Source organism: Schistocerca nitens, chromosome 10 (assembly GCF_023898315.1).
Source record: "Schistocerca nitens isolate TAMUIC-IGC-003100 chromosome 10, iqSchNite1.1, whole genome shotgun sequence".
NCBI lineage: Eukaryota > Metazoa > Arthropoda > Insecta > Orthoptera > Acrididae > Schistocerca > Schistocerca nitens.
In genome coordinates, this window is record NC_064623.1 from 95,527,989 (window position 1) to 95,735,729 (window position 207,741).

At 39.8% G+C, this 207,741-nt stretch overlaps 1 protein-coding gene across 4 annotated transcripts; it reads right to left on the reverse strand.

The window, feature by feature from the left end:
• Positions 1 to 35,171: 35,171 nt before the first annotated feature.
• Positions 35,172 to 176,050, reverse strand: LOC126210640 (nuclear RNA export factor 1-like). 4 transcript variants are annotated; one of them, XM_049939958.1, is made up of 13 exons: positions 175,729 to 176,050; positions 165,103 to 165,302; positions 159,288 to 159,371; positions 158,289 to 158,393; positions 152,745 to 152,874; positions 139,295 to 139,497; positions 125,787 to 125,896; positions 118,585 to 118,633; positions 87,959 to 88,188; positions 72,997 to 73,165; positions 60,053 to 60,226; positions 55,059 to 55,195; positions 35,172 to 36,749 (listed from the first exon to the last, which is right to left on the reverse strand). In XM_049939958.1, the coding sequence occupies exons 1-13, from the start codon at positions 175,805 to 175,807 to the stop codon at positions 36,629 to 36,631; spliced, it is 1,791 nt and encodes a 596-aa protein (XP_049795915.1). In that variant the 5' UTR covers positions 175,808 to 176,050; the 3' UTR covers positions 35,172 to 36,628. The 4 variants fall into 4 exon arrangements, with proteins under 4 accessions (XP_049795915.1, XP_049795914.1, XP_049795913.1 ...); XM_049939957.1 differs by having other exon boundaries at positions 118,597 to 118,633; positions 175,690 to 176,050; XM_049939956.1 differs by having other exon boundaries at positions 175,690 to 176,050.
• Positions 176,051 to 207,741: the final 31,691 nt, after the last annotated feature.

Genomic DNA, 207,741 nt, shown 5'->3' on the forward strand with positions numbered 1-207,741 from the left:
CCAATCCACCCTTGCCGAAAATCGTACTGACATGGATTTTTATTTTATACAGATATTAACGTAACTTTTTTTCACGTATATACAGAAAGAAAATCATAATGGCAATCATTGTTCTAAAATAAAAAAAATTGAAGTAACACATTATCAACCCATTTCGGCGAATATGATAGCACACTTACGCCAGGCAATTGCAGAGCGTAAAGCTGGTTGAACTACATACGTAACATTCGGTTTACTAGTAAGAGAAATTTGGTGGTTCCGAGTGCACTCATATGTTACGAAAGGAAACACCGGTACTTCTGTATAGCATTATAAAGCAGAAAGGAAGATTAAACGTCTAATCGAAAGCAAGAGCTTTAGAAACTGCAGTGCAGTTTTCAAGTGCACCATCCACCTATTTACTTTAATCGATTTGGTGAAATCACGGATATCCTAAAAATAGATATCCGGAACCCCGCCTCCCCGGATGCGAGTTCATTATCTTAATCACTGCGCGATTTTGGTCGTCAGTTTTGGAACGTAAACGACTTTAAAACATGGTGGATGGCAGGCCTAATGGAAAATATTATTACTTTTTATTTCAGGGGGTATGTGATAAGTCTTCTTACTTTTTGTGTGAGGCTCTTATAAATTCCTTCCAAGTGTCAATCCTTCCTCTCAGAGTACCTTTGAACCTGACATTGTCTATTATTTATTGGATGTATTCCAGTCTCTTTCTTCACCTGCAGTTTTTACACACTACAGCTCTCAGAAGCTCATGCATCATAGAAGTTACTCCTTCACATCTTAACAAATATCTTATCATCCTGTCCTTCCTTCTTGTCAATGTTTACCCATGTTCCTATCCTTGACAGTCCTGTGGAGAACCTCTCAATTTCTTTTCTTTCAATCGATTTGATTTTGCAACATCTTTCTGCAGTACTAGATACTAATAAGAATAAATCCCATGTCCGGCCATCCTGATTTAGGTTTTCCGTCATTTCCCTAAATCGTTCCAGGCAAATGGTTCCTTTGAAAGGGCTCGGCCGACTTCCTTCCCCAGCCTTCCCTAATCTGATGAGACCGATGACCTCGCTGTCTGGTCTCCTTCCCCAAACAACCCAACCCCCAACTAACAAGAAGGGGAAAATAGTAGGGGGCTACTGTACAGATTCTCCTTCTAGATGTGAGTCTATGGAATATGACGAGTGATGGGACATAAGTAGTTGTGAATGGCTCAAATGGCTCTGAGCACTATGAGACTTAACTTCTGAGGTCATCAGTCCCCTAGAACTTGGAACTACTTAAACCTAACTAACCTAAGGACATCACACACATCCATGCCCGAGGCAGGATTCGAACCTGCAACCGTAGCGGGTTGAGAATGGAAATACAATCAATTTGGGAATTGAAGTTGCACAGGTTTTTACATTTCCATCACACTTATGTAAATGATGCATGTTATGTTACTTTTAATCATCACAATGAACTTAAATGACGTTTTCTCTGTGACTTGTCTACATAAAATCATTTTACCCACTAGGGCAATGTTGTTTCCGCATTATTCTAGTTTTTCATCCTTTATTATAATACTTTAATATAAGTTTAGGTATCATTAACTTAACACTACTAGAATCAATATATTGCATTGGGGAAAAATTCAGGTTGTAAAAAATTATCTGACTGATTGTGCAGGGCAGATGACAACTCAAGTAATTACAAACATGCAAGTATCTGCTCACAATCATACACATCGGAGGCGCGCGCGCACACACACACACACACATGGAAAAACTAGCATGGAAAAACTCACTCACTCACTCATGGAAAATAAGATTATCTTTTAATGATATTTCAATGACAAGGTGTTAAGAGACAGTGCACAAGATCAAATTGGACAAGGAAACCAACTTAGATTCCTTCAACCATCAAATAATTGAGGAAAACCTAAATATGAATGGCTAGGCAGAGGTTGTGATGTCTTGAAACTGAGTCCAGTGACTTAACCACTGAGTGACCTTGATTGTAATTCACATGTGGAGGTTGAGTAATTCGGTTCATTGTTACACTAGTCTCATCAACTAATGTGCAAGCTCACTGTAATGACCATGGATCAAAATACATGTTCCTCCACATAATAATTGTTTCCATCACGAGTAGAATATTCTGTCTTTATCTGTCACTAGTGAACAACCAGCCATTGCTGCTTTTTAACTGAAATTGTAGAGTAAATGCTATATGTTAGTTGCAAAATACTGAAATTTCACATTAATCTTTATATAATTTCAAAGAGGTCCATAAACTGATAACTTAGTTCAAATATTAAGGGAGAGGGGAATTATAATGTCCTATGACTACAATTTCAGGAGTCACAGTTGGAATCAATGGAATCAACCAACTCATACAAACACCTGGGTATCACAGTTTGTAGGGCTATGAAATGGAAGAATCATGCAGACTCAATCATTGGTAACGCAGGTGACAAACTGTGATTCACTGGTATGATAGTGGGATAATACAATGACACTTTGAAGAAGATTTCTTACAAAAAGCTTGTGCAACTCATCCTAGAATGTTGATCAAGTATGTGGGACCTGTACCAAATAGGACTAACAGGGGATATTGAACATATACTGGGTGGTTATAATCAAAGTGCAGCTACCCACAGAGATCCAGTGTGGGCTCTAATTGTAGTATGGCAGCAAAGCTTGGTAGGTATCCTAATGCATTAATGCAGAAACGATTTACGCTCGAAAAAAAAATGGTTTTAACTTTAGCCTCCAGGAGCAAATCTGGCACTGTGAATGCAAGTAAGATGTTACATATGTAGTGGAATAGGAACAGGACGTGGGCAGAAAATGTCAAACAAGTGAGGCACACATATTGTTGATTTTGTTATTAACTGCCACTTACACAATTTGTTCAGTATGAGCACCAGAGACGTCAATGAGGTGCTGCATCTGTAAAATGATGTGATCAACAATTACTTGCAGCAGTTCCGGAGGAATCTAAACAATGTGTTCCTGTATACTGGCCTTCAGATAAGGTACACAGATTGAATGTGTCTCTGATAAATGTGTTCTTTTAGAGATCCCCAGAGCCAAAAGTCACATGGATTCAGATTGAGTGATTTTGCAAGCCATACACCTGTAAAACCTATGGAGACATCACACTCATGGAAGGTTTCATCTAGCAGATGTTTCACTGGGTCAGTGAAATGACGTGTTGCCCCATTTTGCATGAAAACCATGGCTTCCACACAGTTGTGCTCTTGCAAAGCAGGAATTACATACTATACAAGGAGGTCTCGATAACATACAGACATTAAGATACATCTGACAGGCCCCCTGGGTGTATTCTCGTGAAAGAAGCACACACTGAGAACAAAGATGCTTGTGAATCCACATCACACAAAAACATATAGCAAGTGCATTGGCTCTTCAGGCACAACATGTACATGTGGTTTAACAGCACCGCAAATTTGGCAGTTCTGTGTATTCACTGGTGCCTCGTCACTCTATTCAATAATGCTTGGGCACATGTTGTCAACATTGATCCACCCCAGAAGTCAAAGAGCAAATTCAGAACATTGCTGTAGATCATGAAGTTTCAGTTACTGCACCACCTGGATCTTGTATGGATACTGTGTAATATAGACCATTAAACTTTTCACACTATTGACCAAGGGATGGACAATTCTTGTGATACTGCTTGGGCACTAGCACTACCCAGGGCAACTGCTGTGGGGTCGGTTATGGCAACAGCAACCTCATCAATAACTTCTAATAGGATAGTAAGCCTTCCTCTTCCAGGTGCCACACCAAGCTCACCCATATTTTTGAATTTAATTATGATCTTCTTTAACCCACTATTAACAATAGGTCTCTTCTCAGACTTTCCAGTCAGCAATACTCTCTCAATGCGGCACTAATTTGCTGGTATTCACATAAAACAGTTTCACTTACAGTGCACAGTCTCTCTTCTCAATATCCACACTGTCTGCCCTCGTTATCACTTATCAAATGACATTGAGGATGTCATATAACCTATGTACAGCACTTCATTTGCACCTGGTAGCCACAACTGGAACTAATTTGTTTTTCTGTGTAAATTGGTTCTGCATTACCATATCTACTAAGGTTTGTTGCCATACAATAATTACAGACCACAATAGACTTCTGTCAGTACCTGCACTTTAATTATACCCTCCCAGTGCATAAAAGGGCATCTCAAATGATCAAAAGTTTGTTTTGCCCATGCGAGAGCTACACAGAGATGCTGAAAGTTCTGAACTGCAGATGCTTGGAAACAGATGCAGACTATCCAGTGAATGCCTACTTACAAAGTTTCAAGAGCCAGCTTCAAGTGAGAAACCTAATAACGGATTACGATCCCTTACTTTTTGCTCCTGCAAGTCTCATGAAGACAAGATGCTCAGCATTATTTAAGCAGTCATTTGACTCATGCTCCATACACAAATGGAATGGGAAAAGCTCTAATAACTGGTACAGTGGGCAGAACACTTCACACTGGTTTGACACTAGAAAGAGAAATGAAGATTAAGCAAAAAATAGGAAAGGCCACCACTAACACATAGCTGGTTGAAGCAGGAAGCACTGAAACACTTAACAGTACAGAGAGTTAATTAGCTTGTGAACTCCCTCCCCCACCTCCACCCCCCCCCCCTCTCTCTCTCTCTCTCGCGAATGTGCGTGTCCACAAACACACACACACACACACACACACACACACACACACACACACACACACTTGTATCTCGAATCTTTCCTCAGATTTGTTTATTTTGATTGTTCTAACATTTTCACAGTGCTAATTATAATTTAGATTCAGTATCACCATCAACCATTTGAAACCCACCTATTGGATAAAGCCCTCCTCTATGCTTTTCCATATTCTGCAGCCTTCAGCTAGAGGCATATAAGTTGCTCCTGCACATATTCTAATCTCATCTATGCATTGTCGATAAGGCCACTGTCTCTGCATTTTCATACCTTCTGTAATATAACAAAGAACTTGCTTTGTCTATTAATTCACCTGGCTTTATTTCTCACCCAGCTCCATTCTGTTTCCATTATAAATATACTAGTGTACAAACTCCAATTATCTCCCTGATCATTTGTGTCTTTTCCTGTCTTCTAGAGATTCCCAACATTCCACTTTTGATTGTTGTTTCTCAGTTCTTTTCCACATTAAAAGTCCATATCTCATAGCCATAAATCAATGCTGTTAACATCCCCTGATAGCAGTTTTTCTTTTAAGATCCACCAGAGATTTAGTTTTCAACACTGTACCAAGTTTATTAAAACCACTCTATGCCACTTTTATTCTTCTTTTTATCCAGTCATTGTCTTCCATCACACTAGATAAAAAACTAATCAACAGGTTCCATACTTACTTATTTCCACATTTGTTTAAACAAGCGTCTTGCAGAAAATTGTGACCTAAATGGTGATGCTATTAACTTTCTCCTTCCATTACAGTCTCCATAGGACCATAAGTAACCTCTTCACAAATTGCATTTTCTTCTTCTTCCGCCAGAACCTCTTCATCTTCTCTCCTATTATCTCCCACTCTTCTTCCGAGATCTTCAGTATCTTCTTCTGTCTGCTCCACTGCAAACACTCTATCCTTTTCCCTAATCCTACTCTGTCCTCAATCTCTGGCATATTGGTCGACATGTACTGCTTCCCCTATTTTCCTTTCCTTTCACTTTGGTCCCAAGTTCTGACCAATCCTTCCCAAGTTCCTCCTTCCCTCCTCACTGCTTCACACACTCTTTTCATTATTTTATCCATATTCATCCTGATCAAATGTCCTGCAAATTTTACCCTTTTCAGTCTGGTTTCTCCTGGTGTTGCCTTCCTGCACAAGCTCATTTCTTCTCTAGGCCTCTGAGTCCATCTGTCACTGTCCCTTCAGGGCCCAATATTTTTCTCTTTTCTTTCTCTACTTGTACTACACCATTTCATCCTAATGTTATCATCTCAGTCACTTACAGTACAGTGTTTCTCACCATTACCTCGGAGCATCTGCTCTTTATGCCCATCTATTCGCACAGATTATATACTGTCCCAGGTATTTAAATTTGTCCATTTGGGCTGTGCCTTCTGGTGTTTTCCAAGCCTACGTGGTTTTCAATCCTCTTGTATGCGATCCTCAGTACCATCCTTCTGGCCATCTCACTTAGGTTGTCGAGTTGCACCTTTGCATCTTCTTCTGTCTCACTATCACTATGTCATCCAAAAATCCCAGACTGTCCACTTTGGTCCTGTTGTCTTTATCATCTGCCACACGCATCTTTGGTATCCCCATTGTCACCTTTATTGCTCATCACTGTCTGATCGCTTTGTCCAGTGCTTTGTTGAGCAAAACTGGTGACAATCCATCTCCTTGTTTGAGACTGGTCTTGATCTCAGACTCTTCTGTAAGTTATGTTACTAACTTTAGAAAGATCTTCTAGAGAGTAAGTTTTATCCTGCAGGTAGCATTGCAGCTGGCGGCCCGGATCATGTAGTGCCCAAAAAGGTTGCTGATTTCAGTTCCACATCTGTCGCAAAACATTGGCCGACCAACAATTTTTTCAAGGGACCAAACAGATGAAAGTTCAACAGTGCAAGGTCCAGACTATATGGTGGACGCTGGAGCAAATCCCACCCAAATTTAGCAATTTTCCCATGAACAGGAACAACAACACAGGGATGAGCATTGTCATGAAGAAGTTTGACACTGTCACCATTAATGTTACAGCATTTGTCATGAAAGGCATGATGTAACTTAACCAAAGTTTTAATGTGGGCTGCAGCATTCACAGTGCTCCCGTGTTCAGCAAAATCCACCAGTAACACACCATGCATATACTGTCACAAGCACTTTTCCAGCAGGTTGAGTCAATTTGAATTCCTTTTGTACTGGAGAACCAGCACATGTTCACTCATAGATGTCTGCTTGGTTTTGGGCATGTAGTAGTGCGCCAACATCTCATCACCAGTGATGATTCCCCTTAGAAAGTCATGCCCTTCTGTGGTTGACCTGAGCTCATCATCATTCACCGGCCCTTGTTGTCATTTGTCAGTTTCTTAGGCACCCAGCAAGCACTAGCTTTCTGAAATTTCATTGCGTCATGAACAATATCATATGCTGCACCATAGGAAAAGTTGAATTGCTGTGATAAGGTTTGCAGTTGCACACACCGGTCGTTCAAAATTGCTCCAACATTCTGCGGAGTTGCAGCTGTTACCGGCCACCCAGAGTGTGGCGATTTACATGGCCTTCTTGGAAGAATGCACACCAGCTGGAGACATTGCTGCAGTCCATACAATAATCCCCATACATGCCAAGCATGTCCCTGTAAATTTCACTCAGTTTATGCCCTTCGGGTCACAAACATTGAACTATACTTTGCTGCTCTTCACAAATTGACAACAGTAATATGCTTGTCACGTTTGTCTCATAGTTCAGGCTTCTCTTACTAGAGCTGCAATGAAAACAAAATACCCTCTGCAGCACAGACTTCAAACTATATTGTCATGAAATTTCAACATTCCAGCTGCAATGCCAGAGGAGAAAAAAATTATTATGCGTTACTTTCCACTCCTCCTTTGCACATTTTGCATAAGGATCACAAAAATAAGATACGAGAAACTAGGGCTCATACGAAGGAATATGCAGATCTTTTTTTCCTTCACTCTGTTTGCAAGAAGAAGAGGAAATGAAATGACTAGTAATGGTACAGGGTACCCTCTGCCACACACCGTATGGTGGCTTATGGAGTATGTATGTAGATGTAGATGCAGAAGACTGTATAATTCATCCCTACTTCTACATGTCAGTCATCAGTGTATGATGTAACATATCACTTTTGGTAAAGCAGTGTGTTACATAAGCCTGATAGCCAACTAATGATAATTGCCACAGTGAAATTATTTGTTATTAACTAATTAGTTTAGGACTGTAAACCATTTGAAAGTCGTTATTGTTTGTGCACATATGCTGGCCTGGTTGGACACCACACATCTTTAAGGTGAGAGAAGCCTGGCACGCCATTGAGAAAACAGGCATGCCACAACAGTGGTGCTTACATCAGGGAAGAAATAAGAAGATTCATTCTATCTGTCAAAATTGTACAGCACTGTTATTAGTACTGTAGATTGAGTTGATGCAATAACAGATCGAATGTATGAACATTCATTGTAAAGGTGGTGTTCTCTTATATCATCAAGTGTAACAGAAGACATAATATAACTGTTATCAGAACAAATACTTTCTATCATTTAGTAGAAAGTTGAGATTTAATAACAGTTTACAGATTCCAGCACAAGAACAGTTGCAGAGGTGAAGAAGTCCACATCAAAAAATATCGCCAAGATATGTATGAACAGTATGTCAAGAGGCATCAGTTCAGAGTCTAAGAGCAACAGCAGTTCGAGTCTGAGGATATATACTACTTTACAAACAGGGAACACGTCAAATGTTGTTCTCCCATCCTCATCCTGCTCAAAATTCACCACTCAGGATGGCAGTCTTGGTATTTCTCTAATAGTGGTTTGGCAGTCTCAAACAGTCCTGTGATATATTTTCACCTATGTTCAAGGCCGTACTGAGGCCATGCTGAGATTAAACCACACCCAGGGCACAGGCACAGAGAGGTCGGAAAAGAAGAAGAAGAAGAAGAAGAAGGAAGGAAGGAAGGAAGGAAGATGGTTTAAGAATTAACCAGGAGAGGTATGTGAATTCACCTTGCGTATGAGGCTACACTCCAGACAGATGCCTTTAGAAAAGATTTCCTAACATTTAAATTTATGTTAGATTTTAAGAAGTTCCCCACAAACTCCTACCTTCTGCCTGCGAGAAGAAGCCCTTCTCTTGGCCCAAGACTGTAAATGCGCACAGTTATCACAGTACCATTTCATCTAAGTAGCATTATAAATAAATGGCTACTACCAAACAGGTGTCACAGGTGATGTGTGTCAACAGCGCACTTGGTTCATACAGCTGCCTCTTACACAGCTATATGACATTCAACAATGGAGTTTTTGCTACTGCTTTGTTACAGAATTGTGGAATCTTACAGGTTGGTGAGTGGGTGCTGGAGAAAATATGCTATTTGACCAGAGTCTTCCAATTTTTTACAATTTGTGTCAACTGAGGACTGGAGTGAAACTTTTTAAGCTAGAGTGCTTCAAATTGTTTCATTGAATATTAAGGGAAATGAGAAACATAAAAATTCATCTTGTTTTAATTTTTCTTTCTCGAATACTTTAAATGAGACATTTGGATCATATTTGGAGAAAGATGCAGCAGATTTTTTTGTCAAATACAGCAGTTATGTTGGTACAGATGAGCTAGTTAATGAAATGGCAGCTTTCAAATTCCTGTAGGAAGAGCTAATAAAGAACACTGACACAGTTCTCCATTTGGATATTTTGAAGATTTTTCTCTCCAAAGTATGAGTTACAAGATCCTTATCTAAACATTGAAATAGCTTTGAGAATATTTATGACAATTCCAAACACTGCAGCGTCTTGTCAATGCATTTTTAGAAAATTCAAGATCACAAGCACCACTATAGGTCAAGTATAGGTGAAGGGGACAGTCAAATTCCCCTATCTTGTAGACAGAATGTGACACTGTTGCTAAATCTGATTTCATTGATTTAATCAATTAGTTTTCTTCACTCAAAGCGGGGATATGGAAATTAAATTATAATAAAAACACAATTCTCGGAAAGTAATATGTTCTCAACATCTGATTATAGCCTTTTTCTTTATTTCCAGTTAAAAACTTATACACTCCTAATAATTTATGAGAAGCCATTGCAGGATTCAAGTTAGCTTCTTATTTCTGTAGAGAAAATATGGAAAATGGAGGAGTTGCCATATTTGTCAGAAACTGTTTTGATTTCAAGAATACTGATATTAATAGTTTTTGCTCAGAGCAGCACTTAGAAGCTTGTGCAGCAGAAGTAGTATTTCATAATAAGTCCTTTATAATACACTACTGGCCATTAAAATTGCTACACCACAAAGATGATGTGCTACAGACACAAAATTTAACCAACAGGAAGAAGATGCTGTGATATGAAAATGATTAGCTTTTCAGAGCATTCACACAAGGTTGGCGCCTGTCGCGACACCTACAACGTGCTGACATGAGGAATGTTTCCAACCGATTTCTCATACACAAACAGCAGTTGACCGGCGTTGCCTGGTGAAACGTTGTTTTGATGACTCGTGTAAGGAGGAGAAATGCGTACCATCACGTTTCCGACTTTGATAAAGATCGGATTGCAGCCTATCGCGATTGCGGTTTATCATATCACGACATTGCTGCTCGCGTTGGTCAAAATCCAATGACTGTCTGCAGAATATAGAATTGGTGGGTTCAGAAGGGTAATACAGAACGCCGTGCTGGATCCCAACGGCCTCGTATCACTAGCACTAGGGATGACAGGCAGCTTATCCGCATGGCTGTAACAGATCGTGCAGCCTTGTCTCGATTCCTGAGTCAACAGATGGGGATGTTTGCAAGGCAACAACCATCTGCAAGAACAGTTCGACGACGTTTGCAGCAGCATGGACTATCAGCTCGGAGACCGTGGCTGTGGTTACCCTTGAAGCTGCATCACAGACAGGAGCGCCTGCGATGGTGCACTCAATGACGAACCTGGGTGCACGAATGGCAAAACGTCATTTTTTCGGATGAATCCAGGTTCTGTTTACAGTATCATGATGGTCGCATCCGTGTTTGGCGACATCGCGGTGAACGCACATTGGAAGCATGTATTCGTCATCGCCATACTGGCGTATCACCTGACTTGATGGTATAGGGTGCCATTGGTTACACGTCTCGGTCACCTCTTGTTCACATTGACGGCACTTTGAACAGTGGATGTTACATTTCAGATGTGTTATGACCCATGGCTCTACCCTTCATTCGACCCCTGCGAAACCCTACATTTCAACACGATAATGCACGACCACATGTTGCAGGTCCTGTACGGGTCTTTCTTGATACAGAAAATGGTCGCTTGCTACCCTGGCCAGTACATCTTCCAGATCTCTCACCAATTGAAAACGTCTAGTCAATGGTGGTCGAGCAACTGGCTCGTCACAATACGCCAGTCGCTACTCTTGATGAACTGTGGTGTCGTGTTGAAGCTGCATGGGCAGCTGTACCTGTACACGCTGTCCAAGCTCTGTTTGACTCAATGCCCAGGCATATCAAGGCCATTATTACGGCCAGAAGTGGTTGTTCTGGGTACTGATTTCTCAGGATCTATGTAGCCAAATTGTTTGAAAATGTAATCACATGTCAGTTCTAGTATAATATATTTTTCCAATGAATACCTGTTTATCATCTGCATTTCTTCTTGGTGTACCAATTTTAATGGCCAGTAGTGTAGTAGGTATATGCAGGTCACCTTCAGGAAATTTTGACCTCTTTACAAAAAATCTGGAAGCTCTGCTGTCCCATCTCATAGCAGAAAACAAGGAAATAGTGGCTGCTGGGGATTTTAATGTGGATTTATTGATAAGCTCTGTCAGTGAACAATTACTGCAGTCAGTAACACTATCATTCAATTTAGTTCCTACTGTGAATTTTGCTAATAGGATATGTAAATGCTTTGAGACTGCCGTTGATAATATCTTTGTAGACAAATCTAGGGAAAAAAGTCGTATCACAAAACCAATAGTAAGTGGGCTATCTGATCATGACATGCAGCATCTTGTGTTAAATGTTGAAACTTGTCAGGATAAAAAATCTATTAAATCTAAATACAGGAAGGTAATAAATAAGTCAAAAAATCTGACTCAAATGGAAAATACAAAGTGTTCATTAATAAAGTTGCCTCCACTTTTGAAAATTGTTTTCCCCTAAAGGTAACTCAAATCACACAGAAGTCAAAAAATAAACTGTGGATTACACAAGAAATAAAGATATCATGTAAGAGAAAAAGGAGACTGTGTGTACTATCTAGGAACAGCTCTGATGTTAGAATTGTATAACAAAGAATACTGCAAAATACTGAAGCAAGTAATCCAGAAATCAAAGCAGCTTTATTATGAGAAAAAGTTAATTACATCCGGTAAGAAAATAAAAACTGTACGGGATATTGTGAAGACAGAGACAGGTGGGGCCAAACAGCAAGAGAAACAGATAGCTCTGAAAATAAATGAGACTTTGGTAACAAGTACATGTAGTGTTACAAACATCTTAAACAAGTACTTCATTTCTGTTACTGACAGCTTGGGGTTATCAGGTTTGGTGAACAGTGAAATGGAGTATCTGAGACCAGTCTTTAAAAATAACTTCAGTAAAATAGAAATGACACTCACATCTCCCAAAGAAGTAGCACCCATCATGAAATCCTTAAAATCTAAGTATTCCAGTGGGTATGATAACATATCAGCAAAATTAATCAAAGAGTGCTCATGCGAGTTGAGTTATATCTTAAGTTATTTGTGTAATCAATCTCTTATCAGCGGAACATTTCCTGACTGGCTAAAACAAGCTGAAGTTAAGCCTCTTTACAAGAAGGGGGATAAAGAGATACCATCGAACTATCAACCTATTTCACTTTTGCCGGCTTTCTCAAAAATATTTGAAATGGTTTTGTAAAAGCATCTCCTTGAGCATCTGACTGCAATAATATAGTGTCCATGTCACAGTTTGGATTTCTTAAGGGTTCTGATTTAGAGAAAGCTATTTACACTTACATTGAGAATGTACTCAATTCATTAGATAATAAATTAGAGGCTACTGGCATTTTCCGTGACCTGTCAAAAGCCTTTGACTGTGTGAATCACAGCATTCTTGTAAGTAAATTAAAATATTATTGTGTCACAGGCAATGCTGTGAAATGGAGTGAGTCTAATCTATCTAACAGGGAACAAAGGGTGTCGTTGCAAAATACCTGTGCAGTAAGCAGTCAGTCTTCATCTGACTGGGAATTAATTACATGTGGTGTTCCTCAAGGTTCCATCTTGGGCCCATTGCTTTTTCTTGTGTACGTTAATGACCTCTCATCTGTTACATTGTCAGATGATAAGTTTGTTTTGTTTGCAGATGATACAATCATTGCAATAAGTAGCAAGTCAAGTACAGATTTAGAAATAGCTGCTAATCCAATTTTCACTGACATTAATAAGTGGTTTAAAGCTAATTCACTGTCATTAAACTTTGAGAAGACCCATTATATGCAGTTCAGAACCTGTAAGAGATTTCCTTCCAGCATGAGTATAATATATAAAGACATGCAGATCAAATATAACAAATATAAAGACATGCAGATCAAAGAGGTTGACAGTGTTAAACTTCTGGGATTACAACTTGATAATAAATTCAGATGGGAAGGGCATACCACAGAATTGCTTAAGTGCCTACAAAAGTCTGTATTTGCCATGAGAATTATGTCTGATGTAGGAGAGATAAGTATAAAAAAACTTGCATACTTTGCTTACTTTCATTCTATTATGTCATACAGGACCATACTCTGGGACAACTCATCAAACAGAGCAAAAGGTTTTAGAGTGCAAAAGTGTGTTATAAGAATCGTTCGCTGTGTAAATTCAAGAACATCTTGTAGAAACCTGTTCAAGGAACTTTGTGTTCTAACCACTGTTGCTGTTGTTGTTGTTGTTGTTGTGTTCTTCAGTCCTGAGACTGGTTTGTTGCAACTCTCCATGCTACCCTATCCTGTGCAAGCTTTTTCATCTCACAGTACTTACTGCAACCTACATCCTTCTGAATCTGCTTAGTGTATTCATCTCTTGGCCTGCCTCTACAATTTTTACCCTCCATGCTGCCCTCCAATGCTAAATTTGTGATCCCTTGATGCCTCAGAACATGTCCTACCAACCGGTCCCTTCTTCTTGTCAAGTTGTGCCACAAACTCCTCTTCTCCCCAATTGTATTCAATACCTCCTCATTAGTTATGTGATCTACCCATCTAATCTTCAGCATTCTTCTGTAGCACCACATTTCGAAAGCTTCCATTCTCTTCTTGTCTAAACTATTTATGGTCCATGTTTCACTTCCATACATGGCTACACTCCATACAAATACTTTAAGAAACGACTTCTGCCACTTAAATCTATACTCAATGTTAACAAATTTCTCTCCTTCAGAAACGCTTTCCTTGCCATTGCCAGTCTACATTTTATATCCTCTCTACTTCAACCGTCATCAGTTATTTTGCTCTGCAAATAGCAAAACTCCTTTACTACTTTAAGTGTCTCATTTCCTAATCTAATTCCCTCAGCATCACCCAACTTAATTCGACTATATTCCATTATCCTCATTTTGATTTTGGTGATGTTCATATTATATCCTCCTTTCAAGACTGTCCATTCCGTTCAACTGCTCTTCCAAGTCCTTTGCTGTCTCTCACGGAATTACAATGTCATCGGCAAACCTCAAAGTTTTTATTTCTTCTCCATGGATTTTAGTACCTACTCCGAATTTTTCTTTTGTTTCCTTTACTGCGTGCTCAATATACAGATTGAATAACATCGGGGAGAGGCTACAACCCTGTCTCACTCCCTTCCCAACCGCTGATTCCCTTTCGTGACCCTTGACTCTTATAACTGCCATCTGGTTTCTGTACAAATTGTAAATAGCCTTTCGCTCCCTGAATTTTACCCCTGCCACCTTTAGAATTTGAAAGAGAGTATTCCAGCCAACATTGTCAAAAGCTTTCTCTAAGCCTACAAATGCTAGAAATGTAGATTTGCCTTTCCTTAATCTTTCTTCTAAGATAAGTCATAGTGTCAGTATTGCCTCACGTGTTCCAATATTTCTACAGAATCCAAACTGATCTTCCCCTAGGTCAGCGTCTACCAGTTTTTCCATTCGTCTGTAAAGAATTTGTGTTAGTATTTTGCAGCTGTGACTTATTAAACTGATAGTTGGGTAATTTTCACACCTGTTAACACCTGCTTTCTTTGGGATTTAATTTATTATATTCTTCTTGAAGTCTGAGGGTATTTCGCCTGTCTCATACATCTTGCTCACCAGATGGTAGAGTTTTGTCAGGACTGGCTCTCCCAAGGCTGTCAGTAGTTCTAATGGAATGTTGTCTATTCCCGGGGCCTTGTTTCGACTCAGATCTTTCAGTGCTATGTCAAAGTCTTCATGCAGTATCGTATCTCCCATTTCATCTTCATCTACATTCTCTTCCATTTCCATAATATCTGGAGCATGATATTTCAAACGTCTTCTTCTTGTCTAAATTGCATTTGTCCACATTCCACTTCCATACAAGGCTACACTTCAGACAAAGGCCTTCAGAAAAGATTTCCTGACATCTAAATTTATATTAGATGTTAACAAATTCCTCTTTTTCTGAAACCTTTTGTTGCTGTTGCCAGTCTACATTTTATATCCTCTCTACTTCAGCCACCGTCCTGTATTTTTCTGTCCAAATAGCAAAACTCGCATACTACTTTTAGTGTCTCATTTCCTACTCTAATTTTCACAGCTACATTCTATTACCCCTGTTTTACCTTTATTGATGTTCTGTCTATAACCTCTTAACAACAACACATTCCTTTCCATTGTTATTTTCATGCCCAGTGCCATCTCTGACAGAATTATCACATCATCAGAAAAATGCAAAGCTTTTATTTCTTCTTCCTGAACTTTAATTCCTTTTCCAAATTTCTCCCTGGTTTCCTTTATTGCTTGCCCAAAGTACAGATTGAACAACTTTGTGGTTAGGCTACTACCCTGACTCACTCCCTTCTCAACTTCTGCTCACCTTTCACTTCTTTCTACTCTTATAACTACTGACTGGTTTCTGTTAAAGCTATAGATAATCTTTTGGTCCTTTTATCCTTGCTACATTTAACATTTCAAAAAACTCGGAAGTCCAGTCCACACTGTTAAAAGCTTTCTCTACGTCGACAGATGCCGTAAAGGTATGTTTGCTCATCTTCGATCTATCTTCTTGGACAAGTATTGTCTAATGTGTTTTTACATTTCTCTGGAACCCAAACTGATCTGCTCCAAGGTCAACCTCTACCAGTTTTCCATTCTTCTCTAAATAATTTGTGTCAAATTTTGCAACCATGACTTATGGTTTGATAGAATTCACACCTGTCAACATATACCTCCTTTGGGATTGGACTTTTTTATTTGTTTAACGTGATCTGATTAGAGTTTTCTGGCCCTCTCTTATATCGGACCAGGGTTTCACACATACAGTACCTCCTTTTACAGCATAGTTACATAAGAAATAAACAATTGTAATATGACAAATAATGTAATGTTAAAATGAAATGAGTATCAGTAGAGACAGTGCAAGTAAATAATATTGACTAAGAACTAATAAGGTTACTACTGTCAGTACTTCTTCTACTACTGCTGCTGTCGCCACTAATCATGATGATGATGATGGTGCTGATGGTGATGATGACAATGATGATACTGGCAGATATAAAAATAATTTATATGTGTGAAAGCAAGATGTTTTCTGATTCAGGGAGTTCTGGGGGAAAGGAAATTTAAGGAGGCTGCACCATCTAAGAAACTCAGAAATGAGGAAGTTCTGGATGTTAAGAGTTAATGAGTTTGTACAGGGACAATGGTAATCCTTATTGTTCCTTCAGTAAATACATCAACTGTCTTCTGAAGCTGGAGGTGTCATTCAGTTCCCTAATAAAGTGAGAGGTGATTCCAGAGTGGCGTTCCTGTTCCTGAGAAGGACTTCAAGAAAGTGGATGAGTGTTAGAATGGGGCAGACAAGATTTTGCTCTGATGGAAATGGGTGTTTGTGCCATGCTGTTCAGACTGTACTGTACATGTAAGATTTACTGGACCAATAAATACAATACACGAGTGTTAAGGTCAGAAAGAGATATGAGGGGCAGTGTACATTGATAAGACAATAGAGAAGCAGAGTATGGAAATCCTGCACTTGTCTGCACACAACATGGTGAAATATGATCAAGAGTCAAAAGTCACAGATACATCAAACACAGGCACTCATAGACAGTTCCAGGTGAAGTAAGCTTTCCTGAACAAGACCTTGAAGGGTAACGCCACTGAAATCGATAATAAATTGGAAGTACACTGTCCAGTCACATGAAGGCGAATGTCTGTCAGAAACCTGCATTATCAGTTTTTGCAGCAAGGGCCACTGTCAGGCATGTAGGAAGAGAGTCAGTGAGGTTCTGGAAGGAACCGACAGGGATGTAGAGCTGCACCAATTCCAGTCCTGTGGCCAGCTGTGATAGATTTCTAGGTTGAGGATCCATGGCGCGAACTGTCCAATCATGATGGTCCCACGGATTCTTGATCGGGCTTAAGTCCAAAGTGTTAGGTGGGCAGGGGAGTACAGTAAACTCATCCTGGGGCTCTTCGAACCACTCATATGCACTTTGAGTTGTGCGACACACTGCATTGTTCTGCTGGTAGATGGTCCCCAAGGATAGATGCATATTTGTGTTGACCCATTGTGCCTTCCAGAATGACAAGATCACCCAAGGAATGCCACAAATAGATTCCCCAGACCACAATGCTCCCTCTTCATTTGATTTCAGACATTTCACACTGTATAAGCCGATGGACATCTGTCTGAGTTGGCATAAGATGTACCTCATCTTACAAGTCTGACTGTTGCCACTCACTGGACGTCCAACTGCAGTATTGGCATGCAAATTCCAGTCTTTGTTGCAGATGAATAGCAGTCAGATGGCTGCTTCAACCATGTGCCTCCTACACAGGCCCATACGCAGCTATGTTAACTGTACAGTTGTTGTGGAGACTCAGTTGGTAGCCCCTCGGTTCACCTGGGCAGTAAGTTGCATGTCTATTTGACTCTACACATCTCTGCAACTGTCGTTCATCCCTGTCATCTATGGCCCGAGGTACATCACAGTTATCACAATGCCAGTTTTGGATAGCGCCATTTTGCCATGCACAATATAGTTTAACCGTGGGAGCACGCGAACAGTTTACAAACTTAGCCATTTCGGAAACATTTTCACCCTTTGCCTGAAAGCCAATGATCATGCCACTCTGGACATCAGATAAATCATTCATTTTCTGCATTTTGACAATGACTTCAGTGTTTTCTGCATCCCCGTGACATGCTTTACAGACCCTCCACTACTAATACTCCCACCGGCGCCTGTTTATGGTAATTGCACACTGATGTCGAACATAACCAGCGGTCACCTTAATATGACTTGACCTTATATAAGTGTTTTGTGCAAGTTTCTTTTCAGGTCAAGAGGAAAGAGTTTTTTATATTTTTGTAGGACATGAGAGGGATGCTGATGCCTTCTTGTACATTGTAGTTACATGCTCAGTCGAATTTTGATTTTCATTTATTAATACTCCTACACGTTTTGCTGAGGGAGAGAAGTTGATATTTGTCCCATTTAGAACTGAAGATAGGGATTCCCAGTATTTCGGGCTAATGGGACTAGAATTGAAAAACCAGTACCACTTAGGTTTTGGAGAGTTAAGGTTTAACCCTATATTCTGTGCCTATTTTTAAAGTACACATGTGTCAGTATTGAGATTCTCGATAGCTGTTTAGGATTTATTGGGTTTGCACTTAGATACAACTGGAGATCATCAGCGTATATGTGGAATTTGCAGTAGGACAAAACTGATGACACATCAATCACATAGACTGAAAAAATATAGCACGTAATACTGAATCCTGTGGAACACCTGATAATACCTGCCTACATCGTGATTTTATGGTGCCAGATATTGTTGGCTACATCTCAGGCCCTGGACAGTGCAGGAAGACTGCAGGTATGTTCAGTAATCAGGTGCTGTGGCAACGTCCTTTTTAGGTATAGGCTTAATTAGTCCCCGTATCCAGACTTCAGTGAAAATATTTGTGATTAAGGAGCAGTTTAAGATATCTGTTGTAATGGTCAGTGGTGGTCAGTATTAAGCTTCATCATTTGGACTGTGATGCCATTGTGTCCAGTAGATGTTGATCTGATACGCACGATAGCAAGTAACATGGCCCTTGGACAGCCCCTACGTATATTCCCTCTGCTTGTCAGTCTTTCTTCTTTGCTTAGTGCTTCAATTTTCCTACAGGCAGCTTCTATGTTTCCTCTAGTTATGTATGCTTCTACTACAGCCTTGCATTTATCCTGTACTGATTCCTGCTTAAACTATTTGGACTTTCAGTGAACCTCATTTTTTAGACATCTGTATTCCATCTCACCTGCTTAATTGGCTGCATTTTTATATTTTCTCCTTCTATCAGTTAAATTCAGTATCTCCCAAGCTATCCAAATACTTCTGCTAATCCTTGTCTTTTTAACTATGTGATCCTCTGCTGGTTGCACTGTTTCATCTGTCTAAGCTAGACACTTATTTTCTGTTGTATTCATTTCCCCTGGTTTATTGCAACAATGACTAGCACTTCCTCTGAAATTCTCGACAATTTCTGGCTATTTCAATGTGTTGTGGTCCCATCTTCTAATTTTTTGCAATTTCTTCAGTTTCAGCCTGCACTGAATTATGGTCGGAGTCTACATCTGTCCATGGAAATGTGTTGCAGTTTAAAATCAGGTTTTGAAATCTCTGTGCTACCATTGTATATTCAATCTAAGAATTTCAGTGTTTCTAGGTACCTTTCACATATACAATTTTGCCACTTGATTATTAAACTAAGCAATAGTTAAATTATTCTAGCAGGTGGCTTCCTCTTTCGTTCCTTCCCCCCCAGCTCATGTTGTCCTACATTTTTCCTTTCTCTTCCTTTTTCTACCACCAATCAATCATCACAATTAAATTTTCATCTCCTTCAACTATTTGAATAATTACCTTCATCACATCACACATTCTGACAATCTATTCATCATCTGCAGAGCTAATTGGTATAGAAAGTCATACTACACTGGTTGGCTTTGGATCTATCTTGGCTACATGTTTGTGTCAATATTTTTCAACCATTATTTGTTAAACTGATGGTTTGTTAGTTTTCACATCTGTCTTCTTATCTTGCACACCATTCAGTGCTTTGTCAAATTCTTCTCCAGTAACTTATCTCCCATCTTGTCTTCTATAGCCTTGCATTTGACCTCTAGCCATTCCTGCTGAGACATTCTGCACTTCATGTAAGTTTCAGTTTTTAAATGTTTGAATTCCCTTTCATCTACTTCATTTAAACATTTTTATATTTTCTCCATTTGTCAAATAAATTCAAAATTTTGTGTGTCACCCTTGAATTTTGTGTTTTTTTTTTTTTTTTTTTTTTTTAAAAGATATTTATATTTTGATCAAATTATTATTCTCTTGTGAAGATTCAGAAATCTGTTGTGAGTTTTGGACCACTTCTTGGTGGGAAGAGCAAAGACTTTTCAAAAAACTTAACTACTGTAAGTGATAGTTTATATTTCACATGAAATCATTTGCAGAAGGCGTAGCGTTCTCAAGATCAAGAACAGAGTTCGCATTGTCCCTTAATTTATTTGTGTCGTGATCATGTTCGATCACGACCGGATATGAGACATAGCAACTACGAACAGAGAAACCTAAGGGACCAGACAGATCTGGAAATTTTCTTTGCCATTCTACACTACACATTAAAAGAAGTTGGATTTAAATCACAAACAAGGTAAACAGCAATGCGCCTTCTGCCTTAACTATGACGTTTGCCGACATGCAGTCGGTCCCTGGTAGCTGTTTGAAAACTATAAAAACACCGTTATTTCTGTTGCTATTAATAGGAGATGGATAGCATAGAAATACTTTAAGTAATAGGCAGGCACTACTGCATTTGAGAGTACAATAACCAATTTAGGTACCTTAGTCAGTATTGCTAACAATAGGCTCCATACAATTTCTATTTTCTATCTTTCTGGCTGTTTCCTTAAATAAAGTCCTTTAACATCTTCGATATTTAATCTTAGATGCACACAGAAATTCTTACATAGCACTGAACAATAGTAATATTTTATAATAACTAATTACTGATTGCAGACCACGCCATACACACGTCCACCGTCTTTAAAAAATATCACGACTGTGGTAACAGAAGAGGATTACATTCTTCAGCTGTCAAAAAATAAGAAACACAAAATATATCTATCGATATAATTTATGAACAATTCATAATCCGCACCATGGCGCGTAAGGTATTCTTTGAAATATCAGGTGGTCGCTGCTCAGCGACAATCTAAGAGAGTTTTACACAAATTGTATGGCTTTTATGAGCCTGCATGGTTAGTTTATCGAATGTAAGTTTATTTAAGCTATCGAAACAGATACTAATATTACAATTTCTAATAGACCTTGTCTTTTTAAGTGTGTGATCCTCTGTTGCCTTCCATATTTCATTTCTCAAAGGTACCCATTTGACATCTATCGTATTTCTTTCCCTTGTTCCAATCCAATATTTCCTAACGGTCCCTCTGAAACTCTTCACAAGCCCTGGTTCATTCAATTTTTCCAGATATATCTCCATTTTTTTACCTTATACAATTTCTCCATTTTTAATCTATAGTTCATAACCAATAAATTACAGTCAGAGCCTACATCTGTCCTTGGAAATATCTCACAGTTTAAAATCTACGTTCAATATCAGTACATAGTGTATCATCATTAACCGTGCAGTAGTCGCGCCATTATTTGCACCATTAGTACTCACTGTGGACTGTCAGTCTGCATGGAGATAAATGTGGATTTATAAATAAAAATCAACAAAATAATTGTGATACACGAATCACTATGTCTAAATTTTAATGGTAGCTCAGATTTCCACGTGTTCTGAAACAAGCTGATAATACAACAAGTAACAAAAATCTCTTCATACAGTACCACTGTGTCAGTGGCATGAATTACCAGAGAATTGATGCCTCTAAAATTCAGCAGGGATTAAGATATGACCATAGGCAATCAGTAGTGTGTCTTGAGAAACTGTAGACAGCACACAATTGTCACATGTCTACACCTCCTTTCGTCTTGTGCACAACTATCACTTCTGCTTTGCCCATCCCTTTAACACTGTCATTGTGGTGGAGACTAGATACAGCAACATTTTTGCATTTCTTAGGCATCAATGGTATAAGAGTATAAGATTTTTTGAAGGCAAATTTGAAGCCTCTGGATGATGATTGGATTTGTGTATTCAAGGGGCAATTCCATTTCCCCAAAATATGTGAACAGAACAATTAACTGACCTCTCCCTAACAAAAGAATGTAACTAATGGAAAGTAACACCACAATAATAAGAAAACCCTTGAGAATAAAGTACAGTATTCCTGAAATGGTTTCCCTTTTACTGTTTCTCCTAGAGGCAACAATGTAAATCATACCAAAATCCGCTGCTCAGATGGGGCAGTCAGTCTGCAATTCTTGACCATTTCACCACTGCAGCTCCAGTAAGAATGAAACAAAGGAGGAACATATTACTGCTAACAGGAAGGTACTTGGGTCATTTTTTCCATTGATCTGAAGGGATTGAAAGGAAAGGAAAAACTGTATTCGTGCAGACTGTCAGTCTGCATGTGACTACTGCAGGGTTAATGGTGTAAATGCACACAGTTGAAAGTGCACGATACTAGAAGCAAAAAAGTCTCATTAAAAACAGGTCTGCAAATGAACCATTCATGATATAATTGTGCTTTTGTCGTAACCAGCCATTACTGATATAACTCTGTCTGCATGCTGGTCCACGGTGTGATCTTCGTTTACATTTTTGAGAGACAGTATGGATACGACAGAGTACACAGTCAGAGTATCACATGTGTCAGTTGTTTGGGAAACATTAGTTGTATTGTATGAGTGTTGGTAGTAACATGGAACATTATAGTAAAGAGGAGTATGCAGATATGCATTTCACGTACAGTAGGGTTAACAGCAAAGATGGGGGACTGCATACTTGTACGAAGCACCCTGGGAGTCAAACGTTTACAAGGGCTCGTCAATGCCTCTGATAAAATGGGACCTTTGCATGTGCTGTGTGAGAGGGTAGGTCACATGAATTACACCTGTGCCTGAGGATGTGCTGCTGTGAACATTCGATCACTCTCCACAAATCTCGACAAGGAGAGTTGCGTCACAAATTCTTGGAATCAGGTACAGTAGTGTCTGGAAAATAATACATTGCAGTGTAATGTAGCTGTATCATCTCCAATGAGTTCAGTGTATTAATGAGGCAGTCTTTAGTCCTAGACTAATATTCTGTGTGTGGATGCATCAATAAGCCAAAGGCAACCCTACATTTGACAATAACATTTTATTAGAGATAAGGCATCATTCACGCATGATGGTAGGTCTATTTATAACAATTCTCATATTTAGTCATTGAAGCTCCAATCCCCAAGCTGTAGATTAATCTCCACATTCGTAACTTTTCTTATTGAATGTGTGGTTAGGGGTACTAGGTGATCATCTAATTTGGGTCTTACATTTACTGTTTTTGTTGTGGTCTTCAGTCCTGAGACTGGTTTGATGCAGCTCTTCATGCTACCCTATCCTGTGCAAGTTTCTTCATCTCCCAGTACCTACTGCAACCTACATCCTTCTGAATCTGCTTAGTGTATTGATCTCTTGGTCTCCCTCTACGATTTTTACCCTCCACGCTGCCCTCCAATGCTAAATTTGTGATCCCTTGGTGCCTCAGAACATGTCCTACCAACCGGTCCCTTCTTCTCGTCAAGTTGTGCCACAAACTTCTCTTCTCCCCAATTCTATTCAATACCTCCTCATTAGTTATGTGATCTACCCACCTAATCTTCAGCATTCTTCTGTAGCACCACATTTCGAAAGCTTCTATTCTCTTTTTGTCTAAACTATTTATCGTCCACGTTTCACTTCCATACATGGCTACACTCCATACAAATACTTTCAGAAACGACTTCCTGACATTTAAATCTATACTCGATGTTAACAAATTTCTATTTTTCAGAAACACTCTCCTTGCCATTGCCAGTCTACATTTTATATCTTCTCTACTTCGACCATCATGTTATTTTGCTCCCCAAATAGCAAAACTCCTTTACTACTTTAAGTGTCTCATTTCCTAATCTAATTCCCTCAGCATCACCCGACTTAATTAGACTACATTCCAGTATCCTCATTTTGCTTTTGTTGATGTTAATCTCATATCCTCCTTTCAAGACACTGTCCATTCCGTTCAAATGCTCTTCCAAATCCTTTGCTGTCTCTGACAGAATTACAATGTCATCGGCGAACCTCAAAGTTTTTATTTCTTCTCCATGGATTTTATACCTACTCCGAATTTTTCTTTTGTTTCCTTTACTGCTTGTTCAATATAAAGATTGAATAACATTGGGGAGAGGCTACAACCCTGTCTCACTCCCTTCCCAACCACTGCTTCCCTTTCATGCCCCTCAACTCTTATAACTGCCATCTGGTTTCTGTACAAATTGTAAATAGCCTTTCGCTCCCTGTATTTTACCCCTGCCACCTTTAGAATTTGAAAGAGAGTATTCCAGTCAACATTGTCAAAAGCTTTCTCTAAGTCTATAAATGCTAGAAACGAAGGTTTGCCTTTCCTTAATCTTTCTTCTACGATAAGTCGTAGGGTCAGTATTGCCTCACGTGTTCCATCATTTCTGCGGAATCCAAACTGATCTTCCCCGAGGTTGGCTTCTACCAGTTTTTATATTCATGTGTAAAGAATTCGGGTTAGTATTTTGCAGGTGTGACTTATTAAACTGATAGTTCGGTAATTTTCACATCTGTCAACACCTGCTTTCTTTGGGATTGGAATTATAATATTCTTCTTGAAGTCTGAGGGTATTTCACCTGTCTCATATATGTTGCTCACCAGATGGTAGAGTTTTGTCAGGACTGGCTCTCCCAAGGCTGTCAGTAGTTCTAACGGAATGTTCTCTACTCCCGGGGCCTTGTTTCGACACAGGTCTTTCAGTGCTCTGTCAAACTCTTCACGCAGTATCGTATCTCCCATTTCATCTTCATCTACATTCACTTCCATTTCCATAATATTGTCCTCAAGTACATCGCCCTTGTATAGACCCTCTATATACTCCTTCCACCTTTCTGATTTCCCTTCTTTGGTTAGGACTGGGTTTCCATCCGAGCTCTTGATATTCATACAAGTGGTTCTCTTTTCTCTAAAGGTCTCTTTAATTTTCCTGTAGGCAGTATCTATATTACCCCCAGTGAGATAAGCCTCTACATCCCTACATTTGTCCTCTAGCCATCCCTGCTTAGCCATCATTTTGCGCTTCCTGTCAATATCGTTTTTGAGACATTTGTATTCCTTTTTGCCTGCTTCATTTACTGCGTTTTTATGTTTCCTCCTTTCATCAATTAAATTCAATATTTCTTCTTTTACCCAAGGAATTCTACTAGCCCTCATCTTTTTACCTACTTGATCCTCTGCTGCCTTCACTACTTCATCCCTCAGAGCTACCCATTCTTCTTCTACTGTACTTCTTTCCCCCACTGCTGCCAATTGTTCCCTTACGCTCTCCCTGAAACTCTGTACAACCTCTGGTTTAGTCAGTTTATCCAGGTCCCATCTCCTTAAATTCCCACCTTTCTGCAGTTTCTTCAATTTTAATCTGCAGTTCATAATCAGTAGATTGTGGTCAGAGTCCACATCTGCCCCTGGAAATGTCTTACAATTTAAAACCTGGTTCCTAAATCTCTGTATTACCATTATATAATCTATCTGATACCTTTTAGTGTCTCCGGGATTCTTTCTTGTATACAACCTTCTTTTATGATTCTTGAACCAAGTGTTAGCTATGATTAAGTTATGCTCTGTGCGAAATTCTAACAGACGGCTTCCTCTTTCATTTCTTACGCCCAATCCATGTTCACCTACTATGTTTCCTTCTCTCCCTTTTCCTGCACTCGAATTCCAGTCACCCATGACTATTAAATTTTCGTCTCCCTTCACTATCTGAAGAACTCAATGGACAGAATTACCTTCGTTTTCTGAGGCATCATCTTGAAGGATTGCTTCACGATGTTTCTTTTGAGCAGGGGTAGCCGAGGATTCAGCTCGTGAGCTGTGCCTGGCACGAGTGCCACAGCACTCAGCCTGGCTGGTACACTTCCACCACCAGCACACCACACTGTCTGAGTGTCAGGAGGGGGAAGAGGGAGAACTGCGAATGCATTACATTTAAACGGCAATGCGGTCACACTGCATACAAGTTGGTTTTATATTTCACATTTCTCAACAACATACATAAAAACAAAACAAATTTTCAGTATTATTTCATTATTTTTGGCATGCTGAAGACCTAATATAATTTTTAGCTGGTACAAACTGTCAGCATATGGGCAGACACAGATAATTTAATAGATTTTCACACTCAGGTTTCCATGTAATTGTGACTTATTTAGTTTCATAATCAAAACAATGTCTTTCACACACATTTGTTAGTCAAAATATTTAGCACTTTTCCATCATTATTACTGATATGATGAAACTACCTGAGCAAAGCAATGTAGATGTCCTGGGCAGTTTTAATGTTAAATGGATTTGGCTTTACAACCAAAACTACCTGCAGATCAATCAAGTACATCTGCACATGCACAGGGGCACTTTCAACTGAAACAGCAAATGGTATTGAAAACAGATATAAGATTATATGAATGCATAGTGTCTGTTCTTTCGGACATTTCATATAATTGATATGCCTATGTAGGCAATTGATCCACCCTCTTCAGTGCGGTTGCACACATACGTCCGACATCCTGTGGGAATCTCACAGTAGTGAACAGCAGTAAAATGGACAGGACTGTGGATAGGTGGCACTCGCTGGGAATGTGGATCGGCTGTGAGGCATGCCCAGATAGTCAACGCAGTTGCAATAGCACCGTTTCCCAGATGGCGCAGTGGTTAACGCACCTGCCTAGAAAGCAGGAGATCCCGGGTTCAAAACCGAGCCTGGTACACTTTTTCATTCTTTGCTACTGCTTCCACTTAATGTCCCACTGCAGCTGACAGAAGTGATCCCCTTTCATTTACAGATATAAGATTGGCAGTGCACTCAAAATGTTTATGAAACTATCCTTGTAATTCTTCCAAGGCCACAATGAATCCTCCAAACCTCACATTTTATTTAATGTCAGTGAGCTTAGGAAACTGGACTGTATTTTTCAGAATTTGTTCCTTCTATAACGTGATTTTCTTTTCCAAATGCATCCCCATCACATCACAATGAAGTTGTGTTTCTCACTTTGCAATGTCTTACTGTAGGCAGTGTGCAGTCAAGTCCACTTAAAATGCGAGATCCGCAGTCCATTTCAGATGTTCTAATTTTCATTCCTATACTCCATTTCCCTTCACAAATTCACCAATAGCGAGTTTTAAATAGAAAAAGCATTCCAGGGATGCCCCTTGACTTAACCAATGTAATTTGCAGGTAACTGGACTGTGTTTATCAAAGTGTGTCCCTTCTATAGCATCCCCATCAAATCAGAAAGTCTCCACACTCTTTGTTTAGTTCTACTGAAAATTATTGCAACTGACAATGAAATAATGTGTGCAACTTCAGAAATTTTATTATTCGTGTCACCAATTTCTTCACATGTTCCATGCCTGCAAATTTAGTACAAAATGCATCCTGATGTAAAGAACAATGGAACCCATCTGTCGAATGCCATAGTTTTTCACTCTTTCATTGTCAACTAAATCTTTAAATTCTTTCTGCATGGTACCATAATGTTGTGTCAAGTAAAATTTGCAGTATTCATCACTTATGTTACTGCATAAAATATACCGAGAATTCCCACACACTTTTAATGACTTGTGATGATAGATCGCTGGGCTGCCTCTTTTTGTGCAAACACGATCTATCTGCGAAGTCCTTCATACCGTGAACAAATAGCGGAGGGTAAGCAGCACAGATACTGTGGTTCTGCTGAACTGAGGAGAGTTGTGCTGACAGAAAAATGCCACACAGCAACACTCAATGAAATGTCATGCTGTTCTGGGTATTTTCGAGAAGGAGCAAGCAAAGCCAAGAAAGGTAGCACGCCCTGCACACATGATGTTTAGCACACCGTGGCCAGCCCTGCCTTAGAGCAACACCAGAGGATGGGATACATGCATGGTGGAGCACTGGAACATTTTTCTCCTTGATGAGATGGCATCTAATATGCCAATAAGGCCAAAGATGCATTGGGCTAGGAGAACCTATATGTGGCCTCCGAGATTGTTTTATCTGAACCCCATCATTTTGTGTGTTTGGGGCCACTTTAAAGATGTAATGTATGCCACTCTTGTTAATGAGGTTGAAGAATTGGAATAGAGATTTGCCAAGAATTCCAAAATGATCCAGGTGTGTTTGAAAGGATATGAAAGTCACTGCGGCAGAGACAGGTACAGACCTGCATCCGCTTACAAGAACAGCACTTCGAACACCTCTGACTTTAACTACTGTCATGTAACAGTTGTTTTTGTTCATTAAAAACTTCTACACCTCTGCCAAAGTATTTCTAATAACTTTTCTTAATTTGTACAGTATTAGTACCTCTTCCTAACTGGGATGACATTTACACAGAATCAAGTCAGTGGTTGCTGGTAACCACAAAGTCGCTGTTATCTTACAAGTGGTTCATTTACAGACCCATATTTGCTGAGACAATTTGCTTATAGTATCATGTACTTTCAACTGTATGTTTTTACACCATTAACTATGACACACTCTGTGTAATCAATTTGAAACCTTCATATGTCACCTGATCTCTTCCACATATATCACCTTCTTTCAAGATTCTTAAACTATGTGTTGCAATTTTAAATTATGCTGCGTGTAAAATTCTTCTTTCATTGCTTCCCCAAGTCCATGTTCTCCTACTATTTTTCCTTCTCTTCCTTTTCCTATTACCAAATTCTAGCCAGGAATTACAATTAATCTGAATAATTGACTTCATCTCATCATACAATCTTTCAACCACTTCATCATCTGCAGAAATAATTGGTTTGTAAACTTGTACTACATCTGCAGTGGATTGAAGACCTCAGATTTTAAGTAGACTTGACAGCACACTGCCCAAACATGGACATTCAAATGTTGGACTATTTTACCCCTAGAACATTGTTCCCAAAAGGACGCCATCATCATTAAGCTCCATAGTAGAGTTGCATGCCCATGGGTATAACAAAAGTAATGGTTGCAGCTTCCAGCAGCTGTTGATGTGTGGTTTGATACAGCTGAGCCTTTTTTTGGCCTTTTGAACTTTTCCACACTAAACACAGCACTGACAGTCTATTTACCAGGTACAAGTGGAAGACACCGCTAGCATTGAAAAAGGAATGAACACTGCCTTCATTTTGGACCCAAGTTTTGCTGTCGTCATCCTGGTCTTCCAGAAACCCCTTGTGCCACCAAAACACCTGTCATTTTGACAGAAAGTAATTCCCAAATGCTGTTCAATCATTTGATGGGTTTTGGCACCAGACTTCCCATTGTTTCACACAGATTTGATTCATACCTAAATTTTGATGTATGTTGGATCGTATCTGGAATTGGACCACAACACACAGCTTCACACAGCGACATGCCCCAATTGTCTGCTGGCTCAGAGAAAGGGGTGGTTGGTCACATTGGAAAGCTAACAGCCCCTACCAACTAGCCCATGTGGGTTAGCATTACTCATTGTTGAACATTTATTGTGAATGTACTTAAATTTATTATTAACTTGACGTGTTCCACTACCCAGAAGATTCTTTTTTATGATGAGATTTACAGAACATGAAGTGTGACTGAATGATTCTCATCTGACTCAGTACAAGTAAGTATACAGGGTGATTCACGAAGATATGCAAATATTGTAATATGTTATTGTACAATTAAAACTAAAGAAAAAAGTTTATATAAACATGGGTCTGCAAATGTTTAGTTACGGAGTTATAGCTAATAAAAGATTTTGCCAGAAATTTAGCAACTTCGCTAATGTGAAGCCATCGCAAAGCTGTACAAGGTTAAAGTGAAACAAAATTTCCATTTATTTTGTTGTTATTGGTCTGGTGAGTCTAATAAAACATGGCCCAGACGTGTATCTGCAGTAGTTTTCCGGAACATCCAGAGAAGCAAAGACTATAATAACTGAAACAAGCAACAAAATGTGTTCATACACTTCCAGCTAAATGCGTTGAAGTTGGTGGAGACACTGTTGAACATTTATTGTGAATGTATTGTGAAATTGTACACGGTACAATTTCTTTAACACTGAGCTTTGTTTTTTCCAGTTTAAAATAAATTCAGGTGTGCCATGGTATTAATAAAAGCAGATTATCTGACAGATTCAGGCAGTTTCAGTTAATGTTATTACAGTCATTTTTCCAAAATTAAATTCTCTACAACTTCTGTTGAAAACTTTGTGCAATTATCTGTAATTGAAAAACAAATTGGGCCAAGTAGTTAATAAATTAAAAATTTTATGAAATTACTTATTTGCTTCTCTTATATATTTAACTGATACTACCTTATACACACATTTACTAATTAGTAATTTCTGTAAGGTAAATATCAAACTACTTGTATGAAACCCTCTGGCTATCAGAGGTTATACATTATATGTATTCAAGTAAATATATTAGAATCTGTTTTGGTGTTTCCTTAATGTAGTGTACTCTAAACTCGTGTATTTTTTTCCATGCCTTGTTTTTTAACTGTGGATAATGTTACAGCAAAGTAATGTCTCTTGCAGCTTTACTATTTGAACTGAGGCAGAGATGATTATGTTCCCAATGCCTGTAATTGTTCTGACTGCTTTGTTTTCCCACATAGATACTATTTGTGCAGCAGGAACATTGCCCACACATTCATACTGTTAGGCAAAATGGCAGATGGCATAGTAGGGAGACAGAAACTGACTCTTACTAACAAATGATTTTAATTTGTATATCAAGTAAGTCAAAATGCGTATGGCATGTAAGACTATGGTTTCTTTTCACTGCATTCCTGCAGAGACAAGCTGTGCAACTGATCTAATCTTGCAGAAGCTTCTTTAAGTTAGTTGTAATATTTCCTCAAAGTGCTGAAATGTTCTTAGTGTGGTGTTCTTTTAGCAGTGAACCAATGCTCTTGTACAGACAGTTTTTAGGGCATTATAGACCACTGTGTACACCACAACAGATTGTTACTTCTGTTGATGCAAGGGAAATGTTTTTGCATTATGTTGGTCAGAGTGCAAAACTGCTACAAGAGTAATCAAAAAGAAAGGTCTTCAAAGTATTGGAGATGCAGAGAAACTGTTAATGTGGCTGTGGCCCACACTATTGTGATTGGTACTTTCCCCACATCCAAATGACCATCCGCATATCATGCTGGGGAGTTCAGTCTCAGCTTTGGAGCTGTCGAGAATAGAGCTCCTCTTGGATACTTCTGCCCAGTCCAATGTATGCACAGTTATTCAGTTTATGAACAGAAAAGGAGTCAAACTGATTGAAATTCATTGCCAGTTGCCAAAAGTGTATGTCGAGTCATGTACGGATGTCAAAAACTTTCGCAAATGGTGCAGTGTTTGCAGCTGATCGTACTGAAATCCACCGAGAAGAAAAGAGAGGGAGACCATCAATTTCTGATGATACGGTCATGAAGGTTGAGCAAACTATGCATAATGATTGGCAAAGTACACTCAATGCTTTCTCCACTTTGATTCTGTAAGTTTTCTGAGACAACATCAACAGGATTTTAATGGAAAAGTTCTCAAGCACATGAAGTGTGACATGATATTTTTAGGATGGCATGTCCCACTTTTGAGCTTCCATGATGACAAAAGATGTTCATGACATTTAGTAGTACGTAAGTGTTAGGACATCCCACCCCGTGAGATATTATTATGACATGAGCAGATGGTAGATCAACTCAAATCAATCACAACTACGAGGCAGGGCAGTGAGTCAGGGTCTCCACCTGCTGCGTAGGTCCATTTGTTCCTTGGCATCAGGCTTTGAAGGTGTATAGAAGAAAAGGAGAAAAAGAGAAAAGGTCATGGCTACAAAGGACACCATGAAAAATGACTATCAAAATGACTTATGTCAAAATGACTTACGTTAAGATGCAGTTGCCGTCTTGATTTGGTCCAAGCAACATCTGTTTAAAAACGTATGTCAACCTGCAGTGATACGAGATTGTATGTTAATGGAAATAAGGTTTAAAGTTCAGTTGTTTATGCCATTCAAGTAGCTCGGAAGACAATTAACGCTCTCTTTCAGCATCAGTACATGCACTGACTAGCAGGTCCACCTCAGCCAATATCAAGAAAGGCAACTGAAAGAAATTTTATTAAATAAATCTACTGACGTCAAACATAAAAGAGTTACAGATTGTGCACAGGAAATGTAACATGGGTAATATACCAAAAGCAAACTAATTCGCATTTCAAAAGCCACAAATGACAATGAGTTGATATTTCCCAAAGTATTCTTTGCCGCAATGCAGACAAAAAGGACAACTTTTTGAGACTCAATTGTCACAACTGACAAAAACTGGACACTGCACTCTATACCTGAAACCTAACAATAATTACACAAGTGGCATCATTCCTCTTCATCTGAGCCACTAAAATTCAAACAAAGACAGTCTGCTGGTAAAGTCATGGTAACTATGTTTTGGGATGCCTGCTGGGACCACAATAAACACTGATAGGTATTGTGAAACTAACTCAGATGGGCAATTGAGAACTGAGGAAGAGAAGTGTTGAGCAATGATGTAAGCATTTTCCATGGCAACACTTGCCAACATTTCAGTCATCAATCCATTGCTCTCCTGGTAGAGATTGAGTGGAACATCAGCCCCAACTGTTCCCTAAGTGGAATGAACATTTGGCTGGAAGACAATTCAGCTCTGTCACATTATCAACTGAAATGGCTCTGTATATTTTTTTCCACTTGTATTGTAAGATATCGATCTTGTTGCTCTTGCAGATAATAGAAGTATAGGAAAAAAATAGAACTAGTCTCTTACAAATAGGACTGTCAGTTAAGTATCTGTTTGAATTTGTTCAGTATCAACAACTGAATACTTCTCATACAACACCATAACCTGTAATTATAATCTATTCAGCCAGTTTAATAGTAAAAGTAGATAGCAATCTGGTTTCGTACTAAAAACGGATCACAGCCTGACTCACAAAACCCACACTTTACACTGAACAGATGGTGTTCATTTTGCTACATTTATCTGTGATTAAATACACATGTAGGTGAACTAAAGATGAAAATATTATTTTATTCTGGGTATTAACACGACTTATAAGTTACGGAATTATTATTTTGGTAAACATGATGTTCACAGCGCATTTCCTAACATTACAAAAACTATATCTGGTGTTAATACAAACCCTCCAAAGAGACCCTTTGAGAAAAATAGTATTCAGACAGTAGTATCTAATACACACATTCTTCTTCACCCATTCTAGTTCTTATTATTAGAAATGAAACTCCTCCAGCTGTACTTAAGATTTTATATTTATTTGGCTACTAGTTTCGAAGTTGCATCAACGCCATCTTCAGGCCCGTACATTTTGACGAAATCAATTGTGTGTGGCTGAGTACTAGAAGTCCACGGTGAGTCCAATACGTGCTCCACATGAATGGCAGGCAGTAACTCATTCTAGTTCTATCACTAGAACCTCATACCCAATTAGAGGCAGGGCCACCTGTGACAGCAGCCGTGAGGTCTACCAACTTAGCTGCAACCACTGTCCAGCATTCTATGTGGGCACGACAACCAACAAATTACTCATCTGTATGAACGGCCACTGCCATACTGCTGGTTAGAGAGTTACTGTGCACACCACCTGACACAGTGTGCTCGACTTCAAAGATTGCTTCACAGCTCTTGCCATTTGGATGTTTCCTACCAACAACAGCTTTTCTGAATTGCACAGGTGGGAACTCTCCCTAGAACATGCCCTTCATTTCATCAATCCTCGTGGCCTCAACGTTCTACAATCCCTGTACCCACCTACTAAACCCCTTCTATACTCCACTCCAGCCTCATAAACTCATGCTATACCTCAGTGGACTCGCACAGTCCTTTCCCATTTTCTAACACCCCCCCCTCCCCCTCCCTCCCAGGATGGCCACGCCATACTGCAGTTAGCAATCTGCCATCCCCCAAATCCCCACCATATTCCATCCATACTTTGCTATCCATCTCCTTCTCCATTCCACTTCTCTTCTGTACAACCATTACTCATCCCAGCCGAGTCCGCTGTTCAATGCAGTTAGGCCCAGCACCCAGAGATGACAGTGTGGGAGATTGTGCGTGAATAGCTGGCTGGCTGTGTGTGTGTGTGTGTGTGTGTGTGTGTGCGCGCGCGTGTGTTTTTCCTACATTTGAAGGAGGACTTGTCCAATGGCTTATAATATTATAACAGTATCCTTTCAATGTGTCTGTTTCCCGCTCAGTACCTCCGCTATTTTGAGAGAAGGAGTCTATCCTGTTTCATATTATAATGTTATTGGATAGTTAAAAAATCTACTTACCAAGTGGTGGAAGGAGAACAGACATATAAAAGGTATGATGTATGCAAGCTTTCGGTGCCATTGGCTCCTTCCTCTACAGAAGAGGAGTGAAGGAAAAGGACTCGTGAGGTTTAGGAAAAGAGGTAACGTTTGGGAAAGTCACCCAGTATCCTGGGTCAGGGGAGACCTACTGTACGGGATGGGAAGGTCTGGTAAATCTCTTGACCCGGTGTGCTGGGAGATTCTTCCGAACTGTACCCCTTTTCCTAAACCTCACCAGACCTTTTCCTTCAATCCTATTCTTTCCCCTTCAACCCTTCTGCCAGAAGAAGAAGCCAACAGCTCCGAAAGCTTGCATACACAACACCTTTTACATGCCTGTTCTCCTGCTGCTGCTTGGTGAGTAGACTTTTTATCTTTCCAGTTACATTGTATTTTCAAAAATTGATTATTTTTGTCATTATATTTCATATTATTATATACATATATATACTAGCTGGACTAATAATAATCCCTACAAAGGCATCAAAAGTTTAACATTAAAGGATTCCTGATGCATACACACATTATCGACAACTTGAGAGAACAGAGTGTTGGTTGAATTTTCCTTTGGATACAATGAATATCACATTAACTGCTCTCTGCACTCTGTTCCTTGCTGATGTACCTCAGTTAATCAGTCACAAAACTAACTATGATTACAGAAATGTCTGTCGTGCAAGGGACAATTTAATCTAATTTATTTGGTACAATAAAACACATATTACAAATTTCCAAAATTTTATTATACTGAATTACAATGAAATTTTCATGTTGCACATCCCAGAGACTCCTGGGGTACACTGTGTGTAATTCATATAATGTATGTACATGCAGAAAAAGTATCTGTATGTAACATATGAACAGGACATACATTTTAATTTGATTGTAGGTTATATTTTTAGACTGAGTTCACATAAGAAACAGTTTATTTACATGCAATGTAATGGATATTACATTAAATTACCTGACAGAATTACTAGCCAGTAACAACTTTCAGAAGGCGATATATTTAGTAGTGCCAATACACATGTATATAAAGAAATGTACATAACACTATACTAGCTTTCAGAACAATTAGTTCCTTCCCTTGGGGTAGGAGAGAGAAATAGGTTGTGGAAAGTTACAAGGGAATGCGGTTCATTCAAGACTGCAGGATGAGAGGGGGGCAAGATCTAGTGTGAGGATCCAAAGTTGCCCATGTAAGTGTGTCTGCAGGTGATGTCAAAGTAATATGTAACAGAGTGTGTCTCAAAACAATTATGCTCAGATCTATTTTGAGTAATTAACTGTCGGATGTTTTGATGTTACGACAGCTACTGCTGGTAATTTGTTTGGACGATGTTTCAGAGCAGTGCCAGTGCACGGCCAAGGCAGCAGTGACGGGCAAGCATACACATCTCACAGCTCCCCATTTCAGACCTGTTGGCTTCCGACTGTAGATAATATGAGTACAACACGTAACAAATTAATACTGACGAACAATCAATGATACTTTAAGTTATGTAGGGTTCCGAGCTCAAGCAAAATTGCCTGGTACCAGGTTATGCTTGATAAACTTGAGTTGTCTGAAGACTTGGCCGTCTTACTGCAGTTTGGTGTAAACTGTGAGCTTAAGGGCTCTACTGTTTTATCTGCTGTGAAGCGAGATCTGCTACGAGTGCTGTATCTGACATCGAATTATTGACAGTTAAATGTCCAGTGGCCACAGGTCAAATATAGTTGAAGAGAGAATGTACATAATTTAGGAGTAAAGGACACCACTCACTGCACAGTAGAAGCGGTGATTCATTGACAGCCACACAAAAAAGACTGAAAGTTTGCTAACCTTCAGACAAATTGTGCAACGTGCCTGCGTGTGTCCACATATGTGCTCGTGCCCACATACGCACACATCCCAAAAGCTAGGATAGTGTTGTGTACTTTTACTTTTGTGTGTGTATCACTTCTTTGAGGCACATATTGGACAGTTATTTTGCCCATAGTTTACGAGTTCTTTCGGTTAAATTTTCCTTTGGATACAACGAACATCACATTAATTGCTCTCTGCACTCTGTTCCCTGCTGATGTACCTCAGTTAGTCAGTCACAAAACTAACTTTCATCAGATGTACCTCAGTTAATCGGTCTCAAAACTAACTTTCATCATCTTTTTCTGTAATAACAAGAAGCTTTCTCGCTTTCAAGATTTCGCTGCTTCTTTTGGTTTTCTGAATCCACTTGCTGGAATTGTATCTGCTTTGTACATTTCAATGAATAATAGGAGAGCTCTTCTTAAGTCCCAGTCCGCAGTATCCAGGCAGCTGAAAAGAAAAAGAGTGTTATTTACTACGTAAGGTAGCAGAACCTTCCTAAACATTAATGAGAGGTTGTTTTTATATTTATTGCACAACATCTATGCATGTCTATACAAAAAAGCAAGTATCCAAACAAATTACAAGAGGCATTCAATAAGTTACGCAAAACTGTTTTTTCTCAGCCAGTTTCAGTTTGTTGTGGGACATTGTGGAATATTCCTGCTTCAGCACCTACAGTTTCATGAACTTCTGATAGAGAGCAGTGCTATATGTAGCCTTAAAAATGGCATCTGTAACAGAGGTGCATTCCAAGCAGAGAGCTCTCACTGAATTTCTTTTGGTGGAAAACTAGACTATCGCAGATATTCACAGGCACTTGCAAAATGTCTACGGAAACCGTGCAGTGAACAAAGGCATGATGAGTCACTGGATGAGATATCTGTCACCATCACAACAAGGTCACACAAATCTGTCCAGTCTCCCCCTCCCGTGTGCCAGTCGGATGCACACAGCTGCAGTTCCTGCGATGCTGAAGCCTGTGGACACTCTCATTCGAATTGATCAACAGATCACAATCAAACACCTCTCTGTGCAACTGGATCTGTCTGTTGGCAGTGATGATACACTCACGAAACTTCACTGGACTACAGCCCTGATCAGGGACCTTCCGACTTCCATCTGTTTTGCCCAATGACAGATGCACTCCACGAGAAGCAGCATGTGAATGATGGTGAGATTACAGATGCAGCAAGACATTGGCTCTGACGTCGACCAGTAGAGTGGTACTGCGCAGGCAAACAGGTTCTCCCAATAAAATTGCATAAGGCTGTCACACTGAATGGAAATTATGTTGAAAAGTAGGGTTTTATAGGCAAATGAGTGAGGAATAATATGATGTATTGGAATCCTGAATAAAACCAACCTACTTTCAGGAAAAAAGTCTTCAATTACTTATTGTATACCCTTACTATACAGGAAATTTAGTCAGTACTCAAGTTATGAATGGAGATGCCATTTTTTCCAAAGCAAATTATTTATTTTTCTTCTACTAAAGCTACACGATTACTCAACATTTCACACTCGAGTGCTTAGTAGAATGTGCATAAAACCAGTTTCAGACTATATCGCCAATATTCAATTTTCAAAGAGCACATGGAAGAAATGAATACCTAAACTTTCTGTGAGAGAACTGACGATAGACTTGTGGTTGACCTGAGGCCCACACACACTTGACTTTGGCTTTGTCCAGCCATTAATTCACAGTAAAATTTTAAACTCATTTCTTTCTGAGTCTAAGAGTGGCACTAAAGATTCTTGTTCATTATTTATCTTTAAGGCATTTTGCTGTGAAGAAATTTCATATATATATATATATATATATATATATATATATATATATATATATATATATATATAAAAAAGCGCTGGCAGGTCGATAGACACACAAACAAACACAAAGTGTGTATATTTGTGTTTGTTTGTGTGTCTATCGACCTGCCAGCGCTTTTGTTTGGTAAGTCTCATCATCTTTCTTTTTAGATATATTTTTTCCACGTGGAATGTTTCCCTCTGTTATATATATATATATATATATATATATATATATATATATATATATATATATATATATATATATATATATATATATATTCATTTTACAGATGGTCCTCACAATTTGTGATTCATAGACTTTCCCTTATTCTAACATGATGGTATCTTCTCCCTGTGTAGGTGAGAGTCAACAAAATATTTTGACTTTTGGAGATGCTGGTTAACGATTGAAATTTCTTGGAAAGACCTTGCTACAACAAAATACGCCTTTATTTTAATTATTACACCCCACGTAGCTTATCATATTCATGATTCCACGTTGAACTCTGTTTGGTAAGGATCCTATACTATGGAGCAATACTCCCTAACAGGTTAGACAAGCCTAGTGTAGAAAGTCACTTTAGCAAACTGGTTGCACCTTATAAGAGTTCTACCAATAAAATTCTGTGTCTAGTCTCCCCTCCCACAATATATTCTATGTGATGGTTGCAACTTAAGTTGTTTGTAATTATAGTCCCCATGTATTCTATTGAGATAAAAACCATGAAATTTACTTGATTTTAGTGTAACTGAAATGTAATGCATTTTTTCAGTACACTCTTTTTAGTATTCAGCATCAACTGCCACTTGTTGCATCATGTAGGTAACTTCTCTAAATCATTTTGTCATTATTTTTGATCTTCCTATGACTTTACTACATGATAAATGACAGCATCGTCTGCAAACACTCCGAGAGGGCTCCTCAGATTGTCTCTTAAATTGTTTATATGAATCAAGAACTGCAGATGACCTATGACACTTCCTTATGGAACCTCAGATATACTTCAGTTCAAAAGTCTTCTGGAAATCTAGAAACATGGAATTAACCAGTATCCACTGTTGACAGCACTCATTACTTCATGTGAATAAAGAGCCAGTTGTTTTCACAAGAATGATATTTTCAGGTTCCGTGCTGGTTATGTTTCAACAGACCCTTTTCTTAAAAGATATTTCATTATATGGGAATACAGTTTATGTACACTCTCCTTTTAGGAATACACACTTTTATTATGTCCTCCACCTTTTTGGTAACAGAAGTAAGTTTTGTAGCTGTTATCTTCTGCATACTTAAACTATGTGCAGTGTCACTTTGCTACATAAATGTATTACAAACTTTATATTTAATGTATAAGTTGTTGCATTTTTAGTGGCCATCTATAAGAAATTGTCATACTGCTTTAATGTAAAATTATGCTACTTAACACCAGCAAGACACAGTGATTAAGTGAATGCATATAGTGCCCACTGCTTTCCCATTTTTCTCATCGCTTAAGCTTCCGTAGTGTCAAGCGGAAGGTTTTCTTTTTAGTGATGTTGTTTTAGCTTATATTTGGTCTTCTTTCCCCTTGCATTTGTAACAGTGATCTTTTGTAAACAGAACTCTACTTCTGCACACTGAATTTTTTTATTTACTCCGTCAGCAAATGTATTAGTAATTTTATACGTAATGTATATCTGTAAATCTATTATATTTTTAATAGCCTTGTAGAAGAAATTTCATGTTTTCTTTAATACAAAACACTGTTGTTCAACACAACCAAGATGCAGTTCTTACGCACATGCATTTGGCGCCCTCTGGAGCCCAAATTTTCCTGGTCACTTGAGCCTGTATACTTATAGCAGTTGGCCTTAGTCTCTGGTGTCAGGTACACGTGACTTATGAAATATTTTATCCTGTGACACCTATTACAATTTTATGTTGACAAGAGCCTCTACCTGTGGGCACTTAATAGCGAGCATTCATTAAGCACAATGTGTGTAATCTGGCTACCATTTAAAGCCACTGCTTGTGATAATTTTTGTTTTGTCAATCTACGAATATTTTTCTATTAATAATTTGTTATGTTTGTCAAAATAACTTTGTAACTGATTGTATACATTTTTAGGGTCCACTACTTCAGAAGAAGCTATTTTTACAAATATTGAAACCTAGGTCAAGGGTTAACAAAACCTTTATTTGCAACTGGTTGGCTGATTTTTCAACCTATTCAGATTTGCACAGCTGCTGTTTCGCAGCCCTATTTAAGATTTTGATTTCCCCAACATCCTGGCTGTCTTTTGAGCTACTCCTATAATATGTGCACCTGTCTTGAAGATCACACCATTATTCGAGTAGATTTTTTTCATCTTTAAGGCATGTTTAGGAACAAGAAGAAATCACAGTGAGGTATAAGGAGCAGTCAAAAACTTTCTGTTCAAAGGCTGTACAGTTGAGAATTGGTATTCCACTCACACAAAATAACTTTGAGCATTGAGGCAATCATCCCACCAATGCACCAGCTTGAGGATCCCTATTTGTAAAACACCATGTCCTACTCCATAAAGAAGTCTGTAACAGCCAACTACACATTCTCACCTGACAGGAATCACTGTGCCTTCAAAGTTTTTTTTAAAGGGATCGAAGGCATGACAATAACATGGGGAGAGATCAGGACTATAGGGCGGTTGGTGAAGTGTATCCCACTTGAGTTGGACCAAGAGGCTGGCCTCCCACATCAACTGTAGTCTTGTGTCGAACTGTGACCAGCATGGAACTTGGTGCACCATTCCCCAAAGGCAGTTTTCAACAGATTTGCTACCTCAGACCCATTCTTCATTTTCCAGTGGACATCTATTGGTGTTTGTCATTAGGCAGCCTACAAAATAATACTAGCATGATGGCGTCATTTGGACAAATCTGGTAATAATGTCACCATATTCACGTTCCTATATTTCCTGCACGCATGTCAGAAAGTGACAAATGGCACACTAATTCCTTACTTGCATGTCAAAGCTTACATATGCACACGGAGTCACGTTATGTTGCATATACACTGCAGCAATACTCTCAAATAAAAACTTGTACATCACCCCTTATAATCTGGAGAATACTGGGGTACGCACCAGCAATTCTTGATGTAATTTGTGCTGTTTTTCAGGGACATGAATGTAGTGGTTTGCTGTTGTAATGAAACAGTATTTATTTATTTATTTAGCGTATGGCTCATAACATCACAGTAAAAATTACAGAAACAACACGATTTAAAAAAAAAATCACATATGTATAAACAGAGCAATAAATAACAGTTTGTATATAAGGACACCACCAATTGTAAATTTACACTCACAGAAGAGCAATCACAAGCAGACATCCAGCTTAGATAATAAATAGTCGATTGCCTCTTGGGTCGCCATTAGGAAATCCTGTGGGTCACCCTCGTATGCCCTTAGTGGGCATTCCTGCACGATGTGTTTGACCGTCTGTCTCTCAGCGCCACAATCGCAAGCGGCCGAAGGAAGTTTACCCCATCTGTGTAAGGAGTCTCCCACAGTTGGTTCTGATGTGATTAAGAGTTGACCAAACTTTGTGAGGGCAATCAAATCCCTTTGGTTTACTAAAGATGCATGGCATACTGTGGCAGTTTACTGCTGTTCTGCTCTCCCATTCCTCTTTCCATCGGTCATTTATTTTAAAGTTGGTTTGGTGCAGAGCCTGTGCGGTCTTTGGTGGAGGATGCCTAGACCGGAGTCGGTTTCCTTGGATGTCGTGAGTATCTTCATGAATTTATAATTGAGGGTTGGCCATGATTTTTTGAAATTCTCTAACCAGAGCATGTTCACGGCACAGGTTAGGAGGGGCTATGTTACTGAGAACGGGCAGCCACACTGTAGGAGTTGGCCTGATTGTGCCTGATATAATACGCATTGTTGCATTAAGTTGGCTATCTACCATCTGTGTGTGTTTGCTGTTGAGCCACACTGGGGCACAGTATTCTGCCACTGGATACACCAAGCCAAGTGCGGATGTTCTTAAGGTAGATGCTGTGGAGCCCCAAGTGGTGCCACAGAGCTTCTGCAATATGTTGTTGCGTGTTTTAAGTTTTGCTGCAGTTTTCGTCAGGTGTTCTTTGAATGTTAGTGTCCTATCTAGGGTAACCCAAAGGTACTTCGGGTGTTTGTTGGTGATTTAGTAATTTCCCGTCTAGATAGACTTGTAGTTCTCTGTTGGCCATTTTGTTGTTCAAATGGAAGGCAGATACTTCTGTCTTTGTAGCACTAGGTTGTAGCCTCCATTTTCTAAAGTACTCGCCGAGTAGTTTCTTACTTTCAAAGAAGACCATGTTTCCTTTGGTTTCTAGCTGAACTGATCCAGTACTTCATAGTAGTATTTTCCATTGATAACTTTTCTTTTTCAAAGAATGCTATGAGCATTACATCCTTCACATCCCACAAAAATGTCTTCACAACTTTTTCTACTGATGCCTTCTTTGAAGCAGACTAATCAAATGTCATTGATTGTCTTCACTGTTTCTTGGTTTCTTGCTATGGTGAAAGTACGTATTGACAGGGCATTTCATACACTGTGGGTAATAATAGACTCAGCTGTATGAAAACACAGAGCTACTTGAAGTCATTGTACCATCATAAGTTAATGGGTAATAGTGAGTCTGTAAAGTTCAAAGTATGCTGTGAAAGAAGAAATTGAGTTTTTGTTAAATGTCTTGCAAAAATATGTAGAGGAACTACAACTGAAGCTAATTCATGGGAAATCAGCCTTCTGAAAGGTTTTATGACTCGTTTGAGAATTTTTTTCAGTTTTCAGAAAAATCAACCCCATTGGCCCTCATTCAATGGAAATTAGAAGAATAAAATGATGCTTTCCAATGCAATCACAGCAATGGGCGCTAGGCATACAAAGGCAATGCTACTTCATTTTGTAGGCAGTAGGCCATAATTGTTGTTGCAGCTCACAGACACAAAAAGGAAAGGAAGTCAAAACCAGTCACCACAGTTATAACCTCATTCCTAGTTTATTGATATCAATATGGAAAGAAAGCCAGAAAACACCCTATGCATTGGATTTTGCATCACCAACTACCCCCCCCCCCCCCCCCCACACACACACACACAAAAGGGTGTAATCTCTGAGGCAACGGGTTGGGAGCTAGGCTGGAGTAGGGACAGATAGGATATTGTGTGGGGTTGGGTGGGTGGCGGAATACCACCGTGGGAGGGGTGGGAACGATAGTGGGTACGACATTTAGCACTTCAGGGCTCAATGACAGATAACCAAAAGCCCTGGCAGAGAATGTGATTCAGTACTTCCAGTCCTGGGTGGTACTGAGTCATGAGAGGACTGCTCCCTTGTGGCCAAACAGTGGGTATGTGGGAGTGGCAGGTGACTGCTGATACAAGGCATAAGAGATCTGTTTCTGGACCAGGTACACTCTATCTCTCTCTCTCTCTCTCTCATCCCCCCTCTCCGTGTGTGTGTGTGTGTGTGTGTGTGTGTGTGTGTGTGTGTGTGTGTGTGTGTGTGTGTGTGTGTGTGTGCGTGTGCGTGTTTTTGCATGCGGGCGTGCACGTGGATGGGTGCGCGGGCACACTTATGTGATTTGACCAACAGTCACACAATCTAAATTACACAGTTAGGAAAATTCATACAATACACTATGTCATCAAAAGTATTCGGACACCTGGCTGAAAATGACACACGTCTGTGGTGCCCTCCATCGATAATGCAGGAATTCAATATAATGTTGGCCCACCCTTACAGATGATGACAGCTTCTACTCTCGCAGGCATACGTTCAATGAGGTGCTGGAACATTTATTGGGGAACGGCAGCCCATTCTTCGTGGAGTGCTGCACTGAGGAGAGGTATCGATGTTGCTCGGTGAGGCCTGGCATCCATTATAGGGATGTTATTGTCGTGTAACCACTCCGCCACAGGCCATGCATTATGAACAGGTGCTCAATTGTGTTGAAAGATGCAATCGCCATCCCCAAATTGCTTTTCAACAGTGAGAAGCAAGAAGGTGCTTAAAACGTCAATGTAGGCCAGTGCTGTGATGGTGCCATGCAAAACAACAAGGGGTACAAGCCCCCTCCATGAAAAACATGACCACACCATAACGTCACTGCCTCCGAATTTTACTGTCAATACTACATATGCTGGCAGATGACGTTCACCAGGCATTCACTATACCCACACCCTGCCATCCAATTGCCACATTGTGTACAGTGATTCGTCGCTGCACACAATGTTCTTCCACTGCTCAGTCGTCCAAGGTTTACACTCCTTACACCAAGCGAGGTGTCATTTGGCATTTACCAGAGTCATGTGTGGCTTATGAGCAGGAACTCGATGATGAAATCCAAGTTTTCTCACCTCCCACCTAACTGTCATAGTACTTGCAGTGAATCCTGATGCAGTTTGTAATTCCCGTGTGATGGTCTGGATAGATGTCTGTTTATTACACATTATGACCCTCATCAACTGTCGGCGATCTCTCTCAGTCAACAGACGAGGTCGGCCCATACATTTTTGTACTGTATGTGTCCCTTCATGTTCACTATCACACTGGAAACAGTGGAGCTAGGGATGTTTAGGATTGTGGAAATCTCGTGTAAGACATATGACACAAGTCACACCCAATCACCTGACCACGTTTGAAGTCTGTGAGTTCTGCGGAACAGCCTATTCTGCTCTTGCATGATGTCTAATGACTAGTGAGGTTGCTGATAAGGAGTACCCGGCAGTAGGTGGCAGCACAATGCACCTAATATGAAAAACGTACATTTTTGGGAGTGTCCAGGTACTTTTGATCACACAGTGTATGTACAGTGCTTATCAGTAACTGCTGAAGAGAGAAACTGAATGTAGCTCATAAGCCGGATCAAAAAATATGAAACATAGGATTAATTTTGAAAATAGGAAAAAGGGGGGGGGGAGGAGAGGGAAGCTCATTCTCAATAGAAACAAAATGTCACATTACCCACTTAGAAAAACTGTCCTATGTAGAGTCGTTCTTAACCACTTTTTCATATTTTATTACACAGATAAATTACATAGGCATGGCAGACTTCTAATCACAGTCTTCCTTGATGTCACTGTTAACTTCACATCTGGTAGTCATTTCATCAGTTTCAATATATTTGTCACTCTCCTACCAAGAACTCCAAGCACGTCATCATCCAGGACAATGAACACTGCCCCATTTCTTCAACCACACTTCTTGAAAGCTTCACTATTAGATGTACTCTTTGCATCAGGAGTAACTAAGTGTTTGACACTTGCACCATAACTGTGACTAATTCAGAAGTTTGTTGATGATTTTATTTCTTTACTAAACTTTACTCTTTAGAGGAAAACTGTGCCCATTCTGTCACTTAAAACAGTGGAACTATGAGCACAATAAGAGTCACTATGTAATTAACTGTTAACAGTCATAGATAGTTAAACTACTGCCTTATATACAATGGTCACTTTCCAAACACTTGTAATACTGTTGCTCTGTTCTGAACTAAGGAACAGGCACTGCAGTTAACAAGTTTTTGTGATCCAATAATATAGTGGTATTTGTAGAGCCACACACTCATTTTTCTTGGTCAAAGTTTTGGTAACCATTGCAGTTTACATTCAGATCAATAAAGTAATTTGTTTGCTTTGCGTCACACAAAATATCTTTCAGGTTCCCTCAGCACAATAAATTACTTGCATGCTAATGAGTGCTCAGCTGAATTGTTGTTTCCATTTTGTGGATAATATTTCAACGACCATTCCTGCCATCTTCTTCACGTGCTGTGAGTTGTTTTGTTACGCATACTCGGTGCTGAACTCCAACCAGACTGTGAACTGTAGTTGGTCTCATGTTGCTATTTATAAATGTGTTCAACTCCTTACACCAAATAGGACATTTGATGCAATTTTGTTTTGCAGGGCCCACACAGGTATTCTGTGAAATGTACATTCTCTTGGCGCTTCGCACTGACTTGCCTGACTGAAACAAAAGCTGTCAACAAACGCTACCTCAAATACAATCACGAAATGAAATATGATGAGACCAGAAACACAATGCAAATATTAAGTACAATGGGAGAGTGTAATTAAGGAGTCCTTCAAAATAAAGATGTTGCAAAACCTAATAAACAGGGACAGATTTCGATTTAAACAAGGCTTGGGGTCTGGCACTCAATTTAAGATATCTCCAGCCGGCAGATACATCACAGATGGAAATGTTGACAGGATGAGCAATTCTTGGAATTTAAGTGCAGTCTCTGAAAACAAAATAGCATCAAAGAGCATTAGTGGGCATTGGGAGTCGAACTTGGCTACAAATAGTGATGCAAGACTAACAATAGTCCACAGTCTGGCAGGAGTCTATGCAATGAGTACACGTAACAGCACAGCTTGCAGCACATGCAGCAGATCACTGGGTCAGTCACCAAAATACTGTAGACTAGCAAATGTGGCAATGTTTCGTAATTGCTAAATATGTATTGGAATTGAATAAACGTCCACCTTTTCCCTGTCCATCGCCTTCTCTCTCTCCCCTTGGCCAGTCCTCCTTCCCCATCTCTCTATCTATATCCTCCTCCACTCTCTTCACCTTTCTCCTCCTCCCACTCTCTCCATCTCCTTTTTCCCCTCCCCCTCTCTCCATCTCCTCCTCACCCTCCCCCACCCCCGCCCCGCCCTCCCTATCTTCTAACTTTATTTCAAATGAAACCTTGAAATTAATTAAAATGAATGGGTAAATCAGCCAGGATCATTGGTATGTGGGGCACAAGAGAGATTTCTCCATCTGCTGGATCTGTAAGAATAGCAACTTCAATGACAGAATTTTTCACAGTTTTAATCTGCGAACTTGTATGATCACAAAATTTCAGAAGATTCATATTACCAAGTAGTATTCTAATCACAGGCCAATAAGCTATACATACAACACTCCTGTTTTCTGTTAAAGGAAGAGAAAAAAACGAAACTATACATTTTACAGCACAGTCTAGCATTTTTTTCCCTCTGTCAGTTTCAACAGAAACCCTGTACACTGATGTTTAAAGAAGATATAGCCCATGTCCTTCTGGATGTTTATTAGAGCATCATGTAAAACTCTGAAGCAAATCAGTTAAAAACTTTTTGAGATTTTTGCTAACTATGTTTCCACACCCTGCCAGAAAAAAATTCAACAACTTCAAGGACAAGGTCACCTTATTGACAAGTGAAGTGAAAGGTAGTTCATCATTGTGGGAGCATATGAGAAATTCAGACAAAATTAAATGCACGTCACAGTAAATGGTACCTGAAGAGTCATGTCGTTACACAGAGTACCCCTTGCCCTCCCTCTCACGCACAAACAATTGTAAAGGTGCCAAGTGGCATCCTATGACAAACTGTCCCAAGCGTATTGCCCTTGCAGGTCCTGAAGAACAAGATCCCACTTCACCATGTCCCATACACATTCATCTGGTGAGTGATCTGGTGATCTTGCTAGCCCGAAAAGTACTAGTATGAGGGTGGTTTGAAAAGTTCTTGAAATTATCACGAGAGGTCAGTTCTAGCACAACGAGTTGTTCATGGGATATTCATTGGACTGCTGCCTGTAAACATGTGCCACGTCAATCCTCTCGGAAGATAGCTGTGGCGGTGATGAGGCTCTGTTGTTGTTCCCACGTAGTGATTTGTGAAGATGGAAAAATCGAGATTCGAGCAGTGATTAAGTACTTCGTAAAGAATGGTATGAAAGCAAAGGACATTCGTGCTGATTTCCACAATATACTGGGGGACTCTGTTCCTTCATATTCAACTGTTACCAAGTGGACAAATGAATTAAAATTTGGTCGGGAGAGCTCAGATGACGATCTGTGCAGTAGTAGGCCAAGAAGTGTCACTACTCCAGAATCATTGTAAAAGTGCACAAAATGGTCACAGAGGATCGCCAATTGAAAGTGTGTGAAATTGCTCACCATTGCCAGATGTCATCTGAAAAGGTATATCACATTTTAACTGAAGAATTATAAACGTAAAAATTATCTGCAAGACCGGTGCCACAACTCTCGACGCTGCGCCCGCACACACGTGCCATCGCCGTGGTAAAATCACACGAACTAAAGTAAGAATTGTTGTCACACCCATCTTACTCACCTGATATGGCTCCGGCAGACTTTCATCTCTTCCCAAAACTGAAAATTTTTCTTAGTGGATGAAGATGCACTTCAAACAAAGAATTGATAGCCGGAGTTGACAACTATTTTGCAGGCCTGGAGGGAACTTTTTTTTCAAGATGGGATCAAGGCACTGGAACATTGTTGGACCGAGTGCATTAATCCACAAGCAGACTACATTAAAAAAATAATAATAAAAAAGTTTCAGTGATGTAAGTACTTTTTTCTATTTCGTTCCGAGAACTTTTCAACCACCCTCGTACACCACAAAGAACACTTGACGTGACAGCAGCTGTAACTGGAAGTAAATTGTATAACAGCCCGTGCATTGTAGCAGCACTCATTACTTTACCCTGCAGAAACATCAAATGTGACTGCAAGTTGTAACTGATGGACTCTCCCACCCTAAAGCCTGGGACGGGACTAGTGTGTCACGAGTGAATGCACTCTGGAGTATACAGATAACCACATCTACAGCACACACGTGTTAGTCCACCAGTCACATTCTCCAGTCCACTGTTTCACATAACCAGAGTAGCCACGACTGGTGGTGTCGGAGCGCTAGTGGTATCTAACCAGATTCACATGTGTTCTCAGTACTGCTGCAAGCAGACTGTTCCCAGTGGTTCCTGATGACACAGAAGGCACAACAGGTGACCAGATTTCCCAGATGTGGCAATGTTCCACAGACCACTGTTGAAAGCAGTGACACACCACCAAAACATTGTGTCCGAAATGAGCAGCAATTTATCAATATGTCCGTCTAGCTTCCCACAGCACAGGCCTACAATGCGATCCTATTCAAACAGCTGGAGCTGTTCCACAGGAATATGGACTCATCAGAGGGGCACGGTTGTACTCCTGAATGACTGTTGCAAACACTGTTCACCTCTAAACTCAGCACAGATACTGCCTGCAGAGTCAAAACATACAGTGCACAATCCTCCCGAGCACCGTCTAGTTGCCGATGACCGTAACAAATGTATCACTAACACTACGACCACAAAGTATGCACTTATCATCCCCTCGTGCCACTGAAAACAGTTCTTGATGGTATTGCATTTTTACAGCTGTCTATTTTCAAAAACATACAGGGTAGTCACAAACGGTGTGAAAAGCTTGCAATGTGCAAGGGTATTACAGGGTAAGTTGTGTGGAGAAATAATTGTTAAGAAAAGAATTCGATACATTGCACCATTTCTGATTTAATCAGCACTGAAGTTAGCCAATCAGGTCACTTCACACGCAAATTGCGCAGCCTGCCAGATACAGTTAGTGTCAGTTGTCCTCATAGCGTAGATGACAGAGCACGAGACTGCTCAGCCGTTGGCTCAGGTTGGATCCTTGCCTCCGATCCGTGTCCAATTTTTCTATTGCTCTCCTGTTTGGCTTTAGGAAACTACACGAAGAACATTTGTGGTACCTGCCTCTCTGGCAGGATGCTCAAATTTGTCACACACAATGATCACACTGGCTAATTCCAATGTTAATTAAATCAGAAATGGCACAATGCATCAAATTTTTTTCTTAGCAATTATTTCTCAGCACAACATATCCTGTGATACCCTTACAAGCCTTTCACATTGTTTCTAATCGCCCTGTATATGGCATATGTCCAGCTGACTGTTTATTAGTGTACTACATAAAAATTTGAAGTAAATCAATCAAGAATGTTTTGTGATTTTTGGAAACAACATTAAACAATGTATTGTCTTTATCTGCACTACTACCCGGGCCTTCTGGATCCTCCCCTTCACCAAAAGTTTTTCAGAACTGTGCATATAGGAGTTATCCTTACAACACATACTCCGCTACTGTAACTATCCTGGCCTCAACTTACAGTAACACCCTCCACCCAACAGTTCCACTCACCCTGTCCATCATCTCCTCCCCATACTCATCTCCCACCCTCTTCGTTAGCTGCCCTCTGCCGATTAACCTGCTCATCTTTCCTCCCTGCACCACTACCTCCTAACCTGCACCTATTGACATTCTTGTCCCTGCACACTCCACCAGATAGTGTCGTACACTACTACCTTCCCCTTTGCCTTACCCACCCTCATCAGACTGCTGTTTCCATCCCATGTGATAGTTGCATTCTGGCCTGAGCTGGCAGTCATGTGCCTGGGTGTGTGTATGAATAGTGTATGTTTCTCTTTTACTGATGAAGGCTGTGCCCAAAATCCTCAAGTAAGTGTCTTAATTGTGCCTGTCTGCAACTTAACATGTCATATTTATGAAAATACTGTTACCACAAATCTTGAAAAGTACTTGACCGATTTAATTCAATTTTTTACACAATACTATAATAGACATTCAGACGGACATATGCTACATATTTCTTAAACAACGGTGTACTAGTTTTCTGTTAAAACTGACTGTGACAAAGAAAACACTGTACTGTGCACTGCTGTGTAAATGTGTGGTTTTGTTTCTTTCCCACAGTCAGACAAGTGGTTTCTCCCATACATAGTCTTTCTCATTATATATATTACCAAAATAATAATAATAATAATAATTAATAATAATAATAAGTATACTCAACAATGCGTTTTTTTTCTTCCTCACACTTGGTTTTCCCAGAAAACAGAAATGCTGTGTTTATGGCATATGATTAGAAGACTATTACTGAATATGAATTTGCAATAACAATAAACAAGACTCACAGTTACAGAAAGGGGGGAAGAGGAGATTGGAAGAGCATAGACAGAGAGCTGGCACAGGAGGTGATGGACTGAGAGAGGGGAGAGGCACACTGGGATTGTACCCAATTCACCGACATATTTAGCAATGGCAAGATGGAAGCAACTCAGTTGAATGTCTGAAAGCACAACACTGAATAAAATACCTTTTTTTAAAAAAAATTCAGTATCCACTTGTATTTCAGTAATTTCTTGCTTCAGTTTCCATCTTGGCGGTGGTACAGGGATGGTCCAAAGAGTATGAATGAGCTAATATGAGCATCACATCTCTGGAGCTCGTGTTCTGACACATGCATTGTATTTTGTTACCCCCTCCCCCACACTGTATAGGATGAATCACATAAGAAGCAATACCCCTTTTTATTTTGTGAACGGTTACACATGTCAAAACACAGTTTTCAGCAAATGTTAAGAGCATCAAGGGACACACATTTTTTTGTTTAGTTAACTTTTTAGTCCTGGTGTCAACTGAGATATTGAAGTAAGTACTTTTTTTTACAATGGAACCGTATACTTTTTACAACTGCATCTCATAGCTCTTTAGAAGACAATTACAGTCATATAGCCTTCTTTAATGTTGACATTGAAACCTGTCGCACAAAAATTCAAGAAATGTCCTAGAGCACGGTGGCCGGAATCGGCATTAGCTGTGCAAACACCGCCAAGCAGAGCTCTCATACTATGCTGTGCAAGAACGTCAACACATTTGCCTATTAGTTGTCTGCACTGCACACTGCTCATTTCTGCTCAAAATTCGATGTGTGCAGACACGTACACCAATGAGGAGAAACTGGATATATTACTCCTATATGGTGAATGTAAAGGAAATGTCTTACAACAGCACAGCAGTACAGGGCTATCTATCCAGATCACCAATGTCTGACATGCCAGACAACTGCATGAATTGTTAAGATGCTAGTGTGATCAGGCTGCTCGAAAGTCAAAAAGGCAACAAGAAAGAAAACAGAGAACACGAAGTAGCTGTGTTGGCTATGACACTAATGAGTCCACACAGTGGCACGAGACATATGGTCAAGGAATGAGGAATCAGCCAGACAAGTGTTATTCGCACCCTGCACAAACAGAATTTCTATTCCTATCATCTGTCACTACACTAGGTACTCGATGCCTCTGATTTTGAATCCTGTACAGAATCTGTCAGTTTGCCCCTCAGAAAGTTAGAGATGACCTGCATTTTTCCAATGTGTGCCCTTTACCGATGAAGCGACTTTTACTAATCACGCTAATGTAAATTTGCGTAACATGCACTACAGTTTGTCTTTCCCGTGTGATGGTCTGGATAGATGTCTGTTTATTACACATTATGACCCTCATCAACTGTCGGCGATCTCTCTCAGTCAACAGACGAGGTCGGCCCATAAATTTTTGTGCTGTATGTGTCCCTTCATGTTCACTATCACACTGGAAACAGTGGAGCTAGGGATGTTTAGGATTGTGGAAATCTCGTGTAAGACATATGACACAAGTCACACCCAATCACCTGACCATGTTTGAAGTCTGTGAGTTCTGCGGAACACCCTATTCTGCTCTTGCATGATGTCTAATGACTAGTGAGGTTGCTGATAAGGAGTACCTGGCAGTAGGTGGCAGCACAATGCACCTAATATGAAAAACGTACATTTTTGGGAGTGTCCAGGTACTTTTGATCACACAGTGTATGTACAGTGCTTATCAGTAACTGCTGAAGAGAGAAACTGAATGTAGCTCATAAGCCGGATCAAAAAATATGAAACATAGGATTAATTTTGAAAATAGGAAAAGGGGGGGGGGAGGAGGAGAGGGAAGCTCATTCTCAATAGAAACAAAATGTCACATTACCCACTTAGAAAAACTGTCCTATGTAGAGTCGTTCTTAACCACTTTTTCATATTTTATTACACAGATAAATTACATAGGCATGGCAGACTTCTAATCACAGTCTTCCTTGATGTCACTGTTAACTTCACATCTGGTAGTCATTTCATCAGTTTCAATATATTCGTCACTCTCCTACCAAGAACTCCAAGCACGTCATCATCCAGGACAATGAACACTGCCCCATTTCTTGAACCACACTTCTTGAAAGCTTCACTATTAGATGTACTCTTTGCATCAGGAGTAACTAAGTGTTTGACACTTGCACCATAACTGTCACTAATTCAGAAGTTTGTTGATGATTTTATTTCTTTACTAAACTTTACTCTTTAGAGGAAAACTGTGCCCATTCTGTCACTTAAAACAGTGGAACTATGAGCACAATAAGAGTCACTATGTAATTAACTGTTAACAGTCATAGATAGTTAAACTACTGCCTTATATACAATGGTCACTTTCCAAACACTTGTAATACTGTTGCTCTGTTCTGAACTAAGGAACAGGCACTGCAGTTAACAAGTTTTTGTGATCCAATAATATAGTGGTATTTGTAGAGCCACACACTCATTTTTCTTGGTCAAAGTTTTGGTAACCATTGCAGTTTACATTCAGATCAATAAAGTAATTTGTTTGCTTTGCGTCACACAAAATATCTTTCAGGTTCCCTCAGCACAATAAATTACTTGCATGCTAATGAGTGCTCAGCTGAATTGTTGTTTCCATTTTGTGGATAATATTTCAACGACCATTCCTGCCATCTTCTTCACGTGCTGTGAGTTGTTTTGTTACGCATACTCGGTGCTGAACTCCAACCAGACTGTGAACTGTAGTTGGTCTCATGTTGCTATTTATAAATGTGTTCAACTCCTTACACCAAATAGGACATTTGATGCAATTTTGTTTTGCAGAGCCCACACAGGGCTGCTGCCAAAAATCCACATTGGCTTCTTCACGTGTAACATCAACAGCTGTGGAGTGTAAAAACATTGTGCAGTGTCATAGGCAATTACATTGTGGGACCTTACTTCATCTCAGGTGCTCTAAATGGACATTTGTATGCAAACTTACTGACAAACATTCCACCGGTTCTTCTAGAAGACGTACCACGGGAAATGCGACAGTGTATATGGCTGCAGCACAATGGTTGTCCAGCACACTCGTCCCATGTTGCAATGAAGATACTGAATGAGAACTTTCCTGGACAATGGATAGGACGAAATTCTGTTGTCAAATGGCCTGCGAGGTCCACTGATTTGACTCCTTTCAATTTCTTTCTTTGGGGAGCGCTCAAAAATGCAGTCTATGGCAAAGCCCCAACTGCACCAGATGAAATGTGTTGTCAAATTGCCAGTGCATGCTCTATCATATCAACCACTGTAATTATAACTGCTCATTATTCTTTCTATAGTCATGACTATAGTATCAATGAGCACTGTTGGAATTGAACAACTCATACAACTACCTGGGTGTAACACTTTGTGCAGATATGAAGTGATCACAAACGTTTATTCACGGGTAGAGCAGATGGACACTTCAGTTTATTGATGGAATACTGGGTAAGTGCAATTAATCTACAAACGAGTTGGCTCTCAAATCACTCATGCGACCAGTTCTAGAATATTGCTCAAGTGCGTGGGACCTATACCAGATAGGACTAAAATGGGATATTGAACGTATTCAGAGAAGGGCGGCATAAATGGTCACAGGTTTGTTTAATCCACGCTAGAGTGTCAGAGATTCTGATAGAACTGAACTGGAAGATTCTTGAAGACAGACGTAAAATATCCTGAGAAGGTCGACTAAGTTTCAAGAACAGGCTTTAAATGATTTACATATTATTCAAAAACAGATCATGAAGGTAAGGTTAGAATAATTACTGCACATAGAGAGGCATTCAAATATTCTTCCCATGCTCCAAATGTGAATGGAACAGAAAGAAATCCTAAAAATTGGTACAATGGGACTTATCCCCTGCCATGCATCTCACAGTGGTTTGCAGAGTATAGATGTAGAGGTAGATGTAGATGGGAACAAAATTAGAAGATTATTAGTCAATGCCTACTGCAGTTTCTTCTTCTTACCCCTAAAAAGTTATGTACATGTTACTACAGCTTTCATGATAATGACATCAAAACAGAGGACTAACTGAATAAAAATAAAGTAGAAGAGAGTCAAATGCAATATCTTTTTCTGTAGGGATCCAGTAAAAAAATGACACATACCTGCGTGACCACTCAGCTGTCATGTCGGTAAGCTGTGATAACTTTTCAATCATAGAATTTTTATCACTCTCTGTCACCTCCCTCGGTGGCCTGATTTTCTTTAGGACTGTATCTGGCTTTGGGTATTTAAATGCATTCTGTGGGGAAAGATAAATAATTAACTGCCATCTTATATACTGTATTTACTGTTAGTTATTATTTCACAATACTTGAAGGTTAATGAGGAAACATAGTAAACAAACCTGTACAAACTACTTGCAACCTCCACTACAAAATAATAAAGTGTATGCAATACAGAACTAACAGTTATACAAGTGACCAGGTGAAAGTGTCAGATTGATACAACAAAAATTATTGAGGAAAAATGGTAAGTACACAATTCATTACACTCTTTTAGACACAACCACAGATATATGCTTATAATTGTGACTGGATTCTGCCATAAATTGGCCATTTTTGTGACTGGATTCTGCCATAAATTGGCCATCTTCAGCAAGCACAATTCTTAAGCACAAATCACATTAAGCATTTTTGTTAGAGAGGACTTTCTTCAAAGATGATTTGGATGTCGTTGCTAACATCACTTATTACAAAAACTAGTGTGATGGTTCAAATATGCTTTATAAAAGGAGGAAGATGCAAACAGAGAACACAGAAGTGGAGGTCCCCATGAATGGGATTGACTTTATTAAACCGCTTATAGAGTAGGGTTCCAGGCATTGCACTCTACAGCCACTGGGCCAGGTCAGCCCTCATTTACATGTAATGGACACAAAAGAAATTCTCTTGATCCACTACAGCCTTGAAAATAACACACATTTTGGAAGCAGTGGCATTAGGCTAGTGGTTAAGTAACTTCGATGGTGTGCACAATGTTGTGTGTCTGAGTCCTGTTAAGTGCTATCTGTAGTTTTTAAAATCTTTATGGAAATGTCTGAGATCACTATTTTTATTTAATTAATTTGTTTAAATGCAAATATTTTATTTCTAATCCTTCACCAGTCAACATGCAAGTCGCCACAGTGGTTTCAACTTGAAAGACTTGCACCAGGCGAATGGTCTACCCGACGGGAGGCCCTAGCCATCCTTCACTATGCCATTTGAATAATTTCATTTAAATTATTGTATTAACTTTCTTTGTTGCTCTCATTTTTTCTTTATTTCATCCTTTTTTCTTTTGGACTATTTGTTCACATGATTTTAATTTTTTAAATTTATCCATTGTAATACAGAAATTGTTTAAAAATTACTGATCTATTAATTTAAAAAAAATAAAACATGAAATAGTCTACTTATGTTGGCTGTGCAGTGGGGTGAAAAATTTATTTTTCATTGTTAGACAAGCAATTTTTGGTTGTCAATCCTCAAACAAACATTTACAACATAAATTCTTCTCACACCACGAAAACACAGTAGTTAAAAAAATAAAACAAAATTCAAGAAAAATGAGTAATAGAAAGAATGATTCCAACAACATGCAGAAAATACAGAAGGATAAAAAGGAGTACACTTAAAAAGGAGTAAATACACAACAGTAATTAGAATCATATGGCCAAAGATAAATTAAATAAAGAATGAAATGAAGAAAAAAATGAGAGCAAATAAGAAAGTTAATACAAAACAGCAAATGAGAAATGAAATAAATCATAACAAATTAACTGAAAAAATTATAATGAGTTATTTCAATAACCACACAAACAAAATTAGACAGCATCCGACAAGACTCTAACCCACAATCTTAAACATACGAGCCAAATGACTTAACTGCTAGGCTATGGTGCCATTTCAACAAACAGTCATAATATTATCACACAGACATTAGTACAACTGTAGCCAAGATAAAGAACAGTGCAGGACGCAAAAAGTTTAATCAAATTCTGATAAAGAAACACAAATGGCCCGCATACTGACAGTGACCCAACACTACACATCATCTGCGTTTGTTATACGGTTTGTTTGTGTATTTTTTGACAGTGCTTATTTTGGGTACATGTTTTTTTTATGTTTTATATATTAGGGGCATTCAAACGAAACCCGGTCACTAGTATAAAGTAACGGTAACGATTTTATTAACTCAAAAATGTAATTATACACAGCAAACGTACTCAAAAATAGTCGCCAAAACTGTTGGCACATTTATCCCATTGCGACACTAGCCAGTCTATTCCATCCTTGAAGAAGCTAATAGGCTGCTGTTGGATCCAGGCCTGGACCCAGACAGGCACTTCATCATCCGTTGCGAATCGATGTCTGCGAATAACTTGTTTTAGAGGTCCAAACACATGAAAGTCACATGGTGAAATGTCAGGACTTAGTCCAAGACTAAAGCACTCACTTCTGCAACCATTTCCGGTGTGATGACATGATGAGCCTGTCCAGGACTAGTATCATCTTCCAGTGACTTGTACCCATCAAGGAATCGTTTGCACCATTCCACAACACTTGAATGACTCAGACTGTACTCACCATATACAGCCTTCATCCGTCAATACATTTTGTGGCCTCTAACTATCTCTGCCAATAGAAGTGAAAAAATGATGAACTTTCACACGTACAAAAAAAATTATTTTGTTATGTTTTTGAACTTCCACTGCTATGATTGTGAAATCTGAATCCTTCCTGGTCATGCTGACAAAGTTTTATGAATTTATTCCTAAAAGTATAGACAGTGGAAATTAAAATGTCCTGTGGTGTCTCTACTGCTCCAAGACGGCCCGTTTGATGTCCTACCCCTCTTAAAAAATTAAAAGGCAAAGCCCACTTGCTTAGGGAAATGCTTCAAGAACTAGAAGAAATTGGCATAAAAAAAGCTAGAAACTGAAGCAAAGCAAGAAATTGAAGCAAAGCAAGAAGTAAGCAAAGCTCGTTGTTCTGGCCCTGATGGGACAGTCGGGACCAACCGACTGCTGCATCGTCCTCTGCCGGTAGCGTTTCTGGATACAGTAAGGAGGGGTGTGAGATCGGCACACTGCTCCCTTGGCCAGGTTGAAAGAATAAAATTTAGAGGCGGGAAGGTTTCTGAGACAAAATAGTTCTGAGAAGAAAGGAAGGAAAGGTGAACAGATCAAGGAGTACTGGGGGAAAGCACAGTGCTAAATTAGTGACTTAAACATAGCCCTTAGCCGGCCGGTAACAAAAGAAGAGGAAGAGGAAGAGAAAGAAGAAGAATAAAAGCTTTACACATGATTATTAATAGACTTAGGTTTGTGTGGAAAAACTAAATGCTATCCACATCAACTCTGGGTTCACAAGTTCCTAATCAGTATCAACAAGCCTTGCACACCCACACCCCCCTCCAGGGAATGAAATTTCTAAACCTCTTTAACCCATTTGATAAGTTCTGATGGTAGGCTTGCCCTAAATTATTTTCATCTGCTGAAGTGTATACACTAAGCTGTGGGACTCTGTTGTGGTCTGATTGGAATGTCAGTCAAGTAAAATTTTAATTAATTTCTATTTGTATCTCTCAGTTGCACAAAACAAAATTGCAGTTTGATGATGGCAAATTGATGAGAGGTAATCTCTATCACATTTTGTATACTGCTAACAGACTCTGCAGCTTACATTTCATAAAAAATAATGTAGAATCTGGTCATAGACAAATTTTCATGCAATGTAACTGCTAATTTGTGGTGCTGCTTCTTACAGCCACGTGCAACAATCACAACTAACATTAGTAAATGAAAATTGTATTCCAGTATTGACAATGGATGAGTGGACGATTGTTGTTGCATGTACAACCACAGATACGAACTTCTGACCATTCTTTTACCTGTAATAATTGATCCACATCTGTATAGACTTCCATGAACAAGCCTTATCCTTCATTCTTTAAAGAGCAGTATTCTTCTTCAGCATTTGTCCATGGAATGCTCCACTAATGACATTCATCTGTGATATGCTACAGATTACCACCCCCACCAGTGCCTATATGACACTCCTGCCATCAAGAATGTTAATTACTCAGAGAGGAAAATTGTGAGCACCATCAAACTGAATGTGAATAGTAGAAAATTTCTGCTGGGCATATTCATATTTAACCAGTTTGTCTGCTGTATTCTGTGGCAGAGGCGGGGAGCCAGCACAGTACGGGAAACTGCCACAATCAGACTGAGAGGTATACCAGAAAAATGGTCATTAATGTGATGGACAAATTTAAAACAAAAACAGGATAGAAGAGTAAACAGTAAACACTGCAACTGACAGGGCAAAAAATTCAGTAGAACTAAACTTTAAGAAATTTCCCAAATTCATTAAAGGTATAATAATTTATGTGCCCTGGCCATTTATAAATGAGCATTTGTTAAAGCAACTCTATTGTCTAATTTAAAAGTTATTGAAAGAGACAGAAATGTGCAAATAGCCTGGGAACTTCTGGTATTCAGATGTGGATATTTTTTATATGTTCTGACACTGGGTTTTACATTTTAATATTTAATCCTACTTGCTCGTCGTGCAACGTGCGGTGGACGGATTCAGTTGGGCATAGTCCTAACATTAGAGCTGGTGCTGCACAGAGTGCCAAGAGAGATTTCAGAGTACTACAATCCTATGTACTTCCACAGATGTTGAAGGCAACTGCATAAATACCGAGCATAGACACTGGAAGCAGTTAGCTGGAGTACAGATCTTGTTCGCGAAAGAACAGCTGACAGTAAACCATTATTTGTTTGGCTGAAATAAACAGAAGTATGTGTGGTAAACTGAGAAACTAATTATTTGATTAAAAGAAAAGCAAAAATTGAATAATTATGTTATTTGTGAATCCGAATGACAAAAGCAGAACTTCTGCAGTCACAAAGGAGTAGTAGTTCACCTCGAATTGTGGATAAGTGGTTTACTGTTTGATGACTCCAGAAGGAGAAAGCAAATTACAGCAATTCTGCAACTCATCATATGCTTTATGTCCCCGATGCACAGCATCACTTACCATCCAAATGCAGCATAGGATACAAATACATGTTACAGAATACAATTCTTGTAATTCAGCTTACCTCTGCTTCTCCCGTTGCCGCATTTGTAACGTGCGCAATATCATTAACTATCTGGTATTCCTCTTTCGCTAGTCTGACAAGGACAAAGGTACGCATAAAATGTCGAGGCGATTCGTCTTGTTCTGGTGTTAGCTCTTTGAACACTCCTGTAACTGTCAATATAGTCTTTATCTCCTGTAAAAATAAATATAATTTAGAGAACTGATTACTGCAGCAACATCTAGCAATAGTTGTAATGACTAATTTGTGCTCTTAAAAAAAATGCATTTTTCTAGTGATAATATATATTACTGTACTAGAAAACAACCCCAAAACCCAGTACCACTTGCATTTGGAAGGATGACAGTTGAAACCCGCGTCTGACCATTATGATTTAGGTTTTCTGTGATTTCCCTATATCACTTCAGCAAATGCCAGGGTGGTTCCTTTGAAACGGTGTGGCTGACTTCCTTCTCCCACCCTTCCCTAATCCAATGGAACAAATGACCTTGCTGTTTGGTCCTCTCTCCCAAATCAACTAACCAACCAACTAACCAAAAAACCTGGTACCAGATGCAACATATGGGCAACAAAAATTTGATTTTCAATATTTTGAGAATTATTGACCGAATTTAAAATGCTATCACAATCTACTCATTAAGAGGTATTATCTTATGTTAAAAGTTTAACACAAGAGGGAAAGTATCATAACTAGAAACTTTATGTTTGTCTTGAGGCAGAGTAACTCACGGCATGCAAATACGAGGGCTTCATTCATCCAGCATTTGATAATGAGAGCACTTAGCAACTTCCAGCAAATTTTACAGATAATTTTGAACCTTTACAAAACTTTTTCTCACTGACAGCTCCCCCCATCCCCGCCCCCACTACACCTCTCACAAAACAATGGAAGGAAGAAAGTTTATTGATTGATACATTTTTGCAGTTCATGCAGTGGAACTTCAGCATTAGGCATGATGTTTTAATTTATTATTTCTTTACTACTGACTCTACTCAGAAAACACTTTGCACATAGTATCTGTATAATAATAAATCACTTAATTTACCTGCAAAATTATGCAGCTGTACAACAAGGTAGATAACAAGATACAGTGCCGTAAACATTGAAATGTGTGAAAAATTAGCTTTTGCCTAAAATGGAGCACAAATTTCCCTGAGTATACTCATCCAGTGTTCATAATGAGAGTACTTAGAAACTTCCAACAAACTGTAAGTATAATTTCAAGGCTATCATAAACTTTTTCTTGCTTACAAGCTAAAATGACAAATATTTAACACATTAATTCATGTGCAAAGTAATCAGATGTTTGAAGTTGTTTTATATGTGAGTACTCAATTCTGTAAAGCATTTGGGACTTATTGGTGGTAGTCTAACACAAGTTAAATCATGAGCAGATATACAGGCAGTCTATGTTTGAAACTATTATTTATGTATAGCTACACTATGTGATCAAAAGTATCCGGACACCCCAAAAACATACATTTTTCATATTAGGTGCATTGTGATGCCACCTACTGACAGGCACTCCATATTAGCGACCTCACTAGTCAATAGACATCATGATAGAGCAGAATGGGGTGCTCCATGGAACTCATGGCCTTCGAACGTGGTCAATTGATTGGGTGTCACTTGTGTCATACATCTGTATGTGAAATTCCTACACTCTTAAACATCCCTAGATCCACTGTTTCCGATGTAATAGTGAAGTGGAAATGTGAAGGGACACATACAGCACAAAAGCGTACAGGCCGACCTTGTCTGTTGATTGACAGACTGCCAACAGTTGGAGAGGGTTATAATATGTAATAGGCAGACATCTATCGAAACCATCACACAGGAATTCAAAACTGCACCAGGATCCACCGCTAGTACTATTACAGTTAGGCTGGAGGTGAGAAAACTTGGATTTCATGGTTGAGCGGCTGCTCATAAGCCACACATCATGCCGGTAAATGCCAAATGATGCCTCGCTTGGTGTAAGGAGCGTAAACATTGGACTGTTGAACAGTAGAAAAACATTGTGTGGAGTAATGAATCATGGCACACAATGTGGCGATCTGATGGCAGGTTGTGGGTATGGCGAATGCCCGGTGAACGTCACCTGCCAGCGTGTGTAGTGCCAACAGTAACATTTGGAGACGATGGTTTTATGGTGTGGTCATGGTTTTCATGGAGGGGGCTTGTACCCCTTGTTATTTTGCATGGCACTATCACAGCATAGGCCTATATTGATGTTTTAAACAGCTTCTTGCTTCCCACTGCTGAAGAGCAATTCGGGGATGGTGACTGCATCTTTCAACATGATCAAGCAATGCCAGGCCTCACCAACTGACATCGATACCTCTCCTCAGTGCAGAACTCCATAAAGAATGGGCTGCCATTTCCCAAGAAACCTCCAAGCACCTGATTGGACATATGTCCGCGAGAGTGGAAACTGTCATTAAGGGTAAGGGTGGGCCAGCACCATATGAATTCCAGAATTACCAACGGAGGTCACCACGAACTTGTAAGTCATTTTCAGCCAGGTGTCCGGATACTTTTGATCACATAGTGTATATAATCTCTCTGTAATGTAGGCTCTCCCCCTATCAGAAAGTGGAAGGCAAAGAAAAAGAATCATTTTCTCAGTAAACCTTCTCCCACACTGCTGTGGAACGTGAATGGAATCAGTATTCATAAGAAGGGACTGTTGTTCTCCTGACAGACAAAGCCACTGTGTCCCTGTTAAATGAGGCTATAGCCCCCACAGATAGGATGATCTCAGTGGGAAGATGGCTGCAGGTGGTGTGAGAGTATTTCTCAATGTGGAATACCCCTATTCAGCTCTCCTTTACCCACCTGTCTGCTAGCAGTCATGCAATAGTGCACACGACAAATAACCACTGGACTAAAAAAAAGTCACCCCCACATCACACTAACACCATGTGACTCTCTCTTTCTTGACTTGATAACAGCTGCCATTTGGTGAGAAAGAGCATTCAGAAGTTGAAGCCATTACATCCTGCAGAGCTTCCAGATTGGAGGCATAATGGTTGCTAAGTATCAATGGTTGTTCCAAACAGTCACAGACATTTTGTACGGAATTATTTGTGATATGGCACCTGAGTGTTTGTCAAGAGAGCACTTTGGCACTTTGTGATAAGGTCTTATGGGACCAAACTGCTGAGGTCATCAGTCCCTAAGCCTACACATTACTTAATCTAACTTAAGCTACGGACAACACACACACACCCACGCCCGAGGGAGGACTCGAACCTCTGATGGGGGGAGCCACATGGACCATGACGAGGTGCCTCAGACTGGGGGGCTACCCCGCGTGGCTGTCAAGTGAGGAATGTATGTATGCAGCTTTGTGAAAACAGATGCCACCATCTTGAAAGACCTGAATAATCACAGCTTATTCATAATGAAGATGCAGAAGACAGGGCAGCACTTGGTCACTGAAAATATTGAAGTAATAGCTTTGTTCGTATTCAAGGAAACCTGAATGAGTGGAACCAAGTTTTGACTGGCATGGTTGTAATACGGGTTATTGGAAGTGCAGCAAGTTGAAGCCATGAGAAATTCAGAAAATTACAATCTGGAAATGTCTATAAATATACATAGGGTACATCACACATCACACTGAGCTAATTCATATCACAATAATGGACTTTGTTCTTTTGATTCTTAATCCCCCCCTATGACACAATGCGAAGGTTTCATGAGGATTGATACTTTTTCCTACTAATGTTCTCTCTCAAGAGAAAGCAATTACCTGACAGCAAAAAGATATTTGGGTTTTTACCACCTGGACAGAAAAAAGCAAACTTTGTACATAAATAAGAACATAAATAGATAACATCCTTTTTAATGAAAACTTTTTCAACAATGGAAAATTCAGATGTACTGAAACAAAAAAATAATTTTCGATGTCGTGCACTTAGAAAGCAGACAAGCTAAAAGGGATGACACACAAAGATGCTGTTTACTGCCATCTAAATGTTTGATGTACTTATATACATATATTTTCTTATGAAAATAAATGTAAATGTTTTGAAATTGTCATACAAAACATTTGCTATTCTTTCAATTCTCAGGAGTGTGGAGAATTTACATTACAATGTTTGTCAAAAATTTTTGCTTTGGTCATTGATGAATTGAATTACTATTGGTTGTTCCTATTTCTGTTAATACATTTCAATTTTTTCTTAAAAATGTTGGTCCCTCATAACCTTACTTTTACTATTCAGGTGCCAAACTGCAGACAGCTCTCACAACACATGTAATTTTGGCACTGACGTGTAAATGAAAACATCCATTCCTGACTGGAATAAAATGCCAGAGGTGCTACAGTAGACTCACCCATCACAATCAGTCAGCTGAGATGAGGAAATTACTTGTTTAAATGGGTTTAAAATTGCAACATTTGCAAGTGTCACAAAAGATATATAAGACATTAATGAACATAAGCAAATCACATAATCACTAATATTCTTTCCAAACTGACTGGGAATACTTGATCTAAGTGTCATGGGCTGGGTAGGGGCTGACAGGTCGAATCTGCAGCAGTGGCCTGCTGGTTCCAGGGGGTTATGAGAGGTGCAAATGTATGATTATCACACTTTTTCAGAAGGGCTGTGAACAGAGAGAATTGTTCCCACCTGGAAACAAAGATCAGATGTGTGAAATTCTCACTTATTTATTTTTTAACTCAAGAATCGAAAAAATTTTATTCTTGGAAATGACATTTATGAGTCACCTTAATTTTAATGATGGCAAGACTAGCTGTCAACAGAATTATTCAGAATCAACATTTTTTTTGTTGCAGAAGTAAAGAACTATTTAGAGGTTTACAGCAAGATGGCGGCGAGTATAGACGTTATAGTAAACTGCTCCGCGAAATTTAGTAGTATTATTGATATAAATTGCGTATTGTGCAATGAAGAGGTTATAGAAGGTATCAGATTGTGTCCAGTGATTAATAAGTGGATTCACTCATCGTGTTTGTGTAAAATAAATACGACAGATCACTCATGTTGTTGTGGCCAGGCGCAGTGTGATCCACAAGTAACTGCTCTCACGAAATTTTTAAATGGTCACAATGAATCCGTTGAAGATTGTTTGAAACAGGATTTACAGAATGCAAGAAAATACGTCCTCGACATTGAAAAAGTGGTAAGTTCTTTTGAAAAAAGAAGAAACTCGGAAGAAAGTGTTATTTGTAATCGTTTCCCTAATCCTATAGAAACGATCCATTCAAAACATCATGAACCTATGTTAACATTATTCTCGGCAAATACTAACAAGTGCAGCAAGCTGTTATTATACAGGCCTACTGAACAATTAAATGCTGCGAGTGTGATGTTTAAGTCTGCCAATGATGAAAACAGCAACCTCAAAAAAGTGAGTTTAACTTGTAAATCTACAGGGAAGAAACTTAATGTCAATCCAGTGCCAAATAAAAGTGAAATATGTATATTAGGAGATAGCCATGCCAAAGGAGTAGCCAGTATAATGATAGCTATGCAATCTCGCTACAAAATTACTAGTGTTGTGAAATCAGGTGCACCTCTTGGCGAGATTGTGAAAAACTGTGAAAAGCTAACAAAAAATTCCTCTGTCTGTGTCATAATAGGTGGTGCAAACGATGTTTATCGTAATGAAAGCCATCATGCAACAAGAGCACTCAAAGAAACTTTGGAAAAACTCTCACATATAAAAGTTTTCGTGCTTAGTGTTCCACATAGGCATGACTTAATAAGTAGCTCGTGTGTTAACCTAGAAATTAACAAAGTCAACAGGAAAATAAGAAAACTCTGCTGCAGTTTCCCACAGGCTACCTTTATTGACGCAAACAGCATAGAGAGAGCTCACTTTACAAAGCATGGTATGCACAGGAACACACAGGGAAAGGAAGCTATGTGCAAACAATTGTTAAATTCTATTAACTGCAACACAGTGGAAGGTCGTGCTGTAATCCCTCTGCCAGTATGCTTAATAACAAAAACGAAGAAAATGAATGGATCAGAAGTTTCAGTACCTAGATGCTCAGATGATTCTGTTTCTTCACCAAACAGAGATAACTCAATGGTTACATGTACTGCAGAAGAAGAAAAGGCAGCATTTCCACTCTGTGAACCTACAGCAACACCACTTGTGCACCTGCCTACATGCAGTTCGTCAAAAATATCACTGCCAGCAGAAACACCAGCTGCAACAGCAGTACAACCCCTGGAGCCTACAGCAACAGCAATCTTATCCCCACCTGCAAGCAAGTCAATAGCTTCATCATCTCCAAGGGAATTGACAGCATCAGCTCAAGGTAAATCAACAAGCAAGTCATCAGTTTCATCATCTTCAGTAAAGAAGGAAGCATCTACTGAAGAAAAATCGACATCATCACAGAGAACAGGAGGTAAACGTAAAGTTGTGTGTCCTCCTCATCTGAAGGATTTTTTAACCACAGGCACGAGAAAGAAGAAACCACCAAAATAGGTAATAATCCAAACAACTTCTCCATTTTTCATCAAAACATAAGGGGAATAAGAAGCAAACTAGATCAATTAGAAGTTAACATAAATAACAAAAACTTTATGAACAATGCTCAGATCTTATGTTTCTCAGAACACCATATTACAGAAGGAATTGAAATGTTACATATAGACAGTTATAGCCTTGCCACCTACTACTGTAGAGATAGCATGAGAAAAGGTGGAGTAGTAATTTTCATTAAGAATAATTTAACTTTTAGATCTGTAGATGTAAGGAAATATTGCAGTGACCAACAGTTTGAAGTGTGTGCAATAGAAGTGACATTAAACAGTTCCAAATTAATAGTAGTTACAGTGTACAGGGCACCAGGAACCAATTTCACAGTCTTTATGGTTCAGTTAGAATTGTTACTATCAACCTTATTTTCTAAAAATAATGACATTATCTTACTTGGGGACTTTAATGTCAACTTCGCAATGGAATGCAACAACAAAGTAGAGCTCCAGAATTTGCTGAGTTCCTACAATCTTACATCAGTGGTTGACTTTCCTACTAGGATCACACCTGACTGTCAATCTCTGATAGACAATATATTTTTAGATGTAAATTTATACCAAAACTTCACTGTCACTGCAATAGTAAATGGCATATCAGACCATGATGGACAGCTCCTCACTCTACATGACTACAGACCTGTCAAGAAAGCAGTCCCATCCTGGAAGGCAATCAGACTTATGAACAAAGAGACCCTGGAATTTTTTAACCATAAGCTGCAGCATGAAGATTGGAATTCAGTTCGCAGAGTAGATGATGTTGATACAAAGTTCAACATATTCATAAATGAATTCCTATCCCACTTTGAAGAAGCTTTTCCTAAAAAGTTTGTTAGGAACAATATTTCCTCGTCCTTAAAGAAGCCATGGATCACAAAGGGTATTCGAGTGTCATGTAAATATAAGAGAGAACTTTATGTTGCAACCAGAGGGTCAAGGGACAGAGAATTAATCAGCCATTATAACATGTATTGTAAAATCCTAAAGAAAGTTATTCAGACATCAAAAGCACTGTATTATGTAAAAGAAATTGATAACTCCAATAATAAAATGAAGACTGTCTGGCAAATAGTTAACAAGGAGACAGGGAACAATAAAAAAAGAGCTGTAGAAAACTTCATAATCAAACATGAAGGGAATCTTGTGCAAAATCCTGAGATCATAGCTGAAATCTTTAATAAACACTTCCTGTCAGTGTCTGAGCAAATAGGCTGCAAGGGTTCTGTGAATGATGCCCTGACCTTTTTGCGAAATGCTTTCCCTAACAAAATCATCCAAATGCATATTAGACCTGTTACAGTATCAGAAATTGAAAGAACAATTGCCTCCATGAAAACCAAGAACTCCTGTGGAGTAGACAATATTTCTAGCAAATTGTTAAAGCAGTGTTGTACTTCTGTAAGCAATATACTGTGTCATATTTTCAATGCCTCTTTGCAGCAAGGAATTGTTCCTGATAGACTAAAGTATGCTATCGTGAAGCCTCTCTTTAAGAAAGGGGAGAAAACTGATGTTAAAAATTTCAGACCAATATCTCTCCTGTCTGTGTTTTCAAAGGTACTAGAAAAGCTCATGTATTCTAGAATTTTAGAACACCTACATAAATTCAATATTCTCAGCAAACATCAGTTTGGTTTCCGGAAAGGTCTGTCAACTGAACAAGCAATATATGCTTTTATAGATAAGGTTTTGGAATCTCTAAATGAGAAAATGGTGACAACAGGGTTATTTTGTGATTTATGTAAAGCCTTTGACACAGTGAACCACCAAATACTGTTACTGAAGGCAGACCATCTAGGAATAAGTGGTGTAGCAAATAACTGGCTTCAGTCATACCTGACAGAGAGGAAACAGAAAGTAGTCTTAGATAAGTCAGACAATTTGTGTGGTGGAATGATTTCATCGGAATGGAGAGACATAAATTGTGGAGTTCCACAGGGCTCTATTCTTGGTCCTTTACTGTTCCTGTTATTTATAAATGATTTACCTTATTCTTCAATGATTCAGTGCAATTTTACCATCTTTGCAGATGATACTAACATAATGGTTAATGGTCTTAAATGTGAAAATGTTCAAGAGTCTGTTAATACTATTCTTATAGATTTAATGAAATGGTTTACTGCAAATGGTCTTTCACTTAACCTGAGTAAGACTAATTATATTCAGTTCACCCCAACTGCCAAAACTGAGGAAGAAATGACTGTTAAATATGCCACACAGGTCATAGAAAGAGTGGAAGTAACAAAGTTTCTAGGCGTGAAGATTGACTGTAGAGTAAACTGGTCCCATCACATTTTAGATCTTTACAAGAGACTCAGCTCTTCAGTTTTTGCAATGCGAATCATCTCTGTCAGTGCAAACTTAAGCATTAAAAAAGCTGCATACTATGGTTACTTCCATTCTTTGATGGCATATGGAATTATTTTCTGGGGAAATCAACCTCTTGCAAAGAAAATATTCATTGGTCAGAAGCGTGTTGTAAGAGTGATGTCTGGTGTAGATCCTAGATGCAGCTGCAGAAGCCTATTCCGGAATCTGGGAATTCTTACAACTACTTCTCAATATATATACTCACTTATGTGTTTCATAAGTAAAAACACTGATTTATACAAATGTAACAGTGAATACCATCAGTATAACACAAGGAGGAAACATGATTTCCACACTGAAGGTAAAAATCTGAAGATTGTGAAGAAGGGTGTACAGTCCTCTGGTATAAAGATATTTAATGCTCTTCCTCCAGAAATCAAATGTGAAATTGCCAACAAATCTACATTTAAAGAGCTTCTGAGGCAATTTCTTTTAGCCATGTCATTTTACAGTTTGGAAGAGTTTATGAAACACAGTGAGAAACGGCCTTAAAATAAGATGTATTATCATATAAATTGAACATTAAGCTGAACATTCTTGTCACATATGTAACTCTTTTAGTGTTAACTGCTTATATTTAACAGTCTGGGTTATATGACCTTTTCAGGTTTAATTTACTTTGTTTTATACCTGTAATCTGTAGGTCTAAGGATTCTCATTCCATTATATTGTGTTATGGATCATTGTAGTGGTTAAGTAACTTTATATTCTTTACCTGTAAACATAGTGTACAAGTACTTGTCATTGACAATGTAAAAATTGACACACACTACATCCATGTGAAATTGTCACAGTTGGATCCATGGTGTAAGAAATAAATAAATAAATTTATTTGCTTTGATACATGTTGTTGGAGTAATTTTCTAGTGTCCTCCAGACCACAACTAACAGTATTCCTGATGGTATAAAACAAATTGTGGCCAACAGACCTTACCAAGCACTTCTACCAGAGGTATGGAAGAATTTGTTATTCGAGTGATACTGGGTGACAAACAATGTGCTTCTGACTAGAAGAAGAATTGTTTGTAAGAGGAGGAGTATAATGTCACAGATTTGTCGGTACTAGCATTCGGACTCCTGCAGCTGGCACAATTTTGACTATTTTCTGTTTAATGGACTTTTAATGTCATATATTCAACGTCTTCTTCCACAAGGATATGGTTCCTTTGTTATTTCTGTTCATTTCACACGAGATGAGTGACTGCCGCAGCTGACTGGGGGCTTTGTCTGCCACGCAATATAGACTGCCTGCTGTCGCGCCTGCCAAATGGGCCAAAGATATGGAAAGCACGACTTCAGTGATATCTAAATTCTGTTCCTTTTCTAAGCAATAAATTATTGGCAATTGTTTTCTGCATTGAGGAAATGATCATAAAAAGTATTAAGTCTTGTTCATCAGTTCCACTCAGTTCCACTGAGCAACATGTAATATGGATGGAAGAACATATTACATATTAACAGAAATAACTGGACTGCAATTTTTTGTAGTAGCGATGAAAAAAAAGAGCTCACAACTAAATGTATTCTGACTTAACTGCCTTTACTCATATTGACCCTGCTATTTGAAAGAAAATCACAAGAAAAGGAACCATTATGAGAGACTGCCCATAAAATTCGATTGTGGATGTGAGGTAGTTGCTGGTGAGGAAAGTCCTGAATAGTAGGTACCAAGAGTATTTCGTGCTGAATCAGATATGTTTATATGAAAGCCTAGGTTGTAAGCAATTGCTACGGAAGAGGAGGCAGCTGTTGAATTGGAGGTTTTGCAGCTCAGTATCCAATTTTTCCCCAGCACTAATATTTCATTATTTACTCGGTTATTTATCCATTTTTTTATTCTCCCTCTCTCTTTTTAATGATCCACCCCCCCCCCCCCCCCACACACACACACCCTTTCATCCCTTTTCCACCTACTTTTAAAAAAAATGTATTATTCATTCCATTTTTGTACCTCTTTGTCTTTAATGCACCTTTACTTCACACTTTTCCACTTCTATAATCTCTGAACTGAAGCTGGTGCAGTGTTTAATACAGTCTGATTAAAATTACTTGGTAGGGGACATCCGTCACTTGCCACTACAGTGCTGCCACATCCGCTGCTGGCTACCACTCAGTTATAGGCAACAGAAAAACATGGCAGGTCGCTTCACAAATGCTGTTAATGTGTAACGCAGAGCAATGTCGGAAGTGGCCGGCATGAGGTATGACAGAGATGGGAGATGCTGTGTCGACAGCTGAATTTAAGTGACCAATGACTGAACTCCAGCAGTTGATGGGTTTTGAAGCCCTGAATTTAAACTCTTGTCCTAACCTAACCACAGCCTCATTATGTGCAATGTATCTGAGGAAACAGCTATCAACAAACTGCAGCATAACTAAAATCATGATTGCTTTGATCATGGTATTTAAGGATAACCTCTATGAGCAAACTCAAGACAGAAAAACGTCATAATGTATTTGTTTGCACAGCCATCTTCCACTGCAAAGTTTAATATTTAGTGGTAAAAGCAAACTGCAATTTCTTGCTAGCATAGGCTACCTGAAACTATCCTCACATTGGATAAAGGGGATGCTGCACTGCCAACTGAAGAACAGTCCTAGCTGGCACCTGGTTGCAGATTATGGGCAATGCAAGCAGATTCCAAATTAAAAAAGGAATGTTAGGAAGAAAAATAAGAGAAAATGAAAACGTCAATACAATGATAAAAATGATTCAGCAAAATATTAGAAATAAAAAAATTACATTTAAACCAAGTAACTGAATAAATACGATGAACACAGTTTATGATTAGGTTCAGAAAAATACAAATACAAAAATTGCTGCATTTGTCAAGATTCGAACCTTCAGCCTTCTACATGTCAAGTTGTTACACTAATAAATATCCTACGCCCTTACTCTGTAATATGTTGTTGTATAGTGTTTGGTCAGTGCTCTTTATGAAATGTGTGTATCTCAGTAGTGCTTTATGAGTGTGAGCATGTGGCTGGGGTGGGGGAGTGTTATCATGTGTGATGAATACTGAATACAAAATGAAAGGGCCGGACGCAGGATTTGGGATCCAAATACACAAAGAAAGAAAGCCAGATGAGGAATTGCAAGTGACCTAATTGTCGTGCTGGTTTGGCAACAGCAAACGGTTCAGGCCTGATGCTGAGTGCTCTGACTGGAGGAAACCATCTACAACAGGAAGCATCAACATCAAGTAATTTTATCTGACTATAGTATATTACTTCCTTGTCCTTCACCTTTCTCTCTTCTTGTCCTCACAGTAGGTGGACACCCACACAGCCTCCCTCCTTTCAAATTCTGACCAGACACCCTTTTTTCCCCCATAACAAAGGAATACACACATTCCAAAAGCTAAGATTAGAATTTTCTGCTTTAAATGTTTCTAATGCCTGCACTAGAAATTACACCTCCAGAGGTTGTGTATGTACTGTCTAGCCAAGGAAGAAGTGCACGGACAACAAAACATGTAAATAAAAACGTAGAGACGAGAAAAAAAGTTGAGAAGGAGCAAAGGATGAAAGGGAAAAAAATTTGTCAATGAATTCAAACTGTGTTGTTGTTTATTATAAAAAAAAAAAATTTCAAGAACCTTACAAACTTTCTCTACATATATGTAAAGATGCAATTCTTCATATAGTGTTACATTATACCCTTCGCTTAAAGAGGGCAGTATCTGAAGATCATTGTGACCACTGTCCCATATGACAGTTGAGAGACCGTTGACAAAAATGTGAGAAATACTATCATTTAAGATTTTATCATTAGTCACAGGCCTTACAATTCAGCCCACTAAGGACAACATTAAAACAGATCACACCAAGTTATTTGCCCTTGAGTAATCAAAACAAGAAGAAGAAAAATGGGAGTAGAAGGAAAGAATAGAATGTATTTCTCCCACCAGTTAGTGATCATGACTTTCGCTGCACTTAACTTGCATCGCCCGTCAGAACTACAATGACTGAGTAAAAATGTAGCTCATAAATGATGGAATGGTAAGGAGGGGATAATACAGCAATGGTAAATGTTTTATACTTACGGAATGATGCAGGACATCCACAGTGAAGGAGTATGGGTCATGCTGGGTCTGTGGCAGCGCCTGAAGTATTGAGAGGATATTCTTCGCCCCATGGCATAGTGCAATTTTTGTATTCTGTTTGTTGGACGTGTGTAAGATGTTGCCACTGTGTGCTATGTAGGGGCTCAACCTGCAGAAAGAGGAAAGAATGAGTGACAAGTGTAAGAAAGGTAAAACACGGCATCTTATGCTGACATCACTTTTCAAAACCTCTGATAAGCTGACATGCTCCAAAATTGTATTCCATCTGAGAAAAAAGTAGTAGCATTAGTGAATCACAGTTTGGTTTCCAGGACAAGCTGCTCAATTGAAAATGCCATTTCAATGTTTGCTTAACAAATTTTAAACGCTATAAATAGCAAAATAGTGCAGGTCAGTATTTTCTTGCCTTATTTAGGACACTTGACTGAGCAACTCACAATATCCTCCAAGGTAAACTTGGGCTTTATTGAACTGATGGTATAGTCAAACAAGGGGTAAGGTCACCTCTAATAAAAAGAATGCAGAAAGTTGTACTCGATAATTCGACCTATAAAAATGGGGGCGATTCTTCTGATTAGGGAGAAATCACTTAGGGTGTTACACAAGGCACAGTCTTAGGTCCACTTATGTTTCTCATATACAAATATGAACTTCCATCTAACATAACTCGCAGAATTCATTCTTTTTGCAGATGATGCTAGTGATGACAGCAACCCAAACATACGCAATCCATTTAAAAGTTCCGAGACTAGTTTTTTTCCTGGTGTAGAAGCGACATCAGTGCAGTAACTATGGTGTCAGCTTGAACTAACAACTGTAAGCAACAGGTGTCCATTTTACCAGTCAGTTGTGAGCAGGCAGATTGAAGTAGTTTTTGCATTTCTTTATTGTTATGATAACCTAAGTATTTACATTTTATAATACACTGACACGACGTGTTGGCATATTTCTTACTCTGTACATATACATTTTCATATGGCATTTACATTTCTTTCCATAAATATTGTAAAAAAAAATTTCACAAACACTTTACAAAAATTATGCATACAAAACAGTCATTATTATGTACACTTCTTGTGGTTTTATGTCACATAATATTTTTCAGTGTTAACTTTATCATTTTTATCACATTGAGCATTACCCTTTTGAATGTCCATTTGTGAACAATCTGTATTCATTGTTTCATCTTATTTTTACATGACACAGGTAGTCATTTTTCAATCTCATTTTCCAGTATTGACAAAATATTTGCATACCACACTGTCACATGATGTGGATGAGTTTTTCATTCATACATCATGCCTGACGTGAGCATCCATCGTTACACATGCAGAGGAAAGAAAGCTTTGTAACACAAAATCACAATTAAGCCTACCTAACTACGTTTAGTTACACCTCTGAACATGTTTACTAGGATGTGTCTACTGATCTATAGGAATTGTTATGGACAGGAAGAAGGATTCATTTTTACTCTACTACTGCAATCCTTCGTCCATCATGGGAAAACTATGAAGTACATCATTTCATGACTATCTACTGGTGTTAATCTACTTTGAATTTACTATCCACTGATACATCCTGACAGTACAATGTTGTTATTCAAGTGTCATCATCGACTGTAAACAATGTACTTCAGTGGTGGTCACTTATACTTCCTTTTGCTACATGATGTCACTCTTGTGTATTCTGTTATAAATGAATGTATGCCTACGAGAATAGTGCCAATGAACAAGTGTAAAACAATGTCAAGACAACTTGTGGTCATGTGCAAATGTACTGTAATAACTCTTGCTTGGCGCTCTTTTCAGTCACATTGTCTTTGCTCGGTCTGACCCCTTTCCATATGGTAGTGCGAGACCTACATTCAACCTTCTCACATATCTGCATACTGTAGCTTTTTCATACACACATTAACACCATCACACTCATACACACATAATTATTTATTTTCAGTGCAGCCCCTATGCTTTGGTACCAAACACATAACTATTGTGTTCCCCATTTTACCCAGGGCATGACTCTGCATCGTTCCCTGGAAGGACACTTAAATACTAACTTAAAACTAAGTACATAGCTGCTTGCTGGCTACTAATGCATCAGACATTCAATATTCAATTTCTATTAGTATGCAGTTCATTCTTTATCAATTTTTTTAATGAGTTGAACGAGCGCACATGTTCGTACTGCGGGTTGTCATGGTGATCCCTTGATGCCTCAGAACATGTCCTACCAACCGATCCCTCCTTCTGATCGAGCTGTGCCACAAACTTCTCTTCTCGCCAATCCTATTCAATACTTCCTCGTTAGTTATGTGATCTACCCATCTAATCTTCAGCATTCTTCTGTAGCACCACATTTCGAAAGCTTCTATTCTCTTCTTGTATAAACTATTTATCGTCCATGTTTCACTTCCATACATGGCTACACTCCATACAAATACTTTCAGAAACGACTTCCTGACACTTAAATCTATACTCGATGTTAACAAATTTCTCTTCTTCAGAAACGCTTTCCTTGCCATTGCCAGTCTACATTTTATATCCTCTCTATTTCGACCATCATCAGTTATTTTGCTCCCTAAATAGCAAAACTCCTTTACTACTTTAAGTGTCTCAGTTACTAATCTAATTCCCCCAGCATCAACCGACTTAATTCGACTACATTCCATTATCCTCGTTTTGCTTTTGTTGATGTTCATCTTATATCCTCCTTTCAAGATGATATCCATTCCATTCAACTGTTCTTCCAAGTCCTTTGCTGTCTCTGACAGAATTACAATGTCATCGGCGAACCTCAAAGTTTTTATTTCTTCTCCATGGATTTTAATACCTACTCCAAATTTTTCTTTTGTTTCCTTTACTGCTTGTTCAATATACAGATTGAATAACATCGGCGAGAGGCTACAACCCTGTCTTACTCCCTTCCCAACAACTGCTTTCCTTTCATACCCCTCGACTCTTATAACTGCCATCTGGTTTCTGTACAAATTGTAAATAGCCTTTCGCTCCCTGTATTTTACCCCTGCCACCTTTAGAATTTGAAAGAGAGTATTCCAGTCAACATTGTCAAAAGCTTTCTCTAAGTCTACAAATGCTAGAAACATAGGTTCGCCTTTCCTTTATCTTTCTTCTAAGATAAGTCGTAAGGTCAGTATTGCCTCACGTGTTCCAGTATTTCTACGGAATCCAAACTGATCTTCCCCAAGGTCGGCTTCTAGTAGTTTTTCCATTCGTCTGTAAAGAATTCGTGTTAGTATTTTGCAGCTGTGGCTTATTAAACTGATTGTTCGGTAATTTTCACATCTGTCAACACCTGCTTTCTTTGGGATTGGAATTATTATATTCTTCTTGAAGTCTGAGGGTATTTCGGCTGTTTCATTCATCTTGCTAACCAGATGGTAGAGTTTTGTCAGGACTGGCTCTCCCAAGGCCATCAGTAGTTCTAATGGAATGTTGTCTACTCCGGGGGCCTTGTTTCGACTCAGGTCTCTCAGTGCTCTGTCAAACTCTTCACGCAGTATCGTATCTCCCATTTCATCTTCATCTACATCCTCTTCCATTTCCATAATATTGTCCTCAAGTACATCGCCCTTGTATAGACCCTCTATATACTCCTTCCACCTTTCTGCTTTCCCTTCTTTGCTTAGAACTGGGTTTCCATCTGAGCTCTTGATGTTCATACAAGTGGTTCTCTTATCTCCAAAGGTCTCTTTAATTTTCGTGTAGGCAGTATCTATCTTACCCCTAGTGAGATAAGCCTCTACATCCTTACATTTGTCCTCTAGCCATCCCTACTTAGCCATTTTGCACGTCCTGTCGATCTCATTTTTGAGATGTTTGTATTCCTTTTTGCCTGCTTCAATTACTGCATTTTTATATTTTCTCCTTTCATCAATTAAATTCAATATTTCTTCTGTTACCCAAGGATTTCTATTAGCCCTCGTCTTTTTACCTACTTGATTCTCTGCTGCCTTCACTACTTCATCCCTCAGAGCTACCCATTCTTCTTCTACTGTATTTCTTTCCCCCATTCCTGTCAATTGTTCCCTTATGCTCTCCCTGAAACTCTCTACAACCTCCGGTTCTTTCAGTTTATCCAGGTCCCATCTCCTTAAATTCCCACCTTTTTGCAGTTTCTTCAGTTTTAATCTACAGGTCATAACCAATAGATTGTGGTCAGAATCCACATCTGCCCCTGGAAATGTCTTACAATTTAAAACCTGGTTCCTAAATCTCTATCTTACCATTATATAATCTATCTGATACCTTTTAGTATCTCCAGGGTTCTTCCATGTATACAACCTTCTTTCATGATTCTTAAACCAAGTGTTAGCTATGATTAAGTTATGCTCTGTGCAAAATTCTACCAGACGGCTTCCTCTTTCATTTCTTAGCCCCAATCCATATTCACCTACTACGTTTCCTTCTCTCCCTTTTCCTACTACCGAATTCCAGTCACCCATGACTATTAAATTTCTGTCACCCTTCACTACCTGAATAATTTCTTTTATTTCATCATACATTTCTTCAATTTCTTCGTCATCTGCAGAGCTAGTTGGCATATAAACTTGTACTACTGTAGTAGGTGTGGGCTTCGTATCTATCTTGGCCACAATAATGCGTTCACTATGCTGTTTGTAGTAGCTCACCCGCATTCCTATTTTCCTATTCATTATTAAACCTACTCCTGCATTATCCCTATTTGATTTTGTGTTTATAACCCTGTAGTCAACTGACCAGAAGTCTTGTTCCTCCTGCAACCGAACGTCACTAATTCCCACTATATCGAACTTTAACCTATCCATTTCCCTTTTTAAATTTTCTAACCTACCTGCCCGATTAAGTGATCTGACATTCCACGCTCCGATCCGTAGAACGCCAGTTTTCTTTCTCCTGATAACAACATCCTCTTGAGTAGTCCCCGCCCGGAGATCCGAATGGGGGACTATTTTACCTCCGGAATATTTTACCCAAGAGGACGCCATCATCACTTAATCACACAGTAAAGCTGCATGCCCTTGGGAAAAATTACGGCCGTAGTTTCTCCTTGCTTTCAGCCGTTCGCAGTACCAGCACAGCAAGGCCGTTTTGGTTATTGTTACAAGGCCAGATCAGTCAATCATCCAGACTGTTGCCCTTGCGACTACTGAAAAGGCTGCTGCCCCTCTTCAGGAACCACATGTTTGTCTGGCCTCTCAACAGATACCCCTCCGTTGTGGTTGCACCTACGGTACGGCTATCTGTATCGCTGAGGCACGCAAGCCTCCCCACCAACGGCAAGGTCCATGGTCCATGGGGGGGGGGGGGGGGAGTTTGTGTGTGTGTGTGTGTGTGTGTGTGTGTGTGTGTGTGTGTGTGTGTGTGTGTGTGTGTGTGTGTGTCTATATATATATATATATATTTTTTTTTATAAAAAAAAAACAAAGATGATGTGACTTACCATACGAAAGTGCTGGCAGGTCGATAGAAACACAAACAAACACATACATACACACAAAATTCTAGCTTTCGCAACCAATGGTTGCTTCGTCAGGAAAGAGGGAGGGAGAGGGAAAGACAAAAGGATGTGGGTTTCAAGGGAGAGGGTAAGGAGTCATTCCAATCCCGGGAGCGGAAAGACTTACCTTAGGGGGAAAAAAGGACAGGTATACACTCGCACACACAAACATATCCATCTGCACATACACAGACACATGCAGACGTTGTTTTACAAATGTCTGCTTGTGTTTGTGTATGTGCAGTTGGATCTGGGTGTGTGTGCGAGTGCATACCTGTCCGTTTTGTCTACACAGTTGGTGATATCTTCCTGACACAGATCATCTTCGATATCAGGGGTCAGGTCATCTTTAATATCACTATAGTTATCATATCTAAGTAAACAATTTTTAACTAGTTCCATGCCCCTACCCATATAACTGGTCATCGAATGGGGGTCTATCAAGACCAGTTCAAGTTTTCTGACATAGCCTGAGCACTGACCTCCTCATTACAGGTAACCTCAACTATGTGCACATTATGCATCTGGTTTTACCAGTTAGGAGCTTGATTCAAAATCTTGTTGTCCCTGGCCGCTATTTGAAACATAATTTTGACTGTAGTGTAGTCAGGCGGTGGCAGATTATTTTGTCGCCCGTTTGCATTCTGCCCTCCCAGTTGCCGGATCACAGGCCCCGGTCGGTGGCACATTGTACGCTTGCTGGCTATAAACTCTGCGGTCATTAAATCCTCACCGATTAAAATTCTGTCTTTGGTTATTTTTACAGCCTTGCTTGAATTTTTGTCCCTTTCCATTACCAGATTGGTTCCTGTTGGTATTGTTGCAAGGGGGATATGGCTGCCAACCAATGCTGGCTGTCATTGCCATTTCCACCGAGTTGTTCGTTAGTTCATGCGGGGTCAGCCTGCGTGCTGTCACTTGTGATTGCTCAGTTCTCTCTTCGTAGATAAGATCAGTGGAATAGAGAACTGAGAGGAAATCCTTCATATTGTGCTCAGTAGTGATGATTAATTTCTCATTTATGTTAGCCAGTAGTTGGTTTTTCAATATTTTAGGATATCTACATGTGATACCAGTTTTGTCCAGTAGCTGGTTTTATTTAGATACTTCTCGAAGTACCTTCTGAGCCCTCTGTGTTTACTACTGAATGGAGCTGGGTTAAACACTTTGCATCTCAATCTCTCTTGTAATGCGATGGACCAGAAATTATCTAGGAATGCTCTTTCAAACAGTTTATATGTGTGACATTTTTCTGCCATGTCAGTAGCTCACAGCAAGACACTGATTAAAACCTACCACAAAGTGTATCTTACACATTTTGTTCCAATTCCTTGGCAAAATGTTCTGGAAGACTCTTATGAACATGACAGTTTGTTCGCTTACCTTTGGAAGAAAAAGTGTTGTAATAAGCCTTCATTTGTGAATAGAGCAGGAAGGCACACAGCACTGTACATTGGCGGTGTGGCATTGTTTTGATGTATCAGATCATATTCTGAATACCTCTGCATGACAGGGACAGAAGTCAGTAGCGACTGCTGAATGTTGTAGTTGTGATCTATTTTACCTGACAGGTTAGGGTTTAGGAGTGGGTAGATTATCTATTCAGCCTGTTGACACCAGATAGCTTGGGACTGAATGTTTTCTTTCCTTTTCAGTGTTACTAACAATGTTAGTTTTTCCTCCACTGCTTTCAACCTCTGACCTATTTCAGCTCTTAATTCTGCCCTCTGTACCTTCATCACTTCCTCGATCACACCCATATAACCCTTGTGTTCCTGGAAAACCTTCTGTGCTAGGATACTGCCTTGGTCTAGCCTACCAGCCACAGCTCTATCCCTTAATTTCCTTCAATTTCTTTATCTATCCTTTCTTACTCCTTTCTCATGAGCTGAATATTTAAACTTATGCTACCTAGCTGCAATGACAGGTATTGCACATGTTCAGGTACATCTTTGTACACTGTTTGCAACCCATCAATGGTAACACTGAGTGTATTTATATTCTGGCACAATTGTGACTGCTCTTGCTGCATATCTGTCTGAGCCTCAGACACTTCCTTCACATTTTCCGCAAACTGTTCTTGTACCTCATCCACTAATTTCACTTTTTGGCTTTATATTTTGTGACAAATCAGTGAGAAATTATGTTTCTAGATCTTCCCCCACACTTACGAGTTTATTCGATAATTCATTTGAAAGATCAGCATACGGATCTTTTGCCAAGTCATTGAACTGTTGTTATGTCAGTTTTGAAGGCATCAATAGTTTGCTTTAGCTGTTCAAGTAATTTCGTTTGTACATCTGTCTATTGTTTTGTAAAATCATTAAATTTTTCATCGATGCTTTGCTTAGGTGTTTGATTTTGCTCATTAAGATTATTAAATTTTTCATTTTGTTAGGAAAAATCATTAAATTTTTCATGAATACTTTGTTTGAGTGTTTGTTTTTCCTCTTCCTTAAACTTGTTCTTGAAATCATTGAAGCTTTGCTTAAGTAACTATTGTAACATTTGCATCATGATCGGGGTTTCCGGTGTGCGCAATGCACCCTGTCCAATCATGTTTGCATGAGGTGTAAGTGTGGCAGGCAAAGAATGATTTCATAAGTCTGCGCTGTCACATGCTACAGTTTCACCATGTGAAAAAATACTCCTTGAAGAAAACTGTTACCTTGTCTCATCTACTGTCATCATCGTATCATTTCAAATGATAAAGAACTATCATCTGTGTCCGTGTTAATTGAAAAATTTAATTGATCATCGTCACTGCGACCGACATTTTTAGTTTTGATTTCATTTGTTGCCATGTCCATGCTGGCGACATCTTGTGCCTGGCCATCCGATGGACTAACAACAATGTGCCTATCTTGTATACTCATTTTTCTATAATTTTACAAAATGACAAAATAAATGAATACTTCTGAAAATGGAATATTCTGTTTGTAATAGCAAAGATACCACTATGAAACCTATTCAGTGGTGCCTTACTGTATCCAAATACATTGTCCTTGTAACTCAATTGTATGCACACATTTCCCTCCTTCCAGAATTAATTCTCCAATTAATTATCTTTAACGTTTTGCACATCACGTGATTTCCATCCTTGTAATGATAACATAGAATCCCATTCATGAAACAAAGAAAGACAACAATTAATATAATAGCAGATTTACAAAACTGTATAATTATTGTAAATTATTACAAATGTGCTAACTCTCTCCCGATGTCAACGTCCTAGTACAGGTCGCCAGATGCATGATTAGGGAGAGGGATCGTGTGAATTGTTCAAAGCTGATAAGTTATGCTAATGCACATTTAGCCACACCAGAAGTTGTAAGTCCAGAAATGCAGGCAGGTATGGGTGCATGAAGGTTAAGAAACATTGTGGCAGTTCTGGAACATTGATTAAAGATTAATTTCTTTCAGTTCTGCTGTACCTCATCTCCCCAATGATGTACAACAATGCCAGAATGGCTGCATTGACTATTCTCTCTTCAGGTTGATTTCTTCTCCGAAGAGGTCCATTAAAAATTATAAGTCCTCATTACATCAGTATGTGGAGATTTGAACATAGCTCGACAGTAGAATGAACACTTGTGGCTTTCGCACATTATAACTCTTAATTAACATGATATTGGGAGAATGCACGTACATACGTTTCTATTGCATCAGCTCAAAAATCCGAGCGGCATTGAGATTGGTGAAGGAAAGAGGGGGATTGGGGGGGTGGGGGGGTGGGGGGGAACACAATTGAGGTACATAAAAAAAATGATAAACAGCTTTCAATTTTCTGTCAGCTTACTCAGATATAATCATGCCTCTTTACAACATCTTTGCCGTAAAGGGTTGGCACGAATAAGAATAATTACAAATATTTATTTATACGTGTAGGCCACTCGTGTCTGGCTTTGTCATGCTGAAGTAGAGGGACCTCTAGTGGCAGAAAATTGCAACTTGTGTCAGCAAAGAGGGAAAGTCGACTGAGTGATATACCTGAAATATAGTACCTCAACTAATATCGAGAACAGAATGACAAAATTGGAGGCACTACTTTTCAGCATCCCCTCATATTTTATCAATGAAGAGTGCAAATAAACTACACTGGCCGAATAATTTATTTTGACAGATTTCCCCTATATTTTGGAAGCATGAAATGATTGATGCAAATAGAAAAGTGTTTTCATAAAGTTATGAGAGAGGACACAGTAAGAGATTATTGGTTGTTGAATTATTACTATGGAAAAATCTGTCACGTAAAAGATTTAAGACAGCTTAAAATTCTAAGATATTTATTTAAAGGAAAGTGAGAAACAATACAGGGTGTCCCATTCAAACCTCCCTGATTTCAAGGACCCATGAGAGAAAAACCACAGTAGATACGACAATGAAAAATGCACCACATTGCAGAGCATCTCAAATAATTTATATTCCCGTGTCAGAAGTGCCAAGTATCATCGCCAGAGTGCAGAATGGTTGCATGAAGCGAAAATGGCGACTCAACAGCAGTGCACACAGGCAGTAGTGTGGTTTGCAGAAACAAAATTACCGGTGACTGTGCAGAGAAATTATTGTCGTGTGTATGAGGGTGATCCCCCAGATGTGTAAACAATTAAGGAATGGTACAGGAAGTTTCTGGCAACAGGAAGTGTTCTGAAACATTCTGTTGGTGCACGTTATGGAGTTTCAGAAGAGACAGTGGGGGACATCAGACAAACGTTTCTCAGAAGTCCATTTAAGTCAATTCATAACGCATCTAGGCAACCTGATGTACCTCGATCAACATTGCATCATGTAGTTCACCAGCGTCTTTGTATGTGTGCTTACAAAGTGATAATTCTGCAACATCTGACGCCGATCGACAAACCACACCGACAACAGTTTGTTGCAGATATGTTGCAGAGTATTGATATTGATGCCAGCTTTGTGAAAAGATGTTTATTCTCAGCTGAAGCAACCTTTCATCTACCAGGAACGGTTAATAGGCATAATGTTCGGATTTGGGGTTTAAAAAATCCGCACATTGTCATTGAACATGTTCGTGATAGCCCTAAACTAAATGTCTGGTGCGGGCTAATGCATGACAGGGTTGTTGGACCGTTCTTCTTTGCGGAACAAACAGTGAATAAGTCAGTGTATTTAGAAATGTTGGTGCTGTTTGTGTACCCTCAGATACAAGACTTGCAACCAAACATCATTCTTCAACAAGATGGATATCCATCGCATTGGTCAACGGCTGTTCTCAAGTTCCTGAATACGAAATTTGCCAATCGTTGGATCGTATGCGGAGGACATACTGCCTGGCCACCACATTCACCCCACATTACGCCACCTGATCTCTTCATGTGGGGATTCGTGAAGGACCATGTGTATGTGGTTAATGGGGACGATATTCCAACATTGCAACATCGTGTAACTAATGTGATTGCAACAATAACAGAGGAAATGTTACAAAGAACTTGGCAGGAAATTGAATATAGACTCGATATTCTTCATGCTACAAATGGTTCACATGTAGAGGTGTACTGATAATAAATAAACAAATTCTTTGAGATGCCCTACAATGTGGTGCATTTTTCATTGTCATATCTACTGTGGTTTTTTTTCCTGGGTCTTTGAAATCAGGGAGGTTTGAGAGAGACACCCTGTATATCCTTTTTTCTGTGGTAACTTCTCCCTTTTCCGTGACATGACATGGCCACAACGATCATCAGACGTGAATGCTTGTGGGGCTATTTGAAAGAATATGTTGATGTTATGTAGTGCAACATATCACTTTGATGAAGTTATGTGCTTGAAAGGCTTCCACCGAAGTGACGAATGATGATCACCACCATAGAAGTTTTCTTTAAGTAATGAGTTAGCAGAGTATGCTGTTCAGAAGTGTGATACCTTTATGGGCATGTATGCTGAAGTGGGCAGACACACCGTATCTGCAAGCTGGGATGACAATAGCATTCCAAGTAATGAGAATAAGGTATGAATGATCACTGTAAAAGGAGAGTGCAATATATGTCACATTTTTTCTGAGAGGTGTCATATATAATTTGAGAATTTGGATATTGGCTTGCTCTCTTCACTTCCAGTGATTACTCAAGCACATTGAGAAATGAAGTTCAGTCGAGAGATATTGGCGAGTGCGTAGAAATATCAAAATGAGCAAATCAATGAAAGGGAGTAGTAGCTCCCAAGGAACTGTACATCATAACTCAATAATAATGACAGAGCACCACAGTCAACAAATGCCAAACTTTTTTTGTTGAAAGAAGGCATTAAAGAATAGGTGGATTTGACTGACCAACATCTGTTGGCCTGAGATAAGAGTAACTCCTAGCAGAGAGTTGGAAATTCTTTTTGAGAGAACAGCTGCCACCAGGATCACATAACTTTTAATGAGTGATTATGTAAACCAGAATGAAATTTTTCACTCTGCAGCGGAGTGTGCGCTGATATGAAACTTCCTGGCAGATTAAAACTGTGTGCCGGACCGAGACTCGAACTCGGGACCTTTGCCTTTCGCGGGCAAGTACTCTATGCAAAACAAACTGAAAATGTTATCTTTCAATTTTGTATAAATAAAGGTGTTTTTCTCATAAGTCAACATACTACTGCTCATTTGAAAATGATCTGTTCCCTGCAGATCACCCTGTATAGCCTGCCTATAAACTCAAGAGAGAGCAACACTTTTGGTGGGGGATGTGGCGTTTTCCAGAAGTACTCTTCCCTGGCCTACAGGGGCACCCAAAACCGGTTGCATGTTACCTGACTAGCATTGGGGTTTGGCCTGCAGTGATATATATCGTTTCTGTTTGTGGGATCTTAGTTGCCAGTGTCAGGCAGTTAAATTTGTACACTTACTGATACACCTCGGTCTCTGGAAGTGATGCACAGTTGGCCTGCATTGCAAGAAAATGTGCAGAACACAAAGAAATGGAGGTATTGGTGGAGTATCAAGCATTTGATCATCTCCAATGTTATTATAGCGTGTGTTAAAGAGGTGACACAAAAAGAACTGTTGGTTAATATTACCAGTCCCAATCGAAGGGGTGCAATTTATGCACATGTCAGACACACCACAATAGGACACATAAGGAAGGAACACGAAAATAAACCGCATGGTTTACTGGAATCGCCACAATGGAAAACTAATAATTTTGGGAGGAAACCCATTATTATAGACAGTTGGATCAAAAGATGGGTTTCTACCCAACGCACAGCTAATTTAGAAAGTGGTATGTGCAACAGGAGATTACCATGGTCAAAAGAACTAAGAAAATTATTCAAATTGGATATCGACTAAAATAGTTCTGAATCTGTCACCAAACTGTGTTATCGTTATGGACAACGCTTCATATCACAACAAGGAGCATAACAAAGCTCAAACTAGGTCCCTGAATAAAAGGGAAATGACTGAATGGTTATTAAAAAATAAGGTGGAAGCTGATTTGTTAGTGATAAAAAAAATTATTTGATTTAATTAAACACCATAAGCCGGAAGACAAAGTATTTGAAATTAATAAAGTACTTGAAGCCCGTGGACATACTGTGCTCCAAGTTCCACCATACAACTGTGACATAAAAACCCAATTGAAATAGCAAGGGCAAAACTCAAAAATTTCATCAGAGGAAGAAATATTATTGGAGATATTTGCATGACAAAGTTACTGCAGTTGATGAACAATTTTCTGAGTTTCCGTTTTTTATTCCAGACTAAATGACTGGAGTGCACACGGCCTCCACATGGAGAAACTTGAACGAGAGTACTGGGATAAGGATGGGGATTATTGAAGACATACTAGATGCTGTAGTCATTAATTTAGAAAGTGACGACGATGACGATGACCATAATGACAGTGACACTGTTGATAATGGCTTCTAAATTATGATGTATGTAAATAGGCAATGAATAATTTCTTAAAAAATACGTTGTGCATGCTTTCAAGCATGACTAAGCTCATACACTATAAAGTTTCTTGTGGTAGAAATGTACTATATGGTAGTAAATATGTTAAACAGTTTTCCAAGATAAATACAGGCATATGTGGTCCAAAACAATAAATACCGTTATCACTAGTTGTACAAAATCAGTGTCCATTTAAGAACTTCATGGTAAAATTAATTGATTTTTCACAAATAGAATGTGATTCAATCACATAAAACCTTTGATGCTTATTGAACAGCAGCATTTGAATTTACTCTTTCATCAAATCTCTATCTCAGTTACTATTTGCCTGATTCTAAGACATACTGCTTGAAACATATACAACAATAGCTATCCTAAACACTGCTGAAATTTCCTTCGAAACATGTACACCGATGATTCTGGACTTCTATGTAAACAAGGTGCATTCACATATTAGTTTTTATTTTTTGGTAAGTGCTTTATTTGTTAATCTACAGCAATGTTATCCTCTTCAAAATATTCCCCATTACATACTACACACTTATGCCAGTGCTTTTTCCAATTCCCAAAACACATTAGGAACTGTTTTTTCAGGATAGTTTGTAGGTCTCTTAACTATGTATTTTTAGTCTCATCCAAGCTTGTAAAACCGCTGTCCTTTAAGGCCTGCTTTGAAATTTTTACACCACTTGTATGCCCTTGTTTTACTAATAGCAGACTCATAAAAAGTAATATTTAACATTTCTAAAAATTTGATACACTTTATTCCATTCTTATAGCAAAATTTAAAACAGATTCTCTAATCTATTTACAGGTATATACAAAGCAAATAATCATTAATACTACAAGAATGCATGTAATCTTTTTGACAGCTGACAACAGAGTAAATACCCAACATGCGTAACATTGTACCGATACTTTTCAGACACGTTTACAAAGACAATGACAAAAAAAGTAGTGCAAATCGGACTAATATAACACCCAAAATTATAAATTTCTTGTTGCTTTTTAAACACTCTTCATGTTGCAAGAACTGTTACATTTTGATGCAGCCCTTCACAGGAAACTTCTACCTTTTAGTACAAACACAAAGTAAGAATAAGCCTTAAATTCTACAGATTATTGCATTTTATGGGGTTCATTTTATGAATAGCAGTAGAGTATCATACATTCACATGAACAGGCATTCAGCTCTATGTTTGCAGTAGAATCCTGGCTTCCATTCCTATGTTAATATTATTTACTCTATAATGTTGTGTTTTGAAGTTATCGTCTTTTGTATTCCTTATGTTCTTAACGCACTTATCTAAAAATAAATGCTGCCGGGACGTATCTGTACGCGGCGTCGCCACAGATTTAAAGTTCATGCCATAGCAGGGCTGGTACTACGTTGTGAAACAGCCTGTAGAAGTGCCTTGTGACATAGCTGGGTAGGCAGAGTGGGAACTCAGTCGCTCTTGAGTTTACTGACAGACTATACTCTTGCTCAGAATATGCTCAAGGGGCCTGCAACAGGTAGTGAGAGAATATTGGTGGATTTGCACTTACCCCTTACTGGTTGCTGTGCTCTGTCCAGCATAGTATGTGCTAGAGAGAGAGAAGTAGGCGTCCTCATGGTACAAGCCTCGAAGCCCCGTCCGAACCTCACCATCGTACAGGGTGAAAAAGTGCTCGATGAACTGGTCGGCGAGCTCACTCGAGTCGCCGTGGCTGCCACAGAAAATGTAATTTGGACGCCACTGTGGTAAGCCTGGCATGTGCGGCACGTAAGTCCCGTCCTAAAGAGAGGATTGAACAGATATGCATGTCCTAAAATCATATAGTAGGGAAAAAATCATTGTATAATTACTTTATCTCCCTAGTATTATTGTACAATCATTTACTATAAAACCAGATTTACCATTATCCTATCTTCCACAAACTTTGATGTTTTGCCAATGTTGGAGCAGGTAGTCAAGTTTAGGGACGCTTTCTGGAAATGGACAGAGATCTCCTGGTAAAATGCTTCACTCCGTTACTCCTCTAGCAATATAAGAGTTTCTCCACTGTTGTTTCATGATAACACACTTATCTTGTAGTGATGGGCTTTTCTTTCCTCATACATGGTGTCCTGGAAGGAATGGTCAATACTCAGGAAGACAACAGGAACAATCATTTGAAGCAAAAAAACTTCATATGTACCTATGCCCTAGTTTGAATGGTGTCCGATATAGAACACAAGTAGCCAAGGTATGCAGCAGTTGCACATTACACAACCTTCAAACCTGCCTTCTTTTAAGAGTCACACAAGGCTATATTCTTAATCCTGTTTTTCTGTTCTTTGTTAATGATTTGCCTATCAGTGTCAACATTTCATCAGTTCTTTTTGCAGATGGTACATCTAGGGCATCCCACAAAAAAGGCAAAGAAACAGTATATAGAAGTTATTACATGTCAATACTGACCAACACATCTGAAACATGGGTAATGAAGAAAAGAAATGTCAGCAGATTAAATGCATGTGGAATGAAGTTCCTCAGAAGTAGGACAGGATAACAAGGAGAGAGAAGATGAGGAAGGAAGGAAGAAGGGAAATAGTGAAAGAGAAACTCTTACACAGCAGGATAGAAACATCAAGTCTAAGATAGTATGGGCACTTAAAGAGAATGGAAGACAAAAGGATTCCCAAGACAATACACGAAATGGAGATGTGGAGGAAATGACCTAGAGGAATATCGAGGGATAGATGCCTGAAAGGTGTAGAGGAGTCTTTCGAGAAAAAAAAAAAAGGGGGGGGGGGGGGGGACTGGACCAGAGTGAACACAGAAAGATGGCGGGGAAACGACTAGATGGTGAGGCTTGTGTTCCACAGAGACTCAGCCTGAGACTGGAAACTATTAAAGAAGAAGAAGAAGAAGATGATGATGATGATATCTGTGTTATTTGAACACAGGTTGGTTGGGCAAGACTTATATATGTGCATAAAGCCCAAAGACAAATGAACATTAAATGTATTCTATCTCGGAAACCATTCGGCACAGGGCATACACTCATATGAAATTTTTTGTTTCAAATTAGGGTTTCTGTGATATCCCTGAATATTGATCATTCCTCCTGAGATACACTGTATACACCTACACAGACTAACCTATGTCCTATGTCTTCACATGCATACTCCAATGTAATCCATTTTCATCTTTATGTAAAATTTTTCTCGGTACGATAACCCAAATATACAGACGTGTGGCAAGATTGAAACGGATGTAGTTAGAACAATAGTAAAATATAATTTACTTACCTTTGAAGCAGTGCATACTGGTTTACAGTGGCTGTCATAAATCAATAACTTGATACATTTATTCTGATTATTCTTTTTCTTTATTTTCGCCAGATGCAAAACATCATTACAAATATCGTCACATGTAGCTAATGTCACTCACACAGCAAATTGTATGGAAACCAGTGTCATTTTTCACACCAGGAAGTGCTCAACCAAACAAATACTGTTCTCAGATAGTGGCCCACCACATACTGAACCTCGAACAGTGTTTTTGGAATACTGGCCGATCAAATACTGCATCACAGTTACAAGTGTGTGATCCATTTATAAAATTTTCAAAAACAGAAAGTCATATTCCATTGATGGCAGGTGACAAAAGTCATGGGATAGCAATATGCACATACACAGATGGTGGTAATATCACATACACAAGGTATAAAAGGGGGGTGGAGCTGTCATTTGTACTCAGGTGATTCATGTAAAAAGGCTTCTGAAGAGATAATGGACACACGACGGGAATTAACGGGCTTTCAACGTGGAATGGTAGCTGGAGTTAGATGCTTGGGAGATCCCATTTTGTAAATCATTAGGGAATTCAATATTCCGAGGTCCACAGAGTCTGGAGGGTGCCGAGAATATATTTCAGGCATTAACTCTCACAACAGACAATGCAGTAGTTGACGGCGTTCACTTGACCGAGAGCAACAGCCTTTGCAAAGTGTCAGTGCTACGAAATAAATGCAGGGCATACGACAAACGTATCACTTAGGACTTAGGACAAAATTTGGAATTAATGAGCTATGGCAGTAGATGACCAATGCAAGTGTCTTTTCTAGCAGCCTGCAGTGTCTCTCCTGGGCTTGTGACCATATCGGTTCAACACCAGATGACTGGAAAACAATTCATGTGAATTGTTTGGCCATCCAGATTACACAACATTTATGGGACATAATTGGCAGGTCAGTTTGTGCACAAAAACCTGTACTGGCATGATGACCATAGAGACAGCCTGTCTCAATAGTTCTGCAGGGGATCACGAGCTGAGTTGCACTACACCGGGCAAAAGAAAGTCTGACATGATATTAGGAGGTATCCTACGACTTTGTCATCTCAGTGTAATTACAATTAACACTGCTAATTTGCAGAGAGTTACAGACTTCTTGTGGTACTTTTGGTGTTTAAATCTCGATCTCAAATCTGAAAGTACAACTGCTTATGAAATTCAAAAAACAGTTAATGAAGTACATAACTGTTGGTCAACACTTTGGAGATCAGCCACTTAGAAAAATATTGGGGCCACGAAACCATGCATTTACGCCGTTATCTGAAGTGTTACGGGCACATAATATGTAGCTGATATATCTTCGAGAGTAATGCGTGCTAAAATGAGGACCAGACTCAAGATTTATTCTTCGTATATACTTTTAGTTTTTTTTTTTTTTTTATAGATTATAGATTTTAAAATAAAACTGACAGAAAGTGCAATTATCCTCCAACAAAAAAAGTGCAAGGTAAGTTACTGAGCAATTTCTTCCTCTTTAGCTTCCAAAATTTCTTACTCACTCAACGAACATGATGTAGCAGAATTACAGCAAACTGCAAAACCTCACAAGTAAATGCACGAAATTACATCAGTGTAATCAGACATTAGCTCACCCAGTTGCAACAGCAGCTGTTACATTCGCTAGTCTTTCTTTCAATATAATTCTAGAAACTGACAACAGAAGGCAGCACCAGTCAAGGGACAGGTAGCAAGAAGTCCATACATTGTTCTCATACAAAATGAGTCTAGTTTACTCATGCGTTGAGAAAATCACAGTCCGACCTATATCCGGACACAGTCTAAAACACAAAGTTGCGGCCATACCGAAGCTCAGGTTTGGTCACCAAAGTGTTAATTATTGCATAGAATTTTATATTGGTAACTAATTAATTTCAAAATTAACATTTTCAGAAGGTAATTCTGTAGAAACAAATCTTCAAATAGCATTTTCATTATTCCTGAAAGTTGATGTGTAAGCTATTGTAACAAGTGCCTTTTACAGTATTCACGATAACTTATTAATAAAAGTCAACTATTATAAGAACTGATACTAGTACAAAATAAATATAAATTGTGGTGTCACCGCCAGACACCACACTTGCTAGGTGGTAGCTTTAAATCGGCCGCGGTCCAGTAGTACATGTAGGACCCGCGTGTCGCCACTGGGTGATCGTAGACCGAGCGCTACCACACGGCAGGTCTCGAGAGACTGACTAGCACTCGCCCAGTTGTACGACGACGTTGCTAGCGACTACACGGACGAAGCCTTTCTCTCATTTGCCGAGAGACAGTTAGAATAGCCTTCAGCTAAGTTAATGGCTACGACCTAGCAAGGCGCCATTTGTACCATTGCATGTATCTCAAGATAGTCACTTGTATCATCAAGAATGCTGTATACCAAAGGACAATATAAAAGTTAAGTGTTCTAGTAGCTACGTTCTTTTCTTTATCACATTCATAACTTATCCTGTTCCAGACTTCACGCCAGACGGCGTGAGTTGACGCGTGCCCTTTCGGCTACTTCACTGTGGACTGGCTGCCTTGTCAGTCCACTACATAAATCATACAGAAATCACTTAATTGTAGCTGCATGTAGTAAAATGATGCATCTTTTATTAGTAAAATAATGTAAGTACAAAAAATAAACATGGCATCAGGTTATTTACTAATTGGGAATCGCGTTCTGCAATACTACCCAACAACATTGGCAGCTGCATTACGATTCCTCTCTCTCTCTCACACACACACACACACACACACACACACACACACACACACACACACACACACACACACATCCTACCATACCCCTGGCTGCCCCTACTGCACTACTGGTACCTGCTTTCACAGGTACCTTTCTCTTTGGTGGGTATCCCGTATTCCTGCTGGGTACTTCAACTGCTGTTTTACAAGGGACATCAGTTTTCTCCTTTGTAACCCTGCCCACACTGTGCAGAGACTTATGTATCCAGTTTACACCCTCCCCTGTGTTTAGTCCCCAATGGTCAGTGTTGCACCCAGGTATCGATATTGTTGTCCTGCTGAGGTGCTATCAGATCCCATCTTGTACTATTTGAGAAGGTGATTAGTTGACTCTTCTCTGCATCTGACAACATCCCATTTATCTAGATTTTACCTGTCTTCAATGGAATGCAAACAGATTGAGTGCTGTGAAAATTTCGGCCTACTTACTAACCTTCCGAGGCCAGACCGGTAGTATTCTCAAAACAGATAATGCAAACAAATTTCAAAATAAAATAGCACTACTTTTGAAGAAGTATCGACAATCGGACAAACAAGTAGGATTTTGGTCAAGAATGTGACTCCAAGCAAGAGGAAAACTCTACAATTAACAGTCCAGGTTACAGTTCATCAAAATGGGAAAATTCTTAATGAGTCAGATCTCTGTTTGCAACTGAGAACCAGAATGCTTGGGTGTCACATATTCTCCATTGTCGTTGATGGGTATGGAAGCTGGACCTTTGACTCTAGCACTGAAAAACATATTAAGTCCTTTGAAATGTCATTTGCATTCAGAATAAATTTTCACTCTGCAGCACAGTATGCACAGATTTGAAACTTACTGCAACACTAAAATTGCGTGGCAAACCATGACTCTGTTTTTTGGGGGCAAATGCTCCACCGGCTGCGCTATCTGGGCACGACTCACGACCTGCCTTACTTCTGCCAGCACCCACCTGCTGCTTTCGCTGCTTCACAGAATTTCTGCAGCACACCTTGTGCAATGAGTGCTCCTGGGAGAAAAGACACTGCAGAGAAATGGCTGTGCTATCTAGAGGATTTTTTCCAGAATCAATTTTCCCTCTATAGAGAGATTGCACTGATCATATTGTAATCTCTTCTGTATACCCTGCAGGTTGAAAATATCAAAGTGTGTTGAAGATAACAACGAAGTACATAAGAAGACGTACTGGTGCACTGTCAAGATCGGGGCTAGCTACGTAGATTGCCAAACTTCACCGGCCTATGCATGGCAAATTTCTGTGCAGTGGGATGAAGTGTACTTTGTGCCACTGCAAGTGTGTTGCCTTTCTTATAGAGATACAACAGCATTTTTTAAAATTTATTTTCTGGTTTAAGTGAAATTATTTTCTTTTATCTTTAAGAGCAGATATAATAGTAAGCCTATGAAATGTATTATTTGTAGACAAATAAGAGAGAAAGGCTTATGTATGAAAAATATAAAAGCCTAGAATTGGAAGTTAGAATTTCGGAGGTATGTGTAGAATGACAGGATTGTCTCTGTACATTAATACTCATACTTTGTCTGACATCCTTCATCTCCCACTACCTTCACCTTTCCTCCTCCTGGCCTTGTACTGTTAAATCATGCACGTTAATGTGTGTTTGCACAGTAAAAACCACAAAACTGATATCGCGCATTGTGTAATACTTTCTTACTTTGTACTAATAATGCCCTTTGTATGTTATTAACATGTGTTTTTTTCTGCAAAGGTGGGTGAGTCTTATATTATACGAATGGAAATAACCAACTTGAGCAAAGTTTGCTTGGCCACCATTCCATCTGTCCCACTGAGACAGCTACAGATTGTAGTAATTATTCAAAACCTGCTTGTCATTTCATTTGTGAAGTCCAATTTGCCAGTGTAAACAAACTAACACACTTAAGGTGTTGAAAAGTTCTCACTGTCATGAAAATACAAAACCAATCTAGTTTTTCCACTAATACTTAATATTCCTTGCAACATTAGTATTGTTCAACTACTTGTCAGTTTAACTCTCTGGCATTGGAGAGTTAAAGTCTCTGCACAATGCCACATGCTTCAGCTTGCGAAAGTTCATTTATATTTAAGTTACCTCATTGTGATCTTCAGCTCAGATTATACTGTGGACCCGAATTGTTTCATATTCTTCTTACCCGAAGAATAACTGTAACTCAATACTTACTAAAAACCATGAGGTGGCGACTCCAATCTTTTAAGGCCCTTACTGCACCTTTAAATACATCACATATTAGGTGATAAGTATCTTGTTACAGAAGGCTTTTTGGGTAATGAATGACAAGCACTTTTTCAGTATGTTCATATACGCATTATTGATGTAAACTTCTGGTCGTCGGTATTCCTTGACAGCGTGGCTGGTGCAGAAGACACTTTGTCGCCTTTGACTACTTTGGACGTCTAGACTCCAAGTACGTCTTCAACTCTTTTGGAATGGCACGAAGACCGTGCGGAACACCTTAAGCATATAATAAAATACACAAAACAGGACTTGTCCCCTAATAAATCTTCTTACACAATAATTAAAACTTTATATTCGAAACGCTTATTCTGTATAACAAAAACACATATAATTCTACTAATAAAGCTTGTTCATTTATATTCAAAATTAGTGCAAGGTTTACTTCCACTCAATGAAATAATCTATTTCCAAACTCTGGCTACATAACATCTGGAAAATCTTGTACCTTCATAAGCTGTTGTTTACCCTGTAAAATACAAATTCTGCCAGGATCAGAGTTGAAAGTAAAATTATTAGTATTTGCTTTTCAATAAGTCTCTTCTCCTTTCTGGAATTTCAAAAACAACAACTGTGTAAAGTAAACAAAGTCAGGTTACTACTTGTTTAGCTCATTCCTCCAATTACTGCAGTTTCGCTTTTGAATATTTTTAGAACTAAAAATCACACCAATAGTAGCTTAGCAATTTCTTATTCTTCTATCATACATTGATAACAATACTCTCTCTCATTTGTGAATATTGATGAACTTTTATTGTATACAGGTGAGTAAGAACACTGAGCAGCAGCTAAGGTGTTACTGAGTTTTACATCAATTCTTCTTTGTTCTTCATTCATACGGTTTTATCACCCATGCAGTGACACAGAGATTGCATACTATGAGGTCCTGTTTAGTACTCTGTAGGGTACTGGTAACTCCATGCAGTATCAGCTGTGACATAAGGACTTCTGTTGCCTTCCTTAACAGGTACAATCTTATTAGTTTGGCCCAGCATTCCAACACCATTCCTCCTCAGCCTCTAGACACGTCATGGCCGACAGGTCTCACAAATTACAGGGAATGACGAGATACAATGCAATGTGGACTCCAATGTTTGTACCTCAACTTTCTGACACATCTCAAAGGATCTCAGGATTTTTCCAACAAAGCAATTTATAGTCTTAAAGTAGTAATATTTGTTCATACACATACACTTTTTGGGCTGAAATGGGCATATCCTACATGTACATGCCAAGTTATTAAATTAATGCTATTTTATGGGATGCTTAGTAACTAGCTATGCAAATTGTGTTCGTATCAAACAGTATTCCTTTGTACAGTTTCCAAATGTCTTTTGTATCAATATGACTTTGGCATAAGGCATCAATACACAGCCGTAAATGATCGTCCTTGCATTGTTCACTTTCTAAGTTTTTACAAAAATTTTCACGTCTTTCTTGCATATATTTACTTTTCGAAAATAAACAGCAAATTTGATTCTTTCCCATACATTTTGGTTTGACTGAAGACCTATAGGCAGTCGAGACAGTGCATCGGGTAGTATATTATCTTTCCCCTTTACATATTTAATAGGAAAGCAAACTTCCTATAGAGAGAGAAAGCCCACTGTGTTAGCCTACTGTGTTGAAGTTCGCTCTTACATAGAAATGTCAATGTGCTATGGTCTGTATGTGTTGCTGTCTTAGATACCACTAGTAGGTATTTAAATTTCTTGAATGCCCACACTGCTGATAATGTTTCTTTTTCTGTAATTCTATAATTTCATTCATTTTGTGTCAGCAATCTACTGGTTTTCGCTTTAATTTATGATCAGTCACATATTCTTGGAATACGTGATAGCCGAACCCGTAGTCTGATGCATCCACCACCGTATGGAAAGGAAAAATTTGGGTGAACCAATAGTTGACTGTAATCAATGCTGCTTTTATTTTTGAAAATTCTTCATGACAATTTATATCCCATCTCCACATTGTGTTCTGTTTTATTTACCTCCCCAAACTTGGTGCATTAAGTACTGAATTGGCAATGACTTTTCTGTAGAATCCTACCATACCTGAAAATGATTTGAGTTGTTTTTTATTAGTAGGTTCTGGGCAATTCATGATCACATCTAATCTGTGTGGATATAGCTTAATCTGCATGGTATTTACAAAGTGGCCCACGAATTTCACCTCTTTTCAACCAAATTACAATTTGGACAATTTAATGGTGACACCTTGGGAACCTAACCTCCTTAAAAATTCATTCAAAGTTTGCAGGTTTTCTTCACATGCTGTGGACATTACAAATACATCATCAACAGATAACAACACTTTCTTTTTTAGCTCGTTTTCCAATGCTTTATGCAAAGGTCTTATGAAAACAGACTGATACATTTAGAGCAAATGGCAGCACTTTGAATTAATAAGACCTTCCTTCAAACAGAAATGCTGTAAACTTCCGTGAATCTTCATGCAGGGCAATCTACTAATAACCCAACATGAGATCCACTGTGCTGAGGTATTTTACTCCATCAAACTTTGCAAGCAGTTCCTCTGTTTAAGGGGTCTCATGTCCCTCGGGCTCTATAATTCTATTTACAGTTCATGCATCCAACTCTATACATACATTACCATCTGGTTTTTATCAACAACTAATGGATTGTTATAACAGCTATCGGACATTTCTGTAATATTCCATTGTAACATTCTTTCAGCTTTTTTTTATAACTAATGGCTTTGTCAATACTGGTATGGACGTAAAATGAATTGTGTGCTTTAATTTTCAACCTTCCCTAATAAAAGCTGGGCATGTTGAAAATATATGTCTACATAATAAAGAAATCATATCTTCCTTTTCCTCAATGCTTAGATTCTTTGATTTGTTGATGTTATCAGTTATGTCTGCCTCATTCACTTGTACCATGTCTGCCCCTAATTGGTGCCCGTCATTCTATTCTAATATAGCTTCTGTCAATAAAGCGAGTCCTAATCTGCCTGTGTAGCTTTGATCACAATGAATGACAGCCAAGTCATCTTGTTGCCTGCATGGGAATGTTACTGTCCAAGTTTACCGATATGCTGCTGCCCGACAACCAGTTTATGTCTAAAATCATATGTACCTTTAAATCTTCCTTACATACATTTCTTGTTGAAAAGTGTATGTGTTTAATGTAAATTTGATACACAATTCTGCATGTACTGGTTTTCTTGTCATACCTGTCATCTTTATTCCTGTGACTGGTAGCCAAGGAAATGCATTTAACAAATTATTTTGCTGTAAGAAATAGTTATCGACTACTGATATGTCACTAACAGAGTCTAAAATAACTTCCACAGTTATGTTATTTACAATGCATGTCAATGTTGGTTTCATATATTCTTTTGTTTGTGTACTTCATGTAATAAGACATCTGTTAAACTCTGCTTGTAATCGTACTTAATTAAGCTGGAACAGATTTGTTGTGGCTCGTTTTCTATTGTTTCAGAGGACCGAGCCTCCACCTCATAGCGTATTAATTTTTCTTCTCTGTAATACGTGTATTGTTAAATGCGTTATTACTATAATTTCTGTTATTGTTCCTGTTTCTGTATCTATTCCCTGAATGGTTATAATCATATCCATTATGTACCCTGTTTCCTTTATTCGTAGCACTCTCCCTGGTGGGGTGAGATGTTCTCTAACATTATTTTGTTAATTATTGTTGTGATATTGTTGCCTGTGTGTCATCTTTCTGATTGCCTTTCCACTGTGTCCAATTATTCTGGGTACTCCAATAAGTTGTTTTTTTCCAGTCCTTCCATAACAAATGGCTCTGAGCACTATGGAACTTAACATCTGAGGTCATCAGTCCCCTAGAACTTAGAACTACTTAAACTTAACTAACCTAAGGACATCACACACATCCATGCCCAAGGCAGGATTCGAACTTGCGACTGTAGCGATCGCGCGGTTCCGGACTGACGCGCCTAGAACCGCTCGGCCACTCCGGCCGACTCCTTCCCTAACAATTTGTCCCTTACAAACCTTGGTAATCAGCTAATGACAACTTCTAATAAATGTTCCTCACTTATGGGATAGTCTAGATATTTTACTTTGGTAAGATGCCATTCCTCAAAATCTCTATGCCCATTCCATGAACTTCTGTTGCATGGTCTTGATGCTAAAAATTCTAATCTCAGTTTCTTTTGGGCTCCCTCACTCCAATACTTAAGACTTAAATGCTGTTTCAAAATCACTGTCTTGTGAATTTTTCTAGCTTTAGCATACCCCACTGTGCAGCATCACCCATCAAAAAACTTACCACAAGTTGTATCTTATTAAAATCTGACCAGGAATTGGGTAACACACCCTTAAGTGACTTTAGAAATAAAACAGGGTGAACATTGCATGAAGGTGAAAACTGGCTGGTAGCAGAAGATTTATTTATTTATAAACAAACCTATTGTATCTACAGTCGCAGGCTTTCAAAAACCATTTAAAATGGATCAAATCAGATTATTAGTGCCAAGCCAGGCAATGAAAGCTATATATAAACACAAAAACCTCAAAATGAAAGTACTAAAAACAGTTGCACACATAAGATTCAACAAGCACTGTCAACAACTAAGCATAATTCTGAAATATATAAAAGTGAAAATATGTTCTAGCAGCAACATAGTAAAACTTATAAAACACAAAGCAGAAAAACTCTGGCTGAAAACCGAAATAAGGCAGTTACATACGAAGAAGGACTTACTAAACAGAAAGCTACTCAACATGCAGATAGAAGCAGCAAGCAACATGGAACCTACAGTTTATGACAGCATTTGCAGGCATATCCAGGACATAGTCGACAAGGAGTACTTGACCATTTGCAACACACACAACAAGAAACTACAGACCTTGACATCCAAACAAGACAAGAGATTCGACCTTGAGATAACTGACAAAAGCACACACACATTTCACAGTAGAGTGGTGAACAACACTGACATAAAGTTCAACCAAAGAGAAAACGATCTACTCCAAAAATGACTAAAATACAATGTAAAACCTAACCTCAACAACCATACACTGAAACAGGTTATAGCTTGTAGATTGTATTTTATTGGTCCTGTTGTCTACATACAGCTTATGCGTAAGACATTGGACAAGTCAAGTTATAAATATACAGGCTGAAAGTAATTTCAAGGCATACATATTTAAGCTTACAATAATACACTTTACACGTAAGTATTTATATAACACATTTCATAAATTTAAATATTCTTCAATGGAGTAAAAGCTGTGATGCTGTAAATATGACTGTAGAGATTTTCCATATGTATTGACCTCAGTGATAGCTTTTATGTTTTCAGGAAGTTTGTTATAAAGCTTAACTCCCATGTGAAAAGTACCTTTTTGGCACAGTGCTGTGCTGATCTGAGTCATATGTAAGTTTCTGTTTTGTCTGGTAAAGTGCTCATGTATATCACAGTTTTTTTGTAGTCTCCGGTCCTTGCCTATTACATTTAATTTAAAGAACAAAAGGGTTTCCATAATGTATACACACGGTAATGGGGGAATACCAGATTTCTTAAACAGCGGTTTAGGCTTGCACCCAAACAAGATTCTAATGGCTCTTTTTTGTAGTTTAAAAGTACTATTAGCTGTTTTAGAGTTTCCCCAGAAGGTGACCCCATATCTAAGACGAGAATGAAAGTACGCATGATATGCATTCAATACTGTTTTCTCACTACAGCATGATTTTAATGAACAAAGAAGATAACATGTTTTGCTCAGTTCTGCATTGAGATATTCAATATGCTTATTCCATCTGATGTTACTCTGCAGCCAAAGTCCTAAGAATTTGGTTTCAGTGCTGTTACCAACTGGTTCGTCATTGATAGAGACTGATGGGATAAACATGTCCTTGTTAGGAACATTGTGGAATTTTAGAGCAACGGTTTTCTTACTGTTTATTACAAGATGATTACTCTGTGCCCAGCTGCTAAGTTGTTTCGTGACCGTGTTTACTGTCTGCTGTAACTGTTCATCGTCGTCTCCTTTTAGTAGAATCATGGTGTCATCTGCAAATATGATTGTTTTGTGTGCGTCAATATTTAAGCTTAGATCATTTATGTACAGAAGAAACAGAAGGGGGTCCCAATACGGATCCTTGGGGTACACCACATTTTATTTGTTTATGGTCAGATAAGTGATTAGATACAGTTTTTAGTTCAATATTCGTGTGCTTGACGCACACTGCCTGCATACGATTTGTCAGGAAGGAACTGATCCACTTGTTGGACAGACCTCGAATACCATATCTTTCTAGCTTTGATAGCAGAATTTTATGGTCCACCATGTCAAAAGCTTTTGACAAGTCAATAAAGACTCCTATTGTTTCCTGTTTTTTGTCCATCAGGTTTAGGATGGAACTGATGCACTCATAGACAGCAGTTGTCGTTGACCTCTTATTTCTGAATCCATGTTGTTCATTACATAGGATGCTGTTTTTATTTATAAATTTCATAAGTTTCTCATACATAACTTTTTCCAGTACTTTAGAGAGGCAGGAGGAAATTGTGATGGGTCTGTAGTTGTTTACATTGTCTTTATCCCCTTTTTTATATACAGGAATAACTTTTGATGTTTTCAACACATCAGGGAAAGTGCCTGCCTGAAGTGAGCAGTCGCATATATGTGTGAGTACTTCAATTAGGTGTGATGCGCTCTTCTTTAACATTGTTGCAGGTGTACCATCAATACCTGCCGATTTGGAATTTTTTAGTCCTTTTATTGCTTTAGCTACTTCATCTTGTGAAACAGAACTGATGTACATTGATCCTCTACATGCACTTATTTTATATTCATTTGCCTGGGTGCTCTTAAAGTTTGATTGTAACATATTTTCAGCAACACCTGTGAAAAAGTTGTTAAATGTGTTGGCTACTTCTAAGAGGTTTGTTACTTTTTTATTTTTATATGATAGTGTTATATTTTTCCAAGGTTGTCTGTATTCTCCACATTCTTTTTTTATAACACTCCACATAGCCTTTGATTTATTAGCTGAATTATAAATGATTTCATCATTATGCATTATTTTTGCTGCTTTTATTACTTTTCTTAATATTTTGGAGTATTTTTTATAGTATGCGCGTACTAAAGGTGAGGAATTTTTTGAGTTACATATTTCATGAAGCAGTCTTTTCTTCTGGCATGAAACCCTTATTCCCTTTGTGATCCAGCTGTTTGTTCTAGAGTTACCCCGTATGGTTAATGTTTTCAGTGGGAATGCAAGTTCAAAGAAATGGGTTAATGTATCAATGAAAGTGTTGAATTTTTCATTTAGATCGTTCATTTTGTACACTCCTAGCCATTTTTCTTTCTGTAATAAGTTGTTGAAGTAGTTCACATTATGCTGATTATAACTTCGATATGCTGTTCTGAAAGACATGTTGTTAATAATACTGCCTTGTACTTTTTTGCTTAATATTTGAGCAAGATGATCACTAAAACCTGCATTGAAAATTTTTAGTGAGGTGTTGTGTAAACTCTTCTTGACTAGAAACTGATCAAGAGCTGTTAGGCAAGTTTCTGATACTCGGGTAGCTGCTTTTACTTCAGCCTTTAAATTGTAGGACGTTGCAAGGTTCAAAATGGTCTCCCTATTTCCACTATTCGTGAGGAAGTCAATATTGAAATCACCACAGATTATCAATTCACAATCCATTTTATTTATTTTATTTAGCAATGACTCCATTTTGTTTAAGAAAAGTTCAAAATTCCCGGACGGTGATCGGTAAACTGTAGCAATAACCAGGTTGAACTGAGTAATTTTTATAGCTGCAATTTCATAATCCTTTTCGACATTTGCCCTAGTTAAGTCAGGTAGTGTAATAAAATCTACATTATCCTTTGTGTAAATTGCTACCCCATCCTGCTTGCTGTTTTTCCTGCAGTAGTAAGCAGCCAAGACAAATTTGTTTATTTCCGTATTCTGGATTAATTCTGGGTTAAGCCAGTGCTCGGAAATGCATAACACTGAGATATCATTAAGTTCATGTGTTAATAGAACGTTAATTTCATCGATCTTATTACGCAGGGATTGCACATTATGGTGATAAATTTTTAGTTCGGGCGTATTCACGATTTGGTAATTGGGAATCATATTTACAGCATCACATACCTCTAGTTTAAATTAGGAACGTCAGCAGTGTTGTATTTTCGTTCTTCTTTCTTGTTTATTTTGTTTTCCTCACTGTTGGAAGGATGTTCAGGAAGCTTATAAATTGTTCTAACCCTTACAAGTCTTTCTTTAATTATTTCACTAACACGATCACAAACAAATCTTTTCCCTTCATAGTTCAAATGCATTCCATGCTTCGTGTGCAGATTTCGATGCAGCTTGCTTATATCCAGTACATCGCACTTAGTGTATTGAGAACACAGTTTCCTTATTTTAATGTTTGTTTTCCGAATTTCTTTGTTTACACACGAACTATAAACTAAAAGTGCAGCAGATGCTGCAAAATTAAATTCAAATACAAAAGCAGCAATAGGTCACAAAGTAAGCAAGCTTCTCGAGAAAGAAATGAATAAAGATAAGTTTAGATCTAAATATACAATAAATGATACAAAAACTTTAAAATCTATAAATAATAAACTGAAAAACAACCAATCCATAGTTGTAAAGTCAGACAAAAGTAATACATTAGTTGTGATGAAAGAAAAAAAATACATAGACAAAACAAATGAATTTTTTGTTGCTAATAACATTCAGCACATTGAAAAATACCCAACCAAACAATTCCAAAGTAAAACTAAGGAACAATTAAAGAACACACATTTCCTGTTGACAGAAACTGAAAAGAAATACCTTACATGTGTGAATCCAAAAGCACCAAGCCTAAGAGCACAGCCAAAAATACACAAAAATGGAGACCCAACACGTCCCGTGGTCAACTCTATAAATAGCCCAGCATACAAACTGTCACAAAAACTGAATAACATACCGATGAAAAAATATACATATGAAACAACATATTCCATAAAAACAGCATGATGCTAGCCACAGAACTAAGAACCAGAAAGCTCCCCCAAGATGCACAGTTTATATCACTTGACATCACCAACCTTTATTCAAACATACCCATACAAGAAGCTCTAACAGTAATACAAAAGAACCTTATGCAACACAAGAAACTTTCATACACAGAGATTGTTGAATTTATGGAACTCCTTCAGCTAACCCTAAGTTAAACTACTTTATCTTTAATGACAACATTTATAAGCAACCAGATGGCCTAGCAATGGGATCATGTATATCTGGTACCATAGCTGACATATACATAAATCACTTAGAACAAAAATTATTTGACAGCCAAGAACCTTGCCTAAAGAAAATAGAATTTTATAGGTGATATGTAGATGACACACTACTGTTAGTGAAAGGAGATACCAAAGACATCACAGACATTCTTAATCATTTCAATAATCTAAATGAGAAAATCAAATTTACAGTGGAACATGAGCAAAATAAAAGTATCAGCTTTCTGGACCTAAATATTGCAAGACACAACAACACATGCACATTAAAAATTTATAGGAATAACACAATGACTGACACCACAATCCCTGCAACCTCATGTCACCCAAATATCCATAAACAGGCAGCATACAGGTCAATGCTGCATAGGGCAACAAAAATACCATTGAACCAAGAAAATATGCAACAAGAAATAAAGACAGTGAAAAAGATTGCAGTTACCAATGGTTAAAATGCTTCCATAGTTGACACAATCTTAGACAAAGTGAAGAAAAACCCAGGTACAAACTGCCACAGAAGAAATAGAGAAAAACAAATATATATCTAGCATTCCATACATAGGCAATGTATCACAGAAGACTGCAAATATTTTCAAAAATCACAGAGTAAAAATTGGGATTTTCTACAGCTAATAAACTACACCAAAAACTAATACATAATATAAAGTGTAATCATGATCCATATTCAGACTCTGGAATATACAAGGTAACAAGCCAGGAATGCTCCAAGTTCTACGTAGGACAAACAGGCCGAAATATCAACACCAGGTACACAGAGCACATTAGAGCATACACACACAACAAACACACTACATCAGCAATAGCAACACACACACGTAATACAGGACACCCATTTGGAAAAATAGAGCAAAATGTCAAAGTACTCCACCGACTAAATGAAGGACGTAAAATGGATTTGCTTGAAGAACTGGAGATATATTCAGATTACAGAAAATATGAAGATAAAATATTAAATGAAAAACTTGAAAGTGAATCAGTGAATTTCTTCAGATGTTTCGATAATATACTTAAATAAAAATAGTAAAACATAGAAATAAGCACAATAGTAAAATCAATATAAGTAATTCATGAGCCAAATTGTTAAGATAAATAACCTCTGTACAAAAGCATATCATTATCTGTGGAAGACCTATAATGTTATCTCTGTGGACTACCTGTAAGAAGATCTTTGTAACTGTTTTATTTATATAATATATTTTCTATGAGTAAAGTGTACAACAAGTTGTGTGTGAGACTCTACACAAATGGACCATTAGAAAACGGTAAGTATAAATTCTTCTAAATTTTAGCCACTAACCTCACAAAAAGAATTGATACCCAACAAAAATTCACGTGTTTCTTCTGTATTACAGTAAAAGTCAACAAAATGAAGCAGAATCACACACACTGACAGCATCAAAAGAAATAGCTTAATACACACGAAAAAAACGCACTAGAAAATGGGAATTATTTCTCGAAACGCGTCGTGCAAATAGTAAAATAAAAAAAAAAAGAATCCTGACTGGCAGCAGAAGATTTATTTATTTATAAACAAACCTATTAAAACTTGGGGAATTTGTGATTGAATCCATTGCTTAGTGTTGCAGTAAAGTCATCACAGTTATTAGCTGCTGTCCTGTTATTTAATAAGTCTTCTACCTCTTTTCTAAGTTCTTTCTCTGTCTCCTCTAAGCTCAAAGAGTTATTTTGTATACCGTCATTAGTGTTTGAACGCAAAATATCGTTGTTGTGAACGGCTGGTTTTTCCAACACTGCAGATGTAGTCTTTGTAGAGGTAGATTCGTCGTCTACCACTCAGCTTTTGTATCCTTGGTTCCAATTCATTAATTATTGCAGCAAAACATCACTTTCTTTTTTGATCTAGATATGCAACATTGTTTCAGTACTCGTCAGTTCTTTTTCTAATACATCAATTCTCTGCACTAATTTATCATTCTCTGCTTTGATAGTATGCATGTGCTCTTAAGTACTGTCTAGTTTAGTTTCCACTATTTGTAAGTACCCATCTATTTCGGACACATGACCAAAACTCATTTCAATCTTGTTTCCAATGTATCCATCCTACTATTAAGTTGGGTGGTAAATGCATCAAATCTTGTTTCTAAATTTGTGTGTCTATGGGTTTGTGTCAGTCTGTTTTCTACAGGTGTGAACTTGTCATCCATATGCATAACTGTAGTATTTAAGTGAGCCAACTGCTGTAAAACCAACTGCATTAACTCTTCCTTAGTCATGCTGTTATCTATGTATAGCATCTTATTATTTTCAAACTAAACAAATTTAAATCTATCTCATGTATTAATGTGGATATACTGAGCTATATACAATGTAATATGTCTTAATCCTGCAACGGGTGTAAGTATATTCACTACAATGGTCTAGTTTTTTTATTTACTAGATGTAATAGTACAGTAACAGAACATTTGAACACCACAGTGACCTGACTGCACAGAAAATGTTGCAACCAAATTATTGTACTAGTACTTCACTTTAATCTTTCTGATAAAAAGAAGACAGGAGGGGGGATCAAAACTAACAGAGTTATGGCATTTTGCGACTCGTGGATGGCTGCTGTTTGGTGTTATCTGCTGCTGGTGATATCAGCATGTTGTCTCGCGGCAGCTCATCCAACTTCGACCTGATGGATAGCCTTCTATGCTCTGAACAACATGTAGGGCCATTCATCATGGATGCTCCAATTATCTGTATATTGGTAAATTTAGTTGTAATTATGTGGTTGTATAGTTTCTTAGTAACTGAATTCCATTCATGATGATGTAAATTACAATACACAGAAAAATCAGTTATATTGTTCAAATCTGTTTAATTCAACTTTTTGTGCTTTTGGCTGTATTGATTCTTGATGTTTCAGCATTGCACAGTTGTTTGTATTGGCCCTTGAATAGTAACTTTAGCTTTGATTACTAGTTACCAACACCTATTACTTTGTTAAAATCGTTACTCCTGGAAAGAACAACATACATTTTGGCTATTTCCATATAGTCTGGTTAATGGTGGCTTCTTGTATCAACAATTTAACTTTCGTGCTCAGACCTTCCTTACTGGTGTTAAATCTTGTCTTTCTACCCAGTTTTTGGTTTGATGTACCAATATTACTTAATCGTCCTCCAGTTCATTTCACACCAGGGACGCCACATGCAAGGGTTTACTTATATTTTAAGTTGCCTCGCTGTGATCTTCAGCTGGGAGTAATCTGCGAACCCCTGGCTTGTTAAATATTCTCCTTACCTTTAGACTAACTTAATTTCTACTAAAAATCAAGACTTGGCAACTGTGGTCTCTTAAGGCTTTTATTGAACCTTTAAATACAGCACATATTAGATGATAAGTATCTTGTTGCACAAGACCTTTAAGGTAATGAACAACAAGCATTTTTTCAATACGTACATACATACATTATTGATATAAACTTCTGGTCACTGGTATTCCTTGACAGTATGACTGGTGCAGAAGATACTTTTCTGCCTTTGACTACTTTGCACGTGAAGACTCAAAGTACGCCTTCAACTCTTTTGGAACGGCACAGTGACCAGATGGTATACATCATGCAAATAATACAACACACAAAACAGTACTTGTCCCCTAACATATCTTCTTACGTGATAATTAAAACTTTACATTCAGGACGATTACACAGGCCAACGATTTTTTTTTTTTTTAACTGTTTCTACTTTGATAGCTGATCTTCGTAGATTTTTATGAGCTGAATTCAAATCTAGCCTTAGTTTTTTTTATCACCCACAGTTTTCAAGCAATATGCTTTTTATTACATAGCATAAAAACCCTATGCTGTATGGTACACAGGGAAATTAATGAAACGCTTTGTTACAACATAAGTATGGTTTATATTTACAATAAGCTACTTAAAACAATGATGTGTGTTAATAGAGGTTTCACTTGTCAGCTGGAATTGGTTTGTATTTTCTTTCTCTTTTTTCTTTGAAGCTTCTTGTGTAGCTTTTTCTATGATGAGTCACTTGCTGAACTTCTCGGTGAAGTAGCCCCCCCATCATGTTGCTGTTCCAGAGGCCTTGCGTGCGTTTTTCCATCACTAGTTTTGGATGAATCAATAAACAGCCTCCAGTCTTCCTTTTTGGAATGTCTGAGCAGTACACTAAATCACCTTCTTGAAAAAACTTGGAAAATTGCTGCTCTCTTTTTCTATACATGTATATGCTGGTTCCAACTGTCAATAAGTGCTTTTCTTTTAATCTATAGAGACAAGCAATTCAGCTTTTTGTTTCGTTAAGCCCAGATCCCTACACAAATTGTTAAGCTCAGTCTGGGTAAACAATTTGGGCTCTAGACTTTCCGTTTTACAGTGGAATTCATTATAATCTGGTTCATCTAAATCAGACTGTACATCAGAAAATACTTTTGTTGGAATAGTATTTAAACCATCTGGTGGTTCAGGAACTAGCAAATCTACACCATGCCCTACTGGTCAGATGGTGGACGGAAGGTTAGGGTAGCTTATTACCTTCTTGTTTTTCGAATTATGACCAGTAATACCAACACTGAAAAGTAGCAATCATCGGAATGATTTTTTGGCTCCCTCCATATCATAGGAACAGCAGATCTAAAGGTTTTTTTCTCCTTTTTGGACCATTTTCTCAGATCTTCAACACACACATAACATACCTTATGCGGCACCCAAGATTTATATTTATCACCAAGTTTGGATCCAAAGTATGATAGATAAACCTTTATCCCAAAGTCTGTAATGTTTCTTTGGTGTTTCTTAATTACAAATTCAACACAAAGGTAACAAACACTGCCAGCAGAGTTTTTACAACCACGATTAGACATTGTATCGAGCACATGTACAGGGAATGGGAAAGTGAGGTTAGGTTGACAGTAAACAAAATATCATCTGTTAACACAAAAATAGAATCGACCTCGTTTTTTTGCCAGCAAATGTTTTTCAGCAGGGCCACCAACGCCATTTGCATTCATTACACCTCCTTTTAAAATTTTTTTAACTATATAAAAGCTGTTAAATTCTTTAAAAAAATCACTTAATTTAATAAACTTAACTGTGAAACGTGAAGAAATGGTAGGTGATACAGTTATCATATTTGGATTTCCCACCCTAAAAAACATAAGAATAAGGTATTTTCAGCAAAAAAGTTTTTCCATCGTTGGCCTATGTTATTCTGAGTAACAAAACTGCACATCATTCAACTAATAAAGCTTTTTCATTTACATTCAAAATCAGTGTGAGATTTCACTTCCACCCAATGAAATAATTTATTTCCAAACTTTGGCTACAAAAGATCTGGAAAATCGTGTACCCTCACAAGCTGTTACTTTCCCTGTGAAGTAAAAATTCTGCCAGGATCAGAGTTGAAAGTAAAATGATTAGTATTTTCTTTTCAGTAAGCCTCTTCTCCTTTTTGGAATTTCACAAACATCAACTTTGTAATGTCATCAAAGTCGATTTACTACTTGTTTAGCTCATTTCTCGAATTACTGCAGTTTTGCTTCTGAAATTTTCAGAACTAAAAATCCACATCAATAGTGGCTTAGCGATTTCTTATTCTTCTATCATACATCGATAATAATACTTTCTCTCATTTGTGAATACTGATGAACTATTATTGGATACAGGTGAGTACAAACATTGAGCAACAGCTAAGGTGATACTGAAGTTTTACACTGATTATTCTTTGTTCTTCATTTATATTGTTTTATCATCTCTGGAATTACACAGGGATTGCATATGATGAGATCCTGTTTAGTACTCTGTACAGTATTGGTAGCTCTATGCAGCATCTGCAGTGATGTAAGGATTTCTGTTGTGAAACTCCATCCCAAGAAGTACCTCAAACAAGTAATAAAAATACAAAACAAACATTTGAAGATATGTATGGGATATCATCCATACACTAGTAACAACTTACTGAACTACTCTTGTCCTATTTCATTATTATTAAAATTATAACAAAATTTATCTACAAGTCTTAATATGTTTCAGCAACATCAACATAGATTACTAATAAAATTAGTTGTATACACGCTATCTCATTTATAGGCGACAATGGTACAGAAAATCACACACCTATAAAGCTTATGGGAATATTTCGGAATTTAATTCAGCCAAATTCTGTACCCTCACACTTGCTACCCATATAAATGAGTAAGTGTGTTTCTATTTTCTATACCATCTAAATATGAAGTAACATAACAAGAGTTCTTTCTTTTAATTATACAACAAATACTTAAATATTAATCATATTTACTTTTTCTTTATTATCATTACATGTTCTTTACAAATGAATCTTAATGTATACCACATGCAACTAGGTTCTGCTTTAAGGGATCTTATCTTGCAGCGATCTGTGTCATTCATGGAAGGGCATATAATACGTTTGTGAAATGTAGAGCTCAGAGCAACGATACATGTGATCGCATTTGTAAACACTGGGTCACATACTGTGAGAAAGTACTACTTGGCATGTGCTGTGTCTACCTGCTGGAGAGCATTTGAATCTAAGTGGAGAGCATCTGAATTTATGTGGAGCAAGGAGGAATGAAGGAGACATACATGATAATGAGATATCTTTGAGACAGCAATGTTAGTTGTTTCTGGGAGTAGTAACTACACATGTAATGTGTAACTGTTTATGAAAGTTTGTGACAATATACAGAGCTGATTGGAACCAACCTACACTTACTTAAATAGAGACACAGTGTTTTGTTTTATAGCGTCTTCACTTATAGAAATCTGCACAGAAGAAAGAAGTTCAATGCTGAAGAAGAACACAGCACAGCATAGCTGGAGCCTAAGACAAATCACAAGAGTTGCAAGGTTGAATCTCTACACCAATCTAATAAGGGAAAGTTAAGGTGGTAGTGCTAGGTGTACCATCATGGAGTAACAGGTCTAGAGCAGACATTGCTCAAGTAGTCAAAACATTGCCAAACACGCTAAATACAGCTAAACACTCCACTCTGACCACACCACAACCTTACAATGTTTTACAAAAGTTGTACAAAAATTTGGAATCCAAACAATAACCCAAAAGACAATCCAATACAAAGAAAAATGGAGAGAACGTGTATGTCGTATGTCATCACAAATGGATTATAAGCCACAGGGTGCAAGACGTGTGGGAAGACAGAGGATGAAATGGTAAGACCAGAACAGGCCTTGGGCCTTACACATCTTATTTTATGGAAACTATTTTTTTAAATATGTGTATCAATATAATTTGTAACAATATTATGAAAAGGATAGTTGCTACTCACCATATAGTGGAGATGCTATAGGCACAACAAAGAGACAAACAAAATCAGCTTTTGGCCAAAACAACCTTTACCAAAAATAGGCAACAGACACATGAGTTGTGTGTGTGTTGGATGAAAGATCGTTTTGTGACATTCTCTTTGTTGTGCCTATCTGCGTATCTCTGGTATATGGTGAGTAGCAACTATCCTTTTCATCACACACACACACACACACACACACACACACACACACAGAGAGAGAGAGAGAGAGAGAGAGAGAGAGAGAGAGAGAGACGGGAAGCTGCTTCAACTCAGGCAGACCTTATAGTGTAATTTAGTGATTCTGCAGAATAACATGTTCCATATCTAACCACTTAGGTCAACGAAAGATGTTCATGGAAACAATTTTTCATTTATCAAGCAATGGAAAATCCAGGATGGAATGTAACAATGCGAGAGAAGGAAAGTTTCCACTCACCATATAGCAGAGATGCTGAGTCGCGATAGGCCCAATAAAAAGATTCACACAATCATAGCTTTCGGCCATTAAGGCCTTTGTCAGCAGTAGACACACATACACACGTGCACACACACATGCAAGCGCAACTTGCACACACGTCTGCAGTCTCAGAGAGCAGTATAGTTTCAGCTCTCTGAGACTGCAGATGCGTGTGCAAGTTGCGTGTGTGTGTGTGTGTGTGTGTGTGTGTGTGTGTGCACACGCGGGGGTGTATGTGTGTCTGCTGCTGACAAAGGCCTTAATGGCCGAAAGCTATGATTGTGTGAATCTGTTTATTGGGCCTATCGCGACTCAAAAATTTCACTTAGGTAATTGTAAAGTGTAGAACATAAAAACAGTGCTCTGCTTTACCATACAGGCAGATTTGGTGTAAAGGCTTCAGCTCAGAACAACGACAAGGTGCGATTGCAAGTGAGTGTCTCCACCTGTTGTGAAAGGGCTGCTTACGCCTCCGTGCAAAGGCTTGGCAGTGTCTTGGGAGCCACAGAGCAAAGGACGCGGGTGTGGGCAACGGTGCCAGTGCCCAAATAACTGAAGTACACATAAGAACAGTCAGTCTGAAATGTCAGATTAGCAAAGGAGTACATGTTATGATCTACTGTGAGCTACAATGAGAGATCTATATCACTCTTAGTTGTAAATGAAGTTCTACAGTACAAACATTGTCATTATAATACGGAAGAGTTATCACAAAACTTATTACGTCATTTTAGTAGCACAATTAGATCAAAGCTCTTTTTCAGCAACCCCCCAATGCAAAAGGTGAACAAGTCACACATCACAGTGTAGTGGCATTGCATAACAGGTCTGCTGCAGTAAATAACTTCAAGAACAGTGACCACAAGAAAGGTAAAAGTTGGCACACTTTTCAACTGGATGACAGATCGTAAACAGAGTGAAACACATCGAAACCGTAGCCCACTGTTACACTCTGACCAGAGACTATACCACAAAAAGTAGGAGGCTTCATATGACAGAATGATTCAATATGGACAATGATGCAATAGAATGGTACAGAGTAATGGCAAGTAAGAAAGGAAAAGATAGATTAGGAGTTTTAAAGCCAAAAAAGAAAATAAGGCAGTCCCAAAAGACAGATGTCCTTCCCACCACCCACCATAGGATATCTCCCTAGGCCGTACTTCGCTGGTGGGTTGGAGAAGAGGTGTTCCTCAATCCTACAGAAATGACACCACCAGCTTAATCCCTGTATGCCCTATAAATGTTCCAACACACCACTGTGGACAGCCAATGGAGAGTGATGTGATGCAATAACAACTTATGCTTAGTATTTGAATCAGACTACAAAATGGAATGAGTAATTAGCCAAACATGCAGCTCATTCTTAAATTCACTAGATATTGTAAAAATGATGATAAGCTCAACCACTTACATTACTATTGAGCTAATGTGCTTAAGAAAATTCCAAACAGTACAAATGCTCTTCTTACAAAACCTATACCACATTTGATTTGATTTTGACAGGGAAGCTGAAACAGCTTTGGTCTAACCCGCCACTGCCTGCACTGAAACCAAGTTTATTGTGCAGCACCTCTCCCTGTATATCTACTAAAGCCAACCAATGCCCTTAAATAGTGCAATGAGACCCTTTACCAGTTTTTTTGTTAGACACAATTTGTTTAAGATTATGTGTGATGCAGTTTCTTCATCCTCATCACAGATCCTTCATTTAGGGTCTTCTTCTGTTATATGCATTGTGTGTATGTGTTTTTTGAAATTCCCATGGCCGGCCATCAGTCTACTCATGAGTTTAATCTCTTTCCTGTTCAATCCCAGGATTACAGAGCTTCTTATAAAACATTACCTTACCATGTTTTTGTTTATGGACCTTGGTCCAATACTCTATGTGCTGTTTCCTAAGCCAGTTCCGTAGTTCTAGTTTGATCATAGCCTTAGTGATTGTCAGGACAGGTTCCAGTCCAATAAATGGAGTCGTTGACCCCATCCTGTCCCACCTGTCGGCTCGTTCATTGCCACAAATTCCCTGAGTAGCTAGGGACCCACACTAGATATACCATCGGTGAACCTATACAATCGGTGAACCAAACAATGTCCCCTGTACGGTGTCCAACTGCTTTGTCCCACTGCTCCCTGCTTCCAATTATTATACTGTAAGGCTTGTTGAAGCAGTTCGGAGTTATTATATAGTTGGCCGGCATTTCCCCAGCCATTCTATTTACCTCACTCACTATCCTAGTGTCCGATTCTGGGCATCCCAATGAGATCCAGTTTTTACCAGTTTTAAGTCTGTATGCCCCAGCTGCTGCCTCCATCTTGACCCAAAGGTGTAGTGGAGGCATGTCCAGCATGGCTTCCATCCCAGCAGTTGGTGTGCTGCTAATTTCACCTGTTATGGCTAAGCAGGCTAGTCTCTGCACCTATACCGTATTAGTGTTACCATCCTGTAGTAAACAGTACAAATCCTTAGCTACTGTCGCTGCTCAATAAATTAATCCTAAGGAATCAGTCTATTAAAAAAAAAAATTATAAACCAGTGATCTTAATCTAGAAACCTGTCAAGGGATTGACGCACACTACACTAAATAAATAGTGGTTCAAAGACAACAAAATTAAATAATGCTATAACTCCTTATAAGTCTTCACATAACCCTTTCTGCCACAGTACACTATAATTAGTGACACCTCGTAGGAAGGTACTCTAAGCGCCTTCAGACTGGAACAAATTTACGTTCATACATATAAATAAAATGCTTAGTTCATCCCTATGAAATCCCCAAACCACCTTCCCTACCCTCTGGCTCCTACCCTTGTAACCACCCCCGGTGTAAAACCTGTCCCATGCACCCTCCCACCACCACCTACTCCAGTCCTGTAACCTGGAAGGTGTACACGATCAAAGGCAGAGCCACGTGTGAAAGCACCCACGTGATTTACCAACTGACCTGCCTACACTGTGAAGCTTTCTATGTGGGAATGACCAGCAACAAACTGTCCATTCGCATGAATGGACACAGGCAGACAGTGTTTGTTGGTAATGAGGATCACCCTGTGGCTAAACATGCCTTGGTGCACGGCCAGCACATCTTGGCACAGTGTTACACTGTCCGGGTTATCTGGATACTTCCCACTAACACCAACCTGTCAGAACTCCGGAGATGGGAACTTGCCCTTCAGTATACCCTCTCTTCCCGTTATCCACCAGGCCTCAATCTCCATTAATTTCAAGTTGCCGCCACTCATACCTCACCTGTCATTCAACAACATCTTTGCCTCTGCACTTCCGCCTCGACTGACATCTCTGCCCAAACTCTTTGCCTTTGAATATGTCTGCTTGTGTCTGTATATGTGTGGATGGATATGTGTGTGTGCGCGCGCGAGTGTATACCTGTCCTTTTTTCCCCCTAAGGTAAGTCTTTCCGCTCCCGGGATTGGAATGACTCCTTACCCTCTCCCTTAAAACCCACATTCTTTCGTCTTTCCCTCTCCTTCCCTCTTTCCTGATGAAGCAACGGTTTGTTGCAAAAGCTTGAATTTTGCGTGTATGTCTGTTTGTCTATCAACCTGCCAGCGCTTTTGTTTGGTAAGTCTCATCATCTTTGTTTTTAGATATAAATGCTATACATATACAGATGTACAAAAGAACTCCACTCTACTTTCCACTAGTCAATCCCTGCTCTCATGCTGTAATTATACATGCAATTCTCTTTCTTTAACAACCTCCTATGGTTCATATATAAAGCAAATGTAGTCATCAGAGGCTTCTCAAAAAATATCCTCTCAAAATCATAAAATTGCCACATATTTATTCCTCCCAAATGCCCGACAACGAATTGAATACCATGAAGATATTTTTTGAATGGAAGCATGGTCCATGTAGGCTGCAATTTTTTTTTAAAATTATCTATGTGACTGGCCAATTTCAACCTTTGGTCATTTTAAAACACGCATCTTAAGCTTCCAGCTTCATTTTACATTTTGTCACTGGTACATGTTAACAGAATACACCTTACTTCTTTGCGTATGTGGCACAGAGAAGACATGGCTGTGAGAATATGTCAGCCAATCGCACACTAACCGACCCTTTTCCAGGATGACAATGCAACAGTGCAGCTCCCATGTGAAGAGGACACAAGTGCCGCAACCAATTGGTGATGCCCCAGTTGAATAGCAGCTTCAAGATTAGCGAGTTCAATAGCAGTGTCAACTCTAGTTACTCCGCTTGTACTGTCTATGTGGCATAGACTTGAGAATGTTTATACTGAAGAAGATTCACTATTTTGTATGTCGCGACACATCTGTGTAATTGCAAAAGTTATGGAATATTGTTACAATAGTATATTGTTTTTGTGTCACATACACACAGAAGTAAGATGTTCTGTCGTCTTCTATACCACATTTGATTTGATTTTGACAGGGAAGCTGAAACAGCTTTGGTCTAACCCGCCACTGCCTGCACTGAAACCAACCGATATATTATAATGTACTGTAAAATGAAACTGGAAGCTTAAGATACACGCTTGAAAATGACCAAAGGTTGAAACTGGCCAATCACACAGATAATAAATAATAAATAAATAAATAAATAATACAGCCTATCTGGACCATGTTTTCATTCACAAAACATGCTGAAGCTGTAGACCCCCACAAAAATAAAACTTTATTATGAAGATACCTCAGTGTCTAAAATTTTGATATTGTTTCTCTAGTCTTCTGGTACACACTCTCCATCCCACCTGGTGTCTCTTCAAATTCTTGTGCAGCGGCCAGAACTCTTGTCAGCATATCTTCCTCTGTCTCTAAAGGACTCTTGTAAATTAAACTTTTCATATAACCCAACAAGAAGTAGTCCACAGGAGTTAAATCCGGCGATCTTGGCGGCCACACAGTTTGACCACCCTAGACTATCCATCTTCCACCATACTATCAGTTCCTATGTCTCTGAACCACATGTGAGAAGTGAGGTGGTTCACCATCATGCTGAAACCACATTTCCTGATGGACATTCAGTGGTACAGCTTCCAAGAATGGGTCAAATACGTTTTGTAGCAAGATCAAGTATGCAGGGTCAGTTGGGTGAGTGGAAGGGGGCATGGCCCAATCACATGACCATTCAGAATACCCGCCCACAGATTAATACCAACCCGGATCCAAAATCCCTGAAAAAGCATGACACGAGGGTTTTCGTCTGCCCAGACATGGCTGTTTTGTGAATTCAGTGCACAGTCCCCATTGAACTTCCATTCATCTCTGAACAAAACTCTGTGTGGAAAAAGGGGTGTGTCGATGCAATGGCGCAGGAACCACGTGGAGCAGGCAACGCATTGTGGAAAATCACCTGGACTCGTAGTGTGTACCCTCTGTAAGTGGTACAGATGTGATTGCTGCTCATGCAGAACATCCCAGATGACACTGTGACTAAAACACATTGCATGCACAATTGATCGAGTACTCACTGATGGGTTCTCTTCAACGTGATGCAGTATATCATCTTCAAATTCAGCCACCTAGTGACGCCGTGGAGTACAAAGTTCTGCCTTCTCGCAGTGAAGGCACCTGTTTCTCAGAGCCTTTGCGTAACTAGAGCTAAAAGTTTGTGCGATGGCACGTTACGATGCAGAAAATGTTCCGTGATACAGCTGACTAACAGCTCTTCTGTTACCTCCAGTTTCACATACACAAAGATTGTGTCTTGTGTGTTCTGAAAACATGTGCCGAACTGTGCTTACTGTATCAGACACACACAGGCACTGAATAGGTCTCGCACCAAGGCAGATGCTGAGTAACATCAGGTGACAGTCTGACGTAGTACATGTCATCCTGTCTAACCTGCTGCATACCAGGACAAGCAACCCCGAGACTTTTCTCTCTCCCTCAGCAGACATTGACATATTACAAATCTGAACTGAAATCATTACTGAACGGAAACAGTATTTTTCCAGACATGGGTTCCTATTCAAAATATTATGTACTCATTCCCCTCTACACTATTCCTGGAAGTTTGTGACGAGAATTTTCGAACACCCTGTATAATGGATAGAATTTTTCAACTACTTTCTCGCTTCTTATAAACCCCTATGATTTTTACCAAGAATAGTCTCCCACTTTGCATCACACAGGGCTCTCGTGTTCCCATGTTAATGCCGACTCTGCAACTAACAGCCTTATCCTGTCCTCACCCCCCACCCACTCCCCACTGACCTCCCTGCCTGTCCCGCCTCCTCACCCTCACCCACCCTACGACTGCCTCTCGTGTCATACGCAGTGGTTGCACATGTGTGTGAAAGCTTATGTGAATGTGTGTGTTATCCATCTTGGACAGAGGACTTTTTTGTCTACAAGCTTCAATGTTTAGCATTCTTTTCATTGCACCTGTCTGTGACTCAAATGTCTCCTCCGTGTAGGGAGTAGTAATCTATCCTTTCCATCCTGGATTTTCCACTGTTTTAAAATAAAGTTAGTTGTACCCACACAGGCTCATTTATAGATAGTAAGAGTACTTACGATTTCACATTTCTAACGCTTAGGGGAAAATTTCCAAATTTAATTCTACACTCTTACGTCAGGTAACTGGTAATGCTTATGAGCTGTCCCACTCCCAACCCCCCCCCCCTATTGTTTCTTTTAATCAAAGACTTAAAGGTATAAAATAACATAATAAATCAGCAATTTTCAGTGCTCAGAAACTTTGAAAGTGGCTTGATCTATCATTAATGGGTGTGTTATTAATGAAATAATAAATTCTTAAAGTATTCTAAGTTGTAATGTATGAAGAATGAACTAATCCAACAAATAATACATAAGCTAAAGTTATAAAAATCACGCGTACTTTATAACTCACCAACTTAATGAGACGGGGGAAGTTCACTGTGACGATGCTGAAATGAAAACAAGAATATTAATGTCATTTGGTGGCTGTTTCAATTAAGTGAAAAATTAGATACTACAAGCTTTCATAGGACCTATCTCATATAAAAATATACCAAAAATAACAACAACATAAAAAACTGTGTGTGTAACCATTACATAATATCCTCGCTGTTTACATGCGCTTACATTTGCGATCGCTGTACATTTTTTACTTTATTATAAACAATGTTTTTATCTTCGTACTGTCCAGCTATGATTCTTATTGTTTAAACTTTTGCAGTGTCATCACCTTATGTACAGCTGAAGTAAGTCTGCTTCAGACGTTAAACTTAGTTTACAATCACAAACATCACAGCTCTTATGTTAGTGTCACCTGCACATTGTACACGCTTTGTATCTCTCCGAATAACCTTATCGCCGTACACCTCATTGTACTGACGGCTTGTGGTGATACCTTCACTACTAACAATGCTTTCCAAAAAAGTGAACTGTCTGTCTACAAAGTAAATGCATTTATCCTCTGTTATCCATTTCTCAGACTAATACCAATGTGAATCTGTATATAATATATCCCACAATCAAAACAAGCCACAATCAGTTCTTGTTAACGCTATTTTTGTATTTTGTGTAAAACTTTTAAAAATATATTACCCTTACAGGATTTGAGCACATTACCTTGTTATCCGTAGTCACATGCGCTATCTGATGCACCACTGAATGCCTGCTGGAAACAATACCTCTGCTCAGTGTCTTCTACAGTGGAAATCAGCAGTAAGTTGTCAAGAATAATTTTATTTTGCTTTGGGTCATAGCTCATGACTGATAGGGACAATCTAGTTACAATATGCAGATCCATTTGAAAAATTTATACAGTTCCTTAGTTTTGAGTGAGTTTAACGATGTTGCAGGGAGCAGGGAAAAGAATGTCTGTCATTGCTCATATTGTGCTTTAAATGGATGGAACGTAAGTGCATTAACTTTCGCAAGGCTTCCACAATCGACATTCGCAAAATTCCTTGCTATTGTTACTTAAAAGATTTAATTACCTTGCCCACCACTAAATAGCTAAACTTTTTTGCAGAAAAAGTACATAAAACACACATATAGCTTTGTCTTACTCCTTGTCTGTGACATCACTAGAACATCAGTCAATAATAGAGCATTTTTGATCATGTGACCAGATCTTGATATCCAATTATTTTTAAGCTTTAATTACATAAAAGTAACAGATTTGTGAGAATATTGAACATAAGTGCTATTTAAATGTAATAATCAATCAGAATAACAAGAAACTGAACATATTTATAACAAAGGAAAATACCCTATTATGCACAACCTTTGATGACAAATCAAGTTTTCAGTATTTCAGATGAATGACATTTATTTTTTGGAAGAATAGAGCAGAAATAATATAAATGCTGAATTTTTAATATTTCAACTGGTTGGTTTACAAATTAACAGTAGATGTAACAACATGTTTCAATTAATTAATAGAGTGTACATATTAGTTAAGAAGTTTTTATTAGACAGTTCTAGCATGCGAGCTTTTCATTCAGACAACCATTACACACAGCTGCCAACATCGAGAGGAACCCATCAGTAATCACACAAGTAATATGGCGTAAGTCCGTCGGTGGATTTCGGAACCAAAATTGCACAGCCTCTCCAGGCGGCCTGGGCAACTATATGTCCATTCGAAATTAATATAGCTATATATATGAATCGTACACACGGCCTGAAATATGTGTGTAAATTCGATGCACTTGGCCTGCCAGAAAAGTCAGCTTGGGTGTCAGTTTGGCACGCTTGGAAACAAATGTGTTAAAGAGGACTTTTTTAAAATTAATTTGGATGAAATAGTATCACAATACCTTCAATGGTTCAGGAAAAACTTAGGTGAACAGCTTAGCCTAGTCATCTGTAAATAACCTTAAAACTGATTTGTTCCATGATATAATAATAAAAAGTGCACGTGATATATGGAACACAAGATTGATGATTGCCTACCTAACCTCATGACGTTAACAACATGGCCTCACAGACTGGCCTGGTTTGATTTCCTTCCTAATTATACAACTTGGCAGAAAGCAATGTAAATGCAAAGTTTCACGTTCCACACCAAGATGGGCCGATCGAGCCTGACCGATCTCCGTGCTGTCCTCTGCCAACTGTGTCATCAGATACAGTACGGAAGGGCATTTGGTCAGCACCCCACTCTCCTAGTCATCGTCGGAACCACTACTACTCTGTTGAGCATCTCTCTGCTGGCCTCACATGGCCGAGTGCATGCCGTGACACTGAGGAAAAATTCCCGGCAGTACTGGGAACCGAACCCGGGTCCTCCGCATGACACAATTCCAAGCACATTACAGTACAAGATATTTCATTACATTGAGAGAGAGATAGAGAGAGAGACAGAGAGGAGTGGGAGGGGGAGGGCAGCAGCGGTGAGAGTCAGAGTGAGAGAGCAGATGCGCCAATCTCCCCCTAAACCCCTGGACTAATTTCAACCAAACTTGGTACACATTTCCCTTTCTGTCAGTCCCTGTGGATAAGAACCATGTATCTACCACAATTCAGGAGATATAGTGTTATAAGCAATGAACATGCAAAAAAAACTGCCGCAGCATGAGTAACATTTAAAGTTATATGTCTTTGTTGCTAACTCTATCCATGACATATTTTTCTGACAGAATCCTCATATGCCACAGAATGGACCTACACAAATATATCATTGTATGACACACAGTGGAAGAAATATGACATCGTAAACACTGAAATATCTGGAAAAAAGCCACATCGTTCATGAAGTTTTAATACATTTATTCTTTACTACTAAGACACTCCTACAGTTGACTCAGATTCTCTGGCACCTGGCAGCACTTTTGACAGTTTTCAGCTGAGAAGCACAAACAGTTGTAGGTGAGAATGACATCTGTCTATAGAGCTATAAAGAGGCGTTGCCATCAAGACATTTACAAAATTGCATTGTGGACATGTGAAGCAGCTGCACCCAGCACAAAGAAACTGTCAGGTAATGTGTTTATTAATTTGGATACTGTACTTATACATTTGTCCATTACGCATATTTCTTTATATGACCGTTTCATAATTTCAAACGTGTTTTTACAAATACATGGAAATAATTTTTTCGATACTTCACAATGGACAAAGTTCATTTTCATTTCCAACAGAAAATTGGCAGAAGGCATATCCAGGCAATGCAAGGTTTGTCAGCTAGTTGATAATAAATGAAACACATTTAGTAATTTCATATTTGTGTTTTTAATGTTATGTTTGTGTTTTCACAATCTCCAAAAACAAAAGTGCCATAATTTCCATTTGAATCATAATGTGCTAAAGGTCCTTAGTTATTCCAACATAGTATTGAAAGAACTAGTAAAATCATGATTACACTTCAACCATTCTTTCTTTTCTCCAGAAAAAATATGAAAAATGCACAACATTTGCATGAATATCAGGGTTCATTTCACATTGCGAAAAAATAAAAACTGTGCACACAAAAATATTTAGAGTTTGATAACTGAGGATCTTTTAGCACTTTTGAAATTTCCTCAAGTATTTACTGTTTTTTTCTCCTCTCTTAATAAATGCATTCAACAGTGGCATTTATAACAACCAATAATTACAAATGTGTTATGAAGGTACAATGTTACTGTATGTAAAATGCACCAAATTAGTGATAAGAAAGTGGATTTTCTTATAGCCTTTGACACTTTTATGGCAACTTTCAACTGAAGCACAAGTCGTCTTGTAAAACTGCTGCAACAACGTCTTCAATTCCAGTGTATCTCCAGCATCAATTTCAGTACCAATAAATTTTTGGCTGTTGCTGGAATTTATTATGAGCTCTGTTAGTTCATGTGCCATATAGAACCTGTCACACTTTCTAATTTGTCTTTTGAGTACACTGACATCCCTGTCACAAAGAAGAAAGTAATGTCTCTTGATGGAAGTAGTGTCCAATTTTTTCAAACCCGTTTCAGTCAGTCAATGCCAATAACGTATACAACACAGTTCTTGTTCTGTCCTCCACACTTGCCAGGATATAAGTGAAATTCAGCAACTGATGGAGGAACACCCTGCAGAAACTTCTAGAGAAAAGAGCGTAGGCCTACTTTTTTTGGGCCCACATTTTCCAATGCCTCCATGATATTTATAAATATGTGCATTATTTTTTTAATGTCACAAATACAAAATATACAAGTTGTCAACTGTCACAGAAAACGTTTCCTGGGCAGGAACCAGCAGAATTTGTATATTTTGCATGGGATCAAGTATCATTTTGGCTTCTTCTGTAAGCTCAGTATAAAATTTTTAGGCCCCCCTCTTGTGAAGCAGTAGATCTCCAGTGACACATTGCTTTGCATCTGTAATGCGAGGGCTTCTCATTTTCACCTTCACTTCTTCATGTGTGCACCAGCAGTCTGAGCAGGCCCAAAATGCAAACTGAAATTTTCCTTGAAAAATGATGCATAAAGTGACCTTAATCTGGTGATGTTTCTCCTTAAACAACTTATACCTCTCTAGAATGTTAAGTCTGCCTTCTAAACATTTCATACCTTTCCATCATAAATGACTTTCAATTTATCACTGGACAGCTTCTCTTGCTTTTGCTGGAAGAGATTCAGTAACTGACCAAAATCCTTACAGCACACAGCAGGATTTCCATCTCCTATAATATGGAAGCATCTCAGCAAGTGCATTAAAACACGTCAATGTCAATGTCTCAACTCCATTTTGGTATCTCCAGACTGATGCTCTTTTAGCAAGTGCCAATTCATTTGATGTTACCCATTTTTGTCTTTTCTTTTCCTTTTTCCCTTTATCATGCATCTACGAGGGGTAGGCTGGTTATCAATGTATTTGCCATGATTACTTTAAGGATTGCCAGATTCCTCCAGAAGGAGAGGAACTGGGTTTCTTATTAGCCTTCTTGGAAACATGATGTTTAGATGAAGGAGGAACCGATGGTTGTGAAGTTGGGGTACATAAAAAATCTTCACGAGTATGCTCTTTTTTGGAAGTCCGGGTGTCTGACTTTTGGGATCGAGATTTAGCAGAACCCGATGAAGGGGAGGTTGAACGGGCGATCTTTGCACTGGCCGATCTGACGACAGAGTCACTAAAGGTGAGATCACAAGTCTGCATGGCCGCCTCCTTTGTTGGCCGAGGAGAGGCAAGGACAGTGCTGTATTTTCCTGTCTGAGGCACAGTGGGTTCTCGACTTGCGAATAATTTTCGAGCAGCAAAGGTCGACACCTTTTCCTTCACTCTGATTTCCTGAATGAGCTTTTCGTCTTTAAAAATGGGGTAATCTCGAGAGGAAGCAGCGTGCTCACCCATACAATTGATGCAATGAGGGGATGGAGGTGGACAAGCACCCTCATGGGCATCCTTGCCACACGTAACACATTTGGTCGGGTTGGAACAGGACTGGCTGGTACGATTGAACTGCTGGCACCGATAGCAACGCGTAGGGTTTGGGACGTAGGGGCGAACAGAAATTATCTCATAGCCCGCTTTTATTTTCGATGGGAGCTGAACTCTGTCAAATGTCAAGAAGACAGTACGGGTTGGAACTATGTTCGTGTCAACCCTTTTCATGACTCTATGAACAGCTGTTATGCCCTGGTCAGACAGGTAGTGTTGAATTTCCTCGTCGGACAATCCGTCGAGGGAGCATGTATAAATGACTCCACGTGAGGAATTTAAAGTGCGGTGAGCTTCCACCCGGACAGAGAAGGTGTGCAGCAGTGAACAGGTAGTGTTGAATTTCCTCGTCGGACAATCCGTCGAGGGAGCATGTATAAATGACTCCACGTGAGGAATTTAAAGTGCGGTGAGCTTCCACCCGGACAGAGAAGGTGTGCAGCAGTGAATTACGCAGCAATTTTTGTGCCTGGAGGGCACTGACTGTTTCTAACAACAAGGTGCCATTCCGTAATCTGGAACAAGACTTTACAGGACCTGCAATTGCGTCGACACCTTTCTGAATAATGAAAGGGTTGACCGTGGAGAAGTCGTGACCTTCGTCAGACCGAGTAACAACAAGGAACTGTCACAACGATGGAAGAACTGTCTGTGGCTGAGACTCAGTGAACTTACGCTTGTGGGCAGACATAGTGGAAGATGAGGAAACCATTGCGGAAGAATCCCCCATGATTACCGGCGTCTCCGATGGCGCGCTCCTTCCTTGTGGGGGCCCTCTCTGAGGGCACTCCCGCCTTAGGTGATTGTTCACACCTCGGGTCACACCTCCTGAGAAACAGACGGAGGGACCAATCGGCACTTTCGGAAGGTATCAGCTCGGGTAATCACCCCTCCCTGGGCCTGACCGTTACCAGGGGGTACATACGTGTCATACCTGTCTACCCGGGGCGGGGAATTATGCGTTACCCCATCACCGGCTACACATGAAAATGCGTGGGTCGGCCTTTAGACACGCACAGGGAGGAAAAAAGAGAAAGGGAAAAACAAGGAAAGGGAAAAACAAGGAAAGGGAAAGGAAAGAAGAGAGGTCTCAAACGCCGCAGCGGAGAAAAGGGTAAAGAGAAGAGGTAAGGAAAAGAGAAGGACAAAGGAAGGATGAAGATGTGCAAGCAGAGAAAGCGAAGAATGTGTTACATTTTCGAGTGTCCGTCTCCGGATGTAGGCACAGAACATACTCCCAGAGCGGGAGGAAGGGAAGGAAAGAGCCAGCGGTGAGGGGAGGGGGGGTGGGGGGGGGGCGAAGATGGGGGATAGGGAAGGATGCGGAAAAGGAAGGTATGCAGCCAGGAAAGGAAGGAGAGCAACATTAGCTCGGGGTCCCGAGCTCGCTACGCACGTATCCACAAAAGGGGCCCCCTGGGAGGGGGGGGAGAATGTATCCTTCTGTTTGAGACTTTATGATACTTATAATCTGGAAAATCAATCAATTCATATGAAAGGAACCACTCTGAGATGCCCTTGTAAGGGAGAATAGCCTAGTCTTCACTCTCTCACACCAATGATACCCTTCAAATATAAACCTGTTACAATATCGTAATTAACACCACGTCTACATAAACACAAAACAAACCAGAAACAACATTTTATATTTTGGAAATAGACATCTGCCAAATATTTCGAGATAAAGGAGAAACAAACATCACTAACCTCGTGTAGGCCTCACGTGTTTTATATTTCCCACACACAGGATTTTTGTGCAAGTACAATTCTGTGATAGGCAGAGAATTGAGGGTTGGCAGCACACCAGCTGTCTGGATCTGAAAACCATTCCAGTTACAATGAATATCAAGTAGGACATACTACTGCACATTAACAGCTCTTTTCTCATAGAACTTGGCTGCGATTAGAATATTCACGTACACATACATGGCAACTACAAAACAATCATCAGATTTAAACATTCTCCAAGTTTAAGGATGCACAATGATGTCTTTTTGTTTAGACGCAGTGAAAGAGCGCATTTCATTTTGGGAGTTGCAACTTTGCCAACTTCCAGGTGAACAGCCAGGTTGTAGCATTTTCAACTATTTCTGAGAACTGGGTTTCTAAACATGTTGTTCCCTTTTTACATGTATTGCTTGTTGATGACATTAACACTTCAATTTCAAGTCCTGTAAGTTAAAGATAATAAGAAAAAATACTATTGGTGTCTTTCCAATGATCACAGTCGGAAGCAACTATCTGTCTAGGTTGCTGATGCTTTTTACAGCCAGCTTCTAGTTAATGAGTGGCCTATCTATGCCACAGTGACATTTTGGTGAAGGTAAGGAATTAGCATATGCTACTACACAATACACAAGATGCCCTACAAAAAATATGTTTTTAGACACAAAGGAATTACAAATATTGACAGCGGGTGGGCATTGACTAAAATCAATGGTGACAATTATAATTTTGTGCCGAAACAGGATATAAACTCAGGTCTCCTCTTACTAGGCAGACGCTCTGATCACTGAGCCATCCAGACACAGTAAACACTGCAACTGCATGGACATATCCAAAAGAAAGTACTATTTTGATACAAGGGCCATTATGAACTAAGACACCAGATATGTATACAATTAAGGCAAGACAGCCAACGATCTCTTCAGTGCAGATGCACACTGCTCGACCTCTTACGAGAATCGGTGAAATACTGGGTGTAATGAGGATAATGGGTGAGGCACACTACGTTAGTAGTAGTGGATTAGTTGAGAATTTAACTTTGATGGGAGTCGTGTACAGGTAGTGGGTGCAATTGCAATGACCCGTGTCCGGATGGCTTCATGGTCAGAGCATCTGCCTAGTAGGCAGGAGACCCGAGCTGAATCTTACCCTAGTCCAAATTTTCAGCTTTCCTGACTGATTTCAATCAATGCCCGCTTGCAGCCAATGTCTGTAATTCCTTTGCGTCTTAATTCATAATGGCTGTTGGGTCAACATAGTGTGTCATTCACTTCGGAATTGTCTGTCATTTCTGTAGCAGTAGAGTACTGAACAATAGAGTACTGAACATCAGAGTATTGCTTGTTTACATATTTTTGTCCCAAATACCACATCTGCTGTTGCAGCACGATGGATATTTTTATTGCAATACAATGCTTCACTGGATTACAGCTTTCAAAACAGCTGTGAACATCATTAATAAGAAGGTGATTGGTCCCTATAAAAAGGCAAGGACATCTGAAAAAAATTACCACTGTGAGCAGAGTAATGGTAGCAATTAATCTGCCTCAAAATTTAAAATGTTAAAAATTGTCTGTTCCACGAAAGTGCTGGCAGGTCGATAGAAACACAAACAAACACATACATACACACAAAACTCTAACTTTTGCAACCAATGGTTGCTTCGTCAGGAAAGAGGGAAGGAGAGGGAAAGACGAAAGGATGTGGGTTTTAAGGGAGAGGGTAAGGAGTCATTCCAATCCCGGGAGCGGAAAGACTTACCTTAGGGGGAAAAAAGGCCAGGTATACACTCGCGCCCACACACACACACACAAACACACACACACACACACACACACACACACATCCGCACATACACAGACACAAGCAGACATTTTTAAAGGCAAAGAGTTTGGGCAGAGATGTCAGTCGAGGCGGAAGTACAGAGGCAAAGATGTTTTTGAAAGACAGGTGAGGTATGAGCGGTGGCAACTTGAAATTAGTGGAGGTTGAGGCCTGGCGGATAACGAGAGGAGAGGATATACTGAAGGGCAAGTTCCCATCTCCGGAGTTCTGACAGGTTGGTGTTAGTGGGAAGTATCCAGATAACCCGAATGGTGTAACACTGTGCCAAGATATGCTGGCCGTGCGCCAAGGCATGTTTAGCCACAGGGTGATCCTCATTACCAACAAACACTGTCTGCCTGTGTCCATTCATGCGAATGGACAGTTTGTTGCTGGTCATTCCCACATAGAAAGCTTCACAGTGTAGGCAGGTCAGTTGGTAAATCACGTGGGTGCTTTCACACGTGGCTCTGCCTTTGATCGTGTACACCTTCCAGGTTACAGGACTGGAGTAGGTGGTGGTGGGAGGGTGCATGGGACAGGTTTTACACCGGGGGTGGTTACAAGGGTAGGAGCCAGAGGGTAGGGAAGGTGGTTTGGGGATTTCATAGGGATGAACTAAGAGGTTACGAAGGTTAGGTGGACGGCGGAAAGACACTCTTGGTGGAGTGGGGAGGATTTCATGAAGGATGGATCTCATTTCAGGGCAGGATTTGAGGAAGTCGTATCCCTGCTGGAGAGCCACATTCAGAGTCTGATCCAGTCCCGGAAAGTATCCTGTCACAAGTGGGGCACTTCTGTGGTTCTTCTGTGGGAGGTTCTGGGTTTGAGGGGATGAGGAAGTGGCTCTGGTTATTTGCTTCTGTACCAGGTCGGGAGGGTAGTTGCGGGATGCGAAAGCTGTTTTCAGGTTGTTGGTGTAATGGTTCAGGGATTCCGGACTGGAGCAGATTCATTTGCCACGAAGACCTAGGCTGTAGGGAAAGGACAGTTTGATGTGGAATGGGTGGCAGCTGTCATAGTGGAGGTACTGTTGCTTGTTGGTGGGTTTGATGTGGACGGACATGTGAAGCTGGCTATTGGACAGATGGAGGTCAACGTCAAGGACAGTGGCATGGGATTTGGAGTAGGACCAGGTGAATCTGATGGAACCAAAGGAGTTGAGGATGGAGAGGAAATTCTGGAGTTCTTCTTCACTGTGAGTCCAGATCATGAAGATGTCATCAATAAACCTGTACCAAACTTTGGGTTATTATTATTATTATTATTATTATTGTTAATATTCAATTGATCAATTTGTCTTCCAGAAATTCAACAGGACTGTACCAGTTATCTGTGAAAAAGTTTTAATCTTTGTGTTGGAAGTTTGAAATTGTGCTGGAAATGGTAATTTTCAAGCACATGGTGGTCATTCTAGAGAAAAATTAAAACTTCGTACATGTATGAGGATGGAATGATTGTGTTACTAATTTTTTTTTAAATAGTGGGTGACATGAATCTCTTTATGGGTTACACAAGTTTCTGATGTTTCTCTTTTGAAGTGTTAGAAGTCTAATGTTGGTTGAATTTCCCCAGAAGATTACTCAATACTTAATAACTGACACAAAGTAGTTGTGATACACTATTTTTCTTGTGCTTATGGACACAAGACAAAACATATGATATAAAAACTGATCAGTTTTCGAAAATATGACTGGATAGATAAAAAAATCTACTCACCAAGTGACAGCAGGAGTAAACATACAGAAAAGATAAGGAATTGTGCAAGCTTTTGGAGCCAGTGGCTCCTTCTCACGGGAGAGTTGAAGGGGATGAAAGATGGATGAAGGAGAAAGACTTGTGAGCTTTCGGGTATATGGAGAATTGCTGAGAATTTCTTAAGCCCATGCCACATGTCTAGCCATTTGTAGCCGGTTCATAAGTTACACTAGGCTGGCAATGTGTGCTTATTTGTTGTTACATTCATGTTTTTGTCATTACGGAAAACTTTCCGAGAACCTCAGGTCAGGGAAGACTTACCAGATGAGATGATAAGGAGAGACATTGTCGGGGACTGCACCAGCTGAGATTTTAAAACCTGGGAGCTTAAATGTGGAAGATAGGGTAATAAACAAGACAGAAATTACTGACAAAATATGGTGCACAAGATGATAATAGGGGAAAGCTAAGTACATTAAATGTGGTTGGGGGTAGGCTGAAGGGGAAATAACTGACAGGTCAGAAAATAAAATATACTGAAAGCTAAAGGGGAGTGAAGAAAGGAATAGTTATTGAGAAGGAATGCTGAGTCCAAAGAAATTAACACAAATTAAGGCCAGATGGTGGTGAGAGAAGGACATGTTGTAACGCCAGTTTCCAACTGCCGAGTTCTCAGAAACTGGTGTCAGATGGCGTGTGTGGTGCAACAGACACCAAGATCATGACTGTCATGTTGTAGAGCATGCTCTGCAATGGGACATTATGTGTTTTCAGCACACACCCTCTCTCTACGCCCATTCGTCCTAACTGATAACTTGGTGGTAGTCATATCAAAGCAGAAGTTCGAACAATGATTCCATAGCAGCTAGTATACACGTGACATTTCACAGATGGCCTCTCCCTCAGCTGGTGTATGTATGTTTTGGAAAGGCCTGGTAAAGGTGTTGGGAGGATGGTGCACAGGGCAAGTCTTACAGCGGTCACAGGGACAGGAGTTGTGGGGTAGGAAAGAGGGTGCACAAGGAGCATAGGGCCTGACCAAGATATTGTGGAAATTAGAGGGGGCGACGAAAAGTTCAGTGGGCAAAATGTCTGAAAGAATGGAACTCATTTAAAGGCACGATTTTAGGAAATCATAGCCTTGTCGAATTAGTTGATTAATAATTCAAGACTAGGAAATACAGAGTGATAAGAGGTTTAGTCCCACTTTGCTTTTTGGAGGGCTCAATGGAGCCAGGATTGGAGGTGATGGCCTGGGAGACTGCTTTTGGACTTGGCTGGTAAGGTAATAACATTTAGTGAAGGCTGAGATGAGAATGGTGGTGTATTACAAGAGCCTGCATCTGGCCAAATACATTTGCCTCAAACGCAAAGGCCGTTCGGGAGGGAACATTTAACATGGAAATGATGTCAACTGTGAGTACTGTTGTTTGTTAGTAGTTTTAATGAGAACAGAAGAGTTTAGCTTACTCTTGGTGAGGATAAGGTCAACACCAAGAAAAAATGGCATGCTATTCAGAAAAGGATCATGTGAAACTTAATTGGGAGAGTGTATTTAGAGATTCCAAAAGGTCCATATGGTACAGATCAATGCCCCTTTACTAAACCAGTGGCTGGAGGCCTATGGATCCCAGAAAAGCCACCTCTAAGAAACCTTCCCTCCCCCCCCCCTCCCCCTTCCTCATGAGAAGGTCAGCAGAGGAAGGAGCCACCATAGAACCCATGGCCATGCTCCCATCTGTTCGTATGTCTGCCCCTTCTAAGGTAAAGTAGTTGTTTGTAAGTCTAAATTTGATTAAGGAGAGCAGGAACGACATTGCAGGTTTGGAATAGGGTGGGTACTGGTTGAGGTAATATTCAGCAAAAGACAGGCCATGTATATGGGAGATGATGGTATAGAGGGAGGTGGCATCAATGGTGACCAGCAAGTTTGTGTGGTGGGCATGGATCAGGCACGATTTTGACGATTTAGAAAATGGCTGGTGTCTTTCATAAGAGGAGGGTTTTTGTATTAGGTCTACAACTTTTCTTCCGCCGCTTTGCAATAGATAGCAGTAGCGGCAAGTGGGGTTCGAGTGGTTGGACATAGGTGTAATACAATAAGCTTAGGCATCTGTAAATATAATACCATAAAAATATTAGTTAATTTGTGAGTGCACCATAAGGTTATTCTTGATTAAGTACGTCAACTTACGTACCCATTTCTCACCATTTGTGGGAAGTTTTAATTTTCTGCTTTAACATGAAGAAATCTGTGGCTGTGGCTCTTAAAATTCTGAGTAAAACCAATGGTGAGGGAACTATTACTGGAAGAATGTGCAGAGAATGTTTTCAATGCGTTAAGAACGGTGATTTTGATGTTGAAGAGCAGTACGGCGGTGGAAGACTGAACGTTTTCGTAGCTACTGAAACAGACAAAGACAGTCCCAGGACATCATTATCAAAAGCAACTGATGCGTTCGAGCCCAGCACTGAAACACAAATGGCCACAATACAGTCATAGATAGGTAAAGGTAATTTTGCAGCAGGTCAGTACTCGACTCCGTGTCGCAAAATCCGTCAAAATATACATGTAAACATTGAAATGAGAAGTCCTATCCCTCCCACTGTATTCTCCATATGTTGCTCTCTCTGAATACCAACTTTTTCGATCAGTGGCATACAGCCTGGCTGACCAGCACTTCCGAGCATATGAACAAGTGCAAAATTTAATCAACTCACGGATACCCACAGAAGACGCCCAGTTCTTCCACCACAGGATTCGTACGCTATCCGAAAGATGGGAGAATGTAGAGACCAGCGATGGGCAATACTATGAAAGAATTTTTTTTTTTTTTTTTGGTAAGTTTTTCACAATAAAGCCCCAAACTTCGAGAAAAAAACGGTGGAAGCAAAGTTGTAGACCTAGTACTATAGGCTGCAAGTGTTGATCAACTGATGCAAATATATGTTCACTTGGTGTTTACGAGCCACCAGGGTGATTGGGTTTGTGCATCCTAGGAAGAAGGTGATGTGGGAGGGGTGCAAACTTGTAAAGGGCCTGGGGTTCCAAGGAGGGCTGTAGGTCAGTTTGTATCACAGGGATGGAATCTTGGTGGCAGATGCTGTATGTAGAGGTGTCAGACAGCTGACACAGACCTTCACTTACATACTCCTGTCGCTCAGGTACCACAGTGTTAGATCCTTGTCCACTGAGAAGATAATGATGGAGTCAAGTTTCTTGGTTGGTTGTTTGAGGTTTAAGGGACCAAACAGCAAGGTCATCAGGCCTTTGTTTCAAATATACTCCATTCTGCTAATGGGACATCTCAGAAAAGTCAGAACAATAAAACGGAAAAAGGGAAAAACATAAAAGGGCAGTCACGTTGTCATTGGTAAAAAAAAACAAAATGAGGGAACGCGGCAAGAGAACGAACCCAACACTATGCTGAAAGCAGCATAGGCAAGACCACCTGTGACTTAAAAGGTACAACTGCTATAATGCAGAAAGTATGTATGGGAATAGAAAGACTAACCAAGCCTTTTTTTTTAAAAAAAAAAAAAAAAAAAAAAAAAAAAAGAGGATTCCGGTCAGGGAGGTGAATCGGGAATCTCCGAACACTGCCTACAGTGGGAGACACCCAAACACTCACCGCCCTGCCCCAACACCAGAGAGAGATTAAAAACCTTAAAACTGAGAATAAAAACCACTCTCCCGGAGGAAACCGAGAACCAGAGAGACCATCCGGGAATCGTCAGCCAACATCAAAGGTAAAGTGTGGGGGAGTCTGTACTTAGCACGCAGAGCCAAAAGAAGGGGGCATTCAACCAAAATGTGGGCCACTGACTGGAAGGCTCCACAACCACATAGTGGGGGTGGCTCATCACGCATAAGAAAACCATGGGTCAGCCTGGTATGGCCAATGTGGAGACGACACAGTGTGGTCGAGTCCTTTCGGGAGAGGCGAAAGGAAGAACGCCATGGGCCTGGTGTCACCTTAATTGCACGAAGTTTATTAGACAGGGGAGTAGCCTCTCAAGAAGTGGCCCATGACTGTGCGAAGTGGGATTTGATGTGAAGCCGTAAATCCGCTGCAGGAGGGGTTACAGAAAACGGGGGGTAAGTAACTGCTCCCCCAGCCAAACGATCAGCGAGCTCATTACCTGTGATACCCACATGGCCAGGGACCCAAAGGAAGTCAATGGAACAAGCAGCACGGTGAATATCAGCGAGATGGTCATGGATGGCAGAGACCAAGGGATGGAGCGAAAAACACCGGTCAATAGCAAGAAGGCCACTCATCGAGTCCGTACATAACAAAACGCGGTTGTGTTGGGATTGTTTAATAAAGGTAAGGGCCTGGGAAATTGCCATCAATTCCGCAGTAAACACATGTAGGTGGCAGCAGATGACTTTCCGTTCCAACAGAGGACGTGAAGGCATACCCAACATGATCAGCAGATTTAGAGCCATCAGTGTAAATAACAACAGCATCCCGAAACTCCCATAAAATTTGGCGGAAAAAGGAACGAAACACCACCGGGGGGATGGAATCTTTCGGACCTCGGCAGAGATCCATCCGAATTCGAGGCCGAGGAACTAACCAAGGAGAGGTGGAGGGGAGGGAGCGAGGAAGACAGGACAAAGAAGGAAGCTGAAAATCACGGCAAAGAGATGCAAGGCTCAGCCCAACCGGTAAACCCGCCCGACGGCGGGAGTCGGGTGGGCGACGTCCATGGTCTGGGAACAGGATAGAATAGGAAGGATGAGTGGGAGAAGAACGGATAGTGAGGGCATAAGACACCAGAAGCTGGGACCGCCGAACAGAAAGGGGGGGGGATCCCAGCTTCAACCAGGAGACTATCAACAGGGCTAGTAGGGAAGGCAACGGTGGCCAAACGGATATCACGATGGCGGACTGGATCCAGCACGTGCAGTGTGGAAGGAGCAGCTGAACCATAAACTTGACAACCATAGTCCAAGCGAGACAGAACTAGAGCACGATAAAGACGGAGGAGGAGGGAACGGTCCGCACCCCAAGAGGAGTGGGCAAGGAAGCGAAGGACATTGAGTTTACGGAAACATCCTACCTTCAGAAGTCTGATATGTGGCAGCCAAGTGAGCTTGTTGTCGAAAAGAAGACCCAGGAAACGAAACTGTGGGACCACAGGCAATCGTTGTGCAGCGAGATAGAGCTCTGGATCAGGGTGGATTGTAGTACGGCGACAGAAGTGGACCACTCGCGATTTTAAAGGAGAGAATTGAAACCCGTGTGAGAGGGTCCATGCAGAGGCACGACGTATAGCCACCTGGAGCTGCCGTTCTGCAGATGCCATCGAGGAGGAACTAACCCAAATGCAGAAATCATCCACATACAGGGCAGGGGCGACCAAGGGACCGACAGAGGCCACAAGTCCATCGATAGCAATGAGGAAAAGAAGGACACTCAAGACAGAACCCTGTGCGATGCCCGTCCCCTGGGTCCGTGGAGAACTAAAAGCAGTACCAACTCGAACTCTGAATGACCGATGGATCAGGAACTGGCGGATAAAAATCGGGAGTGGGCCCCGAAGACCCCACTGATGAAGGGTTATTAAGATGTGATGGCGCCAGGCCGTGTCATAGGCCTTGCGTAGGTCAAAAAACACTGCAACCAAATAGCGGCGCTGGGAAAAAGCCTGCCGAACTGCGGATTCCAAGTGAAGTAAATGATCGATTGGAGATCGTCCCTCTCGAAAGCCACACTGGTAAGGGGACAATAGATCCCGAGATTCGAGGACCCAATTGAGCCGACGGGCTACCATCCGTTCAAGTAACTTACAGACAACATTGGTCAAACTAATTGGCCGATAGCTGTCAACAGATAAGCGGTTCTTACCAGGCTTAAGGACAGGAACCACAATGCTATCCCTCCACTGAGAAGGGAAGTCACCCTGGAGCCAGATACGGTTAAACACCCGAAGAAGATGTTGCCGTTGTGGAGCACTGAGATGTTGAAGCAGTTGGTTATGAATGGAATCAGGGCCAGGGGCCGTATCATGAGAAGAAGATAGAGCAGAAAGAAATTCCCATTCAGTAAAAGGTTCGTTGTAAGATGCTGACTCACAAGGGGTGAAACATAAGGTGGAAGCTTCAGCCAGCTGTTTTTGATAAAGGAAAGCAGCTGGATAGGAGGCTGATGCTGACGCCACTGCAAAATGGGTCGCAAGATGTTCTGCAAGAACTAATGGGTCCGTACAAATGCCATCTGGGAGGTGAAGGCCTGGGAGGGTGGACTGCCGATGGCAACCTTGGAGAGAACGAAGTGTAGCCCATACCCGTGACAGAGGGACAGTAGAACCAAGGGAAGAAACGAATCGTTCCCAACATATCCGCTTACTCTGTTTGATTAAATAACGGGCTTTAGCACGGAGGCGTTTGAAGGTAGTAAGGCTGGCTACGGATGGGTGCCTCTTAAAGCGTTGCAAAGCTCGACGGCGATCACGGATGGCAATGGCAATGACCGTACTCCACCACGGGACTTGCCGGCGACGAAATGGTCCAGATGAGCGCGGGACAGCAAGGCTAGCAGCGCGAACAATCGCGTCAGACACGTCACGTAGGACGTCATCAATACAACCCGACAAAGAGGGAGAAAACTCGACCTGTGCAGTGTATAGAGGCCAATCGGCGCGGTGGAAAGACCAACGAGGTAACCTGTCCATCGGGGAGCGGGAAGGGAGCGTGATAATCAACGGGAAATGGTCACTATCACAAAGGTCGTCGTGTGGCGACCAGTGTAATGAAGGGAGGAGAGAGGGAGAAGAAAGAGAAAGATCAATGGCAGAAAAGGTACCATTACCGGCACTGAAATGAGTAGGGGAGCCATCATTAAGAAGGCACAGGTCCGTGGTCTGCAATAAATTGGTCTATAAGAAGACCTCGTCTAGATGGAAAGGCACTGCCCCACAAAGGATGATGAGCATTAAAATCCCCAAGGAGGAGGAAGGGAGGAGGAAGTTGCTGAAGAAGGGTGGTTAAGGCAGCAGGTGTAAGAGTCCTGTCAGGATGGAGATAAAGATTGCAAACTGTGACTGCAGAGTCTAAGTGGACCCTAACAGCAACCGCTTCCAATGTAGTTTGGAGAGGAATCCACATGCTAGCAATGTCTGTACGGACCAACGTACAAACGCCACCAGAAGCCCGCAAGGGTCCGACCCGATTGCGACAGAAAACACGGAACCCACAGAGGGTCGGTGAGTGAGCATCAGTAAAATGAGATTCCTGGAGAACCACACAAGCTGCAGAGTAGGACGAAAGAAGGGATTTCAATTCCGGAAGGTGACGATAGTATCCATTACAATTCCATTGGAGAACCACAGAACGATGGTTTAAAGGAGGGCTGAACTCGCGAAATCCAGTCATACCGCCGGGTCCCCACCCGTCACCGACAAGGAGGGGGCGACATCCATGAACGACAGGTCAGAATCCGGTTGTGAAGTCGGGGAAGGGACCTCCGGTGACACCAGAGGCTCTTTGTCCCGGGACTTATGTTTCTTCTTCTTTTCAGGCTGAGATCGAGGAGGGTTTTCTGGCATAAAGGAGCCAGCTGCAGCAAGATCAGGAACAGAAAGAGACCGGGCGACCTGGGGGCCGACAGACCGCGGCTCTCGCGGTCGCCGCGCGGCAGCAGACCTTTGACCTGGAAGGTGCCGGGAAGGGGCATCCCGGGAGAGGCGTCCTTGACCGGCAGACGCCGAAGGAGTGGGACACTTCTCCGGCTGGGGAGGGGGAGCAGCGCCCATAGGAGAAGGTGCGGGAGCCGCAGGGGAGGGGGGGAGGAGAGGGGTCCGGGATGGGGGTAAGGAAGGGGTGAAGATGTAACCAAGGCGTAACTAGATGTCATGGACACAGGGTGCAGTCGTGCATATTTCTTACGGGCCTCTGTGTAGGTTAAACGATCGAGGGACTTATACTCCTGTATCTTTTTTTCTTTCTTATATACTGGGCAATCTGGTGAACGTGGAGAATGACTACCATGACAATTTACACATACAGGAGGGGGAACACAGGGACTCCCCTCATGGAGTGGACGTCCACAGTCACCACAGAGAGGGTCCTGGGAACAGCGAGAAGACATGTGGCCAAAACGCAAGCACTTAAAACACCTCATAGGAGGTGGGATGTATGGCTTCACATCACAGCGACAGACCATAATCTTAACTTTCTCAGGAAGGGTATCCCCTTCAAAGGCCAGGATAAAGGCACCAGTATCAATACGATTATCTTTAGGACCCTTCTGAACACGCCGAACAAAGTGAACACCCCGCCGTCCGAGATTGTCCTGAAGTTCCTCGTCAGTTTGAAGGATGAGGTCCCTGTGAAAAATCACACCTTGTACCATATTTAGAGACTGGTGAGGGGTAATGGACATAGGAATTGTGCCAAGATGGGTACAGGCACGAAGGGCCGCAGATTGGGCAGCTGAAGCAGTTTTTATCAGCAACGAACCTGACCGCATCTTGCTCAGGGAGTCCACTTCACCAAACTTGTCTTCAATGTGTTCCACAAAGAATAAAGGTTTGACACTGGTGAAAGTATCTCCATCAGTCCTGGTGCAAACTAGATAACGGGGGAAAGGTTTTGCCCCTAGACGACAGGCCTGACCCTCTTCCCAGGGGGTAGCCATGGAAGGGAAGGCCGAAGGGGCAAGAGAAGCAGCACTTGAGGAATCAGTTCCACGCAGAGAGATGGCCGCAGAAGAACGGCCAGAGTTTTGGACCCGTATGCGTTTCATCTGCATAGCGTCCGCCCTGATACCACCCACTCCGATCAGGGGCTCTCCTCACGGGCGCCACCCAGCCACAGCAAGGACCGTCTGGCACGGCGGCCATTGCCGGGAGTTCCGATGCTCCAGGATGACGAGCAACCACTCCAAGGCATGCATGAGGAGGTCACAGCTCAGGTATCAGAAGTGTGATCCCTGTGTGTTCAGGGGGCTCAACCAAAAGGGTACATAGCGACATACCACATGGGCTGGCTACCGTGCTGGCTATGCACCCTAGCATCAGACAACGACGTGAAAGAAAAGGTGGAATGTACTAGGAGGGTGCACGTTGGAGACACTAGGTAAGGTGCTCTTCCCCAAATGGCTCACACTACAGAGGAGAAATTTTGTAATGGAGGTCAAACCCCAGAGGGGGACCAAGGAATGTCAAAAGGAGGAGATGATTACGCAACAAAGCCGGAGTGTAAAACCAACAGAACCAGGAGGATAGCCACCAATAGAGGGAGAGGAGAGGGCGAGGGGAAAGGAGCAAGGAGGGGAAGGCAATTTTTTTCTCCACTCCCGTTTACCGTATTTTATGACCTGTATTTTTTCCCCATCCCGTACCCTCACAACATGTTTACCGTAAGTAGCTTTCCACTCTTATTAACTCTCGCACAATGTTTGGCCAGTAATCTCTTTCTTGCTTATTACCATATCTTCCATCTTTCAGCTCTTAGTTTTTCAAATCTCATTTTGTGCAGTCCGCAACAATAAGTTTTTCCTTTGCATTCTGTCTGGTAAGTCTCCGCCAACCTGGGGTTCTGGGTGACTTTTCTGTAATTCTCCCCATTTCCTAAACCTTGCCATTCCTTTTTTCTTCATCCCTCTTCCTTCCCCTTCAAACCTTCTGCCAGAAGGAGCCACTGGCTCCAAAATCTTGAACACTTCCTTACCTTTTGTGTGTGTTTGCTCCTGCCACCACGTGGTGAACCAATTTTTGCATCTATCCAGTTATGTAATATTATAAAAACTAAGTTATTCAATTTGTTTTCTATAAAGCCTATATGTGCCTTCCAATTCAAATGCTTCTGCAGGCTTAGGCCTGAAAGCTACAAATTCTCTCTCTCTCTCTCTCTCTCTCTCTCTCTCTCTCTCTCTGTGTGTGTGTGTGTGTGTGTGTGTGTGTGTCCAGGATGTTCCAGTGTCATGATAAACGAATAAAAATCAGTGTGCAGTTACCTCGTTGTCCATCAGATCTAATACTTTTAGTGACCTCCATTTGGTTTTATCTGCAAAGACTGGGGTGAGGTGGCTCAGTGTCGACAGCTCATTTCCTGCTAGACAGAGGCTGATGAGGTTTGGAGCCATGACCTGTGCATTTTTCAGCAACTGCTGCTGTAAATGAGAGCTTTTTGATGGGTCGTACATCACTTGCTGATACTCTAAAAAGAAGTAGAGAAACAACAATTAATGCAAAAAGGTACATAAAGACTGTTCAATCCATAAAATATATGGACACTCCATTATTGTACAATAAATGAACATTATTGTACAATAAATGAAGTAACTGCTGACACTTTTTTTCCTTAATAATCTCTTAAATGGTCAATAATATCAGATGAGCTCAACCTTCAGTGGCAGCTGATAAATTTAATGTAAAGGTTCTGATGTGGAGTTATCAGAACACGTAAGAGTAATATCTTTCATCTCTCGGCGAACTATTACAGCACAGACCACAGCCAGTGTCCAGAGACGTATCTAGCGCACAGCCGCCGCGGGTCGACAATGCGTCGGGACAACAACAAAGAGTGTCCCCACATGTGGAGTAGTTTACAATGCCTTGAAGTCCACTTCTCCTCCCCTGCACTTTAGGGATGAGGCCCAACAGTTCCCAGTATTCCTGAACCCATGTAACATCGGGGTCTCTATCGGCGAGGACAGTGGGCAGATCTCCAGCCAAACCGAACACTGCCCTGTTATCAGCACATAAGACACATGTAGCCAAAATGCACAGAACCTAAAGTGGTACACCACAAACTTCACAGAATTGTGGATCCTCTGACAGGAGTCTCGCATGTAACTCTTCCTTCCATGGTCAACTTGAGTGACTGCAGTTTGTTTTCCATCACTTCCAATCACTGAGTTTCCTATTGAAGCACAATTTGTCTGTCACATAATGAGGTGACAGCATGGGAGGGGACAGCACATTGACATACGACACCATTCTGACGCTTCTTTTGCTGCTTTTTCAGCTATGCTATTTTCCCATATCCCAATGTGTCTGGGTACCCAGCAAAGGTCACTTCGTTGCCACAGTGCCGGACTCGCTTTAACGAGTCACGGACAAGTTGAATCAACTGGTCTACCGGATACATTTGGTGTGACATGCGCCACACTCTAAGCGAGTAAGAAAAGATGTGAAACCTTGTAATTTGATGCCTGTGAATCTGCTCCAGTGCTGTCATAATGCATACAACTTCACATCTTAATTTGTAAACTGTTCCAGAAGGCACACTTTGAAAACCCTTTCAGGGAAAAAGAGCTGAACAAGTGAAGGCATTCTTTTGCTGGGACTCACCTGTATAAACAATGATAAAATTGTGGAACATACTTAAAATTGAAGATAACAGAGTTGTAAAAACATAATCTGGAGAACAAGTTTTCTTCTACTACGTCAAGCTTAAAATCACTTTGGGCTTCTAAAGATGTCAAAGTGGCAGTTTGTTCCATCCCTGGCTGTACATGCAGAGGTCTGATATATCCAGATACTCGTGACTGTCAGTAGGACATAACCAGAATGGCTCCGTCACGTGGGGCTGATTTCTCAACAGCTGCTCAAAGCTGGGGCAGACTGCTGCACTAAATGCCAACAAGTGTGGCAATGATGAGATTTTCAGGACCTCCCGGACCAGAGGGAGGTGCTGCCAAGTCCAGAGAGGTGGTTCGCTGGGCTCTACAGACAGATCCTGAACTAGGGTGGTCCGATAGCCTCCAGATTATATTCAAATATGCTCACGGTGGATAGAGTCTAACACCTTGACATAAGAAATAAGGGTTGATCCGTAAATTGTGCTACCGTAATCTGTGTTCTGTGACAAATGCCATATAAAACTGCAGAAGGTGGGTGGGACCTGTCCACTCCCCATGCATTTCCGTTGAGGCATTTTCAAATATTCAACGATTTTAAGTCCTTTGTTTTCAACTCTTTAATGTGTGGGAGTCTCATTAGATTCAAGTCAAATAATAGGCCCAAAAAGCACACAGTGTGCTTAAAATGTAAAATGTTGGCTCCCATTGTGAGTTCTGGTCGATTAAAACTTTGACAGGTGCAGTTAAAATTGACACACAGTCTTCTCTGGTGATAACCTAAATCCAGTTTCATTTGCCCAAGCTTCCTGCCCCCTGAAGGTCAGCTGTAGTTGCTTCATTGTCACTGTAAGATAGGAGGAAGATCACAAAACAACGAAGTCTCATCCACAAACAAAGAGCATTTAACAAGGCTCCTGTCTGAGGAGGATATGCCAGATAGTGACTGTAAACAATTTGAAGTTGAGTACACTGCAACGGAGGACCCTGTTCTCATGAACACAGTAATCAGAGAAGGCATTGCCAATATGATATCAGAAGCATTGCTCCTCAAGGAAGGAATGGATACGAAGTAACAGACATTGACATAGTCCTCGTTCGTTAAGTTGACACACCAGCCACTTGGCTTTGGCGTAAGAGGGGATCCTGTATTGCCGTATCCAGCAGAACTAAGTTGTCTAGGACAGGACGCTGGTAGCACCTGAAATGAACAGGGAGTGGTACACGTGACATCGGGATTTGAGGAGCCAGACAGGGCGGCAGCTAATATTGCCTCTTTCCAATGAATGATCAATCAAACTATATCTGATTCAAACAAGATAGGAGCTTGCTTTTGGCTTCAAGGCACAGATGACAAAGCATGGCATAAAGAATGATCAGGTCCTGGAGCAGTGTCTCTGGTCACGGAGAGGGCTGACTTCCATTAGAATGTAAGATTCTAGGATTCTAGACCATCGCATTACGTGATAAGAACCAGAGACTCCTCATCTCCACAGTTCTACGGAACACCTAGAACACAGGAATTTCTCTAAATGTCACAGTGGTCCATTGATCGTGACTGGGCCAAATATCTCACGAAATAAGCATCAAACGAAAAAACTACAAAGAACGAAACTTGTCTAGCTTGAAGGGGGAAACCAGATGGCGTTATGGTTGGCCCGCTAGATGGTGCTGCCATAGGTCAAAGGAATATCAACTGCATTTTTTAAAATAGGAACCCCCATTTTTTATTACATGTTCATGTAGTACGTAAAGAAATATGAATGTTTTAGTTGGACCAGTTTTTCACTTTGTGATAGATGGCACTGTAATAGTCACAAACGTATAAGTAAGTGGTATCACGTAACATTCCGCCAGTGCGGACGGTATTTGCTTAGTGATACATTACCCGTCTTAAAATGGACTGTTTACCAATTGCAGAAAAGGTCGATATCGTGTTGATGTATGGCTATTGTGATCAAAATGACCAACGGGCGTGCGCTATGTATGCTGCTTGGTATCCTGGACGACACCATCCAAGTGTTCGGACCATTCGCCGGATAGTTACGTTATTTAAGGAAACAGAAACTTTTCAGCCACATGTGAAACGTCAAACACGACCTGCAACAAATGATGATGCCCAAGTAGGTGTTTTAGCTGCTGCCGCAGCTAATCTGCACATCAGTAGCAGAAAAATTGTGCGAGAATCGGGAATCTCAAAAACGTCGGTGTTGAGAATGATACATCAACATCACCGGTACCATATTTCTATGCACCAGGAATTGCATGGCGATGACTTTGAACGTCGTGTACAGTTCCGCCACTGGACACAAGAGAAATTACGGGACGATGACAGATTTTTTGCACGCATTATATTTAGCAACGAAGCATCATTCACCAACAGCAGTAACGTAAACCGGCATAATATGTACTACTAGGCAAAGGAAAATCCACGATGGCTGCGACAAGTGGAATACCAGTGACCTTGGCGGGTTAATGTATGGTGTGGCATTATGGGAGGAAGGACAATTCGCCCCCATTTTATTGATGGCAATCTAAATGGCGTAATGTATGCTGATTTTCTACGTAATGTTCTACTGATGTCACTACAAGGAGTTTCACTGCATGACAGAATGGCAATGTACTTCCAACATGATGGATGTCCGGCACATAGCTCGCGTGCAGTTGAAGCGGTATTGAATTGCATATTTCACGACAGGTGGATTGGTCGTCAAAGCACCATACCATGGCCCGCACGTTCACCGGATCTGATGTCCCCGGATTTATTTCTGTGGGGAAAGTTGAAGGATATTTTCTATCGTGATCCACCGACAATGCCTGACAAAATGTGCCAGTGCATTGTCAATGCATGTGGGAACATTACGAAAGGCGAACTACTCACAGTTGAGAGGAATGTCGTTACACGTATTGCCAAATGCATTGAGGTTGACGGATATTATTTTGAGCATTTATTGCATTAATGTGGTGTTTACAGGTAATCACGCTGTAACAGCATGCGTTCTCAGAAATTATAAGTTCACAAAGGTACATGTATCACATCGGAACAGACGAAATAAAATGTTGAAATGTACCTATGTTCTGTATTTTAATTTAAAAAACCTACCAGTTACCAACTGTTCATCTAAAATTGTGAGCCATATGTTTGTGACTATTACAGCACCATCTGTCACAAAGCGAAAAAAATGGTCCAACTAAAACATTCATATTTCTTTACGTACTACACGAATATGTGATAAAAAATGAGGGTTCCTATTTTTAAAAATGCAGTTGATATCCATTTGACCTATAGCAGTGCCATCTAGTGTGCAAACCATAGCGCCATCTGGTTCCATCTGGTTTCCCCCTTCAAGCTAACAAGTTTCGTTCTTTGTAGTTTTTTCGTTTGACGCTTATTTCTTGAGATATTTGGCCCGGTCACGATCAATGGACCACCCTGTATAAGAGGTTGGAAGGGGGTGTGAACTGGCCTTGACTAAAATCCACCTTATGAGTTTCAAACCTTCCTTCACAGTTGAAATAGAACAATTAGTGTTAGTCACAAATTCCTTCCAGGAATTCCTCTTCTGTTCTTGTAAGGGGAGCTGGTACATTCTATCTCCTCCATGTTAATTTCAGCAAATACAAGGAACATTTTTTTCTTAAGCCATTAAGCATATGGCTCTGAAATTTGGACAGTATTTTTAATAAGTATTTCTCTACAAAAGTTATAATGCCATGATAAGAAATACTTGTTGGTTTTTGTTTTAGAATCTTTTTTTAAATGTTGTCAATTTTTTGTCTATATTTTTGCATCTTTTCTTCTATAACTCCTTAATTATACCATTTCTTTTCAGTTTGTTACAACAATGAAGGAAATGAAATGAACTATATTGTGTATAATTTTGATTCATCTACTGTTAGAAGTTTTTGCAAAAACGTTCCTTACACATGAAAATTTGAAACTTGCAGGAAACGGCTTCCTAAGTTTTTTAATACATTCCCACTTAATATGATGGATCATCAGCAACCTCTTATTGTTATAGTATTTTCTTTGCTGCCCCTCTTAGTCTTTCTTCTTCATTTAGGTGCATCGTGGAAATGGTGGTGCCCCATGGCTGGAAACCTAAACCTTTCAGCACATCACATTTTATAATGTTTCCAGCATTGTATGCTGCAACTGTTTTTGGAATCCTAATCCAAATTAAACTGTCCACACTTTCATTGGAATTTTGTGTTTTCCCAAGTAGGAACTTTTCCAATAAATTTGGTTGTGACAAATATCTGAATATGGGCTTAATTACATCAATTACAGCATCTGGCAAACTGTTTTTTCGGTCATATTCCTTTCCTGATTGGTACTTACACCACGAGTCATCACCTGTGGGGCATAGTGCATGTTGTGGGTGCTCATTTGTTGATGCAGTATGAAAAAATAATGCCCATACTGCTTTCTTCATATGCTCAGTGCTTCCTGTATTTTGCCTAATTGTACAACCATAAAACCTCTACAATCTGTCAATTGTTTCACCTGTCAATCTCCATCTTCCTCCAAGGGCCTTACCATCTCTAAGCTTCAGGGCTCCTAATGTCTGCTTCAGTTTGCACAAGCGAGCCCCCATGTGCTTCTACACACGTCTGATGCATTCCTGTTTTTTAATGTGAATTTCATTGTTATTCCTCTCCTGTTTTATAGCCCTTGGAATCACCATCCCCTAGACAGTATATTGTACATTATACCACTCCTGTGATATGGAAAAAAAAAATTTCACTCTCTCTACTTCCATTGCTCCACTTGTGCCTTGAAAATTTGCTTCAAAACCTTCATTATGTTCCTCCTTGGTATTGCCTTTACATTTACAATGTTTGGAGAGAATAGCAACAACAATGACTTTGCAACTGTCTCCAATGGTAGCTGTCACAACTCCATTTAGAGATTTATGACCTCTATGTTGCCATGACCCACCTCAAGCAACAGTGAAATCTTTACAATTTCCATTATCAGCCCCTGCCTCTTCAACTGCTTTCTTCATTGTTGCTTGTGCAACAGCTTCAGCAGAAGATACCATCAATTCATATTAAATCCAAACCTGGTTGGTGATTTTGGCAAGTTCATAATTCCACATAACATTGTTCCTGCAGCACTGCCCATTCCTATGCAACAAAAGCCTTAGACTAGCCTAACATTTATGTCATACAACTTCTTTCCACTATTACCATTACCAGGAATACTACGAGGGTAATCCCAAAAGTAAGGTCTCCTATTTTTTTATAAGTACATAGACCTGTTTATTTCTACAATGGTTTACATCAGTTTACAGTTTGAACATTTAGTTATTTTTCGACATAATCACCATTTCTGTCGATGCATTTTTGTAGACGCTGTGGCAGTTTTTGTATGCCCATGCCATACCAGCTTGCCGCCATCCTGTTCAGAAAGTTATGAACCTCTTCTTTCACCTCGTCGTTGAAGCTGAATCGCTGGGACCACAATTAACACTGACAGTTACTGTTAGACTATGAAACAACTCAAATGGGCAATTCAGAACCGGAGAAGAGGAATGTTGAGCAAGGGCGTACACGTTCTCCATGACAATGCCCGTCCACACATCGCTCGGCAAACCATTGCTCTCCTGCAACAGTTTCAGTGGAACATAATCACCCACCAACCCTATAGTCCTGACTTGGCGCCCAGTGACTATCACCTGTTCCCTAGGTTAAAAGAACATTTAGCCGGAAAGCGATTCAGCTCCAACGACGAGGTGAAAGAAGAGGTTCATAACTTTCTGAACAGCATGGCAGCAAGCTGGTATGACATGGGCATACAAAAACTGCCACAGCGTCTACAAAAATGCATCAGCAGAAATTGTGATTATGTCAAAAAATAGCTAAATGTTCAAGCTGTAATCTGATGTAAACAATTGTAGAAATAAACAGGTCTACATACTTATAAAAAAAATAGGAGACCTTACTTTTGGGATTACCCTCGTATTAGAATTATAAAATGAAACCCCTCCACCACATTTGTCACACTTCAATAACATTTTACATGCCAAACCAATGTGTGAAATAATTTTCAATTCGAGACCTCTTTCTTTGCAAACTTGGAAAAATACATTATAATACGACAAACAGATACAAGAAAAATTCGTCAAATATGAAAAATTGCTGAGCTGAACCAAACAAAAAACACAAATCAACAAACTTGTTTACGGATATAAATATTCACTCGTCACAGAGATCAAGGCCTACAACGTTGGAAAACAAAACACTGGCAAATTTCGTCAAGAAATGCTGCCTAAAGACAGCGAGCAGTGTCATCAGAGGTAACACGCCAACTCGCTACAACCAGCTACACAGCATGGCGCATCAACTTTGAAATGATAGAAAACACACTTAGAATTCACTTAGAAGATTGAAACTTGATTTGTTTTATTAAGAAAACTCCAAGTAATTTTATAATGAAAAAACCCTAAAAATGTTAATTTTTCCATTTTCATCATTCTGGCTCCCCTTCACTTGCCTCACTTGTGCACCCTCAGATCTGAAGGGCCGAAGGTTTTCTGTAGTTGGGTGGTGTTTGAATTTCTGCCCATTTTCAGCTACTAGGCAGCATTTGTCACTCCACAAAGGGACAGATTGTCATCTGAGGTGGTTGCTAGACTGGGGAACGGATCCGCAGCAACTCGTCGGACCTCACAGGTGGTACAGTCTACCATCTCCCGGGCACAGCCCTGTCGTACGAAGACAGCCTGCTGCCTTCATCGCAACCAATTTGCCCTGCGAACTGTCCACCTTCATGGTCTCCTGTCAACCACTGTCTGAGTTGGCAGGGGAATCCACACCAGAAAGTAGTCACTGGAATACAAATCTGTGCCCACTTCCCACTGAAACTGAGCAAAAACAAAGGTTGACGGTTGAAGATAACCTCGAAGCTGTGGGAGAGTATCTCATCTGACCATAGCCCAAAATCGAGATATTCTATGAATGGACAAGGCACTCAATAATTTGACCGCTGGGGCACGTGATAGCTGAGCCTCATAGCACATTATGTGCACTGATGTCCCACACGAGGAGAAATGGGTACGGAAGTGCCTGGAAGAGTTCCATCACTGCGTCCAACGGGTTGTGAGGTGGAACATACAAAGCACAAATTGTGATTTTAACCGGTGTGAGAAGTTCCACTGCAACTGGTTGTAAGGCCACAGTAAATAGGACAGGAGGGTAGTGGCATCCAACATCGACGAAAACAGCCACACCACCCTTAGCCATGTCTCTAGTAACATCGCCCTTCCTTTAAGGGTGGTACCTCCTTACTGCAGGTATGTCAGTGACATTAAAAAGAGTTTCTTGTAAATGGATGCAAAACAGTCTCTCCTGGGCCAGGAGCTGAAGTTCTTCCAAATGTGATGTATCCATTTAAGTTCCACTGTGGCATAGAAGTCCCTACTAAAATGTAGACTTTCACGGCCGGAAATATCATGTCCATTATAATTATACGGGCTGTTATGCCATGGTCGGTTGATGAATTTTGTCTCAATTCCCAACGTTTCGTCTCCGACTGCGGGAGACATCTTCAAGGGGGTCCGTAGGTCGATGGAAGGTCCAACACACCCACTGGCTCGCTACTGAGCCAGTGGGTATGTTGGACCTTCCATCGACCTACGGACCCCCTTGAAGATGTCTCCCGCAGTCGGAGACGAAACGTTGGGAATTGAGACAAAATACATCAACCGACCATGACATAACAGCCCAGATAATTAAAATGGACATAGAAGTCCCTGTGTAAGCCATTGATTAGTGATGAGTATCCTCATCCTCCTCTGTCGGTGGACCAGCAGAAATGTTAGATGGCGCCCGGCTCTCCAGTTCCTCTGTGCCAATATCTATCTCCTCAATAGTAAAATCTCCATTGGAAAGGGAAAGTGCTTGCCAATCCGGAGGTATAGCTGTTGCTTTCTTTGATTTTGAATGACTTTCTGTGTGATGTTTTATCTCTCTTATGGAAGGGGCTGGTCGTACGGGTAGAGAGGATGGTTTAGTGGCCTTTTGATGGTGTGCAGCAATATGGGATTGAGGTTTCAGGTTCGTTGTTGATGGCTTCTGAAAGATTTCGGTTCCAAGTGTAGCATCCCACTGCTACACCTAATGGTATTGTCTGAGGTATGCTCAGAATTTAAGACAGAAAATCTCTGGAAACCGAGAGTCGTTGATCCCCCACCCCCAAAACAAAAAAAGACTTCTCTTCGCTACATAGTGGGACACTCTTTGTCAGGCTCAGATGGTCCTGTCAGCAGCTATGCTACCACCAGCATAGTCTAATTGTCACTGGCGTGCACAAGGCCGCCTAACTGGCACTAAAGGTGCCTACGATAAGGCAGTGCACCTGGCAACTTAGGAACAGAGCTCTGAAAAAATAAAACCCCACTTACATTCGTTTCAGCACTAATAGTTAATTGTTTGACTCCAAGAGATCATCTAGTCCTACATTTGTAGCCCAGCTGTGTGTTTTGGATGAGGTGGTTGTCACTAGATGGTACGTTTATTGTGTGCAGCTTTGGATGCTCGACAACAAAACACGTGCTTTCAACTTCTCTCCTGTACTATTGTTTTTAGGCAATGCTTTAAAAAAGGCTATAGTAATCCTGATTTTGACACTGAATTTAGAGACTTAGAAAGGGAAGAAGAATGTGATGTTACTTCATGAGAGACTGAAAGTGACGACAGTTCGTCAGTTGGGCAACAAGTACTCGTCAGTGGTATGAGATAAAAACACCACTGTGCTCCAGTCAGCTCCTCCAAGATTTATGTTCACAGGAAACCATTGTAAAATACATGGTTAGCCTTCATAGCTGAACAGAAACTAAAAATTGACTTCAAGTTTGAGGCTATTTCAGTCAAAGTCCAGTGCACGAGTATATTTGGGATTGTATTATTGGTGACATTCAAAATTTTGTAACTCATTAATTTTTTGCTTTAAAAGCTATCTTCAAATATATATATGTAATTGCCTTTCATTACAGGACTTTTTCATTGATAAAAAAACTTTGGAGCATAATTTTTGGGGACAAAAAAAAAAAAAAAAAAAAAAAAAAAGTAATCAATATGTTAAGGGAATAAGCTTCTGTAAGAGTTCAAATCCTATGATTTTCCTGTTATGGATCAGTAATCTTGTGCTTAATTATAATGCACTGCTCAGTTTTGGACATTCCCCACCTCTAGTAATCCTACACTATTAGAGTCCTAGGCTTACAAATAATGCTCAAGAATGAGTTGAATGAATGTTTTATAAGTTTCGCGGTCATTTCATTTTGAAACATATTGTATGTATACTTCATGTACTCAACAGCTATGAATGTCTCCAGTTATCAATTCCCAGTTGTGTAACCTAATAGTAATCTGTCAGTTTGACCAATTATCCCCGACACGTTACACGTTGAGTAACAACTGTAAAGTCCTTGCACCAGATGGCAATCATCAAAAAACTTCCTGCATTTTGCTTCAGTTTTACAATGTCAACACTTTCCAATGAATGACAGCAAAGAGCTTTGTGAAGCTTCTAAGATCACCCATGAGGCTGTTTACAAGCACATAGATAAAACACGAGTTACTCCCACAAGATGTCACCCTAATACTGTCCTAGCCTCAATAATGTTCTCGATTTGGTAAGGAACAGCATCCCAAAGTTTCCTCAGGTATGGAGATAGGATTGGGTGATTTAATGGGACAGTTAATATGAGATATGGTGCCACATATCGGTCATTTATGCAGCCCTGTGAACACAGTCCTCGACATCTTGGAAAATACAGCACACTCATCATTTAGATGACAAGAACACCACTTGGTCACTTGAGATGTTGAGATAAATATCCTAATTCGTGTATGTGGTAATCCGACCAATCGAGCCCATGTCATAATACTAAAAACACCCCCAAAACATCACTGAATCATCTTTGGCCTCAACTACACCCTACATAAACTGTGGGTTACAGTCTCACTGGGCCACTGACACATTCGAACACATTCGACACCGAGTCATTTAGAAAGAATGACTTATCAAACCACAAAACACGCCTCCAGTCCACTTTCTGCGTCATTTGGCCCGTATAGTGTAACATGTACCAGCCATAAAAATATGTATTGCTCCCGTGTAACTTCATAACTGTCTGAAGTGTGAGGTGAAAATATACCAATAGAAATCTATTAATGATATGTGGTGAATTACTGTTTTTGTTTTTCTGTGTAAAATAAATTTTGTAATTAATATCATAATACAATTGTTTGGTTAGGGACTTGCTAAAAAAGTCACACGGAAATGAACTCTATATATCTTTCCCTATAAAACAGATAATACTGTATTTCATTTGTTCTCACCATTCTGTGACGTCTTTTTTAGTCTGGCTGTTGTACAGTAAGCACCCATGTTGCTATGTAGCATAACTTTAGATAAAAGATTTTTTTTTTATGTGTAAGTGGAATTTAATTTCAGAACCAGACTTGATCATATCCCATGAAAGTGATCATAACTTAGTATGAATATTTGCATCTTTGGTTTTAGAAACCACCTGGGAAAAGTTTTGCGAGGGTTCTCTCCTTCTCGATGAGATCTTCTTACTCTTTTCAGAGGGCTCCACATTCCACAAGACTTTTTATGTGAAATAACTACTATTATGTTGTGAAATGTGCTAGTAGGTTCACAAAGAGTGTTTATTGTCACAATTACATATTAGCTTAACCTCTGATCGACAATAATTTTTTACAAGCAATAACAAGAACTGACACTCAAAGTGCTTCCGAGTCCAATTCGGTACTGTGTTATCTATAGATCTCCCAAGTTACAAAGTCTCACAATCGTGGAACTTCGTCATGGATGAAGCTCTCCACAGCACACTGCACTGCTCTGCAGACTCTGAGACCATGCCTGCTTTGACATCACAAGCAGTCGTCTGGCGTCCCCGGGGATATCTCCAACATAAATCACCGCACCAAACCAAATGTAGCCTAATTTCCCTTTACCATACATCACCACACTGAACCAAATAGAACATAATTTCCCTTTATCTATAACTATTATCACTGAAACATAGTGTTTCACAATTCAATTATCATTCTTATATATATTTCCATAAAAACAAACACACACAATCTCGCCATCTCAATTAAGCAGTAAGGGTGCATATCACCTTCTCGCATTGGCCCCCATGGGCATTTGCACCCTTACAGTTTTCCTAATAGCAATATCCCAGGCCTGTTTCTTGTACTATAAATTTAGGATGGATGTTTCAACCGCTAAAGACCCATAACTTTGTTTGTCACTGGAAGCAATGGCTTTTTGTGAGGCACCCAACCACAAATTTCCACTGCCTTAAGTTCCCTATACTACATTAACTTGTAAACTGGTTGAGATGAACCCGTATTCACTGACAGCAGCATTTCCTGTAGGATTTGAAATCGACAGTCATAGATAAGGTATGACACTCATCTACAGTACCTTTACTTAGGATCTCTTTACGACTACTGTTCTTGCACTGTGTTATGTGGCTTTGTGGTACACCATTCCTTTTAGACATGTTGGACAACCCTCCAACAGAGCGGACAAATTCATTCGCTGTACAGCAATGGGCACTTCAAAACATGGTAACTTGCCTCTGCCATTTTGCCACTTCTCCACATTGACACACTTAAAGTGCTAATTCCAAATAACTGACAGGTACACACACACCATTTCACTGAAATGGTTTACATCAGCACTGGATGGCCATTTAACTATCTAGTACCAGTTCTCCATCATCTGCATTGCTCCCAAGCAACCAGAGTTGTCTCGACTAATTTTATTTGGTGAGATTAGACACGCTAATATTTCACAGTTGTCCATCTCTCAATGAGTACATATTCAGGGGAAGAACCATAGGAAAGTTCAGAACTTAAAAAGTCCCTGACAAACTACCTATGTAATAAAGAGAGACATGAAGCATGTAATACCTACAGCACAAGCCACTGTGAGTTTACCATCATATAATTTCTTCCATAAAAAAACATAAATTTTACTGAAAAGTGCACCCATAAAGTGCACGAAATTTACGCACAGCTCTTATCATTAACATGTATGTTGAAGACATATACTTACCAGGAATGCTATTCATGTTTGACAGGTCTAAGACTGTTTTCTCAGAATTTAGCCTTTTACTGATAATTTTCTGCAGAACTGCAGAGAGGTTCACTTTCTTGGAATGAAGCTGGAGTACCAATTCACGTTGCTGTCATTAAAAAGATGTATTAGATAGCAAAGAGAAAACTATAAAAATTGTGTGAATGAAGAAAACAACACAGCAAGTGATTACTTCACAGACAGGCAAACTAAACTAATTTAAGTGGTTCTACATCTACATCTATACAGTGCAAATGTATGTTAAGTACATGGAAGAGGGTAATCCCCACTGTACCAGTTATTAGGATTTCTTCACATTCCATTCGCGTATAGAGCATGGGAAGAATGAGTGCTTCCATGCCTATGTGCATGCTGTAATTCTTCTAACCTTGTCCTCACGATCCCTGCAGGAATGATAGGTAAGGAGTTGCAGTACACTCCTGAAGTCGTCATTTAAAGCTTGTTATTGAAACTTCGTAAGTAAGCTTTCTTGGCATAGTGCAGGAGTCTGCAAGTTTAGTTCTCTCAACATTTAAGTGCCATTCCCCCAAGGTCAACCAAACCTATTTGGTATGGGTCCAGCTCGCCTGAGCAGGGTCTAGAATGGGTCAACACAAGTGATTTTTAAGCAATCTCCTTTCTAGATTGAGAGTACTTTGCTAGTACCCTACCAATAAACTGACGTCTACCACCTGCTTTACCCATGACTGAACCTATGAGATCACTACATTTCACATCCCTACAAACTATCAATACCGGCAATTTGTGTGAACTGGTCAGTTCCATCTGTGACTTACTGATATAGTCATTCGATGTTACATTTTTTTGTTTTGTGAATTGCAAAATTTTACATTTCTGAACATTCAGGGCAAGTTGCCAATCTCTGCACCATGTTGAAATCTTATCAAGATCTGACTGAATATTTATGCAGCTTCTCTCAAATATTACTTCAGTATAGATAACTGCATCATCTGCAAAAAGCCCGATTTTACTGTTAATAATGTCTGTAGGGTCATCATCATCATCATCATCATCATCATAGTAATTTACTCATTATGAAATGACTTTTAGTAGCGCTATCTGTGGATCCTTTGGTGGCTAAATAGTCCTATTCTGGAGCCACAGATTCTCCCGCAGTAATGGCATACCTAGTTGGTGTTGACTGAATGGTGTAACAGATTTGTTCCTCTCAAGAGCTTTTATTTTCTTCTGTGATCTCTCTTCCTATTCTCCTGCAATTGTCTCTGCTTTTCAAAATGAAGTGTTCCTTGGTGAACAATTTATCACCACTTGAACTATCTAGGGTTGCAGTTTCCCAATCATTTGTGTTTATTTAACATTTTGTCATAGTTGACTTGAGGACATCTTTATATCATTTTGTGTGCCCTCCCTGATTGCATTGGCTATTCTTCAATTAGGAGAACATGATTTGCTTAAGGAGAGAGGAGCTTGGCATCTGGATGATATGACCAGCCCAATGAAATTAGTGTATGACAATTTTTGCTTCAATGCTGGTGGGGTCGGTTTCTTCCAAAATGGTGTTGTTTGTTCGCCGATCCTGCCACTTTAGTTTCGATATTCTCACTGCCACTTTAGTTTCGATATTCTCCTTAGGCAGCGTTGGTTGTATTTTTTTTAAGGACTTTAAGAGAAGCCTGCAGGCAGTCCAGGTTTCACGTTCATAACGAAGTGTAGGCATGATAATCGCATTGAAGACTTTAAGCTTAGTTTTAACACTCGAATCATGGTTATCAAACACTTTTTTCAACAGATGACCATATGCAGTATTTGCACAATTTAGCCAGTATTGAATTTCTGCATCTATGTTTGATTTTGCAGAAAGATGGCTTCCCAGACACAGAAAATACTCTACAATCCCTAGAGGTGTTCCATCAACTGTGATAACTGGGGCAGCTGTAGTGGAATCTGGGGCTGGTTGACAGAGGACACTCATTTTGTCTGTGTTAAGCTCTAGACCAATGGATTGACTGAATGCATTTAGGGTAGTTTGTAGATCGTCCTCTGTGTCTGTCAAGATAATGTTATCATCAGTGTAGTAAGTTCAATGACAGCTGTTGTTATATTAGCTCTGAGTCTGCTAACGTTGAATAGCTTATCATCAGTCCTATACACTATTTGAACACCCAACAGTAGGTTTTCCTTAACAAGGTGAAGTATGGTTCCCACAAATGTCTAGAACAGGCTACGTGCAATAACACACCCCTGCTTGACTCCTGTGGTAATCTTAAAACATTTCTCCGTGTCCATTGCTGGCAAGGACAGCCGCATTCATGTTGTCATGTAGAAGCCGAAGTATTTTGATTAATTTTCCAGGACATCCATTTGATGCCAGAATTTTCCAGAGTGCTTCTTGATTAACAGAGTCAAAGGCTTTAACAAGGTCAAATACGATGTACAGGGGCTGGTTCTGTTCTTTAGATTTTTTTTTGCATTTGCCTTGCACTGAAAATCATATCCACCGTGCCCCGATTAGGTCTAAAGTCGCATTGAGTTTCAGGTAGGGTTTTCTCAGCCAGAGGAAGTAATTGGTTGGAGAGAATGCTAGCAAGGATCTTTCCAGCTGTTGAGAGTAGTGGTATTCCTCGGTAGTTTCCACAATGCGTCTGATCGACTTTTTTGAATATACTAATAATAGCAGTGTCACGCAGATCTGCAGGTACTGTCTCAGTGTTCCGTATCTTGGTAACAAGGATGTGACAATACCAGAGAAGGAAAGTTGCTACTCACTATATAGCGGAGATGCTGAGTCGCGATAGGCACAACAAAAAGATTCACACAATTAAAGCTTTTTGTCAGCAGTAGACACACATACACACACGCACACAAACACACTCAGGTAAACGCAACTTGCACACACATCTGCAGTCTCAGAGAGCTGAAACCACACTGCAAACAGCAGCACTAGTGCATGATGGGAGTGGTGACTGGGTGGTGGTAAGGAGGGATAGTATGGTGGGAGTGGCGGACAGTGAAGTGTTGCAGTTTAGACAGAGGGCGGGAGGCAGCGTGTTCAGCAACAGGGTGGTCCACTTGTTTTTTGGCCACAGTTTGTCAGTGGCCGTTCATGCGGACAGACAGATTGTTGGTTGTCATGCCTACATAGAATGCAGCACAGAGGTTGCAGCTTAGCTTGTAAATCACATGACTGGTTTCACAGTAGCCCTACCTTTGATGGGATAGGTGATGTTCGTGACCGGACTGGAGGAGGTGGTGGTAGGAGGATGTATGGGACAGGTCTTGCATCTAGGTCTATTACAGGGGTATGAGCCATGAGGTAAGGGATTGGGTGCAGGGGTTGTGTAAGGATGGACAGGTATATCGTGTAGGTTCGTTTGACGGTGGAATACCACTGTAGGAGGTGTGGGAAGGATAGGCACAGGCACAACAAAAAGACTGTTACAAATAAAGCTTTCGGCCAGTGAGGCCTTCGTCAAAAATAGATGACACACACACACACACACACACACACACACACACACACACACACAAATGCTGTCGTAGGCAACTGAAGCCACACTGCACTGTGCGTGCGTGCGCGTGTGTATTTTTGACAAAGGCCTTACTGGCTGAAAGCTTTATTTGTTCTAGTTTTGACGAAGGCCTTACTTACCGGCAGAAAGCTTTATTTGTGGCAGTCTTTTGTTGTGTCTATCTGCAACTCAGCATCTCTGCTATATGGTGAGTGGCAACTTTCCCTTTTATAATATTATTATATTCACTAGTGATTGTTTCTCATGTTAAAAAAGGGTAAATAATGCTTCTGCTGCATACTGCAGCCTAAACAGAAAATTTGGGAAAATACAGTGGTTTTGCTTCAGACAAATGAGGATTTTTTTAAACCCCAAAATCTGCTCTTTTTTTCTATTCATTCAGATAGAAGTGTGCTCTATCTGTGAACCAGATGCAGCCAACATCAAATCCTTCATAATTAATCACTGTGAGAATCTGGTTTGCAAAGTCAGCCCTCTGTCAAACAATTTGTACCAGTGGGGCCCAGTGGCTTTTGATTTTGAATAGAAATGTATAGGCTCTCTCTGTAGTTTCTGCATGCTGAAACCCTTCAAACTCGTCTCCACTCGAATTCTTCATAAGTATTTCCTTGGAGTTTTCCAAATAATTCCACAAACTGTGGTGACATTTTCAGGAGTAACCCAAGTTTTCCTGGGGCCAACATTCCCCATTACATTGTCAGCCATGCTGCCTGTCTATTGGAATTTGGTGAAGAGCCTGCGAATGATTTTCATGTTCAGTCTTTCGGAATAGTAAACTGTGCCCCCTTGCTGTAAGACTGTATTCTAACAAGTGGTATTCCAGTACCAGAAAAACACATTGTTCAATGGAATACGTGATTTCGACCTCTTCCTTTAGTACACTAAGCTCCTTTCAGGTTTCAACGGTGGAACTGATCACTCTCACGTGAGGTGCCCTATGTGTAGGCGCACATACTGTGATCACAGTACCACCTATTAGCAACTTTTCCAACTATCTTGAAATGTCTCTATAAAATTCTTACAGCTTTCATACCATTTATTGCATTCGCCTATCAATCTTAGTTTTCGATATATACTGTATTTTGAAATCAGGGGCTCCTCCACTGGACACTGTCATCAGTAGTGATTAATGATCACATCTGTTGTGTTGTGGCACCTGGCAACTCTGTTATTTCCATTTTGACCAATGTTTCATTGCTGGCATATTGGAGGAACTCTACTAAGTTCCAACTGTTGCTCTACAGACTAACTGTACTGACGTTTACAGAAGTAGTATACAAACGGTTAGTAACATTTTGTGACTCCTCGTATTCAGTGGTCCAGCAAATTACTCAGATAAAAGTTTAGTGCACAATACACAGAATTCTATACAATACACGCTAGTGTTTCCACAGTGCTTCAGTGTGCAAATTACCTATTCCGTTTTCTTCTGAGGGACCTCAAAAAAGGAAGGACGATCAAGTTTCAGTGACCTGTCGAGAATGGGATCATTATAGACTAAGCGCAAGCTCGGATTGGGGAAAGATGGCAAACAAAACTAGCTGTGTCCTGCCAGCATTTGCCTGAACTGACTTGGGGAAAACAGAGTACATCTAAATTTGGATGGATGGATCGGGATTTGAACCACCACTGTTCGGTATGCAAGTCCAAGTGTCTGTCCACTGCACCACTCTTTTGATGAGGAAGATTTAGAGCAAAATGGATTACTAGGTGAGAGGGTAGGTTCATATGGTAGGCTTTCAAATGTTTCCTGTAATCCCTACCAGGAATTTATATTGTGGACTAGCATGCACCGACTGCTTTTTATACATTGGCATAACTATCAAAACTGACCAACAGAATTTTTTAAACTGTAAAACACTGATTACATTTAAGCAGTCGGGACAATGCTGGTATTTTACAGGCAGCTTGGAATTTTTTCAGAGCTTAAATTCAGTAAGAGCAATTTATACAAAGAATCCACTACCAGCTTTACATACTAATAGTATACCAAAAGCCATGAAAAACTTACCTTAAAAGGATAAAATGGCACTCTGAGGTTCTGTTTGAACAATGCTGCCAGTGCAGCACTGCAGTTATTCACTAGGAATGTTATATGTCCACCCTCCATGCAAAACTGTAAAAATAAGAGGTACTAACATTATGGAAGGACAAGACTATCTACTCCACAATATATTATAAAAATAATACATCTAAAATATTATCCACTTTACTGTGAAATGCAGTTAAAACATCAGATATTACTGCAACGAATACAAAAAGTTTGCCTACTGAAGAGCCTTCTACTCTGGCTTAAAAATATGCAATTTGTCACTGACTGTCTTTAGTTATAGAGGAAGAAATGAAACATTCTGAATGATAGGCAATCATATGTTCCCTGCACGTACATCAGTTGTCTAATGTTTGCTGAATGGATGCTGTTATTCCTTTTGAATAAACAAATTTCATAAGGAAATAGACATACTGCAATGTCTGCACAAGAACTCCCCAGTTATTAAACAGCAGACTACAAATTAGCACCGTGCATAGCCCAGATGCTTCACTTTTGGTCTAAAAGTATCTTACATGCCTGTATTGAATTATGTGACATTCCAGTGTTATATTCAAATTCTTTGCTCATGAAGAGAATGCTATTTGTATCTAGATTACAATTAAAAGACAAAGAAATTTTCATAACAAATGGGTAGAGTCTTTTATTAGCAAATAAAATTGCTGGAGTTTAAGACAGGTTGAGTTCCATGACTATATTCTGTGTATATATAAGACAAATGAGTCAGCACTGGCAAACAGGATGGCTGTCTTTTCATGAGTTAGTCTTAAACTTTTAAATCAAGGTCATGAATGTAGACATGATGAATGGACTGGGAGAAAGCACCTGACAACAAACATTACACACTGTTGGCTGGATGTAGGGTACAAACATTTCTGTATACCACTTGTGCTAAGAATAACATTAAAATAAAAATGTTTGTGTGGAAAAGACAGTACTGTCCCGCAACTACGAACTTACAAAATACGGAATGAGCTCCAGTGGAGAAATCTGCTTGTTGATGGCATCGAGAATAGCTACTTTGTCACCTCCAGCTGGTTTCACCTGGAAACAAAATGAGACAATCACTAGAAAAATGTAAGTGTACATATACACTGTGCGATCAAAAGTGTCCCGACACCCCTAAAATCATACATTTTTCGTATTAAGTGCATTGTGCTGCCACCTACTGCTAGGCACTCCATAACAGCGACCTCAGTAGTCGTTAGACATCACTAGAGAGTAGTACGCGGCATCCCACGAAATTCACGAACTTTGAACGTGGTCAGGCGATTGGGTGTCACACGTCTGTACGCGAGACTTCTACACTCCTCAACATCCCTACGTCCACTGTTTCCATTGTTATAGTGAAGTGGAAACGTGAAGGACACGCACAGCAAAATAGCGTACAGGCCGACCACACCTGTTGACTGACAGAGACTGCCGACAGTTGAAGAGTGTCATAATGTGTAATAGGCAGACATCTATCCAGACCATTACACAGGAATTCCAAACTGCATCACGATCCACTGCAAGTACTATGACAGTTAGGCAGGAGGCGAGAAAATTTGGATTTCATGGTCAAGTGGCTGCTCAAAAGCCACACATCACGCTAGTAAATACCAAATGATGCCTCGCTTGGTGTAAGGAGTGTTAACACTGGACGGTTGAACAGTGGAAAAACATCGTGTGGAGTGACCAATCACGGTACACAAAGTGGCGATCTGATGGCAGGGTGTGGGTATGGCGAATGCCCGGTGAACGTCATCTGCCAGCGTGTGTTGTGCCAACAGTAAAATTCAGAGGAGGTGGGGGGTTATGGTGTGGTCGTGTTTTTCATGGAGGGAGCTTGCAGCTCTTGTTTTGTGTGGCACTATCACAGCACAGGCGTACACTGATGTTTTAAGCACCTTCTTGTATCCCACTGTTGAAGACCAATTCAGAGATGACAACTGCATCTTTCAACACAATTGAGCACCTGTTCCTAATGCACGGCCTGTGGCGGAGTGGTTACACGACAATAATATCCCAATAATGGACTGGGCTGCACAGAGTCCTGACCGGCACCCTACAGAGCACCTTTGGAATGTTTTGGAATGCCAACTTCGTGCCAGGCCTCACCGACCAACATCAATACCTCTCCTCAGTGCAGCACTCCGTGAAGAATGGGCTGCCAATCCCCACGAAACCCTCCAGCAGCTGATTAAATATATGCCTGCCAGAATGGAAGCTGTCATCAAGGCTAAGGGTGGGCCAACACCCTACTGAATTCCAGCATTATTGTTGGAGGGCGCCACGAACTTTTAAGTCATTTTCAGCCAGGTGTCCAGATACTTTTGATCACATAGTGTATTATGAAGAAATTCACAATATACTGAAACCTGGTGGTCAAGGAAGGCAGGATACGGTTACGATTGTGGACGGGGCCGTAATCAGTTACTATTGGTTCCCTTTTACAATTACACACATTTATTTTAAAATGGTAATTCCAGACTCAGTAATAAATATACTATTAAGAAACAAGAAATGGAAACAACAGTTTGTGCTCTTGATTTTTTGGGTCGATATCATTAGCAAGGTTATCAAATTTTAGAGAACACTGTCACAGGGAACGAGACGCGGATTTCTCACATGACCCCAGATCCCAAATGTCAGTCAAAATAATGGCTTATAGAGGTGTCACCATCAAAGTTGAGACCACACAGACAATCTCAACATGAAAGATTATGGCAACCATGTTTTGGGATGGACACAAGCCTAGTTAGTCAAATTTATGCAGCATGGGACAACAACAAATGCAGCTGCATACTGCACTAGTCTGACTATAATTCAACATGCAGCACACGATAAGTGACGTGGCTGGAGTTTTTTTACTGCACAACAATGCCAGATGCCATTCTGCCATTCACAATAAAAATCTGATCAGATCTTTTGGATACGAACTGACTGTCCATCCGATTTTCACCTGCTCCACTACCTAAAGGAGTTCATCGGTGGCAGGCACTTCACAACAGATGACGAGGTGAAAGAAGCATAAGCCTGGTTAGCCTCACAGGCAGCAGATGTCTACGATTTATGGGCACAAAAACTTTTAGAATGTTATGACAAATTTTTAAACAAATACAGAAACTGTAGAAAAATAATGTCAATAATTGTTTTAATATAACATGTTTTAAAAGAAATGAAAACTATAAGGGGCATTCAAAAAGAAACGAGCTGGAGTCAGGAATGCGCAAACCAGTGACAGGAGGGTAATATCGTGGCATGTGTAACGAGGTGTGGTTCTGACCAGAGCATGGAAGTTCACAGTCTGTTGCTAGAGGGCACACGTGCACATCATGTGACTATACAGAGCTAGCAGCAGCATGCATCAATCGTCCAACGCTGCCAGTCGCATTGCAAACAGTGACGTGGACTTGTCAAATGAAGAGTAAAGAGGTGGTGTTCGTTTTATGACAGCGGAAGGAATAGGAGCAACGGACATTCACCGACAAATGTCACAAGTGTACAGCGAACACTGCATGTCCCTTGCAAGGGTCAAAGCATGGCACAAGCGCTTCATGGAAGAACAAGTGTCGTCAGCCGATGATGCATGGTCTGGAGCATCACACTGCATTACCATCAACCAGCTGGTGGATGCACTCATTAGCCAGGACCGCCAAGTGACAGTGAAAGCCATAGCCGTCGTGGTTGGAACGAGTGTCTGAAGTGTTCACACCATTATGAAGGAATGACTCCATATGTGCAAAGTGTGTGCCCAATGAGTGCCCCACGGCCTCCGACCACACTACGAAGCATGTCGAATGGCCGACTGTCTTACTCATCTGCAGTGCTATGCTCAGGAAGGGAATGCGTTCCTGGCATGAGTGGTGGCTGGAGATGAGTCGTGGTGGCTGGAGATGAGTCATGGTGTCATCACTTCGAACCAGAATCAAAATGACAAAATCTCTAGTGGAAGTATCCACAGCCACCACCACCAAAAAAGCCAAGGCCATCCAAACAAGTGCAGGAAAGGTAATGCTGATGTTCTTCTTTGACCAAAATGGCCTCCTTCTGATTCACTTCCTGAAGCACGGGACAACAGTGAATGCCCAGTGTTACTCGCAAACCTTTACCACCCTTCGTCAAGCAACCAAATCAACACAACCAGGCAATGTCACCCGTGGGGTCATTCTGCTCCATGACAATGCAAAGCCTCATACGGCCAACACAGTCGCGGCACTCCTGCAGAAATTCATTGGGAAATTTTTGACCACCCTCGATACAGTCCGGACCTCTGTTCCTGTGATTATACCATTTCTAGTCCCCTTAAAAAGGGGACTTATTAGTGAACTCAATAGAAATCCACATCCTCCCTCTCTTACGGACGGGAAAACACAGACAGTAAAAGATCGATGAACATCCGCTAGTAGTTTTTACATACATACGAAAATTAATGTTTCTCATTTTTTATCACTAGCTCCAGGGACTAGATTGCTGCTGGCATACTCAGTTTTAATCTTGACTGTAAACTACTTAGGTAAATGAATGGATAAATACAGACAGAAAAAAAATAAAACATACACCCCTATAGGTAAACTTACATAAGGTCTAACACAACGAGATTTGAACATACAGCCTTTTGCGCATGAAGAGAGTACCTTTACCATTACTCTATGCAACCAGCCAGAAGAACATTCCTCATTTAAAGCTGTAGAGCACCAATGACATTCTGTATTATTTTTTTTTTTATTATCCACAAACAAGGGCCCCCAGGGTGAATGGCTGCAGGGTGTTATACCTTGGACCTTCAATGACATCACTGTATAGATGGTTTAAAAAAGTCAATCCCACTGATGGGGACCTCTCCTTGTTAGATAAGGGTCCTGAAGATGTTCCCAAAAGTAAATTCGCTCCACCACTTGTTGATAATTATGTCAACGTGAATACATTAATTGTTTCTGCAAGGAAATAACATTAAGTTGTGCACCTTACCACAGTTTACATGAATTTATGTGACAGTGTGATGCCAAAAATGTTAATGGGCATCCATAACATTGTTTGCTCTCTGTAGAAGGTGACAATAAAATTACTTTTATATTGTGATGAATCACAGGTTAAATTTTGAAGTTATTATAATTCATTATTTCAAAAATTGGTAATGCAATACTTCTGAATAGAAACAATTTTGACCTTCTAAATTTTTATTTTTAAGAGGTTTCAAATTAAAGTTTCATTAATTTGCCTGGAAAGCATACGTGTAAGTCAATGATAACCTGTGCTGAGTGCATTCAGTTTACAAGTCAACACTGTTAAGTGCCCATTGTCATATTTTTAAGAACGAAATTCGGCACAGAATTTGCAGCTTTAAAAAATATTATTACACTGAAATATTTGAAAACAATGACATACCTGAATAAAAAACCTACGCAACCACCGGTAAAACCGTCCGGCATTAGCTCGGACTGGCCTACGGTGACATTGGGACGCTTCTAGCAACCCGCTCACTCACGAAGTATTGTCGCCAGGAGCCACACGGCAAGCACCGTAGGTCAGGGTTCACTCCCTGAATGAGACTGCCCTCGCTCCGAGCCGCCACTGGACAGACTGGTAGTATCATTCAGTTGCCACTCTAAAGTGAAGTTAGACTTTGTGGCTGGCACTGACTCGGTGCCCGTCAGCCCCGCCCTGCACCCGGCTGGCAAATGCGAACTGCTGCGAGACGGACTGCACCATTTTCAATATCGATAGAACACTTCCGCCGAGGATTCCGGTTTCGACCCCGCTCCCCCTGCGCCTGCCGGATTGGATATATCCAATATAAGCTGTATCGGAAAAATAAATCTACTAGTTCCAACCTGAGTGAGACTGGGCTCACTGCGGCTCCCGCTAGAGAACCAGTGCGCCCAAGATGAGGGGGTCAACTGGCCACCCTGACCAGTCTACTGCCGATCTCCCCACCCTCTGACAGGTTCAGATTCAGATTCAGATTCTTTATTCACCATTGACCACCTGAGGTGGAACAGGCAATTTACATGGATATCATATAACATTTTCCTTGAATAGTACCTTAAAGCTAAATGAGCATTGCAAATAGTACCCATAGATGATAACATACACCATAACATAAGATAAATGCATTCAGTGACATCACATAATGAAATCCTTAAAAATTAATGTCGATTGATTTTATATTCATAAACTCTTGTTATATTGTAAAAAGGATTGATTGGTAACCAATTTAGTAGCTTGCTCCTGAAGCTACTTATGTGAGCCAACCGAGAAGAAAATGGAAGTTTATTAAATATTTTTAGACTATTGATTGGATGGGAATTCCCTGTTCTTGTCAGCCTGTGCCTAGGTATGTCTAATTTAGTTTTGCCTCTGGTATTATGGTGGTGTATGTTTTCCCTCATTTCAAAATCTGCTATATTGTTTTTTGCATACAATGATGAGGCGTATACATAAAGATTAATATCTGTTCAATGCAACCTGGCACTGTCAGCGCCATTACAAGTATTATCAGTACCTGAAGTTTACTGCACGTCAGTAAGGGTCAAGTACATCACAACCGTAACTGACTTCTACAATTTTCAATGTAAAAGATGTAGTCCATTTCGTCTTAAGATATTTTATTGTTGTTATAGAAAAGGAAATATTTCGTTTGATTACAGTATAAGCCCATCGGTCAGATCCTTGGAATTTAAGAAGGGCAGTTGCTGCTATTAAGAAACTTTGCACTATCAATCTCATTACTTTATTTGCCAACTTTCAAAGTCACTCTGTACGTAGTGCGATACACAAGTGTGGTACTTACTGTAATTTTATGCCAGATGTCAGGTGTTGCATTTGACAGAATATTAGGATGTGCAGCTAGTAAGCGGACAGCATATTTACCGAGAACGTCTATCTCGTCATTCGTATCTTCCACCTCTGTCACTTCGTTCGTAAAGTCCACTTCACTCACTTCATCAGTAAGGTCCTCCTGTATTACTTTTTCTGGAGGTGCTGCACTTTCTAGAAGTAAAAAATGCAACATTTAGTAATATAGCTGGTTCATACTAATTACATGAAATTCATATAAAATGTGTTTCCAGAGGCACACACTAATGTCTTAAAGTTACACTTAATCAGAGGAACTAAATGGAGATAAGAAGGAAGTCAGGAAGGAAGATCAAAGTTTAATATTCTACAGATGACAATCCCATTAGAGAGCTTACAGGCTTAAGAAAGAATGAGGGTAGTATTCACAGGTGAAAAGCCAAGACGTGACATTCTTAAATAAAATGTTACCGCACGAGAAACTCTAGGCTCAGTCATAGAGGTGCACCAAACATCATCGTTTCATGCCACAGCACACATAATGCAAGGCTGCAGTCAGCTGCTGTGAGAAAGATGTACTCAAAAGTGTAACAGACCGAGAGGTAACTATTGTCCCTACAGACAAGGCGGTGGCAAGGACCCGTGTGACCCCCGACGCGTCTACGAGACGATATTCAATTAACATCCATTTACTGATGAGAGTTTTACAGTGAATCAGTCTGCTGCCCCACTGCTCAGTGGCAGAAGCACTATGTTCCAATGTGGGAACACGTCAAATGGCACGTCACAACCTGTTGTGGAATCTGCGGTTAACGGAACCAGTGTTGCCCAGAATCAGTTCTGCTGCCTCGTACGGGGCACAGTGGCACATTCCTGCGGCCCAGTGTGGCCAGACAGTTCCCAAAGCCCCAGCACTCTCGTCTAGCATAACTGTGCTTAGGCTCGGCCCCAAAAATCTGCATACCCATAGCAGCGATTGTCCTGACGGCGAGAGGTTAGAAGTCCCGACAGCGATACGGAGTGTGTCTCGAGCACAGGCCGACTGTACAGTCGGTCAAGCAGCAAACGCTCTGCCAAGGAGTGGTGTCAATGGGCTCCCTGCTCACAAGTTGAGCAGCTTGCAGTCAGAGGTGTCCGTTCTATGTCTACGGAAGATTTGCCTGACCCTCACCTTAAGTCAGTCACCACTGTGACTGACAGGAACGACAGCTTACAAAATTGAAGTTCGCATCACACCAGAACAGATGCTGGCTGTTAGAAGTGGACTCCAAACGGGCAGCAGCTATCCACAGTTCATCATCTATCACAAGGTCATTCTGCAGCTAACGGAGCTGGCCTTCCATTGGTGTCACTGGTACAGTTGGAATGACCTACTCTGACTTCGAGACGCAGGAAGAAGAAACTGATCAATGACCTAATCCCCCCCCTACGGGGAGGCTTTTCAAGCCTGTCAGTGTACTCTGCTGGAGTAATGTTTAGTTTCAGAGCTCCAGTGTGTTCTTTTCTACAAGGTTCACAGTCTGAAAGGCGTTCTTGCGTCGTCTTTTGAAGTAGTTATCCACATTGCCCCATTAGCAGAATATCACTACCTTTCCTTTGCAATGATGTCACAGTGCTGCACCAGGTGTTTCTAATGTGCTCTCTCTCGCAGAGTCTGTGGTAATGTAATCCTCTTCATTTGTGTTCCCATGCCCATGTGTTTTTATACTTGTTAATACAACCACTGTGTACCACGCAGGTACGCTATGATCCAGACAGCTCAAAAACTTGTATTCTCTGCTCTAATACTATTCTGCTGGGTAACACCAGGTTCAATCCCCTCTCCTGCCAGGGATTTTTCCTCAGAGGGAGGAGTGGAACTGAGTCCACTCAGCCTCATGAGGTGAATCGAGGGGATACTTTATTGACAAATAGTGGTTCCGGGGTCTGGAAAGCCGACATTGGCTGGGAGTGTGATGTGCCAATTCTGTGCCCCTTCATATCAAGTCCTAATAATGCCATGCTGCAGATGATGACAGGATGGCAGTTCAGCAGTAACTGGTCCAGCAGGACCTCAACGCAAAACTGGGAGGGGTTACTGTTATGTACTGCATGTGCTGTGTTTGAGGAGTTGGTATAAATATGAGGATGGTTTGATAGGACTAGTAAATTTCCTCAAAATAATTAAACAATTTCACAGTTGGTATGCTTGATTATTCCAAAGAGCATATAAAAGTATCAACAAAGAGCATATAAAAGTATCAACAACGTACAGAGAACAGTTCACTGTTGACAGCCGTCTGAATTGGTCAGCGTGCTGACTGTGATTGAAAGTGGGGAAAACCAAGTTTCGTGTTGTTATTGAACATTTTCATTTGAAGGGCTGGACGAGCAAACAAATCGGAACAGAACTGGATGACGTTCAAGAAGAATGTGCATTATCATTGAAGACTATTTACTTTTGGATCAATGAATTTAAATGAAGCATGGGCATCAAAATGAGGTCAACACAAAGGAAAGCACTGACAAAATCCACGATACAGTAATGCAAGACTGCCGTATAAAACTTTGTGAGAGTGCCGAGACTGTAGGTATCTCAACTGAACAAGTACATAATATACCACTCAGAGAATGGCAACAAAGAAGCTGTATGCGAGGTGGGTGCCACAGTTGCTCACAGTTGACCAAAAGTACGCTCAGAATGACATTTCAACCATTGTATGGCAACATTTAATCACAATCCGCAAGACTTTTTCCACCGATTTGTGACTGCTGATGAAACTTGGATCCATTATTTCAAACTAGAGTCAAATCGGCAGCCAAAACAATGGGCAAAGGCTGGTGGAAGAGAACTGAAGAAGGCAAAGACCATTTTGTCAGCTGGTAAGGTGAGGGCCACTACTTTTTTTTTTTTTTTGAGGAATAACTGTCATAGATTAGTTGGAAAAAGGCAGAATTGTAACTGAACCCTGTTATGCTTCACCGTTGGATCATTTGAAACTTGGGTTGGTTGAAAACGAGGTTGGCGCGCGCGCGCGCGCACACACACACACACACACACACACACACACACACACAAAAATGCTCTTTCACCAGGATAATACTCCAGCCCACACACCATTGATAACAATGGCAAAAGTGCACTAATAGGACTTTCAGTTGGCTCCTCATCAACCCTCTTAACAAGACTTAGCTCCAAGTGACTTCTTCCTGTTCCCTAACTTGAAACTTTGGCTTGCTGGGAAGAAATTTCCATCAAATGAGAAGTGATAGTTGCAATCAATAAGTATTTTGCAGAGTTTGACAGAAGCTATTTTTCTGATGGGATGAAAAATATGGAGGATCACTGGACCAAGTATGTAGCCCTCACAGAAGACTGTCGAAAAGTAAGGTGAGTTTTTTTACAAAACAAATATTTCTTCTTACTTTTTTACCAAACATCAAATCACCCTCGTCTTGGGTAGATGGAAACTTAAAAGAGCTGACAGAGCATAACAAGCATGCCCGGTGCAGAGATAAAGAATTAATTATCACCTTTGAAATATAAAGTCACATTGTGTGTGTGTGTGTGTGTGTGTTTGTTTTTTTTTACAGCACCAAGGCATGCCACTAGAGCTAGAGAAGCCACACAGAATTGTGCAGGCAGTGGAGTAGTGTGCAGTAAGTTGTTTTCTGCACCTGAAGGAGAACAATACTGTACAATCCATGCTGAGCTGGTGTAAGGCAACAGTGAAACATCATACGACACTGTAGTCATGTGGCACAGATGCTTCCAATGTGGTCACACAGAATCTGAGGACCTGATGTTCGAAGGCCTGGGTAACACAATCAAGATAATGTAGGAAACATTGAAAATCAGTCACTGGATCACATGGGAAAAAGTGAAAACCAGTTACTGGATCATATTTCAACATTTTGTACACAATAAATTTCACTGCCCATTGAGGTTCAAACTATTCACCTCCATTAAAAAAGCTGGACAATCCGAGGGAGCAGCAGAAATGTTGTGACTGTGTCTGGCCAATTTTCAGGTGACTTCTTGAGCCACCTCGTCACCACTGATGTATTATTATGACCCCAAAATACCCTTATGAGGTTATGGGAGGTAGTCGAGATGAGATTTTGTTGGAAGCTGCGCGAGGACGTGCTTTTGCCACACGAGAAAGCTGCTCAGGACAGGGTCAAACGAGCTGCTTCTGCATGCTCTCCCACACCTCTCCTGTATTCTCCTGACATGGCAACAAGTGACTTCTTTCTCTTTCCTCAGATGAAGAAACCACTGCATGGCAGCCATTTCCACACCAATGACAAGGTGACATTTCCCGAACAGCCAAAATGCAGGCTTCTGTGACCAAAGTCTCCATCTGCTCATTTTCCATTGGGGAAAAATGTGATACGCTGAATGGTGAAAAAGTTTAGGGCTACACTATCACCAAGTTTAATGGACTTCACTTGATTTTTTCGAGATGACAATTAAAACTCTTTGAGTGCCCCTAGTAAGATAGTTAAGATGCTGGGCAAACTTCCAAAGTGTTTCAAATGAGGACCACTGCAACTGTTCAAAATCTTTATTCAAAGACACAAGCAGTTCACAGACACACCACCTCTCTGGATTGACTAGGAACACCTGTTGATGCAAATATAATTTTTGAAACTAGTTGTGAATTTGAATAAATATTATTAATAGTCCTTCTTACTCAACATGGAATATGATAACCACGGATGCCCTAAATACAAAGTGCTACGCTCTCAAAGTGTGACACACAGTGTAAGGTAAGAGACGAGGATTGGTGATTGGGAAGGGGATTCTGTAATGTCACAAGTGATCATGAAGGCAAGATGTGTTAGCAATAGCTCATTAGCTGCCAATAGAAATCAAAGCACCTCTCTCCCTCCCTAACCTATGGACACTGCCAGGGAGGAACAGTCAGAGCAGAAAGCATTCAAAAGCTGAAGTGAGAGGCCTCGAGAAGTCAGTTGAGCCAGACCTGAGCAATCAGAAGTCAGCAGAGAAGAAGTGGTTGGAGCCTCAGGCTCGAGTTCACTGTGCAGTCTGACGTGCACTACTTGGGGACAAGTATGTTCGCTGGCAGCTCTGCTTGTGTGGTGTTACAAATATTAATGGCAACAATGACATATTTCCCATTTGAGTGACATCATTTTTTTTTTACTTTTGATTTTTTTTTTACTTTTGATTTTTTTTATGGAGTTTACGAGATCGCGGTAACATGGCATTATACTTCTCTGAGGATGCGCCACTTCACAGCGCAGGTCACCGCAGCGTTTTAACTAACAGACAGCTGCCGCAAAGAGAAAGGGGTCCACACTGTCAAGGACCTCATTGTGCTTTGTTGTAATGATTAAAACATAACTGAAATCAACAGCTTGGTAACTGATGTACAGAAGACTTTTAGCATCCATTACAAGTTGGTTGATGGCAGACGTGGTTCATTTCACACTAAGAATATTTGTATTGTACATGGTCATTGAGCAATTTAACCATGTATTTTATGGACAATAAACATAGATGTGAGAAGACTTGTTAGAGAAAATTATATGGAAAATATTTGTACTTTACTTCAACAACTTTAAGTATTTCACATCCCTTTTGGTGTCATAAGGAGCAATCAAAAAGTTTCCTTTCAAAGGCCACACAGTCCAGAATCCATATGCAAATCAGCCAAAATTGCTGAGAGTGCTGAGGCAATCATTCTACTGACATTCAAGGTTGAAGATACTCATTTGGTAACACGCAATGTTCTGCTGCATCAAGTAGTCTGCCTGCCTGCTGCAAATCCTTATCAGACTGGAACCGTTGACACTTCAAGGCCTTTTTTAAGGGGCCATAGGCACGATAATTGCACGGAGAGAGTTCAGGTCTACAGGGTGAGTCCTAGAGTATCTCCTCCTCGAGTTGGCGTAACTTGTGTGTTCCAACATTTGCTATACGCAGCAACACACCTTCGCACACCATTCCAATACACTATCTTCGACAGACGTGCTGAGCCCACGCACATCTTTCATGCTCTGACAGGTGTTCGTCCTTTGGCAGCTGAGAATAACTGCACACTGGTCCTGTTGGGCACATTTGGTAAAATGTTACCGCAGTCCACATTTCTGCATTTACAGCACGCATGCCAGAAAGAAAAATGCCACAGTAATACCTTGATTACATGTCGGTGCTTATATACCCACATCAGAGTTATGCTACATTGCATAAATGCTGCAGCAAAGCCTTCAAATAGAACCTTTTCATCGCCCCTTATACGACACTCCAGTGAGGTGAAGTTTAACTCTACGACTACCTAGCCAAATCAATTCATAACAGCAATATAACAATTTTAAATAGTAAAAACAATATGACATTGCCTGGCTGTTTTGTTATCTACTTTTGTTTGTAACAAGTGTAGAGAGGGAAACTGCACAACTTTGGTGTGGGACAACAATCACAGTATCTGCGTGAGACAAAGACCTGGACAGCTCTTGTGTATGTTTCTTGCACCGTCATCCCAGACTGGAGCAGTGTGGCATACCAGGAGTAAATGCACACAGTCTAACAATCCAGTGACACATATGTGCAGACAGAGAAGATGATATTCATTCATGTATTGAACTGTGAAAATCACATATTCAATCTTATGCGATGTTCCTCACAGTGCACAGTCTTCTGTAGATGTAGTTCATGTACAATATGAAACAATATATGACTATAGTTACAGAAGAAACTGCAAAAGCAAAGAAGAGTGACTGATCTGCACTGTCACAGTTGTACATAAATCTATTTCAGATGCAGAAGCTGATAAGTGCAAGATGACAAACTCAAACCTAAATTCACATATACATATACAGGAAACACTGCTCTCTGCACCTGAAATTAATGGAAAGTCATATAAAAGGAAATAGTAAATAAGCTGACTGAAAACATTATTCCCATATACGGCTTAACTTATTTATATCATCACTAGCTTAGTACTCACTGCTTTGCTCTCGCAGACTGTATGGTCTTTACTTAAACTTTTTGTTGTTCACGAATTGCAGCACCTTCTGAACTTTCACACTAATTAAGGCTATACAAGTATGGTCTTTCCTGAATGTACCTCTGACCAAAAAGCGAATCTGGTAGCTATAGTCCAAGGTTTTTGTTAATCACGCCATTTGCGTTCTTTCGGTGAAATTTCCGTAGAAACTTCCCTCCCCTAACAAATATTTATTTACATTCAACCAAGAGGTGAACTAACACTGTTCACAGATTTAGCTTTAAAATTTTCTTAATATAATGAGACATTTTCTTAAAAAATTTCATCCTTTATTTCATCCTCATAGGGATTGAATTTCCCCAGAAACATAGAAACACATATTTTTATAACAGAGGGAAACATTCCACATGGGAAAAATATATCTAAAAACAAAGATGATGTGACTTACCGAACGAAAGCGCTGGCAGGTCGATAGACACACAAACAAACACAAACATACACACAAAATTCAAGCTTTCGCAACAAACTGTTGCCTCATCAGGAAAGAGAGAAGGAGAGGGAAAGACGAAAGGATGTGGGTTTTAAGGGAGAGGGTAAGGAATGATTCCGCTCCCGGGATTGGAATGACTCCTTACCCTCTCCCTTAAAACCCACATCCTTTCGTCTTTCCCTCTCCTTCTCTCTTTCCTGATGAGGCAACAGTTTGTTGCGAAAGCTTGAATTTTGTGTGTATGTTTGTGTTTGTTTGTGTGTCTATCGACCTGCCAGTGCTTTCGTTCGGTAAGTCACATCATCTTTGTTTTTAGAAACACATATTTTTTTATTTCTAACTGAGATGCCAAATACAATTTTTTGTAGATTTAGCTTTGAAAATGCTTTCATAATGGAATAATTTCATAAAACTTATCACCGGCTATATCACCCTCTCAGGGGTTTAATTTCCAAAAATTGTGAAAATTTTCATACATTTACCTTCAAAATGCTTTCACAATGAAACACATTCATAAACTATTCATTCTATTTTGCCACCTTAGGAGATTAATTTCCAAAAACAGCATGACTCATTTCTTATGTCTAACAGAGAAACCACAAACAAATTTTCATAAATTTAGTTTCATACATGCTTCCATAATGAAATATTTCCATTAAAACTTTCATCCCCTATTTTATCCCCCAAGGTGTTGAATTTCCAAAAACAGTGAAACATGTAGGCTATTTCTTTATTTCTAATCGAAACACCAAATTCCAATTTTTGTAGATTTAGCTTTAAAAATGCTTTCATTATTAAACATTTTCATGAAACCTTTACCTCTACTTCACCTCATTAAGGGTTAAATTTACACAAACATTTAAACATGTATATTTTCTTATTTGTAACTGAGAAATCAAATATCAATCTTTATCGATGTATCTTTATAAAAAACTTCAGCAGTTCTTTAATAATGATTTATTTTCAAAAAGAAATTTTCACACCTGTAGGTGTTAAATTCCCAAGAATGCTGAAATACATATTTCTTTATTTCTGACCACAAAATCAAACACCAATTTTTGTAGGTCTACCTTCCAAATTGCCTTAATACTGTCATATTTTCAAAAACCTTTCAACCCAATTTCACCCCTTAGATGTGGAATTTCAAAAAATACCTTCTTCAACTATGCCTACAGACATAGTTTGGTTACAGCTGAATTCCATGAACTTTTTCGATCGATGAAACGAATGTTTTGTTTGAGTTGCAACACACACTTTATTGTTTGTACATAGTCACTGTGAACAAAAGACGTCACTTTTTGCCTTGTCCTCGCACCCAATAGGTCACTCTCAGGCTGAGGTGCAAAGGGCCTACACTTCCTTTCTTACCTTTAACAACCCACCCCTCTTTTGTCCCTAAAGAAGAAAACAACAGTTACAGACGCTAGGATAGTTCTTTCTACTTTTGCACGCATCTTTCAGCAGTACTGGAATTTCATGTCTTAAAGGTAAGTATTGGCGAACCATTCAGTCTCCTCCTAATTTTACATTTACACAGCAGACCATTAAAATTGCAACATCTACCCCGACAGCAAACAATGAAATCTTACATATTGTGTGTATGCAGCATTTCAGGAAGAATTTGTGACTATGTTTGTGATTTGGGAGTACAGAGTGTGGAATGTAATACACATTACTACCAGCTTTAGCAGCAACAACGGCTCTAGTCCGGCTGGGCTTTGAATCAAACTGAGCTTGGATGACAAATAGGGTATGTTCTTCCACACAGCTACAGCTCTGTGCCAAATGTATCGGCCATAGGGACTGGCGAGCACTGGTGAGCCAGTATCTTGGCAACTCGTGACCAGATGCCAGATGCTTTCAGTGTGTGAGAGATCAGGGAAAATTGGTCATCAGGCAAATGGTCTAACATCCCCTGCATCAAGGTAGGTCAGGACAGCATAGGTAACACGTAGTCCTGCGTTATCTTGTTTGATAAATAATGCCACAAAGACCTCAAAGATAGGGCACAGTCACCAGCTTTAAATTATCAGAAATACAATAGCTGCTGTCAAAATTACTGCAGAGGTGACCCTGTGTACGCAGCAGCACACTGTACCATCACGCCAGGTGCTGGGCTTGATGACTGCAATCTGTTACGGTTAATTCTACACAGAGATCAAGAGATACAGGTATAAGAGAAATAGCTAACAAAGGGCTCCTGTTATACCCGGATAGCAGCAGGTGGAAGAAAGAGATAGCTCACTTTTCTGTACTAAACCGACTACATTATTCTTATAGCCTATCATTGTAAAATTGATTCCTGAATGAATAAATTGCTATACTACAGACCTAATGCATTGTGATTTCACACCAGGTACTCTTATTTTAGATATGCTCCTCACCCAATTGTCGTATGTACATTTTTGATAAACAGCCAACAGAAGACTTACAAATGTCGAGACCCGCTAATGAAACGCCAAGAAATCATGGCACGGAAAAAACAATCGGCCATAGTTCAGTTGGCAAAAGTTATGATTTAAGTGTCATGTGGAAATCCGTAACGCTGAATCGATTCCTGTAACAGTTTACGCTTCCGATAAAGTAGTGATGATGTAATGGTGTGAAAAGCTCCTGTCAGTTCTCTTGAAGTTTCCCCTCGAACTTAGAGAGTAAGTAAATACAAACTTAATATGGCACACAACTTGCTGAAAATTATGTACTGTACACCCTTACATTTTCCGTTGTTTATGTGTACACAATATGCACCAAAATTCTCGTCGGGAGCTTCAACATTTTGTAAAATAGGCTTTCCGAGTTTGCCCCGCAATTTTAGCTTTTATAACGAGACGCGCTTTACATACGCTTTTGAAGTATGATACACATATATGGCATTAAATTACAATACAGAGCAATCTGTTTCCACAACAGATATTTCGCGTACTTATTCATCGAGTTCGCAAACTCACATCCAAATTATCGCCTTTCAATCTAATCTAGACATCTGGCTACGCCACAGAAAAAGCCGAATATTTGAAACTACAAAAATAGCTAAAACTTGTATAAAATGTACTTAATATACATGAACTCACTACAAAAGTTTTCAATAAAAGATTCGTTTACACCGTGGCTCTTATAAGGTCTATTCATCAATTACCTGCTCCTCCAGATGTGCTAGTCACAGCAGCTGACGTACCTTGACACGGCACCAAAGGTAGCAACAATGGACGGACTGTTTGCTGAACCCATCTCGCCCTTTTCTTCTTCTTCCCCATTCTCACGTCAGCGTAAAGTTAGACAATAACGTTTGTATCCTGTCACATTCATCTCATTTGCGTAACACAATCACAATTCAAACCTAAACACCATCAGCAACAGGAATTCTACACACTACCAGAGCACTATTACAAAAGCGTACTGAAGTCTTTCTTCGATCACAACAGATATATCTTCTACTCTTTCCATGAATTACAATCCATGTCATATAAACAATACCTGACCCCGCTACTACATATTTGTTTACGCCTTCGCCCATACAGTATTGCCAGACACCATATCTCAAATTTCCCTAGAATGTGCATAGAATTTCCCGTAAGACTCAGATTTCCCCCCCCCCCCCCCCCCCCCCCGAATTTAAACTTTTTTTCAGAACAAATTGAATAATTACTGGCCTACAAAATATCTAAATTCTTGAACCTATATAAATTGTGCTCGCCAAATCAGCACAGGGCGTGGATAGATGCTGCCATTTGAAACGAGCTTCGTCTGCTTGACACTAGGACACAGGCAAATTGGTTTCATATTTTCTACTGTATGTAGGTGTCTTAAATGGTTCTGATATGTTTTATTTACTAAGACAGAGGGTTTGAATTAGCACAATTTTTAAAATTTTGATGCGCACGAGTATGGGTTTTAATGTGTGCGAGTGTCTCGCGCCTACCACAAGTGCCCTCTCTCGGTTAAACTTTGTGCCCTAGGGCTTCCACACCCTCCTTCCCTCACGCTAGATCACAGGCTAAGTACTGATGATATGCCGTGTTCGAATCGACCTTCTATTCATAATTATGCTGTGCAAATGGAGGTGATATTTTAACTACTGACGATGCCTTTGGCACGATTGTTTTATGCATCTCCACTGCAGGATGGGAATTAAGGAATATGGCGGAAAGTGAAGATATACAGAGTTGATACTCAGAGCAAAAGAACATTCTCAAAGAAAGTTCTCAGTTTCGTATGAATAAAAACTAGGAAGCATAATCTCTGACCCTGGAATACTTTCTCTCTACCTCCCCACTTACTGAGTAAGTTCTCAGCAAAGAGATTAAAATCCAACATCTTTGGTTCTCAGTTTGTTTCGTTTGCGTGTCTTTTGTGTTAGCGAAAGTTTTCTCAAGTTATTTCTGTGCCAAAATGGAAGACTCAGAATTAGCCTTTGTCAACATTATTAAAGATTACCCCGCAATCATCAGTAAATCACAAACTCGGGCCGCAAGAAGAGAGAAAGCGGATTGTATTAAAGAAATACAACACCGTTTTATGGTTAATTTCGGGAAAGAAATAACGGACGGGCAGATAATGAAGAAACTGCACAACATGAAATCCCGTATCAAGGCGAAAACGGATGTGAATAAGACGGGAAACATTAAGATTTCCCTGAAAAATTGGGAGCAGATATTTTTAAAGTTTTTGGACGGAGATGACTGCAACCCAACTATCCACAGAGTTCCTGTCAAGTCCCATACTTTCCGATTTTTTAATTACGCGCTTAATGCTTTGAAATTGTGATTCAGACAAATACGTATTTTTAACATGTGAAAATGAAACAATGTTTGGTAAATTTCGTCTACTATATCACCACTTTTTAATAAAAGTATCACAGTGTACTATGCATGAAATTGGACGAACCTCTCCCACAGTTCTGCGTAAACCTGTTTGGTATATTTACTAACTAGAAACTGAATCCTGACACACTACTATTACTTTTTTTTAAAAATTTTCATTAGGAGCTTGTGCAGAAGGTGGTGGTTCCACCTCTGTCATCACTTCACCAAGGAATTCGGAGGTAGCTGACACAGACTGCATGTATGAACAAGAGTCAATTTTGCAGCTACCACTAATTGTTCCAGCCGACCATATGGGTCTCGTGGGCCCCGAAGTCGTCATACCTTCACAATCGCCTGCTTCGGGGCATGAGAGTGTGCATAAACGTCGGAGATTAAGCATGGAAACAGATGAGACACGTAATTTGTCTACTCCAGAGCTGCAAAGGCTGGTTCAAACGAAAGTAGCAGAAATTGATGCGCGAAGAAGATAAACAATAAAACAAATTGTGTAGTGTCTTATTTACATAACGAATTTTATTAATAAAAACATCTTTTTAAAGTGAATGTTCATTTTCATTCCTCATTTACCAAATTCCATATCCTCTTACAAAAATTATTCAGTACAAATGTCTTTTCAATGAAACGATAAGAGTAATATAATCCAATCTGAAATGTTAAAAAAGTGTATGCACTTATATTGTTATGTCTGGCCAGTATCTTCACCACATAATTGAAACAATTTGTGGTAAAGTAAAGCAAAAAGAGTAACTTGTTTTACTGTAGCATCTGGCAAATACCTTCACCACTAATTTTTGGTACAGTAAAGCAAAAAGAGTAAGTTGTTTCTATTTTAAATGCTGCAGGTAAGACAGTTGTGCTCTTATTTACTGTAGCACCTGGCAAATATCTTCACCACATCCTTGAAACAATTTCTGGTAAAGTAAAGCAAAGAGAGTAACTTGTTTGTATTTTAAATGCTGCAGGTTAGACAGTTGTGCACTTATTTACTACAGCATCTGGCAAATACATTCACCACTAGTTTTGGTACAGTAAAGCAAAAACGGTAACTTGTTCGTATTTTAAATGCTGCAGGTTAGACAGTTGTGCACTTATTTACTGTAGCACCTGGCAAATACCTTCACCACATCCTTGAAACAGTTTCTGGTAAAGTAAATCAAAAAGAGTAACTTGTTTGTATTTTAAATGCTGCAGGTTAGACAGTTGTGCACTTATTTACTGTAGCACCTGGCAAATATCTTCACCACATCCTTGAAACAATTTCTGGTAAAGTAAAGCAAAAAGAGTATCCTAACTTGTTTGTATTTTAAATGCTGCAGGTTGGACAGTTGTGCACTTATTCACTGTAGCATGTGGCAAATACCTTCACCACATCCTTGGAACAATTTTGGTAAAGTAAAATAAAAACTTGTGCCATCAATCTGCTGAAGTTACAGTACAGAAATTACATTAAGGTTCCAGCAGTTCATGTTAACCTGTTGTGTCCAAAGCTATTTACAGTAGTATCTCTGTTCCAGTTTGAATAGTTACATGTTAAACAATTTTTGTTGAAAGTAGAATCGATGATAGAAAATGAAACAAAACAACACTAAACAGCATTTTATTACGTAACATAAGAGCACTGTACTTTATTTTCATGAGCGAATAATTACTGTAATTACAAAAAAATATCAAATTGCGTTTAATTATTCAATGTTTGGGCAGACACCCATATATTACATTTGTCGTATTACATTTGCAATTTCCCGTCTCCTATTTGTTCCACATACACGTACGTTTGCTGCTTCCTCTTCTCCCAGTACTGGAAGATCGTTGTCGTCATCACTAGGTGCCTCAAAATCCTTATCCACTACATGTTTTGCTACGTTGTGCAAAACAAAACAGGCTACTATCACACTGGGGATTTTTGTTTGAGCAAGCCTTATTTTATTAAGCAGAATTGGGAAACGCCTTTTCACCTGTCCAAAGCACCGTTCGATTATCACCCTTTCCTTGGAGTGAAGTCTGTTGTATGCCCTCTCATCAGGTGTTTCTGGAATTTGAAATGGTGTAATTAACCACAGTGCAATGCCATATCCTTCGTCTCCTAAAATTAGGCGTTGCACTGGTTCTCACGCAATATACGATATCGGAGTTTCTCCATATCCTAGCGTCATGTACAGACCCTGGCCATGAAGCATCAACACTCGTAAACATTTCACTGTTGTCGCACGTCACCTGCACGTTATAGATGGAAAGCCCTTTCGATTGCCGTATTCGTCTCCATGTGAAGAAGGTTTCATTATAGGTATGTGTGTGCAGTCTAGGGTCCCTACCGCACATGGAAACTTGTATCTCGATAGCCATTTAACGTTCACTGTTTCTAGTTCGTTAATATTTCTCGGAAATCTGATCCACAACGGTGCTTTCCTGTTGACATGTTGCAGAACATACGAAAATGTTAGTGATACTATAGTCTGGTGTACTCCCAAATCTTCTCCTACACCTATCTGAAAGCCTGGATCCGCTAAATAGCCCAAAAATATTTTCATTTTGCATTCATTGGAAAGGGCACCTCCTCTTCTTTCGTGATTTTCCGGAAGAAAGTGATTCGCCAGCCAATTAATGTTTTGACTGTTAAATCTATACAAACTTCTACAGTTCCTTTCTTCTGTGTTTCTGCGTACTACGTATATCTTTTTTTGCCTTTCAAGAAACATAAATTCCGCCATTTTCGCTAAAAACACTCGGTAACGCTTAATCACAACACAACACAATTCACTCAGCTCGAAGTATGCTATGGAACTCACTCACAAAAACAGAGAATGTTCTCCGCTTGTGAGAAACTTCTTTGGCTTTATTCATACGAAATCGGAGAATATACTTTGCTTTGAGCAACTTCCCCCACCCTTCAACCCACACTGCGCACATACTCGGGTGAAGTATATTCTCAGACTCGCTTTATTCATGCCAACCAAAGAACTTCCTCCGAACATCTGAGTATAAAGTATATTCTCTGTTTTATTCATACGACTCACCACGACGTTGACCGGAAGACGATGTGGACGCTATACTCGCGATTGCGTTAACGAAATTTGTCGATTTTCCCATCCTTTCTTCTAATATTTTTACAATCATATGGCATGTAACACATTTCTCTGCACTGTAAATGTTTTATTTTTTACATTTTTCACACTTTTTACCACTGTTTTTGTTCACATTTGCGGAGCTAGCACACACTGTGTGTTAAATGCAAAACTTTACACCATTACAGTTGTGCAAGTGCTAATACGAAACAAAAATTCTGGGCTTGTCGGGAATGTTATGAAGACGACATTGAAAAAAAAAATTGATCAGTGCAGAATGCGAAAGTGAAGTGATTGCAACGTTGCTAACTGAGATCGGCATTTTAAAACGTAAATATGAGGCCTTAACACAAGAAGACCTACATCCTGATATATTAAAATATAAAAGCGAACTGCAAGAAACAAAAATAATAATAAGTTCATTAACTAATGAACTACAAAGACAGGCCTCACATACAAAACACGCAGAGATCGATGAATTTCAACAGAAAATGCATACCAGCGAAGCGAAAATCTGTGCCCAAGTGAAATATTTGTCTCCAAGAATAAATAATAAATCTTCAAGAAATCTCACTGAGTTAAATATCTACTCAGACAGCCACGGACGCGGACTGGCGGAAGTACTACGAAACCATTACGATCTGAAAGTTCGCAGTCTTGTGAAACCAGGAGCACCAATGCGGGAAATTATTAGGGACGTTTTACTGGACAAACTAGACAACAAAAATCGTCATGTTGTATTTATTGGAGGAGCAAATGACGCGTATTGTAACGAGTTAGCTAACGCTATTATCAGTCTCAAAAGTGCCCTCAGTTCGATAGAAAACCAAAAAGTAACTGTTATTGGTATACCAAATAGGCATGACCTCATATCTGCTTCATGTGTGAATGCCGAAATTAAGGTAGCAAATAAACAGATACAAACAGCGTGTAAAGTGTACCCAAACATAAGATTCCTATCAATCGATTTCCTGGATAGATGCAGCTTTACAAAACATGGCATGCACCTGAATGGAAGAGGCAAGTCATCTCTGTGCAAAGCAATTTACGAAACGTTAGAACCATATAAAAAACCAAGTATCTATGAGTCAGTACCAGCCATTGTAATGAACTACCAATACATTACTGGAAGCAACCATGGAGGAAGTGAATCTGTCTTGGAGACAACAACTAAAGCAGCTGCAGAACCACAAATAGCTACAGCATCACGATCAAATTCAGTAACAACTGCAGCACCAGCAAAACCAGCAACATCTGAACCAGCTCAAGCAACAAGACCAATAACAGCAGCAGCACAAGCAACAGAAGCAGAAATGGTGTCAACAACTGTAGCAGTTCCACTACAGTCACTGGCAGAAAAGAGGAAGGAAACCACAAGCATCAGCAATTACAGGGCAAAACCAACAGATACTACAACAACAGATCCACCGGCAACAGAAACAGTGCCAATAAAAGAATCAAAGGCAGCAACAGCACGAAGAATCCTGTCAGCACCACCACCACATCCACTACCACTACCACCACCACCACCTCCGGCCACAGAAGCACCAGCAGCAACAACAGCAGCAGCAACTGAACCAACAACAACAGTAGCAGCAGCAGCAACCAAACCATCAACAACAGTTGCAGCAACACAACACTGCCTAAGGAGGACTCAAAGACAAGGTACATCTACATCATTAAATAAGGATTTTTTATGGCTTCAGACAAAGAAATGGAAAAGATTGTGACAAATCAGCAAGAAAATTTGCAGATAAGTCACAAAAAGCAGCACATTACCAGGTAATGACAAAAGAAAAAATACTTGCAAAACAGTCAGGATAATGTGTCAGAATATTCAATGCCTCAGAAACAAAGTACTAGATCTAGAAGTAGCTTTAAATAATCTTGCTGATGTCTCTTGTATTTGTTTATCTGAACACTGGTGCAAGGCTAGTGAATTAAGTCTCATAAATATAAGCAAGTTTAATTTAGCAACACATTATTGCCGAAGTGTTTTTAAAAATGGTGGGATATGCATTTACTCTAGATGGGACTGCAGTTCAAAGTGAAAACAGAATTGGACCATCTAAATATAGAAAAACATTTTGAATCATGTGCCATAGAGTTAAAAACTGAGGAGAAGAGTGAAAAACTAGTTGTCATTACAGTATATAGATCTCCACTGGGTGACAGAAACATATTCTTCAAAAAAATAGAAGCAGCATTAAACACTTTTTATAGTAATGTAGTGAAATTATTTTTTTGTGGAGGTTTTAATATTAACCTGTTAATTGAAAGTGATGAAAAAAGACAGCTTTTGAGTATACTCAGCAGCTTCCACATGAAACCACTCTTTACAGATGCCACCAGAATAACAGAACTGTCATCTTCTCTTTTAGACAATATTTTCTCAAATATGGAGAATGGTATCTCTGAGCCACTAAACGTAAACTTAGGTCTTTCGGATCACAATACACTATTAACATACATAAATTACTCTATCCCCAAGGCAGTAAATTATAAGTGGGGATACAAAAGGCACTTCTATACAGAAAAAGTAAATACTTTCGTCCAGTTGTTAGCTAATGAAACCTGGGAAGATGTCTTTGCACAAACAACAACCGAGGAATCTTTCAATGTTTTTTCTAGTACATTCATGTCCCTATTTGAGATGTGTTTCCCAAAAAAGCTCACAAAGATCAATGTCATGCCTAGGAACACAAGCCAGTGGATAACACCTGCTATTACAGTATCTAGTCAAACACTAAAACATATCAGTCAACTCTAAAAAGATAACAAGGATGAACACTTCACAGATTATGTTCAGACATACAAGGAAATTTACAGGAAGGTGATCAAAAAAGCCAAGAAAATGCACAATGACAGTGTAATTGCTGGGTCAGCAAACAAATCAAAAGCTATATGGAATGTAGTAAAAAAAGAAATAGGCCCAAGCAAAAATGTTAGAAATCCAGATGACTTTGTTTTAAAAGATGATCAAGGTGTGCTAGTCAGAAATCGTACTTTAGCAAATTACATTAATGACTACTTCATAAATAGTCCAATCAATCTGCATAAAAATTGTCCTAAGATTAGTAGAACATCAATCCCAGAAGAACAAAGTGTTAATTCATTATTGCTACCTCCCACAAACAAATTGGAAGTTAATCGAATAATAAAAACAATGAAGAATAAAATGTCCTCAGGGATTGACGACATACCTTGCTCAGTCATGATGAGATGTGCTAGTGTCATATGAGACCCACTCTCACACATCATAAACATATCATTTTCAGAAGGTGTCTTTCCACAACGATTAAAAATTGCAAAAGTAAAACCATTGTATAAAAAGGGCATTATACATGAAGTGGGAAACTATAGACCAATAGCTTTATTATCGGTATTTTCAAAAGTAATAGAGACAGTCATGAAAAACAGAATTACAAATTACCTCGAGAAATTCAATCTATTGTCTGTAAACCAACACGGCTTTCGCAAAGGAATGAGTACAGAGTCAGCCATCACCCAATTCACTGAAAATATTATAATGGGGCTAGATAAGAACAACAGTACAATAGGAATAAATTTTGACCTGTCAAAGGCATTCGATACTGTCCAACATGATATCCTGCTAGACAAATTAGAATACACTCCTGGAAATTGAAATAAGAACACCGTGAATTCATTGTCCCAGGAAGGGGAAACTTTATTGACACATTCCTGGGGTCAGATACATCACATGATCACACTGACAGAACCACAGGCACATAGACACAGGCAACAGAGCATGCACAATGTCGGCACTAGTACAGTGTATATCCACCTTTCGCAGCAATGCAGGCTGCTATTCTCCCATGGAGACGATCGTAGAGATGCTGGATGTAGTCCTGTGGAACGGCTTGCCATGCCATTTCCACCTGGCGCCTCAGTTGGACCAGCGTTCGTGCTGGACGTGCAGACCGCGTGAGACGACGCTTCATCCAGTCCCAAACATGCTCAATGGGGGACAGATCCGGAGATCTTGCTGGCCAGGGTAGTTGACTTACACCTTCTAGAACACGTTGGGTGGCACGGGATACATGCGGACGTGCATTGTCCTGTTGGAACAGCAAGTTCCCTTGCCGGTCTAGGAATGGTAGAACGATGGGTTCGATGACGGTTTGGATGTACCGTGCACTATTCAGTGTCCCCTCGACGATCACCAGTGGTGTACGGCCAGTGTAGGAGATCGCTCCCCACACCATGATGCCGGGTGTTGGCCCTGTGTGCCTCGGTCGTATGCAGTCCTGATTGTGGCGCTCACCTGCACGGCGCCAAACACGCATACGACCATCATTGGCACCAAGGCAGAAGCGACTCTCATCGCTGAAGACGACACGTCTCCATTCGTCCCTCCATTCACGCCTGTCGCGACACCACTGGAGGCGGGCTGCACGATGTTGGGGCGTGAGCGGAAGACGGCCTAACGGTGTGCGGGACCGTAGCCCAGCTTCATGGAGACGGTTGCGAATGGTCCTCGCCGATACCCCAGGAGCAACAGTGTCCCTAATTTGCTGGGAAGTGGCGGTGCGGTCCCCTACGGCACTGCGTAGGATCCTACGGTCTTGGCGTGCATCCGTGCGTCGCTGCTGTCCGGTCCCAGGTCGACGGGCACGTGCACCTTCCGCCGACCACTGGCGACAACATCGATGTACTGTGGAGACCTCACGCCCCACGAGTTGAGCAATTCGGCGGTACGTCCACCCGGCCTCCCGCATGCCCACTATACGTCCTCGCTCAAAGTCCGTCAACTGCACATACGGTTCACGTCCACGCTGTCGCGGCATGCTACCAGTGTTAAAGACTGCGATGGAGCTCCGTATGCCACGGAAAACTGGCTGACACTGACGGCGGCGGTGCACAAATGCTGCGCAGCTAGCGCCATTCGACGGCCAACACCGCGGTTCCTGGTGTGCCCGCTGTGCCGTGCATGTGATCATTGCTTGTACAGCCCTCTCGCAGTGTCCGGAGCAAGTATGGTGGGTCTGACACACCGGTGTCAATGTGTTCTTTTTTCCATTTCCAGGAGTGTATGTCGGTATATGAGGAGTAGCTAAAAAGTGGTTTCAGTCATATCTCCATAATAGGAAACAGGTAGTAGAAATTGCAACAACAAACAGTAAAAACCAAAGTATTGTTTACAGATCGGATATTCAGAATGTGCCAATAGGGGTACCGCAGGGGAGTGTTCTAGGACCTCTCCTATTTCTTCTTTACATAAATGATATCAAGATTCCAGTAAATGGTACTCATATAACCCTGTTTGCGGATGACACAAACATTGTAGTAACTGACATAAACCGGGTATTGTCAACATCTGCAACCAGAGTTATAGAATATTTGCAAAATTGGTTTGAAGTGAACAAATTAACCATAAATATCTCTAAAACTAATTATATCCATTACAGGAAAGCAAAGTCACACTCTGATCTAGATCTCAGAATACACAATAAAGAAATTGTGAGAGTTGCTAGCACAAAATTCTTAGGTGTACATATAGATGAAAATTTAGACTGGAAATCCCATATCCTGTATCTATCGCATAAGTTAAGCTCTGCTTGCTTTGCTTTACGCGTTATTGGCTTTGTATGTAGTAGGGAATGTAGCAGAGCTGTTTACTTTGCTTGTATACATTCTGCTAATACCTATGGCCTCATCTTCTGGGATCATAGTAAGAAAAATCTCAAAACCATCTTCACTCTACAAAAACGAGTTGTTAGAATAATTACCAACAGTTCAAGGCTAACTCCTTCAAAGCAATTATTTAAACAGCTGAATATTCTACCCCTACCGTGCCTCTATATACAGAAAAGCGTAATTAATGTGAAACGAAATATTAACAATTTCCAATCCAACTCGGATCTACATACTTACAACACAAGAAAGTGCAATGACATTCATATAAAAAGAGTTAACAAGGCTTTGGCGCAGAAACAAACAAACATACAAGGAAGCAGACTGTATAACAAACTACCGGTAAAGATAAAAGAAATAAAAAAATTGTCTTCATTTAGAGAAGCAGTATTCAAATTTTTAATGACCAACTGCTATTATAGTGTAGAAGAATACCTGGAATAGCTTCATACTATACAATTATATTTATGTACTCTGTGCCAATAGTAATTTTTATCTGACTGTTGCTATAATCTAAATAAATAATATGTACAAAAGTGCTAGAATTGTATGTGTTATATCTAAACATCAACTGTGTATTCCATGTAAAAAGTCTTTCTCATACATCAATGTAAATAATCAACGTTGTACATGCTATTTCAATGTGGTCTGATGTTATGTAGTCTACTATGCACATCTGTATTTTGTGTAGTATTGTTCACCCTATATATATATATATATATATATATATATATATATATATATATATACTATGTATTTTTTGACGAAATCCATGCAATGTAAATTGTCTCTGGATGAATAAACTACTACTACTACTACTACTACTACTACTATTAATAACGCATTGCCGAATGTTTTGACAGGACGGGACCTGACGGCCAGTGTGAATTGGCCTTTAAACGAACCCTTGGTTAGTATGTTGTTGTACAGGTTATGGCATTTGAGCTGTGAGAGGAGTCAGATACAAGAAAGACAAAACCCAAATGTTAGATCCGAAACTAGATTTCGCACGAGGACAAATCCTGGGACCATTTAAGGAAGAAATAACACGAAGGCGAAAACGCTGTCTGCTGTGACAAACTAGCCAACAGCTGGCATGTACATACCATCTGCAGACACGCCACTCTTCCAAGATTTTTTATTGTATTCGTTGATGCAGGTATTTCGAATACGGTAACTAGCTTTTAGTTTAACAGCTGCCACATCACACTCGGGGGCTATTTCCCCACATATAAGTCACAGTGTATACAGTGCTTGATCTCTTATTTATTTATTAACCCAAAAATCTTTAAAAATTGTCGGATACATCATTAGTTTGCAAATATTGTGTATGTGGTATTGACGAAAGATCGTAAAGCCACACGAAAGCAGGCAACCCACATCAATATCACAGACAAATAGCAATGTCTCGCTGCAGTCCGCAATGACGAATGGGAGAGTATGGAGAAAACAGCGCCTTTCTCTCATAACTGCAGTGCTCTTGCACAGAGTTTACTAAAGAGCCGAGCTTTGGAAGTGCTCTGCGCCAGTTCGTGACCTCAGCTGAAGCAGTCAATATCATCAAGTGTGACCAAAGAGTTTTTCAGGTCTCAGACGGAAATATAATTTTGTGAATACTGAACATTGTACTTCAAGGGGAGAGCCGTAATTGTATACATAAAGTGATGCTTGAACTGTAATGTTAGGCTGCTGTTGTAGTTCCAGAAGTAGTTCCAAAACCGACAAAAGTGTACCCACCAACTACTGCTTTTCTTTTTTCAGTAAAAAAAATGCAAATACGAAGTCTATTGAAATAAATTCCGGAACTCTGTCCACAAAATTTTTCTTCGCATACCTTTTACTTTTTGTGCAGGGTCTCCTTCGAAATACGCTCATCCACAATTAATACACCGCTCCCAATGCCAGTTCTACGCACATTAAAAAAAATTATTATCACCTCAGTTCCTGGAGTTCTGGAACCTGTACAGAAAATCGGAAAAGAGATCAATATAAACATCATTTCCGCCCTTTTTATTGCTCATGAAAACCACACATTGCATGTTGTACCACCATACAGGGAGACCTTCAGAAGTGCTGGTCCAGATTGCTGTACATTAATACCCAGTAGCACGTCCTCTTGTATTGATGCATGCCTGTATTCGTAGTGGCATACTCTCCATAAGTTCATCAAGGCACTGTTCGTCCAGATCGTCCCACTCCTCAATTGCAATTCCTCAGAGTGGTTGGTAGCTCATGTCGACCATAAACAGCTCTTTTTCAGTCTATTCCAGGCATGGTCGATGTCTCGAGAACATGCTGGCCACTCTCGTCCTGTAATGTCGTTATCCTGAAGGAAATCATTCACAAGATGGGGGCCCGAATTGTCGTCCATGAAGACGAATGACTCGTCAATATGCTGCCAATATAGTTGCACTATCAGTCGGATAGATGGCATTCACATATCGCACAACCATTATTGCGCCTTCCTTGACCACCAGCGGCGTACGTCGGCCCCACATAATGCCACCCCAAAATAGCAGGGAACCTCCACCTTGCTGTACTCATTGGACAGTGTGTCTAGCCGCGCGGTCTGAGGCATCTTGTCACGGTCCGCGCGGCTCCCTCCATCAGAGGTTCGAGTCCTCCCTCTGGCATGGGTGTGTGTGTTGTGTGTTGCCTTTAGTGAAAGTTAGTTTAAGTTAGATTAAGTAGTGTGTAAGCTTAGGAACCGCTGACCTCAGCAGTTTGGTCCCATAAGACCTTACCACAAATTTCCAGTGTGTCTAAGGTGTTCAGCCTGACCAGGTTGCCTCCAAACACGTCTCTGACGATTGTCTGGTTGATGGCATATGCGACACTCATCAGTGAAGAGAACGTGATGTCAATCCTGAGCAGTCCATTTGGCATGTTGTTGGACCAATCTGTTCCACACTGCATGGTGTCGTGGTTACAAAGATGGACTTCGCCATGGACGTCGGGAGTGAAGAGCGCATCATGCAGCCTATTACACACAGTTTTGGTCGTAACACGACGTCCGGTGCCTGCACCAAAAGCATTATTCAACATGGTGGCGTTACTGTCAGGGTTCCTCCGTAGGTAGCGCTCATTCACTGCAGTAGTAGCCCTTGAGCAGCCTGAGCGATGCACGTCATCGACAGTTTCTGTCTCTCTGTATCTCCTCGATGTCCGAGCAACATCGCTTTGGTGCAATCCAGGACCCCTGGACACTTCCCTTGTTGAGAGTCCTTCCTGGCACCAAGTAATAATGCGGACACGATCGAACCACGATATTGACCGTCTACGCCTGGTAGAACTACAGACAACACGAGCCGTGTACCTCCTTCCTGACGGAATGACTGGAACTGATCGGATGTCTGACCCCCTCCATCTAATAGGCGCTGCTCATGCATGGTTGTTTACACCTTTGGGCGGGTTTAGTGTCATCTCTGAACATTCAAAAGGACTGTGTCTGTGATACAATATCCACTGTCAACGTCTGTCTTCAGGAGTCCTGGGAACCGGGGTGATGCAAAACTTTTTTTATGTGTACACTTCTGGAAGCTTTCTTGGTATACCATCCATTTGCTGGATTGCACGAAGTCCCATCTGCGAATTTTCTTTTATGTCGTTTATCATTGTTGGCATTAATGTCAGTCACAATATAAGCACTATACACAACATTCATGCATTTCTGATCATGATGGTACGTATCCACTCTCTCCTTTGAACCTAAAGACTACATGGAGAGAAAAAATTACTTTTAATGAACGTGTAAGTCATGATGTGTCAGTGAAATAATCTTATATATTTTTTTTTTTACTGAAAAGAATGCACCCATTTGGCTCTCAGAATAGAAGGTAAAGAAAAGCAAAACCTGAAGAGACTAAATCACTCGCTGGATCATTATCCAAACATCTTTACACTCACGGGGAAAACCAAAGATGGCGTAAATAAGGGTAATCGAGCAGTTGAATCTGGCTCCAGCATACAGATAATTATCGATATTGAGACTACAAACATAGGTAAAAAGTCCACTGCAAGTAACTTTAATGACGATTGTGACATAAGAAAGGACAATAAATACAGTGACGATGAGAAAATTACTAAAAATGAACATATTTCTGATAGATTTAAGCTCTATTCTTCTTCCTCCAGTGATACTGTACAAGTTGAAACGCAATGAAAACGATTGACAAAGGCCATAAGAAGATTTATAAAAACGAGACCAGAAATGGAGAAAAAATTTTCATCGTCTTTTATATATTACACTATTTTTAGCTGAGCAAAACCTTGCTTTCTGCAGTCATTGTGAAGATGTTTCGTCAGAAAACTGAAGACATTTCTTAGAATTGGTGAAGTTGATGGCGACATATGATTCAGTATTGAAAGAGCGTTGTTTGAAGCTTGAAGAGTCCGCTGGTGGGCCAAACAGAGTACCTTCTTATTTGTCAAAAGGGGTACAATATGAACTTTTTCCATTTTCGGTAAGCATTTCAAAAACAAAATTATTGCAGATATAAGAAATTGGAAATATCACGAAATAATTTTTGACAGTGCTCCCCATGTAATCACCACCGACCAAATGAGTCAAATGATTATTTATCCCCATGTAAAAGACGACAATGTGGTAGTTCGAGAATCCTTCTGAGATTCTTTTATGTTGGGAAACACTGGAGAGGATATGTCAAAAGATGTTCAACAGAATCTGGAAAACGATGGGCTGGATATTGCGTTATGCAGGGCTGAAGATTATGACAATGCTGCATCAATGTCAGGTGCACATGGGGAAGTACAACAGAAAATTCGACATGCCAATCTAAAACCTCTGTTCAGACCCTCTGCTAATCATTCCTTAAATCTTTGTGGAGTTCATGCGTTCTCATGGTTTCTGTAACCGCCCTCGGTCAATCTGCTGTCATCGACTTCTCTGATGTAAGATATTAATGTTGTTATCTACTTTATATGCCCGACTTTTCGTTATACCTACACATCAGATGGAGCAGCCACAAACATCTTCACCATCCACTAAATTTCGAGTTTTCATTATAATAGTTAATGTTCACTTCTTGCACAGTCGATCATCCTTCATTTGTTGCTGCATTATCAAAGACAAGATAGTTAATAACGTCTGTGGATGTTAATTGTTATTTCAACTTCCCATTTCCGATGTTACTACTCATCTGCACTGTTTCTGATTTTGTATCATTTCTGTCCAGTTGGAAATGAAACGTTGAATGGATTTAAGTCACAATTTACATTTGGAAATATTTCATAATCGAATCTTCCTCAATCCAGAGATACAATTTGCCACTTGCCTATGATTATTGTTAAATTATAGACACACTATTGTGGAAACCACTTTAGTTTTGTATCAACAATATTTAATAACAATTAAATGATCATGAATGATTGCGTTTTGTATATAGAGAAAAGGAGAGTTTATCCTACAATTACTCTCACCAATTATGGCAACTAAAATGTCCGTGATTTTTATAGTTCGTCACTCAAAGATATTATAGCAAGGATTATGGTCCATTACTATACTTCGATACAGTCATTCAAACTTCGTATGCTTTAGCTTTCAAAAAGCTGAGTGTCCAATTCCGTTCTTATATTCAATTTAACGCCCCTTCGTCTAGGCCACAGGTCCTATTATCGGTTATTCATCACATAATAGAGTTTAATACTGAGTGCTAATTTTTCTCGCACTCACAATTCCTCATATATTCTCAGTCTGTTACCTTATAACAAAAATCTACCTAGACCTCAGTATGAGTTTCAACATAAGTCTGCCCCATATAAATCAACTATAGTCACTTTTCTTGTAGTTTAACAGAAGTGCCCTGAGCCCTTCTGTACCATATCACACGGAAATATATATCGCATGCTGCAGCTACATTGATTTATTCAGAGAACAAGATGAGAGAACTAACAATGCCCATGCATGGTTTATATAGTAGGTTTTGGAAACAAAAGTAGCTGTGTTAAACCCTCTTCGAGTTCCCTGAGGCGCTACTTTGCTGCAGGAGTTTTTCTGATGGGGGATTACATATCATTAATTTTAATTAAAACTCTTTCAATGCTGATAATTATTCCCGTTTTTAGCGATCACCGCTCTCCTATATGAGAATAATATCCAAAGCAAACCTTCATACTAGATCAGCTGCAATCTTGCTCCTTTCTGCTATATGTGATTTTACCCTTTTGACCTACACCAACTGTTGGCACATGATACTGGAGGAAATAAATTTTGTCCAACAATATCTCCAGTCACCAAAAATGACTCTGGATGAAGGACTCGCCAAATTATTAACTCTGAATGAGTTATTTGTGAAGAACAAATTACAATTATAGACAAAGGTGTTACTTATGGTCTTGAACTATGTAATGATATGGACATTAACATACACCAACAAGGAAGATGGGTAAATAAAACAATGCTGGGTGAACTAGCTCATGATGCTGTATTATTGATTCAAGAAGAAGTTTGTCAATCAATGTTTGAATGTATAGACCAATTAATAAAAGGATTGTCAAAAAGATACATGGACATTAGAGAAATCGCCAAAATTTTCCAGACTGTTGAAATATCATTTACGAAGTTTCTGATGATACTTTAGCTGTAGGGTTGGAGATTATGGTAGAAATCTGCGATGAGTGTGATAAGGAGCAAGTACTACAAGAAATAAAATGTTATCATAAGCACAATGTGTAACCGATATGGGTGTTGATACCGATATGAGTGTTGATATTGCTGCATGATAGACAGCCCAAGATTTCCTTCAATTTATACTTGATTGGGACTTCTGTGAATCATTACCCTGTACATTACTTATAGTTCAAAACTTCTTGACTATTTATGCCTTAGTCACATTATGCAAGAGAAGTTTTTCCAAACTGAAACTAATAAAAAAGTTATCTCTGTTCTATGATGAATCAGGAACAACTTGCCAATCTGTTGAAAGAAAAGTTCCAAATAAAATAGATTTCAAAGATATTATTGAGAATTTCAGTAAAATAAAGGTACAACGAATGAGCTATAATAATATCAATAATAACAAGTATCTCATACTAAGATTATGAAAGTAACTGATATTATAACTGTACACGCTTTGTTTCTGGACATACAATTTTCTTATTTTTGTTCAGGACAGTCAGAGGGATTCAGGAAAGGCTGGCCGCCCCTTCGTATTAAAGCAAAATTTTAAATGACACCATAAAGAACATTTATTCAGGTTCAGAATACAGCATCACCATGAGTATGCAGCAAGTTGTGTTCTTCTGTTCAGTTCAATAGTCATCAGAGAAGAGATCATCACTATCGTGGCTACATCTCTTCTGTGATCGCCACAGGACTCCACGTCTTACATCCCTCGCATGCTACTGGTTCCCTCTGAGTGGACTGCGAAACTAACAGCGCCATGCACTCATCGTTTTTACACATAGTTAGCTGAGTGGTATTCATGTTAACAGCTCATGGTGTTTCTGTGGCAGTTAGCCAGCCTAAACCGGCTCCAAATAGGGCTTCTATGTTAACTGAAGTTGAAAGACAGATAATAATTTTTTTTTTAATTTGCTTTTTTTCTGCCATAATTCCTTCTGAACTGGTGGCCCTGCACTCTCCTCCCTTTATTCAGGCACATAAAGTACAACTGGAAGTTGTTTAAAGAAGAGCAGAGTTGCTCCCTAAGACAGTGTGGCGTTGGACATGGGGACTTACGACTAAAAGAAGGGAGAGGCTCTACTTTCTAGTTTCAGTTAGTTGCTTCACAAGGACATTCTACAGGGTGTCCGAAAAGTCTTTCCCTGCTTACATAAATTGATAACTCAGGCTAGAAGTAAGATACAAATATGAAACTGGTGTCTATTTGTTTACAAACTATCAAAGTTTTTTTCACACATCAGTAAACTTCCACATGAGCACCCCTGGTTGCACGTAGCACATCTAGGAGACATTCAATTTCCGTCCACACATTAGACAACATCACTGGAGGGACCGATTCAACGACTGTGGTTATCCGTTGCTGCAGGGTTTCAAGATCTGGTACACGTGTTCAGTAGACCTCTTCCTTGACATAACCCCATAAATACAAGTCTAATGGGGTTATGTCAGGAGAGCGTGCAGGCCAAACCGTTGGCCCATAACGACCAATCCATCGCCCAGGAAAGGTCATATCGAGATTAGGCATGGATGTCCAAACCCCAATGAGGCGGTGCACCGTCTTGCTGAAAGACATCGGGGTGATATTGAAGCAGCTGTGGAACAGCATACAGTTGCAACATGTCCAGATACACTGCAGATGTGATGGTAGCCTCAGCGAAGAAGTGTGGCCCGATAATTCGATCGTACAATAGCATGCACCAAACATTCACCTTTGGACTGCCTCTGGTGCACTCCACGACCTCGCCAGGGCGTTGTGAACCCCAAATGCGCACATTATGGCGATTCACTACGCCACTGACAAAAAAAGGTTGCTTCGTCGGAAAAGGCAATTCATCTGAGATAACCATCATCGTCCTCAATACATGATAGCATTTCGACCGTAAAGTCATATCGATGTGAACTGTCATTGGGCAACAAGGCCTGAACGATTTGCCCTTTTTATGCACGAAACAATAAACGTTTGTGTAAAATGCCATGGAGAGAGCTTTTTGGCATCTGTAATTCACGTGAGGCCCAGCGACCGATTTCTTCGGACTTCGCAGACCCTGTCTGCTGAGGTTCTTTGTCGACCAGACCTCGGAAGGTCAGCAACCGATCCTGTTTTCTTGAACTTCTCATACCAGGCTTTAATGCTCTTGACATCAGGTGGATTCCTTCCAAATGTTGTCTGGAAGTGTCTCTGCACTGTGGTTGGTGATAGTGTCTCATGGTACCACAGGACACACTGGGCCTTCTCCTGATTGGTTAATATGTCTTCTTGGGCACTGCACCTCATCAACTACTTACGTACTGCGAACCTAAAACAGAAAAAAACTTTGATAGTTGTAAACAATTCGACACAAGTTTCATATCGGTATCTTACTTCTAGCATGAGTTATCAATTTTTGTAATCAGGGATAGTCTTTTCGGACAACTGTATATCCTCAGTTTACAATAAAATAGTAAGTGGTAATTGCTGCTATGTGATGGATTGCTGACTGATCCTACAAACACACAGCTGCAGCAGGGCAGCAAGGAGAGCTCCAGTGGAGGTCTGCCCACAGCACAGTAGTGAGTGGCTAGTGACTGTCGCCAAGTTCACAAATAACAGCACACTGGCTGGAACACTCCAACAGGGTGTATTTTAGTATAGTACTTTGGAGAGTGCTCACAACGATAACGGAGGTACAAGCACAAGGAGTACATAATATTGGGGTAAAAAAATAAAGTGTATATAATTTTATAGAGGGCTAATCTATTACATAGAGTAGTATTTAAATAGATAAAATAAGTGTTAAGTTTTTCTCTAGATAGCATTCCCCATCTTAAGCTATTAGGTGTATAGATGAATCCATAAACTACAGTTCTTGTTTAAGTCTACTGACATTCATAGTGCTCAAAGGCCGTAGAAGTGATAGAAAGTGTTTGACATGACATTTGACATGGCCCCCTTACAAAATAAATTTTAAGCTATTGGTGGGTGTCCATGCCCTGGGAATAATTATTCTGTTACAATTCAAAATGGGGAGGGGGAAATAGAACTTGGTGGGATGACAGTCATCATAGAGTTATGACATGGAATATAACTGGCTGCTATCTATGACGGTAACAACTGGCTAAATATTGACACAACTCAGGCGTCAAAGACTTGAAGGATTCTGTTAGTAAACACGCTATTTTGCACTGGCTGTACTCAAATGGATATATAGGGGTAAACAGAAGTAATCACTAATATAGATGCAAATGTTAAGTTTGTATGCTTGTAGCTAAAAAGGGGTTAGCTGGCCAAGTGACACAACACGATAACGTAGGTAAAATTCAGGCTGATATGTTGGCAGCAATAGGAAACTGTATCTATATATTTTGAACATCAATGGCTCACTTTCAATACATGAAACACTATGAATATATACAGCAAATGCACTCAAGGCTCCATGCAGCAATGTACAGTGTGCGCAGCAAAATACATAGGCAATAGGCAAATAATTACTGATCTCTATACATTACAAACCCACAGTGCATGAGTGGGAGGAGTCTAACATGAGCTTTTACTCTATAGTCTTCATTCGTTTCTAACGCTTCCATTTGGTCTTGGTTAAACATTTTTCATTGATACTTCCGATCTCGCCTTCCCCTTTGATCTGCATCACTGTTCGCTTGGGTGGCTGGTAGTAACGGGGTGGGCATCTCCTAGCTCTGCTGGCACAACAGTTGGTGAGAAAACGTTTACTTTATCCTTTTGACTCGGATTGTTGGCTTTGGGATTGTTTTGGTTGCTACTTCTCCTCTTTCTGTAGGTATTAGGACCCTAACATGGCTTCTTCAGAGGTTAAGCGGAGATGGCTACATTTATCCCACTTGTGTTTTTCTGATTTGGCTGGTTTCTGGGTACAGTGCCGCGACCTAAACTTCGTGGGCCTTGTATACAGTGTCACCTCATAAGGTCGAACTGACAGGATCTCAGACAATAAGGAGCTGTGCAATGGTGAGGGACATGACTGGTCTGGCCACATTGGAGTCAGTTTCCCACTTCAGCAAACACATCGCGTAGCTCACTTCTCCGTGGGGGTGGAGCCACGAATCTAGAAGCTTCGTTCTATAGGAAGGCAACTCTGACAGCTTCATCTAGTGAAGGGAGGAGGCGACCTTGTAACGTTTTTTATAAAAGTGTAAATTTCTTTTAAAAAATTGTGTGTTTGTTTGCCAGTGAATATTAAATGCGTAATGTTTGTGTTTTGCAAATTTACTGAGTGATGTGTTGTTGAGCAAATGGTGTGCTTAAGCAGTTTTACTTTAATCCGAAAAAATTAAGCAACTTTATCTGGAAGACCAATAAGCTATGCCCATAATGAAAACAATCAGCTCTGAAATTTACCCAGTCTCGTGAACACTGAGTTCTATGGCTCTGTACGTTAAACTGACAAAATCTTCTGTGCACATAACCAATGAAATAAATTTTCCTTAGCTCTAGAGTCACAATGGATGTAATCTTGGTGTTCTGTTCGCTCCACACCAGGCATAGAAAATATTCAGTCTTGGAACTACAAAGTGCAATGCCTGCCATGAAATAGCTTCATACAAATAGTGTCAGCAAATTGACTGATAAATGAATAACCTTGCAAATAATACATTTGTTTCCATGAGCATGTTTCGCAGCAGCAGGTTATCCATCTTGAGCTGACTGCAGTCTAATTAAAAATAATTACACATTCTTTACATATTCTGCTCCTTCCCTCCTTGCTAGTAGCGGTTGGTGTGAAAACGCTTCATTTTACATCTGGACTTGGCAGTTTTTGGCGTTCTGCAGTATTTCCTGCACTGGACTACTTACAGTTCACTTTCTTAACCAGACATAAACACTGTGGCAATGCAGAATGAGGAATCTGAAACCATTTGACAAAATAGATTCCAAAATTTAACTTCCCAGTACTAGGATAACAAAACACACAAAAATATTACAAATCGGATGCACCTAATCAACATGTACATTAAATCTGATGGAAAAAACTTCGTTTCTACATTCAAGGGTCAGTATTGTAAAATTCAACCAAATCTGCATATTGCGTTGCTGCATATTTAAAACTAAACATACAAAATTTCATTACCTTACAAATTTGGTGCCAGTTACTTTCCCTTTTAGTTACAGTACATATTCATTACTCTTCTATAATTGCCATTGTCAATGGCCAATAATTGTTAACAATCAGTATCACTTCAATTTTCAGTAATCTTATAGCCTCACAAATTGATAATACACACTTTACACTTTATATCTAAAAACAAAGATGATGTGACTTAGCAAACGAAAGCGCTGGCATGTCGATAGACACACAAACAAACACAAACATACACACAAAATTCAAGCTTTCGCAACAAACTGTTGCCTCATCAGGAAAGTGGGAAGGAGAGGGAAAGACGAAAGGATGTGGGTTTTAAGGGAGAGGGTAAGGAGTCATTCCAATCCCGGGAACGGAAAGACTTACCTTAGGGGGAAAAAAGGACGGGTATACACTCGCGCGCACACACACACACACACACACACACACAGACACACACACACACACACACACACACATATCCATCCACACATATACAGACACAAGCAGACATCTCACAAGTAGTCTGCTTGTGAGATGTCTGCTTGTGTCTGTATATGTGTGGATGGATATGTGTGTGTGCGAGTGTATACCCGTCCTTTTTTTCCCCTAAGGTAAGTCTTTCCGCTCCCGGGATTGGAATGACTCCTTACCCTCTCCCTTAAAACCGAAATCCTTTCGTCTTTCCCTCTCCTTCCCTCTTACCTGATGAGGCAACCGTTGGTTGCGAAAGCTAGAATTTTGTGTGTATGTTTGTGTGTCTATCGACGTGCCAGCGCTTTCGTTTGGTAAGTCACATCATCTTTGTTTTTAGATATATTTTTCCCATGTGGAATGTTTCCCTCTATTAATTCACACTTTACACTTTTATAGAAATAACTACGACCTAACATTTACTGGCTCTGTGTGAGCAAAAACAATATCATTCATTTTATAAAAACTGTATCATGCTGCGTTCATAGACCAACAAATAAACTCTCACAGCTAGCCACGATTTTTGAGTCTTACATCCTATTTATAACAGAGTGCAACAGCAACTGCTAACACGTTCTACGTGCTCCTACTGACAATCGATTCTGCCACTTGGGCAACATCTTTGGTTCAAGGTGCCAAAGATACAATATGACAACTGTTTCATATCATTTTTCACGAATTATATTACAGAATCGGGATCCACGTACAAATGGACCCCTCACAACCTTAACCTGAACTTCCATGTGAGGGTTCATCTGTCTGATAAAGACAGATACTCTGCTTACTCTCCAAGCCCATCATTTCAAGCATCTGACCCCAGTACATAGGTGCGACATGAAACTGACCGAATTCTGTCAGCAAAAGCATTGTACTCCTCAATAAGCTTTTCCCGCAAGGTAGACCGCTGATTCAGCAGTAACTCACTTCTTTTTTTGTCAGAGTAGCGCTCTACTAACCCACATGCCAGGGCATCAAACTTCCCTCCTTTTTATAACGCTTCTGCAGACTCAACATAAATCATAGCATCATCTGTGAATTTCACATGGGTGGTGTTAACCATCAATTCGTCGGACCACGCGCATATTTTACGTGTCCTGAACATTTTGACTACATATGTTGAAGTTTTCATTTGATTTTCTGGAAAAAGAGGGCATGAAATTCACTGCTGGAAAATTTAGGTAAACATGAGGATGTAATTGTGGCTGTGGTGGTTGATATTGCTGTGGCTCAGCTGCAAGCAATCCAATTTGGTCTAGCAAATCCACCCAGCCTAGTCTCATTGTTGGCCATGCAAGTGGTGTCAACATTGGGAAAGCTACTTAATTCTACGTCTTCCGATCCATTAGTGGCTACACTCAGTGGACAAGGATTTGCTGTTGCAACTCCTCCTCCCAGCAGTATAACAGCTGGGGATTCTGGCTCACTTTGGAAAAACAGTTAAAATAATAAATATTAAAATATTGAATTTTAACCATTATGAGGTTCTTCAATTAAAAAGACTGAAAAATCACTTAAAATATTAAACAAATGAAAAAGCAGTATAAATAAATTTTTGGTGAATTTCTGTTCCAAGTTTAATAAAAAAATCGGTTAAAATTCACAAAATAAATTTATTCGGTATTTTCAAAATATTTTTTCATAATAACGTAATTTTTCATGTGTAACCAAACAAATCTTCCACAAAACAGTCAACTTTTTGACAATACCTATCTTTACATTTTTGATAATCGTCTTTTATTAAACATTTTCTCTCTTTTTTTCAGTACAATTATGAGTATGCTTAAAATGTTTTTCAGTACCTTTTTTTCGCAAGTATATGTTTGATTATTCCAGTTACGAATTATTTCATTTATATGTTCTACATTATTATCTCTATATTCTTTTCGTTTCTTATTTGTATGATAAATGCAGCCCATTTTTAGGGTAGATTTTCTTTTCGGTTTTTATGTCATTATTAATTTCTTTTTCATAATTACATAATAGGCAAATCACTTTGTTTGAACTTTCCATTTGTTGTTTTTGTTGTGGTATTCAGTACCGAGTCTTGTTAGATGCAGCTCTCCATGCCACTCTATCCTGTGTAAGCCTCTTCATCTCCAGACAACTATGGCAACCTATATCTTTCTGAATCTGCTTAGAGTATTCATCTCTTGGTCTCCCTCTACTATTTTTACCATCCACACTTCCCTTCAATACTAAATTGGTGATCTCTTGATGCCTCAGAACGTGTCCTACCAACAGATCCTTTCTTGTAGTCAAGTTGTGCCACAAATTCCTCTTCACCCCAAATTCTGTTCGGTACATCCTGGATAGTTAAGTGATCTACCCATGCAATCTTCAGCATTATTCTGTAGCACCACATTTCGAAAACTTTTATTCTCTTCCTGTCTAAACTGTTTATTGTCCATATCTGACTTCCATACATGGCTACACCCCATACAAATACTCTCAGAAAAGACTTCCTGACACTTAAATCTATACCCAATGTTAACAAATTTTTCTTCTTCAGAAACACTTTCCCATGCCATAGCCAGTCTAGATTTAATATCATTTCTACTTCGATCATCATCAGTTATTCGACTCTCCAAATAACAAAACTCATTTATTACTTTAGTGTCTCATTTCCTAATCTAATACCATCAGCATCACCTGATTTAAGTCGACTACATTCCATTATCATCATTTTGCTTTTGTTGATATTAATCTTATACCCTCCTTTCAAGACACTGGCCATTCTGTTCAACTGCTCTTCCAGGTCCTTTGCCGTCTCTGATAGAATTACAGTGTCGCTGGCAAACCTCAAAGTTTTTATTTCTTCTCCATGGATTTTAATTCCTACCCCAAATTTTTCTTTTGTTCCCTTTACTGTTTGCTAAATATACAGATTGAATAACATTGAGGATAAGCTACAGCTCTGTCTTAATCCCTTCTCAACCACTGTTTCCCTATCATGCCCCTCGACTCTTATAACTGCCATTTGGTTTCTGTACAAATTGTAAATAGCCTTTCGCTCCCTGTATTTCACTCCTGCCACCTGCAGAATTTGAAAGAGTGTATTCCAGGCAACTTTATCAAAAGCTTTCTCTAAGTCTACAACGCTAGAAACGTAGGTTTACCCTTCCTTCGGGTCAGTATTGTCTCCATGTTCCAACATTTCTATCGAATTCAAACTGGTCTTCCCTGAGATCGGCTTCTACCAGTTTTTACATTTGTCTGTAAAGAATTCATGTTAGTATTCTGCAGCCAAGACTTATTGAAATGATAGTTCAGTAATTTTCACACCTACGAGGTTTCAAGAGTATTATCGTGTACTTCTTCTTTTACTGCAAGTTGATTCTGTGGTTATAAGACAGAATGAAACTAAATAACTGTCTACAGTTTCTCACGAATAAGAGCAACCTGGAAATACAAAAGTAAACGTGAACAAAATAAAGAGCATTCGTTCCTACTTCTGACGAATGCATTTTGAAAAAGAGGGGAGATTGTGTATCCCTTGATGCACCAAAGCCGTCCTGGTTCCTTTGCGAGCAACTTTGTTTCAAAAATAGTTTATGTCAATAAGAGAAAATAAAAGAACATAGAAATCTCTAGCAGACATGTGACCACGTGAAGTACTTTTCGATTTGCAACTCCATCTAATGTATGGTATATCATAATTAGCCACCAGCCAGTACTTGTATATTGCAGGTCCACATACTGCAGAAACTGCTCCCCAAGGTGGTTCAGAAATTTGGACTCACAATCAACTGGCTTAGGAAGAGAATGAAGTTCATCGCACTAGTATTAAAATGTCCAGACGTTTCAGGTCCTTTCTAGTGCTCCTGTTTAAGAGTTCTTGAATTGAAGCAAAAAACATGCATTTATGATGTAAATTTAGGACTTTACATGCATGTTTATTCAATGATTGTTACTTTTTATGGTGTTAAGTTTTCTGGTATTTAAATTCATCATTATGATCACACTTTTTCGAGATAAATAAAACACACACACTTACATATTCTGTATCTGTTCATTGTAAAATGACTTTTGTCCTTACAGTAAGCCTTATAAGTAATGTTAGGTGGTCCTCAGCCGACATTCAGACAGGCCACATTTAAGCTTCAGCCTTGCTGGTTACACATCACCTTTGCCACTGGCTGTCTCCCGCTGCTCAGCCACACAGGCAGATTTAACATGCAGTTGCACCTTGATCACTGTAATGGCGTGCATGCATCTCTTTAGTTGTGAATTCACACATGCGCAGAAAGAGTCATGCACCTAAATGCTTGCCACCACTTATGTTTGGTGCAAGCACAGGTGCATGGTGACTAGGCAGTAGGTGCACAGGTGTCAACGCACCTGAAGTATGTGTATTACTATTACTGCTGTGTAGAGTACACTCGTTGCCAATACGGATATTTTTCATCAGCCTTTACATCTATATAATTAATTTTTTACAAAATGGCTGGTGGTTAATTATGATATACCATACATTAGATGGAGTTTCAAATCGAAAATTACTTCACGTGGTCACATGTCTGCTAGAGATTTCTATGTTCTTTTATTTTCTCTTATTGACATAAACTATTTTTGAAACAAAGTTGCTCGCAAAGGAACCAGGACGGCTTTGGTACATCAAGGAATACACAATCTCCCCTCTTCTTCAAAATGCATTCGTCAGAAGTAGGAACGAATGCTCTTTATTTTGTTCACTTTTACTTTTGTATTTCCAGGTTGCTCTTATTCGTGAGAAACTGTAGACAGTTATTTAGTTTCATTCTGTCTTATAACCACAGAATCAACTTGCAGTAAAAGAAGAAGTACACGATAATACTCCTGAAACCTTGTAGGTGTGAAAATTACTGAACTATCATTTCAATAAGTCTTGGCTGCAAAATACTAACATGAATTCTTTACAGACAAATGTAAAAACCGGTAGAAGCCGATCTCAGGGAAGACCAGTTTGAATTCGATAGAAATGTTGGAACATGGGAGACAATACTGACCCTACGACTTATCTTAAAAAATAGACTAAGGAAAGGCAAACCTACGTTTCTAGCATTTGTAGACTTAGAGAAAGATTTTGACAATGTTGACTGGAATACTCTCTTTCAAATTCTGAAGGTGGCAGGTGTAAAATACGGGGAGCGAAAGGCTATTTACAATTTGTACAGAAACCAGATGGCAGTTATAAGAGTCGAGGGGCACAAAAGGGAAGCAGTGGTTGGGAAGGGAGTGAGACAGGGTTGTAGCCTATCCCCAATGTGATTCAATCTGCATATTGAGCAAGCAGTAAAGGAAACAAAAGACAAATTCGGAGTAGGAATTAAAATCCATGATAATGGAATGTAGTCGAATTAAATAAGGTGAACTGAGGGTATTAGATTAGAAAATGAGACGCTTAAAGTAGTAAAGGAGTTTTGCTATTTGGGAAGCAAAATAACTAATGATGGTTGAAGTAGGAAGGATATAAAATGTAGACTGGCAATGGCAAGGAAAGCGTTTCTGAAGAAGAGAAATTTGTTAACATCGAGTATAGATTTAAGTGTCAGGATGTATTTTCTGAAAGTATTTGTATGGAGTGTAGCCATCTATGGAAGTGAAACGTGGATGATAAATAGTTTGGACAAGAAGAGAATAGAAGGTTTCGAAATGTGGTGCTACAGAAGAATGCTGAAGGTTAGATGGGTAGATCACATAACTAATGAGGAGGTATTGACTAGAATTGGGGAGAAGAGAAATTTGTGGCACAACTTGACTAGAAGAAGGGATCAGTTGGTAGTACATATTCTGAGGCATCAAGGGATCGCCAGTTTAGTATTGGAGTGCAGTGTGGAGGGTAAAAATCGTAGAGGGAGACCAAGAGATTAATACACTAAACAGATTCAGAAGGATGTAGGTTGCAGTAGGTACTAAGAGATGAAGCAGCTTGCACAGGGTAGAGTAGCATGGAGAGCTGCATCAAAACAGTCTCTGGACTGAAGACCACAACAACAACAACAACAACAACAACAACAGCCTATTTGGTTAGTCATTTCTAAAATTCCCATGCATGTTTTGCAATTATTTCTTAATTTTCCCTTTTTCCCACAAAATCAATTTTTTTCTTACTTTCCCCTCATTCAAGGGAAATTTCCCACAATCCGGCAACACTACGACCATAGAAAACCTGCCATCTGCTGTCCTACTATGAAGATAAAAGTAAAGAGAGACGATATTACCCTTGCTGAGAGCAGACACTGGCTGAAGCCAGGGGGCTTGTTAAGACCAAAATACAGGTTCACCCTCAAAATAATGTGGGCAATTTGCCCTCTTCACTTGAAACTATGGAACTGACAGTTGCATCTTGCTAGAATATACAAGATACGACATAATGTCATGAGGGCATACTCATAATAATGTAATTGAGAACTTGATAAAACTGACTACATCGCGGCAAAACGCAGACTGTGGTCTATTAGCTGTAATAGTTAGCAACACAAATGGCACAAAATCCTTGTGATTAGTTTAATACCAAAATGTACGATTTTTGTAATGTAAGCCCTGATATGATGCTTTTTAGGTACAAGCCAATATTTTTATGAAAATTATTGATTAAGCTTAAGAGCAATTAAGCATTATCACTAAAATCAAAAGCTTAAGTCGTGTTCATATGCGCAACAAAAGTGTCCCCACAGCTGGTAGCATATTACAGTTGCACGCGAAATTCACAGTTTACTGCGGCACAATTTAAGAGATACAACATTTGTCATGCCACAAAAAGTTCAACTTGTTTGTGTGTTGTTACACCACTTTCTTCCCACCACAGCTTCCTGATGACTGTATTTCGAAACGTGAGTATTCTGTCACAGTTATTGTGGGGTAATTGCTGCTGTACTCCATTTGATTTCATATGTGTTACATTTTATTAGGTAACGAAAACAGTGGTCAGCAGGTACACTTTCGCAGCTGCTGGAACTTTCTGTAGCAGAGAGAGAGAGAGAGAGAGAGAGAGAGAGAGAGAGAGAGAGTGTACACACACTATTTGAAAACCAATGACATAGGCCACAATCTTGGAAGATTTTTGGATGAATAAAGAAATAAATAAAGTTAATGTGTATCCAAAATAGCGAGTCCTTTGTGATTTGTGAGGCCTCGCACTGTACAAATTGTAGTGTGCATGTGGGAGGTAAACCACAAGTGTGATGTGGCAGCTGTTAAACAAAAAATGTGTTATTCGAAATGCCTATATCAGTGAATACAATACGAGTCTGCAATGCTGGAAGAGTGGCTTGTCTGCAGATCATATTTATCTGCCTGCTATTGGTTAGTTTGCCACAGCACACAATTTCGTCTTCATGTGTTATTTCGTTTATAAATGTGTTTGTGGGCCTTTATTTATCCATGCACGAAATCTGTCTTCGGATCCAACATTTGGGTTTCGTCTTCCTTATATGTAATTCTTGTCACTGCTCTAATGCCATAACTTGTACTAAGACATTAATAGTCACCCATATAATTTCAGTCGACACCACGCTGAAAGCTGTGCAAACTACACAGAATTTGTGGCATCGTGGGTGAAATTTAACTCACGGTTCTACTTCGGAAAACCACAAGCTGTGGCATCACATTAGTTACGTGTGCGAAGCTGACTTTACACTTAATGTCAAGTTAAGTCTGTCTTTCCTACTCTCGCTAATTTTTCCCCGTTGTAAGAGTGTTTAGGTCATTCCACACACTATCAATTTCGTCTGACAATTTTTCACAATTGGAAGTATATATTTCAGTTATGATTTTAACTTACCATTACAATCACTATTGGTGCTTACTTCCAGGTGTGATGCCTGAAAAGTAATTTCTTCAGCATATGAATTTTACTCTTAAATAATCATTTTAGATAAGCAATTTCTTCAGCAAATGAATTTTACACTTAAATGATCATTTTAGATTCAACAAAACAAGACTCTAGTGCTTTATGATATTAAATATTTTTTTCGGTTCCACAGGAAAAACAAACTTGGATCTTATTAAGCAGTATACTTCATCACAAATCTAGTTTAGTGTTCCTCACAAATAATTTTGGCATGTAAGCAATTATCTAGTCAAGTTCCAAAAAAAAAAAAAAAAAAAAAGAAAATTTGAGTTGTCAGTGAAATTCTGCAGTAAACACCAAAGCCAATAACATTTATTTTGATATAAAAGCACTAGAACTTACGGAAACAGTGTTTACAGGTGTCATAACTGTATCTAACACCAATATCAGTGTTCAAATAATTAGTCATGTGGCAAGTCTCTGTTCTCTTTCAGTGTCTTGCAGCACCTGTGCTGCCAACTGAAAAAATACCTCTGTGGTTAATTTGCAACCATAAGGCATTCATGAAGAAATTATTTCAGATAAATAATACACAGTTTTGAAAAATGGAAAGGAAGACAGCACCAAAATGGGGGAAGAGAGGTGAAGGTAGTGCTCAAAGTAAAAGGAAGGAACTACACAGTGGAAGAGAGGAATATATTGGAAAAGACAAATTTGTGGTTCGAGCTAAAGAGGCTCACTAGCACCAAGTAGACTTTGATTGTCGTTTTAACATTTATTATAATCCTTGGAATAGCATAAATCATGTTCAAGTATTTTAATACATTGAATTTATTACTGAAACGAATTTTTGTATTTACAAAAATCATTCTTCTTATTATGAGGTAACAGTTAACTTCTTGCACAGAATCATTCACCTACCTGCAAAGACCTAGGTATGTTGAGTTAAAAATATTATTACGTATACTGTTTCACTCTTTCAGATTTTATGTGAATGTCAGTTTAAATGCAGACAGCTTTCATTTGACCAGAATCTTATGTTGTTTATAGAATTCTGCTCACTAAAACATACATAAAGCAAAATACCTGCGCAATGTCTCACATACATGTTTACACAGTGAAGCGGCGAAGATCAAAAGATCAAGAGGTAAATAATGATAGTAACGAAACTGCTCACCTGTCTACTGAGAAAGGTGCTGAACAACTGGTAATATCAAAGAAGAAAGAAACAACTATGTGCTACACATTGCCTGGTGGGGAAGGAGATTTAGTAAGAGTATGTAAAGAAAGATTTCATGATGTTATTGGTTTGACCAAAAGAAGAATTCAGACGTTAACACAGTTGAAGGAGTGTGGTGAGATTGTCTGTGAAGAAAAGCGAGGAAATAAGACAAAACACCGGAAATACTCAGAAAACCTGGTTTTTTATCATTATTAACACCATACCAAGGCAACAAGGACACTTTTGAGACACAAATTGGGTGATAAAAATACTTAAAATTAAGACCTGACTGTTTTTCTGTTTATTGAACGAATTTCAAAAACAACATGAAGACACTATAATCATATGCCACTTCCATGCTAAAGTATTGGAAGACAAATTCCCCAAACTAAAATGTCATTGTTTGTGAAGCGACACATGTTCTACATCTGATCTTCTTAAAGTAAATTGAGGTTCGATTCCA

Excerpts from the sequence above, each read along its gene's own strand:
- LOC126210640 (XM_049939956.1), bottom strand. The coding sequence starts at position 175,807 with ATGGGGAAGAAGAAGAAAAGGGCGAGATGGGTTCAGCAAACAGTCCGT. Across the intron at positions 158,394-159,287 it reads TGGAGCTCATTCCGTATTTT|TTTTGCATGGAGGGTGGACA; the intron begins GTAAGTTCGTAG and ends TTATTTTTACAG. Across the intron at positions 73,166-87,958 it reads AGCACAGCAACCAGTAAGGG|GTTGAGCCCCTACATAGCAC; the intron begins GTAAGTGCAAAT and ends CTCTTTCTGCAG.